General features: G+C 38.6%; 2 protein-coding genes and 5 long non-coding RNA genes across 13 annotated transcripts; 2 read left to right on the forward strand and 5 right to left on the reverse strand.

Moving 5' to 3' along the window:
- Nucleotides 1–7,935: 7,935 nt before the first annotated feature.
- On the reverse strand, nucleotides 7,936–24,897 carry LOC123334644. 3 transcript variants are annotated; one of them, XR_006552631.2, is made up of 4 exons: nucleotides 23,995–24,897; nucleotides 23,661–23,748; nucleotides 23,117–23,219; nucleotides 7,936–9,763 (listed from the first exon to the last, which is right to left on the reverse strand). It is a non-coding gene; the product is annotated as an uncharacterized LOC123334644 (long non-coding RNA). The 3 variants fall into 3 exon arrangements; XR_006552628.2 differs by having other exon boundaries at nucleotides 23,117–23,298; XR_006552629.2 differs by lacking the exon at nucleotides 23,661–23,748.
- A 10,453-nt stretch (nucleotides 24,898–35,350) lies between these two features.
- COL1A2 (collagen type I alpha 2 chain) lies at nucleotides 35,351–71,825 on the forward strand. 2 transcript variants are annotated; one of them, XM_006053950.3, is made up of 52 exons: nucleotides 35,351–35,574; nucleotides 38,012–38,022; nucleotides 38,608–38,622; nucleotides 39,268–39,303; nucleotides 40,524–40,616; nucleotides 41,887–41,934; nucleotides 45,005–45,049; nucleotides 45,140–45,193; nucleotides 45,285–45,338; nucleotides 45,659–45,712; nucleotides 46,132–46,185; nucleotides 46,716–46,769; nucleotides 48,287–48,331; nucleotides 48,628–48,681; nucleotides 48,784–48,828; nucleotides 49,190–49,243; nucleotides 49,836–49,934; nucleotides 50,058–50,102; nucleotides 50,203–50,301; nucleotides 50,769–50,822; nucleotides 50,979–51,086; nucleotides 51,458–51,511; nucleotides 51,613–51,711; nucleotides 52,635–52,688; nucleotides 53,130–53,228; nucleotides 53,617–53,670; nucleotides 54,369–54,422; nucleotides 54,571–54,624; nucleotides 55,122–55,175; nucleotides 56,160–56,204; nucleotides 57,551–57,649; nucleotides 58,827–58,934; nucleotides 59,638–59,691; nucleotides 60,615–60,668; nucleotides 61,373–61,426; nucleotides 61,528–61,581; nucleotides 61,677–61,784; nucleotides 62,146–62,199; nucleotides 63,043–63,096; nucleotides 64,085–64,246; nucleotides 65,223–65,330; nucleotides 65,997–66,104; nucleotides 66,449–66,502; nucleotides 66,592–66,699; nucleotides 66,845–66,898; nucleotides 67,498–67,605; nucleotides 68,077–68,130; nucleotides 68,253–68,360; nucleotides 68,910–69,168; nucleotides 69,583–69,767; nucleotides 70,415–70,657; nucleotides 71,364–71,825. In XM_006053950.3, exons 1-52 carry the CDS (start codon nucleotides 35,505–35,507, stop codon nucleotides 71,508–71,510), a joined length of 4,095 nt encoding a protein of 1,364 aa, XP_006054012.1. In that variant the 5' UTR covers nucleotides 35,351–35,504; the 3' UTR covers nucleotides 71,511–71,825. The 2 variants fall into 2 exon arrangements, with proteins under 2 accessions (XP_006054012.1, XP_045022283.1); XM_045166348.1 differs by lacking the exon at nucleotides 39,268–39,303.
- Nucleotides 40,527–47,104, reverse strand: LOC123334643. The gene is made up of 4 exons (XR_006552627.1): nucleotides 46,970–47,104; nucleotides 46,548–46,637; nucleotides 43,200–43,273; nucleotides 40,527–40,657 (listed from the first exon to the last, which is right to left on the reverse strand). It is a non-coding gene; the product is annotated as an uncharacterized LOC123334643 (long non-coding RNA).
- A 2,834-nt stretch (nucleotides 71,826–74,659) lies between the features above and the next one.
- On the reverse strand, nucleotides 74,660–91,065 carry LOC102414767. The gene is made up of 4 exons (XR_327161.3): nucleotides 90,650–91,065; nucleotides 84,740–84,816; nucleotides 79,109–79,206; nucleotides 74,660–74,794 (listed from the first exon to the last, which is right to left on the reverse strand). It is a non-coding gene; the product is annotated as an uncharacterized LOC102414767 (long non-coding RNA).
- A 14,870-nt stretch (nucleotides 91,066–105,935) lies between these two features.
- LOC123334645 lies at nucleotides 105,936–143,931 on the reverse strand. Its single transcript, XR_006552632.2, has 3 exons — nucleotides 143,635–143,931; nucleotides 140,975–141,053; nucleotides 105,936–106,559 (listed from the first exon to the last, which is right to left on the reverse strand). It is a non-coding gene; the product is annotated as an uncharacterized LOC123334645 (long non-coding RNA).
- An 80-nt stretch (nucleotides 143,932–144,011) lies between these two features.
- Nucleotides 144,012–198,575, forward strand: CASD1 (CAS1 domain containing 1). Of its 3 annotated transcripts, XM_025290859.3 has the most exons (18): nucleotides 144,016–144,796; nucleotides 152,470–152,566; nucleotides 153,100–153,220; nucleotides 164,585–164,629; nucleotides 165,840–165,902; nucleotides 170,683–170,727; nucleotides 171,175–171,298; nucleotides 172,453–172,667; nucleotides 174,449–174,871; nucleotides 175,927–176,016; nucleotides 181,190–181,309; nucleotides 182,702–182,858; nucleotides 184,286–184,365; nucleotides 186,850–186,951; nucleotides 187,890–188,030; nucleotides 188,751–188,828; nucleotides 190,909–191,001; nucleotides 197,137–198,575. In XM_025290859.3, the coding sequence occupies exons 1-18, from the start codon at nucleotides 144,235–144,237 to the stop codon at nucleotides 197,401–197,403; spliced, it is 2,823 nt and encodes a 940-aa protein (XP_025146644.2). In that variant the 5' UTR covers nucleotides 144,016–144,234; the 3' UTR covers nucleotides 197,404–198,575. The 3 variants fall into 3 exon arrangements, with proteins under 3 accessions (XP_025146645.2, XP_044802375.1, XP_025146644.2); XM_025290860.3 differs by lacking the exons at nucleotides 182,702–182,858; nucleotides 184,286–184,365 and having other exon boundaries at nucleotides 144,012–144,796; XM_044946440.2 differs by lacking the exons at nucleotides 164,585–164,629; nucleotides 165,840–165,902 and having other exon boundaries at nucleotides 144,012–144,796.
- Nucleotides 198,576–216,493: 17,918 nt separating this feature from the next.
- Nucleotides 216,494–217,735, reverse strand: LOC123334646. Of its 2 annotated transcripts, none has more exons than XR_006552633.2 (3): nucleotides 217,602–217,735; nucleotides 217,088–217,174; nucleotides 216,494–216,627 (listed from the first exon to the last, which is right to left on the reverse strand). It is a non-coding gene; the product is annotated as an uncharacterized LOC123334646 (long non-coding RNA). The 2 variants fall into 2 exon arrangements; XR_006552634.2 differs by having other exon boundaries at nucleotides 217,462–217,706.
- Nucleotides 217,736–246,383: the final 28,648 nt, after the last annotated feature.

Below are 246,383 nucleotides of genomic sequence, written 5' to 3' on the forward strand. Positions count from 1 at the left end.
TGTTTGTTAGTCTAAAAAAACAGACACTGAGATGGAATTAAATGTGAGACAGATTTATTGGGGAAAACATCAGAGGAGGCTGAGAAAGATGTCAGCTGCGATGTGAGTCTGAGAAGGCGGGGGTCACCACAACAGATAATGCTTGAAAAGAACCAGGTTTGGGGAGAGGGAGAAATAACGAATTCTGTTTGGGCATATTGAGCTCGAGGTGCTTTTTTAGACATCAATCCTAATAAGGAAATGGCAGCCCACTCCAGTACTCTTGTCTGGAGAATGCCATGGACAGAGGAGCCTGGCGGGCTGTAGTCAAAGGGGTCACAGAGAGTCAGAGACATGAGTGAGCACACACACCCAAGATGTTAAAGGGAAACGTGGGTCTGCAGTGGCACATTTGTGAGTCATCTGCATATAGGTGGGAATAGAAGCTGGAGGCATAATGAGGCAGCCTAGGGACAGAGTACCGATAGAAAAAAGAAAAGGACCTCAAGCAGTGAAAGAGTCTAATATTTAAAGTCAAGAGAGAGAAAGATGAGACTGCAAATGCAAGGAGTCCACAAAGACGCAGGGAGAAAGCACAAAAGGATTGCGTCCAGTCAAAGAAAGTAAGAAACAATCAGTGGTGATGAGCGCCCTAGGGAGGTCAAGTAAGAAGCAGTCTGAACATGTCCATTGAATTCAGAGACCTGGGAGCCATTGCTGATCATAGTTCAGTGCTGGGAACAGGCCATTCTCCCTATTGAGTCGTGGTGGGCACGGGGAGGTGGACAAAAGTAGAGACAGTGTACCCATCTAAAGGGCAAGTGAGCAGACTGGCTTTCTAAAGGACACAGGCAGCTCCTCTGTTAGGAAGAAAGGAGAATAGATTAGATACAGGTATAGGCAGAGATACGTTTGGAAAAGAGAAGATGAGAAATCACAGTCTTATATAACAGTTTCCATTTTCTCTGTTGAAAATATCATCTTCTGAGAGCAATGGAAAGGATAGAAATGTTGGAGGAACAGAGAATTTGAAAGTCTTTTCAGAAGATGGAGGTGGGAATTGGCCAAAACAGGTGGCAAGTTAAATGTCCATTTGCAGTTGTTGAGGATACATTGAGAGCGGATCCAGAGAGCCCTGCTGCACGACCTTCTCCAGCCAGGGTGGGCTGTGTTAGCGGCACACACAGAGCAAGGGCAGATCTTTGGGCTAATCTGGGGCTGAGTTTATGCCAAATGGATGCAATGAGAAGCCAGAGGTGCATGCACTTAGTGGTACTGGCCATCAAGTTCCTGAAATCATAACACATGGAATCGTGGTTGGAAGGGAAGTGACAACAGAAGAGGAATGATGGGTTGAGAGAAGGCAAGAGGTCACTAGAGATCCCTGCACAGCCTTACCCTCTAGCCTTAAACAACTCTTCTAAGACCCATCAGTTTGGTCCCAGGAAAAATCATAGTATAAATCTTATGTTTGAAAAATCAACTACATTTATGGCAGAAAACACAATTGAAAAATGGCTTGCCCTCACAGTGTTTGTGCTCTAAGGGAGCCAGAGTAACAATATTTACTCTGGAGCAATACTATCTACAGAAATCAAGGAGACCATGGATGTAACTTTAATCTAGTAGTCATATTAAACGAAGTAAAGAAAAGAGGTAGACTTGCCAAATAAAAAATGGGAATATGCTTATACTAGAAAAAAATTATTTCTTGCTTATCTGAAACTCAAATTTAACTGGGCACATTGTTCTTTTATTTGGTAAATCTGTCCATCTAATCAGGTGAAATAAATCTTAAGATTCTGTATCTTTTTTATTTGCATATATAATTAATGTTTTTAAAACTGAGCTATTTTACACTTTAAAAAGTTAAAAGGAAAGTGAAAATTCAGTTTCTTATTCACACTGGCCACACATGCCCCACACGTGACTAGCTGGTACTCTGACAGCAGAGTTCTAGACGATAAACTTCTATATCATGGATGGTGCTCACCTTTGTAACCTCTCCCACTGGCTAATGTAATAGCAACAGGAGATATGCTCTTTAGAGTATAATTGCTTTACTATCTTGAGCTAGCTTTTGCTTTACAATGAAGTGAATCAGATACATTTGTATATATATATAAATATATACATACCCCCCCTTGAGCCTCCCTCCCACCCACTGCCATCCCACCCCTCTAGGTCATCACAGAGCTCCAAGCTGAGTTTCCTGTTCTTTATAGCAGTTCCAACTAGCTGTCTGTTTCACACATGGTGGTGTACATACGTCAACGCCAATCGCCCCATCCTCTCTTCCCCCACTGTGCCCACATGTGTGTTCTCTACGTCTGCATCTCTTTTCCTGCCCTGGATATTTGGTTCATCTGTACCATTTTTCTCGATTCCACATATATGTGTTAATATCTGATATTTGTTTTTCTCTTTCTGATTTACTTCACTCTGTATGACAGACTCTAGGTTCATCCACATCTCTACAAATGACCCAATACAAAGGATCATTAAGGAAGGGAAACTTTTGAATAGAAAAGATACACAATAGTGGGCAGAGAAGAGAAGTAGCATTTGTGTTGAACAAAAGAACCTTCTGGAAACCCAAGAAATTATACCCTTCAGACAGAAACATAGATGAAAAAGATGATCCTTAGAGAAACAGTTTCATAACCAACTGGAATCTAATTTTAAAAGAAAAACATATAGCGTGTACTTCAGCAATATATACAGAGAAAAGAAAAAGGTGTCTTTTAAGAAAGTTTCTATCCCATTCATTCACTGGACATTTCTTTCTCTGAATTTTGCACCGAGTTTAATTCCTAATATGAATACATGTTCCACAGAAACAGCATCAGAAACTCCACTTCTATAAACTCTACAAGGACAAACTCTCCCTAAGAATTCCACAGTTGGGAAGCTGGATATCTCTGATGAGCGTGGCTATTTTCTCTAAATCCTCTCAGGGTGTTTTCAGTTTTCCAAAATGAAAGCAACCTGGAAATTATTTACTTCACGGAAGAGACCCAGAAGAGTAAGGGCAGGCTGAAAGCGCACAAAAGAGAAGGCTGAAGCTGTCCTTTTCCTCAGGGAAAAATAACCTGAGTCTGATGCAATGTGGTCATTGTTTCCTTGCCGTTCTTTTTATCTGCCAGAGCTGTGCTCTCTTAGAGCATTCATCAGTTCTTTCTCAGTTAGCAGCGAGAACTCTGTATGAATTCTAACTCTGCAACATGATCCATCTTGGAGAAAGGAAATACAATGAAAGAAGAGGGGGAGATAATTCTCGTATCGATATTTACATTTCCCAGAGCATATAAAACTATCATTTGAAATTAACTGCTCACAGACCAGGCTCCCACTGAGGAAATGCTAATTCAGAGAGAAGATTGACCTAGAGCCCTTTAGAATCAGAGTCACTGTTTTAATTATTCTTTTCTCCTCACTCATCAAATGAGCCCCCTTTATGGCTTGGTTCTTTTGTATTTTCAGTCTGCTGAAGGTTAGAATTCATTCTATCATTTTAATTAGATAACAAGTAAATTTTATAAACTTCTGAACTGACAAAACAATCATTGGTTTGCAGTCTATAAATGGATTTTTTGCAATGACAATTACAGGGCCAATTTTTGAAGTCAGACTCTACCTATAGTGCTAAGGTTCAAGTCCTGGTTTGTGGGAGTGCATGGTATATAAATTTTAATGATATACCAGTGGTTGGATAATGTTTGAACACTGAAAAAAATGACACTCAAGTATACTACCCAATGGCAGTTTTTTGAGGCATGAACTCAGAAGCAATATCCTGAAAAGAAAGATCGCTATTTAGTGAAGAATCATTTCCACTACTCAGCATTTACTAAGAACTGACAAGTTATGAGTCCATCAGTACATTTAACATTCAAGAACAACTCTTTTCATCTTTTTCTTCTCTTAATCTCCCAAATCAGTATCGCAACCCCACAGAAAGAGAACACAGCCTTAGATGGAATTAGAGTCCTGGGTGAAAATAATTCAGCTCTCTTTCACCCTTAAAAAAAAAAAAAAAAGTCTTACCAGCTCTGTCGTATACACACAAAATTGTTGGCAGACAATTCTTTGCGGGTCTCACATTTCTGCACATTTTGCAAGAGGAGCACTAATTGTTCTTTTACTGCAGACCACATTTCCAAGGATGTTTGTACCATGAACAACCTTGGGAGAAGAAATTACTTTGGAGAGACTTGCATGTTTAGCATCCAGTGAAACAGAGATACAGAGCAAATGCAGGAAAGCTTACTGCCCACTGTAAAAGATTCAGGTTCCCTAAATTCAGGGTTCCTCGCCTATAGTGCAATCTACTGCGCGTTCAGATGTCATCTGGTTTTGTTAAATCACCCTGAGGGGCTCAGAGAACTGGCGAAAAAAGCATTATTCCGACCACTGTTATTACTGAGAGTAATAAACAATCTTCTGTCTCTCATGCAGCAGTCATTTGTCTTCTACCGGTATTCATGAAACTATGGCAGTCTTACTTGTTAGTTTGCAAGCAGAGAAGTTCAAAGCCTTAACAGTTCTTAACAGGAATCAGCTAGGAAAAGATGCACAGAAAGATAGGATATACTACTCAAATATTTCTGATATATTCCTTCAAGCTGAGGCCAGAGAGGGCCAGAAAGTGAGGATTTCTGGAGTTAGAGATGACTGTTGTCACAGGGATGGACAAGCCCTTCATCACTGTACGGTTGGGGCTCAATATGTGAAATGTATTTTTCCACAACAGAGGACATGAACCCTTATGGTGTGGCTCATCTGATAGGATACTGAACTCCCCAAGCATGCGGTATAATATAGAACAGAGATACCTTGCTGAGAGTAAGAGAAGAGAGGTTAAACTCCAGCCCGCAGGAAAGAGAAACTGAGGATTCACTGCAACGTGTGAGGGTATTGCTTCAAAAATGCAAATGTATTGTCAGAGGATAGGGATTCATGCTGAGGGACCTAGGTGTGACCAGTTGAAGAGGGTGGTTACTTTAGTACAGTGTTGTTTTTTTAGTTTTCCAATACTTTCCCTTAAAAAAAAAAAACTGTTGTCATCTTTTCAAGTATGCTGATTTGAGAATCTAGAATTCAATAGTGTGCCACAAAGACAGAAAATGATGGGAACCACAGATCTAGAATGTCCAAAGCCATGAGGTGGGTTGGCATTGCCAAGCCCAGTATCCCCAAAGAAACCCACCCCCCACTTCACTTGCACCTCCATGAGGTTGATTCTCACAAGAATTTACAAGTCACACCGGGGTCTAAATACAGAGCTGAGCAAACAGCTGGGGTACTCAGGACCCTTTTCCTTGGTGTCCTTTAAGAAGCTGTGGGAAAATGCTGTCTCCTCAACCCTCTAAGTTCCCCTCTAATTCCTAACACAAACTCAGTGTAGGAGTTATATGAACAGACTTAGAGATGTAAGCCCCCAGACCTCATATATAAAGCTTTTCCAGTCATACCTAAGGGATAAGATAAGAGTGACTCGGTGCACTATCCATGCCAGAGGGAGGCCTCCAGGAGAAGGTCTTTGGGCCTCTGAAGGGAAATGCCAAGATAAGGGAGGGATTCCACATACCACAGACAGTAAGTGGCAGGATGCAGGAAGGAACGAACACAAGTCAGCTTAGCCGAGCCCTGTCCTGCCCTGTGAAGAATGTGGCAGACACTGATGGGGGGGAGCGCCCTCCAATGCTGCCCTCAGACATTTTAGGGGGCCTGCCTAATGACAACTTTAAAGGAGAGCCACTGTGCCTATGAAATCCTGGAGTCTGAGCCACAGGAAGCAACCTCCTCTGACATTATCCAAAGAACAAAGAGAAGTGCTGTCTCTTAGGAACAACATCACGCTTCACCTTTGCTTAAAAGCCAGACAATAAATAAATGTAAATAAACAGATAAATATTTTAGGTGAGTGTGCTCACTGATCACCTGCTCAGTTTACAATTTGGCGTCGCAGAGGAAAACCCTGCTGTCTCTCTACTACAGAAGCCTTAAACGATAAAGCCCTTTTCAGGGAAGACAAATCTGAGGTGGCTGTGTGTTTTAATGAAGACTTTTGACCCTTGGGAAGTAGAAGAAGGGACATCCAGAAAGAGTGCTAATAGATTCTCTGTCTTTCCGTCATGATGGGAAATCTTATTTTGGAGAGTTTTAATTCTTAATGAAGAGCCACAGCAGATGACAGAACTGATTAACGCCTAGGAGTTCGATTCTTTTGCAGCAATCTACTCAGGGTTTGAGTCCCCTACTAAAACTCAATGCTGAGGTCCACTAGTGAGAGAAGGAATGAAAATTCTGTCTTTTGCTTCGAAGTCAGAATGGCCTCCAGCTCCGCTGTGCCCACTTTAAGCAGATTGCTTGGTTTGGCCACTTACACTGTTTTTTCTGGAAACCACTCATACTTCTTCTGGGTTGCACTCCTAAACCACTGGAAGTCGTCTGGTTAAGAAGGAATTAGAGTCCAAGTACTTTTTTTTATGACTTTATTTTACCTGCTCCTTTTGAGCACCCTGCCCTTTAACACACAGAGAAAACAAGCTTATTGACAACTTTTTACAACAATGTCCTTTCAGGAAGATTTTGTTGTAACCCGCTTCTTTTTCCCAAGGTTTAAGGTAAGACCAGCAACCCTGCAGAATCTAGCTGGTGACTCCCATGGAAAAGTTTACCACAGAAACATTTGCAATCAGTTAAGACTTTGGTCCCATAATGCTTAGCAAAGGAAGCTGAAGACAATGCGGAATGGGAATCGAATTCTGTATGCCAAACCTTGGAGCTAAGCTCTGGAGAATCACCCAGGGGTGATGTGTACTTTTTTTTTTTCATGGTTTTTTGCCTGGTGGATGCAGAGGACTGTGTCTTTAATATTTTTATTCCCCAGATTTGTGTCTGCATCTGTATAGGACATTATCTTCCACTTGGCAGGTCACCTAGACTTGCCCACATCTGTTTCTGCTTTCATTTCTGTTACCCTATTCGTTTCTGGCCAGCAGTCAAAAAGAACTGCAAGTTTATAAGTGCCACGGAGGCATATGGTTAGAGGGAATGATTTCCCTTTCACCAAGCCTCTATTCCTCTTTTGACTTTTTTCTCTATTTTTCACTTAATTCAGGGTAATCGCAATTAAACAGAGGGTTTCATTAACTTTCCAGAAAATGGTGTTTTAAAGAGACATTTTTGGAGTGATCTAAATGCTTTGAAACTTTGTTTTCAGTATGGAACTACAGCCCTTGTTGAGAGACAGCTTTTTATTGAAAGACCCTGGCCCTCAGAGCCAGGCAGAGCTCATTGTGATTCTACTTTTTCCATTTACTGGCTGACTAGAATCCTAGGTTTTCCCATCTGTATTTATGGGATCTTTTAAAATACCTATATCTTCAGGCTGTTGTGAAGAATAACTATAAGTGCATGCTAAATGTCTGGTAAAAGAAGTATTATTAATAAAGAATAGCTCTTAGTAATATTTTGTAGCAGAAAAATGCAACATTCTGGTCGCACTCAGCAATTAAAAAAAAACCCTGCTGGTTATCATTTCCATGAAATCTATTATGTAGGGGGTTTTCTATTACTCCCAACAGAAGGTCTTTGCTCATAATAAGGGATGCAGAGTCACTGAGGCATAGAAGTAGTATTTGCTGAATGTGACAGAATGGGCCCAAGGACAATACCATTATGGTTTCAGAGAGAGAAACAAATTGCACTAAAAGCATTAGCAGGCTGAACATGTCAGAGAGAAACTCAACTCCAATAAACAGGAAAATAAGTCCTGGTACCAGGAATAAGGTGAAACAGTGATTATCTCCTGGAAATCCAGAGAGTACACCTAAGTAAAAACAGACAAGATTAGCTAGAGGAAACCATTCTCCATCTCTCTCTATTCTCTTGGCTATTATCAGTTGTGACTCTTAACTGAGGGGGAGAGAAAGGGGCCAGCCAGGTAAGGCCATTGCCAATCAGAGTCAGCCATCTGACATGACTAAGTGGGTGTCAATTTCAGTTTGGCCTTAAGCAGGGAAATCAAGCACAATGACTTACTGACACTCATCTAGTACATAGACATAAAAGAGACAAAGTTAGAATAAAGAATTCGGACAATATTTTAAAAGATGACATTTTAGGTGTTTATTTCACTTCCAGGGTTATGCAAAGTTGAGTAAGATGCAGTGTACTATTCTGATAGAATTTACTTAATTGACTGGATTTAAACATTGCTTCTTCTGTGTGGGTGATGGTGTTTGCTGGAGCAGAGGAATTTTTTTTTGAGTCCTATCTTTAAAGCAGTGATTATATCCTATAGTTTCTAACAGTTTCTCAGGCACCCACAAAGATAGCTATGTTCATTTATTCATAGCCTCTACAAACATATTGTATGTCTTCTCTCTCTCTTAGGTGAGGTTGACTTTCATAAAGAAAGACAGAGATTCAGGTAAACAATGGAGTTTTTCTTTAATCAGTTTTCTTGTCTCCTATTGGGTATCGCTTACTTCCCTCTGGGTCATTCAATGAAATTAGACTTCACTATGCCATACTAAATAAAGTAAAAGAGGAGTGTGCATTAATGAAGTTTGGATAATATAATTCTTTTAATGAAATTCAGATTTATTACTTTAAAGAATCTATGGTAATTAAAACTAGACTGAGAACTTGTTTCATTGAGATTCAAATTTAATAAATAACAAAGCAAGATTTGCAATTAGATTACCATATCCAGGCGCCAGTCTAAGTATTGCCAATGCCTGTTCATGACTATATTATTTTAATCATTTGTTCATTCTTTCTTTCCACACAAACTTATTGAGCACATATTATTTGCCAAGAACTATGGTAGATGCTAAGGACAGAATGGTTAACAAGAGAGAATTACTTCTTCACCTGCTTGTACATCTTGAAAACTTTTTCCTTCTAATTAATCTCTCTCCTGATGATCTTATTAATACTATTCCATGTATTGATATATTCACAAACTCACAATTAAGTCTAAATTAATGAGGCTTTTTCCTACTTTTTTCCAAGGGCAGAAACTGATCAGCAACTCTTTCTTTTTATGCAGCTGTGTATCTTGAAAGACAAAAGGCTGTCTGAATGCATTTTCTTTTTCTCTAACAATTTGTAGGAAATGGGTGACTTCTAAATGGAAACTATTTATCAGGTCAGTCTTTTCTCTCTTTCCGGCTGTACCAATTATTACAAGAGTTCTAGCAAACAACAAGTTAAGGGAAATACTATGAGGTCAAGCAAATATTTTTGTACAGTAAAAATGTGGGGATATACATTTTCATGGGAAGAAGTGGTTCACAGTAATACAGTTGTCTCGAGTGGCAGGTCAGCTTTGGGAAGTTAAGCACACAAGTGCTCTGTGGTGGGTAGCACTCAGAAGTACTGACCCCCTCAGCAGGAGGCTCTAGCCATTAAGGGCACGATGGAAAGTCTGGTGGTCCCAGTTCTGCCATGACCTTGGGCCAGTCACCTCACCTCATAGGCTTGCAGCAACTCAAAAGCACAGGAGTTGAAATCCAGAGCCTGGTATGACTTATGACTGTGGGCAGAACTCTTTCCAGCAGCAGACTCTTCTGTCAGAAGGAAGATGTCAGACCAGAAGTTTTCCAAATGAAACTCCAGCATTAGCATTCTTCATTTCGAGAATTAGTTAACACCAGAGTTATTTTCCAGGTGGAAGTTTTCTTAAATTTAATTGTTTTGAATGACACCTGTCCCTTCATTCACCACTCCACTTCATGGTACTTCTTTTGGGATCATTGAACTGACTATCCTAGCACAGAGAAAGTAAAAGTGTTAGTCTCTCTGTCGTGTCTGACTCTGCGACTGCATGGATTGTAGCCCGCCAGGCTCCTCTATCCATGGGATTCTCCAGGAAAGAATATTGGAGTGGGTTGCCATTTCCTTCTCCAGGGGGATCTTCCCAACCCAGGGATCGAACCCAGGTCATCTGCATTGCAGGTGGATTTTTTACCATCTGAGCCAACAGGGAAGCCCCAGCGCAGAGGAGAAGGTAGTAATCCCCCAAATATGTATGTTGAATCCAAACCCCCAGAACCTCAGAATATGGCCTTATTTGAAGATAGACTTTTTAAAGAGATAAGCAAGTTAAAGGAGGTCGTTAAGGTAGGCTCTAATCTGACATGTTTTTATAAAAAGGGGAGATTTGGATAGATACACACAGAGAGGATGTGAGTTGAAGGGAGAAGATAGCCATCTATAAGCCAAGAAGAAAAGTGTGGAACGATCCGTCCCCCACAGCCGTCAGGAGGAATCAAGCCTGCGGACACCTTGAACTCAGACTTCCAGCCTCCAGAAAGAGGAAACAGTAGATTTATGCTGTTTAAGCCACCCAGGTTGTGGTACTTTGTTTTGGCAGCACTAGCAAATGAAAATACCCCATGAGCTAGTTCCAAGAAAATTCCAAAGGGGTCTGACCATCCCAAACAACAAAAAGCATTAGGCTTGGATCCAAGATTTCTTGCCCCTTCTAAACACACACCTCGTTTTGCATGTTTCCCTTTCCTGGCATCTCCCGTATCTCCCCCTCCTCAAAGCTGCCTCCAAGCACACTTTAACCAAATATGAGACGCTGACGCGAAGTCCAGGATGGATCACCTGACTTGTCCAGGCTTCCACACTCCACTCGTCTCCCCCAGAATAGTCTCCTTTGTAAACTAGTTGGTTGGATTTGATGGTGAGGACCCATTTTAGCTGGGCTTCCCCGATAGCTTGGCGAGTAAAGGGTCTGCTGCAAATGTAGGCGATGCAGGAGACACGGGTTCAATCTCTAGGGCAGGAAGATCCCCTGGATGAGGAAATAGTAATAGCAATCCACTCCAGTATTCTTACCTGGAGAGTCCCACAGACAGAGGAGCTTGGCGGGCTGCAGTCCAAAGGGTCGCAAAGAGCCGGACATGACTGAGCACACTAGCATGCCCCTTTTAGCGGCAACGTCCACATAAACATGTATGTTGGGTAATAAGATCCCCTGAGGCATTTTGAGAGAGGGAATGAGATGATTAAAATGGCACTTCAGGACAATAATTAGTGACAATGGGAAGGAGGCATTAGAAGGAGACAGAAGTAGAGGCTTAGAGACAGCAACAATTGTCATTTTTCAAACAGGTGATGTGACCAAATGGTCAACAGGATTAGACTAGAGCAGTGGTTCTCAAACCTGAGGGTGGACCAGGATCACCCTTGTTAAAGAGACTTGTTAAAACACAGACTGCTGGGCCCCACCCCTAGAGATTCTGTTTCAGGAAGTCTTGGAAAGGGGCCCAGAATTTCCATTTCTGACAGATTTCCCAAATGATTCTGATTCTACTAGCTTAGGATCCACACAGTAGGAACCACTGGAATAGACTGTCACAGACATAGTGCTCTGGAGAATTTGGCTTATAAGTCCTGTTCTTCTTAATCTGTTTTTTGTTTGTTTGTAACGGGGGGATGGCTTTTGGCAAAAACAGGGTTTGTTTGTGTTTATTTTATTTTGGCCTGAATTATTAAAGCTGTTGAAGATGCAAGAGCACCAACTCAATGATAATTGATCATGCAAAATTCTATCTTAGTTGAGGCCCTATTAATCAGGGATTAGAAGCTGAAGAACCTAAAACTGAGGGGAAAAGATGCTGAATTGGTGTCCTCAAATCTGGCTTCAGACTTCTTCAAGTTACAAAACCTGGGTGACTACCACTTCTCCTCCAGCTTCCCGACTCCAGTTGAGAATCACTGATTTATAATATGCAAAGCCTTTCCATTTGACTTTCCAGAGTAATTGGTAAATGCACAAATAATGGTTCTGTCCACCATTCTATGTATGCAGGCTGGGAAAATACTATCCCCAATTTACAGGTAAAGGAAATGAGGCTGAAAGAGGATGTTACCCCTGACTCACTTCTGTTCTTGCCAAGATTTGAATAATTTGTCGAAAACGATTAATCTTCCAGCTTCAGAAGCTTCCCTGAATGCAAATGATTAGGAACAACATGAGACATATCATGAAATTCACACAAGTAATTTAAGGCAAAGAACCACAGAATTAGAGTCCACTTAAAAAGAGTCAATTGGCCCTAACATCTCTCTCCAGTGATAAATGATAGATTTGGCTTGAATATTCATCCTATAAGATTGATCAAACTTCTGTTGCTTTTCTCTGTGTTCTTAGTTAACTTGATAGGTACTTCCAGCTGCCGAATCAGCAAATAGTCAATTGTTCAATGAGAAAAGAAGCTTCTCTTTTCTGATTTCCTTCAAGTTCAAGGAGAGGAAAGAAAAAAAAAAAAAATCCAAGAACTGTACTTTCTATTAAACTGAGAAGCGAGATGTGTAATGAGGAAAGAATTTTGTTCAACAATAGCAGCAGGGCCACATAGCTGACCGGCTGGAGTCCAGCCCAGCTGCAGTCCCGCTGCCCCCCGCCTTCCAGCAAGAGGCCAGCGTGGCTCCACAGATGCTCTCACAGAGGGCACCTGCCCCCGGCCGCCACCCCAGAAACCCGTCCATTCCTGTAGCGGAATCCACGTGCTTATAAAACACACGGGCCCTCTCTCTCTGTCTCTACCTTGATCTCTCTCTGTCTGTCTCTCTCTTTTTTTTCTGTCTCTTTCTCTCTCTCTAACTCCTGTCTTTTAAATCAATCCTGTAGCTTTCACAGGAGCTTTTTGGTACATGGGATCCACCCAGGCTATCTTTGGATTTAAATGAAAAATGAACTGCTTTTATTTCCTTCGGGCTTCATTGTACTCAAAAGATGAGGCTTCCACACAGAGACTTTATCTTCATGAGAGAGCGAGAGACAGAGAGACATTGAGAAAGAGAGCCCATTCTGAGACCAGCATTTCACCTTCTCCTTCCTGACTGCTATTTAAAGCACTTATTCTAACTCAGAGAAAATGTAATATATAGTTCCTTAATGTGTTTAGTTAAGGACCTCATGAATCATGCGGATTTCTCCACAACCTAAATGGTTATTATGCTGACCCAAGGGTGTGCCGTTTTGTGGACGCTTCATCTTTGTGTCCCTATTTATTTGTGTCGAGCAAGCTCAGTTCTGTAAGACACTGATTAGAGGCACAATGGAAGTTTGTTATCTACTGTAAGCTGCGTACAGCAAAAAGCCGCCAAGTAGCGTTCACGTAATTGAAGATGCGAGTTTTCAGACTTGATTGTGATTTTTGGTTTGGGGCTTCCAATTCTAGCTCAGGCTCTCAGGAAGGCCAAGATGATTCCTCAACCTGAATTATTCCTTTTCAGGAATAACACTCCAACTGGGCATCTCAGAAATGGCATACCAGTTGTTGCATTTAAAACCTTTTTAATGACAACAATCTCATCTTTATTCCTCCCTAAACTAATGAACCAAAGCTGCTTCCTGGGCTTACCACTGGATTTCTACTCTCGCAAGGCGTTTCACTAAGTGAAGGAAGGCAGTGGGGGATGGGGATGGCCTGAGTTACTTCTATGGCTGAGCTGAGCGCAAGGGAGACTGTGCTTTCTTACCAGCTGTTATACATCAAGAAGAGACAGGCTGCTGTAACCCTTTCCTAGCTTGCTGGTTCAAAACGAAAGCCAGATGCTCCAATTTGATAAAAGATTTTTCCTCCGGAAACATACAAACAACATAATCAAATTTGTAGCTAAACCAGATTAATAAAAGGTGGCCCTGTTTGTGTTTTGGATTGTCACAAGCAAGCGTGAAAGGCGTTCCATGGCCTTGGTCACGTTGGCATCCCCAGAAGGTGCTGTGATTTGCTTCTTTTTCAAGGAAAACCACTCTTTTCCCCTGAGGTGTGGGTTAGGAAAACACCAATCTGAAATATAGAAGGAAAATGGCTAGCGTTGGACGCACTCTTGATCAAATTCCATACGTATGTGTATTCAGATGTGATCCTCTCACGGGTTAAGGGCCAGACTCCTCCCAGGAAATGACAAATGGTTCCACAGACAAAGTTTTCCTCACTCCCCTGCCCCCAGTATCCAGACTTGCAGACTTCAAATAGTTAGAAAAAAATGTTTGGTTTGAAATAATTCCTCAGCTTCAACTGGCCTCACAAACCACATTCTTTTTTACCCTCCTCCCTTAGCCCAGTTTAAAAAAAAAAAAAAGGTGGAAAAGGAAAATGGCCTGGAATTCTGATGATAGACTTTCATAAAACTGTCCACGTTGCCTGCCGAGACAAAAAAAAACGTCTATCCAAAGTATAAGACTTCTTCTGTTGTTCCTAAAATCTTTGTCTTCCATATAGAGATATTTGTCTTCTATGTGGACTTTTTCAGGTCTTGTATTCTTACTGTAGTTTTCATTTTGCAATTTTTCATTTTAAAAACTTCATTCTCTTTTAGCCCTACCCCCCGTGAAGACATCAACCCTTTTGTAAAGCTCCAGGTCCCGAGATATACCCAAGCTCACAAGTCAGTGTCTGTGAGATTTTTTTTTTAACCTGCAGATGCCTGGGACCTGCCTATAAAAATTCTCAGTAAATCTGGTCTGGGGTCTTAAAGAGTTAATTGGTCCTCCAGTGATTTTAACACAGAGCCTGGCTGGGAAAATACTGCTATAGAGTACATGCACACACACACAATTCCTACATAATGACTAGCATCAGAGAACAGTCAGCATTAAGAGTGCTAATTGCCATTCTGTTATAAAGGATACCCTATTTTTCCTTTATTGCTAAACTTCTTGGAAAAGTGGCCAGGTCTGCCTTCGCCACTCTCCTTCTTCCTAACCCTACCTCCCGCTTATACCAGGCCCTCCTAATGATACTTAGATCAGTGGCCAGTGACTTCATCATCAAGTTCACTGGCCTTCTTTATTCTCTGCCTCTAAAACACATGCTTAGCCTCAGCACTTGACCATCTTTGCCTTCTTCCTTTGGATTAAGGAGCTTTGCACTCTCTCAGGTCTCTTCCTGATTTTGTTCTTTCTCTGGATCCTTATTATTCTTTCTATGGCAAAAAAATTCCCCTCACATCTGTCCTTGGCTGTTTTGTTTTCCATCTCCACAACTTCTTTTCTGACAAGTTTATTCAACCCCACAGCTTCAACCAGGACCCCCTCACCAGGCAGTTCCCAGATCTCCCTCTCTCTCTCCCTCTCTCTCTCTCTCCTTCTGACCTCTCTCCCTTTCTCTACTCCTCTCCCTTTATTGTTTACAAGACTCCTTCATCTGGCTCTTCTACTACTACACCTTCAATGTAACATGTTCAAAAGGAAATTAATCTTTTCTCCCAAACCCACTGCTTATCTGGCATTTTGTGATTCTGTAAACTGTAGCTCAATCCTCTCACTTACGGAGGCTGGAATCCATGACATCTCTGACTGATTCCCATCACTATCCTACAACATTCAAACAGGTATCTAGCCCTGTTTATTCTTCCCCTCAAATATCTCCAACTCAGGCTCCTCCTTTCAAGTCCTACTGCCAGACCATAAACACTGCTGCTGCTGCTAACTTGCTTCAGTTGTGTCCGACTCTGTGCGACCCCATAGATGGCAGCCCACCAGGCTCCCCTGTCCCTGGGATTCTCCAGGCAAGAACACTGGGGTGGGTTGCCATTTCCTTCTCCAGTGCATGAAAGTGAAAAGTGATAGTGAAGTAGATCAGTTGTGTCTGACTCTGTGTGACCCCATGGACTGAAGCCCACCAGGCTCCTCCATCCATGGGATTTTCCAGGCAAGAGTACTGGAGTGGCGCCATTGCCTTCTCCATAAACACTATTGCATTTTAAATATAGAGAAGATTTTTTGAGAACAAGAGTATTCAGAGAAAGCTTCAAAATGCTCAAGATGAGGAAAATCAGTAGGATTTAGGTAAGCCAAAGGAGAGGTGGAATGGAATCTGGTGAGAAGATAAACGTGGGTCAAGCCAGCAGCAGGAACAACCATGGCATGTACACAATCAAGGAGACATTGACTAAATGTGTCAACTAAAGCTACATGTGTTTTATTCGTCTCTGAAGGCTGCTCCATCATAAGCCACACTTCCAGGTAATCATACCTGTGTGTAACCCCATCCTCCTGAATCTCAGGTGGCACTGAGGCTCTCTTTAGGATCACAGAATGAGGTAAGTGACACTGTGTCACTTCCATGGCTAAGACAGAAGTCTCACAGCTTCTGCTTCAGTCCCTTTAGAATCCTCTCTGTGGGAGCCAAGTAAGAAAACTGACCGCTGTGCTGGAGATGCCTCATGTAGGCATCTCTGTCAACAGTCCCAGCTGAGCCCAGCCTTTCAGTCATCTCTGATAAGGCAACAGATATGTGCACAAAGCCATCTTGGATCCTTTGGACCAGACCAGCTGCCAGCTGAACTCTGAGTGACCTCATTCAATAAAAAGTAGAACACAACAATCATCCAACTAAACCCTACTTGAATTCCCAGTCCATAAATCAAGAATGTATTGTTTTAAGCCACTAAGTTTGGGGCTAGTTTATTAGGCATGAGCAGATAACCAAAGCACAAAAGTAGATTTTCTGGAGCAGTAGAAAATCAGATTGAATATGTAGGATGCTTCCAAATTATGGAAAGTCTCAATAATGTCAAGCAGAGAGGTTTTCCTGCTGAGGTACAGTGATAGAGAACTAATAAAAGTTGTTGAGCAGTAGGATGATAATCATAGCTTTAGATAAAAGATCGTTTGACAGAAATACACAAAATGCATAGATGATGGCAAGCATTTGGCAATTTGATATAGAAGATCTAGGACCTAAACTTGGCTTTGTTAACATTGAAAAAGTTACTAAATTCAGCTTGCTACCACCTCAAGGGGTTGTCATGATGGGTAAATGGGTCATATACATGCCAGTACTTTGAAAGCTCATTCTAAATACCACGTACAATCAATTCTTTTTAGTCACATGAGGGAAAGGCTAGCGGCATCGAAAGAAGGTCGAAAGTTGGAACAGCAATCTGGGTGTGTAGAATGACGCATTCCTTATTTGGGATGACTGATCTGATCCCTCTTGAGCCTTATTTCCAGCCACTTCCTGCTGCATAACTTGTGTTGTAATCATACTAGCCATGGAGGGTAGCTTCAACAAGCCATACCTCTCCTGAGCGTCAGCTCTCTTGTTCACGCTCTGCCCACTACAGCGACAGCTTCTCGGCTTTACTATCATGCCATTCCTGGTCATTTTCAAGACTCGGCGAGGGTTTTTCTTCTCTTGGAAATATGCCCTTGATTTTCATAGTTTGAATTCATTATAAGAGCCTCCACTATACATCGCGCTCAGCAATAACTCCGTATGCTATTAAATGGTATTTGCTGCTTTATATATTCACCTGGCCCAGTGGTACTACCCTCAGCACCTCTGATTACCTGACATACGTAGGGTCTTAATACATATTTTTCTTTTCTTTTTATCAACTAGAACATTGAGGATAACAATATAGGAAAGATTGAAACAAGTAGCAACAGCAAAAAAATAGGAGTTTGCGATTGACTGAATTTGGTGAATGAAGACTATGGAAGCACCAGGATTGATCCTGAGATATGACTAGGAGAACACTGGTATACAAAGAGATTCAGGAAACATTATACGGGTTCTGGATGCAATTAGAGAACTTTGGAAAGCTTTTAGATGTGAGTATGCTGAATTGAAAAAAATGACAAAACATCCAGACGGAAATATCTAGAACTAGTTGTATATATAAAGCTAATGTTGAGTTCCTGGAGGAAGAGTCAAGCTTTAGTGGTTAGAGTGATGATATTTGGTTATTTCTTGGATGAAAGGTCTTCTCAGAGAAGTAGAAGAAGGGGCTCATCTTTGCGAACCAAGAGAAGGAAAGGAGTTACAGAGGGAACCTGAAATGAGCCAGTATTAATAAGGCTACCGGGAGTGATGTCACTGAAACCAGCAGCTGTTGCCTGCCAGTCGGCAGCAGACGGACATCCTGCCTCATTCTCAAAGATACCACCTGCAAATCTAACATCAGATCCATAGCTCTGCCTTTCCTGTTCTTTCCCCGTCTCTGTTAATGACATCACCATCCACTCAGTGTTCCAACAGACATTTACGAATTATTCACAATTCTTCCCTCAATCCTGATATTCTCGAAACAAGTTCTATGCACCTGTCCCTGAAATATGATTCCTTACTTCTTTCTCCTAACCAACTGACCACCACTGTGTCATGTGATACAGGGGCTTTTTAACTACCTGCCTCCAGTATCAACTCCTTATAATTCATCCTTCCCATTGTCAGAATAACTGTTCTCAGACACAAAAGTGCCCTACTGAGAATCCAAAGATTCTCCATTTCTTATAAGAGATACCTTTTCTCCTCCATGACATCAGTTCAGTTCAGTTCAGTCGCTCAGTCATGCCCAACTCTTTGTGACCCCATGGACTGTAGCACGCCAGGCCTCCCTGTCCATAACCAACTCCTGGAGTTTACTCAAACTCCTGTCCATTGATCAGTGATGCCATCCAACCACCTCATTCTCTGTTGTCCCCTTCTCCTCCTGTCCTCAATCTTTCCCAGCATCAGGGTCTTTTCACATGAGTCAGTTCTTCACATCAGGTGGCCAAAGTATTGGAGTTTCAACTTCATCAGTCCTTCCAATGAATATTCAGGACTGATTTCCTTTAGGATAGAATGGTTGGATGTCCTTGCAGTCCAAGGGGCTCTCAAGAGTCTTCTCCAACACCACAGTTCAAAAGCATCAATTCTTCAGCACTCAGCTTTCTTTATAGTCCAACTCTCACATCCATACATGACTACTGGAAAAACCAAAGCTTTGACTAGATGGACCTTTGTTGGCAAAGTAACGTCTCTGCTTTTGAATATGCTCTCTAGGTTGGTCATAACTTTTCTTCCAAGGAGCAAGTGTCTTTTAATTTCATGGCTGCAATCACTATCTGCAGTGATTTTTGGAGCCCAAAAAAGTAAAGTCTGTCACTGTTTCCATTTTTTCCCCATCTATTTGCCATGGAGTGATGGGGCTGGATCCCATGATCTTAGTTTTCTGAATGTTGAGTTTTAAGCCAACTTTTTCACTCTCCTCTTTCATTTTCATCAAGAGGCTCTTTAGTTCTTTGCTTTTTGCCATAAGTGTGGTGTCATCTGCATATCTGATGTTATTGATATTTCTCCCAGCAACCTTGATTCCAGCTCGTGCTTATTCCAGCCCAGCGTTTCTCATGATGTACTCTGCATATAAGTTAAATAACCAGGGTGACAATATACAGCCTTGACGTACTCCTTTTCCTATTTGGAACCAGTCTGTTGTTCCATGTCCAGTTCTAACTGTTGCTTCCTGACCTGCATACAGATTTCTCAAGAAGCAAGTCAGGTGGTCTGGTATTTCCATCTCTTAAAGAATTTTCCACAGTTTATTGTGATCCACACAGTCAAAGGCTTTGGCATAGTCAATAAAGCAGAAATAGATGTTTTTCTGGAACTCTCTTGCTTTTTTGATGATCCAACAGATGTTGGCAATTTGATCTCTGGTTCCTCTGCCTTTTCTAAATCCAACTTGAACATCTGGAAGTTCACAGTTCACATCCTGTTGAAGCCTGGCTTGGAGAATTTTGAGCATTACTTTGCTAGCGTGTGAGATGAGTGCAATGGTGCAGTAGTCTGAGCATCTTTGGCATTGCCTTTGGCATTGCCTCTATGATGTGGATACTGCCTATTGCTCCCCCTCTCTTCTGAACCTTTATCATAATCAGCCCACATATGCCAGCCATGGGAAATTATACTCAGCTATTTCAAACACAACATGCCTGAAAGGGAATTTCATATTCCTTTTTATTTCATGCAGTGTCAACCTAAAAAACCTAACCCATCAAGACTCATCATCTCCTTTGGGGGGGTTCACCTTAATATTCTCAGGCAAAGTTAGATACCTCATTTTGGTTTTCCCACAAAAAGACCTCTATCACGTTGTTTTGTCTCTCTCTCACACGTCCCCACTACATTTTGAGCAACTGGAAGGCAATGATCATCTTAAGCAGCCTTCTCTCCTCAGTGCCTATGATTCAATACATGTTTGTTGAATGAATGGACAAATGATTCCCTTGAGAAGGAAGTAGGTCAATATTTCTTCAAATATTGACAGATGGAGTGATACTTTTCTAGTAGCAATTTTTATTTTCAATCAAGATGTATACATAATTTCTATGAACTTACAAAACAGAAAGAGACTCTTAGAGAACAAACTTTGGTTGTGGGGGGAAGGATAGTGGGAAGGGATAGTTAGGGAGTTTGGGATGGACATGCACACACTGCTATATTTAAAATAGGTAACCAACAAGGACCCACTGTATAGCATAGGGAGCTCTGCTCAACATGAGGCAGCTGGCTAGATGACAGGGGAGTTTAGGGGGAATGGATTTGTGTATACATATGACTGAGTCCCTTCACTGTTCACCCAAAACTATCATGACATTGCTAATTGGCTATACTTCAAAACAAAATAAAAAGTTTATTTCTTAAAAAAGATGTATATACCTAATTTTTAAATGAAGTGTTTCTATAAAAGTTGTTCATTTAAGAAATAATTGCCCCCAACTCTTGCTCCCAGTGATAATTACTTTCACCTCTTTCACTTTTCCATTGTGTATTTGCTTTCATGTTTCTAATAATGTATTTATGTTGAGTTTTGGATTTTTTTCAGGTTTAATAATTACGCCCTTTGAATAGCAGGATTGAGCTTTCTCAAACACACTACTCCTCCAAGCCCCACCCCTCCCCATGGAGCTGTCTATCCTATTACGTGATTCTAATTCTCCATTACCATACTTGGGAGTTACTGTAAATATATATGAAACAACATACTATTTTTTAAAAGGTGTGCAGGAAATAAGAGTATAAATATAGTAGTTTTGCATTAGGAAAATACCTTCAGTTGATTGTGAGATCACTCTGCCAAGTCTTTATCGTTCACTACAGTACATCTCTGAGCCCACTCTTTATTTTTAAAAACAACTTAAGTAGTGGAGATTCCTTAATGTTCTTTGGAAAACTGGTCTAAAATGTTTTAAAGGCCATTTGACTTTTGTGTGTCATGAGTCTCCATTAAACTCTCTTGAACAATTATTTTCTTATTTGTAATCCTTCGACTTACCACTGTCATTTTCTAGCTTTATTTTCTACAAATATTTTGGAGATGAAGTCTATAGAAAGAGAAGATTAAAGTTCTAAGAACTGATGAACTGTACTATTTCAGACCTTTGCCACCGACTGGCCACGCGACATTGATGGAACCACTTTATGTCTCTGGAATAACTCCATTACGGCTTACACGAAATGCAGCAATCAGCACTATAAAAACAGGACAAATGGTCTCTTCAATCCCTCCTTGCTCCCTGCTCCTGCCATGGGCTTTCATAGCCACTGAGGCTTTTTCTGGACAGTTTTGTCAGCTTGAAGAACATTTTGTATCATTTGAGACAATTAAAGATAGCTCACATTTATTTGCCATATTTTTTTTTTCACTAGTCTATCTTTCTCGTGAGACTGTGAGCTTCCTTTAAAAAAAAAATTATCGAGGTAAAATTCACGAGGTAAAAGCAACCATCTTAGAGTGTAAAATTTAGCCAGTATAGCCACAGTGTTATGTAACTGTAACTATATACTACATAGTTCTGGAATATTTTCATCATCATCAAAGGAGACCCCACACCTGCTAAGAAATCATTCTCCGTTGCTACCACACCACTAGTGTGTTTCTGGCCTCTGTGGATTTACCTATGCTGGATATCTCAAATAAATGTAATCAGACATTCTACAAATTTTGGTATCTGGCTTCCTTCACTTAGCATATTTTTGAGGTGTATCTTTGTTGAAGAGTGCTGAAGTGGTTTGCATTCCCTTCTCTAGTGGACCACGTTTTGTCAGAACTCTCCACTTTGACGCATCTGTCTTGGATGGCCCTATATGGCATGGCTCACAGTTTCATTGAGTTTGATCCATGTGATCATTTTGGTTAGGAATAATCCTAGAAAAGACCCTGATGCTGGGGAAGATTGAGAGCAGGGAGAGAAGGGGCGACAGAGGATGAGATGGTTGGGTGGCATCATCGACTCAATGGACATGAGTTTGAGCAAGCTCCAGGAGATGGTGAAGGACAGGGAGCCCTGTAGTGCTGCAGTCCATGGGGTCACAGTCAGAAACCACCAAGTGACGGAACAACCACCTTTTAACTATTGTGAATAGTGCCGCTATGAATAAGTTCATTTCTTAAAAACTGGAATTCTTCACCATGACTTCCTTAGTGCCTGGGAAACTGGTTAATCAAAAGTCTGTTGAGTACACAAATACAAGCTAATATTTTAATAGATACACAGAGACAGGCTAACACACACGTATACCACAAATCTTGCTTCTCCTCCTATCTTCCTCATCTCAGGAAATGATTCCAGCGTCTACTTCACAGCCCAAAGCAGAAACTCCTCCCCCATTTTCTATATTTAATTAATCACCAAGTGCTAAGGATTCTAAGTGTTAAATCTCTCTTCAATCTGCCCTCTTCTGTCTTCACTGCTTCAGCCTGTGATTAGGCCCCCAGCATCCCTGACCTATTACAATGCTTTTCTAAGTGACTGTCCAGCCTCCAGGCTCTTTCCTCACTGCTTGGTCCTCCTAATAAAACATAAATCAGATGGTGAGTCTTCTGCTGAAAACCCTCCATGGAGCAGTTCTCTGCAGACTATACACTAAAAGAAGACTCCTTCAGATAGCACAAGATGCCCTTCCTAATTTCTCTTTATCTTATCTATAACCTTATTTTTCCAATACTCTTTAACTCTACTCAAGCTTCTAACTCTGAATATGTATTTTCCCTCCCTAGACGTTCTGTCTTCTCTTTCATGCCTCCATTCACTCAATAAATTTAAAGGATTACCAACTCTGCCTCAAATCATGCGAGGTCCTGTAGTCACAGGGGTGAATAAGACAGGCTAGGTCCCAGCTCTCATGGGACTCACCTTATAGAGAAGAGACCATGATGATTTAAGGTGGATGTTTACGTGTTATGGAATCTGTCTTATGTACTATAGGAGATTTAACAGTATCCTTGGCCTCTATCCACTAGGTACCAATAGCACACTCCACACCTTGTTAATTGTTATGACATTAATTACTTTTAAGTACAAATTATGATAAATGTCACTTACCTCTACACATGTTATACCATCTCCCTGGAAAGGGTTTTCCTTCCTTTTCTGTCTGGTCAATTTCTCGAAGAGTCAGGGCCCACATTTCCTTGTCCTGCTCAAACTTCCCAAGTAGAATCAGTTACTTCATGCTCTTTGATCCTCCTTATCGCCCCTCTTAGACCTTGCTAATGCGTTGTTCACTGAATAAACGCAGTGAAGTAATAAATGCAGTAAAAGATCTCTGTTTTCATGAGATAATGCCTTACTTTCTCCAGTTATAAAGTAATTCCTCCCTGTGAGCAGACTGCCCCTACTCCAAATTTTAGTAAACAAGGGATTTCAGTTGATATGGATTGAGTTTTGTATACTTTTCCCCAACCACAAGAATGTTAGTTCCAGTATATAAGAATTATGAGTTACTCCTGTTGGGGATAATTAGAAAAAGGAGAAATTAGGTGTTGGGACTAAAAAAGTAAAGTAAAGCAGATGGCATGGCAGTCACAGAAGTTTTTGACCAGAGGCTTTAGGAAAGAAGGGACTCTGAGGAGACATAAAGCAGTACCTTAAAATGGTGCTCCTTCAACTGCAAGGAGGAGGAAGTGATCTCTGTGTGTGAAGGGCCTGGTGGCATGTGCTCTGGAGAGCTATCCCTGGGACCCAGAATGCAGGAGTCAACAATTCGAAATTATGAAATCTGAAAGGCCTCACACATTTGGATGCAGAAATAGATATGGGGCGGTGGGGGGGTGGGGAATATCCTTTCATATGCATATTATCTTCAGCAAAGCAAAGCAAATGTATGGGCGTTTCACTGAAATGGCAGAGGAGAAAGACCCTGAGAAATATCTGTTGAGCAAGAGATGGTAAATGGAAAGCAACTGTATCATAACCCTTACTAGTAATTTAAGACGTGAAGAATCCACTGATACTCTCTTCATTTAGCATGCTGTCAGCCCAGTCCAGTATTCTTGCCTGGAAAATCCCATGGACCTCGGAGCCTGGTAGGTTACCGTCCATGGGGTCGCAAAGAGTCGGACACAACTGAGCGACTTCACTTTCACTTGATGTCTTAGAGAAAATACAAAGGTTTATAATGTCTTGCCTTTAACCTTACTGTCCCTCTAAAACCTTAAATACCTCAACGGAAATATCTCCTTCCCCTCACAACTGGGGAGGGTCCACTCTTATTTGTGATGTTTCCTGAGACTGGCATCTACAGCTTATCCCTTTATCCCTGTATCTGCACGGGGCACATAACTGAAACTCTATCACTGATAATTGAGGATGCGATCCAAATCAAGATGTGGTTGGTAAAACCCACCCTCTTCTCTCAGATGGAGATCTAAGAGAAAAGCAGAGATTGGGAGCAGGCGTGACAGCAGTGGACTCAGCTGCAGGCAGTAGCTGCAAGCTGGGAGGCGGGAAAGCACAGAGGTAACTAGGCTGTGCTGGGCCCAGCCAGGCGCACCAACCGCGAGGGGAAGGAACTCGGGTGTTGCAACAGGCGCTAACGTAGAGAGCCCCGAGGAAGCAGAGCCTGGCAAGCAGGTTTGCCACGGTAACAGACATGAACATGGAGATGGCTCTGAAGTTCAGGGGCAAGACTCCTGTCTCCAGGGTGTCGGGAAAGGCCGGGTTGCCAAGATCCTAGCCCAAGCCCAGTTTCCAACACCGCATCTTGCCTAGAAAATTGGTGTTTTGTTTGTTTTTTTTGAGAGACTTGTTGTTTTTTTTTCTTCTTTCAACTTTAAACTTTTTATTTTGTATTGGGGTATAGCGGATTAAGAATGTGCAGTAGTTTCAGGTGAAGAGTGAAGGTATACATATATAGGTATATGTGTGTATATATTCATACACATTCTCCTCCAAACCCCACTCCCATCCAGGCTGGCACATAACACTGAGTAGGGTCCCATGTGCTATATAATAGATTCTTGCTGACTATCCCTTTTGAATACAGCAGTGTATACATGGCCTTCCCAAGCATAGACCACAGGTTTCTTGAGTGACTGAATGCACAAATGAGTGAATGGAGTGAATAAAGCCAATCAGAGAGGAAATCAGGGGCAAGAAGACAATATAAAAAGAGGTGTTCTCAGAATGGGCTTACCATAGAGACTGGGTTTCAGATGCATGAAGCTCAGCTAAAAGAAGAGTGCCACAGAGTCAAATCCAATGAATGGTAGTTAGAAAATGCTAGAAATGGAACTTCTTCAATTCATCATGTGCAGGGACTGGGCCTGTTTCCAGAGTCTGGACAGGACTGGCTTTGCAGTTGTGCCTAAATGGCTACAGCTGTAAAATAAGGAATCTGTCAGAAAACCCAGCAGGGACTCACAGGCAAAAACAATGACTTCCGGGATTGTTTTAGCCCAATATATTGCACATTCTGAAATTCTGAATAGGGAGATCTATCCTCTTAGATACTCTCTTGGATGCATCAGAAGGAAAGTCCATTTTTCAAGGCTGTGGAGTGCCATTTTAACTCAAGTATCAAAGCATGACATGGGAAAGAGGGAATAGAAGCATATGTCTATGATGTCAATATAGAAATCAAACATTTCAAAACATCACCTGGGCTTTGTCAGGGTCGGGGGGAGCATTTTCTAGAATGAGTAATGGATTTGCAGTAAACCATGAATCTTTCCTGTCTCACCTGAACTATTTAATTACCCAAGGGATTACACCCCAGGTTCACAGAGTGGTGAATTCCAAGGTACTATAACAGGAGAAGTTAATTGGTCCAGAGATGAACTGATGTTACAAACGAGAACTTCATGTTCTAACCATTAGGCCAATCACACTCAGGTTTCTTGCGTTAAGGTAATATATCCTTTAGCACAAATTTTTCCACTGTAAATGTTATGTTACCCAAAGAGCCTTAAATAAAGTTTGGAGCAGGAAAAAAAAGGCTTAACACAGTACTCCTTTGATGTTAACAGTATTGTGAATAAAAAACAATTAATAGCCTTTCAGATACCCATCCTCTTGAACCAAGGAGAATCAAGAAAAGATGCACTGTCAACAGATATATATATTAGAGAGCAAAAATGGATGTGGTGAAATACAGTATAACAACGCATATATAGGGAATTTAGAAAGATGGTAACAATGACCCTATATGCGAGACAGCAAAATAGACACAGATGTAAAGAACAGACTTTTGGACTCTGTGGGAGAAGGTGAGGGTGGGATGATTTGAGAGAATAGCATTGAAACATGTATATTATCATATGTGAAATAGATCACCAGTCCAGGTTTGATGCATGAGACAGAGCGCTCAGGGCTGGTGCTCTGGGATGACCCTGAGGGATGGGATGGGGAGGGAGGTGGGGCGGGGGTTCAGGATGGGGAACACATGTACACCCGTGGCTGATTCATGTGAATGTATGGCAAGAACCACTACAATATTGTAAAGTAATTGAGTGAGTGAAGTTGCTCAATTGTGTCCGACTCTTTGCGACCCCATGGACTATAGCCCACCAGGCTCCTCCATCCATGGGATTTTCCAGGCAAGAATACTGGAGTGGGTTGCCATTTCCTTCTCCAGGAGATCTTCCCGACCTAGGGACTGAACCCGGGTCTCCCGCATTGTAGGCAGATGCTTTACCATCTGAGCCACCAAGGAAGTCGTAAAGTAACTAGCCTCCAATTAAAATAAATTATTTAATTAAAATTTTTTTTTAAAAAAAGGATGTGGTGGAAGCTCTTTGGAATCTGTCTACAATGCAGAAGACCCTGGTTTAATTCTGGGTTGGGAAGATCCCCTGGAGAAGGGAAAGGCTACCCACTTTAGTATTCTGGCCTGGAGAATTCCATGGACTGTATAGTTTATGGGGTCAAAAAAGTCGGACACAATTGAGCAACTTCCACTTTCCTTAACTGGACTTTCCTACTTTACTTTCCTGTCATACTCACATCTGTTCTCTACAATACCAGAACTATCTAATTCAAGTTTAGGGGCTTCCCTACTGGCTCAGTGGTCAAGAATCCACCTACCAGTGCAAGAGGTACAGGTTCAATCCCTGGGTCAGAAAGATACCCTGGAAAAGGAAATGGCAACCCACTCCAGTATTCTTGAGTGGGAAATTCCATGGACAGAGGAGCCTGGTGGGCTACAGTCCATAGGTTCACAGAAGAGTGGGACACGACTTAGCAACTGAACTAAACTTGAATTAGTTTAACCATAATAGTCACATTCCTCAATACTAAATCACCCGGAGGGCTATTAAAACACAGATTGCTGCTAACCCACATCCCAAATTTCTGATTTGGTAGATCTGAGATGAGGCATGCAATTTTTCTAACAAGTTCTAAGGTGATGTTAGTATTGTTGATCCAGGGACCACACTTTGAGAACCACTAGTCTGGAGAATATTTTTTTCTTTTTTGAGCCTCAATTTATACTCTGTAAAATAAGAAGTAACGTTCAGATTGTTGTAATGGCTAAATATTGCAAAGTATTCCAGACAAACGCTAAATGTGATTTTAATCTGAAGAAAAGAGCAGGAGACTGTGAAGCAGGAGACTCCTGGTTACGGGTCTACCATAGGCTAGCTAGCCACATAACCTCTCTAGGCATGTTTTCTTACTTACAAAATGTGTTAATTCACATAACTAAAACTTATGGAACACCCACTGTGTAACTGACATCTGCCAGACATTAGAAATATGGTAGAAAAACAAATTCCTTAATTTGAGAGAACAGCACTGAAACATGTATATTACCATATGTAAAATAGACGACCAGGGCAATTTTGATGCATGAAGCAGGACACTCAAAGCCAGTGCTCTGGGACAACCCAGAGGGATGGGGTGGGGAGGAAGGTGGGAGGGGGGTTCAGGATGGGGGACACATGTACCCTGATTCATGGCGAAGCCTGGCAAAAACCACCACAATATTGTAAAGTACTTACCCTCCAATTACAATAAATATTAATTAAAAAAAAAAGAAAAGTCCTGATTCCACACACTATAATTATGATTATGATTTGGATGATATCTAAATTATCTTCCAACTGTAAAATTGGGTGGCTTTATTATTTTAAAAAATTAGCTTTTTCCTATTCTTCAATAACTTTGTCCTTCATAAGTCTGACTTAAATAAAAATTTTATAAGCTATCAAGGAGTAATTAGGTGTTACTATAAGGTGAGGTGGCCAAAATATAAATATAAAATATTCATATATTATTCAAGTAAATTTTGTGTGTTGATTACCACTCTTAGCTATTAATAAAAATAAAATTTTAAGTGTGTGGATTAAGTGGCAAACCATCAGTGAAGAAAACAACTGGAATTTACATTTAGTTTCATATTCTCCAATCCATTTGCATTTTTCAAATGTATATTTCAAGGCATTTGAAAACATACAACAGGCAATGGATCCAAGCCCAAGAATGGATGTGACCCATTCTAGCATATCTGGGAAGGCTTAGACAAGTCTGTTCACCTAAATCTCATTTCTTTTTACTCGTAAACGTGGGAATAATAAAACATACCCCACCAAGATTTAGATAATGATTTTTGGAGGTTTGAGATAATTTATGTAAAATTACTAGCACAGTACTTAACGCACTGTATAATAGATGGTTATAATGTCACATTAACTAGAAGATTATCTATGCAAGTATAGAATTCCAAAGGGCAAAATCAAGTTTAGACTCTATAAAGAGTCTGTCAGTAATACCAATAACTTAACTTGCTATTTTTTAATGAAATATAAATTACATAAATTCTAAATGTGGTATCGTGTATAACTAAGTCTTTATCATTCTTTTTCTGTATGTAATATGTCTCAATTCAACTTAATGGGTGAATCAATCAATTAACAACACCCAGAATCTTCCACTGCAACTGAAGTTAAAGTCTCCTTATTTCTTCCAGCCACTAGAAAAGACCTGAAAAATTTGAGTCTGGAAACCAAGACAATCAAAGTCCCAAAAAGCCAGAGTGGACTTTTGGAATGCAGCAGCATTATGGTGCTCTTCAAATTAGGGATGGATTTGGAACTAGCTGAAGAAATGTAACACCTAATTTCTCCTTGATAGCTTATAAGAAACCACCTCAAAGAAAAAGGTGGGCTTAAAAGCTGAAATTTACGTAGCCTTATATATCCCTCTGAATTACCAGGCTTGGAATAGTCAATAACAAGATGCCACAAAACACCTACAGCCACACAATCTGTGCATTCCAGAATATGAGTTGTGCTTCAGTAAAGAAGTGATTATTTCATATTTCTAAACGCGAAAAATCGGAGAAGGCAATGGCACCCCACTCCAGTACTCTTGCCTTGAAAACCCCGTGGACGGAGGAGCCTGGTAGGCTGCAGTCCACGGGGTCGCTAAGAGTTGGACACAACTGAGTGACTTCACTGTCACTTTTCACTTTCATGCATTGGAGAAAGAAATGGCAGCCCACTCCAGTGTTCTTGCTTGGAGAATCCCAGGGACGGGGGAGCCTGGTGGGCTGCCGTCTGTGGGGTTGCACAGAGTCGGACACAACTGAAGCGACTTAGCAGCAGCAGCAGCAAACATGAAAAATAGGGCACTAAATCCTAAATGAGTCCCTCAGATTAAAGTGGGATTCGAAAACCATGATAAATTGACTCTGTCTACACATTTTAAAGGGATCTCCTGGAAAACAAAAAACAAAAAACAACTAATGATTCACTACCAAGTTTAAAAAAAAAAAAAAACCCCACAAGTTCTTAGGTGTTCTTTGCTTCAACACTAAGAAGCAAATAAGGAGGAATACAAAGTCAGAAACCTAAGGAAGGAGAAGAACATTTCAATGGAAGGCTTTGAATGGGGTCTGAGGACTTCCCTGGTGGTTCAGTGATTAAGACTTCACCCTCCAATGCAGGGGTGGGTTCAATCCCTGGACAGGGAGCGAAGATCCTATGTGCCTGTAGACCAAAACACCAAACCTTAAAACAGAAGCAATATTGCAACAGATTTAACAAAGACTTTAAAAATGGTCCACAACAACAACAAAAAAACTTTGAAAAAAATAAAATGAGGTTTGTGTCAAGATTTAACATCTGCTTTGATAGTATCATTCTAACACAAAAAATTCTCTTCCACATTAATCCTAACATCACCTTTAACCTATACCCTAGCTCTCTCCCAACTCTTTTATACTCCTGATGTAACATAAATTCTACTCTGCTGCTGCTGCTAAGTCGCTTCAGTCATGTCTGACTCTGTGGGACCCCATAGATAGCAGCCCACCAGGCTCCCCCATCCCTGGGATTCTCCAGGCAAGAACACTGGAGTGGGTTGCCATTGCCTTCTCCAATGCGTGAAAGTGAAGTCACTCAGTCGTGTCTGACTCTTAGTAACCTCATGGACTGCAGCCAACCATGCTCCTCCGTCCATGGGGTTTTCAAGGCAAGAGTACTGGAGTGGGGTGCCATCTAGATGTGTTTATTTCCTCATTCTTCCAGCATTCTCTCAGTAGGATTTCATTCCATTGGAACCACCCTCACCAAGGACACCAGTGATCTCCAATTTGTGAATTTGTTGTCTTTCTAGCCTTACTTGACCTTTCTTGCTCTCCTCCTCCTAAAAGGAGACAACCTGTTTCCTTTCCTTCTGTGATGGAGACACTATGGTTTTCTTCCATCCTATCTGGATGTTCCTTCTCAGTCACCTGTATGGATTTTCCTCTTCTGCTGTTGGCTGCTTACGTGCGGGAGCTCTTCAAGCTTTTGTCCTAGGTTTTACTGATTTCAGCTTCCATTTGCACGTACAACCTGAGGGATTTCATCCACTCCTGTGACATCAGTAATCTGCTGACTCCCTTATTCATCAGTCTAGGCCATGTACAAGTTTTGGATTTCAGGCCTAGATATCTAACCGACTATGAGACCTATGCACCATTGTGGATAGGACATAATCACCTAAAACTGAACACAGACAGACTTGACCTCTTTATCTTCCCCCTCCTTCACTCCAAGTCTCCCCCCTCAAATGCTTCCCTGCTCAATGGCTGGTACCTCCAAGGCAGGCAGTTGCTCAGGCAAGAGATCTGATGCTCCCCAAGTCCTTCTCCCTCACTACCCACAACCAGACATCAGTCTTTTTCTTCTACGCCCAAATGTTTACAGAGCCTGCCAACTTCTCTCCAACTCTGCCAGCCCGACCCCAGGCCACCATGGCTATCCTTCAGAACTCCTCCTGCAGCCTCCTAACTGGCTTCTTTGTCTCCACTGAGTTCTCTTTCTAATCATTTCCCTACACTGCAGCCACAATCATCCTTCTTAAAAGCACTCTCTAATTACACAAGTTTTCTGCTTAAAATCATCCAAACACTCTCCATAGCATAGTCGAGAAAACACAGACTCCAGAACACAGCTGAAAGGGTGCTTTCTGATCTAGTTCCTGCTGAATCCACCAGTCTCATTGCTTCCTCTGCTCTCTCTCCCTTCACAAACCCACTGTGCTGAGAGGCTTCCATTCCTCAGAACTGCCAAATTTGCTGATCCCTCTGTGACTGGGTCTCTCACTCATCTCTTCTGATCCTATTCATATTTAAGGCTTGAGCTTCTTGCATCCTCCAGGAAGCCCTCTTTGGTTTCACCCACCTAAGTCTGACACTGGTGGAGACTGAGGGCAGGAGGAGAAGGGGGCAACAGAAGGTCGAGATGGATGAGATGGTTGGATGGCATCACTGACTCAGTGGACATGAGTTTGAGCAAACTCCCGGAGATGGTGAAGGACAGGGAAGCCTGGCATGCTGCAGTCCATGGGTGTCAAAGAATCAGACATGACTGAGCAACTAAACAACCACCACCTAAATCCAGATTAGGTGTCGATGTAATCCTCCCGTAAACACCCGGAAGCACCCTGTGCTTCTCCATCACAGAAGTCCCTGCACTCGTCTCTTGATCTCCAACAGATGTCATGGCCCCTGAGGGCAGTGACCGTGTTCTGTACCCACCAGTTAGCACAATGCCTGGTTCCAGTACTAAATAGTATTTCAGTGAATAATCCTCTGGTCCTGTGCAAATAACCAAATGTTCCAATTGATAAGATGTAGGGCAGGAACCTCCATGTCTTCCAAACAAATGTCACAGAGAGAAGTCGGCCCTCAAACCTCTTCAGCTGCCACCTTAATGATCAGCTAATACCTTCTTAGCAAAAGACCATCCTACCCAGAAACAGAATAAGATAGTGTAGTATTGGTGCTTTCCACAGAGTGGATCCTCAGAAATGTTTGTAAGGCAATGTCAGTTTGAAGCTTGATCAAAGGAAAAAAAGGAATAAAAGCATAAGACAGCATGGTCTTATCAGGCTATTTTACATTTTTTTTGCATGTTTTTAAAATTATTTTTAATTGTAAGAAAATTGCTGTACAGTGTTGTGTTGGTTTCTGCCATACAACAGGATCAGCCATGATTATACATCTACCACCTCCCTCCATTCCCCGCATCCTACCCTTCTAGGTCTGCTCTGGATTTTTTAAATCAGTGGATCTCTTGACCCTCCTCTTGCCAAACTTTATGGTGTGGCCTGGTTTGTAAACTGAGAGCTGTAGGGCGCTGAAGGGATCATCTTATTTTCAGTGGAGAACAATTTAGGAATAGGAACCCAGGTGTTAACTGCCTAACAGCAAAATCCAGAGTCTTTGCTATCTAGCTCCTTTCTTCTTTCTCTCCCCTCCTCCGCTCTCTGCCTGGACCCTGCTTTAGTCTCTTACTCTTTTTTTTCCTCCTACTGGGTCTCCAATCCCCCCCACCCAGTCACCTAGGCTTCCCTTCACTCACCCACATCGTCACAGCCATCCCCAAGACTCTCAGTTTAGCTTTGGGTCAGTTTTCTTCCCCTGTCCCACCCCACCCCCCCCCACCCCCAACTCCCATTCATTCACAAAGATTCTCCTTTGTTTGGAGGCACAAAATAGTTAACAGACATCTGTTTAGATTACAAATCCGTTTAGATTACAAATGCTTACATTTAGAAGCATTAAAGAACTCCTCCAATAACACAAACATTTAATTAGCTATCTTCCTCATTTAAGTGGCAAGAAAGAGAAGGTCAAAATAATGTGTAAAAAACTGCTGGAACAAAAATGTCTCCCTCTTTAAAAATTCCCTTTCAGTTTTCTCCATCCTCATTGTTTCCTCTGGATCCACGGCCTCCCACCAAATGGCTGACGACTGCCAGCTTCAAACTCTGCCACATCAACAGGGAGGGAGCCGGGCAGCGTTAGCTATTTGCATCAGGTTCCAGGAATGCTTTTCCAGTTATCAGTTTACTCTGCAGAGAGATTTTTCCTTTAGTTTATAAACGTGTGCTCGAATTTCTCGAATTCTCCAAAACTTGCTGAGAATTTTGTTATCCTAAAAGGTAAATTATAATCACATTTCCCAAACAGTTACTGCAATTTCAAAAAGTCTTCTAAAGTTATCTCCCACATCAGTGCTCTTAATTAGAATAAGAGGTTTTTTTTTGTTTGTTTGTTTTTTAGTTTGGGGATTTTTCTCTTTTATTTCCACTAACTTTGTAAGTTTAGAGGAAGCAACTAGTTTAAGAAAAGTTTATTTTATAGCAGCTGCAGATAGAGTTAACTTAGGCAGAAATTCTTCCTTATAGGAGAGGGGTGGAGGAAGGAGAGAAAAGATGGGGGAAAGCAAGCAAAAAAGATTAGAAAGGAACTACAGCCTACTCATTTCTGTTTGGTGGAGACAGAATTGACCTAAAGATGCCCCTTTTGTGCTACCTTCTGGGAGAGAATGGTTGTCTCACTGGGGGTGCTGAGCAAGCAGGGATGCAGCCCCAGACCAATGGCCTTTCCTCTGGGCCTGAAATGAATCTCGAAAGGGCTGGGGAAAGGGCCGTCTGCTGACGTTGACTGCACTCAGTATTCTGGATTCTCAAGAGTTCCGGTGTCTCACTTCCTGAAGGACCTTGCTTCAGGGTCAAGGTCCCAGCTCCTCCTCTCCCTTGTGGGTGAAAGGGGTTGGGTGTGGGGGAGAGATCTAACATCCACGCTGGTGGGAGCTTTGCTTGAGGTGTGACCACAGCAGACAGCCTATATCCCAAACTCAAATTAGAAGTCCCTCTAGATGGCCTAGGCTTTTTCTCCAAGGTGTGGAGAGGAGCTGGGAGGTGCTTGGGCGTTTCCTGTTCAGCGTGGGGTCAGTGAATGGGCAGAGAGGGTAAGAGGGATGGATGGGTTTGGGGGACTCTGAGTTTGGGCTTGGGATGGAGCTGGTAAATCCAGACAAGGAGTCTGTGGAGAAGAGGAGGGGGAGGCTGGAAACCTGAAAGGGAGAGGGTGGACTTTCCATGCAACCTCAGGAAGAGACTTCGAGTGAGAGAGAAGTCCAGGTCAGTCAGTTACAATCACTTCGCAGGGTCAGATAATCCCCAAAGCCTCGGTTTAGGATCAGCCTCAGCAGAGAGTGGCCAGGAGGTCTAGGATTTCTCCGATGTGGTCGATCTGGTCTGCTGGCAAAGCCCATCCTCCCCGGTGCGGGAGGCCACGCTGCCACTAGCGCGCATCTCTCCCTTTCAACAGTGGGTCTCCTCGGGACTCCAAGTCCACCCTCCAACAAACGGAACCCCCCTCTCATCCTTCCCCGGAGCCAGAAGAGAAAGGGAGCGTTACTTCTGAAAAAGTGGGCGCACACACGCCCCAGAGTTGGAGAAAAGCGGGGCGGGGGTGAGGGGCAGGGTGGAGGGGGCGGAAGGAGGGCGGCCTCCGGGTGCGCCACGCTGTCGGACCCGTTCTGGGTCCTCTGCCCCCAGGGCCCTCCACCCTGCCGGTGGCCCGCAGGGCACAAGGTAGGCAGGGCTGGACAGCTCCCGCTTTGATCTCTGGGCTCCCGTCCCTTCTCCAGCTGCCGGGCTGCCCCCGAGAGCTGCAAACTGCCCACGTCGTGTCAGCAGAGCCCTCCGACGTGTCCATAAGTGTTTCCAAACTTGGAAAGGGCGGGGAGGTGGGGGGAGTTGGGGGGAGGAAGGCCAGGGCGGGGGATGGGGAGGGCGGAGGTATGCAGACAGCGAGTCAGAGTTTCCCCTTGAAAGCCTCAAAAGTGTCCACGTCCTCAAAAAGAATGGAACCAATTTAAGAAGCCAGCCCCCGTGGCCACGTCCCTCCCCTCGCTGCACTCCCTCCTCGGCGCCCCCGCAGTCTCCTCCCAGCTGTGGCTGCCCGGGCCCCCAGCCCCAGCCCTCCCATTGGTGGAAGCGCTTTTGGAGGCACCCTCGGGCCGGAGAAACTTGGGCCATATAAATAGGGCAGATCCGGGCTTTATTATTTTAGCACCAAGGCGGCAGGAGGTTTCGGCTAAGTTGGAGGTACTGGCCACGACTGCATGCCTGCGCCCGCCAGGTGATACCTCCGCCGGTGACCCAGGGGCTCTGCGACACAAGGAGTCTGCATGTCTGAGTGGTAGACATGCTCAGCTTTGTGGATACGCGGACTTTGTTGCTGCTTGCAGTAACTTCGTGCCTAGCAACATGCCAATGTAAGTGCCTTCAGCTTGTTTCGGGCAGTCTGGGGAAGAGGTTAGAGGGGTGGGCAGGAAAACCTGGTCTGAAATGGAAAACCTCGCCAAGTTCCAGGTACAGCTAGGAGGGCAGGCTCTCTGGCATGTGGAGAAACGCTGGCATATAGGAGAAACGTGGAAAATACTGTAGAAATGAAAATCAAAAGAGGCTGTCGACTCTCGCCAAAAGTTAGGGAACTTTTCTCTTAACTCGGAGTGAGGCTGTGAACTTCATCTGGATCCTCCAGCTAGTGAAGCTCAAAGGGATCAGAGAATCTTTTTCTTTAAGGATGAGATGTTATCTGACATGACCAAGGAAGCCAAAGGCCTCCACCTAAAAGGCCCCGTAACTGCACTGATGCCCACCTCTGTGAAACCTGAGGCCTGGTTTAGAAAACCTTTTAAGTAAGTTATTAAAAAAAAAAAAAAAAACTCACGCCCTAAAGACTTTTCTTTTCTGGGTGTTTTAAGACTGGTCTGGATGGTGATGACCATGAGGCGCCCTCTGGAGGGAGGACCAGGAGAGCACAGGGGACCAGGGCTTAAGGCTCGCGGAGTCCCCATTTAAAGACTCCACAGGGTTATACAGAGAATGTCTGCATTTCTCCTTGAACCCAGTCCCAAAAGCTAGTCAGTGTTTCCCGGCAAGGAAAATTGATACTTACTGAAATGTAATTAGCTTCTCATTTCATTACCTGATCATGGAAATGGTAACATGATTTAGCTAAAATCTGCCCTGCCTTTTGTTGAGCCTGAGAGTTATCTCTTTAACATGTTCCCAGTGACAGGCATTCTGAACTTAGCAAGTTGGGAAATTATCCACACTGATCTGGGTCTCAAGAGACCCAGGTTTTTCCCATGACTCTGCCAATAATTTATCATGTGACTGTGGGCAAGTCAAACTGAGCCTTTTCTAAAACACAGGATAGAAATTGGATGGACTCCAAGGCTGCTTTCCAGCTGTAGGTTTTATGACCCCATTGGGTATCTGGCCACACCCAACACTCTAAAACTTGGCTCCACCCATATGCCACGGTGTCTACCATTGCGTTATTACTGATGCATTTGCGTGTGTGTGTTTTCTCCCTTCATCCACTTTTAGTATACACACTGTGAATACTAAGGAATAATTGCATTGAACTAATTCACATTACCAGGTTCATTTTTTATGAGATCTGAGAGTGGTGGGGGAAAAGGGTCTTCTCCTAAAGATGGAAATAAACCTAGGGAAGTTTGAAGGTACAAAGGACAATTCAACTTCTGATCAATATCCAACCCCAGTCTGAATAAAAGTTACCCAACACACATTCTTCAAAATGGCTCAGTCTGAATAATTAGAAGGCAAATTTCCAAAACCATGAGGACTTCCGTTAATCAAGCCCAGGCATAATTATTCTTCCTACTGATGAACACAATGAAGTAAACATATCATTTTCCTAATTTAAAAGTAATTCTCATAAATTGCCCTTAAATATCAGGGCTGGATGTGGTCCACCCTGCTGAACTGTGACTGCCGCAACGGATGCTCTCACTCAGATGACACACTTCTTGGCCGCTGAATTAAAGCAATTTTGGGGGTGATTCATTTTGTTGCCAGCTTGGCCACATTTATATCCTGTGTTAGCCTGTAATTTTTATACTGTAGGAGCGGAATTCAGTCTTTAAGGACTTAAAGCAATTATGGCAAAGGGGGAGGATACTACGTTGGTGTATTTTTCCCATTGTTTTTCTAGATCTTTAATGCAGTTTTTCCATTTATACAGAGCAATTCTTTCTCAGGGCCAAAAGTGATATATGTTGGTAAAATGTCCTTACCTAATTTAAGTGAACCTATTTAAAGCAAAACTTCAGATGTACAAATGAATCCATTTTCCTGGTGACTAATTCACAAATTAGTCCTTTTGAAAAAGGACATTAAGAATGGTACAAACACTGTAATGTTAATGTTATATAAAAAACCAAAATCTGCTTTAGGTAATGTAGTTTCCTAAATTTCCCCCCTTTTAAATTTCTAAGTATCAAAAATTATCTAAACTACAAATTATTCCTCATCAATCTGCTGGTTTTGCTCACATTCAGTGAGTCACTGTGCAATTTACCATCATAATTACTAAACATTACAAGTATCCTTTAGACACATTAATGTTTCACAGCATTTATAAAATAGTAAATAATTAACAATTTAATTCAAAATATATTTACATATTAATATTTAAAACAAATGGTCCTGTTGATCCCTGCCATAATTTTGACCTGCATAATTTCCAAGTCATTAGAATATTCTTAATAAAAAATACAACTGGTCCTTTAATTAGGTAAGTCAGTTTTATAGACAAGTATACCCATTTGTTAATCACTGCTGGTGATCAGTGAAATGATACTAATAATTATTTCTTTTTTCCCCTTTTCTCTATAGCCTTACAAGAGGTAAGTAAAATTATTTTTAGAATTTTTAATTTTAGACTTTGATTGCCTTGGCCACAGTAGTCGTCTCTGGGGAAGGAAAAGGAAGCTATATTGGTATTGACCAACCTGAATTTCCAAAAAAATTAAGAGTTAAGGCAGTCCAACCTTTCTGGTTGCCTTAGAAAGTACCCACCCTAGTTTCCAAAATGGGCGGGGCTACTGAATAAGGCCACCCTAAAACCTACACCCATAAGAAAAGAAGAATAAATAATTCAGTGGAAGGTTGGGTGTTAGCACCAGCTTCCCCGGAGCTAGACTTCATCAAGCTAGAGAATTTTGTCACTCCCTGGAGTCATCTGCAAGATTATTATGAGCAAATTCTTAGCTCATGAGCTGAATTTGAGGTATAATTATAAATAAGTATATATCTGAGATCTGTACATATTTTTTATTGGTAAAATGTAAATTGTACTTTGAAATATTAAGATAATAGTAATGTGCAGTATGTATACTTTGTAAGTATATTTGTATACTACATGGAAATGGGAGCCATTTTAAAATTTATACAATTTTACTCATAATAATCTTTTACTTATTCTCTTCTAGGCAACTGCAAGAAAGGTAAGAATCTAATACTTCTCTGTATCTGAAATGATCAGAGATAACTTATAGTTTAACTGAACTTATGGTACACTACAGAAGGAAAATACCTTGTCAAGATTTTGTGCATATGAATATGCATTAGCTAAACCATAAAATGAAGTAGCTTTGATATGTAAGATAACAAAGTTTTATTATCTTCCAGAGTCATCTCTAATTATATTTTTATTATACAACTGGTGACTTACATACTAAAGGAAAAGAAAAGATTTATTTTTGTTCTAGAGATGAACTGAGTATTATATTAATTATAGGTAGTAGACAAAAGTTTATTTTAAAGAGCTTTGACTATATAAATATGCTGTTATTGATGTTACAAAATGATAATTTTATCCACAGAAATTATCTTTCTAAAAACAGTGGTTACAATATTGGCCCTAATGCTGGAGACTATAGCCTCCAATCTCCCAGTGTAAAACAAAATTACATGTAATTATAATAAAAACAAAATACTTTTATCTATTGTATTGTGCTATTTTTATAGCTACTATCTAATAACATTATAGTTAGATCAGCCTCCTGACTAATCATTATCAAGAATGCTTTGCTCATTCACTGGAAATTGCTTAGACATTTATTATTGTGCTGTTTGTATCTTCCTTATAGGGCCCAAGTGGAGATAGAGGACCACGCGGAGAAAGGGTGTGTAATTTTTGAACTATTAAAGAGCTTTGGCCCGTATTTTAATAACTACATATTAGAAACTACAGGAGTCTGACAGTTTATAAAAATGTTATGTATCCAGATAATTGCCTACCTTTTAAGCAGATAATGCCTTACAGAAAGTGAATGAGCATTATTCTACATAATCAATATTATTTTTAGGTCAAGATTATCCTTTAAGAAAGCAAACCTATTATAGACAGCCATATTCTTTGCATGGTCTATCTTTCTTTGCTTGAAGTTGACATGGCCAACACATACATGAGGGAGGTGTACCTACCCACTACAACATGACCCTTCCCTTTTCAACATGCTTTGTTTACTTTTCAAGTAAGATCTCTGATGTAGGCTGAATGTAATAGTGAACCAGCAGTCAACAACATGTTTCTGTTTAAATTAATAAATGTATAGGTTAGGCTTGCATTTTTTTCATGGTATTCTTAGATCTCCTTGCTATATTTATGTGGTATCAATATATAAATACCCATACCTTGTATCCATTGAGAAGTGCAGACTTCAATGTATTCCACTCAAGCGATTTATTACAGGTAGGATTATGTCAGTAAATTACTTTAACATAAATAGTATTAATGGTAGGAAAACTGCAGGATTTTCTATACTGTGATGACTATTAATTATCATTTCATCTACTTTTCACACATAACATACTAAAATAATTGAGTAAATTCATCAATCAGAAATTGACAGTCAATATACATAGTATATCTGGAGAAGGAAATGGCAACCCACTCCAGTATTCTCTTGCCTGGAGAATCCTACGGACAGAGGAGCCTGGCGGGCTACAGTCCAGGGGCTCGCAAAGAGTCGGACACGACTGAGCGACTTCACACATACATAGTATATCACTGTGCACTGTTAACCATATGAATTTACGGCTATAAGTTTTAGCTTTATTTGAATACTGGAGCTCCTTTATGCTTCAATAACAAATGGCTGACATAGTCCTCTTCCAAGAGGAACTATCCTGTCTTGTGTCTTCTTTGGACACCAGCTACTAAACCTCCTTCTAAAACAGACCCGTGTCAATAGGGACAAATGTGGCAGTTTAAACGTCCACACCACTTGCACCTTCTGACCAGCTTCTGATCTTGTCACATGGATTCTGAGGGCTCCTTTTTGAAGTACAGGTCTCCATGGAGTTTGTCTAACCCTGATGTAATTCACTTTTTCCATCGCAGGGTCCACCAGGCCCACCAGGCAGAGATGGTGATGACGGCATCCCAGGCCCTCCTGGCCCCCCTGGCCCTCCTGGCCCCCCTGGTCTTGGCGGGGTAAGGTGTCTTTAAGTATCGTTAACTTCAGTTTCTTACACCTGTATTGGAAGAAGACTCATTGGGGGATTTATTTTTAGTGGTTTTGAGGGAGAATCTGCTATTTGGATATTAGTATAGTATTTTATTTCATTTCTTTGGTTTCTTCATTCAAGATTCTGCTTTGGCAGATCTCTTTGTGCGCCCTTGTCAATTACAGGACAGGTCTTTGTGTTCAAGGAAGGTAGCTGCAGCCCTCGCGACCATTATTTAATTTGGGAATTTAATATCTTTTATCAATGGGGCACAAATAAGAGGTGTTGCATTATTAAAAAGTTTGATTAGATTGAATTATAAATGAAATCCCTGATCTTAAGCAATTTCACAAACATCCTACTCTTTTTATTCTCCTTGGCTTGAAGTCTGCAGAACCAACATTCAAAGCCATTTTGGGTTTAATTTGCTTGAAACTAATTTGAGAAAAGTACATTTCCCTTTTTCATTAATATCTTCTTTTAGCTTTATGCTTTAACAATGGTATGAGCGCCAAATGGCCTCACTGCAGGAAGGAAAACATATTTGCTTAATTGGCTAGCACTATGAATCAGAAGCCTGATTCTAATACCCAACTATATGCCAGTAAAATAAGACCTTTCTCCCCCAAAGATCTTATTATGATTGCTTATCTACTGAGTGCATTAAAAAGCACCTTCTTTAATAGATCTACCACTATAAGAGAGATCTTTAACAGTAAAGCTATTACTGTGAACTATTTTTTAAAAGTTTAATCTTCCAAGGGTCATTTTAATTTAATTTTCCTCTAAACTTGAATACTCTTTATACTCTTGTTGAAACTACAGCAAGAAAAAGATCCCTTAGTCGTTTTGTGTAGTTCCAGAGGAACAGGGCAACAGGTGGAAATGCAAAGTTGTTCTCTTGGTTTCTGCTTAATGTATCAGGGGCCCCCACTGACTTTTAAAGTTTAGAAAGCTCTCTTCCTCAATGTACAGGTAGAGGGTGGGGACTGAAGTTAGAGGGTTAACAGGGAAGGAAAAGTTTCAAAATAAAGCAGGGAAGCTCCCTATTTCAAACTAGGGGTGGCCCTAAATTTTAAATTCTTGAATTTTTTTAGGAATTTAGCTCGGTAGGGAAGTCTAAATTAAGAATGATGTAAAATATACTGCTCCCTTTTAAACATCAACAGAAAAATCTTTAAAAGTAGAATGAGAAAAATGAACTGTATGGCCAATAGTTATTTTATATATATATTTTTTCTTTTTCTCCCATCTAGAACTTTGCTGCTCAGTTTGATGCAAAAGGAGGTGGCCCTGGACCAATGGTATGTTTATCTCTAATTTTTATCTTAGCCAAAAAATTACTAAATAGGGAATTTACTTTATTTTTAAAGTTCACATAGCCATTTATTTAGCTACCTAGGTTAATAGTACTCAGATCAGATAAAAGCAGTAGCTATTTTTGTATTCAAATCTATAAAAATCTAAGCTTAGGTAAGGGGGTTCCATTTTCTCTACAAACATGCTTCCTTATGATAGATCAGATGTTTATTTCCAAGAAATAATCTCTGGAAATAACAACCATAATTTAAGCAAACCAATTTAATTTAGAAGAGTGATCACTCTAATTAACTTTCTTATGCCCTTTAATATTGCATAGAATTTTAGGCAACCAATAGAGACCCAGAACTATTAAGTTCTATGAACTTGCTGGAAAGGATCAGCAAGTTCTAGTCTAGATCAGCAAGTTCTAGTCTAGCCCATTCATTTTCTCTGTGTGTGTGTATTAGTCAGTCGGGCGTGTCTGACTCTTTGTGATCGAATGGACTGGGGCCCATCAGGCTCCTCTGTCCGTGGAATTCTCCAGACAAGATTACTGGAGTGGGTTGCTATTCCCTTCTCCAGGGGATCTTTCCAATCGAGGGATCGAACCCGGGTCTCCCGCTCTGCAAGTAGAGTCTTTACCATCTGAGTCACCGAGGAAGCTCATTTTCTATTTAGAGAGTTGAAGGTCTTTCCCAAGGACATACATGTGGTTAATGACAGAACGTCAGGCAAGATGTCTGATATTCAACATCATGGCTTATGTATCTAGTACTTGAATAAAACATTACATCATTCAACAAGTATTTACCAGTTATCTTCGATGAGACCCAAACTCTATTATGCCTTTGGGATACAAACAGTGACTGGGACAGATTCTCACCATCTCTCAAGGAATTAATAACATAGGAAATGTTTCTTTTTATCCATTTTTGATAAAAAGTTCTTTTTAAAGTCTGATTAATTATAAATCAGTATAGGAGAGAATATGACTGTGGTGATAAAAGTCTATCTTTTACAAGTAAACCTTCTCACAAGCATTAGTGAGTTTCGTTAGGGGAAAAAAAAACTGATAAGAAAATGCAAAATATATACTCGGGTGTATAAAACAGAGGGGAAAATTGCTACAAGTAAAAACATTAAGTTGATTAAACACTGAAGTTTAGTACATATCCACACATAATTTAGTGATTTTTTAATTGATTATTTGCAAACAAAAGTATTTATCTGCCCAAAGTTAAGGTAGTCCTTAAAATATAAATTTTACCTGGACAATGTATACAACGCTCTGTCTTCAAAAGATGTTCTGCTGTAGCTAATAGTCCGCAATAAGCTGATACACTGTAAGGGTAAGACAATATTTTCTGTAAATTAAAACTCTCACTTGAGAAGTAATAGGCCTTTAATTGATGATTTCCAATTTCCTGATTTTGCTGGTAATTTAAAGCATTCATAGCTGAAATGAGGAAGTAGAGATTTTCTCTTGGCTTTGTTTATATTGGATATTTGAAATTAGCCATTTCAGCTAATGCTGGACATTAAAAGCAGTACCCATATCTCAAGAAGAAGCTAAAAAAAAAAAAGTAACTCATTAATTAAAAAAAGAAAAACAAAAACACCTACATAAGTCTGGAAAGTTAATATGGATTTCAGATTTCCCTGACTTCGGAACATCTTTCTGGTGGGCAGAAAGCATTATGTTTTACTTTTAAATATCAGTGAAATATAATTTAAGCTTGCACATTGACAGGCATTCACAGACATATGTAATCAACAGATATTTGTTTCACAAACAGGCAAGATAGGCAGCAATAAAGCATTAAAATAAATTTCCATGTTGGAAAATCAATAACTATAAAACCCCAAAGGGTTCTTCTCTGAATTAATGAGTAATCATCCTGTACCCAACAGCCTCCACAAAATAAACTACCTTTTATGGAAATGAAATTGTTGCAAATACATGGAAAAATGAATAAATATAATTAAAAATTCATGGTGTCAAGGAAAATTATTTTTTAATGTGCCCCTGAAAATATTATTTTGATTGAATAGTGACAGTTTTTCTTTTAACATGGAAGCAATTTCTAAAACCAAAAAAAAAAATAATTCTTATAATTAAAATGATGTGCTTTTAATAAAATCCATATTGTTTCACTCTGGGCATTAATACAGTGGGGCAGACTTGACTGCAGAGTCCCCATAGACAAGTTACCTGAGGCTTGTTTGTGCAATATTTTCAGCGTTAGAGGCACGGCCCCTACAGAAGAAATTCCATGGGCCTTGCACAGGGGGCTCACAGGCGTATGCAGCTCCCAAACCAGCGACACTTGGTCTGACTCTGTGTGCTACAGAATGAAGAACCAAGGGGAGAACAGTCTGCTGCCATGTGGGCCATATTTTCAATAATAGTAACATATAATAGATTCTTCCAGTAGGACATTTCAATAGTATTTTATTTTTCCTTCACCCCTTACTACAACCACTTTTGTTTGACATTTTCAGCAGCCACTAATAGCCTTTAATGGAGCCATAAGATTATAACAAAGATTACAACATAAGATTATTAAACAAAAGATTATAACCTCCCTCTAATCATTAAGAAAGATTTTTGATCCTTTGCAATTTATGCCCCTTGTGGCAAGAAAAACACCAGTTTCCTAGCTAGGTATGATATGAGGAGATGACATATGATCAAGGAAATCCAGATGGAAATGCTTCACTGGCCAAATGCACGGTAGTTGTATATTCTGTACCATCTAAAGACCACGTCACTTCATTTCATTAGAAGAATCTCAGTATGCCCAATTACACACGAATTTAAGGAACTGGTGGCCACGCCAACTAACCAAGTTATGGTCTAGGTTAGGAGAAGAGGTGAAAGCAAAGGCAGAGAAACAGTGGAAGAAACTTGGGTCGGTAAATGCTTCCTTGGGAGGGACAAAAACTTATGAAATGAAACCAGGACAGTTCTGTTCATTGGTGCATCACAGACCGTGGCACTGCCGAGCTAGTCCTGTCTAACCCACCCTGAAGATGACTTTCCAGTGCTAACTGTGTCTGTCCTCTTCACAGGGGCTGATGGGACCTCGCGGCCCTCCTGGGGCCTCTGGAGCCCCTGTAAGTACCGGGAGCCTGTAGTCTCTCTTATGTAAAGAAGACAGAGAATTACATAAAGGCTTGGAGTGTGACTTACTGTGTTTCTTGTAGGGCCCTCAAGGTTTCCAGGGACCTCCTGGTGAGCCTGGTGAACCTGGTCAGACTGTGAGTACTTTTCCCCCTGTGTGATAAGTATTTTTTTCAAGAGGTTTATTAATATAGCATTAACAAAATGAGGGGTCTTCTGTTTTCCTAGGGTCCTGCTGGTGCTCGTGGCCCACCTGGCCCTCCTGGCAAGGCTGGTGAGGATGTAAGTATTTACTCTTAAGCATTTCCAAGTGTGCCATTTAAATACTCCTGCCTCAAATAGAATTTCTAGATTCAAATGAAGTATTCTGCCAAAAGCTGAATATGCCTGATGTAATTCTCCCCATATGGAAAATAATGTTTTAATGAAATAATGATTAATTTTCTTGCATTTAAGGAAATATCATTGGTAATTAGATACGTATCTGGATCCATTTTTTTATATAATGCGTTTTTCCCCCTGTTGTAAAAACCAAGATGTCCCCACTTTGATCTGATAGTTTACTAAGAAAAGGTTTACCCTATGATGCTTTGATGTTTTAGGGTCACCCTGGAAAACCTGGACGACCTGGTGAGAGAGGAGTTGTTGGACCACAGGTAAGATTCTTTTTTGTAATAACAGCATTTAGTCCAAACATCAGAGGTATCTCATGTATAAAATAGTTGCTAAAACTAGAATCAGACGAAGTGGCAATGTAGATGTCGTACTTATGACACTCCCTGGGGGCATCCAACAAATAAAGGAGCCTAGTTAAGAATGCATAGTTTTTATTAATGCTAATAATGTAACAGCAATGAGAGTAAGCCTACTGTAAACAACTAAATTGTGGGTTCTAAGAGTATCGTAGGATTAGTTACTCAAATTATAGCATCTTAATCACCTCTCTGTGCTTACACATATGCTAGTCTTTGATTCCAAGCTTGGACTTTGATGAGAAGAAACACTTTGGAGGGAAGAAATCAGGATCTTTTTATTTAGGATAAAAATGTCATCTGTCATCTGTGTTTCTTTTTAGGGTGCTCGTGGCTTTCCTGGAACTCCTGGACTCCCTGGCTTCAAGGGCATTAGGGTGAGCACCGTCTTTACCCACAAAAGAGAAAATGTTGATTACTTTTAGTAAACCCCTCAGGTACCTTTAAACTTCTGGATAACACATATTGGTTCAAAATTCCTGGAATTTGCCCAAGTGGAGAGAGAGTTAAAGAGTAAGGTGGCCAGAAAGTAAAGTGGAATGTAGCTTTTTTTTTTTTAAGTCTGTTCATAGCTTCCAAGAAATGAGGGTCCTACAGAGAAAACTGTATAAAATGGGTGCAACTTAAGAGGTATTTAAAGCCGTCCGAAGATCATAAAATGATTAATGATGGAAAGTACATGAGAGAGCATCTAGTTCTTTATGCTTCTCTTTCAAGTGAGGGAGGTTTAGTGACTTACCTAGGGCAACAGAGGGAGTTTGTTGGGGGCTGGGGCACTGGGACTTCTTATTCTCCTGAAGCAGTCACAAGGTTCTTAGAGAAACAGTAACTGCGAAGATAAAAGATGTTTGAGTTGACCGATCACTGTAATGAAATAGCATTTTAATAATGAGGATTTGCCTTTCAGGGTCACAACGGTCTGGATGGATTGAAGGGACAGCCTGGTGCTCCAGGTGTGAAGGTAAATACTAAATCAGAAGTCCTGTTTTTAAAACGATTGTAATTTCCTATCACCATCAAAAAACTATGTTTTACTGAAGGCTACTCATATTCTTAAGTATATCTGATTTCCTCCTCAATACTTTAAATCCCTCAATGGTCAGGACTATGGGATTCTATAACAAAAGGCCAATTATTAATAATATTCATTTAATTTAATACCTATTAAATGATTGAGATAAAAATAACGTCAATAGTTTCTTCTTCCATTTCCTTTCCTCCTGTAATTTCAGTTGTTCTCTGCAGCCAAAATAAAAGTAAATAAACATATAATCAGATATTAGAACACTGTGTTATTTTAAACTGTAAATTCCCCTTTGCCATGCACTAATTAGATAGGTACATTCATGTCACAATACACTTTTCAACGTCTTTCCTGTGATTTATCTGCGCACACTCAAAAAAATTTTAATTAGGTAATTAAAGTCTCAGAAGTGTGTTATCTCTTGGCTGGGCTCTTCTCTGACAGCGTTTTCAACTATAAAATGTTCTCTCTCCTATTAAGGAGATAATGTGATATTAAAGTGAATACCAACGTAATTACAAATTAATGAGTAACGAATACTAGTGGGACCAGAAATGAACATGAATATGGAGAATATGTTCTAACTCTGCAGCTGCCACACAAATGGATAAGGTCAAACTTCCCCTCCCTGGAGCCTAAGATAATAGCTCCGACTACTAATCACAGCACCATCAAATGCTAGGGCTGCGAGGAGCCTTGGAGACGCTCTCATTTTGCAGATGAGGGAAACTGAGGCTTAAAGAGAGTGAGTGACTTGCCCAAAGTCACACGTCTAGTAGAAGGGCACAGGCTAGAATTCCTGACTCCCACTCTAGGGCTTACTCACAAAGAACACACTTCAGATAAAAATCCTGGAAGTGAAGCCTCTTAAATGGTCTCACAGACCAGGTTTCTTCTATATCTAAATTAGATTATCTTGAAGGAAAGTTCCTTTTCATGTGCCATAGTATTAAATTACCACCACCACCACCACCATGGTTTTTAACTCAAGAATGTAGCTTGGAAATAATACAGCTCTATAAAATATTAGGAAACTTCAAATTTTCATGCATATTTTATAAAAGTAAAAATATTATGTTCAAAATAACTTTAAAGAGGGTAAATGTGTTGCAAGCAATTTACCCTATTGTCTCTTTTTATGTTATCGTTCCTAATATATAAGCCTCGTCTAAATGATATCCAAAATCTAAGGGGAAAACTGGGGAAAGGGTAAATAACATGCGACCATAGCTCCCTAATACTGTGGTATCTTATATTATCTGAATAAAAACTCATATTTTATAAATTTTTAAAACTGATGTGATTGGCATAATTGAGAAACAGTCTATGTAAGAAATGTGACATGAATACATGAATGATTGAAACTGAAGTGATGGTGTAAAAATTACCCAATCAGAAAAAAGCTATATATATATATATAATGAATAAAAACTCAATCCTTCTTTTCCATGTAGGGTGAACCTGGTGCCCCTGGTGAAAATGGAACTCCAGGTCAAACGGTAAGTATTGATTACTTTACTGTAAATAAAAAATGTGTACACTCTTTGCAAGCTGGAACTTCTTTAATGTTTTTGCTAATTACCATTTCCCTTGGCATTGTATTCTTTGATATTTTTCTAATAGCCTTCTGCCTAGTTAATTGAAATCCATTACCTTTTAGTTGGAATTAGAACAAGACCTATTTATTTCCAGTGGATTCTTGCACATGTTAGAAATTGGAAAAAAGCAAATGATGCCTGTGACTTTTCCCTGAGTTAGCAATTCTGGATTTCATTGGAAATATTTCTGCTTCCAGGGAGCCCGTGGACTTCCTGGTGAGAGAGGACGTGTTGGTGCCCCTGGCCCAGCTGTGAGTGCTTCCAGTTTGGTTCTTTTTTATTCTTTCTTAAAAGCTTCTAATATATGCCATTTAACTTTGCACTTGACTTTTTTCCCTCTCTTTTCTTCATAGGGTGCCCGTGGAAGTGATGGAAGTGTGGGTCCTGTGGGCCCTGCTGTAAGTTTTGACACTGAAGAATTTGGAAGGATTGGGAGTGTGGGATGGAACTGTCTTCTTTATTAATTCCTTGTGAAATAATGCCATTTTAGACACCTTACCAAATGTTCTCTGAAGGGTCTGTTTATAAGAACTACTATCCTCGAGGCTTGTAATTGATAAGTAAAATAAAATCTACCTCACCTGGGATTCTTGGAATGTCTTCCCTCTGATAATATACCATTGACGACAGACTGGCTGGCCGTTTGCTCTTGGCCAACATTAACTGTGACCACACCACTCTAAGCCACTTCAGTCTTCTCTTATTGTTTTGTGAATTTACTGGGAGGAAACTTCTCACCACCGTCTCCTGTGATTTCAGGGTCCCATTGGGCCTGCTGGCCCTCCAGGCTTCCCAGGTGCTCCTGGCCCCAAGGTAAGAACGCCGGTGACCGCTGTCGTTGCCTGAAAACTTTTTATTGTGACGTGAAAGAAAGGGACTATGTTTGCAGGTAGCCAGTTACAGAAGAGCAGCTTAATTACTCCTTCCTTCAAACTGGATACAGAACTCCTGGTTTTCTCTCTCTAAACCTGAAATAGATTATCTTTCTGTACCCTGAGCACAGTGGGCATAGATAAAGATGTTGGCATGGAAACTGACTCCATGGGGCTCCTCTGGTGTACTCTCTCAGATGAGCTGGAACTGACTAGTTGAGAACCAGAGTCTCTACCAAGAGAGACAGACGTAGATAGCAGATAGCCAAGATGGTCAAACCGGGCCAGGAAAATAGAAATGCAAATCCACAACTGTGGTGCGTGCTCAGTCACTCAGTTGTGTCCAGCTCTTCACGACCCCATGGACTATAGCCTGCCAGGCTCCTCTGTTCTTGGAATTATCTGTGGCACCAGACCTCATAAGGGAAATTATTGCAATTCTGAAGAAATGTCATAAAACTTGGTGACCTAAAAGCAGAGATTTGCTCTCATTTTTTGCTGACTAATGCCTCCGTGTCTATTCCTGCTTTTAGGGTGAACTTGGACCTGTTGGTAACCCTGGCCCTGCTGGTCCCGCGGGTCCCCGTGGTGAAGTGGGTCTTCCAGGCCTTTCTGGCCCTGTTGGACCTCCTGTAAGTAGCCATTGTCGTTAACCTAACTGAGCAGGAGGAAGGAAACGAAAGGAGTGAAGGCAGGATCATAGAACAGAAATAACTCCTATAAACCGTATCCTTCTCCCTTCCTTTTCCTTACAGGGAAACCCCGGAGCCAATGGGCTTCCTGGTGCTAAAGGTGCTGCTGTGAGTATATGGCTAAAATACGCCGCTGTGGCTTTCAATGTGTTTAATGGGCGCTGTCTCTCACTGTCTCATGATGGACCTTAATGCCTTTCTTCCCCAGGGCCTTCCCGGTGTTGCTGGGGCTCCCGGCCTCCCTGGACCCCGGGGTATTCCTGGCCCTGTTGGCGCTGCTGGTGCTACTGGAGCCAGAGGACTTGTTGTAAGTGGTCGTGGCTGATGCTCCCCTCATTCTGAAATGCCGTCCCTACCATCCTTTCATCCCCGTCTAGACTTCCACTTGCCTTCTAATCATTCTCTTTCTTCACCAGCATTTTTAATTTGTATTTTTCCTATAAGTTCAGGCACCTGTATGTATACCATCTCCCCACCTCTCTCTCTCACACACACACACACACACACACACACACACACACACGCAGACACACCCACCCCTCCTGTTCTCCTGCAACATCACCCCAGAGGTCAGGGAGGCACATCTCTGTTGCACCAGTCTCATCCTTTCAAGTCAAGACTATTCCCCTGTAGGTTGTTTACATGTGAACTGAGCGTGTTTCATAGAGAACTAAAGCTCGGTTACCCTGACTCATGAGCAGTCCCTGATGTTTGTCTCCCAGAAGATTGTGACAGATGTCTGTCATTTGACCACTGTTTTGTATTGGACCCTAGGGTGAGCCCGGCCCAGCTGGTTCGAAAGGAGAGAGCGGCAACAAGGGCGAGCCTGTGAGTAGTTCTGTAGTCACGGTTTTATGGAATTACTACTTTTTCAATCCAAAAAGTAATACTATTTTTTTTTAAGTTATTGCTTTTTCTCTAGCTGGATGTAAAGACAAATTTTATTTTCCTGCGTTTCCTTTTTTTTTTTTTTTTTTTAATTAGGGTGCTGTTGGGCAGCCAGGTCCTCCTGGCCCCAGTGGTGAAGAAGGAAAGAGAGGCTCCACTGGAGAAATCGGACCCGCTGGCCCCCCAGGACCTCCTGGGCTGAGGGTAGGTTCCAAACACTCTTGACACCCAGACACGCCAGAGGCACTCCTTCACTGGGAATTGGTTAGAATTACCAAGTGCATTTTCTAGATGAAGGAGGCATCTGCTTTCCATCTGCTGTCTTAAATCACTGACTCTCAATTTGATATGTTATAAAATTGGTCTGGAAACAGGGTTGACCTACTTTTGCAGAATGCTTCTCCCACACATTCCTTTGGGGTTTGGAGGACGTTTTTTGGCTTGGTTTGTTATTGTATCCCCCGCTGAAGGGCATCAAGATTTCTTGCATGCATGCCATGTTTCAATAAATTCTGTTCTACCTGATGGAAGAATTTTCTCTGATTTTCTTCTGTGTTTTGTGTACTTTCTTACAGGGAAATCCTGGCTCCCGTGGTCTACCTGGAGCTGACGGCAGAGCTGGTGTCATGGTAAGTTGTCCATTATTCATATCCTGGAAAGGAACCTGATGCTTCTGGTGGTGGGTATGACATTGGCTTTAACAAGCTCCCCTCCCTCTTCTTTTAAATAGGGCCCTGCTGGTAGCCGCGGTGCAACTGGCCCTGCTGGTGTGCGAGGTCCCAGTGGAGATTCTGGTCGCCCTGGAGAGCCTGGCCTCATGGGACCCCGAGTAAGTTTCAGATGGATTCTGAGAAAGTCACACCTGGCACTGTTTCCTTTTTTAAAGGGATGATTAATATTTGAAGACAACAGTAACTTTTAAAAAATCAAAAGTTAATTTGTTAGTAAACTTGCTGACAGTTCTTTTTTTAATTTAACTTTATCAAAGCCCAGTAGATATTTTGACAAATTTAGTTAGTTCATAAATGTCCTATTTATTACTTGATACAATGGCTGTGAGGTTTTTGGAAGAATAGATTTATTTTAATATATCCAAATTAGATTGGTTCTCCTATCAGCATGAATCTTTTATCTCAATTTGTGAGTTTTATATAAGGTGTTCACGAAATGTATTAGGACTATACATTATCAGTTTATTACATTCATAAGTGAGTCATTTTTCTAGCAATCACAAAGTGCTATAATGTATTCAGCATCACACTAGCCATGGAGAAATGACCTTTAGAGCCGTAGACACTCTAATCCATAGCAATAGAGTAATTTTTTGCCTCCATTATCTCTTATGGATGGGTATCAACTGTAATTGTACCATAAATAAGTAATAAAGACACCAAACATAGCAATAAAAAAAATTCACTTTGAAAACTGCTTACTAAAAGTATTTGTTTTTCTATTACAAGATAGAAAAACATATACGTTTTGCCCATACAGTGTTGCTCAACAGTTTCTTGAGATATCTTTAAATGGGTCAGTTGCACGAAAATTCAATAAAAAGAAAGGCATTAAAAATAGAATGAAGAAAGTTTTCAGAGCTTTTTCATACCTTCTGGCTAGGGCTAATATCCCTAATTTTTGCCCTAAGGCAACAAACAAACATTGGGAGAAAAGTGCTTTTGTGACATTTCAATTCATTAGAACCGTGAGTACATGTGGGAAAGTGCCAATAGGAAGGCATCCTCATTTGTTTTACAGGGTTTCCCAGGTTCCCCTGGAAATATTGGCCCAGCTGGTAAAGAAGGTCCTGTGGTAAGTATCACTTATATTTTCAAGGACACTTACTGCACCCTTATCAAGTCTATTCTGTAGCTTATTTACACGTGAAGACGTTTATACTGAAAATAAATATCAGCCACACCTATGTCTGGGAATGCAAAGTAATAGATTGTATTACAGAGTCCAAATGAGCACAGGAGCAAAAGGAAAAAGAAAAACAAGGCAGGGAAAATGGAAGAGGGTGATAAGGTTTGGAAAAGAAGGAGAAGGGGGGGATTGTGTACAGAGGAGACTGACCTGGGTGCGTGTGTACTGACATCCTATTCGGAAAAGGAAAATGGATTCATGACATCTTCTAGAAGAAGTTCCATGCATTCAGAAGATGATTCTGTTTCATCCCATGGCAGAATCAGAAGCTTGAGGTTGTGAGATCCTGTAGATGCTGAGTGAACACTAAATAAACTCTGGTTTCAGGGTCTCCCTGGTATTGACGGCAGACCTGGACCCATTGGCCCAGCGGGAGCAAGAGGAGAGCCTGGCAACATTGGATTCCCTGGACCCAAAGGCCCCACTGTAAGAATCACCACCACCTCCTCTCCCTCAGCACTTCTTCGCATCACATTTCATCAAAACTCTCATTTCTCTCTGGCATCAGTCCCCTCTACCTCAAGGGGTCCCTTTCAACACAAGAAAACTGCAATTTACCACTTACCACATTAAAAGTTGACCTCCAGTATGTCATTGTGAAAACTCACATCCTGAGTTGCTTACTTCTGCGGACACAGGTGGACCTTATTGTAATCTAGAGCTGCACAATGATGGGTCATGCCTTAGATAACAAAATTCAAGGATGAGGAAGCTAAAAACAAAACAAAACAAAACAAAATCCCAAGATACTCCTATTCAGAATTGTCATGGTTAATTTGACATTAAATGTATGTTTTTAAAATGTTTATTATAGGGTGATCCTGGCAAAGCTGGTGAAAAAGGTCATGCTGGTCTTGCTGGCGCTCGGGTAGGTGTTCATTTCTGTGTGACTCTATCCATGTGGTATTTATTCACGTAGGATACACACTCCTTGGAAAAGACCCTGATGGCGGGACAGATTGAGGGCAGAGGAGAAGGGGGCGACAGAGGATGAGATGGTTGGATGGCATCACTGACTCAGTGGACATGAGTTTGAGCAAGCTCTGGGAGATAGTGAAGGACAGGGAGGCCTGGCGTGCTGCAGTCCATGGGGGTCACGAAGAGTCGGACATGACTGAACAACTGAACGACCACAACACATCTTTGAGGCCATTGCATATCATTCCATCGCTTTCTTTCTGCAATGGTACCCCCAAGGTTCCTTTTACAATCGAAAAATGTCTTTTCTCTTTAACCACACTTAGAAGGCAGTGAGCTATAGAACAAATTAGAATGTATACTAAGTCAAAAATATTGATGGATGCTTTTGGCCTTTATTTAATTCATTTTGTGATTTAAAAGCTATGAATATGCTAGTAGCAGTCTCTGGCCCTTCATCCATGGATTTCCCGTGAGCCGTATCAAAAAGTCAGTAGGTAGTATCTGGGCCTTGGTTGGGGACCCACAATATTTAATTCATGCTAAAATGTCAAGATTTGTTTTGAGGAGGTCACACGTGCTTTAGAGGACCTTATGTTGTCTGACTCAGGAGTGACGAACACTGAGCCTTTCTGCTAAACATTTCAGGGCGCTCCAGGTCCTGATGGCAACAATGGTGCTCAGGGGCCCCCTGGACTACAGGTGAGTGTTCTCCCACTCTTGTCCTATTCTGCCCTAAAATGAATCTAATCCCGCAAAAATGGCCCTGTTTTTTCTTCAGCCTGAAAGTTATGTAGCTAGAAAGCAAGGGTGGCATATGCCTCTATGTAATCTTTCCTATCACTTTCAGGGTGTCCAAGGTGGAAAAGGTGAACAGGGTCCTGCTGGTCCTCCAGGATTCCAGGTAACTCAGCTAAAACATTCAGACTAGGGGTCCATATGATTATTTTGGTCAGACTGTCCACTGGTAAATCATTACACCACTCTCCCCCCACCACACAGAACATGATTTCAGAACTGAAGCAGATAGAGGGCAAGTGAGAAGCTGCTGTGTAACACAGGGACCCCCAGCCTGGTGCTCTCATGACCTAGAGGGGTGGGATTGGGGTGGGCGAGGCAGGGTGGCTCAAGGGGGAGAAGACTTATGTATACTTATGGCTGATTTACAATGTTGGCAGGAACCAACACAGCACTGTAAAGCAATTCTCCAATTAAAAACTTTTTAAAAGAACTGAAGCAAAGAAGCGTACATGTTTTTCAAGGCAAACTTTTCTGTAATCCCTTCATAACACACAGTGGTTAGTGATCATATTGATATTAGATAGTTCCCCCCAAAACCAATTATTAGACAATCCCCCAAATATAGTCATAAAGATGGAGGTTTGTGTTTTTTTCATCTAGGGTCTGCCTGGCCCTGCAGGCACAGCTGGTGAAGCTGGCAAACCAGGAGAAAGGGTGAGTAAAACAAGTGATCATAAATTTGCCTAAACTTGGGACTTTTCCTCTGTTTAATATCCTACTGCAATGCAATTATGATATACAAAAGGAAACTTCATATTTCATATGTTAATGATAGTGTTCCACGTATGTTGGTACTGTTGGAGAGAATGAGCCAAGTTACTCATTTTCATTCAAATTACTTTGTTTTAAGGATTGAATGAAACATCACATTATGGAAGTGAAATATATCATGAACATTCCATTTAATAGCCTTACTTTTTTGTATTGTTCTTGGTAATGTTAAAATACAGATTATTTCCTTCTCCATAGAAAAGAAGTAAATGCACTGATTTTCCATCAAACTAGGCCCTGAAAAATTGCTTTTAATGTTTTTCTTGGCATTCAGACATGACACCGCTATTCACAATCAGGGCATGAGCTCTGAGTCATTTTATCTATAATTGTGATGAATGTGCTTCAATTCAGCTACATTCTGCGGCCTGCTCTCCTTTGTCAACAGTGGGGCACATTAAGGAGACAGCTGGTCAGTAATAAAGCAGATACACTTGGGTATACAATTAACTAGGTAATGGGCAGAATATGATTGTTTCTATTAAGAGAGCAGTCTGTTATATAACTAAAAATAGGCAATGTCTGATACTGTTCATCATCATTATTTATTATATTATCAAAGGAGAAGAGTCTTTTGTCACCTTTAAAAAAGCAATACAGTAAATAATGAGAAACTAAAATTTTCTCCCAGGTTCTAGGGGAGATCTATCTTTCATATCAGTGGAATTCTCACTTTTTTTTTAATCTTTCCATACACCACTGAAAGTTTTCTTGTTCCTAACAGCCTGTGTACTTATACACTCATGGAGGTAGAGCCCATTTGGCTTTATTTTACTCTTTCAAAAATTTTCTAAACATCGTAAACATAAGTGGATCTAGAGAAAATACGTAAATGTCATACTTTATTTATTTCCATGTTTTGCCTAGGGTATCCCTGGTGAATTTGGTCTCCCTGGCCCTGCTGGTGTAAGAGTAAGTATTACTTTCATAAACTCCTGGCAATATTTTTAAAACAAATATTGTGCTTTCTTCTAAAAACTACTGATGACCTTGTAACAACAAATTTCTGATACTCTTCTGTAGTCAAATCGATTTCTAAGTTGATAATAGACTTTTGTATCTAATTGCTCATATTTCTTATTAAAAATCCACAAGGTATAAAAAACAGAAGTGAACTAATATGTGTATTATATTCAGTGACTTATACACACATGTGAGGTATGTTTATATGACAGTGACTTGACCTGAGCTAAGAAAAAGTAATATCCTATTAAGATTTAAAGTCAATTTTTGCAATGCCTGTTGGTACTCAAAGCCTAAAATCTGAAATCATGAGCCTACTCTTATTTAAAAAATTAAATAAATTTATATAATTTGTCTGTGGTCATTAGACTAACTGGAAAGATTGGTTGGCCCCTAAAGTATCCTGTTATGTAGCTAGTTACCATAGAGCTGGGATGCCCGCACAAATGTAGTGACATAGGACCATTGGGAAGATCCCCTGGAGAATGAAATGGCAAGCCACTCCAGTCCTCTTGCCTGGAAAATTCCATGAACGGAGGATCCTGCTAAGCTACTGTCCATAGGATTGCAAAGAGTCTCACAGGACTGAGCAACTTCACTTCTTCAGGACAATAGAACCAAATTGTAACAAGGGTCTTTGAAACAGCTACAGCGTGGAATTACATGTTAAATATTCTGAACCATAGAATGCTATGTTGTAGTGATATTTACATGCAAATTGGGACATGTTTAGATAGGTAGAAAAATAAATAGATAGACATATATACAAATATACACATTTCATATATATATATATTCTGTTTTATATATATGTATACACATATATATATTTATATTATACCTGTTACATCCCTATTGTGTGCAATTGTAAAAAGAGAGCATAGATATGAGGATATATAATCTTATTTACACCTGGTATTGCTTTTCACTGAAAATGATACAATCTTTCCCTTTGAATACTATGTATAACTGGCATCTGTTTTTACCTATGGATCTATTAATATCACAGAAAAAGACCAAAAGAGGAAATGAATTCTAAAAGTTGAACATTATACTCGAGAGGCAACAGATTTTGATGTTGTAGCCATAGACCACTAGAACTGAATAAAACCTTAGAGATTATCTCATCCCATCCTTTTGTTTTACTAGCAGAGAGATTATGGGAAAGTAATTGTAATTTACTTGTAAATGGAGAGCTGGGATTCAGAAGCTAAACAAGCATGAACTCTGATGTATAACATGATATCTTGGAAAATGATGAACAGCACAACACCTCTTCTGATTCCTTCCCACAGGGGGAGCGTGGGCCCCCAGGTGAAAGTGGTGCTGCTGGGCCTACTGGGCCTATTGGAAGCCGAGGTCCTTCTGGACCCCCAGGGCCTGATGGGAACAAGGTAAAATGTGCTCTTCTATATTGCTGGTTTGGCCCAGTATGCTCTAGAATAAGTAAAATCCTTTACAATAGTAAATAAATTATTTCTCAGATTTTTTAAATTTACTTTCAGTTTGGTAATGATTTCCACCTCAGTAAATAACAGTCTGATTCTAGTAGACCCAAATTATTCCAAAGGAAGCAAAACCCCAGTGTTGTACACACATAAATGAATTAGTATGGGTTTTTACTCTTTTCTCATCACACTATTCATACTTTTGTCTTCATCTAGAAACACCATATATATCTGGACACAATTTTTAGAGAATGAACCTTTACTTTCCCAACATCCTAGAGTAAAATTTCAAAAAGTAACTCAATAAGAGAATTTGTGATGATAAAAACTAACTGGACAGTACTTTCATCTCCAAAACCTAAGCCTGAAAACTTGCGTTTCAAAATAGAACCTGTGATTTAGATCTTAAAATAGATGGAATTATACATTTCTGAAAAACAGATTACTTCAACCACAGTAAAAAGAAGGCAATTTATACTACTTCTGATTCTTACCTTTACGGGGTAAAGAGTCACTGTAAAAAGCTATTTTGGTATATGGAAGGATATTGGAAAAAATAACAATAAGGTAAGAGGGCAAGAGGAAGGAAGAATGGAAATATTGGTTCTCTGAGAAAGTACTTTCAAAGGGTTTTATCTCGGAAGCCAGTCAACAGATTTTAAGTACATGGAATTGTAAGGTGTTATAGAAAAATGGAAGCTATAGTCCCCACTCTTAAGAAGATTAAAATGTAAACATCTCCCTGGTTGATGAGGTCTCTTTCCACATTTCCTGTCTAGGCTAAGAGACTTCACCTTGAAACATGTTTGTGGGCGCACATTCTTCACTTTCTGCCTCCCATTGTCGTCCTCTCTTCTCCTGCAGGCCTGCCTGCCTTTAAGAGCAGGTTATAGAAAACTTGGCGGGCACCCATCCCCACCCCCCACTTCTCTTGGTCCCTGGGTCATTAACAGCGTCTCCCTCACTTAGAGCCTCCCTCTTTCAGTAGGCCTCCTTTGTGTGTCTCTAGGCAGGAGAGAATGCTATCCATTAAATGTATAAATTGGAAGCCTTCAAGAGTTCATCTCTCCACTTTCTTCTTTTTACCGCAGCAATAATTGATTTCGCATGTGTTTGATTCAAGGGCGAACCGGGTGTGGTTGGTGCTCCAGGCACTGCTGGTCCATCTGGTCCTAGTGGACTCCCAGGAGAGAGGGGTGCGGCTGGCATTCCTGGAGGAAAGGGAGAAAAGGTACTGTCTTGGCGCTGGGCCTTAACACATACTATTGATGAACTCTAGCAAACAAGGCTGCACAAGGTTAACTTTTTTTTTTTTAAACAGTTCTTGGCAGGTGGTCTGGTAGCATTTTGATATCTATCTGTATACATTTCCCTCTGCCACCTAGCACCTACGTGTTTCTAAACTCACCAATCTGGCAAAATTCCTTGCTACCATGGAATTTCACGCAAACAGATGGTGTTGAGTAATACATGAGGCTCATTTTAATGCCACTAACAATAATGCCTCCGCCTGCCCTAATTAATGGGAAGAAGCTATATTGAACAGCTGTCAACCGTGCTGCTGCATTAGTTATGCCATAAGAGGGATCGGCCGCGGAAGCCCATTGTGATGTTGCCTTATAATTCTGTCCACATGAGTTTGTACTTCACTTGATTATGCTTCAGGAGGGTGCATGGAAATTAGTAAAGAATAGTTAACACTAATCTGGAAAGGGACTTGAATTTTTTTGTTGTTATTTTTTCCTTCTGTATTTCTATCAAAGGAGTATTTCCATTCGATTTTTTAGAAGATGGTAGGAAATCAAAACATTACTAAAGATCTTAAATGAATAAAGGTATTATAGCTTCTTCTATAGAAAAAAAAAAAACAAACTTCAATTTTGATTCAAAAGTTTGGTTGGGAAATAAAAAGTTGCTTTTGCTTTATATTTTAGGGTGAAACTGGTCTCAGAGGTGACATTGGTAGCCCTGGCAGAGACGGTGCTCGTGTGAGTAGAATTTTGTTTGTACTTATATTGGTGTTTTTTTTTTTTTTTTAAAACATTTCACTCCATTTGAGTTGAGAAGCTTTCCAAAATGGAACTGACAAAAGAGAGAGTCAGGGTTAGTAAAAGGGTATTCCAATCACATCATTTTACATGTTCCAAAAGAAAAATTCAAAAGAGGACTTACTCCCTTGAAAATTATGAAAATTATGAATTTTCTCCCTTCCTTAGTTTTAACTGTACCAAGTGCAAACTACCACCCCAAATCTCTGGGTTTAACAGAACATTAAATTATTGTTTAAACTAACATAGGGCTTTAGGAAAAAAAAAAAAAAGCAGTAATTCTTGCATTTTAAGAAGCCATATCCTATAACAAGGTTCTATATACCCTAAGAATTCATCATTCAAGAGCCGCCCCAAGATTAACTGTTAATGGTGTGGAGGTGTCAATGATAGTCCCATCAAGGTATAATAATCCTACTCTAGAATACTGGCCTCTTGGCTTTTCCGGGCCATAAGCCCCTTTGGTTCTTCTCACCTCTCCCTCAGTGCTGGGAGCTCCCTGTGACACATTCATCATAGTCCTGTCTCTGAATCACACAGTCCTAACTCTTCTTAACAAGGCTAGTCATTTGCTACCCTCCAGGGAATTTTAAAAGGGCAGAGAGTTCAGATCTCTGCAGTTCCTAATCTGGCCATAACCTAGACATTTCCATGACCTTCACCGCTGCAGTAACTCTCCTCCTGGGAGTGGCTTCTGATGCCTTGATAATTAGAACTGAAATGCATCAGAGGCTTTCTTGATGTCTATCCTGAGTGTCCAGTGAAAGTGTTCCACCACTGAATAAGCACAGCAAGGGGAGAGGGTAAGTGTCCCTTCTGACTGTACGGGGTGTTATTAACAAGACTTCTCTTTTGGGGTCTAGGGTGCTCCCGGTGCTGTTGGTGCTCCTGGCCCTGCTGGAGCCAATGGGGACCGGGTAAGCATGCATTTTCACTGACTTGCAACTCTCTGACTGATAGCAATATCGAAAATTCCCTGCTGCCCTGGCCCCATAGGGCCCCAGCAATTCATTTTTATGCCTTTGTATAAAGCCCATCTATTTAAAAACATACCTGTTAGTGTGGGGCAGCAGAGAACAAATGCTACGTGGTTAAAGTTCTCTTCCTTTTCTATACATGTGCCTGGTATCTGAGCTGTACTTTAATCCCTATCATTTGTTTGAAAGTCTTTTGGGGTTGCCCATTAACAATATCCTAATGTACTGAGCTTTGCTGAAGCTTTCAATTGAAAAAAAAAATCAATAAAATACATATGTTCCCATTTCACATCGAACAGTCCACTTAAAAGAGACATTATTTATTGTATTGTGCAAATTGCCACAAGTAGATCAACCTCGTGTCCATCTAAAAATTAAAACGTCCTCCTTCTGGTATTGCAGACACTGATTTATAATATTTCTACAAGTGTATGACCAATACCCCTTCAACCTCCAAAATGAATACATTAGGCAGAGTAAGAATCCATTTCACTTCTATCTGTGAGATGTGGATTAGTCGCCTCTTTGGATGCAGTTGTGAACTCTGACGAGAACCCACTGGCTACCTCTGTTTCCTTTCCTGCCTACCTCTTTGAGCATCTGTGGGAGGCGCACTGATGCACTCATTTTGGGTCCCTTTGTAGGGTGAAGCTGGTCCTGCTGGCCCTGCTGGCCCTGCTGGTCCTCGTGGTAGCCCTGTAAGTAGACCAATTCTGGATCAATTTGGACACTCATAACTTTTAGACACTGATGAGTCTGAGGTTTGCTAAGACATTTTGCAATCCCTTCTCCCACCTAGGGTGAACGTGGTGAGGTTGGTCCCGCTGGCCCCAACGGATTTGCTGGTCCTGCTGTGAGTATCATGTGATGAAAGTTAATCCAGAAACACCCCAAGTGAACAAGTAGAGTGCATTGGAACACCTGAACTGTAACTGTTCCTTTCTACAGGGTGCTGCTGGTCAACCTGGTGCTAAAGGAGAGAGAGGAACCAAAGGACCCAAGGGTGAAAATGGTCCTGTTGGTCCCACAGGCCCCGTTGGAGCTGCTGGTCCGTCTGTAAGTTGAATCCACAAGTGGTCAACACAGCCTGGGCAGTTACCCATGAAATCTTGTAACAACATATATCAATCAAGTGCCTTCTACCCATCAGGGAACATATCAGATAGAAGACTATTTTTAAAATGAGTTAAAACTTGTGTACCCACTTTACATATTATAAAAGTATCATAAATATTGTTTTATCTCATTTATTGGATAACCCCCTAAAGGTGGTAATATTGAAGTGGGAATTTTATGTAACAAAGATAATCTCTAGATTTGCTTCTAATATACATGGAAATAATCCATTGGAAGAAAAGAGTAACATTTATAAAGGTTGTTTTGTGATTTGACCCCATCTTTCTTTGTTTCCATGTAGGGTCCAAATGGCCCACCTGGTCCTGCTGGAAGTCGTGGTGATGGAGGGCCCCCTGTGAGTACTTACAGTGGATTTGTATCGTTTTTCTTTCTTCAGAAGCTATTAGGGACAACTAGAGAGTTTGGGAATTTTTGGCAATTTGGACTATAATAAGGGGAGTCTTGAGGCTCAAGCTAACTCTGTTTGGAGAAATTCTGATACTGAAGTTAAGGGTCATGTTCCTGGAATGTTAACTTAAATTCCAGCTGGAACTCAGTGCACTGTATATTCTTAACACTTCACTTGAGGTAGTAATAACAAGGTTAAACCCAGGTAGTTTCATTGTGAAATGGGTAAAATATGTCTTTGGTACCTTTTGTCCTTCTATTGATACACCCCTCTTCTGCCTGACCAAGTCCCTTCCCTGGGTCACAATGACTCCCTAGAGACCCAGAGCTCCCTAGGAATGAACTCCACTGACTCCTTCTTCCTCTCATTGGACAGCAGTTAATACCCTTGGTCTTTTACTGTACCTTCCTCTGAAAACAAAATGACTTACTCCATGCCCATTCCCCTAGAACCCAGCCAGGTAGTTAAGAGTTACTAATATATACACATTGATGTATAATAATAGAATAGTGTCTTGCCTTTATAAACATCATATAATCTGATAGCATTTCAGAAAGAACTATCAGAGCCTTAATGCAAAACACGCGCACTGCAATCTGGGCCATGCTGGTCAGGAAGATGTGCGGAGATGGAGGGTCTCTGGGGTCCTGGTTAAAATAAAACCCTCTCCAGGGCTGTCACTCCCTACTCTTTGGTCCGTCCTTGGTCACATGTATTGAGGATTTTCCTTCTTACCCAGATTCCTGGAGTTGGTGCTGACTGTGGAATTTTAATGTGCTTGGCTTTTAGGGGGCTACTGGTTTCCCTGGTGCTGCTGGACGGACTGGTCCCCCTGGACCCGCTGTGAGTAAATCACTTCCCAAACGTGTCTTCATTTATTTACTCTAGCCAAAACCCCTAGCCTCTAGTAGGAACCTGTTAAGAAACTCTCTATGGAGAAACATGCTACAGGTATTTTGCTATGACTTTCCCAATCTGAAATCATTTGTTCCGAATCATTAAGGTAAAATCATCAGAAATTATATTTTCTAATATCAGTTTAAGAGGCTTTTATTCATATGAACACAAGTCCCCTTGCCCCTTTTAGGGGCATGGTCTCTGTTTAAAATAAAAATCAAGACAGTTTTAGTCACTTATCAGTTATTTCTATATCCAATTACCCTTTATGGCCAACATTCTGCCTCCATTGTTAAAGTATAATTGTTCCTGAATTTAAAGGTGGTTTGGCCTCTAATTTAATTTTGATTCGGACTCTCCTGTCAGGACTCAAGAGAATTTAATTAATTACCAAGGATTAAGTCTTCCGGTTAAGGTTTCTGGGGGAAAAAAATAGCAGAGATGTTGATTTCTTGGAATCCTTTCACAGGTTCATAACAGGAAAATCTTCATTCCCTGTAGGCATGTAATTAAACCTAGTTGAGAGCATATGTGATTCCTCAGTTATGAACAAAATGCTGGTACTGGCTTTCTTCGAAAAGAAACAAGTGGAGTCCTCCAAAACCCACAGTCCCATTCGTTTACAACTGACTTTTATAAGCCACTTAGCTCTGATTCCAGTATGCTGCTGTGGTACAGCATTGCTTTTCCGCACAGATGTTTACCATACCCTCTGCCTCAGTTGTTCAGTTTATCACAGCGTCAGGAAGGCAGATGAAAATTGCTTCTTTCTACAAGAAAGATTGTTTAAAGATCTAAACCTTTCTCCAAAATGGCCAGGATATTATTTTGTGGCTTCAAATTGTTGACATCTTAATATTTAAAACCTCAGCTGCTCTCTCCCTGCTCCATGATGATTAACAGAAAGTCAATGACTGCATACATTTGCTCACAGGGTATCTCTGGCCCCCCTGGCCCCCCTGGTCCTGCTGGCAAAGAAGGGCTTCGTGGGCCTCGTGGTGACCAAGGTCCAGTTGGTCGCACTGGAGAGACAGGTGCCTCTGGCCCTCCTGGCTTTGTTGGTGAGAAGGGTCCCTCTGGAGAGCCTGGTACTGCTGTAAGTGATTTCAAACTCTTCTTTCTTAATACCTTATGTTGAATTAAAATAAGTCCCATATACAAATCTTCACATGGCATATATTGGTTGATGAGTATTGCAGGTTCTCAAGTAGAACTCAGTTGAGCCAGGAAATCTGTCCAACAGATACTGAGGTGTCAGGGCTTCAGTAGATACTCAAAAGGCACTGGGTGGAGGTAACAATGAGTGAGTGAACTCACTGTTTTATCAATAGAGCCTTTTAAGCTGTTGAGGGTACCTTACTGGGTACTGGGATTAGAGCAAAATTCTATTGCTGTGGTCATCCTACTGTAAATTAATCAATCTCAGTAAGCTACCAATTTTTTAAAACATGCAGTGTGCAGTATTATTGCCACCTCTGAAATGTGATTTTTACTAGACCTGGTTTAGTTAGAGGCCAAGGTCAAAAATTTTGCTTCCCAACATAAATTCTATGACTCTATTCCCTCACTCTATGATGACTTCATTAATTCCAACCACGTGTTTTTAAATGTCATTCCACTGGTCTCAAGGAGAAACCAGGTACAAAGAAATACACATGCCAAAATGGAAACTAACTGTCATCACTAGAGAAAAGATAGCCAAAGATATGTCCTACTAATAGGAGGTCACTAGCCTTTTTTCTGGGTTTCCCAGGTGGCACTAGGGGTAAAGAACCTACCTGCCAATATGCAGGAGACTTAAAAGACATGGGTTCGATCCCTGGGTCGGGAAGATACCCTGGAGGAGAGCATGGCAGCCCACTCCAGTATTCTTGCCTGGAGAATCCCATGGATAGAGGAGCCTGGTGGTTTACACTCCATGGGGTCACAAAGAGTCAGACAGGACTGAAGTGACTTCGCACGCGCGCAGCCTTTTTCTACACTAAGGATAAACCCATTCTCAGAATCTCAAACCAACCTGTATTATCCTGTAGGGTCTTACAGTAATACTCAGTATTTTTATTGTTGTTTAGGGGCCTCCTGGAACCCCAGGTCCACAAGGTCTTCTTGGTCTTCCTGGTTTTCTGGGTCTCCCAGGCTCTAGAGGTGAGCGTGGTCTACCAGGTGTCGCTGGATCTGTGGTAAGTGTTTGACACCATTCTTATCCTCGTTAACATAATAAAAGATGTTAAAAGCTGCCACTTCAACTGTGACAGATTGATCACTGAATAACTCCACTTAAGATTTTTTATTCATGGCATGTCTTTATACAGATCACATGTCACTTAACTGAGACGCTTTAATACTACCTCCTTTAGACACATGTTAGAAAGACACAGCTTAACGTTATGCAGAACAATTTTTGTTCTTTTTAACATGCTTAACAACAATATAAGCTCTAATTGCATTTACTCCTTTGTAGTACGAAATGCTAGCATCATTTATCCTGGAGCAAGAATGAAACTCTGCAAGTTCTGAGTCATTCCATTAAACCTAGTATGTGACAGTAACTAGGAACCATCTAATCTCCATAAACTCTCTCACCTTGATGAATTCATTGTATCTGGAGTATCAGATGAAATGATGCCCACTTTGTTTAGGACATTCCCAAAGTACATACAACTGACGATCTCAGTGTATAGGAAGAGGGCAAGGATAACACTAATGATACTTCTTACCATTAGGTGGCCCTCACTTTCCATTTACCTCCTCTCTCAAAACTGGAATCCCCTGACTAGGACGGCTTTGGGAGAGTGAGACTAGCCCTCCGTGCAGTGAAAGGAATTTTGTCTTCTCTGCCTCTTTAGGGTGAACCTGGCCCCCTCGGCATCGCAGGCCCACCTGGGGCCCGTGGTCCCCCTGGTAATGTCGGTAATCCTGGCGTCAATGGTGCTCCTGGTGAAGCCGGTCGTGACGTGAGTCCAACGTTTGGTTTGTAAAATCGAACTTAGCAGTACATCACTGTGTGCACCTTTGTAGCCTGAGCTGAAGTCTAGTTGTACTAACCACTGTCAGGACTGAAAATACTAAAGATAACTTGGAATGAGTGTTTAAGTAGCATACTTCAAGGTGGCCGAAAGATTTAAAACACCTCTAAAAAAAAAATGTAGGTTTGCAAGTTTCTTGTTCCGGTTTTTGAACAGCCTGAAAGCAGGTTGTCTACTGGGCACTGGGAGTAATGAAGGCAGGTAGCCCAACTGTAAGGGGCCGGTGGGCTACAGTCTCTCTAAGTGCCTTAGCTGGTGTGATGTCTTCACAGGGCAACCCTGGGAATGACGGTCCCCCAGGCCGCGATGGTCAACCCGGGCACAAGGTCAGTATGCCTCGTCATTGTTCTGTGACTTCAAAGGGGACTACAGTACACGCCAGATTGATGCTGAGCTTCCTGTTTGCCTTGCATAGGGGGAGCGTGGTTACCCCGGTAACGCGGGTCCTGTTGGTGCTGCCGGTGCTCCTGGCCCTCAAGGCCCCGTGGGTCCCGTTGGTAAACACGGAAACCGTGGTGAACCGGTAAGTGTGCCAACACCCCGTAATGCTGCCATCCTTATCGGGCTCCACCCCTGGCCTCCCCACGCCTGGGAGCTGCGGAGGGGCGCCGGGGGAGGAGGATCTCGGGCTTGGCTGCTAAGCTGTGTTTTTCTTTTCTGGTTCACAGGGTCCTGCCGGTGCTGTTGGTCCTGCTGGTGCCGTTGGCCCAAGAGGTCCCAGTGTATGTACATGGAGATGGTTTCCGTGCAGCATTTAGGGAGGATCAGTCTAGACTGTCCATTAAGAAGACAGATAATACATAGACTATATATATATTTTTAAAATTTAGTCCATGTTGAGAGTTGCTACAGACAGCTTTTAATCTCTTGTATTTCAAATCTCTTCTTATTGGTATTAAATAATCACAAAGATTGGACTTCCTCAGTGGCCCAGAGGGTAAAGAATCCACCTGCATTGCAGGAGACCCGGGTTCGATCCCTAGGTCAGGGAAGATCACCCTGGAGACGGGAATGGCAGCCACTCCAGTGCTCTTGCCTGGAGAATTCCATGGACAGAGAAGCCTGGTGGGCTACAGTCCATAGGGTCGCAAAGAGTTGGACATGACTGAGTGACTAACACTTTGACTTTCAGTCACAAAGATGAGCCACTTAACAGACAGCTGAACTAAAGAAGACTAAGGAAAGCGGTGGGAGTATCACCCCCCGGCTTTCAGACCTTTCACATATTGAGTTATGTTTGTAAATAGACTGAACAATATTTGTGAAGACCTGAGCGTTGTTTTTTAACGGTAAATGTCCTGTCTGTCCTTTTTCCTCATAGGGCCCACAAGGTATTCGAGGTGACAAGGGAGAGCCTGGTGATAAGGGTCCCAGAGGTCTTCCTGGCTTAAAAGGACACAATGGGTTGCAAGGTCTCCCGGGTCTTGCTGTAAGTACAGTATGGAGAAGCAGCTTATATCTGTACAGATCTTAAAGCCCTTCAGCTAAGAATGAACTTCCTCTGAAGTTCACTGATATTGTTCTAAAATGTCCTACATCGTATTCATTTCCTGTTCTCTGGCCAACTCCATAGCTCAGAGATAATGCTGTTTCATCCCAACATGGAAAGGTGGGGGTTAGAGGAGGTAGAAATGTACATATACTAAGGTCTCCTGGCAACAATGTCCTTCAGCCCCACTTAAATAAATATAATTAGAGGAATGACTAATACTGCACTGTGAAATAGCTTGTAGAAAAAAAAAATAATTGAATAGACATAATGAAAGAAAAGAGGCCCATTTTACATTTTAAATTTTCTCAATCCAGAGTCCACTGAAACTAAAATTTTCTGTTCAGTTTTTTAAAATCTGTTCATCAACACATGTTCTAAAGGTGTGATTTTCCTGTTCTCTCTTTAAAGGGTCATCATGGCGATCAAGGTGCTCCTGGTTCTGTGGGTCCCGCTGGTCCCAGGGTAGGTAAATCTAAGACATATTTATCTCTGAAAAGACCCTATGGCAGACAGTGAGTCCCAGACCGCTTCTCCCTTGTGGGGTGTTCACTGGCACACACAGACTTGGTGTCCTTCTTTCCTAGGGCCCTGCTGGTCCTTCTGGCCCCGCTGGCAAAGACGGTCGCATTGGACAGCCTGGTGCAGTCGGACCTGCTGGCATTCGTGGCTCTCAGGGTAGCCAAGGTCCTGCTGTAAGTATGATTTGGGGAAATAATAAAGGGCATCACTGACCTAGGGGAATATCTTCTTTAGACCAAACCAAGACACTGAAGGGCTTCCTTGGTGGCTCAGAGCGGTAAAGAATCTGCCTGCAATGCAGGAGACCTAGGTTCGATCCCTGGATTGGGAAGATCCCCTGGAGGAGGAAATGGCAACTCACTCCAGCATTCTTGACTGGAGAATTCCCTGGACAGAGGAGCCTGATGAGCTACAGTCCACGTGGTTGCAAAGAGTCAGAAACAACTGAGTGACTAAGCATACAAGACAGTGATAACAACACATTAAAGTAGTCCCCCATTTCCCTGCTTTCTAAAATGTATACAAATTATCTGTACCTGATGAACTCTTTAAGCCCATCCCTGCAAGTATGCCTTGGAGCAAGTTGTTATTACATGAATTTGATTCTGTTTTACTTGTTAGGGCATGCTTTTGTGTGAATCTCCATGGAAAACCTGTTATCATTGGTGTCCCTCACTGTGACCAAATCCAGAGCCTCTTGTCTCTCACTTCCACCTCTGCAGGGCCCTCCTGGTCCCCCCGGCCCTCCTGGACCTCCTGGCCCAAGTGGTGGTGGTTACGACTTTGGTTTTGATGGAGACTTCTACAGGGCTGACCAGCCTCGCTCACCAACTTCTCTCAGACCCAAGGATTATGAAGTTGATGCTACTCTGAAATCTCTCAACAACCAGATTGAGACCCTTCTTACTCCAGAAGGCTCTAGGAAGAACCCAGCTCGCACATGCCGAGACTTGAGACTCAGCCACCCAGAATGGAGCAGTGGTAGGTTGAGATATCCAATCAGAATGACCCTTCTCACAAGTTAGGCCTTTCAAAGCCATCTCCCACTGATATGAAAGGGTATTTGAGTCAAAATGGCATTATGTGAAATCCTACCCAGTTAATAAAGTATTTTCTTTTTCCAACCAGCATCCATTTTCAAGATTGTATTGATTCGTATTTCTCCCCTTTTCATGGTAATACATAACCCTGATTTTGATTTTCATGGAGAGGAGAGGAAGAACTGTCTAATTTTGAAAATAGTCACCCTCTTCCTATTGATGTGGAGTAGACAATATAACAGTATGATCAAAAATGCTACTTTTGGGAATCAGAATTTCTCAGTAGTAATTTTTAGAACCTATGCTCCTCTCACTCAATGAGAGGTTTTATGATCTAGGTCTTTTTCTTTTTAAGGTTACTACTGGATTGACCCTAACCAAGGATGTACTATGGATGCTATCAAAGTATACTGTGATTTCTCTACTGGCGAAACCTGCATCCGGGCTCAACCTGAAGACATCCCAGTCAAGAACTGGTACAGAAATTCCAAGGCCAAGAAGCATGTCTGGGTAGGAGAAACTATCAACGGTGGTACCCAGGTAAGGAATTTTACAAACATTCCTTTTCCTACCAAATACTATCTAGCACTATTTGCTTTTTAATTATCCTCATTTTGGCCTTTTACCAAAATGGGCTTTTTAAAAGAACCTGCTCTGTTCTTGGGTTCTGTTACTTCCTGGATTGCATATTATGGATAGATTGATTGGACATGTCCATACAATCCAAAAGTTATTACTCAGATATGACTTAACTGGTAGTCACTGGAGAAGGTGACAATGTCACATAGTGTGAAGGAGTACAAGCCATCATCTAGTCCAGTATCCATGAACATGTTTTCAAGATGTGAGCTTTTCTGAATTTCTAATTAAAAGTTTTCATTAACTTTATTGGTGGAAAATAAAAGGGTCTAAATCTCTACCTTCTTGCTCTGTTATTTTTAAAAGGAAACATATATGTAGAGAGAGAGGAGCTTTATCTGAAATAGGTCACTTTTTGAGATGACTTGCCTCGGCATGGTAGTTCCTGTGTTCCTTCTAGGTAGCTGCTACTTCAAAGACAAGTGAATTTAGTCTCCTTTAAAAGTTCAGGTTCATACCTGAGTCCATTATTCTTCTCTATTTTAATTTGACTTTTAGTATCTGAGTCCTTCTTCATTTAACTGGAATTCCCATCTTACTCTCTGTAGTTTGAATATAATGTTGAAGGAGTAACCACCAAGGAAATGGCTACCCAACTTGCCTTCATGCGTCTGCTGGCCAACCATGCCTCTCAGAACATCACCTACCATTGCAAGAACAGCATTGCATACATGGATGAGGAAACTGGCAACCTGAAAAAGGCTGTCATTCTGCAAGGATCCAATGATGTCGAACTTGTTGCCGAGGGCAACAGCAGATTCACTTACACTGTTCTTGTAGATGGCTGCTCTGTAAGTAATAGTGGAATATGGGAATAACATTAATTTGGGAAGTGGGATAGTGGAGCTTAGACCATTAATGAACAGATGAATGAGAGACCTAACTTATTTATCTGTCATAAATACATTTGTTTAAATTCAGATGGTAAATCCAGAGCATTCTTATCAGATCTTGCCTTCTGAAATTCTCTGAAATACTGAACTATATACTATGTTCCATGTATTATTTTTCTTTTAACATGTTTTTTAAATGATGACATAAAGCCATAACTTACAATTACTTGAGGTTAAGAAGGCCCAGGCTGTAATTTATAATATAGTACATAATGGGCTTCCCAGGTGGTGCTACTGGTAAAGAACCCACTTGCCTATGCAGGAGACATAAGAGATGTGGGTTTGATCCCTGGGTCGGGAAGATCCCCTGGAGAAGGGCATGGCAACCCACTCCAGTATTCTTACCTAGAGGAGCCTGGAGGGCTACGGTCCATAGAGTTGCAAAGAGTCAGACATGACTGAAGCAACTTAGCACATATGCATAATAAAATAATTCTATATGAATAATATCTGATATATATTTCTATATAAATATGTGTTCTATATAGTTATATATTATACAATATAATTCTATGTAATATATCTAATTATAATATGATACAAGATGATTAGATTCCATAACAGTGCTGCTTTATGTATATTCCTGTCTTCTCTTTTTAAACAGAAAAAGACAAATGAATGGAAGAAGACAATCATTGAATATAAAACAAACAAGCCATCTCGCCTGCCTATCCTTGATATTGCACCTTTGGACATCGGTGGCGCCGACCAAGAAATCAGATTGAACATTGGCCCAGTCTGTTTCAAATAAACGAACTCAACCTAAATTAAAGAAAAAGGAAATCTGAAACATTTCTCTTGGCCATTTCTTTTTCTTCTTTCCTAACTGAAAGCTGAATCCTTCCGTTTCTTCTGCACATCTACTTGCTTAAATTGTGGGCAAAAGAGGAGAAGGATTGATCAGAGCATTGTGCAATACAATTTAATTCACTCCCCCTCCCTTTCCCCCTCTCCAAAAGATTTGGAATTTTTTTTTTCCAACACTCTTACACCTGTTGTGGAAAATGTCAACCTTTGTAAGAAAACCAAAATAAAAATTGAAAAATAAAAACCATGAACATTTGCACCACTTGTGGCCTTTGAATATCTTCCACGGAGGGAAGTTTAAAACCCAAACTTCCAAAGGTTTAAACTACCTCAAAACACTGTCCTGTGAGTGTGACCCACACCGTGAGGTGCTGACCAGAGATGAGCTGAGGTATTTGTGTTTTTTTGTTCAAAATACGAAGGTGCTAATTAACAGTATTTCAGATACTTGAAGAATGTTGATGGTGCTAGGAGAATTTGAGGAGAGATACTCCTCTGCTGTTGAGCTGTATTGTGTATTTTTTTTTCATTTGACTTAACATCAGTACTTTACATCGTATTCCCACAAAGTAAGTGGATCATTTGCCCAACATTGTCCTCTTCTTTAAATTCAGCATTTGTTCTTTGCCAGTCTCATTTTCATCCTCTCCCACAGTTCCAAAGAAGTCTTGTTTCTTGGACAAGCAGAAAAATTAAATTGTACCTATTTTGTATATGTGAGATGTTTAAATAAATTGTGAAAAAAATGAAATAAAGCATGTTTGGTTTTCCAAAGAAAATATTGAGTAGAATTCCTTGCTTCAGTGCTCTTCTCAATATAAATATAGATTATAGCAGCTCCACCAGCCATAATACCAAGTGTTTCTCATTAGATAGAAACTCTGCAAAAAGGGCAGTTTGGTATGGTAGAAAGAGCAGAGAACAAGGACCCTGGAGATCTGAGCTCCAATTCTGGCTCAGCTCCTTCCAGGTAACTGACCTTGGGCATTTCACCTTTCTGAGTTTCGCTATTTATCTATAGTATAGGGAAGATTCCTTCTCTGAACTAACATTTGCCCTACTCAAAATACATAATACTTAAGCAACATGGCAGAGGTTGACCCACGTTTATGCTAAGTAGAGGTCCATAGAACCTTTTGGTTTATTATCCATTGAGCACTTTGAAACAGTGGCTGCAAGTTGGTCTATGCACAATTAATACTATTAACTAAAACAGTTTCAAATATTCAGTGAAAAATGCCATACACTTAAATCTGCTGCAGCTGAGTACAGTGCCTGTTAAGAGGTAACGTGTGTGCTCTCAATCAGCACAGACACTTGTGGATAATAGTACCGTGAACACCCACCTGCCAAATCAAGTTCGTTCTCCTCCCCTGCACCTTTCAATGACATCTTTAATACACTTAAACATAGTAGCGTGTCAAGGAAAATGTTAAGATTCATTTAGAACTTATTTCCTGTTGCAGAACATAATTGTGATTGTAATATTTGCCTCCTGCTATAAAATCATCAAGATTCAATTAGTTTTAAAAGCAAAAGACTGAACATGATAAAAATCTAAAATTAACTCTGGAAAGTTAGCAAGGTCTACTAACCAAATGATAATTTCAAATTATGGTCCCTCTACCACCAAAATCAGATCCCTGGGATGCTTATTGAAATGCAGATTCCCAATCCTCAGCCACCAAATTAAGACTTAGTAAGGAATTAGTATTCTTTTAAGCACCTTGAAAACTTCTGACAGTGCACCAATTGGGATACCATTGGATAAGGTGATTTCAAACAATCCTTTGTAGCTTTAACATTTTATGTCTGGCAAGAAAGAATCAATACCCTTGACCAAGTAACATAAAGAAAAACTGAACCTTTGGGATCATAGTATGAGTACTCCCCACAAATTGCATATTGAAATAACAAAGGTAAATTTACATAATAACCAGTTAGAAATCTCTGGATTAAAAATACGCTATGCTCAGGCTTGCAGTATAAGAAACAACCATAAAGATAGCATAAAGAAGGGAGAAAGAAGCAGGAATAAAACCAACATTTATTGACTACCAACTATGAGCCTAAACTACGCTATATGATAATGACTGGTCAAACTATATCCAAATAAGGAGATTTCCTAATGACTTAATAGTCATTTACTCATCTATCTGTGACTAGCATAGTGAAATAGTTAAATAATGGTATACCTGATAGATAACAATAAGGAAACAAATGATGGCATATCTAATAAATACCAATGAGGAAAAAATGATATATCTAACAGATAATAATAAGAAAATAGTGAAATAAAATTTTATATCTCAGTAACATTTATGAGGATAATTAAAAGTAAAAAGATAATAGAATTTCACAGTCTTTAAAATATATTCAGGTACACTGTCATTAAAAATATTTTAAATGCATATAAAAATACTAACAGTAGGTATATTCATGTATTAACAATAGAAATGATTTTATTTATAAATTATCCAAATTTGCTGCAATGTAGTTATATATCACTTTTGTCATTTACAACATATTTAAAATATCATGAAAAGAAATACACAGTCACAAGTGAAAACAATCCTGGTTGAGGAGTGACCAACCCCAGGGGAAGGGTGGTCATCTTCCCCCTCACCCCCCACCTTCTGAAAAAGAAGGAAAATCCTGACCTACAGTGTCATTATTCATCACATCCCAGCCACTCTGGGGGACACTGGGAAGAGGAGTACAAAGCCATACCACAGCAGCGTCCTCAGGGATCTCGCAGTTCAGTTGCAGAGAGAGAATAAAATAACGTGTGCACACAGTTTTAAATGAAGTGTCCTCCAACAGTAGCAGAGGACTCCATTAATTAATGAGATGAAGTGTCAAGAAACTGACCCTAGCCTCATGCAACAACAGTGGTACTGGGACTGGCCGGCTAGCTCTTGCCAGAGATCTCACTTCACCTTCTAGCCTCTGCCTGGCTAAACGTTTCTTCTCTGGAGGCCACACCGTAGAACAGTCTGGTACTTACCAAGCCAGGAGGTCCACTGTTTCTGTTCCCAGTGCTGGGCAATGTCCGGAAGGCTTGGCCCTTGGATAGTAGATCGCCTCTTTAAAGGCTAATCACCAGACTCCAGGGACCCTCCTCACAACATCTCCTGACCTTTGGTCATACGAAGGTCAGCCGCCTCGAATTTGTGCCAGTATGAGAAGAAAGAAGATGGCACAGGAGAGAGTGAAGGAGCTAGGTAGCTAAGAAGAGGGGAAGAGATATTAATCAAGTCTGGTAAAAAGTGTCATTTAAAATTCTAAAATCAATACAGCTAATGCACGGGCAAAAAGCAGAGACACCTGAGCAATGCTGAACACATCTATATCTTTAATGCCCAAAGACTTTTTTAACCTATTCCACTTAATATCACTGAAAAGGAAGTTCAGAAATTGAATTATATATAAGGAAAGTTGGAAATGTCATTTGGGGTCAGAACTATGATCCATCTACATGAGTGCTTTGCCTTTGACAGTGGCATCTGGGGAAATTTGGGAGAAAGAGTGGTTGGCACTTCCCATGAAGCCAGCCTCAAAACCCCCATTTAATAACCCATTGTAAATCTTCTTTGTACATAGATGTATCTAAACCCTTGCAGAGCCCTCTATCCGTTTTGAAATATGTTGGTATTACAATACCAACAGGAGAGAGCTAATGCTGAATTGTGAGCTCAGCTTCCTGGCCCTCTGATCAAGCAACTAAAATAGGCTTTGTGTGCCTATGCCTGGATCAGCCAGGGAGCCAACAACTCAGTGTCCTCAGGGAGCACCAGTAACAGCAGCAAGGGGGCCACAGGCAGCCCAAATGACTGGCTTATCCCCACAGTTCAGTCCAACAAGCACATAATTTGCAGTCAGCAGCCAAGGTCATGAGCACCAGTTCCACTACTGACTAGCCAAGGGCCCTTTGGAGAGTCTCTAAAGTTTTCTGAGAACTTGGTTAACGAATCTCTGCTCTCAGAGATTTCCATGAGCATACCTACTCAGCCTGTCTCACAGGACCACTGGGAGAAGCAAACGGAGCAAGTGTGAAACTGTTTAATGAAGTGTAGACAAACAGTACTTGTCATCATTATGTTCAAAACTTCCAGTCACTTGCAGTCACCTCTTGATTTAAGATCCTATCTGTGGCCCTCCAATTTAGGGGGAGCAGAGATTAGAATTTAAATTTAGTTAGCACCATTCTCTAAATTGGTAGTCGATCAATTTTGAGTTGTGCCTTCCTATTGGTAAAAATGTAAGTTCTTACAATTAATTTTGTTAGCCTCTTTATATACTGTTATATATATACTATAACATTATGTGTACTAATACATTATGTGCAATATAAAACCTAAATGGAAAAAATTTTTAGAGAAAAAATAAAAACAAAGAGAAAATTCCACACTTCTCTAGATCATTTGGCACACCCCTTGGTGTGCACCACCTATCCACTCCACATCTCTGAGACCATTGTTCTAAACAAGGATTTGTGGTAGGCTCTAGGGGAGGGCAGAATATCAATAAATTCCTGAAACAGAGGGCTAAATTTTGTGTACATATGCATATTTATTGGAAAAGGGTCCACAACTTTCTTCAGCTACTCCAAGGGGTCTAAGACCTAAAATGATGTCATAAACCACCAACCAGACGAAATACTACTCACTTCATTAAACTTGGACTTTTCTGAACTATGACTTTCATATATCATCTTGGGTCTCATACTCAACATGCTGCTTCTCCTATCCTAAGACCCAAGAGAACAAACCAATGGCCCAAATTAAAATGGAGGTTTGTCATTCACTCTTCCGCTTTCCTCCTATAGACCCTCTAGCCTATGTTCAACAAGTCTCAGCATATGCTTTATGACCTACCTTATACTCTGCAACATCAGAATACACCAGTCCACAAAACCTCTTCAAATGAGAACAAAGTCAATCATGGAGAACAATTAATGAGCTATTCTCTTTATGTAAAATATGCAGATGCTGGTTATATATATTTTTTTAAAAAAAAGAAGTTTTAACCTAAAAGGGATTAAAACCTGGCCACTGTTAGAGGTTGTAAAGACAATAATAGGAACATGATTTTCAGGGACTCTCAAGTCACCTCATAGAACCAAATATCTCTTCTTCATCTGGCTGTCTGCAAGCAGATATATTATTCTGAGTCCAAGGTATAAGAATAATCTTGGACAGAATTAACCATCCTAATGGATTCTAGAAAGATATCTTTAAAACTGCAATTCACTACATATTTATAGATGTTCTCTGCTACTGAACATACACATGAAATGTATTTTTCTACTAAAGTAAATTTTTTTTTCTGCGGCAGCATTGATGTTGGTGTCCAATGACTTAATTACCCATAAACAGCATGGAAGAAAATGGAAGTAATTTTTTTCATGGAATCTATTAATGCCAGGCAGGATAAGAACACTTAATTCACACCACTGTGCTAAGTGGATTGCCTTTCTCTCCCTACGGGATGTCACTTCAAGTTCGCTGCTCCCCCTGCTGACGGGATAACAGAACATCCCAACCTTTTAACACTGCCATATGGACATCAGCAGAGAATGAACACTCAGATTTGGGAGAAAATAGAACAACTTCCTGCACTTATTTCCTGCCTGCCCCAGACACATAACCTTCTCTCTAGATGGTGGAGAGACAGTGTCCATAGGGGTCTACCTTTATGTCCTTAATGCTCTCTTTTCCTTCTTCCCCTCTATCTTAAAGAGATGGGAATACCAGACCACCTTACCTGCCTCCTGAGAAATCTGTCTGCAAGTCAAGAAGCAACACTTAGAACTAGACATGGAACAATGGACTAGTTCAAAACTGGGAAAGGAGTACGTCAAGGCTGTATATTGTTACCCTGTTTATTTAACTTATATGCAGAGTACATCATGCAAAATGCCGGGCTGGATGAAGCACAAGCTGGAATCAAGATTGTTGGGAGAAATATCAATAACTTCAGATATGCAGATGATGCCTCCCTAATGGCAGAAAATGAAGAGGATCTAAAGAGCCTCCTGATGAAGGTAAAAGAGGAGAGTGAAAAAGCTGGCATAAAATTCAATTTACCCCTCTAATCTATCCTTAATCTCTCTCCCTTGGAGCTAATAAGTGGAAATCCCAAGGAGACAAACATAAAGCTCAAAAGGAGAATGGTCTTTTAGGTAAGCAGAGCTGTCCCACGCTACAAATTCTGCCCCCAGTATAGTGAGTAACCCTTCAGGGTTTAAGCAAGAGGGTTTAAAGATTATATGGACAGAGAGAAGATGGTATGAGAGAAAGAACAGGGGCTTCGTAAGCAGAGCTGTCTGGGTTTAAATCCTGTTTCCACCATTTCATCATCCATAAAACGGTGATAATGATGATACCACCCACTGGACTGTCAGGGTTGGAAATACGAATGCAGAGCAGCTTGTAAGGTTGGTGTAGAGCAAGTTCCCAGCAACCACTGTTACCGTTATCCTACAAGGCTGGATCTTCTCTGAAAGCCCTTAACTACACTGCTAACAAAAGCAATCACCTTTCCACAGGTACCATCTTCTGTGACAGCAGCAGCCTAAAACAACAGTACAACTGCACTTTCATTTTTTCTACCACAAATGGATTCTGGCAAACTTCCAAACCCTCACAATTTTGGTGAATACCACTCCACAATCCAACTTTAAGAAGTGCTTTTATTAAAAGCTTGGAAATCTTTTCAATTTTTTACAACAAAAAACAATAATGATTCCACCTTGACAGTTAAAAAAAAGAAAATTTCTGACAAATAGAACAAATTTGCACTTAACTGGTCTCTGCCCTATGCCATTAGGAGCTTCCAACTTTTGAGAGAAAGTTTCTGAGCATAGCAATGGTCCTTTTGCTTACTTGGAAGCCAGTTTTTCTATACAAATGGGCTATAATTCATACATTTTGAATAATCTAGACTTCTGATACTTAATTTTCACAATTTGATTTTTTAAAATTTTGTCTCTGGCACTAGTAATCCTATCTCAAGAGTAATCAGTACAAGAAATGATCGTAATTATTAAATTCATGTCCTCTGGGAAATTTCTTGTCCTATATAAATTTATTCAAGGGTTTTAAACATCATCAAATCACCTATTATTGCCAGTGCTTTGAATGTCTATGTGAGTAATATCATAAGTAGATCCACTTCAAAGAAACATAGAAGAAGCTTTGATTAGAGTTATTTCCAACATGGTTTTTCTATTACTGATTATCAGTCTCCTTTCCTTTGTAATACAGAAGTCTAAAATAATTTCAAGAACTTTATCAATGTAGCTAAAGTTTCCATCTACCACTTTGTTCATTATGATATGCTCCTAATTAAAAAAAAATTGTTAAAAACCCTCTTCAGATAACATCTAGAAAATTGCCCATTTAACCATTTTTCTAGATTTTTCACAACAAATATTTACCTTGGGCATGTTATTAAAATACAGTGAACTTACGGTCAATTTGAAGCACCATATGTTTTCTTAGCTTTTTCTTCAACTAAAATAATACAATAAACACTCACCTTGCCATCATAAATTATAAAAAGAGCTGTGCTGTTCTCTCAAGCTCAGGAAGACTATCTATCAAAACAGACGACAAAGCCCACTAAATCCTTTGAACCTGTGAAGAGAGAAAGACAAATCAATGCCAAAAATGATGTGCCTTCTCACCAATACACAAATTAAACTCTGTATTTTGTAAGATTTATAGGATAACTGAGCTCTTTTTATTATCATTTTTGCTAGGTATCTGTCAAGTGAGTCTAATTCAGCAAAACAAATTAATATGTTGGGGAAAATCTCTAGTCTCCATTCTCAGTTGGGAAAAAAAAAACCACGCAGACAGTTTAGTCACCCTACACCACTCATATTATGATTTAATTGGTCTGAAATATTGTTTTAAAACTCCCTCAGTGATTGTAATATGTAATGAGTCTCCAGAAAATTTGTACTAAAGTCACAGTAAAATCACTGGTAAAGTTGGAAGTGCTTTTTTCTAGAAAGAAAGTGTGCAATGCTCCTCCAAGTTTTTTCCAGACCCCACATAATAACTCCCTAATCAGAACTGCTGGGGGTGAAGCCAAGGTATCTGTATTTTCAATGAGTAGTGAGGTGATTCTCATGTCCTCTCAAAGTTCGGGAACCACTGGTTTATTGCTCTCATCATATTATTGATGTATTCTTAGATGATTCTGTTCCCCTCTCCCCAGAATGTTTAGGACTACAGCTTTAAAATCATGGGCTCTTTAAGCTGCTTTAAATGAGAACATGTAATGGCTCATTGAACACACGAGCAATTAATTTGGGAACAGTTGCAATATTACAAATGTGATTACTTATTGCAAACCCAATTAATCTGGTCAGGAGGAATGTTAATTACAAAGGAGTTTGGAAATTAGCACGAGTGCATGACTAAATGCCTATATCTTGACCTTATTGTATTGTCTGTCTGCTAATTTATTTTAAAAATACTTCTACAGGAGGGCTCATGTATATATATGCATATATGTAATAAGGTAACATTACTCCACATTCCAGGCCCAAATAAGTAATCTTGGAATTACCCTAATTATGAAAATTCACAGTTGGAGAGGTGGCTACTCTGGTATTTCAAACAGCATTATTGAAATCGACACCAGAATATATATATTAATTAACATGAAAGATGTTAAAAATAAATTTTCATAGTTGACATAATGGTCTTGATATTTTGACTAATAAATATTTAATATTAACAAAATTTGGGCTAAACCTTGCTCTGCTTATTGCATACCACTTGACAAGAAGATTGATAAGAAAAGACATATAGTCCAATCTATTTTCAACCACCAAACGCTATCTATACTTACTCCACTCTTGAATCACTAAATTGGCTTAGATCAGTCCCCAAAATTGAGAAACGTCAGGAGATGACCAAGAAAATGACAAAAATAAAGCAAAAATATATTTGATTAAAAACTAGAATAAAACAATGACTAGTATAAAACTGGTATAAAACAATAACTGTATTTTTCTATGAGCAGTGGAATATCAATCAAAACAAATTCAGATATAGAAGAAAGCAATCGGGAGGTTTCCAAAGCTGCCAAAAAATTCTCTCCTGATTTGGGAACAACAAAATTTTACTAGGTTTGTGTGCTTTTTTAGGTCCCTCCCCCTTGGGCATAATTGAAAAGATAGAGGCACAGTCTTAGCCAAGCTGGGCCATTCCACTCCTCTCCTCTGAGAATTTAAAACTTGGAGTGGAGAATGACAGAGACTGAGAGCCACTGAAGTCGAGGCATGCTGATGACAATACTCCAGAGACAACAATGAACTTCTGTTGATGAGGTGCCAGAATAGCACTACTTAGGGGTTGTTCTTTGAATTATGAAATAATCCAGTGTCCTTCTACTAATTTTCCTTTTTAAGTTAGAGAAAATTGGTTTCTGTTAAATAAAAGAAGCGAAAAAAAAATACAGTTTTGGTAAATACACGTACTTCAAAGAATATACTAAAAATGGGGAAATACAGGACAATTTCAGAATAAGTAGATACTTAGAGTTAACAGAAATAAGAACCAAACATTTGAACTGTTTTATAAAGTATCCAGAGAAAGAATATTGTTGGAACACAATTCTCTATGGATTTATAAAATTTCTGTAAAATGTCTTGCAAGCAAAAGTACGTTAGTCACTCAGTAGTGTCCGCCACTTTGCGACCTGATGGACTGTAACCTGCCAGGCTACTCTGTCCATGGCAAGAATCCTGGAGTGGGTTGCCATACACTGACTATCTATGTTTTGGGCTATCTTTTCAAGGATGTTTGTTTAGTAGCCTTGGAAGACAGAGGTAGTGTCTCCCTCCACAGTGGAGGGCAAGCTACTGTCCAGTATAATAAAGATGTTTCCCTACAGGGTAAATGTCAGGCAGGTTTGATTACAATTCACTGTAAAAGATTGGGGTTCCCTATACTTGGTGTTCCTCATTTGTGACACATTCACGGAGTTGCCCTCAATGCCCCCATGAGACCTGGGGGCAAGAGGACCAGAAGGAAACAGAAAGCTCATGTGACTTGCCTTGATGTGAGTAATAAAGTCCTTTTCTGACTCAGAAGTCACGTGTCTTCTGCCAGCATCTATTAAACTGTGGCAGGGTAATATCATAGCTTTAAAGGAGAGGAAAATTTCAGACCCTTCACAATTCTTGACAAACATTTCAGAGATGAATTCATATCATAATGAAGCTGCATCCGTTCTATATTCCTGTATTTCAAGTTGCCTAGCAACTAGTTGGTCAGCACTGATCTGACAATCTGTAGTAATGAAAGAGCATGCTACAAAGAAAAGCATGATTGAACTATGTGCTTCTAGGCGACAGATTGCCTGATTCGTCTCTGCATCTCCTTTACCACCTAGCCCAACACCTGATATAGACAGCGTGCTCAATGATTTTATGTTGAACAAATTGTTAAATGAAAGAATTGTTGACTATTCAAATAACTCTGCTGGGACAAATATAGAGTTGTAGGAAATAAGATAGTTTTAAAATCTGTGTTACTTTTCCTCAATCATTCTGTTTCTTCAGGGTCACTTAAATGTAAATAATAGAGGTCCATTCAAGGAAGCTTAAGAGACAGGGAGGTGTATAGGGGAATAAGAGCAGGAAAGGTAAACAGCTTTGCTGAAACTGCAGCTGGAATGTGGCTATTTAAGGTGGCTTTAGAGATCTCAGGAGTAGGAATTTGTGACTCTTTTCTCTACAGCTCCACCACTAATCTGGTTCATTCATATTCTGCATGTTTGTCCTTTCAGATCTACTATTAATTGGCAATCTTTTTTTTTTAACTTGCTATTCTAGTTCCCTAGGGAGACCTTGCAATGCAGTCATAAATCCCTTGGCAGCCTATTAACTCATGACCTTTGAGTCGACATCCCATCAGCTCTGATCATTAAAGTCATGTGGTATAACACGTGGCCACCTAGACATCAGAAGCCATGGATGGGGCAATTTTTAAAGAGGGTGAGAGCCTAAAGGCCATGAAAGGCCATTCCGTCTAAATGTATGTTGTTTTCGTCCTCACGCTCTTCCTATCCCATCTTTCTCTTGATAAATACATGTCTTATTTCACCAGGTTTGAGCATTATTTTTAAATACCAAGTGCTCTTACACATGAGCTTTTATTTTAAAAATGCTTGCACCAAAAACCTTGTGAGAGAGGGGACAAAGAACACAAATTAAAAAATACAAAATGAAAGGTCATTAAACAGACAAAAAACAGTTCAATTCCTCTAACAATTAAAGAAATATGAAGTAAAACTTCACCTAGTCTATGGCTAGGCTTCTTTTGAAAATAATGTTTTAGACAAAAGATCAGCCCCATATATAGTTGGCATGATGTGTGTGTGTGTGTGTGTGTGTGTGTGTGTGTGTGTGTATAGTGACATTATATAACTATGACATATAGTCTCATACATAAATGGGTACAAAATTTCTGGAAGGCAGTTGATCAGTATGTATCAAAAGAATTTAAAATGTTTATACTTTTGACAAGTTACTATTCCTCACCTAGGAATGTATCCTAGGAGATGAATCCTTGATTTTCCTAAACATTTTTGGATGAGTGTCTACATGAAGAGTTTCCCAAAAAGCTGTGAAACCCAGGTTTTCTTTCTACTGCCCAAGTCACAGCAACACACAGCTATCCTCCAATGAAACTGTTTAGAGCAACCTAAGCTTTGAAGGACAGCCATGCCAGTCTGAAGGACAAGCACGTGAATCACAGAAGTCTGAGAAAATGCCAGGATGTTTGCAGAATTAAGCCAACAGAAAGAACCAGAACACCGCAGCTCTCAAAAAACGTCACAGCAAATACACTCTGTGAACCGGCTCATGTGACTAAGTGCTAATCTCTTTGAACAGGAGGTGTTGTGGCAAGAAGTCCCCCCAAAATATCAAAGATTGCATTTAAAATATATGTCATATTGCCTCCTCTTCCATTAAAGGCAATCTCCCATTGGTTATTGTGAAGTCACATTCCCCTAGCTTCTATACTTTAAGAGTATGAAATGTCAAAAATTGCCTGAAGGAAAGATACCACAACAGCATCTTGGACAACCATGTACAAAAATAATGGTTGATCATCACGTCATATCTTGGGTGCAACAGCTGTCCTAGCCTTACTTAACGCCAAGCATTGGAAAGCAATCAAGTATCTAAAAAATAGTGGATTGGTTAAAGCAGTTATGTTCTCAAAGAGTACTTAATGATATGAGAAAAAATTCATAACTAGATACAACACGTTGATTACAGTGAAGTTGCATCTCATGCACTGGATTTTAAAATCAGCACATGATTTAAAAAATCTCATATGTCTAAGACTGCCCATGAAAATCTCCAGTTTGGACACCAAATACCATAACTTCAAGACAGGTTTTCTTTTTAGTATTAGAATAGATAGCTGTTTCTGTGACTGAGCATCAAAGCTGTTGGCTTAAGTTTTGACCATGTTGTAGGAAAAATATGTATTTTTACCATTAGAATCATAGTCAGTGTAGCAAGATGCACATACTATAAGAGACAGAGAAACTGAGACGCACTGAAGAAACAGCAGATACCTATCCCCTTTCTCATGCTTATTCCATGTACTCACAAACTAAATGAACAGGAAATTTAAAAAATCTATTTAAACTGTTCTCTCTCACACACACACATGCAGAATAAAATTCACATAAGTTAAAAGTAATGTCTGTCTACATAAATCATTATAAAAGTTCAAGTTTGTTTAAATTTTTTAATTTTACAAACATATGCATAAAAAATCCAAAAAGGATCTATGTAAAAATTTTAATAACCATCACCTTTAATGGGAAATGAGTATTGTCAGGTTTCTTTCCTGTATCCTTCTTAATTTTCCAAAAAAAAAATGTAAGTGAACATTTAATATTTCTATTACCAGAAGAAAACTGATTATTTTAAGTGATATTAAAAAATATAGATGATATCTTTAAAACTAAGCTTTATTACAAATGCTTAACGATATGTAGTTTTTGGTGTGTAATTTCTGTGTCTAGGGAACAAGCATTTAGTTAAACAAACTACTGCTAAACATGACTGAAACACACGGACACATTTATAAGGCAGGAATTTCAATCAACAGAATTCTATTAGGTTACCTCAGTAAAGCAGGGCTATTAGGGACTACTGAACACGAAAACAGCCTCCTTACATTGAACTGGACATTTAAACATACCTGTCAAAGGAAAAGAAAGATTTTATCTAGACATGGATTATATAAATACACATAGTCTACAGTACATTACCTCAGAAGTGTCCATAAATTCCTACCCTTTATGCGTTTCCTTAAAATATCATTAAAATACCTATTACACAATACTTTCCTTCATTCACAAAAGATGCACAGATTCATTAATGTAATAAAGGAAATTTCTCACTAAAACACATATATCACTCTAGTAAGGCTATTTCAGTGATTGAAAAAAATACATGTCTCATGAGAAGGGTTCAAAAGACAGGTCAATTAAAATAGTTCTTTGATTGCATAAAATTACTGGTGGTTGATCCATTGTGTCAGATGTGAAGTGAATCAAACAGTCAGTTTTAAAGTCTTAACATTAAATTGAATTAATAAATTGAGAAAAGACATGGTTCAAGCAGGATTGAAAGGTTTTCTGCTACAACCAGGCTGTTTAGATACATTAGCAACACAGATACTAAGACCCAATATCTCATCAGAAAGCAGCATAGGCTGCAGAAAATTAACAGAGTGCTAGACCCAATCTTGGTGTAGAATTACATGGAAGGGATTAGGAAGTGAGGGGAAGGTAATTAAGTAGAAAGAACAGCCGGAAAGAACTGAAAACCAAAAGATCAGATGGTCTGAGTGTGAGCCCCTCACCATCTGTTGGCAAGCATCAAAATTTATTTGATCTTATTGTGTATTTACTTTGTAAAAGGGGGGAAAAAAATAAAACCTCATTCTAATAAATGAATAGGTGGGATACAAGGCGAATGCCTATTACAGCAGAGCTCATTATGACAGCAAGCAAAATCATTCCCATTGCAACATAACAAATACAATTAATGCGATTTAATTGTTCCATCTTTGTCCACGTCCCTAACATCAGCATCATAAAAAGGTTCTTATGTTTTCCAGGCTTTTTGTGATTTAGTCGGAGGGCTTTGTAATTTTACTGTCATTGTTTATTGTATGTCTGTCCATACAATTTGCTCTTGTAAAATTTCTGAATGATTGCATGTATCCATTAGGAAAGTAGCTCAACCAGCCACTTATGTTTCCCATTCTAATCAGCACCAGCACCTGTCATTTCAGTACCATTTAAGGATGTTACCATCTACCCAGTTATACAAGGAAGAAAACTCATTCTGTCTTCTGCTTTACCTCTGGCCTCCATATTCACTCAACTACTAAATCCTTCTAAATGTTCTTCCTACATGCTTTATCTTTTAAATATTTTGGTGCTTCCTCTTATCTGTGGTCTGGCCTTTCGTGGTCTTTCACCTTAAAGACTACCTGCCTCTTTTCCTGACTCCCTCAAATCCATTCTCCATCATACAGAGAAAATACAAATCTGACCTTCTAGTTCCCCTTTAAAAGATTCCTGTTTTCACGATTATTTACAGGATAAAGTAAAAAGGCATCTGTGTGGTACATGAAACCCTTAACCACAGATTCCCCTGACAATTTCACCTCTCTAGCTCTTCACTCCCATCTCACAGTTTATACCCTTCAGCAAAACCAGAGTGAGTAATTTATAAAGCAACTAGTAATAAATAATTAAGCAATTTTTATTATAATCAACTCATGAGATGCCTTGGGGATGAGTATTTTCATTCATTCTTTAGGTCTATGCCATGCGTTACTATTTTGATATTAGCTGGTAGGGCTTCAGAGTGAGACAGCCTTGCAAGTAAGGTGGAACAGACTACACACCCAGCTGTCCCACAGGAGAGTCTGAGCAAAAGATCTCCAAACAGCTCAGCAAGCCTGGCAGATACATTGTTGTACCTCTGGACACATATTAGTGTTACCTGCCAGTCAGGCAGTGTGCAGTTACACAGGAGAGCTGTATAGTTTCCTTTATTAAAAAATGATTGAGACCGTATTTTCCTTTGTATCAGCTTTCACGTACCTAGCAACACACTTTTAGGATGCCAGATATTTGGAAGCTTTATCAGAAAAGAATGGCTGCATCAAATCAAGAGTTTTATTTAATTTAGTTCTGAAGTTGCTTGATGAAAATTCATTGATGTCAGGTGTCTAGGGTTATATTTGCATTGCAGATGGACTATTTAACAGTCCACATAATCAGTAATATTACTGCTGAAGCCAAGTTTATATTAATGAGATATTTTAATATCTTGGGTAAGAAGTTTGCTTCTGAAAAGTCATATCATATTTGCTTGCTTAAGTTTGTTAATCATAAGAAACTACTTTTTTTTGATGAAATAATAGTTGAATATTTCCACAAAGCAGTCAGCTCCTTGTACATGATGCTAATTTCCTTTTAGGGACTAACCTATCTTGATAAATGGAAATATTCTACTCTACTCCCCCCACCATCCCACTATAGAAAATAATGTACAGATCCAAATCTGTGTAGACTGGTTTAAAATGCTGATTCATTGCAGTGCCAAATGCCAATGAGGGGATATTTTAAATATCTTGGGTATTCTATATATCAATAAATGGATGAAATAAATATTGAGCTAGTAAAAGGTAAACACTGAATGTTTTAAATATTAAATTTTCTTTTTAGAAAGAAAGAACAAGAGTTGTATGTATTCTTTTTTTAACAGTTTTATTGAGGTATAGTGGTGGTTTAGTTGCTAAGTCATGTCTGACTCTTGCAACCCCATGGACTGTAGTCCACCATGTTCCATTGTCTATCAGATTTCCCAAGCAAGATTATGGGAGTGGGTTGCCATTTCCTTCTCCAAGAGATCTTCCCGACCCAGGGATTGGACCCACATCTCTTGGATGTCCTGCATTGCCAGGTGGATTCTTTACCCTTGCTCCACCTGGGAAGATCAAAGATTATATATACATATATATATATATATATATATATGAAATGCACATCTTTGTTTATCAGAAGTAAAATATTTACACAATGAATGATACAATAATCACCTCTAACTAGGAATATAATTATAGAAATAACCATACAAATAACCACTATTAAACTCTCAAATAATTTTAATCTATAGTTATGAATATACATAGGTACATATAACATATATTTTTATTAAACTAGTAATCAAACTACATGTATTATTTCACACCCCAATTTTAAAGGAACTTTACTAAGCATTTTATGTATTTGCAATTTTACTGTCTTCAAAAAAATTTTTAAATACAGAATAAATGAAGAAGGAAATTATCACCAATAACTCTGGTAGTATGATAATCACTATTAAAACTCTGAAATAATATCCTTATGGAGAGATAGATATAAATAAAACTGTGTTATTACTTAAACCCTATTTGTAATTTAAATTCTAGATGAGTGTTTTTCCATATTATTAAATATATTTTAAGGAATAATTTTAAACAGCAGTAGAGTTTTATAATATGGAGTACTTTTGTCTGTATCATCTTTCATCTACCAAGCAACACACTTTCAACATGTCAGATATTTGAAAGCTTTATCAGAAAAGGAAAACATTTATCAGAAAACACTAAGTATAATAACATTTTTTAAATCTTGGCCAATTTTATAGTTAAATTTTTCAGTTTTCAAAACATATGTAATCCTTTGATTAGTAATGAGGTTAATATTCTTTTCAAATGCTCACAGGCCTTTTTTTAAAAGTCTTATTTCACTTGTCAGTTCTATAAGCTCTAAATATTTTTCCTAAATATTTTATCATTTGTTTTCCTGGTGATACTTATACACAGACATTTTCAACATTCTCCTTTATAATTTTTCCTTTGTTTTTTGCTTAGCCTAAATATTAATTTATATTTTTTAATTTATTTCATTGCATATTTTTAATTTTTCACATCTGGAATATATTCGGTAAATGATGTGAGGTACCCTTGCACATGAATTTGAAATGGCATCTTTATCACATAATAAATTCTTACGTATGCATTTGAATTTAAAATCTGTGCTAGTGGAGTGATGAAAGCTGCAGTTCAATCTCCAGGCTTTTGTTCCTTTTGTATCTTTTTAGTTAAATGTGGCACTGATTTAGGGTGGCGCTTTTTTTTTTTAAACACTCTATCAAGTGCCCTTGTGAAACTTACATTTAGATTTATGTACACTAGCATATAGCTATTTTTCTTCTTCAGATTTATATTTTTCTTCTAAAGCAATACAAGCTTTGCGTAGGGGGAGAAAATACAACTCCATACAAATGTAAAGAAGCAACAAAATTTATTTTATTCCCTCAATCTTAGTAGTCAACAGCAACCACTGATAACGCTTAGGCATATTCTGAGGTTTTGTTTTTTTTTTTTTTTCCCTCTTCTCCCTTTTGTAGGGGCCACAAGAGATATAAATAAAGATTTTTAAATGGTTGCAAATGATAGAGTTTTTAATTTTTTCCAGTAGATCTTTAAAGTGTTCCAAAATAATAAAAATCTTTATTCTTCTAGAAAAGTTTAAAATATATATTTTTAAACCTAAACATATAAATTCATACTCCAGAAACAGAAAACAAATATGTTTTCCTAAATTACTCATTAAAATGGAAATTCTCTATTTTCACCAGCGGGTGGCAATCTCAACATATACACAATTTAGTATTTTCAACAGAACTGTTTCATGCAAAAGGAAAAACTACTTAAAATGTCTGACAACCCTAACTCCAGCAGCTGTTTGTTGCCCTTTAGTTGTTGTGATTAAAAAAACAAAATGAGAAAACTGCAGGAATAATCACAAGTGAGAACATTACACAACATGGAACAAAATTACCTTAGCTTAATGTCAACTCAGTGAATAAAAGCGATGTGTTAAAATATTATTCCTTGTGTGCTTCCAAAGAATACAGTGTTTTAAATATTTGATATTTCCAGGCAGGACTAAGAGTTTACATCTAACAAATATCCTACCATTACATGAGTTACAACTATTGCTAAAAAACAAGACAAAATGAAAAATAATGGAGAATATAATTGTGATGGGAAAACAGCAAGTTTGAATTGTTAGCAAAACATCCAAAACAGAGCTGAGCCACCGTGACAAGTCACAGTCAGTCAGGACAGTAGAAAGCTTGCAGGGCCAAGAAAACCAGGGGGAAATGCTTGCAAACAACAGTCTGAGATGGCACCTACCTCTGATTTTAGAAACCAAAATGAACATAAAATCAAAGTAATTGCTTTCTACGTGCAAAATTCAGTAATGCCCAACATCAGATCATGAGAAAAAGCCGTTTGGGGTGCTTTCATGGACAGTTTTGATCCACATATTTATACACTCAGTCTCCAAACCAAATATAGTATCAATGTGGCAGTTTTTTATTTTATGGAAAAACCACAGTCTTTCCCTCTGGTAAGTTCAAGTAATTTGAATTTTAAAAATCACTTGAGAGATAGCCAGAGTGAATCCTCAACATCCAGGGCAGTCTAAAATTGAGGGCAGGGTTAGCAGCACAGCTGTAGAGTTGGTCTTCAAACCAAGTTCATGCTCCAGACGGGGCCCCTTGTCCCCCTACAGTTAGTCCCCATTTCCTGCGTGTTTCTATTCCACTGCTCTAGAGCCTAGTAAGCCTGGGGGAAAGGGCAGAGAGTTTGACTCAGGATTTAGCAACTCTGAAGCCCTCTGGCAAACTGGTCGGCACTCTCAAGAAGCTCATAAAAACTTAGGAACCTCTAGGGAGAAGTCTTTGAGGGGGAAAAAATGGCAAGGACAGTAAAACTGACTTGGGAAAAAAGCCACAGGAGCTGCGAGAGTAAGGGCTTCGAAAATGGGTAACTCTTGATGGTAACTAATCCCAGACCAGCCTCGGGAGCTCAAAGATAAAAACTTGACTATAAACAGAAATCTAAAAAGAGCAAAGCTCTCCAATAGTGCCTAACATCAAAGAAAGATTCTTACCTGCTGTACCACCCAGTCCTCGCCACAATTTCTCACAATGCGTAAGGTTTCCAGACTCTTCTATACTTACCTTCTGTTATCCGTGTCATTCTCAGGGTGCAGGTTCCCATAATTAAGCCAGATAGTCTAGTAATGAGGAAGAAAGCAGGGCTTCCATAAGCTAGACATGTCTTCTTCGTGAACAGGGTGCCACGTTCCTTTAGCTTTTTTACTATTGACCTTGTTGTTGTTCGGTCACTAAGTTATGTCCGACTCTTTGCAACCCCATGGAATGCAGCACACCAGACCTCCCTGTCCCTCACTCTCTCTCAGAGTTTGCCCAAGTTCATGTCCATTGACTCAGTGATGCCTTCCAACCATCCCATCCTCATCTAGGATTGACTTAGAGCTGCAAGTAAATATTTATCAGAGATTAGTTTAATCTGAGCAGCATCACTAGGCAATCTGCTATCTTGAACACTGTGAGCCATGTTCAGCAATCTAAGGGGGATTAAAACCACTCACTAGATGGTGATGGATGAATTAATGCATGATCAAGTGCCAAAACGAGCACTGCAGATTCCAAGAGCTTTAGTATTTCAGAGTCAAGGAGTAGTTGTGGCAGACAGGACTTAACAGCTAACATTTGTTGAGTGTTCATTTAGTGCCAGACTCTGTTCCGTGTCCTTCAGTAGCATGATTTCATTTAATCCTCACACCAACCCTATGAGTTAACTACTATTATTATCTCCATTTTACAAGCAAGGAAACTAAGGTCTAGAGACGTTAAAGAATTTATCCAAGAGTACACAGTAGCAATTGGGAAGACCTGGTTCTTAAACCTAGATAACCTGACTCCATTCTGCCGTACGTTCTCCCTACAAAACAGTGGTATCTCTGGTTTTACAGTCATGCCCCAAAAAATCAGAGGTGTCTCATTTAGCTTAGTTCATGGTGGCTGCTTTCTGATCTTCAGGGACTTACACTTCTAGGCTCCCTTTTTAATGTGAAACCAGGCAAACTGGCTGTAATGAAACAGTCTGAAGCTTTGTCACATCTGAGTCCACTGCATTCACGAGGCTCTAGCCCACGCCGACGGGTTAGGGCTCTGTGAAAATGAGCAGCAAAAGCATCAAAATAACCCATAATACAAGATTTATGAAGAGCATTGATATTATGATTTGAGGATAGTTACACAGATAATTCAAACTATTTACATCTTTTTCACTCAAATAACAAGCAAGGCAGAATGCAAATTATGTGCAAGGCCCAGCAAGAGACATTATGGGTATTCACTGCAGGGTTTGGAAAACCTCTGTGCATCTTAAGAAACATGTGTACTTAATATTTTTTATTATGACTTAAGGTTTTAATTCTAAGCACTCTCATGTTAGTAGGTAAGTTGAGTGTGGAAAGTACTACATGCCAATAAGGGGAAATACAGCAAAAGGAAACCCCCCCAAAAAGAAAAATTAGTTGAGAATACTTATATTAAATAAACACCAATAACTCTAGACCTTCTGTGATCATATTCACAGCTGCAAGAGGACAGTGCTACAAATACGAATGAAGTAGAAAGAATTCCTTCTACAGTAATAAAATATTTAGTCTTTTTAATACTGTTCCTGGGGGAACAAAACCAAATAATTTTGTCAACAAACACAAATGATCTCTATTAGAGTAATGAAAAGTGGAAAAAAGCTATCAGGAAAAGGTGGGGTTTTATGTCCTTTGTTAAATAACTTAAACATTTATCTAGACAAGTATCATATTTAAGGAGCCAAAGTCACCCTCAAAGGGAACCAGCTGGCCATGAAATACAATCTCTTTAGCTGGATGGAGGATAAGGATAAACAAAGTTCAGTCCTTCGTGCAGAACATGGAGTGAAGATAGAAAGCACATTGCCCTGGGATTTGTCCGGAGCAGGTGTCAGCAGCCTCTGTGAGATGGCTGCCAAGCCTTTATTTATTCACTTCTCATGAACTGGAAGAGGGAAGGGCTCTAGTATCTTTAGGTCTCTCTCTCTCTCTCTCTCTCTCTCTCTCTCTCTCTCTCTCTCACACACACACACACACACGCCCAGGATGCACTTGGAGACAGCTAAGTTAATCTAGAAGCAGAAACACTGAAAAAAGCACCTGGTTTACGTCTTCTGCTCCACCAAAAATGTGGGGATAGGACATTTCCCCTCGCTCTCAAAGAATCCCTGTTCCCACAATTCCAGTTACTGCTCCTAGGCTTCTTTAGAGCCCTCAAGAATTTCCTTCCATACCACAACTAGTTTTAAGACAGACCACACCTTACATTCATCATTGCAAAAGCCTTTGTGAAGCTGAAAGACAGATAACATTCAAGCACAGTTATGACATTATGACCCAAGTGGAGAACAATTCACTTCTATGTGTTTATCTGGTCCCACTGGTGTGGATCCAGGAGGCAGAGAGAAAGGGTAACCCTGTCGCTGGTTAAGAGGCGGAGTAGCTGCTTATTTTCTCGCTGTTCTATTTTTATCTGTGTTAAGATCTCAGAGGAAGGTGTAATAAATCAGTCTTGAGGCTAGAATTCCATACTATAATCATATTTTACATATATTTACACTACTGGGTGAGTCAGTAAACAAGAAAAATTGAGTTCTGACCAGAACCTAGAGCACTGTATCTGGGATTTATGGGAACAGCAAACACAGTTTGGTTTACCCCTAGGTTGCTAGCAAACAGATTTTTTTTTAACTACTATTTACCTATACACTAGAGCCAAGTGGAGCGATGCAATTAAAGTGTTCCAGGTCATCATAATAAATAAAAAGAGCCTTAAGGTATACTTGGATAATTTAATGAAACATTTACTTTTTCTAATTTACTCCTATATATTTCTATTTCTTTCTTTCTTCTGTTTAGTTTAATTCTAAATAAATTTTAAACAAATAAATTAGTCTATGTATAAGAACAGAAATAATATGTAAGACTGATGACAGAGCACTAATTAGAGACCTTTAAAAACCTTTATAATTTAATAAATTGTAATCAAATAGAAACTCACAGCCACCTTTACTTAATACAATTGAGAGTTTTTAGTCTATTTATCTATTTTCTCTGTCTTCAATATTCAACCATATCTATAAGACATGTTGTTGTTGACTATCCAATATCATGTCACGTTGCTTAAAGTTAAATTGCACAGTTTTCCTTGGCAAACTATTTATCTTCCCTCTGAGTCTCAATCTGTGTATTTTGGATGGCATGCCATCCTGATGCCTAGTCAATCAGAGCAAAAGATCCCCCAGGAGATTGGGTCAGAACCCATATGATCCAAATTGGTCCCATTACAGTGGATCCAAGGGTTTACATGGAAATTTCCAGAGGACGCTTTCTCCCATTTCCTCTGGACTTGAACACTGGAGAGGTTAGGCTTAGCCAGCCTGAGAATGAAGCCAACACACAGCATAGCTGAATGAAGAGAGATGGCAAAACCAGGTCCTAATGATAGTATTTTAAGTCCTGTATCAAACCCCTGGATTTTCTGTTACACGAGTCAACATATTCTTTTTCTTAAGCTATTTGGAATTATTTCTCCTTTTCCATGTTGTCAGAGAAGACCTACCTGACACAGAGACCAACTTAGTTGCTTTTACCCTATTATACCCTTTTTGTTTCTATTCTCTAACTCAGTGTGTTAGATATTTACTAATAACAAGAACACCATATTTTTTGACTAAAGCAAAACTTTTTCATACTTTGTGTCCCAAGAACTTGGCTGGATAAGTTGTGATGTCAACGTCCGTACACAGACGTCCCAGTTAAGGAGTTTGTCATTGAGTCGTGAGCCTGTTTTCAGCAATGGTGTCACATGCTATACTGTTACTCACAGACTGAAATTCAGATCTCAAATGTTCATTTAACATGCTTTCAAAATGAGTACGTTATAAAACCACTGAAATGAAACAGTATTGTGAGAAAGGATACCTGGCAGAAGTCAGGTGATACAATTAAAGGCCCTGGAAATTGCCAGATCTTTTTAATAGATCATCAAATTCTCAAAGTGGGGAAAGACTGCTACAAACAACACATGGTTATAAAGAACCACAGTCAGGCCTCCAAATAGTTATCTATTAAAATCTTTGGCTGACTTTCAAGAAAAGCTATTTAACTTCCAGAAATACTTAAGGCATTTAAAGATAAAAAGAAAACATGAACTTAATCAAATAGGAAATACAGACAAAATCCCAGTGCTCTTCCACATTATAGTGTCACTGTTTCAAGCCTAAACATACTAAAGAAGTCACTATGCCAGGAAGTGTGGTTTTCACATGGTGCTACATTTGAGTGCCCATTGAGAATGACTCAGAAAAGTCTTTTAAACTCCAAATACAAAGAAGCGTTATAACTCTATCTTTATGAAGGATAAGACACAAAATGCCATTGTTTATGTAAATTCATTAACAAAAAGGTACTAAATTTCATTTATAGATTTTGGTTCTAAGATGCAGACTAACACACAAAACCAGAGAATAAAGAAAAAGGAAGGAAGAGAGAGGAGAAGGAGGAGGAGGAAGAAGGGAGGAAAAAAGGGAGGGAGGGAAGAAGGAATGAAGACAGGAAGGAAGGAAGGAAGGGGAGAGAAAAGAAAGAAATTAATTTTTTTTAATTCAAATTATTTATTTTTTTAATTTGTTTTATTTTATAAGAAATTAATTCTTAACCAGAAAAGGAATTCTTGGTGGGCATGAACTTGTGGAAACAATGGAAACAGTGACAGACTTTATTTTCTTGGGCTTCAAAATCACTGCAAATGGTGACTGCAGCCATGAAATTAAAAGACGCCTGCTCCTTGGAAGAAAATCTATGACAAATATAGACAGCATATTAAAAAGCAGAGACATTACTTTACTGACAAAGGTCCATCTAGTCAAAGCTATGGTTTTTCCAGTAGTCATGTATGGATGTGAGAGTCGGACCATAAAGAAAGCTGAGTGCTGAAGAATTGATGCTGTTGAACTGTGGTGTTGTAGAAGACTCTTGAGAGTCCCATGGACAACAAGGAGATCAAACCAGTCCATCCTAAAGGAAATCAGTCCTGAATTTTCATTGGAAGAACTAATGCTGAAGCTGAAGCTCCTTGGCCACTTGAAGCTGAAGCTCCTTGGCCACCTGATGCAAAGAGCTAACTCATTAGAAAAGACCCTGATGCCGGGAAAGACTGAAGGCAGGAGGAAAAGGGGACGGCAGAGGATGGTTGGATGGAATCACTGACTCGATGGACATGAGTTTGAGCAAGCTCCGAGAGTTGGTGATGGACAGGGAAGCCTGGTGTGCTGTAGTCCATGGGGTCACAAAGAGTCAGACCCGACTGAGCGACTGAACTGATGAACTTGTGGGGTATTGCTAAAAGAAAGACCGGCAGTCATAGCAGTGAGCCACAATCACAAGAATAAGTATAAGAGGCAGCCATTGTGTGGGAAGCCATCACAACTGAAGTATTATAGGCAGGAAATCTTCAGGACCTTTATATCTGGTGCACGCCACAGCTGCTGAGCTAAGACGTCAAGACAGCCATCCTGAAAGAAAATACTGCCCTTGCTGTAGCCATGTTATGTGGTATTAGGAGAACTACATCATCACCACTGGAAGTCATTTTGGACACGCAGGCAACTGTCAGTACTTGGCACACATGCAGAAGAATTCTGTCACTGGAGATAAATATCCAAATAAGATTTACTAATCCCATGGCAACACCATGAAAGACTGTCATCAAGATCAGTCATTCAATTAACAACAAAGAACTTTGACTTAAGGAGATGAATTAACGGAAAGGTCTTCAAAGAATGTTTAATACTATAGGAGAGACAAAACAGGAAATTCAATAAAATATATAAAAACAAGAAAAAATGGTTATGAAGCAAACATAATAGTAATAAAATAATCAGTTAAAGGTCTGTCAAATGAAAAATGTACTCATTAATAAATTTCATTGTTGTTTAGTCGCTAAGTCATGCCCGACACTTTTGCGGCCCCATGGACTGTAGCCCACCAGGCTCCTCTGTCCATGGGATTTCCCAGACAAGAATCCTGGAGTGGGTTGCCATTTCCTTCTCCAGGGGATTTTCCTGACCCAGGGACTGAACCTGTCTCTGCTGCATTGGTAGGTGGATACTTTACCAATGACCCCTAGAGAAGCCATATACAACTTAATAAACAGACTGACTAACATACTGGATCTACTTCCAAGTAAGTTGGTAAACTGGAATATACTTCTGTGAGATTCCTCCAGGACATAATACGGAGGTAATGAGATGTAAACTCTCGAGAAAATTTTAAAAGACACAGAAAACAGATTAGAAGTTCTAATGTCTGACAATGAATCTTCCTAAGAGGAGAAGAAAGACAAAAAGGAAGAGCTATGGTTGGAGAAATAGAGACGAAGAATTTCTAAGAACTAAGTGACAGGATTCTTTTGTCCAAAGAGTTCATCACTGCTACCAGAAAAAAACAATTCAGAAAAATAAAAAAACAGGCCTAGAAACAAACATTTCAGACCATGAAGGTTTAAAAAGAAAAATCCTTTATTTCTCCTCTTCTTCCTCTACTTAATAGGTTCTTCCACTTTCTTTTTTTTTTTTTTGCAATTGTTTATAGACAATTTTGAAGTATAATAGTTTATTTTTGTTTGTTTGTTTGTTTTAAGGAGTACATTTTATTTGCATGTCTAGAAAATGCTTATTATGAAGTTCTTTGTGTGTGTGTGTGTGTGTGTGTGTGTGTGTTTAATTTTATTTTTAAACTTTACATAATTGTATTAGTTTTGCCAAATATCAAAATGAATCCGCCACAGGTATACATGTGTTCCCCATCCTGAACCCTCCTCCCTCCTCCCTCCCCATTCCATCCCTCTGGGTCGTCCCAGTGCACCAGCCCCAAGCATCCAGTATCGTACATCGAACCTGGACTGGCAACTCATTTCATACATGATATTTTACATGTTTCAATGCCATTCTCCCAAATCTTCCCACCCTCTCCCTCTCTCACAGAGTCCATAAGACTGTTCTATACATCAGTGTCTCTTTTGCTGTCTCGTACACAGGGTTATTGTTACCATCTTTCTAAATTCCATATATATGCGTTAGTATACTGTATTGGTGTTTTTCTTTCTGGCTTACTTCACTCTGTATAATAGGCTCCAGTTTCAGCCACCTCATTAGAACTGATTCAAATATATTCTTTTTAATGGCTGAGTAATACTCCATTGTGTATATGTACCACAGCTTTCTTATCCATTCATCTGCTGATGGACATCTAGGTTGCTTCCATGTCCTGGCTATTATAAACAGTGCTGCGATGAACATTGGGGTACACGTGTCTCTTTCCCTTCTGGTCTTCCACTTTCTGAAAGCACAGGAGGCAGTCGTGAGTCTGGAGCTGAGGAGGTGTTGGGCCATGCAGCAAGCAACCAATTCAAGGAGGTGGCGGTAGAGGCAAAGGCCAAGCAGACATGAGGTGGGGAGGATGGATAAGGGAGTGGGAAGGGCTGATGATGGAGCAAAGGCCAAACATATGGCTCCTGTGGTCAGGAGATCAGTTATATACAGAGAGACTGAGAAAAGAAGTAACTATACTAAAGACAATAGAGGAATTCCCTGGTGGGCCAGGGTTAGCACTTGTGCTTTTACTGCTGTGGGCCTGGGTTCAATCCCCGGGCAAGAAACTAAGATCCCACAAGCCATGTGGCAGGGCCTAAATAAATAAATAAACGACACTATAAAGATGACTAATGATACTGTGAGCCAGATTTTTCAGTGTTGGAGAAGTGAGTTACAAATAAGAAAAGGAGGATGACTAGAAAGAAGCTTGAGCTGTTAAATTGGAATTGGAGATACCAGTGTGAACTCATGTTTGAACATACTTTATACATTTCTCCGGATAGATATATAAATATACATAGATATGTATGTGTCATAATATGTGTATACATATGTCCATACGCACATATATATTTTGCACCTTCTTTGGAGACCATCTAGAAGCAATGACACTTTAGTAACTAACAATGAACATAAGTGAGTGCCCAGATATTAGTTTCAAAATTCCATCTTCCTCTAAAGGAACCTAAAATCCTTGGGGAAATAACTGATTTCAGGATGGAGGCAAGAAAAGTATAAGATAGATGGTCCTGGAATATCTTGGTGTGCCAGAATATAAGAAAGTACTTAAAGAATAACTGGGCAGGGTGTGGGCCAGTTACATAATGGGTAATATATCTGGTTACAGATTAGAAGAATAATTGGGCATGTTAAAAGGACATAAGAGCCAGCTTTCAAGAGGTTCATACTGGCCAAATTAAACAATTTGAGCATTAAAATAATGGTAGTAGTAGTGGTAATGTTTGTCAGTCAGTCGTGTCTGACTCTTTGCAACCCCATGGACTGTAGCCTGCCTGGCTCCTCTGTCCCTGAGATTTCCCAGGCAAGAATACTGGAGTGTGTAGCCATTCCCTTCTCCAGGGGATCTTCCTGACCCAAGGATCAAACCCAGGGATCAAACATGCGTCTCTTGTGTCTCCTGCATTGGCAGGCAGATTCTTTACCACTAGCACCACCTGGGAAATCCAAATAGGAATTGATTAAAACTCAGTGAATAAAACAGAAATCCCTGAGTTGATACATACATATACACATACATAAAAGGGGTGATAATTCTACTACTTTCTTAGTAGAATTCCTATTAACAAGTAGACCAAAGTGGGAAAAAGACAGAAATAGAAAATTACCATCCGGCAACAGCCATATGGTAGTTGATTCAGGTGGAAGTAGTCAATAGATGCTAAGGTTTCTGGGTTTGATGAAGAATGGCTATTGATATAATCCAATATCTCCCTCCAAAATAGCTATCAATTACAAAAAGGAAGCTGAAGCCTTCATAATGGAGAAGTAGAAGAAACCAATATGATCAGGGTCAACATCAAAAAGAAGTTAAAAACATGACTTTCATAGAAATTCAGAAAGATCACACGTCCAAGATTTATAAACTGCTTATTTGTAAGTAATCAAAAATGAAAAAAAATTGTTAATTTAGGAAAAAATATTACCTAGAACTTGGAAATAAGGCAGCACATCTTTTAATGTCATTAAAGAGCAAAGATCTACCCAACAATTACTTAAGGCAGAGTTCTGCAATTTTATCAGTAACGTACTGAAGAGCATATGTTCTTGATCTTGCAGCCACAGGGCGGCCATCACAGCCACTCAACCTTGTTGCTGCCACACGAAAGGAGCCACAGACATCCCCCATGTACGAATTAATGACTGAACTTGACTCATACTGCACTGGATTTGCCTGCAGGCTGTAGTTTACCAAGCCCTAATCGAGAGAAATATATGTAAAATAAGAGGAAATGGGCGGGCAGAGAAACAAGAATTATAATAATTTGAAAATTCATACAAGAGAGCAGAAATAATTCTAAACATATCAGTAATTATAATAAATATGAATGGATTAAATTATCCAAAACAGATTTAAACTATTCAAGCTCTGTTTAACAACAACAAAATGCCAGGCTAGTTGCAATCAAAAGAAACCTGAGAGTGTCTGATTAATAAAAGAATTGAAGGCAAAAGTCATTAAGAAATGAAGGAATGGCTTCATTCACATAAAAGCCATAAAATACATAGTCATCAAACAACATAAAATGTATCAGAATGAAAAGAAAAAACTCAGAACTGGAAAGATAAACTAATAGGCTTACAGAAATAGCAGGAACTTTTAAGATATGTATTTCAGATAGCAGAATAGATCAAGCAGATTCAAAATAAGTGTGGTGGACAATGTCGGAATGATATAACAACATTTGCTAATATATATAAGTATGTACCTGTGTGTCTACTTAGATATTTCTATACATACACAAACATATGTATATATAGAGAGAGATCAGTATATACATGAATACATACATGCACTCAGAAAATAAACACTTTTTTAATATAAGTAAGAAATTTATGATAAATAACCACATGCTACCCACAAGGGAAGTTTCAACAAATACAAACACAAAACCAAAAAAAATATTATGCACACCATGTTCACTGCCCCAGATACAATAAAATCAGGTATATATAACTAAAAGATAGTGAAAAAACAGTAAAAACACATGGAATAATAGTAAATTATTTTGGGGCTTTCAAAACTATCATTTGAAATTGATAACATCTTAAAATTGAAGAAATATAAGCCTACATTTTCTATTCAAAATTGCAAAATCCAGAAAGCTCTGAAAAGTCTGAGGTAAGTTTTTAATTTATTTGGCATCAAAACATAATCTGATCTGAAATTTTTAGTAGGAGAAGATATTCTGAAGTGACAAGAGACCATTTAAATACTTAATCCTATGGAGTGTGAATATTCATTTTTTGCCATTCATTGATGGCAAAAAAAAAAAAAATTTTCTGAGTAACCAGTGCTATCCCAGGACCCTCTGGAAGAAGTTACATAATAAATTTATATGAATTATGTTACCATTCTAAAAATCTAAGAATTTTTCAACTCCAAACAGATATCAAACTCAAGTGGTTTCTAAAGGGATTGTAGACTGGTACAGAATTTCTTCTATATTCTGAACCTAAGAGAAAGCATAATGAAGGGAGCTTGTCAGCTCCAATATCAATTTTTCTACCTCCTAAAAGCATCCTAATCAAATACTTTTCTGTGGCAAGACTCCAATTTATGACTATTATAATATACAAACTTAAACTTTTTAATTTTTTTCCTTTCATGCAGAGAATAATGGAATGCAAATATTTTTCCTTGCCTAGAGGCAAGGTTTGAATATTAAGAAAGAGAACTAATATTTTGCTTGCTAATGATTCAACCTCTAAAGGTAATGAGCCATCAAAGTTTACTGTCAGGAAAAAAACAAGAGAACTAAACAAGGAAAGAAAAACTGCCTGTAAGGAAAGTCCAAATAGAGAGGAACAGATTTGCCCCCCTCCACCCCTTATTCCTGACAAAAAGGAAGTTGGAAAGAGGTGAGGAAATGAGAGGGGGTAACAAAAGGAGCCCTGGGAAATTTGGAGCCCAAGAAGGGAGCTTGCAATCTGGGAAGAAACCAGTAGGTAGATCTAATTAAGAACCACTGCCAAGAGCACCAATCCAGTGCCCATATGGTGAATGCAAGCTGAATAAGCTGGAGCCTTCACTTGAGTAAGAATGTCACACAACTCCAGGTGATCCTCTCCTTAGCAACAAGAAAGGACTTTAGAACCCAGTGGTTCATCTACTGATTTTGAGCCTTGATGATGTCTTCTGGACTACAGGATTTTATTGTTTGAATAACCCAAAATCTTCCTCCTGATTATCATGTTTCAGACCCTCTTAAATTCAAGATGCATGCATGTGTGGTTAGTTGCTCAGTAGCGTCCAACTTTTTGTGACCCACGGACTGTAGCCTGCCAGATTCCTCTGTCCATGGAATTTCTCAGGCGAGAACACGGGAGTGGCTTGCCATTTCCTCCTCCAGGGATCTTCCTGACCCAACAATCGAATATACATCTCTTGCATCTCCTGCACGGGCAGGCAGAGTCTTTACCACTGAACCCCCTGGGAAAACCAACAATAGGAGAGATGAAATCCTGGACAACTAGGGTAGTATTAATGATGGGGAAATTACTCCTTGCATTTCTGGTGCCGATGAAGGGGTACAGAACTGAGAAAGATTTTATTTTGTAAGTGGCTTAAGAGATTCTTCAAATTCTGAATGATTTATAAATATATAATAATACATGTTCCTCTTTATTGGTAATTGTTATCAGAAGTGTGGGCAGTTTTAGTTACTAAACCAATCTTGGAAATAAAGAAACAAACCAGACTTTGAAATAAAGAGTACAACAAAAATCATATTAAAAATAATTGCAGTGTGTGTAACAGATTTAATGAGAAAATATTTCTCTATAGGTACTACTAAGGTACACAAACTAAAGCAACAACAAAACCCTGAGAAATCTTTGTAATCTTAAGGACATATTTCCTGCACTGAGTGGGTCAAGCCTGGGGAAAGAAACAAGCTCTTGTCTTTCATACTTTCATTGACCATCATTATACTCATTCAAATCTACCTAAATTCCATCCCCACATAAATTCAGTTTCCATTAAGAGTTTCCATAAATGACAAGCCCAAGGGAGCATTAGGTTAGATGATAATTTTCAAAAGAAGATCAAATGTCGTTCATACAAATGTAAAATTAACACATGTCAAAGATGTTACTTAACTCATTAATTAAATGAGGGACCCATTTCAATGGGTTCAAAAGGGGGATCACAAAGAATACATACTGCTGAATCTGTAATACTGAGATGAATTTGCAAAACTGGCTTTCCCACAGGAGGAAAATGTTTTCCTTCTATCAGAAAAATATTTTTACATGTCTACAGACAAGAATTATTTGCATTATGGTGCTACTGGTAAAGAACTCGCCTGCCAGTGCAGGAGACTTAAGAGATGCGGGTTCGATCCCTGGGTCAGGAAGATCCCCTGCAGGACGACATGGCAACCCACTCCAGTATTCTTGCCTGGAGAATCCCATGGACAGAGGAGCCTGGCGGGCTACAGTCCATGGAGTCACAAAGAGTCGGACACAACTAAAGCGACTTAGCACTCGTCCATTTTATACAACTTTGTACAAAGTTGTAAAACAGCTTAGTTAGAGACAAAGTTCCATATCCCTATAGGTTCAGATAATCTCCAAAGGCTCTAAAATTGAATTGAAAATATAGACAGTCACTCCTTTGTTTGTCTTGCAGTCGTAAATTTCCCCTTTACAAATATTATTGAAAACAATTGTTTAAATCTCACAGCTATTTCCATAATTCTCCAAGTAAAGCTGAAGGTTCTGTTTTAAAGGAAATGCTTATCACTTATGTGGATTATAATGAAATGTCAAGACTTTTGATAGTTGTCAAAGTATCAATGATAGTGAGTAGGCAGAAATAATCAGTTCTTGTTCTGACACTTAGTAGATAGAGTTTGCAAACACTTAGGCAAGGATAAAGAGAAAGATATTTTGTCAGTTGTTACTTTAAAAATAATATTCAGTAGAAGAGACATCTTGATAGTCATCAACAGCAATATCAATAAATATGTTTATATGTACTATAATATTTCTGGGTATAACTAAGATTAATAGAAGGAATTTGTTAATTCTCAAAAAAGGCTTCAGTTCAGTTAAGTTCAGTTGCTCAGTCGTGTCTAACTCTTTGTGACCCCATGGACTGTAGCAGGCCAGGCCTCCCTGTCCATCACCAACTTCCAGTTTACTCAAACTCATGTCCATTGATTCAGTGAGTTGATTCAGTGAGGCCATCCAACCATCTCATCCTCTGTCATCCCCTTCTTCTCCCACCTTCAATTTTTCCCAGCATCAGGGTCTTTTCCAAAAAGTCAGTTCTTTGCATCAGGTGTTCAAGTACTGGAGTTTCAGCTTCAACATCAGTCCTTCCAGTGCATGTTTAGGACTGATTTCCTTTAGGATGAACTGGTTGGATCACCTTGCAGTCCAAGAGACTCTCAAGAGTCTTCTCCAACACCACAGTTCAAAAGCATCAATTCTTTGGTGCCCAGCTTTCTTTAGAGTCCAACTCTCACATCCATACATGACTACTGGAAAAACCATAGTCTTGACTAGATGGACCTTTGTTGGAAAAGTAATGTCTCTGCTTTTGAATATGCTATCTAGGTTGGTCATAACTTTTCTTCCAAGGAGTAAGCGTCTTTTAATTTCATGGCTTGCAGTCACCATCTGCAGTGATTTTGGAGCCCAGAAAAATAAAGTCTGACACTGTTTACACTGTTTCCCCATCTATTTCCCATGATGTGATGGGACCAGATGCCATGATCTTAGTTTTCTGGATGTTGAGCCTTAAGCCAACTTTTTTACTCTCCTCTTTCACTTTCATCAAGAGGCTTTTTAGTTCTTCTTCACTTTCTGCCATAAGGGCGGTGTCATCTGCATAGCTGAGGTTATTGATATTTCTCCCGGCTATCTTGATTCCAGCTTGTGCTTCTTCCAGCTCAGTGTTTCTCATGATGTACTCTGCGTATAAGCTAAATAAGCAGGGTGACAATATACAGCCTTGACGTGCTCCTTTCCCGATTTGGAAACAGTCTGTTGTTCCATGTCCAGTTCTAACTGTTGCTTCCTGACCTGCATATAGGTTTCTCAAGAGGCAGGTCAGGTGGTCTGGTATTCCCATCTCTTTCTGAATTTTCCACAGTTTATTGTGATCCACACAGTCAAAGGCTTTGGCATAATCAATAAAGCAGAAATAGATGTTTTTCTGGAACTCTCTTGCTTTTTTGATGATCCAGCAGATGTTGGCAAGTTGATCTCTGGTTCCTCTGCCTTTTCTAAAACCAGCTTGAACATCTGGAAGTTCACAGTTCATGTACTGATGAAACCTGGCTTGGAGAATTTTGAGCATTACTTTACTAGTATGTGAGATGAGTGCAATTGTGCAATAGGTTGAGCATCTTTGGCACTGCCTTTTTTGGGGATTGGAATGAAAACTGACCTTTTCCAGTCCTGTGACCACTGCTGCGTTTTCCACATTTCCTGGCATACTGAGTGCAGCACTTTCACAGCATCATCTTTTAGGATTTGAACTAGCTCAACTGGAATTCCATCACCTCCACTAGCTTTGTTTATAGTGATGCTTCCTAAGGCTCACTTGACCTCACATTCCAGGATGTCTGGCTCTAGGTGAGTGATCACACCATCGTGATTATTTGGGTCGTGAAGATCTTTTTTGTATAGTTCTTCTGGGTACTCTTGCCACCTCTTCTTAATATCTTTTGCTTCTGTTAGGTCCATACCATTTCTGTCCTTTATTGAGCCCATCTTTGCATGAAATGTTCCCTTGGTATCTCTAATTTTCTTGAAGAGATCTCTAGTCTTTCCCCATTCTGTTGTTTTCCTCTATTTCTTTGCACTGGTCACTGAGGAAGGCTTTCTTATCTCTCCTTGCTGTTCTTTGGAACTCTGCATTCAAATGGGTATATCTTTCTTTTTCTCCTTTGCCTTTAGCTTCTCTTCTTTTCACAGCTATCTATAAGGCCTCCTCAGACAGCCATTTTGCTGTTTTGCATTTCTTTTTCTTGGGGATGGTCTTGATCCCTCTCTCCTGTACAATGTCATGAACCTCCATCCATAGTTCATCAGGCACTCTATCAGATCAAATCAAATCAAATCAAAAAAGGGGTTACTGAGAGAATATTTAGCAAGTTGCTCAAAGTTTTTTAGCGACATTTTAAAGAGACTTGGGCCACTCAAATTGTTTATTTTTGAAATATGTTTTACAGTCTAAAACAACAAAAATACAGTGAATTAAATGCTAAGGATAGCTGACACATTAAGTATGGATCAAAATATTGGTACAACAGGTTTTCTTTAACACATTATACATCACGTATGTTGAGGTCTCATATATAGCCCAAAGAAAGCCAGCCTGCTTTTATGAATTTTGAGTCATCATGTCCCTGTGTAAATGTTATAGCACTGACATAATTTTAGGGCGCTCTCCTTACAGTTTAAAGCCAAGCCTTCCAATCACAGATAAAACCCACAAATTATAACACCAAGAACGTATCTTATTTTCTAAAAAGTATTACTTGCTGACACAACGGAACTATACTATAGTAAAAAATAGGAATTCTCCTTGTATATTTCTTAAAAGAAAGCTGGGAAGACTCTGCTTCCAGTTAATACAGCAAAGTTAAATATCAGAGTAATTCTGTTGTCAAAATTAATTATAAAATGCATGACACAATAGCTTGACACATTAGCGAATACTGACAGCAGGGAGAACGTGAGAAGCAGCGGTCCTGGAGAGAAGGCAAGCACGCGGAGATGAGCCTCTCTGCTCTGTGATCTTCCTCAAGACACCCGCAGATCTGCCACGGAGAGAAACAGAGGCTAAACACAAAGACAAACCTGGCTGCAACATTCTCACTGGGCTGAAGAGACAGGATTCAGAGTTGAGGGCATCCAACAGGGTAGACTGGAGAAGGAAATGGCAGCCCCTCCCATATTCTTGCCTGGAAGATCCCATGGACAGATGAGCCTGGTGGCCTAAATTCCATGGTGTCGCAGAAGAGTTAGACATGGCTTAGCGGCTAAACAATAGGGTAGACTTGAAGAAAATGAGAAAACACATAAAAAGTGTACCTGAAATTCTGCATGCAATTTCCCTGCAAAGGGTTTTCCATCTTTGAAACCACATATGCACAGAGCAAGACTCACAGAAACCTAGCCAAAAATAGTAGTATGACAGCGAAGCAAAGACCCTGGCAGTATGGTAGTGCTGAGGACGTGTAGGTTATCATTCAGGGCTCAGAAAGTAGAGGTGACACAGGAAACACCCTCATGACTGAGACCACTGAAAAGCTATCCCTTAGAAGGAAGGACTTTGTCCTAAGAATGAAGGCAATTTAGAATAAGACCAATGCCATCAGAGTACAGAATCCGTTTTCCACTAGATCAAGGTGATCTGCCATGGCGCTCTTCCTGTCAAATGAAATTAAACTATCTTGGGGAAAGACACCATCACCTATGATCTCTATGATTTTTCATTCAGAATATCAATACTTCATCAAATATTACTAGAGAAAATAAGAAATTGGAACATATAGCAAAAAAAAAAAAGGAAAAATTAGAGAACAGATATAGAACTAAAGATGATTCAGCTGTTGGAGTTATCATTAGATTTTAAAATAACAATGCTTAATGTATTCTTTATAACAGAGAGAAGGGTGGAAATTTTATAAGAAAACAGGGATCTACTAAAAAGAATCAAGTATAAATTGTATGAATGAAAACTGATAATAATTGAAATCAAGAATCCAATATACATATGTTTAATAGCAGAAAAGGCAAAGATTAGAAAACCGAAAGAGAATAACTAGGAAACATACATGAGAAAAGGCAGAGAGAATATTCAACAGGGACAGTTCAAAGGGAAAAGAACAGTCTTTTTTTTTTTTTTTTTAATTTTTAAACTTTACATAATTGTATTAGTTTTGCCAAATATCAAAATGAATCCGCCACAGGCATACATGTGTTCCCCACCCTGAACCCTCCTCCCTCCTTCCTCCCCATATGCACATGCAACAGAATAAAGCTGAACCACATACAAAATGAACTCAAAATAGGTTATATCCATAAATGTAAAGCTAAAGTCATAAAACATCTCCAGGACTCTAGCTTTAGCAATGGTTTCTTAGATATGCCGCCAAAAGCACAAGTGACAAAAATTTAAAAATGCATAAATTGGATTTCAATAAATTAAAACATCTGCACGTCAAAGGACATCACCAAGAAAATGAAAAAAAAAAAACCCTTAAATAATGGGAGAAAATATCAGCAAATTATGTATTTGATAAGAGATACAAACAGAATATAAAAAGAACTATAAGAATGAAGTACATATCTATGCTCATATAGATAAAGCTTGAAAATATTTTGCTAAGTGAGAGAAGCCACACAAAGGTGATAGTTTTGTGATTCTATTTTTATGAAATGTCCAAAATATGCAAATTTATAGAGACAAAAAGGAGATTATCAGTTGCCAAGGGCAGGGAGAAAATGGAATATGAATTGATAACAGGTACAAGGTTTCTTCAGGGATGATGAAATTAGACAGCATTTACGACTGTATAAATATAAATTAGACATTATATTTCAGTTCAGTTCAGTTGCTCAGTCATGTTCGACTCTTTGCAACCCCATGGACTGCAGCACGCGAGGCTTCCCTGTCCATCACCAACTCCCAGAGTTTACTCAAACTCATGTCCATTGAGTCAGGGATGAAATCCAACCATCTCATCCTCTGTGGTCCCCTTCTCCTCCTGCCTTCAATCTTTCCCAGCATCAGGGTCTTTTCAAATGAGTCAGTTCTTCGCATCAGGTGGCCAAAGTATTGGAGGTTCAGCTTCAACATCAGTCCTTCCAATGAAAATTCAGGACTGAGCTCCTTTAGGATGGACTGGCTGGATCTCCTTGCAGTCCAAGGGACTCTCAAGAGTCTTCTCCAACACCACAGTTCAAAAGCATCAATTCTTTGGTGCTCAGCTTTCTTTATAGTCCAATTCTCACATCCATACATGACTGCTGGAAAAACCATAGCCTTGCCTAGAGGGACCTTTGTTGGCAAAGTAATTTGACAAATAAAGACAGAATATTTAGAGTGCTACAAATATAACAAAAAATAATGAATTGGAAATCTTTAAAAGGATGCATTTATGCTCTGTAAATTATTAATATGAATCAAGCTGTTATAAACTAAAATTCAAAAACAAGACTGAGAGAATTCAATGTAAGTATATGCTAAAAGACATACTAGCAAGGGTTTTTCCGTTAGGAAAATGATGAAGCTGTAAATCTTGTGATATAGGAATTAAGGAAAAGGATCAAAAGTTTAGAATGTAAGTAAATCTAAATTAATATTAGTTGATTTTTTAAAGTGACTTATGGGATTTAAAATATATGGAAACTAAGATATATAACAGCAGCAGCACAAAAAATGACAGTTACTCTAGTGAGAATGTTTATGAGATCCTTGCATTGTCCAGAAAGCAGTAAAAGCACTAATTTAAGCTGGATTCTAATTTAATGAAGGTAGTAATAATTCAAGAATGCATGTTGTAATCTCTTTATTAACTGTAATATCTTATCATCTGGAATATTTTCAGATGTATTATTATCAAGAAAAAAACAGAAAAAGAATAATATACTTACTAATTCAAAATAATTTAGTAAAAAGGAAAAAACAGACAAGAAATAAAATGAAATCAAGCCTAATATAGTACATTTAAACATAAATAATAGTAATTATATCAAATATAAATGGATCATATCCTCCAATTGAAGGACAAAATTATTCAAATAGATTTTTAAAAATCTGTATACTGCTTACAGAACCTTAAATTAAGGTATTTTATTTAAGACCTCACCTTAAATGTAAGGAAACAAAAGTTGAAAGAAATGTATGGAAAAAGAGATTATATGCAAACACTAACCAAAAGGGAGATGTTGAAACTATAGATAGATAAGATAAAGAAAACTTTAATGCAAAAATCAATAACTAGAAATAAAGAGAGATGTGAGAGTATGATTTTAAAAACAGTCAATTCAAAAGTATTTTATAATAATCTATATTTGTATGTACCTAGTAATGAAATGTCAAAATATGCAAAGCAATTACTGACAGTTAAAAGGATAGTTAATACACAATTCTGGCTGAAGATATTAATAAAATTTTGGTAATGATCAGAGCAGACAAAGATATCAAAAGGATATAGCAGGGCAAGAAAAAGAAACTATAAGCATACAAGTTGAAAAGTAAGAAGTCTTTACTTGCAGACATTAAAATCTTTTATGTAGAAAACCCCAAGGAATATGCTTTAGAAATTAATAGAACTAATAGAGAAGTTTTCCAAGGTCATAAGATATAAGATTAATATAAAAAGTTAATAGTATTTCTCTATATTAGCAAAACAATCCAAAAACAAAATGAAGAAAACAATCACAATCGCAGTAACATTAAAATTTAACAGTAAATTGAGTTAAAATTCAAGTTTGAGCTAACATTCAAAGTCTGAATTACAGAATCAACAAAATAATGATAAAATCCCAGTAGTTTTATTTTAAAAGTTAACAAGTGATTCTAAAATTTATATAGAATTGCAAATAATCTATAGTAGCTAGAAAATTTTCAAACAATAAGAAAAAAGTTAGAGAGTTTATACTACCTGATTTCAAAATATACTATAAGGCTACAATAGTCTGGACAATGTGATCTTGGAATAAGGATAGACATACAGAACAGACAGTCCAGAAATGAACTTATATTACAGCCAACTGACTTTTTTTCAAGTCAAGCAAAATACGTATTAATAATACAAAGGTACTTTGAAAATCCACAAATCTTTAAAAACTAAATAACAAATTTCTAAACAGACCCTATGGCCAACAGATTTTTGACAAAGACACCAAGATACTTTAATGGGAAAGAATAATGTTTTCAAAAAACAGAAAAAATATCCACATGTTAAAAATAAACTTAGATATCTTATATCACATACAAAAATTAACTCAAAATGGATCACAATCCTAAATACAAGATATAAAACTATAATATTTTAAGAGAAGAGGTAGGAGAAGATCTTTCTGACCTGGAGTAGGTAAAGAATTTTTAGATATGATACCAAAGCACAATCAATAAGAAAAAAACTATAAATTGAATTTTATTAGTATCTTTTAAACTTTATTCTTCAAAGAACACTGTTTATGGAAATAAAAAGACAAAGCACAGACTAGGAGAAAATATTTACAAAACATATATCTGATAAAGGACTAATATCTAAAACATATAAAGAACAATTAAAACTCTAGAATAAGAAGACATACAACTCAATTTTTTAAATGAGCAAAAGATTTGATGGCACAACAAAAGATGGTCAACATTACTAGTCACAGGAGAAAGGCAAATTAAGCTACAATGAGATACTACTACATCTGCTAGAATGACTGAAATTGGAAAGACTTATCAACATCAAGTATGATTGCAGATGTGGAGACACTAAAACATTTTTATGCTGCTGGAGAGTGAAAGATTAAAGTGGTCTGGTAGGTTTTTGGATGTGGAAACTTATCATATGTCCAAGAAATTCTATCCCATGTATCTTTGATACATGTAATAAAAAATGTATGCCCACACAAAGACTTGTATTAATATATGAATGTTCAGAGAAGCTTATTCAAAATAGCCAAAAAGTATAAACAAAAGAGAATAGACAATGTAAACATCAACCCCGGATGATCCAAACATTGAAATTAGTAGATGTCAAAAATCTAGAAATAACAAAATTAAAACCACCAAACCAAAAAATAGTATTTAGTCAGAGTTTATTGTACATTTAAGAATAGTTTGTGAACTGGGAGTTTTCAAATTTAAAACTAATATGAAGCTCAGGGTATGACATTATAGGGCAGCTTATAATGTAAAAATGATTGATAATTATTACAATGGGGGTTTCCATAACACAGGAAATTTGTTAAAAGGATCATCTGATACCAGTTTTAGGAAGACAACTTAACATTTCTTTTATAATTGTCAGAACCATTTACAAGAAGCTAATCAAGTTAAATTTCACTTGCTTTGCAAAATAGTCTAAATCAAGTTACACTTATATGATTTAATTGGTCTTGTCTGCTCAGGAAATTATCAAGTCTGGGTTCCATTTTGTACTTAATTTTAACACAGGCAAGGATTTTTAGAACAGCTATTGTAACTATACTCATTGAGGCAAAGAAAAATAGTATGGTAAACGATAAGTTTATTTAACTTATATGCAGAGTACATCATGAGAAACGCTGGACTGGAAGAAACACAAGCTGGAATCAAGATTGCCGGGAGAAATATCAATAACTTCAGATATGCAGATGACACCACCCTTATGGCAGAAAGTGAAGAGGAACTAAAAAGCCTCTTGATGAAAGTGAAAGTGGAGAGTGAAAAAAGCTCAACATTCAGAAAACGAAGATCATGGCATCCGGTCCCATCACTTCATGGCAAATAGATGGGGAAACAGTGGAAGCAGTGTCAGACTTTATTTTTTTGGTCTCCAAAATCACTGCAGATGGTGACTGCAGCCATGAAATTAAAAGACGCTTAGTCCTTGGAAGGAAAGTTATGACCAACCTACATAGCATATTCAAGAGCAGAGACATTACTTTGCCAACAAAGGTTCGTCTAGTCAAGGCTATGGTTTTTCCTGTGGTCATGTATGGATGTGAGAGCTGGACTGTGAAGAAGGCTGAGCGCCGAAGAATTGATGCTTTTGAACTGTGGTGTTGGAGAAGACTCTTGAGAGTCCCTTGGACTGCAAGGAGATCCAACCAGTCCATTCTGAGGGAGATCAGCCCTGGGATTTCTTTGGAAGGAATGATGCTAAAGCTGAAACTCCAGTACTTTGGCCACCTCATGAGAAGAGTTGACTCATTGGAAAAGACTCTGATGCTGGGAGGGATTGGGGGCAGGAGGAGAAGGGGACGACAGAGGATGAGATGGCTGGATGGCATCACTGACTCGATGGATGTGAGTCTGAGTGAACTCCGGGAGTTGGTAACGGACAGGGAGGCCTGGCGTGCTGCGATTCATGGGGTCGCAAAGAGTCGGACACGACTGAGCTACTGATCTGATCTGAAACTATATGCAGGTCAGGAAGCAACAGTTAGAACTGGACATGGAAAAACAGACTGGTTCCAAATAGGAAAAGGAATACGTCAAGGCTGTATATTGTCACCCTGATGGTTTAACTTATATGCAGAGTACCTTATGAGAAACGCTGGGCTGGAAGAAGCACAAGCTGGAATCAAGATTGCCAGGAGAAATATCAATAACCTCAGATATGCAGATGACACCACCCTTATGGCATAAAGTGAAGAGGAACTAAAAAGCCTCTTGATGAAAGTGAAAGTGGAGAGTGAAAAAGTTGGCTTAAAGCTCAACATTCAGAAAACGAAGATCATGGCATCTGGTCCCATCACTTCGTGGGAAATAGATGGGGAAACAGTGGAAACAGTGTCAGACTTTATTTTGGGGGGCTCCAAAATCACTGCAGATGGTGATTGCAGCCATGAAATTAAAAGATGCTTACTCCTTGGAAGGAAAGTTATGACCAACCTAGATAGCATATTGAAAAGCAGAGATATTACTTTGCCAACAAAGGCCCGTCTAGTCAAGGCTATGGTTTTTCCTGTGGTCATGTATGGATGTGAGAGTTGGACTGTGAAGAAAGCTGAGCACCGAAGAATTGATGCTTTTGAACTGTGGTGTTGGAGAAGACTCTTGAGAATCCCTAGGACTGAGAGGAGATCCAACCAGTCCATCCTAAAGGAGATTAGTCCTGGGTGTTCATTGGAAGGACTGATGCTGAGCTGAAACTCCAATACTTTGGCTACCTCATGTGAAGAGTTGACTCATTGGAAAAGACCCTAATGCTGGGAGGGATTGGGGTCAGGAGGAGAAGGAGATGACAGAGGATGAGATGGCTGGATGGCATCATCAACTGGATGGACATGTCCATCAACTGGATGGACATGTCCATCAACTAAGTGAACTCTGGGAGTTGGTGATGGACAGGGAGGCCTGGCATGCTGTGATTCAAGGGGTCGCAAAGAGTCGGACACGACTGAGCAACTGACCTGAACTGAACTGAATGAATGAAAAGTTAGGGAATCTCATTGAAGATATAGAAATTATGCAAAAGAAACTAATAAATTCTAAAACTGAAAATGAAATCTCAAATTAAAAATATTCTTGGAAAGGCTTGAATAATAGAGATGACAGAGAAAACAGCTTGATGATACAATAGAAATTATCCAATCTGAAAAATAAACCAAAAAATTTAGAAGAAAATTAATAGAGCCTCAATGTCAAAAGATCTAACACATATGTATTGGAAGCCCAGGATGAGAAGAAGTATGGCCAAAAAAGCATTTGAAAAAATAACCAAAATTTTTCCAAATTTGGTGAAATGCCTAAAAATAAAAGGTTGGTGAACCCAGAACATGATAAATATTTTAAAAGCTATATGTAGAAACATCATAATCTAACTGCTGAAAATCAAAGAAAAAGAAAAATCTTGCAAGCAGTCAGAAAAAAAATGACGCAGTTACATAGGAGAAAATAATCCTGATGATTACAGACTTTTCAATCTAAACTATAGAGGCCAGAATTTCATGAAAGTATCTTCCAGGTGTTGAAAGAAGAAACTGTCAGTCCAGAATACCATGTGCAGCAAACACATCTTTCAAAAACTAAGGTGAAATAATGTTTTCAAATAAAAGAAAACTAAGAAAATTTGTCACCTAACAGATATGCTGAAATGCTAAATAAAATTCTTCAGGCTGAAGGGAAATGAAAAATTCAGATCTTCAAAAAGGAAAAAAAATACTTGGATATAAATTAAATATCTGAGCTAATATAAAATATTATTTCCTCACTTAATTTCCTTAAAATTATATGTGTTAGAATATACCTAGGTGTTTAGGTCAAAAATTATGAGATTCTCTTGTGAGGTAATAGAGGTAATACATATGAAGATTATTACATAAAGATTTGCTGGGGAATAATAGACCTATACAGCTGTAAGATTTTTACATTTTATGTGAACTAGCTCATTATTAACTCTAAATTGAAATAAAAAGTTAAGTATATCTATTAACCTGTGGGGAACCACTTACCCTGGAATTATAATCTCTTAAAAAGATGACCTATTTTATTGGTCTTTCATCCTGAATCATAAATCACAGAGTAATGCATCTAATGACTAAATAAATATAATGAAACAATGTTTGTTGAGATGTTTTGAATCAACACTTTTAACTGGCACTCATTCACAGCTGAGTTATGATTCTACTTTTAGCACAACTGGATATAGTAAAGGCATAATAAATGCTATTATTAGTGTTCCTAATGATGTCTTTGGAACACAAGAATATCATGGGTGACAAATTTTAAATCACCAAAGAATAATCAATTCATAGATAAGGGCACAGGTTCTAGAGTGCCCAAACTTAGGTTAGAGTTTTACTAACCACCTGTGTGACCTCTTAATTTTTGTCTAAAGTGAGATGGTGATCAAACTTGCTTTATAGAGCTGTTGAGAAGAGTAAATAAAAATCAATGTAAATTGCTTAATACAGTATTTGGCACAAAAAAGTACTCAATAAACACAGGCTGCACTTATTGAACACCCAATACAAACTTTAAATATTTATAATCCAGGGACTTTCCTGGTGGTCCAGTGGTTAAAAATTCATCTGGCAATGCAGGAGACATGGGTTCGATCCTTAGTCCAGGAACTAAGATCCCATATATCATGGAGCAACAAAGCTTATGTGCCCCAGCTAGAGAGCCCGCATGCCACAATTACTGAAGCCCACGCTCTGGAGTCCAGATGCTACAGCTAATACCGGATGCAGTCAAATAAGCAAATACATTTTTTTTTTAATTTATACTATCCATGGATATTATATGTATATATATATAGCAACTCTACACTAATTAGAATATTTGATTAACCAGAATATCCATTCCCCAATCTCATGTATCACTGTGTCATGTAACTCTATTGAGTTATGAAAACGTCCACATTTTCAGTCTAAAATATGACACAAATGAACTTATCTACAAAAAAGAAACAGACTCACAGACATAAAGAACAGACTTATGGTTGCCAAGGGGAAGGGACATAGGGGAGGGATGGGTTGGGAGTCTGGGATTAGCAGGTGAAAGCTTACATATAGAATGACAAACAGCAAGGGCCCAGTGCACAGCACAGGGAACTATCAATATATTCATATCCTGAGATAAACCACAATGTTAAAGAATATGAACAAGAGTGTACATACATGCACAACTGATCACTTTGCTGTACAACAGGTATTAATATAACATTGTAAATCAACCACACTTCAACAAATACATTTTTTAAAAAAGAAAGTTTCTACATTTTCAAATCATTTCTTTTGTGCCCAACAAATCAAAAACAAGACTGCATCTGCTACTCTACCACTTGACATAATAGCTACACAGATCTACTATTCCCCTGCAAAACCTTTGGGACTTGATATTTTTTGGAATTCAGAATGTCTCAGGTTTAAGAAAATCATGGCTATCTTATGTAACAACTTTAGTGGAGGCTGTCAGGTGCTTTTAATCAAACATATTAATAATTCTTCAGTCATTAATATATAAGCCCTCTGTATCCATGGGTTCTGCATCTGGGGATCCAATCAACCACAGACTAACAATATTCTTTTAAAAAAAATCTAGAAAGTTATAAAAATTAAAACTTGAATTTGCCACAGGCTGGTAACTATATGCAAAGTATTTACATTAGGTTAGGTACTGTAAGTAATCTAGTGATGCTTTTAAGTGTATGGGAGGATATGTATAGGTTATATGCAAATACTACCCCATTTTATATTAGAGACTTAAGCATCCAAGAATTTTGGTATTCACAGCAGGGCCTGAAACTAGTACCTGCAGACACCAAGGGACAACTGTATTTACACAAAGGAGGGAAAAGTGCACCTGTAAATTGCCACAGGTCATTTCCAGTCAGATCTTACCACTTAATGAGTTCACTGCAATAGGCGTTGATTTTTTTTTAAGTTTTCAATTTTAGAATTGCAAATAAGGGATTGTGGTCCTGTGAGAGTAAACACTTAGATTGTATGTATCATGATCCAAGCATACTCTAAATACTCTACATATCAATATATTTGACCCACAACAAGCCTATCGGGTAGACACCAGGATTATCCTCATTATACAAATCAAGAAAGGAAGACACAAAGGGGGTAAGTCATTTACCCAATGTTACATACTTAATAAGATGTAGAATCAAGATTCTGTTTCAGGGCTTATGCCTTAACCACCTCGTTTTGCTGGCTTTCTGAAATCTAATTTAAATTCTAATTATCTGTAAAGCAAATGCATTTAAAGGTCATTCTAAATAACAATTTCAAAATTCAGCTGGATACCAGTCATTTTCTGACCAAGAGACCATTAGGACCATAGAAGCACTTCTGTGCTCTGTATGCACTCCCGCACTGTGAACAGAAATAGGAACTTGTTCAAAGTTCCAATATGTACAATACCCACCAATATGTGCCAATAACCACATTTTTTTTCTCTGCCATGCTGGCAGTGAAAGAAATAGCAGGGAGTGAGAAATTAGTGGGAGAGGCAAGCAGAAGGGAAAATAACATGCGAAAATCAATAAACTCCCAAGTGGGTAGCCTTTTGTCATCCCCATGTGTTCAAGCCCTTCTCTTGAGAGAACAAGGTGACGAGCGTCTGGGCTTGACTAGAAGTTACAATGCACTGGGTCTCCAGATCTCCTCTTGAGAAATTATATAAAAGTCACATTCGAATGCTGGTTATTGATTTAGAACATTTCTCACCTCTGATTCACTCAGTGTATTATATAAAAACAACTTGAAAAACTTTCCCAGAGTTTTCTACAACTTAAATTCAACTACAAATGTATATTCTTTGAGGTCTCTTTAGTAACTGCAGAAAATCAAGAAATTAGCTTTTTTTTTTTCCAAATTAGATTTCTTTACAGGTATCTAGTAGCCACATTTTGCCCAGATATCTTCTGTTTGGGTGATTGGCTTTGCAGTTTAGGACATTACTGTTGAAAATGTACTTTTTTAATGAGATGTTTTCACTATTAGCCAAAGAAACAAGGCATTCATTGTGTCCCTTGCCCTCCTGGATACAGTAAAATCTAGGCTGTGCCTGCAACTTGAAAATCATTTTAATTATATGTCTATATTCCTGTTAGAAAACAATCTGCCTTATTTTATACCCTTGTTTTCCTACTCATTTCATGCCCTCAGCCCGCAGCATTGGCTCTTACATTTGAAAAACAAGTTTAGTGAGATTAGATTTGATTTTCTATGGTGAAAAAAATGTTGATTCACTATAATATTGTATTTATGGCATTCAGAGAACATCCAGAAGATAAAGAAGTCTAAGAACCAAAGGCTCCACAAGTTACTTAATTCTAAAAAAAAAGAAAGAAAAAGCTAAGATAACCAGACCAATTTTGAAAGATCTGAAAAACAAATGAGAATATAACAATGTATGAAATGAACTACTTCCAGACCCCAGCCTTGAATGCCATTAAGGTTTTTTTTTAAAAAAGAAGAAATTTAAAAAAAGAAAAAGCTTTATATTAAATGGATACAATTGGAAAAGGACAAAACCATATAGATGAAACTTTCAACCAACTCAGTAACCCTTATAATCTCTCTCCCCAAGGGCAGAAGGGGCATTACTGCCACTGTAGAACAGTGAAATATCCTCCTCATCGCCAAATTGAACCAATCTCCTCTCTTATCAGTGATCACAGCAAGGGTAAGTACACTAAGCGAATCAGGGAAAGAGACTGCCGGCAGGGATGTCTGCAGACAAGGCGTGAAAGAGCTCTTCTCTAGTTTTTTTTTTACCAGGGTGATCACATTAAGAGAAGAGAAACTTTCAATCAACTAGAATAAAAAGGTCTTATCCTGGAAGTCCTCTTTTCTAATCTGGTTACAATTAAACATCATGGGTTAGGAAAAGAAGGAAAGCAGCATTTGAACACCACAGCGGTTTAGGCACTTTGTTCATGTGACTTCCTTTGATGTTATAATAAATGCTGTAACCTAGATGTCTTCTTCCCTCATTATACTGATAAGACTCAAGCAGAGAAGCTGTGCAAATGTCGACCATTACCCTATTGGTAAGTAATAAGATGGGATTCAAGCACAAGTTTGTATGACTTCAAAGCATGTATCCTTCCCACTGCATTTGGAAAACCTTCCCTCCCAACAAACAGGTTCCCTCTTTCTTGCTTCTCTTCTCAGAAATATAAGCTCACTCCTCTCCCCTTTACCTAAGCAAAGGATTCTCCTTCAAACTGGACCATGCTTGCCTTCCCTCAAACACAGACTCCTCTGCAACCAACCGTTTTACCTTGAACACCCTCAGGAAATCCCACTTACAAAAACTGAGATTAGACGAATCGCTTCCTAGTTTTCTTTAATAGTGGAGAATAGTCCACTCATTTTTTCAGAAGTTCAGTATTACTTAATTTGCTTAACTTGCAAGTATTCGGAGAATACTTGTGACTTCTATGTGCTACCTATATATAAGTTTTAAAAACTGTACTTGTAATCTTAATTTATATTTTAGTTTATAAATGATATTCCCTGGTGGCTCAGAGAGTCGAGAATCTGCCTGCAACGTGGGAGACCCAGGTTCAATCCCTGGTTTGGGAAGATCCCCTGGAGAAGGGAATAACTACCCACTCCAGTATTCTAGCCTGGAGAATCCCGGGGACAGAGGATTCTCTGGCAGGCTATTGTCCATGGGGTCACAAAGAGTCAGACATGACTGAGCGACTAACACTACATTTTAGCCTTTCCCTCCTCCAGGGGATCTTCCCACCCCAGCGATCAAACCCAGGTCTCCCACATTGCAGGTGGATTCTTTACTGTCTGAGGCACCAGGGAAGCTCAAATGATAACCAGTGAAAGTTAAAAGTAAAATTCTCTTGAAGTCATTACATGAAGGATTACAGTTTTCCCTGAGACTGCGAAATGAGGGACTATGAACCTTAAATGGTTAAGCAAGCTTAGGACACAATGACTAACAAGAAGAGATATAAAAGAGAGAAGAAAAGCTCTCAGGCCAGTTAAGTTGACTGTGTTCTGAATGCATTAATAGTTAAGGAATGGTTTATTTAACCAATTCCCTTTGTACTGATTTCATATTCATCAAATAAGCTTCAGGTTATAATCTTACATCTCATGTTCAATTATCTAAAGAAAGATCAGAGACTATAGCTTTCTAACTAGTATGACAACGCCACTTCCCATTAAAAATTAATACATTGGCACTACATTTTGGATATCAACCTTGTGAACATGGTTTACATGAAACCATCACGAAGAAATGCATCCATTTCATGAAATGAGTAAAGCTTCAGGGCTTCAAGCCTAGACAAGTCAGAGCCAGATCACTTACTGTAATAAATTCACCAAAATAAAGCCCCCTCACAGGGTTCTGTGAGGTGTCTGCAGAGCCAGCTGCTGGCTTGGCCCTGACAACACACCTCTCACAGCCTGGACCTGTCTTCACGTTTCTATGCCTCCTGTGCATCTGAGTTAACCTTCAGTTCAGTTCAGTCATGTCCGACTCTTTTCGACCCCATGAATCGCAGCACACCAGGCCTCCCTGTCCATCACCAACTCCCGGAGTTCACCCAGACTCACGTCCATCGAGTCAGTGATGCCATCCAGCCATCTCATCCTCTGTCATCCCCTTCTCCTCCTGCCCCCAATCCCTCCCAGCATCAGAGTCTTTTCCAATGAGTCAACTCTTCTCATGAGGTGGCCAAAGTACTGGAGTTTCAGCTTTAGCATCATTCCTTCCAAAGAAATCCCAGGGCAGCCCACAACTACTGGCATCCTAGTCAGCTTTATGGGCAGACATGCATTACAAACAGAACACATTCTTCACATCTAGCTGGGGGAAAATGCACCTTCGTGGTTTCCTCATCCCACTTGTGTCAGTTGCCAACTGTCACTTTCAGCAAGAAAAACGAAATTAAAAAAGGGATAGTCAATAATCTTTGCCCCTATTTTGCCACCAAGAACAGCAAACTAATACATAAAAGATAACATTCCAAAAAAAAAAAAAAAAAAAAAAACCCCAGACTTTTACACGCTTTTTCCAATTTACCATACATGCTTACCTTCACCAGTTTTGATAGGAAAATACACAGGTTTTTATTTCCTGTGCAATTTTTCTCTTTCTTGAACATTTAAGCAGACAGATTTGCAAATCCGTCATCAAGGTAGGATACTGTAAATGTATTTTATTCATGTTTACCCATGTTATCTAGACAGTTGTTTGCTTTTCCAACTATTTCTAGGGGAAAGTGAAAACTTTGCTTCACAGGACTACCACAAACAACCGTAATGTAATTTCATGGCAGCCAACACGAAGAAGCACCTCTTTATCAGTTTCCAGGTGTATACTGAATTAAATCAACCAATATTTACTGAGTCCCTAATATGTGTGCTCAGCACAGAGGAATCCCCAAGTTCAGTCATGAAAATGTTATATGTGAAGTATGTTTTAGGTGTCTATTTGAAATTGTGTTGAGACAGAGACAATCAGGGTCATTGCTTGTTCTCGAGTTGCTATCAAAAAAGGTTTCACTTTTATTTATGAAAAATGAAATAAGATCTAACAATCTTACAGTCAAAGGAGAGTTAAAAATTTAAACACAAACAGTCTTAGCTACATAAGTCTCAGATGTAGGCCTACTGGTCATCAATAGCCTTTGAGACTGGTTAATCAGAGGAATCTATGGCTGCCATGCACAGCCATAGAATCTTGTGGGAAGAGTATGTATGCTTCTGTCACTAGAAACGTGAGCAATATTACCATGTAAACCACCCTATTCCAATTAATCAGCAAAATCTTGGTTAAAAGGGAGAAGAAAAAAATGTTACACAATAATAAATGATAACCACAATAAATGTGTATGATTTCTTCTGTCTTGTATTAGCTCTTTTAGGGCTTCCCAGGTGGCTCAGTGGTAAAGAATCTGCCTGCCAAGCGGGAGAACACAGGTTCAATCCCTGAGTCAGGAAGACTCTCTGGAGAAGGAAATGGCAACCCACTCCAGTATTCTTGCCTGGGAAATCCCATGGACAGAGTGACTGGCATGCTACAGTCCATGGGGTCATGAAGTGTCGGACAAGAGTTAGCAACTAAATGGCACCAGCATTAGCTCTTTTTACATATATTTTGTGCTTATTATTTTTATAACATAGGGGATGACATGTCTTCTGAATGGATGGGGAAACTGAGGAACCATAAATTCCTCAGTGCCCAGGGAAATGTAACTGCATTCTTAGCAGAGCTTTGGAAAACAAGTGATCTCTGATGAGAAGATACATTGTTACTAGGTTTAGAGAATAGATTGTGTCAAGAGTTACACTGTTCCTTTTCCCATAAGGGACCATAAAGCCCTTCTGAGAACTAAAAGATGCAATGTAGTGGACTAGATACAACACTGAAAATCCTACAGACTGAATTTTGATGGCTTCTGTATATTTATCTTTGTGTTTGATTCTTCGGTGAAGCATTTTAAATCTCCCTTCATGGACTTCATCTCAACATCTATTTATCCAACCTTTTCTATAAAGTCTCTCAATACTTCCAGTATAAACTGAACTAGCTTCTCTAGCCTCAGCAATTTAATACACAGTGGACATTTGTCATTAGCCATCCTACTTCTTGGGCTTCCCTGGTAGCCCAGCTGGTAAAGAATCTGCCTGCAATGCAGGAGACACTGGTTTGATTTCTTGGTTAGAAAGATCCCCTGGAGAAGGGAAAGGCTACACACTCCAGTATTCTTAAGCTTCCCTGGTGGCTCAGACAGTAAAAGAAGCCACCTGTAATGTGGGAGATCTGGGTTTGATCCCTGGGTTTGGAAGATCCCTTTGAGGAGGGCATGACAACCCACTGCAGTATTCTTGCCTGGAGAATCCCCATGGACAGAGGAGCCTGATGGGCTACAGGCTATGGGGTGGCAAAGAGTCAGATACAACTGAGCAACTAAGCACATTCTACTTCTTAATAGCACTCTAATATCCTTTTAGCAAATAAGTTCTCTTCTTTGTGTATTTATCACAGTTAGAGAATAACTGTGCCATCTGTCAGGCTCCTATCTCTAAATACACCCTGAGGGTGGGCTCACGACCTAACATCAGCCCACTGAATGCTTTCATCCTATATTATGAACAAGTAATGGAAGAATAAAACAAATGGTTGATAGGTATATTCAGGGTGACAACCCAACAGCAGAATCCTGACAAGACTGCACTTCCCACTTCTCTGCTCTACAGAGTTCCCTGGAATCCTCCCTTTCCCCAAGCCTGGTCCCTGACCTAGCCTCCAACTGATTGTGAGAGTCCCTGATAGCTTTTGCAACAACCTCAGTTTTTGCTTAATCAGTGGACTCCTGTTGTGTGCAATCAATATCCCTCATTAACATAGTATATGTGAGTAATTGATTATATATTTTCCACAATTTCTGTACTTCAATTTTGTCTCCCCAACAGGATTTTTAGTTACAGAGTTAATATTTACTAAATGCTGAAGAATCTTAGGGTAATAGAAAACCTAAACTGAAGGGGATTTTAAAAAATAAGCTACAGGTGAAAGAAAGAAATGCTGTATAAAGTAACTTTCCACAGGTCATATCTTTAACAGTGGGGTCACAAACTAGAGCAAGGATCACCAGCTCTGCTGTTCATTACTTTTTCCACCAGAACCAGCTTCTTTCATATTCATCAGGTGCTTTTTGGAAAACATTAAGGCTAAACCATGAATCATATTCTCAGGTGATATTCAAAGAGAATGCAATATGCATTCAAACAAGGAGCCCTAAGAGCAGTTATGGAGCAAGCTAACAAAACAACAGAACTGCATCCGTCGGTTTAGGATGTCATCCCGCAGGGCTAATGGAACATAGGAAATAATTCCCAAGAATGTGCCAAAGAAAGTAATTTCCCATAAGAACCCAAGGAAATATACTGCTATAATGATGACTGCAATAACTGATATACTATTCACAAGTCTTCGTTTATCGTGAGTTTTACAGTTATTTCCATACTGACAGAAATTTTCTGTTTCTTCCATGAGACAGCTGTGATGGTTAATGTTCCAGGATTAACTAAAAAGGGTCATGTTGGATTCAGAGTGACTATTTGCATAAGTGTAGCAGAAAGAAGTTGTTTTGTGTTTGTTTTTTTTTTAATTGGAGGCTAATTACTTTACAATATTGTGGTGGTTTTTGCCATACATTCAGTTCATATTAGAGAAGAAGCCCAGAACATTGCTGCTAGAATGTGGTTATGGAAGAACTGGCTCTAACGAGAGACAACAGGCACTGCTCCTGGGAGAGACTCCATCTCTGGAGTTTATAGCTAAGTCCAAGAGGAAAAGGTTTACTCTTCTGGGAGTTAAATCATACCCATCAAAGAGGAGAACTTTTAGCTGCCGTGATTTCATTATTTTCCACACATTTTCCATTTGCTATCAAATTAATAGTTTGTTCTTTTTTTCTTTGGGTATGATTAATATGAATTATTTACAAAGCCTGGACCCATCATTTCAGTCCTCTAGAAAAGAAAGAAAGCGAAGTCGCTCAGACGTGTCCCATTCTATGTGACCCCATGGACTGTAGACTGCCAGGCTCCTCCATCCATTAGATTCTCCAGGCAAGAGTACTGGAGTGGGATGCCATTGCCTTCTCCAGAGGATCTTCCCAATCCAGGGATCAAACCGGGTCTCCCACATTGCAGGTAGACTCTTTACCATCTGAACTACAAGGGAAGCTAGTTACCAGTTATAACTACTTAACTATGTACATCCCCATGATGGCCAAGAATTCAACAAGAAAGAGTTGAATGAGATGAAAGATCGAATAGCAGAATTTTTTATAACAATATGAAGGAGCAGCATTATGGTCATAAGAGAACAAATGTAAGATATATTTATATTTTCTTACTTCTGAGACCAGAAGTATTTAGAACTATATGGTATGTGTGACCCATCAAATATAACTATGTTAACAAATTCAGAGTCTTCTATAATACAAAGAAGCTAAGTCCAAGAAAATGTTTGAAAATTTTTTGAGGAAAGCAAAATTGCTATCAAAATATTTTACCATGGCCTACAAGGCCTCCTGTTACTTGGCTTTCTGCCTGTTTTACCAGAAGTATTTTCTATCAGTGCCTAACTATCTAAACTCTAGCCATATTGAATTTTTTTTAATCTTACCTTGGGTCATTTTACACTTTTGCCCCTGAGTTTGGAATAAATGGCTTTCTCATTATGGAAATTCTCAACCCAAAGAGGCTTCCTAGATCACCATAGCTAAAGTGGCCTCCTACCCAAACTAATCTTCATAGTTACTTTCTACTCATTACTCTATTTTCTCCACAGCATAAACACCAAACAAAACTGTCCCCCTTCTTTGTAAGTGGTTTATTTACAGTCTGAACTCTACAGAGGAATAAGCTTGAAAGAAGTTTTTTTTTTTTTTTTCCAATCATTGGCTTCAAGCTTGCATTGTTCAATTTTCCTTTCCTGCCTCTTAACAATAACTCAGGCAGCTCTCAAAGATGCTGGGTTGCTTCTAGTTATTACAACTCAGTCTAGTTCATTTTTAAGTCTCATTCTCCTTCTCAGGATGTTCCTTCACAGTTCCTCTCCATTTCTACCAATATTGGGGCTTCTGGAATTGGGAGTGAAAGTGGAAGAAAACCAGGAAAGATGGCCAAGATCTTGGGGAACAGGCTGCTTGTCATGGTTCTCTCTTGGTCACTGAGGTGTCTCTGGGTAAGAACCACTAGCCTTCATGCTCTCCTTGCAAACAGTCTCCAACTGCTGGTTCTTCAGAAAACCCACAGAGATCCTTCATTTAGTCTCCCTCCAGCTCACGTCTTCCAACCTTCGCACAGCAGCTGTTCTAGTGGTATATTACAAAGCTCCTGGTATCAAAACTTACTCACCAGGTGAGGTACCAGAAGGTCAGCCTGAGTCCGTGTACAGTTTAGTGTGTCTTCTTGAACTGCAGACCTCTCATATCCTTGCCATGCAAAGGTTCAAGGACAGCCTACTTCCTCTCTCTGTTCCGTCATTTGTTTCCAATTTTTTCCCTTCTATGTTAAAATGACACAGAGGCTGGTCAACAACATGCATAAGTCGATGATCCAATACAAAACAAGATGCAGTCTCACTTTCTTGCAGATGCCCCCAACCTCTACAGGCAGCTTTGTGCAGCTCCTCTGACTTGGCTCTTGGAGTTAACGAACACTCACTTGACTTTTAGGAGATACCTCCTCAGTTCCACCAAGTAGAAGAGAAGCAAATGCCAGTCACTCTCACTTCAGACAGCTGCTTCTCTCTTTCTCTCTCCTTTCCTCTTTAATCCCCTCTAAGAGAGACTGAAAGGGGAGCAGACCAAGCCTTGATGGGACATCTGTCCCCAGTTCTCTGCTGTTGTTTTTAGAATCTGAAGCACTCAATACATTTTTTTAACCTCAGATTTGTCTTCCCTGATAGCTCAATTGGTAAAGAATCCCTCTGCAATGCAGGAGACCCTGGTTCGATTCCTGGGTTGGGAAGATTCACTGGAGAAAGAATAGTCTACCCACTCCAGAATTCTTGGGCTTCCCTTGTGGCTCAGCTGGTAAAGAATCTGCCTGTAATGCGAGAGACCTGGGTTCCATCCCTGGGTTGGGAAGATCCCCTGGAGAAGGGAAAGATTAACCATTCCAGGTTAATTAACCATTAACTATACCCCATGTATAGTCCATGGGGTCGCAAAGAGTCAGACACAACTGAGTCACTTTCACTTGGCTTCTAAATCATGAGTATAGGAGTAACAAGAAAGGTCTCCTTTACTTGGTATCCTATATTAAACTTGCTTTTACTTATGCGTGTTTATTTTTCAGTACCTCCCATAAGAGCAAATCTCTAAACAGGGCAGAGATGCCTTAATTTACTAGCACACCCCTAGCCTCCTGTACATGACTTGGCACATATGAGGCACTGAATAATACCGACCAACTGATGGTATGAAAGAAACAACAGTGAAGCTTAAGGAAAGTTGTGGTTTGGTGCTGCTCAGTGCTCAAAACACGGAGATCCTAGATCTACAGTAGTGATCAGACTAACTCTGTTGTAGCAAGTTAGTGATCAAACTGCAACTAGATTCAGTGTCGCACCCCCCCCCCAACACACACATTTTTCCTATTTTTCTCTCTTTCTCCATTACTGTCTTTGCTCCTTTCCTTTCGTCCTTCCTTCCTTAAGGAACAAAGATATATAGTAGCTCATGTTCATATACTGGATAAACAGAAAATATATGTTAATTTAAGGTGAAATTGTGGAATGTTGGGAAACCAGAACAGCAAGTTTAGAGCAGACGTTGGTTTTAAAACTGAGTTTCAAAGGACCTTAAGCTAAGCAAACAGTAATATGGTTTATTACAAACAAAGAACCTAGAGTTCTTCATATTTTAAATACGAAAAAGGTTCCTGGTCATATAATTGCCTTTTCTCTCAAACTTTTAGAAGAAAGGGTAATATATCTTCAGTTCCCCCTACTTTTTTCCTCCCTTAGAATATTCTCTTATCAAATTCACACTGGGGAAAAAGAAAAGTAATGAGCATTGACTCCTGTGATTCCCTTTAGGAATTTCCTAAATTCCCACTTAAATTGTTTGTAGGTCCACAAGTGATTCCTGACCAAGTGCACCAAGAAAGGTGATATACTCTGAGTCAATTCCACAAAAGGAAGCTAAAGGATTTATCCAGGAGCTTCCAGGCAGAGTAAGCACACCATTTTCACTTAGGCTGTATGATTATCTCATGTGGCCTTAAAAAGGGTGGGTCTACGCATAATGCAATCCTCCCCATCACTACCAAAAGACCTCTTTATGATCACAAATGAGTTTCTAAAATGACCCCTTCTTAAAATAGTTCCCTCATTTTTCCTTTCATTGACCCCAGCACCCTACAGGTTATTATCCTAGCCCCTGTGAATCAACCACTGAACACTGTGGCAAGCACCACACATGTAATGAATGATCTTTGACGTCTCCTTCCCACTCACTGCTACATCTGAGCAACTACCAGTTGCATAGTTTCTACTCCCAAAGCAGATCTCAAGTCTGCTTTGCCTCCTTTTCCCATTATTAAGCCAGTCAAGCTCACAGTAGGGAAAAAATTATGCTTCAATGTAAAAGAGTATGTACTATTTAGATCACATCTTTCCAGGTTTCCGATTCTAGCCTTTCATTATTCTTGAGTTATCTTACAGCTCTGTAAGTTGTAGATAACTGGTAACAATGCACAATAATTATTGTCTATAATTGTGCAAGTTCTACCTGGTGGAGAGTCAACTAACTTTCCACCCTTCCCACCTGCCCCCTTGAGGCCAAAATTACTTTGATTTGCATATTTATTTCACTATTCCTGATTTGCAAATATCTTTTTCTTAAATCCTACCTTGAACTTATAATACCTCAACAGTTTCCCATTAATGAGTTAAAATTTTGAAATCTACTTATTCTTATATCTGTGTGAAAGCTGTAATTTTACCTTTAAAAAAAGAAGTATAGTTTAACTCATTCAGCAAAATTTAACACTTTTTAACACTCAAGGTTATCAGTTAACATGGCCCCTCTGCCCATCCTACTCCCCATGTAAATTGTTTGATATCAAAATAGCCTAAATCATTGTTCCTGAGTAAACCATAGAAACTCTTTGTTTCTTTGTTCTGGTTCTTGGCCAAGTCTATTCATCTATTCATGTCTTGTCTAACTCCACAGCTGCACCCATGGACCAAGTCGATACACTGGACCACTGGGACAGTCTTGATTTCATAGTCAAGAAGGCATCTTGTGTACATTTATGCACAGTCAACAATTTTTTCCTCATTGTAACAACAATATTTGGGAATCTGCTTTTATGATCTCATCATTAGGGGATCTCACTCAGAATATAATGGGGAACAGTTAGGTGAGGAAGTCTGATTCTGAAGCAGGCGGATTCTTTACCAGCTGAGCTACCAGGGAAGCCCTAATTAAATCTTTAACATCAACTCATTTTTAGATCTGTGTGAAAGTTGTAATTTTACCTTTTAAAAAAAGAAGCACAGTTTAACACATTCAGCAAAGATACACTTGTACTTTTTGATAAGGTTCGGGGTTATCAGTTAACATGGCCCCTCTGCCCATCCTACTCCCCATGTAAATTCTTTGATATCAAAACAGCCTAAATCATTGTTCCTGAGTAAACCATAGACACTTTTTGTTTCTTTTTTCTGGTTCTTGGCCAAGTCTATTCATCTAGTCAAGTCTTGTCTAACTTTACAGCTGTACCCATGGACCAAGTTGATACACTGGACCACTGGGACAGTCTTGATTTCATAGTCAAGAAAGCATCTTGTGTTCATTTATGCACAGTCAACAATTTTTTCCTCATTGTAACAATGGTATTTGGGAATCTGCTTTTATGATCTCATCATTAGGTGATCTCGCTCAGAATATAATGGGGAACAAACAGGCAAGAGATGATAAAGAGTCTGGTTTGCCAGCATTTGTTTGTTGAGGAGTATATGTGAACTGTACTCAGTCAAGAAAGCATTTTATGCTCTCTGAAAGTAGAACATCCCTTGAGATCTGCTTTAATGAGTATTTATGGTTCTGCATTTAATGTTAATCTATGATTGAACCTATGGAACTGAAGCTGCAATCTCTCAGCAAGTCTGTGTATGTCACTGAGAAAGACCTTTGCCTCTCATCATTTTTGATGTTTTCCTGTCTCTAGAATATATAAACTATAAAGTCTCTCAAATACAAATAGTGCCATTCTAATTGGCTCAGAAAGAAAAATAAGCACTTATATAACTTTATTATTCCCATATTTCTCAGGAAATAAAGAAATCAAACTTGTAAAACTAGGTTTTAAAATGAATCTTATAGAAAGCTCAAAATCAGAAGCAGGTCAATATAAAAACTTAAGTTCATGTAATAAGGCTTAATCTTTTATAAACAAGGCTGGTTTAATAACTTTTGGGTTGAAAACAGCAATGATGCTCCCTTGGTTTTATCAATGTGGTCTTCTGAGTTTATTGCTGCATAACAATATTAGCACAAACTTCTCAGCTTAAAGCAATGGACATTTATTAAACTCACGGTTTCTGTTTATCAATCAAAGTTAATTTTATTAGGCCCACTGCAGTAAGGGAGAACACTACCTTGAGAGATTCTAAGGACGTCTCAAATGGGGAGACTGGGGAAGGACTTGGGGATCTGGGCTTAAATGGTTGAAGTCAGGACAGTCCTTGACATAATAGTTTAGGATTGAGAGACAAAGAAAGTCAGCTTCTTGACATGTGTCTTAACAATGTTTTTTATAAGCTACCTATTTGGCCAAGTGAGCAGTCTATTATCCTGACAGGAGATAGAGCTGTCTGGCCAGATGGACAAACTATACAGATAAATCGCTTTTCAGGAATTTCCTGAAGCAAGTAGTGAAACTGTTAATTGGCTACAGCTTTTATATTCCTGGACAAGAATGTCCTGGAACAAATATTAGGTCAAACTGATACAGAGGATCTCAGTTCTCAGTCCCAATCATTAAGCTATGTAAATACAAATGGTCTACATAAATTCTTAAATTATAATTCTGATAAGTGATTTTCTAAATAGTTACATGTCAACTTAAGATCCTTATTTAATCCTAAAACCTTAGATTATGATTTTCTTCCCACTTAGGTCCCCACAGAGCACTGAGTTCCTTGTGCTATACAACAGGTTCTCACTAGTTATCTATTTTATAAATTTGCATGCTCAGTCACATCCGATTCTTTGCGACCCCATGGACTGCAGCTTGCCAGGCTTCTCTGCCTATGGAATTTTCCAGGCAAGAATACTGGAGTGGGTTGCCATTTCCTCTTCCAGGGATCTTCCTGACCCAGGGATCGGATCTGCAACTCCTGTGTCTCCTGCGTTGGCAGGTGGATTCTTTACCACTAAGCCACCTGGGAAGACCATTTTATACACAGTAGTGTATATATGTCAATCCCAATCTCCCAGTTTATCTTACCCCCACTTCCCTCCTTAGTATCCATACATTTATTTTCTATATCCTGTGTCTCTGTTCCTGCTTTGCAAAAATATCATTTTTCTAGATTCCACATGTAAGTGATTTGCTTTTCTCTCTCTGACTTACTTCACTCTGTATGACTGTCTCTAGGTCTAGACACATCTCTGCAAATTGCACAATTTCATTCCTTTTTATGGTTTAGTAATATTCCACTGTATATTCTACCATACCACATCTTATTTATTCCTGTGTTGATGGACATGGGCGTTCCTTTCACATCCTGGTTATTGTAAATAGTGCTGCAATGAACACTGGGATACAAGTACCTTTCTGAATTATGGTTTTTCTCCAAGTTTATGCCCAGGAATGGGATTGCTGGGTCATATGATTGTTCTATTTTTTGTATTTTAATGAATCTTCATACTGTTCTCCATAGTGGTTGGATCAATTTATATTTCCATGGATAGTATAAAAGGGTTCCCTTTTCTCCACACCTCTCCAACATTTATTGTTTGTATATTTTTTTGATGATGGGCATTCTGACCAGGGTGACGTGATACTTCAGTGTAGTTTTGATTTGCAATTTTCTAATAATTAGTAATGCTGAACATTTTTTCATGTGTTTGTTGGCCATCTGTATATCTTTTTTGGAGAAAAGTCTATTTAGTTCTTCCATCCATTTTTTAATTTTTATTTTTTTATATTGAGCTGTTTGTATATTTTGGAGATTAACCCCTTGTTAGTTGCTTCACTTGCAAATGTTTTCTCCCATTCTTGTCTTTCATCTTGTTTGTAGTTGTCCTTTGCTCTGCTTTGAGTTTATTTTTGTGTATGGTGTTAGGAGAATGTTCTGATTGCATTCTTTTAGAATCTAGATGTAGCTATCTAGTTTTCCCAGCACCACTTAGTGAAAAGACTGTCTTTTCTCCATTGTATATTCTTGCCTTCTGTGGCATAGATTAGGTGGCCATAGGTGCATGGGTTTATCTCTGGGCTTTCTCTTGTTATCTTGCTCCATCGATCTATATTTCTGTTTTTGTGCCAGTATCATACTGTCTTGATAACTGTAGCTTTGTAGTATAGTCTGAAGTCAGGGAGCCTGATTCCTCCCACTCTGTTTTTCTGTCTCAAGATTGCTTTGGTTACCCAGAGAATTTTGCATTTCCATGAAAATTATAAGATTTTTTTGTCTTAATTCTGTGAAAAGTGCCATTGGTAATTTGACAGGGATTGCACTGAATCTGTGTATTTTGGGGGGTAGCACAGTCAGTTTTTTCACAATATTGGATCTTCCAGTCCAAGAATATGATATGTTTTTCCATCTGTTTGTGTCATCTTTGGTTTCTTTCATCAGTATCTTATAGTTTTCTGCATACAGGTCTTTTTTCTCCCTAGGTAGATTTATTCCTAGGCATTTCATTTTTTTTGTTGCAATGGTAAATGGGATTGTTTCCTTAATTTCTTTCTGATCTTTTGTATGAAAAAGATTTCTATGTATTAACTTTGTATCCTGCAACTTTACCAAATTCATTGGTTAGCTCTAAAAGTAGAACCTGGACTATTCTTAAATCATGGAGAAGGAAATGGCAACCCATTCCAGTATGCTTGCCTGGAGAGTCCCATGGACAGACGAGCCTGGTGGGCTATGGTCCATGTGGTCGCAGAGTCGGACACGACTGGAACACACAACACATTCTTAAATCAAGTTCTTTAATGAATAACCTTGGACACATAGAAAATCTCTAAGTGAGTGAAATATTAAACTGAAATGTGGTCACCCAACATATATATATATTGTATACATATGTATACTATATATATATGTATGTGTGTATATATATATGTGTGTGTGTGTGTGTGTGTTTGTTTCTTATAGTGGCTAAATATGTTGGCCATGATAGTGATTATATTTATTTTGCTAATTTATAAAGGTGAAAATGGATGTAGGGGACTGTAGAGGGTTTTATGTGTGTATTTATGAGTTTTGTTAATTTGATGTGTATGAGATTCTTTGACACTCCTTTCCAGTTTTCTCTGTGAAACAGAAGTCAGTTAATTTGACTGAGAGTCATGAACCACATAGGTAGTCAAAGACTGCTAAAGCAATAGTAGCAGAAAATTACAACTGAATGTAAGATAGTGATATGTGTTTTTGTTTTCAAGAAAAGGAGACTAGTCTTGTCTTTGAAACTCTGGTTTTTCCTTAATACAAAAAAGGATTGTGTAAGAAAATTTTTGAATATAGAAAAGTACATACATTGGCAGGAAAAAACTGTATTTGTCTCAAACTAGAAATAATGAAATGGATTCAAATTTTGACAAAGTTCACTGAGTCTTGATGGGTTTATTTATAAGAAAATTTAAAATGTAGGGCAGGGAGTTCATGAATCCTTTACTGCTAAATATAATATTAATGTAAATAATGGAATTTTAATAATAGAATTCTAATGTAAATATAGAATTTTATTTTCTATATATTAAAAGTTCAAGTTTATCTTGAACTCTTTAGTCTTCTCTTTACAAGGGGTAGTAAGTAGCTACTCTTTTACATTCTGTGTGATCTGTCTGCATTTTGGAAATTCCACATCCTAACACAACAGTTTTCTGAAGACTTTGTCAAGTACTTTATTATTAGGCAACAAAAACATAATACTCCTCATTTCTGAAAAAGCTAAGATTCCTTTCAATTGTGTTGCTTTCTTCTTATTTAGAATATTGTATTGTATTGTCAGTTTGCTTAACAGTTAGCCAACTTACTGTTTCTCAGGCACATTTGATCCTGTCTTAATACATTACCTAATGTCCTCTGAGAACTCTCTTGATTTTGCTTTCCCACAATAGCTTATATGCAGAAAAATAAAATTTTCAGGATTTTCATTACAAATAAAACTTCTTTGAAATTCTCCATAAGATCCCTGGAAATTCATGACGATTTATTCTTTTGCTTTATAAAAAGAGGTGATGCCCCCAAATTGTTTTCTTGACATGTTCTGTACTTCTAGATTAGCTCAACTATATTGTAAGAACCAATCAAAAGAGTGGTCAAGTTATAGGGTAAATTTCTATATAGACAAAATATTATTCACATATATGTTTTGGAGACAGTATGCATTATAAAATGAATTGGAAGGTCCTGGAGATTTCTCGGTGCTGTCATTGTCTATAACATGTTCTTACTCCCAGGAAAAACACTGATCAAATTCTTACAAAAAATTACATACTACATTTAGTAAAGAATTTTACTGTCTTCGGCTTTGACATTGTTAGTTACCACGATATATTAACCATAATCATTTAGTCTCATTGACAGATGACTCCTATTATCTTCTGATGCTTGTCAAAAGGCTCACAGGTTAAAATTTTAATATTCAACAAAGGACAATCTCAGAATCTCATGGGAAAGAATACACTTTGTACTCTTAATTGATGATAGTTCAATGAATAGGCTCATGAGTAACAACTTTCGAGCACAAAGATGACATTGCTTGCACAACTGTCAGATATATTTGGGAATGAGTTGAGATTTTCAAGACTCTTTTCTTTTTTCAGAGTGAGACGACTTCATGAAAGCAGACTGATGACCCAAGATACAGCAGAACAAGAAATATGTACATAAAGCTAAATGAATTGATACGGGAAGTTTAACTATAGTTATTTGGTTTGGAATACTGACAGCATTTATTTGTTAACTGTCTATTTTCTGATGCTTTTGTGAAGAAGTACTTTACTTGGCATTAACAATTTATGTCTAGCTCTCTAACTCTCAACATCAAATGTAACTTTCAACATAAAATGAAACATTAAAAAAAATAGCTCCTAGCTTTCAGTGCCTCCTTCAGAATTTAGAACCAAATATCTTTACTGAGTCTCCAAAGTTACTTGCATAGGTCAAAAAGCAGCTGTCTTCCTTTCAGTTCAGTTCAGTCGCTCAGTCCTGTCCGACTCTTTGCAACCCCATAGACTGCGGCACGCCAGGCCTCCCTGTCCATCACCAACTCCCAGAGTTTACTCAAACTCATGTCCATTGAGTCGGTGATGCCATCGAACCATCTCATCCTCTGTCATCCCCTGCTTCTCCCACCTTCAATCTTTCCCAGCATCAGGGTCTTTTCACGTGAGTCAGCTCTTCACATCAGGTGGCCAAGTTTCAGCTTCAGCATCAATCCTTCCAATGAATATTCAGGACTGATTTCCTTTAGGATGGACTGGATGGATCTCCTTGCAGTCCAAGGGACTCTCAAGAGTCTTCTCCAACACCACAGTTCAAAAGCATCAATTCTTCGGTGCTCAGCTTTCTTTATAGTCCAGCTCTCACATCCATACATGATTACTGGAAAAACCATAGCCTTAACTAGACGGATCTTTGTTGGCAAAGTAATGTCTCTGCTTTTTAATATGCTATCTAGGTTGGTCATAACTTTTCTTCCAAGGAGTAAGCATCTTTTAATTTCATGGCTGCAATCACCATGTGCAGGGATTTTGGAGCCCCAAAAAATAAAGTCTGAAACTGTTTCCACTGTTTCTCCATCTATTTCCCATGAACTGATGGGACCAGATGCCATGATCTTAGTTTTCTGAATGTTGAGCTTTAAGCCAACTTTTTCACTCTCCTCTTTCACTTCATCAAGAGGCTCTTTAGTTCTTCTTCACTTTCTGACATAATGGTGGTGTCATCTGCATAGCTGAGGTTATTGATATTTCTACCGGCAATCTTGATTCCAGCTTGTGCTTCTTCCAGCCCAGCATTTCTCATGATGTATTCTGCATATAAGTTAAATAAGCAGGGTGACAATATACAGCCTTGACGTACTCCTTTTCCTATTTGAAACCAGTCTGTTGTTCCATGTCCAGTTCTAACTGTTGCTTCTTGACCTGCATACAGATTTCTCAAGAGGCAGTCAGGTGGTCTGGTATTCCCATTTCTTGAAGAATTTTCCACAGTTTATTGTGATCCACAGGGTCAAAGGCTTTGGCATAGTCAATAAAGCAGAAATAGATGTTTTTCTGGAACTCTCTTGCTTTTTTGATGATCCAGTGGATGTTGGCAATTTGATCTCTGGTTCCTCTTCCTTTCACCAGGTATCAAATTCTTATTAAAAGATTATGTCTTGCACCCCAACACTGAAGATTTTGACACCATCATACAAAGTCATACCTGGGAGTCATATTTGAAAATAAATTACAATCAGATATGGACATCTCATCATTAACAAGCAAGTGTTGTATTTTATATGTGAAAGCAATGCCTACAATCCCACCTAAAAAAACTAGGCTGGTACCTATTTTATGGTTAAAGCCCCACAAGTCAGAAGCAACAGACTTACTGCTGGCCAGGAACTTCAGCATACTTGGAACATAAAGTGGAAAAGAGTTCACCAGAATCTATAAGCCATGAGTGAAATAGGTTTTCTTGGGCTTGGGTGGATAGGTTTTCTTGGGCTTGGTTTCCTAATCTTAGGATAGAAGAAAATAATAGATCCTTTTAAATTATTTGAATCTTACATTTCTTAATGGAAAAACTCAGCAGAATTTAATTCTTTGGCTCTACGGTTGCTCAGTACTGAACCCTCAAGTAGGCATACACAGACAGTTAATACCTTTGGCTGAACTACGTAAACAACCACTCCAATGCATAATGAATCCAGCGCTTTGTGTGTGCGATCAAAAATAGATCTCTAAAGGTTATTTATGATCAAAAGAACAGACTGTTAAGCAGAAATTATTAAAAATTTATAAATAAGGCAAAAGATGGGTGATAGGACCTCTCATTATCATACTGGAGTATTATCTAACAGACTAAACCAAAGATTATTTAATTATCTAAAGGACTGTATCTATGTTTGACTGGGCTATTTTCTATTAATTAAACACTCAGTCTCCATGACACAGATGCTAGCCAGTAGAGAACAAATTTAAGAAAACTTCTGGCAAATTTACCAGTGACAGTGAACTTTGAAGGAAGAAAGAATTTTTTATTAAGCATCACCTAAGTGTCAAAAACTATACATTACTCATTTAGTCATAAAAACAACCTTGAGTGATAGGTCTTATTATCCTCTTTTTACAAGTAAGAAAGTTGAAGTTCAACAGGTAAAACAATTTGCCACAGTGTTTAGCTAGTAAATGGTGGATCCAGGTGTCAAACCCCGAATGTTCTTTCAAAGCCTACGCTTTTCTTTTTTTTTTTACTACATTATTCTACGCCCATAGTAAAAACTTTCCACTAACAACCACAAAGTTATACCTGCCACTTCTGCAAACCAAAAATGATATCTAAATGTCACCTCAAAAAATATGCTAGTTAGAAAAGCAGAATTTCATGATGGGAAATGTAAGTTTATATTCTGTGTGCACAGAGTAAAAGACCTATGAGTCATCTCCTGCAACCCACTAAGTATTTAGTTGAAGACTGCTCTTTATCATCTAGCTAGATGGCAATTAGAAGCCTGTGAGACAAAGTATCCCTTAGGAAAAACTGGCTAAAGAATAAATCATTTAAAGTGCTTTACAGATATTACCTAATACATTTTCACACAACTCTGTGAGTTCCACAGCATTATACATGAAGCGATCCTAATTTGTTTATGGACGTTCAAAGGTGAGAGTGTGTAAAGTGGAAGGCCAGAACACTGCTAACAACATTAGACTTACCTGAGGCCTTGGGCAGTTTTGTCTGTTTCAGCTGAGACACCACTAAGTCAATTAACCTCTACTGTTTTCCTTAACCTGTTTAATGAAAATGTCAGTACCACTTGGGCCAGAAGGCTGTGTGAAACAAACCAGGCAGGTCATTTAGAATTTTTTTCTTCTCTTTAAGTAGCCCCACTTTGATCTGATCAATGGTTAACATCCTGCACCCTAGAAACAAAGGGGAGATATTAATATTTGCCTTCCCTAAGGGATTTTTTCAAAGCAGCGAACTGTGAATTTCCAGCTAATTTAAAATAGCTACTCTACAGAAAGGAGAATTTGTCTCAGCCACTGAGTAAGACTCAGGGCAAAATTATTGTTATACTATCATCCTTGTCTCCCTTTATTTGTTAACTGTTGATAGGAAACTGATTTCACCTAAGAAAAACCTCTGTAATTTGGGAATAAAGTGGATGATACATGTTTCTGTCCTGGAGAAAGGGTATTGAAGATGGCAGAGGCGTAGGGCAGAATTTCACATGTGAAAATTTAATATGTATTGGATTGTCTGGGCTTTGATGTAAGTAAGAAGAAACTGAAGAACTGTTCTGACAATCTTTCCCACGTAGGTAAGTGATCCCTGAAGCCACCAGTTGCTCAAGCAGAAACAGAAATCACCCGATTCTCTTCCTCCCTTATCTTCCCACAGGCAATCCACTGGCATGTTCTGTCAGGTTTTACTGCTAAAACCTCTCTGATCTGTCCACATTTTCCCCCCTATCTCTTCTGCTTTCACCTTTGTGCAAACAGCGAAGTGAATGATTCTACCAAGGTAGGGAATGAAGAGCTTTCTCAATAGTGCAGATAACTGTGGAAAACACCACAACTGGTAGCAGAAGAAAAGTTCAAAGAGACGCTGAAATGGTGTGAGAACCAGAATATAATTGGGGTAAACAGAGAATTTAGACAGAAAGGACCTGAGACTTTAAAGTTGACTTCGAGCTGTTTCCCAATCAGGATATGTTTCTTACACATGATAGTGAAGACTACAATATTGTATATAAACTTATACTTTATACAATTTCCAAATGATTACTGAGATCTGTATAATTTTTAAGGTGAGATCTTCCAGATTAAAAAAAAAAAAACTAAAAGCATGTAATAAAATAACGGTGTAATACTTCATAATTTCTTACTATTTTGTATTAGTTTTTTTGACATTTAAATACACACAAATCAGATATTTGGCTTTTGTTTTGTTTGGGGTACACTCAGTCAAAAAATCAAAAGGCCAATATTAAAATTCATTGTGATAAAAGCAAGTTTCTCAGTCTTGCATAGGAAATTGTTCATTTGTTCAAACAAGCCAAATTCACTTTGAAAAATACATCTGTATCCTATAGTCTTAAAAATTCTAAGAAAGGTGTCTCAATTTTTTCCAATGTTCTTCATTAAAATGATCTTTGATCTGAACTTAAGAAATATTAATATTTATTAAGTTCAAGGCATATTCATGTATTAAAAGATAATTTTTAGAAGAGAATATATATAAAAAAAGAAGAGAATATAGCATGACTTTCATAACATAAAATTAACATGTGTCAAAGCTTTAATTTAATTCACTAATTAATGAATGAACCAGAAGACATTACAATTGGTTCAAAAGAGAATTCAAAGAATCTCATATATCTGGGCATTAGGAATGGTGAAATAAATTTGCTTAACAAATGTAAAACTTCAAAACTGCTCAATATCCACAGAGCAATAATCAACTGAATCCCAATGAGATACAATTTGCATTTCTATGGGCAAGAATCATTTGCATTACTATAAGTATTATATAACTTACAGCAATGCAAAATAATTCAAAGACAATAAAAGACTCAGAAACCGGACAGAAGCAGATAAGCTGGACAATGCCCAATTTCCCATTGAAGACAACCCTAATATCTTGGTCTATTTCTAAGTCTTTCACAAGTTTTCCCTACAAATCAAACAAAACGTACTAATTCCCTGTGCCCCACTGCACAAAATCTGGAGGGGAAAGGAATGAAGAAGAAGGAGATAAACACATTAACTGAGCAGATTACAAGGCACAGTGGGATATAGCCCAAAAGAACTGGTGGTTTCCCAATAAACACAACATGCACAAGGAAGGAAGATATAATACCTACTCTGATTGGGTGCTGTCTGTTGCTGCATGCACACTGAAGCATACCCAGAAACAAAAGTACCATGACAAACCCCGTGCAGGGAAAGAGCCATATTCCCACAAGGAGCCTTGGCGAAGAGGCACAGTGTTGCAGGTCTTTACAGGAGAAAGTTCTTCTGATTGTGTTAATCATTTCACAAAGGATGGTTATATCAAATCATTACTTTGTACCCTATAAACAATTTTATTTGTCAATTATACCTTACTAAGGCTGAAGGAAGGGGTGGGGGGGTGGGAAGGGGGGAAGAAGAAAGGTTTTAAATAAGTAGCATATGAGGTACAGGAGAAAAAGTATTCAAGCTAAGTGAATGATATTAATAGTAAGAAAAAAGCAACACATACATAATGTTTTTTGGCTTATACTTTAGTATGGCTGGATAATATGAGAGCTAAAGAAAGTAGTGTAGGTAAAGTAATAGGAGTAGAAGTCAGTTTTCAAGTATTTAAAGAACGAATAAACAGTTGAGAAAAGATCAGGCCAGAAATTTGACAGTTAAGGGAGAAGAGATTGTGTGGTGAATTAAGGAAGATGCTTTAAATAGGAAGTAATTGAGCTTACACGCTGCATATACAGTGAAGAGGGAGCAGTTTATAGGTAAAAATAAAGAAGGGAAACTTATGATACCAGATTCTCAAATGAAATTTTACTGATACAATCAAGGACAAAGAAGAAAGAAGAGAAAAAAATTTGGGAAAAGAAGAGAAAGAATTTCTCAAGTCAGAATGGAAGTATAGTTAATTACACTGTATTGCATATTTGCAAGTTGCTAAAAGAGTAGATCTTAAAAGTTCTAATCATAAGAAAAAAAATCCTGTAACCATGTATATATGTTGTTATTTAGTCACTCAGTCACGTCCAACTCTTCTGCGACCCCATGAACTGCAGCCTGCCAGGCTCTTCTGCTGGGATTTTCTGGGCAAGAATACTAAAGTGGGTTGCCATTTCCTTCTCCAGAGAATCTTCCCAACCCAGGTATAGAACTCACATCTTCACATCTCTTATATTGCAGGCAGATTCTTTATGTATATATGCATGGTGACAAATGTTAACCAGTTATGATTTTGCAGTATATACAAATATCAAATCACATTGTATGCTAGAAACTAATACAACTCCAAATGTCAATTATACCCAAATTTTAAAATCCCAACAAAATGGACACAGTAGAGCAGGAACAGTTTATATCAAAATATTTTCACCTCAGAACTGTGCTTCTCCTATGGTGCTGGTCCTTTTCGAACCTGTTTGCTCTCTTCTTTATCCTCATGACCTCCTGTGCTACAACAGGAAATAGATATTTGGTTAAAAAGGAAAAAAAAAATAGAAGGGCAGGAGTAAAGTGTGGTCAGTATTTTTCATTTTGTCTCCTATTAGATCGTTTCTTTTTTTTTTTTATAATATTAGCATTGAGATAATCTGCTGAGCATTAGTTAACATTCTGGCAAATAAACATGGAGCCACTAACTAGTTTTTAGCATTATTATATTTAAGAAAGTTCAGTCTGGTTAGAGGAATGGCAGGAAGCTGTAAGATTGAATTTTTGAGCCAGACATGAGGGAGAAAAGTTTAAAGGATAAAAAGTTCCAGCAAGATATCATGCCTTAAGCAAGGCAACAACCAGGGAATGGAGAGGAGGCAACATATTTGAGTTATTTAGAAGAGAGAATGGGAGTAGAGCAAGTGAAGACTGAAAAGTCAACACTATCCTTCCTAGAGCTTGTCAGAGAAGGAACTAGATGGAGAGTTAAACACAAAGAAACACAGTCCACGGATGGGCTTCACTAACAAAATAAAGTTATTAGTAGAAGGGAAATGTCCAGGAGAGACAAAGAGTTTAAAGAAGACACAGAAAGAGAATGACTGACATAGGGATAACTGATGGGGTCATCAACACTCCCAAGAAAGGGGGACAGGAAGAGATTCAGAGCAGAGAAGGATTAGCTTTAAACTGGAGGGAAAGCTATGCAAATGACACCACACTTATGGCAGAAAGTAAAGAACTAAAGAGCCTCTTGATGAAAGTGAAAGAGGAGAGTGGAAAAGTTGGCTTAAAGCTCAACATTCAGAAAACTAAGATCATGGCATCTGGTCCCATCACTTCATAGCAAATAGATGGGGAAACAATGGAAACTTTGTGAGAGACTTTATTTTGGGGGGGCTCCAAAATCACTGCAGATGGTGATTGCAGCCATGAAATTAAAAGACGCTTCCTCCTTGAAAGGAAAGTTATGAGCAACCTACACACCGTATTAAAAAGCAGAGACGTTACTTTGCCAACAAAATCCCGTCTAGTCAAAGCTATGGTTTTTCAGAGTCATGTATGGATGTGAGAGCTGGACTGTAAAGAAAGTGAAAGTGAAAGTGAAGTCGCTCAGTTGTGTCCGACTCTTTGCAACCCCATGGACTGTAGCCCACCAGGCTCCTCATGCCATTTCCTTCTCCAGGGCATCTTCCTGACCCAGGGATCGAACCCAGGTCTCCTGCATTGCAGGCAGACGCTTTAACCTCTGAACCACCAGGGAAGCCTACTATAAAGAAAGCTGAGCGCCAAAGAATAGATGCTTTTGAACTGGGGTGTGGAGAAGACTCTTGAGAGTCCCTTGGACTGCAAGGAGATCCAACCAGTCCATCCTAAAGGAAATCATTCCTGAATATTCATTGGAAGGACTGATGTTGAAGCTGAAACTCCAATACTTAGGCCACCTGATGCGAAGAACTGACTCATTAGAAAAGACCCTGATGCTGGGAAAGACTGAGGGCAGGAGGAGAAGGGGATGACAGAGGATGAGATGGCTGGATGGCATCACTGACTCGATGGACATGAGTTTGAGTAAGCTCCGGAAGTTGGTGATGGACAGGGAGGCCTGGCGTGCTGCAGTCCATGGGGTCACAAAGAGTTGGACACAACTAAGTGGCTTAACTGAACTGGAGGGAAGGAAGGGGGGGCACAAGCTATTCACAACATTTCAGAAAGCCTTCTAGAAATTGCAATTAAATAAAATGTCAAGTTTCTTTACTTTTGGCAGGCATTAAATCAACCCTGCAGGCTAACACTGGTTATCATGTGCTGATCAGAAATTCTAATTTGCTGTTGATGACATCATAGAAATTTCCAAGATGTGATTTGGTAGACTGTATACTGTTAGCAGAGTTATTTATCTGTTTGGGTTTTTTTTTTTTTTTTTGCAATATCTGATTTAATTCTCCCAGCATGTGATCAACCTTGGATCAGAAGAACGACAGCCAAAATTAAGCAACCATTTCCAGGGAACAGTGCCTCGTGTTTGTACACTTATGTAGCTTTATTGCGTATTAGCATTACATCCATGACAGTGATGTATGTGATTTCATTTAAGTGTCAAAAATCTTTCAAGATATGGGGTCCATAGATAAAAACAATAAAAAGACTCCTTGGATGAAAAGAATTGGGATGACAAGATCTCTACAGTCCCATCATATCGAACATTCTATCACTTTAAGAGGGACGTTTAAGTACAAGTTCAGGAATGGCTTAACGGGAAAGTTGCAAAGAACGCCTGAAAACACCCTAACTAATCAGGAACTCACTCAAGCAGAAAAGGAAGCAAATGTAAATAACCATTCCCACATGGAAGGCAGCACAGGGGAACCCAGAAAACTAACGAAATAAATAAAATGGGGGACTAAGGAAGGTTTAACAAAGGCAAAGGAGTGCTCCCTTTTTTGATAACCACATTAACCAACTTCAGGAGCATGAATGATGGTCCCGAGAACACATTTTGACGTCTGGCCCAACCACCTAACCAACGCTCGTGTAAATACAAAAAAAGTGGAGTTCTATTCTCACTGACACCTACATCAAGCGAGGCTCGTTTTGTACCTTCTACTCTGTTCATTCCAGAAGGGAGCGAATTCCAGTGTTCTTGCCTGGTGAATCCCATGGACAGAGGAAGCTGGTGGGCTGTAAGTTCATGGGGTCTCAACGAGTCGGACTTGACTGAAGCGACTGAGCAAGGAAGCACTCTGTACTTTTGATATACTTTCGCTCACTGGAACTGGGTAAACCCAGGGCTCCCCACCCCCAACACCCCCCGCCCCCAAGTTTTCAAGAGAAACGGGCTTCCGAGCAGTGAGTTAAGAGTTAAGACTGGTCATCATACAGGTGGGTTGGTGCTAAGGCTGTCCGCAGTGTCTACACCTGGCTTGCATCAGGGGGGCATCCAGACTGACCAGAGAGCCTGACGATAAGCCCCGGTGACTTTGGGGTAGCCTTCGCATCCTGCTAGGCAGGTTTAGGGAGTAGAAAGCTCGTTAAAGGGTGTGTTGCGGAAGGAAGGAGGGGAACGATGTGTGCTTTTCTTCCGGAACGGTACTTCTATTGCCCCAACCTGGGCTCAGGTTGCCGCCAGTAAGCTAATTAAAAGCCCAGGAGTCGCGTTCGGGCCAGGGTGGAAGCCTGGTCCCCTCTCCTCACATCCCCATGTCTCTGCCGCCGCCGCCGCCGCCTGCCTCAGGTGACCCGGTGACCCCTGAGGACAGTCTGGGGTCCGTGACCCCGGAGGACTGGGCAACCGGACCCCCCTCTCAAGCGCAGCCTCTCTTAAGGCAGGAGGCTAAAGGGGAGGAGGAGGAAGGGGAGGAGACAGGCGTCCAGGGCGCCTGGGGGAAAGGCACGGCGGAACAGCGGCGGCGGGGCTGGGGGGAGGCCGCCGAGGCGGCCGCGGCCGAGGAGGGGCAGGTAGAGGCCGGGGGCGCCGCGGGGTCAGCCTCCCCGGCGGGAGGCGCGGGTGGCGGCCGCGAGGGCTGGCGGCGGCTCCTCGACTGGCTGCGGCGGCGGCAGCCCCAGTGCTGCCCCTGTGCGGCGCCCCTTCCCCGCTCCGCCGCACACTGTTGTCATGGAGGAACCAAGATGGCGGCTCTGGCCTACAACTTGGGCAAGCGGGAGATCAACCACTACTTCAGCGTGAGGAGCGCCAAGGTACTGGCGCTGGTGGCCGTACTGCTGCTCGCGGTGTGCCACCTCGCCTCCCGCCGCTACCGAGGTGAGCGGGCCCTCCCCCTGCCCGGGCCGGCCGGGGCGGGAGGAGGCGACGCGGAGGCTGGAGGCCGCCCCCCTCGCCCGACACACGCCCACGCTCACGCGGCCGCCCGCCGGCGCGCCCAGCGGGCGGGGCAGGCGGTACCCCCACGTGCCCCCAGGTGGCCCGGGCGGCGGGCCAGGCGCCCCCGACCGACCGAGCGGACCCCAGTTCAGGCGGCCACGGGTCGAGGGCCCGTGGTCCTGGGCACCGCCCCCCCCACCCCGAGCCGCCACTGCTGGAGTCGTGGGCGCCCGCCCGGGCCGGGGCCAGCGGGTAGCGGGGGTCCCGGCTCCTGCGCGGGCTGGCCCGGGGGAGACGCGGCAGACCCGGGGCTCGCGTGCAGGAGGCGAGCAGGCGGCCCTCGGGGGGCCAGCCCAGGGCGCCTGAAGGCCAAGGCCGCCCGGCACGGGGGCACCTCGTCTCCAAGTGGGCTCGCCCAATTCTGCGCCTTAAGGGCCCGGCTTTTTAGCCTTTGTTTTATCCCGTTTCTGCCCCCTGGAACAGCGGGGCCAAGCTGTTGGACAGCGGCAGAGGCCGCCCCATTTTCTTTTGCGGCCGAGTTGACAGCCGGCAGAAGATGCTCTTGGCCAAATGGAGGAGGTGTCACCCAGGCTTTGTGATTCAGAAACGTTTAAAGGGGTCTGGTTGCACACTTTTTACAAAGTGAAGCTGCTGCCAATATTAGAAAAGAACTTCTGGGTTGACAGGAGTTGAGGTGGGCAATGAAAACAAGTTGGAAGCAGTCTGAGAGGAGGCCTTTGCTGTGGGTTTTGAAATTGGTGCAAAGAGCAAGGAAATATGACCTCAGTATTTCAGAACGTGTTATTTTTCAGTAATCAAGGGATATTTACTTGTCCTTCTTGATTTATTTTTTTTTTTCCCCTTGATTTTCTCTGTAAGAATGTCACTAGGATAGAGGCTGACAGGCTGAGGGAAATTAACAAAGATAGGATCTCTTGTTTGTGGTTCTTGTAGTTTTGAAGCCATTATCGGGACAGCTCTTGGTGATTGTGACATAACTGGTCAAGAGGTAATGTGTAATAGGTGCACATTTAAGGTGTTTCCCTTTTAGCGTCACGCCTACTTTGGCAAAATATCCAGTAAAGGGGGCACTGGAATCTGAACTCGCTTCTCATTTTAGGAAATCTTTAAAAGTAAAGGATGTTTTGATCAGTTGTGCCGCTTTGTTTTCTCCAATGCTTGAGAGTTAAAAATCTTATACTCTAGTGCTGTACTGGATGAATAGCCCTTTATATAAATACACGAAATCGATTGAAAAAGGTAAATCGCTTATACCCTCTTGGCCTTTCTCCTCCAGCTTCCCATAGATCCCATTCACATGACCTGGCAAGACTTTGGTGCATTTGCTGTAAGAGAAGTCCAACACTTTCATATACAAAATAAAGCGAACGATTTGATGCATTCATTTATTGTCATTTTAAAGAAGATTTTCTGACCACTGACATTTTATGCTATTTTGTTGTAAGATGATAGTAATCTAACTCAATTTTATGTATGTGATAGTGGAGATAACTTTTATAACTGTGTGCTGTGGCCCTCCTATAAGTTAAACATCTAGTCCCCCCACCTCCCTTTTTTAATTGTGCTTTTGTCTTTTGATAATCATGGATCCTAATTGCTATATTTACATTATAAATTTCATCCTTTCAAGATCTGTCCTCCGCAGGGAAAATAGAATGTCAGATGGAACCTTGTGAGTCAGTGTAGCAATCTGGGATTGTTTATAAATCCTCCTCCAGAAGCTCATCAGCAGCTTCTGTAGGTGCTTCCGTGTCTTGACTGTGAAGCAGTACACCTGGTGTGTGTACATGCCCACGTGAGATGTCACGAACTTGAGACGTGGCGGGGGGCGGAGGGGGAGGGGAGGGCAGGGGGGTGATATGATCTTACCAGAAACTTTTTAGCCAGCCTCATGCTTTAGCAGTGTGAAACAGTCAGATGCAATGCTTTTCACACAAGGATAATCAAACACTTGAATCACAGCATCATAAATCTTTAGAATACAAAAGGACTTTCTTTATATATAGAGGTTTAGGCTGTGTATGAAAATCTCCAGTGCGTGAGTATGGGTTTGCCTCAGGCCAGGAGAGGGAATGCAGTTGAAATACACAGATTCAGTATCTCTTGTTTTACAAACTAAAGAAAGTAAAAAATTGCACACTACAGAAAGCAAAGCTAGGCAAAACTACATGCTATCATTGAGCACCTATCATATGCCGGGTGCTGTTCTACTAAGGGTTTTAAATCTTAACTCATTTTGTCTTTGCAACCAGCCTATGGGTAGATACAATTACTAGATTTCAATCTTCCCACTTCTCGCTTCCACCATTTTTAATATCTGTAATCAAGATGAGTTTTTAAAACTTTGATTGCATGTCAAAGTTTAATTGATAACATTTTTCCTACTGTTATATAAAATAATGGTGTATTTTATAATCAGTGGTCTTAGATTCAGAGAATTGCAGTATTATTTACATTTTAAAGATGAGGCATGAGAGGTTAAGTTGCCTAAAGACACACAATTAATCTGACTGAGCTAGGATTTAAAACCCAGTTAGTCCTGTCTCATACTATTATGTTATATTCTGCCTTTCTGGAGCCTCTTAGACAGTAGTAAAGTATAAAAGGAGTGAGAAAGTGTTTTCTGTCAGAACATGGGTTATCATTTAGAAATACTAATTCAACCTCACAGTGCCAGCCAAGAATTGTCTTATTCATTTTCCAATAAATGGTGATTTTCTAGAAGTTACATGTCTAAAACTTCAAAATCTGACCTGTTTACTTGTTCCTTCAAATCCAGGTTCAGATGTCACCAGCGTAGAAGTAGAAATTAGGAATTCAGTGTTTCTACAGTAAATAGTATAGACTTACCGTCTTGTATTATAATAATTTGTATCTGACTTTCCCACACAAACTCTGAGCTTCCAAGGGTGGTATTTTATTCATCCTTAAATCATCAGAGCTTAACACATAGTAGGAACTCTGTAACAATTATTGGATAAACAGATTTTTGAAGTCCTTATTTCCTTCTCTTTGCCTCCCTGCATTTGGTTCTTTTGGTTTTAATTGAATTTCATGTTCTAAGAGCATGTTCTGATCTTAACTTTAGAAAGTAGTGTTTTGTGGGTTTTTTTCATTATTATTTCACATAAAAATGACATTTTAAAAAGTAGTTATTCTTTTAGTTACATTTTTTGTAAATTTTACCATTATGGAATCACAAGATATTAATATTATGATTACAGACTAAAGACACCATTTCTAGGATAAGAAGCCAGTATCAGTAGCCTTAAGAATAGTTCCAATCTGGTTAAATTTAGATTTTCTAATTGATAAAGTTAACTTGCTTCAAATGTCTTAGTTTTGTTGAATTCTAATTCCTTTCTGTCATAGGCATATTTAATGCAAATATGAAATAATACTGCATGGTTTGGAATATGAGTTCAAAGTTTCAGAAATTAAAACAAGAAGCACCGTTAGGTCTCTCAGGCTTTCCCTTCTTTGGCTGCTAGAAAAATCCTGATCTACATGACACCGCTTGTAAAAAGGCACTCCTAGCTTATCTTAAGAAAATTGTAAATGGTGATTTTTCAACACAGACAAGTATAACTTGCTAAGTTTGGGGGCAAATAAAATATTCTGCAGATCACATTGTAAACTTTATGATCTGGTATTTTCATGGTTGATAGTAAGAAACACAGCTTTGTCAAGATGATTCAGTCTAAAGGTGCAGTGTGTCAGAGGTATTCTATTCAATGAAAAATATAAGCCTCAGTTTATTTAGCAGGTCAGGTGTTTTCTTTAGTTCTTTTGTTTTTCAGGGTTTTTTTAACTTGTTTACTTACTTTGTCTGCTCTTAGTATCTTTCTATTATAGAAAAATCATGCATAAAAATCTGAGATTTTAGATTGACAAACCAGAATGCTTATGCTTAAGATAACAGAATGAAGGGAAGACAGCCATTCATCTAGATAATCTTTGTATTAGAGATAGCTGAAGTAGATAATTCTATCCCATTAGTTGCTTTTTTTTTTCTTTTTTTAAATTCTGTTCCTAACTTGATTTATCTGAGCACTTGGCAACTTTCATCTCACTGGTTGTATTAAGGTAGCTATCAAAATTATATGAAGCAATTGAAAATAATGACTGCAGTATTTTGTTTTCTTTTGTTTGGGGTTCTTCTGGGTAAATTTTGAAAGGAAAATAATGTGCCAGCATATGTTAACATGTAGCTGCTGCTGCTGCTGCTAAGTCGCTTCAGTCGTCTCCAACTCTGTGCGACCCCATAGACGGCAGCCCACCGTATACATAATATAAATGTGTCACATTAATTGAACATTTAGATTTACATTTAACGATTTGATTTTAAAACTGTTTCCTTCCCAGGAAAAGAACTAGTTTTAGAGTATAGAATTGTGTGGAGTTTTTTTTTTTTTAGGACTAGTTAATTTATTTTTAATTAGGTATTATAGTATTTACTAGCGCTACTATTTTTATTATTTTGCTGACAAATATATGAAAGTCTGTGTCCTCCTAACCTTTTCAGTTATCTACTTAGCAATTCTTTTACTTTCCTAACAGTTCTTCATATTACATTCTCTCTACTAAAATAGCTGGTGTAGTTTCTGCTTCCCTGGTGGCCCAGACGGTAAAGAATCCACCTGCAATTCGGGAGACCTGGGTTTGATCCCTGAGTCAGGAAGATCCCCTAGAGAAGGGAACGGCTACCCACTCCAATATTCTGGCCTGGAAAAGTCCATGGACAAAGGAGCCTGGCAGACCTCAGTCCATGGGGTCCCGAAGAGTCAGACACGACTGAGCGATTTTCACTTTAACTGATAAGATACAGAGACTGTTTCAGATACAATTTTTTCTTTAATTTAAATTTGCATCATATAATATATTATGAAGAGTCACCATTAACTAGCATTTGTTCAACTACCTTAATATGGTAGTTGAATATTTTTCCCAGAAAGACCAGCTAGTTTTTAAAATGCAGTGTTCATAATGTCTTTTGGCTAGTGACAACTTTAAAAATCTGTGTTGGTATGAGGTTTTTCTAATGTGGGGTCTTGAGATTAGAGCTTTTGTTTTCTACCAGCTGAACTACTGAAAAATAATGTCTGAGTAGTAATATTGAAGAGGGAAAGAAGAATTTGGCATTTTAACACACATTTTCTGGTGGAGAAAATTGGTTATTTTAAGACGCTGGTGTGGCACTTCCATCTCCACAAAATCACCTGTAGAGATGGTTAGACAAACAGCATCATCTTGCACACTGAAGACTGATCCAACTTCCACTAAGAAACAGAAGTCAGGTAACAGCAACAACAAGAAGGGATGAAGAAAGGAAAACTTTACAGAATGCCAGTTGTTTAAAACTCCTTATATAACTTTTTAATAAAACAAATGTGTTACTAACTTTGTGCTTGGTTTAATGGATGTATTTGAAGAGGTAGAAGTGCTGTAAATATGGAATTTTCATCCTAATTTTAAACATTTACTGGATTTTTAATAGGATTTTACTATATGGCCATTATTAAAAAATGCAGCAGCAGTGCTGATTTTAGGAAATAATTGTGTGTTTCTATAGTCCTTTCTTTACTCCTCCGTGATTGTTTATGTAACTTAATTTTGTTTTTTAGAACTAGCATTAGTTTTTGATAATTGAAAAGAATTAAGAACTGATTATTTATAGTTTCCTTAGAGAGATGTTATTAAAAAATCTTTAAAATACAGAAAAAACTGCTTAGGCTACATCTGTAATTACAAAAATATAATAACTTTCCTTATCCAGTTTTCACCAACAGAACAGTGTACTATTTTCACTTTGCTCGATATTCTGTTTTAGAATTTATGACACTGTGGTATCAACATTTTCATTGTTTATGCTTAGTTGCCTTGTGTTTGTATCACCTTTTATCTGTGTGTTGTCCAGATAAATGGATGACTGGATGGAAAAAAGAGATGTGTTCTACTTAAAGTATCTTTGGCTCTTTCTGTCTCCACCATTTGGTTCTGTAGTATTCTTTTTTACCAGATTCTCCGTCCTGACCTTAACTATTTGTAAAACAAATCGAGATCGCTATTGACTGTTAAAGAACTGGAGACCAAATTTAGAAGCACATTAATTGTAACCCCACAGTTAATGTACACATCTCATTTCTCCCTCGTCCTTTTGACATATTTGAACTGTTCTAATGCCTCCAACCCCCCTTTTAACCACATACATTGGTCATGTACATTAAGCTAATGTACAGTAAAATGGGCAAAAGAAGTAGGGTAACCATCTGTCCCAGTTTACACAGGAGTGGGGGGGTTTGCTTATATGGGATTTTCTGTTTGAAACTTCTCCCAACCACAGTGGGAGGAGTTTGCTGTCATCCTGATGGTGGAGGCAAGAGACAATCGAGAGAAGTAGAGGATGAATATTAATAATAGCATTTATTACTGGTAATCATGTGTATCTTCAGCCATCTTTTGACTAACAGTGTTTCAAGTCTTTGTGAGATTGTAGAAGGATGACATTTTATTACGCGTTTTAAGAAGTTTTTAATAAGTCTGTCTCTGTTTGCACATTTACAGAGTAGGGATATAGCCCACTTCCTTCCAGAGAAGTTGTGAAAATCAGGGCGTAGATTTATAAAATACTTCAACATGTACCAGGTTTCTGATGTACTAATGCACGAAGTACTGTAATAGTTGAATATAAAGTCATTTCCAAAGTCTTCTCTTTTATCCCTTAAACTTTTGTTTTCCAACTAGAAGTAGAAGTTATCAGATCAGAGATCAGTCGCTCAGTCGTGTCCGACTCTTTGCGACCCCATGAATCGAGGCACACCAGGCCTCCCTGTCCATCACCAACTCCCGGGGTTCACTCAGACTCACGTCCATCAAGTCAGTAATGCCATCCAGCCATCTCATCCTCTGTCGTCCCCTTCTCCTCCTGCCCCCAATCCCTCCCAGCATCACAGTCTTTTCCAATGAGTCAACTCTTGGCATGAGGTGGCCAAAGTACTGGAGTTTCAGCTTCAGCATCATTCCTTCCAAAGAAATCCCAGGGCTGATCTCCTTCAGAATGGACTGGTTGGATCTCCTTGCAGTCCAAGGGACTCTCAAGAGTCTTCTCCAACACCACAGTTCAAAAGCATCAATTCTTTGGCGCTCAGCCTTCTTCACAGTCCAACTCTCACATCCATACATGACCACAGGAAAAACCATAGCCTTGACTAGACGAACCTTTGTTGGCAAAGTAATGTCTCTGCTTTTGAACATGCTATCTAGGTTGGTTATAAACAGATAAAAAGGCTATTTTGAGGCAAGATGTCCCTGGAGGGGAAACTTGCAGTAGAAGGAACTGCCAAAGCATTAACGTAGCACTGGGGATGAAGAATACTCTAGGTGAATTATCTATCCTAGTGTCTCTCATTGTCTTCAATATTAATATATTAATAGTTGCTATGCTTCTCATGGATGAGTCGTATGTACCTAGAAGGTACAGTGAAGTATAGAAAACTCTGTACTCTCTCATCTCCAAAGGTAAAATGGGATAGACAACCAACGTATAAAAATATAACTATTGTTAGCAACATTATTGTGTTTAATTATTACAGGCAATGACTCATGTGAATACCTTCTCTCAAGTGGCAGATTTCTTGGAGAGAAAGTTTGGCAGCCTCACAGCTGTATGATGCATAAGTACAAAATCAGGTAAAGTTTCTTCATCTGTTTAGTTATTTTTTCTTCTTGTCTAAGATGGGTCTTAGTATCTGGTAGAGAAGTGTTAATAGAGCAAAGAAAGTGGCAGATGGTACTTCTCTATGTGATGGTAGAGAAGTGCTGACAGGGCAGGAGTGGGGGTGAGTCCAAAAGAGTATTCTCTAAAGCATTAGGGAAAGCTTTGGACCAATCTGCTTTATTTCAGGTGAGAGACAACCAGGGGCCAAGGGCAATAGCCTGTGAATGAAGGACTTTTGCTTTGGGATTTGGATAGCTACCTCGTGCAGTTTTTCTGAGAGAGTGGGTATTAAGCACTTACTGTGGTTCGAGTACATATGAAACACTTAATCGAATTAATCAATCATACACGAACTGGTAGGTTAAACAGACCTGGCCACCTGTTTCTAAAAAAACAACATAACTGTATATAATAATCCTGTACTACTTTCTTCACAAATCATGTGCTTTGAAGATGCCTGGGTTAATTTTCTGTATTCTAATTGATGTTTCCTTGTTGATTTCAGTGAAGCAAAGAACTGCCTCGTAGATAAACATATTGCATTTATTGGAGATTCCAGAATTCGTCAGTTATTTTATTCTTTTGTGAAAATAATTAATCCTCAATTCAAAGAAGAAGGAAATAAGGTAAAATCTGTCTATTCGTTTCATTAGGGTGTTGTTTTAGAAGTTAGGCAACTGAATAGTTACAGGAGGAGTGTGCCCTTTCACATGAACAAAAGAAACTATAAAATTTTTAGTTTGGTTTTGGGAAAGGTAATGGGGGATAATTTGCCATTATGGAGCCATAAGAAAAAGAAGTGGTGGGTAAAGTATTGGCAAACCTTTTATTGACTTAAACTTTTTGTTTTCAGAAATATTAAAATTCTTTCCATGGAAAAACTTAAAAAAAATTTTTTTTAGAAAGAACAAAGAAGAAATATCCCTTATCCTCCTTTTAATATTTTGCTATATTTCTTTTCAGTCTCTTTTTTAAAAGACAAAATTATAATAGATTAGCATGTACAATTTGATATCTTCTTTGCCACCACTTATCATAATTTACCATATTATTATAAATCAATGTAAGTATCTTCATAATGGCAACATACTAGTGAGTGGATATAATGTGATCTTATATAATCTTCCCTTTTCTTAACTTTTTGTAGTTTTCTAATTTTTAATTTGTGATTTTTAAAAAGGACATTTTTATTACATTTTTGTGTGAAAACTTTGCTTTTTAAATTATTTCCTTAGGATAGAATCTTTACAGTGCAAATATTAGGTTAAAGAATATAGTACTTTAAAAATTATTGATTATATTATTGAATTCTTTCAATCTATACTGTAATTAGCAGTGTACATTGGAACCTAATTTTCTGTAACCTTTCTGGCACTGGACGTTCATGCTACATAATTAAAATGACAGTGTGACAAATTTCTGCTCTTTTTAATTTCTAATTTTAAAAATGTATCTTTAAAAAAAAAACTAACAAGGGTGAACATCTTTCTAAATGTTAATTTGTTAATTAGTTAATTTTTGTGAACTATTTGATCATATCTTTCTGTTTAATACATTTTTAAGTGATCTGAAGTTCTCATTTCTGTCTTGAATTGCATATGGTTGGGAGTGGGGAATAACAAGAAAAAAGTAAAGTACAAGAAAGTTCAGAATTGTAGGGGTAGTAGCTCGTTAATTTATGATAAAAATCTGCCTGTACACATCACCTTGTCCAGTGGTAGGAAACTGAAAAATTGGGAACTTCACAGCTAACCAACTAGTCTCATCGTGATGATGGTAATGGATACTGAGTCCTTAGGAACTCTTGTAAGAAGAGTCCAGTAGTGATTTTGTCTACTAGGAAAAGCCAGTATAGATTTTAAAGCTGAATAATAGAAGATAACAAAGTCAACTTTTCATTTTATTTGATATCTATAAATGTATTTTGCATTTGTATTTATACATACAAAACTATACAGAAGATTTGAAACTATTTAATGACTTGAGATTCTTACAGCTTAAAGTAAAAAAACCTCAGTAAACATTTAAAAAATAGATGTCTGAATTAAAAAAAAAATAGTTTTACTATTTCTAGGCTTAGACTAGAGGATTTGAAAATTGGAATAATGCATTTGGCAACAGTTAGTTGAAAAAAATCTATAATGGTTTTAGTCCCTGGCCAGCAGTAGCTACAACATGGGATGGTGTTCCTGGGCACTGGCTTTCCAGTTTTTATTTTCTAGAGGTTCCGAGTTATCCCACAATAGTCAAACAAGACGCATTTTATTTTATATACATTTTGCAAAGAAAGTTTTTTATAGTTTTAAAGAGACAGTTATTGTGAAACTAGTTCAAACTACTGGTGGAGCATTTGCTAAGTTGTATTTTACTTATTCTTTTCTCTCTGAACACCTTGAGGACAGAGATTGTGGATTATCATTATTTTTTAAATATATTTCACAACATAGCCTGGCATGTTGTGAAAGTTGATTAATTTTATTTTAGCCTTGGTAATGGGATTCTTTAAGTGGAATAGGAGTATTGAAGATAATTTTTTTGAATTTCTTTTCTGTACTGAGGAAAACTTTTTAAAAAGAAGCTTTAGAGCAGGATTTATTTTTTTCAAATTATATTTTGTGGAAGACTAGTTCTGTAAGAAGCTCTGGTCAAATAAGTTTGGGCAGAGGTGGATATCATATCCTCCTCTTAGATAGTTTTAGTTTAGGCTAGGATATTAAAAACTTGAGAAGTGTTGCAATGAAAAAAGCTGTTTGTGTTACTTCCAGCCAGAGGGCAAGCTAGATACTCTGGGGGCCCCTTCCACCTCAAACCAACTGGATCCTAGATTAAAAAATACTTGTTGATGTATTTCTAGACTTTGAAATGGGGGACACATCCTCCACAAAAAAGGAACAAACTGTGAGGCCAGTCCAGTAATGGGAACAATAACAGTCGGTATGCAGTAGAGATTTGGGTTGCCCTTAAGATGGATGCCTGTAGCCACAGTGCCCTGTATGTAGCAAACAAAGCTCTGAGCCAGCATATTCCTCAACAGCAGTATTGATAGCCAGAGGACAGTAGACTAATAGCTTTAATGTTCTGATAGAAAGTGGGTTTTAACCTAGTATTGTATCCCTAACATACAAATTCCTCTATTCTTGAATTATAGGACATTTTTAAATAAACAACAACTACAAGGGCTTACTGCCATATAAACTTATACTAAAGAGTTTTCCAAAGAATAAACTTCAAGAAGGAGGGAAATGATTCAGAAAAAAAATGATCTGAATTAATGGTTAAAGAAAATAGGAAACATGTATATGAATCTAAACAAACTATGTCAAATAATGTCTTTTTACACTTTACGAAAACACAGTACTGAAGAACTGACATAGCATATAAGTCAGAGAGAGAGGACCACAATTAAAGTGTTCTGCTGTCCTCTTTACACTTTAAGGTATCATCTTAACTTAGAACTTAAGATGCCCTTTATTCCAAGGGCAAGGACTGGAAGGATAGAATTAGGGTGGGTAATTCCAAACCAGAAGAAGAAAAAAATAAATGAAACCAAATTCATCTAATATCAAATATAATATATAAACATACATACATAAGCACACACATATGTGTGTACTCTGATACATACATGTGAATACATACATATATATAAACATATTACATGTTAAAAATCTGTTTAATTTTATGTTTATATAAAATATACATATGTGTGAGGGAGCTAGAAATCAAAAATTAAGATGGAAACATTTATGATCAAAATAAATATAAGTAGTCTAAACTTGTCAGCTAAACACAGATTTTTCAGACTGATTTCAGACTGACTGTCTACCATGCTATGCTATGCTATGCTAAGTCACTTCAGTTGTGTCCGACTCTGTGCGACTGCATAGACGGCAGCCCACCAGGCTCCCCCGTCCCTGGGATTCTCCAGGCAAGAACACTGGAGTGGGCTGCCATTTCCTTCTCCAATGCATGAAAAAAGTGAAAGTGAAGTCGCTCAGTCGTGTCGACTCTTAGCGACCCCATGGATTGCAGCCTACCAGGCTCCTCCGTCCATGGGATTTTCCAGGCAAGAGTACTGGAGTGGGGTGCCATTGCCTTCTCCGGACTGTCTACCATAGTGGGAGAATTACTCACTGCTCATGTAATTAATGGTAGTGCAAGCAAATAAGTAAATATGGGCTGTTAGTATGCTGATTTTATAAACTTATAACTCAGTACTTAATATGCTAAGATATCAGAGAATATCTTTCAAAGCGCACATGGAAGCCTTATTTTGATCACATTTTGGTCCATTAAACAAGTCCTAACAGTATCAGGGAATTGGTATCATCTCTCTCTTTTAAGTAAGCTCCTTTATATTCTTATTCTGATAAAAATTCTAAAAGCCTACAATAAATGTTCCAGTGGTAAGATGGTAGACATATTTCCATTAAACTCAGGATGTTCATTATTGCTGCTTCTACTTAGTATTGTATTAGAGATCCTTAGGGAGACCCAGGTTCAATCCCTGGGTTGGGAAGATCCCCTGGAAGAGGAAATGGCAACCCACACCAGTATTCTTGCCTGGAGAATCCCATAGATAGAGGAGCCTGGTGGGCTACAGTCCATGGGATAGCAGAGAGTCAGATATGACTGAGCGACTAACTCTTTCTCTCTCAGCCAAAGAAAGGTGGTACTTTGAAGATGTAAGGATTGTAAAGAATTAACTTGATATTTTATAATACAGTTGTCTACATAGAAAATCCCAAAGAACCTATAGAAAATTTACTAGATATAATAAAATTTTTAACAATATAGCTAATTATAAGATAAATGTATGAAAATTGATTGCACTGACTCAATAAAGCTGTTAAAAATTAATTTCATATCTACTTGTCAGGAATAGAGAGTTCAAAAATGTTATTTAAAATATACTCTGTGCAATAATAATAATAATTTAAAAAACACAGTGCATAGGAATAAACCTAGTAAATAAGCCTACATCTGTATGCAGAAAGCTCACAAAATTTTATTAAAAGACAATTTAGTTTTCTGAGGAACCTCCATACTGTTCTCCATAGTGGCTGTACCAACTTACATTCCCACAATGTAGGAGGATTCCCTTTTCTCCACATCCTCTCCAGCATTTGTTATTTGTAGACTTTTTAATGATGGCCATCAGTAGGCTGGGACCTCATTGTAGTTTTGATTTGCATGTCTGTAATAATTAATGACACTGAGCATCTTTTCATGTGCCTACTGGCCATCTGTTTGTCTTCTTTGGAGAGATGTCTATTAAGGTCTTCTGCCCATTTTTTGATTGGATGATTTGGTGTTTTGTTGTTGCTGAGTTGTATGAGTTATGTATGTATTTTGGAGCTTAAGCCCTTGTCTGTAGCATCATTTTCTCCCCTTCTGTAGCACTGTCTTTTCATGTTGTTTATGGTTTCCCTTACTGTGCAAAAGCTTGTAAGTTTGATTGTGCTGTGCTGTGCTTAGTTGCTCAGGCCTGTCCAACTCTTTGCAATCCCATGGACTATATCCCATCAGGTTTCTCTGTCCATTGGGATTCTCCAGGCAAGAATACTGAAATGGGTTGCCATGCCCTCCTCCAGGGGCTCTTCCCAACCCAGGAATCAAGCTCAGGGCTCCTGCATTGCAGGTGGATTCTTTAGCAGCTGAGTCACCAGCAAAGCCCAAGAATACTGGAGTGGGTATCTCCAGAGGAAGTTCCCGACCCGGGAATTGAACCAGGGTCTCCTGCATTGCAGGTGGATTCTTTACCAGCTGAGCTACCTGGGAAGCCCCAAATTTGATTAGGTCCCATTTATTTATTTTTGTTTTTATTTCTATTTCCTTGGGAGACTGAGCTAAGGAAATATTGATAAGATTTGTGTCAGAGAATGTTTTGCCTATGTTCTTTTCTAGGAGTTTTATGGTATCATTATGTTTAAGTCTTTAAGCCATTTTGAGTTTATTTTTGTGCAAGGTGTGAGGGCATGTTCTATCAGACAAAAATATAATTCAGAAAGATACATGCATCTGTCATAGCAGCACTGTTCACAATAACCAAAACATGGAAACAACCTGTGTCCATCGACAGATGAATGCACTGCATAAAGATGTGGCACATAGACACAATCGCAGAGTACTTAGCTAGAGAAAGGAACAAAATAATGCCATTTGCAGCAACATGGATGCAACTAGAGTTTATTATATTAAGTGAAGTAAGTCAGAAAGAAAAATACAAATACTAATAGTAAGGACTGTGATGACAAAAATTTCATGGTCTAAAGGTGTTGAGATCATACAGACTGTTCTCTTATCACTGTGAAATTATGTTAGAAATCAATATCAAAAAAGATATTTGAAAATAACCCACATATTTTCAAGTGCATTGTGACATTTACCAAGAGAGATCTTTGGCTTAGTCATTGAAAGCGTCAATAAAGTCAGAAGACAAAAAACACAGAGGGTGATTGCAGAGAAGAAAGGATTTAAATGAGAAATTAATATCAAAATAAGAAATTAATATCAAAGATACTTTTAAAAAGCCCATGTATTTGGAAATTGCTGCTGCTGCTAAGTCACTTCAGTCGTGTCTGACTCTGTGCGACCCCATAGACTGCAGCCCACCAGGCTCTCCCGTCCCTGGGATTCTCCAGGCAAGAACACTGGAGTGGGTTGCCATTTCCTCCTCCAATGCATGAAAGTGAAAAGTGAAAGTGAAGTCGCTCAGTCGTGTCTGACTCTTAGCGACCCCATGGACTGCAGCCTACCAGGCTCCTCCGTCCATGGAATTTTCCAGGCAAGAGTACTGGAGTGGGGTGCCATTGCCTTCTCCATTTGGAAATTAAGTGACCCCTTTTAAATGATGGGTGTATCTAAGAAGCTGTAGTAAGGAAAATTAGAAAATATTTGTAACAGAAGAAAAATGAAAAAAGACTGTACCAGAATTTGTTGCATGCAGCTGAAGCTGCCGTTTTTTGGATTTGGTTTTGTAGGGTCATTTTCTTCTTCCTTCTTTTGTTCTCTTCTGATTTGATGACTGTGTTTAGTGCTGTGCTTGGATTTTTTTATAGTTTTTTGGCTCGTGGTTACCATGAGGTTTTGATATAGCAGTCTCTCTCTATACACACACACACGCGCGTGCACACACACACATATATATATACGATTGTTTAAGTTGCTGATCTCTTAATTTCAAATGCATTTCAAATATCCTGAATTTGTACTTTCCACCTCTCACAGTTACTGGTTTATGTACTGTATTTGTGTGAGGGTAGTTTCCTTTACTATACATTTGATTTATCCAGTGAGCTTTCCCATTTTGTAAATTTAGTGTTTCTAATTGTTGCCTTCTCGTTTTCATGTAGAGCAATTTGTTTAGCATTTGATTTGGTGGTGCTGAATTCTTTTGGTTTTTGCTTATCTGTAAAGTTTTGATTTCTCAAACCAATCTGAACAAGGCCTTTGCTGGGTAGGGTATTTTTTCATTGTAGTTTCTTCCCTTTCATCACTTTAAATATATCGTGCCACTCAATTCTGGCCAGTACAATTTCTCCTGAAAAATCAGCTGATAGTCTTACAGGGATTCCCTTGTTGGTTATTTGTTGCTTTTCCTTCATTGCTTTTAATGTTTTCACTTTGGTCTTTAATTTTTATTGGTTTTATTACTGTGTTTCTGGGCCTGTACCTCCTTGGGTTGGTGAATCCTATATGGGACTTTGTGCTCCCTGGACTTTGTTGACTGTTTCTTTTCCCATGTTAGGCACGTTTTCAGCTATTGTCTCTTCAAATATTTTTAGGCCCTTTCTCTCCTCCTTCTGGGACCCCTATTATGTTACTGTTGGTGTATTTGACAGAGCCCCAGAAGTCTCTTAAATTGTCCTTTTTTCTTTTCGTTCTTTTTTCTTATTCTCTTCCATAGCAGTAGTTTCCAGCACTGTCTTCAAGCTTACTTACCCGTTCATCTGCCTCATTTATTTTGCTGTTGAGTCTTTCTCGTGTATTTTCAGCTCAGTTGTTGTATTTTTCATCTCTTTGGTTGTTCTTGGTATTTTCTGACTCTTGTATAAACTTCTTGTACCTTCCTGCTCTGTGCATCCATTACTCTTAACTCTTTCCTCGGATAGATTGCCTGTCTTCATGCCATTAGTTGTCATTTTGGGTGTCTTTCTTTTTCCTTCCTCTGGAACATATTCCTCTGCCACCACATTTTGTCTAAATTTCCATTTGTATTTTTATGTATGTGGAAGTTTTGGAGAAGTTTCCTCCAATAGGGGATGCCCTCGGTGTCCAAGCAGTGCATTTCCCTCTTATTACCCAAGGTCCAGTGACCAGCTGGCCCCCGGGTCGGTTCTGACCTGAGTTTGCAGACTCAGTTCCGTAGGGTGCTGTATGGTTGTTCTCTTGCTTCTGGTGTCTGCCCTCTGGTGGGTGAATCTGGTCTAGAGTCTTGTACAGGCTTTCTGGTGAGAGGCCAGTGTCTGCCCCCTGGTGGGTGAGCCTGTTCTAGAGGCTTGTGAAGGCTTCCTGGTAGGAGAGGCTGTTGCTTGCCCACTGGTGAATGGAGCTGGCTCTTGGTTCTCTGGTGGGCAGGGCTGTGTCAAGCGCCATGTCTATAGGTGACCATGGGCTCAGAAAGTCTTTAGGCAGCCTGTCTGCTAATGAGTGGCCAATACTTTGGCCACCTTATGTGAAGAACTGACTCATTGGAAAAGACCCTGATGCTGGGAAAGATTGAAGGTGGGAGAAGGGGATGACAGAGGAGGAGACGGTTGGATGGCATCACCAACTTGATGGACATGAGTTTGAGTAAGCTCTGGGAGTTGGTGATGGACAGGGAAGCCTGGCATGTTGCAGTCCATGGGGTTGCAAAGAGTCGGACAAGACTGAGCAACTGAACTGAACTGGGACTGCTAATGAGTGGGGCTGTGTTCCTGCCCTGTGGATTGTTTGGCCTGAGGCGCTTCAACTTTGGAGCCTACAGGCTGTTGGGCAGGGCATGGGTCTTGCTGCTAATTACCCATGTAAGATGTCTGCCTCTAACAAGAGTTCAAGTAGAGGAACACTCCCCAATATTACCACTGCCAGCTTTTAGGACACTAGAGAGACTCATAGCTGCCCCATGCCTCCACAGAACACCCTCCAAGACCAGCAGGTAGGTCCAGCCCAGTCCCCTTGGAAGTCCTTGCTTTTGCTCTGGGTCACTGTTCTAATAGGACCTTGTGTGCACCCCTCGACGTGTGGAGTCTGTCCCCCAGTCCTGTGGATCTCCTATAATCAGCCCCTTTGCTGGGAAAGCCAAATGCTCTCGAGGCTCCTCCTCTCAATACCAGACCTCTACGCTGGGGAGCCTGGCATGGGGCTCGGAACACTCTCTCCTGTGTGAGAACTTCTGTGATAAAATTATTCTCCAGTTTGTGGGTCAGGATATGTAATTTGATTATATCACAAGTGTGACTCTCCTCCCATTTTGTTGGCCTTCTTTTTGTCTTTGGATATAGAATATCTTTTTTGAAAGGTTCCAATCTTATTATCCATGGTTGTTTAGCAATTAGTTGTGATTTTGGTGTTCTTGTGAGAGGAGGTGGGCTCAAGGTCTGTTTCCTCCACCATCTTGTCTTCAGTCACGTACATAATACCTGGCTTTTATTGAATTCTAGGTTAAAATATAAGAACTGTAGCAAAGACTTTATTAGGGAAAGTTGAACATGCACTATATTATTAGATTTGATAATATTTTATCAATGTCAGATTCTTTGGGACTACAGTATTACAGTTATGCAAGAGAATGTCCATATTCTTCAAAGATACGTGTTTAAATATTTAAGGGTGAAATGTTGTTATGTCTGCAGTTTACTTTTACATGGTTCAGCAAAGAAGAAAAACCATGTATATGTGGTGCATGGAGACACATGAAATTAGTGTAGAAAATACTAACAATTGGTAAAGGATGTCGATTTTGCTGTGAGTCTGAGATTTTTCAAAATTAAAATGGCGTGAAAGCCAACAACATTGAACAGCGTATCATTTACAGATGCATATATGTGTGACAAGCTGTATAGTAAAATAGAAAGGAAAATAAAATTTAAGATGATTGTTCTTTTTGGGTGAAGAAAGGAATTTAGAGAAGGAATTTAGAAGCCAACATAGCTCATGTCGTGTGTTGGTAACACTGATATGTGCCATGAATTCATGAGTGCTTATTTATTTTTACTATGACTTGTGACTTACATATATGTGATATGTTATTTTGTATACAACAGATGTTATATTAAAATGAAGAGATTGAGTTGACTGAATTAACTGTGCCATGCAAAAAGGAGAAATATTTCATGACACGCTGTATCTCGGAGGGAGAATTTTTTAAAGGGATAGGAAGAGAACACCTGTGTGATTTTCTCTGACCCTATGTCCCAGACTTATTTGACCAAGGAAACTCTTTTCATATAACATACCTTGAAGTACTGGAAAAGGAAATGGCAACCCAGTCCAGTATTCTTGCCTGGAAAAATCCCACGGACAGAGGAGCCTGGTGGGCTGCTGTCCGTGACTTAGCGACTAAACCACCACAAGTCCTATTGAATTAATGGTCTCAAGAGTCCTTTTGGGGAAAAAGAATACAAATGAACTTATTTAAAAAACAGAAGTAGAGTCGCAGATGTAGAAAACAAACTTATGGTTACCAGGGAATAAGAGGGAGAAGGGATAAATTGGAATATTGGGATTAGCATATGCTAAGTCACTTCATTCGTGTCCAACTCTGTGCGACCCCATAAACGGCAGCCCACCAGGCTCCCCGTCCCTGGGATTTTCCAAGAGTACTGGACTGGGGGGGATTAGCATATACATACTACTATATATACAAAATATTAACTAAAAAATGAGTGGATGAATGTATATGTATAACTGATTCACTTTGCCATACACCTGAAACTAACAACACTGTAAGTCAACTTGATTTTTTTTTTTAAGCCCTTTTGGGAAAAGATGCTTAAACAGGACTAACAAGAATTTTAAAATTTAGCCTGTTGATAGAAACAAACTTTATTTCTTAATATAAATACTTTCTGTTTAGTTAATGAAAATGTTTCAACCTTGATTTTAGGAAGACAGTTAGCTTCTTATTAACCACCCCTGTTCCATCCTGAATATTTAATCATGAAATGATTTTTTTCTTTTTATGAAACAGTTACAAGAAGTTATAGTCTTTGGATTTTAATTTTTTTCTACAACTAGACTATGTACCATCTTCAGAGTGAAATCTTTAATAACCTAGAGTCCTATGTGTCCATTCATATTTAGGCAGGGCCTTCATTAGTATAGTGGTGAGGATGGACTAGCTGTTGCTACAGCAATAAACCCATATCACAGTTTTAATACTTAGCACTTCTTGTTCTAACCACCTGGGACAAAGGGCTTTGTTCCCTACAGTCATTCAGGGATCTCTGCTGTTGGAATTTTTACTGTTTTCTAGTTGTTCCATTTGGGACATTCAACCTCCTCAGTCTCTGTATCAGGTTAAACAGATGAGCAGAATCGCCCTGGGAACTTCAGCCTGGAAGTGACCCGCATTACATCTAGTCATGGTACATTGGCCAGAACTAGTCATGCGGTCCTGTCTAACTGGAAGGGATCTGGGAGACACAGAGCAGCAACTGGTCTCTGCCATAGATGATAATACTAGGACTGAATTGGAACCGTGGGAAGCTTGACGAAAAGATAATTTATGTAGGCATGTTCTCCTACCTGCTTATTCATAGTGGGAGTTTTATCATCTTTAACCTACCTCTAAGATGTTGAAGATCACAAATAAAAAGTTTTTTTTTTTAATAGTATCACTTATTTTGGGGTAGTCTATGCAGATCTTTTCCCCTTGGGGTTGAAGGTAGATAATTGGGATATGGTGTATAAATGAATCAACAAAAAAGCTGAAGGAGGAATTATTTACATAAAATTAATCTATACATTAATATTTTTCTGTCATCTCTCCCTCATTATGGTAGCATGAAAACATTCCTTTTGAAGACAAGATTGCATCAGTTAAAGTGGTAAGTTCATATAATAGTAAGCTCAGTGTTATGATGTTGAAACTATTCGTTGGTTAATTTACATGTACGTGTAGTGTATTGAGAGAAGACAGGTAGAGTAAAATCATGTAATACACGCACTGTTTTGTGTAATAGAAAATTTGGTCTCTTAGATTTTTATCCAGGAAAAAGTATGTCAATTTGAAACCAGTGTGTATTCAGGATTACTCTTCATAAGAGAACATTATATGAATTTTCTGAATTCCCAGTGCCTTCTAGGTCCTGAGAATACAGATGGAGATCAAGACAGCAGTGTCCTAGGTCTATCTAATGGAGCTTGCAAGTCATTATAGTTTTCTGTGAGCATTTAATCATGGGATTAAGCGTTAAAGTGTTAGTCGCTCAGTTGTGTCTAACTCTTTGCGACCCCATGGACTGTTCAGCTCACCAGGCTCCTCTGTCCATGGAATTCTCAAGGAAAGAATGCTAGAGTGGGTTGCCATTCCCTTCTCCAGGGGATCTTCCCAACCCAGGGATCGAACCCAGGTCTCCTTCATTGCCGGCAGATTCTTTACTGTCTGAGCCACCAGGGAAGCTAAGAATGGCAAAAAGGAAAAAGTAGGACATTATAAATGTGTAGAATGGGGAATTAAAAGTAGCATTAAAAAGCATTTTCCTCCTTGAGGAAGTGATGCTTTACCGGAGGCCTCAAGGGTAAGTAGGAGCTAGGTAGACTGAGGGGGAGAGCTTATGAGCATTATAGGTGGAAAGATCAGGAACAAAGCCCTGGAGAAAAAGGAGCATGTAGAGCATTCCAAGAGCTGAAGGAAAACCAGAAGTATACTTAGAACAAGTGGGAAAGTGGCAGAAAAAAGGCAGACTATCTGGGCAGAGGCCAGACTGCAATTTCTTGGAATTTTAAGGACTTTGAAACTTATCCTCAGAGCAATTGATTGAAAATTCTTAAATATTTAAGCGGGGATGTGGCAAGATCAGATTTTAAATTTTAAAACATTACTCTGTTGAAAATATGCAGAAATATTCTAAAGAATAGCAAAAGTGGACATACAGAGAACTATTGTGAGACTTGCCAAATTGGGATGAGAGATGAAGATATTGTAGATAAGGTAGTGTTTTACTTTTAACTACTCTGTAAGAGATGTGTTCAAGTTTGTTTTGAATGGTGGACATAGTATTTTCTTTGACTTCTTTTCTTACATTTCTCTCTTAGGATTTTCTGTGGCATCCAGAGGTTAATGGTTCTATGAAACAGTGTATCAAAGTGTGGACTGAGGTCTGTATTTGAAAATATGGCCTTGCTGGTTTTGAGCAGTCAGATTTTGGAAGTCCATTCTCCTACACTCGCCTATCTTACTCGCCTCTGCTTTATACCAGCCTTCTTAATTTTGACCATGCTGGATCGATTGTCACTCTACAGAGAAAGCAGAGTTTTGATCCAGTGTCTCTGGGCATTACCATTCTAACCCTGTGGTGATTAGGCTTATACCACACTTTACTGATTTAAAGCTTTCTTTATTTAAAGCTTTCTGTTACTGTTGCGCGTGTTTGCGTGCTCAGTCATGGTCAACTCTTTGCAACCCTATGGACCATAGCCTGCTCGGTTCCGCTATCCGTGGAATTTTCCAGGGAAGAAATACTGGAGTAGGTTGCCATAGCTCAGTTAATTCAAACTCAGATAATCTTTCTATCGCAATACACATTTTCTTGAGCATTTTTCTACTTTGTTCTTCAAACTTATGTCCTGATACTTCTGAAAAAAAAAATTTTTTTTTAATATCCTTATACCCTTTAATTATTACACTTGCGACCTAAAAGTCAAGCCTAGTGTGCTTTGGCTCATAATGTTTGGAGATAAATTAGATAGAAGACAAGAGTGCTGTTAGCCTCAGAAAACCCCTAACTTCTCACAGGGCCACTTTAGAATTCCCACAGTGTCTCCATCCATCTCCTTGTCAGTCCTTTAATTAAACCTGTATCCTTTCCCAGAGGTATTTGCATTAGGGATGGATAAAACAATACTCGACTTTGTTGGCCTTGTTTTGCTTAATTACTTGTGTTGCAATGGTATTTTTCTTTGCTTCTTTTCACAATAAGTATTTTAATACAGCAACTGTAACACATTAAATAGAATTTTGTAGGATCCAGTGAGAACCTAGTCAACATTTTTAACTTTGTTTCTTTGAGAAAATATTTAAGTTTTCAAAAAACAAACATACAGACAACTTTTAGAATTCAACTTTCTGGAAAATTTGGATCTCACATAGTTTTGTTTTGTTTTTATTAATATGTTTTTAAATGTCCAGAAATAAGAATAATGTTATGTGTGTATTTCAGATGATTTAAACATGTGATTTATATTTATGCTGAACCTGAAAGTATATCCATCAAAGTTGTAGAAATTCACAGTTAAGCAACATCAGTGTAATATAATTTAGAATTCAGGCAAGATCACAAAAACCTTTATTATGACTAAGCTGAAGATATATTGCATATTCAGATCTTGTGTTCTTATAATTTACTAAAACTTGATTTTGGAGCTTTAGGTTCTATTGTAAAACTCCTTTTGATTCTTGGGGGAGAGGAAATATTCTTCTTATTGAATAAATTGTCATATAATTACCTGAGATTGATTAGTTGACTGGTTTTAATTATTCAAGGAGTATGTTTGTATGCATATATTCATGTATTTTTTTTACTGTTTCCATAGTAAGCTGCTGAATCCTGAGAATACATATTTTTATTATGTCTGTACTATAACTAGCTTTGTTCTCAGTATTAGGAATGTGGCTGGAAATTAGCCCCAGTCTCAGCCCTCAAGGAGTAAGCAATCTAGAAGGTAGACTAGACTTTCTTATGAATGATGACATGATAATACGAAGGGTAACAATAGACTTGGCCACAAAGAACTGTGAAAGCACCATGTCAGAGGCACCTAGGATGAGAGTTGTTTAGAGTATAGGTGAAGATCTAAGAAAGCTTTACAGAGGAGATGAGAAGAACACTGGATTAGAAAGAAATGACTGAAATAACCTTACAGATACCTATAGGCATATAAGCAAAGTTGAATTTAAATAACTCCACTGTTATCCGACAGATATTTATAAATCATGTCATATTTTAGGCCTCAGGCTAAACACTGCTGATACTTTGATTAACATAACAGAGTTCCTCTCAAGGAGCTTCTAGATGACTGGCAGATATGGGTAATTAGGGAAACCAGCAATTTAGATTTATTTCTACAGATGAATGGTAAGCATTAGGTCTGAGTTACTTAGACCAGTCTGGGGAGTCTTGGTATGAAGTGAGGTGATATTTGAAGTGACTTGAATGGAAATAATTCAATAGACAGCAAGTGTAGATTAAAGAAGAGAATGTAGGAATGAAACAGAAAAGATTCTGAGAGAAGGCAGTAAAAGAGGTAAGGCAACAAAAGCAGAAGAATAACGGTAATATAACACCCAGGGAAGGAAGGAGTTTTAAAAGTGGATAGTAGTGTCACTTTAGGAACTATATGGGATAGACTGAAACTACAGGACCTGCAATTCAGAATTCATTAATGGGCTCTGAGGGAGGTTTTAATGGATTATTAACTCAAAATCAAAGCATGATAAATTGAGGCATAAATGAGAAAGAAATTAAAATTAGCACAGTGAAAGCCGAACGCCCTTCTGAGTAATCTGTTGGTCTAGAGTGAATGGGAAACATTTGAGGGTGAGACAGAATTGAAGGAACATTTTTTGAGGATAAAGATGATTTGACATTTTGTGGATTGAGAGAAGGATGAAGAGAAGAGGATGAAAGGGATAATTCCAGAGTTGGAGAAGATAACTTACAGACATAGCTCCAGATCTAAAAAGGGAAGAGATACAGACTCAAGAGTTAACAGGTTAGCCATTAAGTAGAACAGGGACACATTTGGTTTACTCTTCATCTATCAGAAGATGATAGACTGAGTGTATGGATAAAGTTGTGAGAATGGAGCAAGGAAGGCAAGAGCACACAGACCACATGAGTTCTGTTTTTCTCTTAAGTTTGAGGATTAGGCTTTATGCCAAAAGTGAGGAGGAGGGCAGGTGGGACGACCTGTGTAAGAAAAATATTTAGTATGATTTGGGATAGCTGCTGTGAAGAGTGAGGAAGGGAGCCACCTACAGATGAGGAAAAAGTTTCAGTAAAATAGCAATATAAAATGGGGCATGCTAGCCTGGAAATAGACTAATTTTGTTATTTCATTTCTCTGCTTTCATGGTTCTCTACACTTAGCATATTTTACCTGCATAATGAGACAGTAACTGTCACTTCTCTTTTTGAATATGGCTTGGACGTTTTCTGATTTCTTAATTTTAATCATTTCTTGTGCACATGATCGTAATATCAGGTCTTCTGTGTTGTGAAAAGTGCATTGAACTCAGTAGTCAGAGACTTAATTTCTGGTTCTATCTCTGCCAGGCCTCAGCAATACCTATAAACCTGAGTCTATAGCCTTTTTTAAAAAACAATATATACATATGTATATGTATACATATGTAATCTCCCTGCCTGTCTCACAAGTGGCAAGAATCTATATTAAAATGAGCTAATTTAAGAGAAATAGTTAGTAAATTACCAAGTAGTATGCAACTGGTGTGTGTGCGTTCAGTTTTGTCTTTGCAACCCTAGGACTAGCCCGCCAGGCTTCTCTGTCCATGGGATTTTCTTAGCAAGAATGCTGGACTGTGTTGTCATTTCCTCCTTCAGAGGATTTTCCCAACCCAGGGATCTCCTTTGGCAGGTGGATTCTTTACCACTGAACCAACTGGGAAGCCTCTATATAATTGGTAGTATTATAAATAATATAATTTGCATTAGGTGAGGATTTCTACCAAATTTTCTCCTTGTTTTTTTCCCACATTATGATCTATGGTTAACTTTGTTAAATACATACCAGACCCAAAAGACCTTGTCTCCTTAGAGCCCTACTTTTATTTAACATTGTAACTGTGTCCACTGTAGGCTTCCAAAGATACTTTTTAATTGGCTGACATAATATACTAGAGCTTTACACGATTTACTCAGAATTCACAATAATATTAGGCCAAATTAGATTTTAGTAGTGTTTTTTATGGTTTGGGTTTTATCTTCAGTTCAGTTCAGTCACTCAGTCATGTCCGACTCTATGCGATCCCATGGACTGCAGCACGCCAGGCCTCTCTGTCCATCACCAACTCACGGAGCCTACTCAGACTCATGTCCATTGAGTTGGTGATGCCATCCAACCATCTCATCCTCTGTTGTCCCCTTCTCTTCCCACCTTCAACCTTTCCCAGCATCAGGGTCTTTTCCAATGGGTCAGTTCTTCGCATCAAGTGGCCAAAGTATTGGAGTTTCAGCTTCAGCATAAGTCCTTCCAATGAATATTCATGACTGAATTCCTTTAAGATGGACTGGTTGCATCTCCTTGCAGTCCAAGGGACTCTCAAGAGTCTTCTCCAGCACCACAGTTCAAAAGCATCAATTCTTCAGTGCCCAGCTTTCTTTATAGTCCAACTCTCACATCCATACATGACCACTGGAAAAACCAAAGCTTTGACTAGACAGACCTTTATTGGCAAAGTAATGTCTCTGCTTTTTAATATGGTGTCTAGATTGGTCATAACTTTTCTTCCAAGGAGTATGTGTCTTTTAATTTCATGGCTGCAGTCACCATCTGCACTGATTTTGGAGCCCCAAAAAATAAAATCTCTCGCTGTTTCCATTGTTGCCCCATCTATTTGCCATGAAGTGATGGGACCAGATGCCATGATCTGAAGTTTTCTGAATGTTGAGTTTTATCTTAAAGAACACCAAAGAATTAGCCATACAAGCTTCATGCCATCCTGTGTAGTCATACAACCATGTAAGGTTGTAAGCAAAGGATATCCATCTTGTTGTAACAAGAATCTGAATAGGAACCCTAGAAAATTAAAATGCATTTAAATGGAAGAAGAACTTAAGGGAAAAAAGTTAAGTAATATTACTTGTATTAATCTCCTGAACTAACTATAACACTATTATAAAGATTTTTCTTTCTTCAGGATTCTGTTGCAAAGCCCCATGTGATTGTAGCAGGAGCTGCCACAGTAAGTTATTATCTGTATTCTTACATAAATTATTTTTGTTTAAGAACTTAAGAACATGCTAAGAAAGAATTAACTTATGCTAAATAGAATTCTTGATTATACTTATATTTTAATTCTTATTTCTCTTATAATTAATTAGACTGATAATTTTAATAAAAAAGTTCTGAATGAACTTAGGAAATTTGATGGTAAATGTCAATATTATTTTTATATCTAAAATTACATTCTTTTTTCTTGAATGTTATACATTGAAAGTCTGATTTTTTATCAGCTCTTTGTAACTGCCTTCATGTATTTCATGAAATAATTGACCATATTTTATTCTAATATTAAATAAAAATGGGAATTCTCTTAAAATGAGAACCTTTTTTACAATAGAGGAAATGCTATACTTTCATTTTCCTGTGATAAATACTGAATTAATGCTTAATTTTTACTTCCTCTCAGTGGTCTATCAAGATTCACAATGGCAGCAATGAAGCGCTTTCCCAATATAAAATGAATATTACCTCCATAGCACCACTTTTAGAAAAACTGGCAAAGACTAGTGATGTTTATTGGGTCTTACAAGGTAAAAGTAATGAAAAAATGTCATTTTTATGTGTTTTGAGGCTTGGGTTTCTATTATCTATTTCAAGAAGCAAAATTACTACTTTATGAGAATAAATGTTTGCAAAATTAGAGTAAACTTGAGCTATTTGGTTTCCTGTTTTGAACTTAAGGAACAGACAGACTAATAAATATAATAAGTAAAAAATTAATAAATAAATTATCCAAGAGTCTCAGCAGTTAGAATAGAATATAACAAAGAGAGTAAGTCCTAAAGGCAAATTAGATGCTTGCCTTTGATTTTATTTCTTGACAAGTTTTTATTGTGATTGGGAAATATAGAAAAAGTTATCTGGTTCATAATACTAGACTCATTGGAAGTAAACATTCTTTGGAATTGACAGAATATATTTAAATTCAAACCATCTAGTTTATACTTTGCAATGAAATTCTTTAAGAAAAAGTTAACATTAGATCAACTCACTTCAGTTTATTGAATGTCCATTATTGAATGCCTTGGGTATTTTAGCAATTTAAGTTGTTTGTCAGAAACTATTATAATTATTTCCAAGTTTAATGTCAAACTGAGAGAGATAACAAGGATAGTAATAATCTCTTCCAAAATCACTATTTCATTTACAGACTCATTAACCTTTCTCTTTCTAAAGTGAGAAAAAGTTACATTTAAATGATTATGCTAAGTGGTAAAAAGCTTTGATCATTAGTAATATTACCTCCTAATTATGGGAATAAAGTTTGCAAAAATTAAGCAGCAACAGGAGGAAAAAAAAAAGATTGACTGTTATTCTTAATTAGGTGATCTTCCATAATCCAGTTTTGAATTCCCGTTACCTGATATAATCCAGCATCCAAAATTTTCAAACTTTAAAGACATGCTAGAACATAAAAATGTTTCCTAAAAGTTGTGTACTTAAGAGAGACGAGGTATAAAATTCTTTTAATTTGAAGAGAGGTATAGATTCAAAATTTGACTATAAGCTAGGAAATCTATTACAAAATCTTGGTCAACTATTGTAAAAAAAAATGAATTATTAGGTGCTTGGAATTCTCAACTTTAACAACAAAATATGAAATGCAGTTAACTTACTTGCATGATTATAATTTCTACCAGTAGGGACTTCTAAGTGTATTTTAAAAAATATGTTTCATGTGCAGATCCTGTTTATGAAGATCTATTAAGTGAAAATAGGAAAATGATCACTAATGAGAAGATAGATGCCTACAATGAAGCTGCAGTCAGTATTTTGAATAGCAGCACCAGAAATTCTAAATCACATGTTAAGGTGTTCAGTGTTTCCAAATTGATTGCTCAAGAAACCATCATGGAATCTTTGGATGGCTTACATCTTCCTGAATCAAGCAGAGAAACTGTAAGAATTCTTGTATCTGTCAGTAGGGACAGTAATATCTAACTGATAGCTATATATCACTATTCCAGTACTTTGGCCACTTCATGCGAAGAGTTGACTCATTGGAAGAGACTCTGATGCTGGGAGGGATTAAGGGCAGGAGGAAAAGGGGATGACAGAGGATGAGATGGCTGGATGGCATCACCGACTCGATGGACCTGGGTTTGGGTGAACTCTGGGAGTTGGTGATGGACAGGGAGGCCTGGCGTGTTGCAGTTCATGGGGTCGCAAAGAGTCGGACACGACTGAGCGACTGAACTGAACTGAACTGAATTGCAGTCAGTTATTTTCAGTTTTTCTGTCTAGACATAGATCTAGAAATAAGTTGACTTTCATCACCTAGCTGAATATGTAAGAGTTTTCATATACTCTAAGGAAGAAGGTTATGGAAGGAAGGAAATGCAACTTCATTTAGTCAGTGCTAGATACTCTTAAAAAGCTTTTAAGTCCTCATTACATTCATGTTTGAAAACTATTGCTCCATGTTCTTTGCCTTAAACCTTAAAATAAAATTAAGCTTCCACAAAGGGAATATTTTAATATGGAGAACATTTTTTTTTTTTTTATTTCCTTCTAATTCTGATACCCTAAGCATTAGTCATGGTACAGAGTAGATACTGAACAACTCCAGATTGATGGGTGGAAAGGGATTTTAGTTTAAATACAAGAGAGAACTGGATAATTATAAATTTTCACACACAGTGCAACAGATAAAGTAGTGGTCCTGAATCTTTTTGAGTATCACATAACCCTTGTATCTGATAAAAAGTAATTGTTCCATTCCTCTCCTGTAGAAAAATGCATATTTGCATACACACACACACAGCACTTCTCCATATTTTTTCAAGGGCTTTGTGGACTCCCTAGAACTGGTTATGAACCTTGGGATGGACTTTGTAGACTAGTGTCTGCAAGAGTTCCAGGCTCAGAATCTTCTAAAGTCTTAAAGCTGAGAGAATGAGATTTTCTAAATGGCTGAATACTTTGAATGCTTTACAGTTCTAAAGGTTTTTAGAACCATGCAGTTTTTATAAAACTAAATTTGACTGAACCTTCAGCTAGAAAGGCTCCTGATAGCTTGCTTAGAATATTTTATTATGATAAAATTATGTTGAAGATTCCACTTCAAGTTAGAAACACTAAAACTATTGAATCCCAAGTAGTCCATAAACTTGTAAACCAAATGAAAGGCATATTATAAATATTGTTAGCTAAGAGTTAATCATTTTTGGTGGCAATTACTCTACATTCTTTTTTCATATGTAAAGACTGGAAGTGTATCTTAAGTATCTTGGTATCTTCTGTATTGAATATCTGTTAATTACAATACTTTGGTGCTTGACATCTGTCAGTGTTTTTGTAACCAAAAGTCACGGCCCATTAACAGTCATGAAATCCGTATTTTTTTCTTTTTTTAAAGAATAGAATGGAAAAAACTCAGATGCATTCCAAGTAGTAAGGATGGGTATTGTTTCCTATATGTATGTATATATATTCTGAGTCACATTATAAAATGAACTTTTCACTATGGATCATAACCCAAGAAGTTTGAAAAACCCTGAACTAGTTACTTACAGATTGAAGGACTATCATTATTTACATGATTGTTTGGGAAATGATAGTAAAAAGTACAAAAGCATTTTGGTTTCAGTGCTAAAAAGTCAGTTGTATTCACAGGAGAAAATCTAATGGGAAATACATTACTGACAAGATAATAACGAAATCACTTGATTTGTTCACAGAGTGCAATGATTCTTATGAACGTGTATTGCAATAAGATTTTGAAGCCTGTAGATGGTTCCTGTTGTCAACCTCGGCCTCCTCTTACTCTCATACAGAAGCTAGCTGCTTGCTTTTTCACTTTATCTATTGTTGGATATTTAATTTTTTATATAATTCATCGTAATGCTCATCGGAAGAATAAGCCTTGTACTGACTTGGAAAGTGGAGAAGAAAAGAAAAATATTATCAATCCCCCTGTGTCTCCATTAGAAATATTTTTACAGTCTTTCTGCAAACTTGGCCTGATTATGGCTTATTTCTATATATGTGACCGGGCAAATCTATTTATGAAGGAAAACAAATTTTATACACATTCAACTTTCTTTATTCCTATTATCTACATCTTGGTTTTGGGAGTATTTTACAATGAAAATACCAAGGAGGTAAGAATCATTTCTTTTTAGTTCATGTTATCCTTCTCATCTCATTATAAAGTCTGGATTAAAGAATTAATACCATTTATCATGCCATCATATACAAACATTTACATATATAGAAGAGGATGAAGGAATATTGCAGTTGTATGTCACTTAGTGGACTCTTAACTGTTGCTTTTTTGAAACAGTTTGGAGAAAGCTCAGGTTCATAAAGATTGTTGAAAAGTTGGAAAATGACTGTGAAAAAGATATCGTGACTTGGTGTTATTTTGCCTGCCTGAGGATGGAGAAAATAGAGATGCTCCCCACTTTCTGATGGTCCACAAACATGAGATACCATTATCTTTTATAAGTTAAAAGTATATAATTACACTAATAAACACTTTTTCTATTTATATATTTATATGCTCAGGCATGCACACACATATTAGAACTTACATAATAATGTGGGCACTGTTAAAAGTGTTCTGAATGCCTATTTTAGCTTTACTGTAATTGCTCAGAATATAAATGTAACTCCTTTATAAGTCATGATTTATTTGAATTAATAAATTCTTTTGTAAGAAATAACTTTCATATGAGGATGATTAATCAGTTCTTCATCCCCAGTGGGAATATTCTAGAGAAAATAAAGTATGATAATGGAGCTTTTTTCTTCACAGTACAGTGTAAGAGAACTATTGAGATTTTTTTCTAACTGAAATTTTAATTTTTTTCTAACTGAAATTTAAGATTTTCTTAAAGAAAATTATAAAATACCACTTTTTAGATTTATAAACACATCTGTCACAGTTTAAAAAATAATATTAAACCATATGTATCAACGTAAATATTTAAAATCTCTTTTATATTCATTTTTTAATTCATATTATACTTAAATAGTTTATTATCTCTTTTATCAAGAAACTAAATGACAGTCTTTAACTGTTTTCTCCCCAAGGTTCTTTTGAAAGGAGGATTAATTTATATCCTATAAGAAAAATTTTAACATACTTAATATATTCTGTCTAAATAGTAGCTTCTTGATGGTTTTTAAAACAAATATTGATTATTTTGCACAGACTAAAGTATTAAATAGAGAACAAACAGATGAATGGAAAGGCTGGATGCAACTTGTGATTTTGATTTATCATATCTCTGGAGCAAGTACAGTAAGTATTTCAAATTTAAGTTCAGAAAATACAGGAAATAATGTCACCTTAATGTTTCCTTTAGGACACCAACTCTTTGTGTTTTATATTCTCTACCATTTAGAGACCCATCTTATTTCCCACCCAATCTTTCTGTCTTCCCATTTCTCTTCTACCACCTGATCTGAGAATGTATACACTTAAAAGCAAAATAATTATTTTTTAAAAGATAAGGCAATAATTTGTTTGTATTTACCTGACATTAATTTTGATGTAGTAGGAACAATCATCCAAGGGTATTGTTTCATGTCATACTGTTAGAAAACTAATTTATTAAGAGACTTTCTAGATGATACTTAGTTGCAAAGGACTTAGAATAGGCAAGTTACTATTAAAAGAAATCAGATTAGATGATTATATTTTATATTCTACCCTTCATTGTATTTTAGCAAGTTTGACCAACCATTTTTATACTTCTAAAGTTTAAAAATGTAGAACTCTCTTGCCTCAGTATTCAGAATCCTCAGATACTGATGATCTGCTGCTGTTGACCATGTATTATGTTCCATACCTCCTAAGTATTACCGCTTCCATGAGATGGAGGACTCTTCCTTAGCTCACCTCGTGCCCTCTGTACCTGGCCAAAATAATTTTTCCCTCAACAGTAGGTGTCTTTTTAAGTCTTTTAGACTTAGGGTTCTCATTAACTGGGGACACCAGATTTGGTAGGGGTAGAAAAAAATGTATTCAGAATTGTAACATTAGAGCTACAGTTAAAACAAGATTTTAAGAGTGAACCTAGGTATCTAATAACCACTTTTCACACTTTTTAAGTGAAGGTACAAATTGATTTCTATAAAATTTGTTTTTAAAGAAATAAAATTTTATTTGATTTCTATAAAATATGTTTTAAAAATTTAACAGATTGTTTCATAATTTGGGAACTATTGAACATGAACTGGTTTTTATTTTATTTCCTTATATAAAGCACATGTCTATAAACAGTAATTTAACATAGAATCAATATCATATTGAGATAACAGGGGAGATTTGCCAGAAAGGAGTGTTTTGAAATTTCCATAGCAACAGTTAAAATAAACAATACTGGGGTTCATCAGATATCTCTTAACAATTAGCACTAATGTTATTCTTCATTAAGTCTCTTTATTTTCAAAAATTGCTGGTACTTTTTGAATGTTTAAAGGGTACAAGGCAGAGGGAGGAGTGTAACCTTTGAAGCTGGAGCTGCACAGTTGTAACATGTATGTTTGCGGCAGCGGTGGCATCCCTGCGGCGCTGCAGCTGAAGGGGCCCAGTAAGTTCAGGCAGTTGTGGAAGAGCCAAGGCCGTGAAAGGGATCCAAAGCAAGACGACATGAAGATAGTAAGGGTTAGTTTATAAGCCCGGTTCAGAATTTGTAGGATAAATTTAGCAAGTTCTCTAGAAAGTAAGTAAAGATGAATATTGAGTCATGGAAATAGCTCTGACACGTGAAGAAAGATTAGTTTAATTTGGGGTGGGGATGGGGAAAGATTTGAGAGGATGTGGAAAGGGTTTTGTTTTAAGAAAATGCCACTTAAAGACATTAATTGCTGACATATTAAAGAGTAATAGTACTGTTTAAAAAAAAAAAAAAAAAAAAAAAAAACCCAAATTCAGTGATTCCAGAAAGCATTTGGATCATAAAGGGATGAAAGCAGTTTGGCATTCTATTATAATCATTTGCCAAGTTAACATTCTAATACGTCTTAAACTACATCCCAATTCATTCTAAATTACAGTTTAAAATATCTATATTCTGGAAAGATATCAAGATCATTTGTGATGATTCACATATCCCTGTTCTTTTATATAGAATTTTGTGGTTAAAAATTACCTGTATCTACATTTGGCAAAACATTATCAGCAACATATTTGGGACTTGATTCTTGGATATTTGTGGAATTACCCTCATTAAAAACTTTTTAATTGTCATGATTATTTTAATTACCTTATTAATGTTTTGTATTTTGAGTAAAATATGTCAAGCGTTAGTTGTGCCATATTTTTGTAGTAAAATAGAAACTATGTAAAAAATTACAGAGAATTATTAAAATAATCCAGGTGGACTGGCAGATTGCAATTGTTGGTGTAAAAATTCCTTTAAAACATAACTTATATCAGATATAGAGTGTACAGCAAGTTAGGTATATACAGTAGATGACTTTGTGTTCCATTGTGGCTTTTTCTTCTTTGAGAGTTTGTAAATAACTTCCCTGAAGGGACCTGAATAAAAAGGTCTTAAGGGAAAATTTGTGAGGCTAGAAAAAGAACAGAACCAGAAGTCAGCCTCATTATTAATTCTAATGAAGTTGGATACTAAATACATTTTTAATACTAATGTTTTGTTGTAATATTTGACTCCTGAAAGACAAAAAAGGAAAACAATTCAGATTAAAGGAGGCTAAAGAGGAATAAAAAATAAATGCAGTGTATGATTCTTAAGGTTCCTAAATTTAAAAAAAAATTTAATAATAAAGGATATCACTGGGACAAAGAAATTTGTATATGGATTGTACAGTGGATGCTGTTATATTCATATTAAATTCATTGGATGTTATAATGGTAATACAGTCATGTAAGAAACTGTTCTTTCTTCAGTGATACTGATAGTTGCTGAAATTTCTAGGGATGGCGTCATGTGGCAGCAACACACTTTTTACGTAGTTCAGCACAGTAAATAGGCGAGTGTTGCACTGTTCTTGCAACTCTTCTGTTGGCTTTATCTTTAAAAAGTCAAAAGTTTCAAACAACATTTGTAATAATGCAGCATTGGTAGAAACTTGGCAAATTGTGATAGTGTTTAATTCCATTTAAATGGTTGCATTTCCTGTTTAAATATGACTTAAGTCTCAACATTGTAGGCCCAGACCCATTCTTGAAGGGGCTCAAAAGCATGTTTCATGGAGAGTGGTTTACGTAATTGGGAATGATTAGCCTCAGTTTGACCTCTGTTTATAAATGCTTACAGAACAATCAGATGTAAAAGTGATAAAGGGCATGCATATGGCTCTAGAACTAAGCTGTCCATTTTGGTGGCCACTAGCCACAGGTAGCCACTGAGCACTTGAAGCGCAGTCAGAGTTGAGATGTTCTGAAATGTGAAATATGTTTAAGATTAAGTATGATTCATTTTGATAAATGTATACAAAGTTCACAAACCTAGTATGAAAAAATATGAAATGTCTCAGTATATGTTGGGATGATATAATATTTTGGGTATATTGAATTAAATAAAATTTGTTTATTAAAATTAATTTCACTTATTTCTTTTAACTGTTTAAATGTCTGGCAGCCACATGAAAGATTTGCCACACGGCTCACATTTTATTTCATTGCACAGCACTGCCCTAGAGAGCTTAAATTGGTAGCTTTTACATAGTTTGATTTCAGTTTTTCATGACAAGGAACTTTATAGCAATTAATGACCATCTGAAAATGGAATGGATTGCCTTGAGAATTTGTATGTTTTCCGCTATTAAAAGGTGCTCAAATACTTGAAGGAAATATTTTAAAGTGCAATCAAGAATAAAGTAAAGATACAGGTTTGGATTAGAACAGTTTCAAGTCTCTTTCAATCCTGTGTTCCCACTTCATCCCTGTGATTCTAATATGTTATACCTGCACTGAAAATTTCCCATCTAATGATAAGACATTTAGAAAGAACTAATGATGAAGAGCAATAAATAAAAAATCTGATATGTAGATGTTTGTGCTAAAAGACCTCAAAGGAAGAAGAAATGACTTTCATCTGAGAGTAAAAGATTGGAAAATGTCACCAGGGCTCTCGAGAAGAATAGGATATGTATGAATGGCATGTGATTAGGAGAACATTCCAGGGTAGAATGAGCAGGTAAACAGAGGAGAGGCGGCAGGAAAACACAAGGGCCAGTTCAGGAGACAGAATCTAACGGTTTGGCTAAAGTGGAGGCTGTATTGAAGAACTTATAATTTATTATAATTGGGGGTTTCCTTCCAGAAAAAAGTTATCCCTCAGAAAAGATAGAAGAAATGTTCAAGGATGCATTCAAGGATACATACAAAAGATGCATATGTTCAAGGCCTTATTAAATCTGTTTAAGGCATCTGCTCAGTTATTTTATCCTGCAAAGTATCACTTGGGGAAGAAACACGTAGCTAAAGTGGCCATAACCAGTGTTAATGCTGGATAATTAGAGATGATCAGATGAGTCAATCAAATAGAAGCAAAAAAAAAAAAAATGTTTGCATAGATTTAGTAATTATTCATAAAAGATAGTCTCTTATTACAAATGTTGGGTGTCACTGAACAAGTCTTTTAAAGATCATTTAAAAGGCGGCACACTACCTGTGTTGTGAAATAGTGAATAGACAACCAAGGGACTAATAGGTGGTGGAGAGGGGCATTGACAGTGGTTTAAGGTTAAGAGAATGAGGACTTGTAAATGAAGTAATGTTTCCAGTGACTCCCATAAGATATAGATGAGAAATGTATTGCAGCTTAGACAGAAGTGAAGATGTGATGCTTTGAAAAATCATGGTAAAGATGAAACATCAAAGAAGGAGGGAAAAATAAAATTGTTTTATAAAAGATTAGGAGGGAAATAATATTTCTGAATTATGCTTGCATATTTTTTAAATGTGTAATTTTTGCTAAGTAATAAGTAATTGTGACAATTTTATTTACAAGTCTAAATTCCATATGTTTAAGGGGGCCAAAAATGTAGGATTTTGTTTGTTTTTTTAATCTTCTTGAGAAAATGTGAACTCCAGAGTGACCTCATGTTCAGCATATATGATGATTAATAATTATGGATATCATATATTTAATTCAAGTTGAATGAAGTGTATAAAGCACTTCACATTTATTAAATCATTCATTTCTCACAAAACCCTTTGAGAAAGGAGAAGATACTTTCATTTTGCAGTTTAGAAAACTCTGAAGTCACATAATTAAGTGTGAGAGCCAGAATTTGAATCTACGTCCATCAGATTCCAGAGTCTACTTTTTTTTTTAAACCCCTGCTCTGATGCCTAATTTTTGAGAATAAATCTATTCATTGAGCTAACACCGAATGATGATAATGCTCCATTGTCTTGGTTAAATGTACTGGTTCTGATTAGTTAGGTACAGTTAGCGTCAACATGTATTTGACCTGTTTATTTTTGTCCACAGTTTTTGCCTGTGTACATGCACATTCGGGTCCTGGTTGCTGCGTATCTATTTCAGACAGGGTATGGGCATTTCTCATACTTTTGGGTCAAAGGAGACTTTGGAATCCATAGAGTATGTCAGGTAGGAATGCATTGTTTTTCTTTTTCTTTCATTTCAACGTGCTTTTGTGCCTGACTGTTGAGAAAATATAAATATGGCCATGAATAATTTGAAGTAATTTGAATTTGTGAAATGGCACTTTAAAGTTGTATTATTTCCATGTTCTATGGTTAATAATTCAAAATAAGTAATTTATTACTGAAGGATGGAAAAACAGAATTTAGATGAATGTATAATAGATGCACACAAGGGAAAACATTGCTGAATCACTTTCAGTTCAGTTCCGTCGCTCAGTCGTGTCTGGCTCTTTGTGACCCCATGAATCGCAGCACGCCAGGCCTCCCTGTTTAGTTTTGTAGAAATGTGCAGTTACCTGGGATTGTTATAATATGCTATGTTTTCTCTCTCTAAGAAGAGGATTAAGATTTATTAAGTTTCTACATCGTGCTAGGCAGTTTGTAAACATTATTCTATTTACCCTTCATTACAACCCTGAGTTATGATCTTTATGTTTACAGACAAGGACACTGAGGCTCAGAGAGGTTAAATAATTTGCCTAAGCTTCCCTGATGGCTCAGTTGGTTAAGAATCCTCCTGCAACGCAGGAGACCCTGGTTCAGCTCCTGGGTCAGGAAGATCCGCTGGAGAAGGAATAGGCGACCTACTCCAGTATTCTTGGCCTCCCTTGTGGCTCAGCTGGTAAAGAATCCGCCTGCAATGTGGGATACCTGGGTTCGATCCCTGGATTCAAAAGATCCCCTGGAGAAGGGAATGACTACCCACTCCAGTATTCTAGCCTGGAGAATTCCATGGACTGTACAGTCCCTGGTGTCTCAAAGAGTCAGACACGACTGAGCGACTTTCACTTAAAAAGGTCACATAGTAAGTGATAAAGCTCTAATATTAATCTTCTCAAATTCTGTGTTTTTTGACATCACACTATCTGAAATGACTGTTACGGAAGTCCCAAAGATACTTTTGTTTTTCAAAGACCCTTTTTAATTTGAGTAATATTATTTTGTATCTATTAAAACTTTCAACTTAATACCAAATGGGATAAATCAACATCAAACGGAGATCAAATGGACATTCTTTCATTGAGATAATCTAATCTTTTGTTTATAAACTGTAGCTCTAGGAAGGAGGTTTATGATTCTTTTCCTGCGTTTAACAAGATGACACTTGTAGCCAGAGGACAGCTTAGGTTGGTGCTTTGCTGGGATCCAGTTAATAAAATGATGCATAAAAATTTTATGTTCAACTCTTTACAATGATTTTAGAACAAATATGATTTTTTAAGGATTAGTAAATGGTACTTGTACAGTTATTATTTTAGTCTTAAACATTTATACTCTGTCAGAGAGAATCTGTCTACTTTTCAAAGTGAAACCGTTTTCTTCTCCTTTTTAATAGGTCTTATTTCGTCTCAATTTCCTGGTAGTGGTGTTATGCATAGTAATGGATCGGCCTTATCAATTCTATTACTTTGTCCCCTTGGTCACTGTATGGTTCATGGTCATATATGTTACTTTAGCACTATGGCCACAAATAACCCAAAAAAAAGCAAACGGTAAATATGTTTTCTTACTAATGTTAATAAATATATTCTTCCAGTGCAAGTTTCTTTTTAGTTGCTAAAGGCTATTATTTTTATTGAGACGTATTGACAGTTTAAATTTATATGTAGCATTGATATTTTGAAAATTTGTTCTTAAATTATGTTTCTAGAATGTTAGTTACGTGGTTCAAGTAGTATTAACAGTGAGGAACAATAGTTTGCATTTATATTATATTTTCTCTCTTTAAAGTTAAACTTTCAAAGCCATTTTACATATCAGCTAGTGCAGCCGTTTTCAAACTCTCTTGTATGGAGCCAGCATGGAGCGTGCCAGAGGGCCACACATCCTGCTTCAGTCTTGGCAGCTCTGGTTTACTTGATTCTGTGTGTGTGTGTGTGTGTGTGTGTGTACGCGTGTGTACGTGTGTGTGTGTGTGTGTGTGTGTGTGTGTGTGTGTAGATTTTGAGTAGACGTTCATTTGCAAAAAGGCTTTTTGTGTCAAACAAGCTTAAAAATCACTAGTATAGCTTATCTTCTAAACAACCCTTTAAGCAGTTATTATCAACCTGTTTTATGTTTAAGGAAACATAAGTGCCCACAAGGTGTCATCTTCAAATTTTACACAGCTAGGTCTGATGAACGTTCAAAGTAAGGTCACAGTCATTGATCCTAATGCTTTTCTCCATCAAGATCATGTCATTAAAATTAAAGCTTGGGTTTTTTTTTTTTGGAAAAATAATTTTTTTTTATCTTTAATAATGTCTTTTAGGTCTTACAATCAAATATTATATATCAAAAAAATATTTTCTGTCGACTTCTATTATAATACAAAATAATTTTTCAGGAAAGAGTTAAGCTCCAGCCTTCAGTAAAGTCCATTTGTGTCTTGGAGAGTCTCTGTAGTTTAATTCCTCAACACAAACCCTGCATATTTATAAAATGATAATCAATATGTATAAACTGTGAACACATAACTTAAAATATGCATATGTTGAAATACATCTTATGATTAAACTAGTCCACTGGGAAGTTCTTAAGCTCCCTCCTTAAAACTGTAATGTTTCAGCGGTATTACCTAAGTTATTAAACATGAGTGTTTGTTAGAATTACATTGAACCTGTTCCAAGTTTTGTTGTAACTTTCAATAATGAATAGTATAATTTAATCTGGGATGTATTTTCAAATGCATTTAGAGTGGCTAAATATCAAGTATATGGGGTATCAGGTTAATGTTGTAGCCTCGTTCCTAGTAAGGACGTTCCACCTTTTCTTCCTTTGTGTCCCACTTGTAATTTAGATATATTTTGTGTATCCTGTAGGCAGCCTTAAATTATTATAAAGAACTATGCAGGGTATTAATATGTTAAATAGAGAGTATTTAACATGTTTTCTAATGTAAGTTTACATTTCTTAGTAAATTAAATATTTTCTCTCTTAGGAAATTGTTTGTGGCATTTTGGCTTACTGTTGAAACTAGCCTTCTTGCTGTTATGTATATGTTTTTTGGCATATTCTCAGGTTTGTATTGTCCTTTTTGGTTTATATTTTGTTGTATTTTATTCTAAAGTTCAAATCTGTTAAAGTATGAGAGAAGAATCAGAGCTTTTTTTGAAGCTTCATTTTTTAATGACTGTAATAAAAGTGTCACTCTGTAGTTGACTACTCAGTGGAGTTCTTTTGAGACCTATCTACTTTTGTTACCTCTGTTTTTGTTGTAAGAGCAATTTAAAGCTCTTCCCCTGGCAATTGTTCAGAATCCATTTTACTTGACTTTGATCAATCAAACTTTTATTGAACGCCTCTTATAAGACACTACTCTAAGTGAAGATCAAAATTCTCTTGACAGAATTTGCAACTTGGTTTGTGCATTATTCATGGCATCAAAGTGTTACTTGACTTTTCCCATAAATTCATAGAGCAAAATTTTGGCTGTTAATAAAGCCAACTTAGGGGCAAAGGGACTTGTTTATATGTAGTATGTATCTCTAACCTTTTATCCCCCTATTTTGATGGTTGAGATTTTCTTAACTATTTTCGCAAGATGGCAAACTGCTACCTGCTGGTCAGTCCATCAAACAGACTTATTATTTGGGCAGCATGATATTTATAACAGTATTTTAATTTAAATGCATTTAGTTGTGACATATTCTGTAGTTTACTGCCATCTCCAACACTGTCTTGTATCCAACTCTACCAGATGAAAATGCCATATGAGCATTGTGTGTGTGTGTGTATATGTGTATGTAAACTCCTATAGAGGGCTTTTCTTTTTTTTTTTTTTCTATAGGCTTTCCTGTTTATTTTCATTCTTAGAAATAAAGTATCTTATATATGCCTGACTTCTAAGGTTTTCTGCAGGAAATATGTAAAGTAATAAGGAAACAATAGGCAAATGTTAAAGAAATAGCCAGTTGAGTGTCACACTGCTGCTGCTGCTGCTAAGTCGCTTCAGTTGCGTTCAACTCTGTGTGACCCCATAGACGGCAGCCCACCAGGCTCCCCCGTCCCTGGGATTCTCCAGGCAAGAACACTGGAGTGGGTTGCCATTTCCTTCTCCAATGCGTGAAAGTGAAGTCGCTCAGTCATGTCCGACTCTTAGCGACCCCATGGACTACAGCCCACCAGGCTCCTCCGTCCATGGGATTTTCCAGGCAGGAGTACTGGAGTGGGTTGCCATTGCCACTTGACAATTATTCATTAAAATTCCCAAGACTCCCTGGTTCATCTGAGGGAGGGAAACAAAGACAGACCAGGAGTTCATAAAAAGAATTAAGATTTAACTTTGTATCAGTATTGACTACTGGATAAGAAAAAAAAAAAAACAGAAATAGCCCAGTACAGCCCAGTGCCTTGTGCAAATGGGTGCTCATTAAATACTTGCTTATTGATTGCATAAAAAATAAATTTTGATGAGAAATAAACTTGATACATGATCTATGGAATCCTGTATCTCTAATACATATTGGTGTAATGGAGAAATGTGATATAATAGGTATACACTTTATATTGCAGGTTTTGGTAATAATCATCCTGAGGCATAGACCTTGATAGAACCTATTTTTATAAGTGACTAGCATTTTAAATTCTGTGACTAAATGGAGAATATTGCATTTTATTAAAATAATAAAGTTCTTCTGACCTAAAGATTTGGTATTTCCTAAAACATAATACTATTTTCATGTTTTACTTTGATTTTTTATTAGCCTTTTAAAAAACTGAAGTTACACATTTTTTTTTAATGCCATGGCATCATGTGTAATAATGGAGTTTCCATAATAGAGTTTGTTGTCATTCTTTAGTCTGGAAATTGAATGTTTTGTTCTCTTATTTGAAAGACTTCATTAATGTTCAGAAATGTACCCAAGACTTCTGCCCCTTCATTCCCAGATTTTCCAGACTGTCAGATCAATAAGAAGGTACATTCACTAATGACCAGAGTAAAGTTGTAAGCTTTGTTTCAAAGTCTAATAATGGCATTTGGGTATAGTTGATTGAGTAAGGTGACTAATCCAGAGGATTCTTTTAATTTATATGGTTCATTATAGATTGGTTATTAAGGACATTACATAAAGAAAAACTATAACTTTAACCATCATTCTTTAGGTTATTGATACCATATTGGCTGAAGTAATTTGTAGTTTTGTGTTTTGATCATTAAATAGTAGCTCTTTTGTACACTAGATTAAATGGAATAACTTTCCAATTACCAACTTGGGGTTTGTTTTGTTCTGTTTTTTTTTTTTTTTTTTTGATTTTGCAGTCTCAATAGCCTTTCATGTACTATGAAAGTAAGTTAACAAAAATGTTTTGTTATCTTTACTACCCATTAGTAAAATAAGTTTCTTTTCAAATGAAATGACATTTTGATATGAAATAAATAGAATTTTAAAATTATGAATGACCTTAATATAATCTTAACTTTAGAAAATTACAGTTTATAATAGAATTGCAAAAGCCAGTATTGACTTATACCATCCTAATTTTCTGAATTCCTCTTCTCAGGGTGCATTTGAGAAGATCTTTTCTCTTTGGCCATTGTCCAAGTGTTTTGAACTAAAAGGAAATGTATATGAATGGTGGTTCAGATGGAGGTTAGACCGTTATGTATGTATTTACCTTGTGCTCTTTTGCCATTTCAAATTATACTTTTAAAATTTATTTGGAAAAATGTAATTTGTTTTTATTTAGTTTTGGAATAAGGAAACATGTTGATTTGGTAAATTAAAGCAATCCAGCCCACCCCTTGGTTTTCTTTTCTTTTTTGCAGTGGGCAAAATACCTTTTATTTCTAAACAGTTTATCTTAACATTTATTGTTATTGTTTTGATTCATCTAGTCTTTTAAAGATTATTATTTTTTAACTGAAATATACTTGATTTACAATGTGTCAGTTTTTAAATGAAAATTCTTAAATGTTGGGAAAGGTTTAAAGTCAGAAGTATCATAGCAGTTTGGCAACATGTGCCCAGGGCTTGTGGTTGTTTAGTCTCTAAGTCATGTCCGACTCTTTTGAGACCTCATGGACTGTAGCCCACCAGGCTCCTCTGTCCATGGGATTTCCCAGGCAAGAATTACTATTACTGCAAGTGGTATTTTTCATTCTTTTTTATGGCTGAGTAATGTTCCATTGTATTTATGTACCACATCTTTGTCCATTCACCCACTGATGGATATTTGGGTTGCTTCCACTTCCTGGCTGTTGTAAATAGTGCTTCAGTGAACATTGGGGTGCATGTATCTTTTCAAATTATGGTTTTATCCAGATATATAAAATGTCTTTATTTCTTTACTTGCTGCTGAGACTACTTGAAGTAAACCAGCTTATCTTGTCATTGCAAGAGATGTTTGCTTGTCCATTGCAGATTGTTTCCAATGATCACTGACTTGACCTTATTTCTTGATTTTAGGTTCTTCATAGAAACTTTGGATCTTTTAGCTTTTAACCTATATACTTCTATACATATTGTGCTTCTTTACCAAGTATATTTGCTATTTATTGAAAAGTAGCTATTTAAAACAGGTTTTCCCCCCTTATTTTTCAGGTAGTCTTTCATGGAATGTTGTTTGCTTTCATTTATCTGGCTTTACAGAAGCGCCAGATACTTTCTGAAGGAAAGGGTGAACCTCTTTTTTCAAGCAAAATTTCAAATTTTCTATTATTTATTTCAGTAGTTTCTTTCTTGGTAAGTTTCACATGTAATCTTCTAAATTTCCAAAATCCCAAATGGTGCAGAAAATTAACTTTAAGAGATAAGAATTTAATCATTTATTTTTAATGAATAAAATCTTTTACTTTTGAAATATCTTTTTCTCATTTTAAATTGAACATAAATTCTAAAGAGAATATAAACATATATGTGTTAAATATGAAGAATAACTTGAGATCTCAATGATATAGGAATTTTAAAAGTTGTAATAGGTTTGGGAAAAAATATAAGATATTTAACAGAAAAGCCATCACTGCATTATGATCACTATTTCTGGGAAAACAGACTTAGGCTCCTTTCTCTCTACTTTGTTATATTTGAGCTTGCCAAAATGAGGGAGGAGCAAACCTGGGTACAGTTTTCACTGAACTTTAATAGCATAATGAAGTGCAGTGTCAGACTTTCCTGGCAGTCCAGTGGTTAGCACTTTGCCTTCCAATGCAGGAGGTGTGGGTTTGATCCTTGGTCAGGCAGCTAAGATCCCACATGGCTCCTAGCCAAAAAAGTCAAAACATGAAACAAAAGCAATATTGTAACAAATTCAATAAAGGCTTTTAAAATGGTCCACATCCAAAAAAAAAAAGAAATCTTTAGAAAAATTATGAAGTATGTTATAAAGAAACTTCTTAAAATTGAGTGCTGCCTTTTTAAGGCATAACTATTTTTGTGAAGTGATCCATAAATTTTTTGTTTTAGACCTATTCCATCTGGGCTAGCAGTTGTAAAAACAAAGCAGAGTGCAATGAACTCCATCCATCCGTTTCTGTGGTACAGGTAATTATTTAGAGAAATTTTTCTAAATTTTTGATTAGAACAGGAGTCTTTAGAGACAACTTTTAAATTAAAATCTATTAAATGTAGTGTATCTTTCTAAGCCCTACCTTCCTCTACTGTAATAGAGATACTAAAATCTCTTTTAAAGGGTGGTTATTAAATGTTATTATTAAATGTATAGAAATGATCGGTGTTTATCACTTGATAAGCACTTAGAAAATGTTAATTCATTTCTCCTGTTTGCTTTTTCATCATTTGTTTATTCAGATTTCTTCATTTACTTGTTTTTGGCCTTACTTATTAATGGCCTTCCATGTGTTAAGAACCATGCTACAGGTCAGAAGTGCATGTAGTTCCTGCCCTCAGAACTTACAGTCCAACAGAAATATGGTTGAACATTTATTCATTAAACAGTTTTTTTTAATTCATTTAACAAGTCTTTGATACTTCTTTCTATGTGCTAGATGTAATGCTGAGGGATGTAGTGATGACCAAAGCAGACGTGGTCCCTACCCTCACAGAGCCTGTATTCTTCGGTTGCAGATAGTAATCGTATAATCACCAAGTAATCATGAACAGAAGTTCATGATGCTACAAGGGAATACAGTAAGGGTATATGACCTAGTTGGAGTTGGAGTGAAGGTGGATAGGGTTCAGAGACGATTTCCCTGATAAAATTAAGCTGAGAGGAGCTTCCCTGGTGGTCCAGCAGTTAAGACTCTGTGATTCCACTGCAGGGGGTGCAAGTTGGATCCCTGGTCAGGGAAGTTCTGAATGCCATAAGGTACAGCCAAAGAGGGGTGGAAAAATTAAGCTAAGATTGGAGGAATGAAAGCAGGCAGTGAGAACTTAGGTCATGTGGGTAGAAAAGAGTATATTCCCATTCAGGGAACTTGAAGAAAGCCCTTGGTGCTGGAACTCAGAGAGCCCGAGTCTAAAGAAGTATGTGTAGTGACTGGGAGGTGGGCAGAGGCTGCTCAGCAGCACAAATCACATTTGCATTTTACAGAGATACCTGTGGTTGCAGGTAATGATAGGGCGTTGTGATTAGTGTGGTGATGGTTAACTACAGGGTACTTTAGAACATGTGGGATTTCTTCCTAATCCGTCTTGATATCAGAGCAGGGTTCTTGGACAAAGTTATGTCTAAGCCAAAGCCTAAAAACTGTATGGTTCAACAGAAAGGAACAGGGAGGATTTCTGGAGGATCTTCTTTTAGGTTTTAAGTTCTCTTCAATGAAGAAACTATTTCATCCATCTTAAACCTCTATATAGTCAGTAGAACTAAGCATATGACCAACTCTCCAAACACAATTGACAATGACATTTTAAAAATTGTACTATATTAATATAGCATTTTCAGGACTTCTGTAGAAGTCATGCTTACAAGTAACACTTTATATTTTGTATCTGATGTCATTTCTATAGCAACATGAAAGGAAGGGGGCTGTTCCACTAACATGACACCAATACAGAACAATGTAAGAGTAGCTAAGGGAGAAAGTGACTGGACATAGAATAAGGCTAACATAAACCCTGCTGAGCCACATCACTTTTACTCCTGGCCACTATATGCCACATATTCATCTTTCCTTAGTTACTTTTTCCCACATTTACATTGCTGTCAGTAGAAGGAACCTTGAAGAGAGCGAAAAGATGGGGGTGGGTAGCTCCCAACAGAGTGAATACTTTTTAGAAGAAGCAAAATCATATCATGGGATTTTATTAATTTTGATACATAAATATAGCATTTCTTTCTACACAAAGGTCCTCAAGATGAGTTTATATTTTTTCTATAAAATATAAAATAAAATAAAAACATATACATAAAAAATAAAATAAAACCATCCAGCCATATAAAACCTGCCCTTGTTTGCACTATATAGACCACCTGCTCAGAAATCCAGTTTGAGTAGACTCTAGATCAAAAATAACTTGCAAATACTTCATCTATTGAGGGAAAAAAAACCAATCTATGTATTAAGTTCAGTAACATGAAGAATAAAATTATCACGTGAAAGAAAGCAAAATTCTTTTAATAAGCAGATTATTAATATTTGCCTGTGTGTTTTTTCTTTAGATTTTAGCCTTCATCCTAATAAGGAATATCCCTGGGTATGCTCGTTCAGTTTACAGTTCATTTTTTGCTTGGTTTGGAAAAATTTCATTAGAGGTTGGTACATTAATATTTTGATCTGTCTTTTACTACCCAGGGTTTTATGGAGCTGTGTATATAAATATATATATAGGTGTGTAACTTATTTTTTTTTAAACCAAAGCTATGTTTATGAAATTATAGGCAAGAAACTTTGAACTTCAACAGCAGTATTGTAGAATGCTTTTAAAGTCTTATTTAAATGGCTAGATACAGATGACTTTCACATATTTATTTTGTCTTAAACTTTCAAGTACAGCCAAGATGCAGAAATAGGAAGAGAAAAAAAATGAAATAGATACAAATGAAATTTGTAAATAGACATAAATGAAATCAAGTGAGAGGATTTTGATTCGTTCATTCATAATTAAATATTATATTGTTGGAATTTAGTTTATTGATACTTATCATAATAAAATTCACTCTTACTGAAAGTTTGGGGAAAATTTTTAAACTCATTATTTTGTGTGCAGTAACTATATGAATTTATCCTCAAAATCAGTTTAAAGTAGGTATGAAATACATTCAGTGTATTCTGAGTTTTATTATTGAAATAGAACATTTTAAAATAGTAGAATTCATTTAATCATAAAAGATACATTTTAGAGTTATAATATGTATTAAGTTGTCTTTAAAATGGGAAAGATTTCTGTGTGATTCAATTACACATTCTTTTTCAGATTCTCTTCCCTTATAAGTTATTACAAGATATTGAGTATAGTTCCAGTGCTATTTATTAGGTTCTTGTTGGCTATCTATTTTACATATAATAGTATGTTAATCCCAACCTGCTAATTTATCACCTCCCCATTTTCCCATTGGTAACTAACCATAAGTTTGTTTTCTATATCTGTGAATTAAGTTCTTGGAATTAAGTTCATTCATTTTGTTTTGTTTGTAAGATTCTACATATAAGTGGTATCATATGATACTTGTCTTTGGCTTACTTCACTTAGTATTTTCTAGGTCTGTCTATGTTGCTGCAAATGGCATTATTTCATTCTTTTTTATGACTGATGTTCCATATACACACACACACACACACACACTCTACATCTTCTCTTTCACCCGCCCATGGACATTTAGGTTGCTTCTGTGCCTTGGCGATTGTAAATAGTACTGCAGAGAAGACTAGGTATTTTTGAATTATCATTTTCTCCAGCTATATGCCAAAGCGGAATTATTGAATCATATGGACACTTGAATATGTATTCTGTTTTTTTTTTTTTTTTTTGAGTGTAATGTCCTGAAGGTATCATTTAAGTCGGACTATTCTGTTTTATCATTTAGCATTTCTGTTGCCTTATTGATTTTCTCTCTCAAAGATCTGTCCATTGATGTGCCTGGGGTGTTAAAGGCTTCTAATTATTGTATTCCTGTCAGTTTCTCCCTTCATGTTTGTTAGCATCTCTTTGCAGTGGTCCTTTTATCATTATACAGTATCCTTCTTTATCTTTCTTTATATCCTTTGTTTTAAAGTCTGTCTTCTCTCATATGAGTTTGTGACTCTGGTCGTTTCTGTTTGCATGAAATGTCTTTTTACATCCCCTCCCTTTTAATCTTTAAGTGTCCTTTGCCCTAAAGTGGGTCTTCTGAAGGCAGCATATTTTAGGCTTTTGTTTTTTTAATCCAGTTTGCCACTGTGTGTCTTTTGATTGGAGCATTTAGTCCACTAACATTTAAAGTAATTATTGATAGATATGTTTTTTATTGCCATTTTAAACCTTGTCTTCTTGTTGGTTTTATATTTCTTGTCTCTTTTTGTTTTTCCTTTTGTGGTTTGATGGTTTTCCTTTGTATTATACTTATGTTCTCTTCTTGGTTTTCATGAATCTGTTGTGTTTTGATTTGCTGTTGCTCTGTTTTCAAGTATGTTAACTTCTTTCTACATCTATTTGGTTTAGACTGGTAGTCATATAGGCTCACACACTTTCTAAAAAAAAAGTCTATATTTTCTTACTCTCCTCCCCCACATTTTATGATGTCCTCATTTACATCTTCATGTTCAGCCTGTTGCTGTCCATTGTGGTCATCATTGCTTTCACAAAATTTTTAAATTTTTTTAACTCTTTCTACTGGCTTATTTAAGAGATGTACTTTTCAATTGTGATATTTTTCTTCCCTATAGATTCCTCTTTTCTATTTAGAGACGACCTTTCAATATTTTCCTTTAGGATAGGTTTAGTGTTGCTGTATTCTTTTAGTTTTTGCTTATCTGAGAAATTCTTTCTCTCTCCTTTTATTCTAAATTATAATCTTGCTGGGTAAAGTATCCTACATTACAGGATTTTGCCTTACAAGACTTTTAATATACCTTGCCACTCCCTTCTAACCTGCAGCATTTCTGTAGAGAAATTACCTGAGAACCTTATAGGGGTTCCCTTATAATTAACTCTCTGCTTTTCTGTTACAAGCCTTTAGAATCTTCTCTTTAACTTTTGCCATTTTAATTATGTCTTGCAATAGGTCTGTTTGGGTTCATCTTGTTTGGGACCCTGTGTACTTCCTGTACCTGAGATATATCTGCTTCCTTCTTTAGGTTTGGGCAATTTTCAGCAATAATTTCTTCAAATACATTTTCAATCCCCTTTTCTCTCTCTGCTTCTTCTGGGATCCCTACTTGTGGATCGGCATGTTTTATCTTATCCTATAAGTCTGTTACATTGCTTTCATTTTTTTTTTTCGTTTGGCTTTCTCTCCACTATTCTAATTGGGTGATTTCCATTATTCTATCTTCTAGATCACTTATTCTTTCTTCTGCATTATCCATTCTGCTCTTCATTGCAGTTAGTTCACCTTTTGTCTATGGAAATGACTTTTCTAATTTTTCTTGGCTCCTCCTCATAGCTTCTAGTCGCTTTTTACAATAATTTGCATTTCTGTCCATAGCCTCTCTTCATTCCTTCAGTATTTTCACTGTCTCCTTTTTAAACTCAGTTTCTGTTAGACTGAAGAGGTCTCTTTTATTGCTTGTTCTTTCAGGGGAATTCTTTTCATACTTTTAATTGGGAGTGGTTCCTCTGCTTCTTCATTTTGCATTTTTCTCTTGCTGTCTGAGTTTAGGAGGAACAGTCATCCTCTGTGGTCTTAGAGGTCTATTTTTCTGTAGGTGCATCCCTGTGTAGCCTGCATGGGTTTAGTATTTTTTGGTGGAAGCACTCTTTAGTACGGAGCCTGCCACCTCTTTGCTCAGTTATACTGGTCGTTACCCTTCTGATAGGAGGTGTGGCTCGTGACGGCCAGAGCCTGCCCTGGATATTGAACTGGGCCTGCTCCTGGCTCTGTAGTTGTCACTGCCCTATCAGGGGCAGGGTCTGCTCCCTAGTTGTTGGTGTAGAGGCCCCCAGATGCTGTTCTGAGCTGCATTTCAGAGCTACAGTGTAAGGCAGGTGGGATTGGAGCTCTCCTGCTGGGAGAGGAGCACTGAGTTTTCCTTGCAGGAGCTGTTCACCAGTGAGTGTGCTGTCGTGTCACCTTTCACTTGTCAGGGCTCACAGAATGCGTTGTTGTTGGCAGTGCCCTTGGCTCTGCCTCAGTAGTGGGAATGCCAGCCATGGCCCTGGTGTCCCTGGGGTGTTGTCTTCACAAGGCCACCAGCGCAGGATCTGGGTCCAGTCAGGTCCCAGGACCACAGTACTCACGCCTCTGAATCCAGGGGGAGCTGTGGAGACATCTCATACCCTGGCCTAGCCCAGCCCTCATGCGCGTGTACCCACAGAGCCCACAGCTGCTGAGGTCAGAGCCCTCCCAGCAGCAGAAGCACCTGTTGTCTATTTGTATGTCCCACAGGTGCTGAATTTACAAAGCTGCCAGTGGAGGTGTTCCATGGCTCATGCTGCCATGGGGAGAGAATTCAGTCCTGCTTCCTAAGTTGCTTGGCCTCTGGGGCTCAGCTGTGGTTTCAGTTCCGCTTCTGCATATGGGCAACCTGCTGGCATCTGCTCCCAGGGCCTGCCGGGGCGGTGGTTGACACAGGAGTCTCCTGAAGCAGTGGCAGCTGGGGCGCACTCTCCTGGAGGCAGAGGAGGCAAGGCATGGGCCTGCACATGGAACAAGAGGCTGCTGTGGAGGCCCACCCTTCACACACTGCTTAACAATGGCCCTTCGTTTCTATGGCAGGCCCACGCTTCTGCAGACACCCACTGTTGCAGCCACACCACACTCCAGCTCCTCAGGCTGTCTCCATGCGTTCAGCACCAGTCTTTTCCCCAGGTCTGCCTCATAGTAGTTTTGATTTGCATTTTTCTGGTAATTAGTGATGTTCAACATCTTTTCATGTACACTTTGGCCCTTTGTATGTCTTCTTTGGAGAAACATCTATTAGAGCTTCTGCTATTTTTTGACTGAGTTGTTTGTGGGATTTTTTTTTTTAATTGTATTGGAATACAGTTGATTTCCCATGTTGTGTTAGTTTCAGGTATACAGCAAAATGAATCAGGTATATACTCTTCTAGAGTAGATTCTTTTCCCACATAGGTCAGTATAGAGTATTGAGTAGAGTTCCATGGTATAGTAGTTATTTGTTATCTGTTTTATATAGAGTAGTGTATATATGTCAGTCCCAATCTTCCAGTTTATCTCTACACCCTCTTTACCCGCTGGTAACCATAAGTTTGTTTTCTACATCTGTAACTCTGTTTCCGTTTTATATATAAGTTCATTATACATAATGAAGTTCTTTGACCTTTCCTTCACTCAGTATCAATCCATCTGTGTCCATCCATGTTGCAGCAAATGGTGTTATTTCATTCTTTTATATGGCTGAGTAATGTTCCATTGTAAATATATACCACATCTTCTTTATCCATTCCTCTGTTGGATGTTTCAGTTGCTTCCATGTCCTGGCTATTGTAAATACTGCTGAATATTGGCATGCATGTATCTTTTCAAATTGTGGTTTTCTCTGGATATATGCTCAGGAGTGGGATTGCTGGATCATATGGCAGCTCTGTTTTTAGTTTTTTTAAGAAACCTTCATGCTTCCTCCATAGTGGCTGTACCCAGTTTACATTTCCACCAAGTGTAGGGGAGCTCACCTTTCTCCATACTCTCTCCATCATTTATTGTTTATAGATTTTTTTTTGATGATGGCCATTCTGACTATTGTGAGGTGATACCTCATGGTAGTTTTGATTTGCATTTCTCTAATAATTAGTGATATTATGAAATAATATTATTATGAAATAATAATTCCATGTATGTTTTAGCCAGCTGTATATCTTTTTTAGAGAAATGTCTGTTTAAGATCTTCTGCCTATGTTTTTGATTGGGTTGCTTTTTGATACTGAAGCTGCATGAGCTGTTTGTATATTTTGGAGATTAATCCCTCGTCAGGTGCTTCATTTGCAAATATTTTCTCCAGTTCTGTAGGTTGTCTTTTCATTTTGTTTATGGTTTCCTTTGCTGTGCAACAGCTTTTAAGTTTATTAGATCGTATTTGTTTATTTTTGTTCCTATTTTCATTACTATAGGAGGTGGATTGAAAAAGATCTTGCTGTGGTTTATGTCAAAGTGTTTTTGCGGTGTTTTCCTACAAGAATTTTATAGTGTCTGGTCTTACATTTAGGCCTTTAATCCATTTTGAGCTTATTTTTGTGTTCTAATTTCATCCTTTTACATGGAGCTGTCCAGATTTCCTAGTACCACTTCCTGAAGAGGCTGTCTTCTCTCCATCGTGTGTTCTTGCCTCCTCTGTCATAGGTTAGGTGACGGTGGGTGTGGGTTTGCCTCTGGGCTTTCTGTCTTGTCCCACGGATGCATACTTCTGTTTTTGTGCCACTACCATTTTATTTTTGTGCCAGTGTCGTGCTGTTTTGATTATTGTATATTTGTAGTATAGTCTGGAATCAGGGAGCCTGATTCCCCAGTTCCATTTTTCTTAAGATTACTGTGTCTGTTTGGGGTCTTTTGTGTTTCTGTACAATTTTTCAGATTTTTTTTTTTTTGTTCTAGATCTGCAAAAAAAATGGCATTGGTAACTTGACAGGTATTGCATTGAATCTGTAGTTCACTTTGTGGTGTAGGCATTTTGACAATAAACTTTTCAAGGCCAGTAGTGAAACAGTTATGCTATCATATGTTTTAATTAGGAAAACCAATAATACATTTATGGACTTTCTGAAAATACCTAACTTGAAATATTTTTCCTTCCAGCTATTTATTTGCCAATATCACATATGGCTGGCAGCAGACACAAGGGGTATCTTGGTCCTTATACCTGGAAACCCTATGCTCAACATTATTGTCAGCACTTTCATATTTGTTTGTGTGGCACATGAAATTTCTCAGATCACTAATGATCTTGCACAGATTATTATTCCTAAAGATAACTCATCTCTGTTGAAAAGATTGGCATGTATAGCTGCATTTTTTTGTGGACTCCTCATCTTATCATCCATTCAAGATAAATCAAGACATTAGGATTCTAAAAACTTAAAACTCTTCAGGTTAACTTTGAACCTACCTAGAGGAGAACAGCATCTATCTGGAGATGTATTGTAAATGTATATGTAAATAAAAATGTGTGTGGCAAGAAGATAGCTCAGTGACATCTGTTGAACATGTGTGGTTGTATATTTTGGAAATGTACATATACAATGTGAAATACTGAAAAAAATTGAAGCAGAGTGCATCATGTAGGATTGCATGTGAAAAGTCTTTTCTACTGGATCTACATTTCCATTTATACGTGATTTTAAGTTAACATATGAAGGCAGGGAAATAATTACCTTTCCAGTAAAAAATACAGATAATTTAATTAGCTTAGTAACACCACTGAGTGTTTTGATATTTACTAAATTTATGGTAATAAAAATTGTATGCACCTATATTCATCATGGAACTTCCTACTTCATCGAAAACTTTCTTACTCAAGAAAGATTGCAGTGTTGTTTCCTTATATGTGCAATGATGTGGAATGACAAACGGTATGTCTTTTATTGTTCATGTTCTGATATTATGTTCCCTGATATGATTTTTCTTCCTAACGGTAGTTTTCAGGTATATAAGCCTAAAATCTTTGTACACTTTGTCCCAGAGTTGTTCTGCGCTCCATGACAGGGTTTTGTCATTGATGCTATTGTAGCTTTTTATAAAAAGGCCAAATTTTCTTTCCAGTCCAAACATTTACCTGTTTCCTTTCCTTGAGCTACACCAGTGTAATACCAGTTACCCTGTGGACTCATCACATATGCTTTCCCCGATCTAATTAGTTTTTGTATATTATTTCCAATGTTTGGAAGCTCTTTATAACCATTTTGGTATTTCCTATTATTCCCTCCTATTTTAAAAAAAATATATTTATCAATCTAAATGTGTGCAGTGTAGTAAAGATTCACGATATGTTTGAGATGTATAAGTAGAATTTTAAGTAAACTGGTCACCTTGGGCAATGTTGTTTTTGGTTCTGTTACAGGCTTAACTGTTAGAGGTATAAATTTATTTATCTGTTGTACAGATTTGATTACAGATTTTAATGTTTTAAAAATTGCACTTGTTTGCTGTTACTGTGTATGGGGTAAAATATTTTTTGTTCATGGTATATGAAAATATGGAATAATTTAAACAGTAAATAAACATTCTGTGGATGCTTATTTTTGTATTGTAAAGTATCAATTAAACTATGTGGTTTTTTTTAAAAGCTGGATCCATTAATGATTGGTTCAAATGTCTAATTCATTTCCTCAGTTTAAATTTACTTTTTAAACCTCTTAGCATATATGGGTAAGTCACAGTGATAGTTAAAGAATAAAAGAATAATTTAGAGGATAATCTGTCCTTTCTGCTCATGAGTTAAAACATTATTTCATTAGTAATGTTACTTGAAGATTTAAAAAATTGGAGTATTTCTTTAGCACTGGATTTATGTGCTAGTGATATATTTCCATTAATTGAGGAGTGCCTTTCAAACAGATGTGTGCTCTTTCTTTTTCTCTCTTCTTCTGCCCTTACTTAGTCTTTTGACATTTCCCAGATAGACAATTGTAATGATTCATTGCTCTGCTTCTTAGACTGCAGGCTTATAAGTAGAGAATAGTATAGTTATAAATCAAAAACTTCCAAGTACTCTGATCACATTATTCTTGCTAGTGTGGCTTGCCAATGAGTAGAGTGCATTTTAATTTAGCTTGTAATTTTATCACCTGAGAAAGATTCTTCCTGATGAAACAACTGAAAAAAAAAGATGACCAGTATTTGTTTTTTAGAAGCATTTATATCTTCTAATAGTGATACCCAAGTGAATATAAGTTTTCTTCCCTATTTGAACTCAAGCCTAAAACTTAACTGGTGAGCCCTATTTCTTCTTCACAAGTTTTCATTTAATGTATATATAAAATAAAACAGTGACAGATAAAAATTAAAATAATATTACATTTGTAATTAAAATATTCTATTTGTATTAGATTTTTTTAATGAGTCTTTACGGATAAGAGGTTGTTGTGCTCTAAGTTGCCACAATGTTAGCATCTATGTATGGTATGTTTTAATATTTTTTTCTGCATTGACTCACATAATGATTATCTGCATTACTCAGTCATACCATTCTTCAGAGAAAGATGTTTAACAGAAAATCACAGGTTCTCTGAAACTCAGAGTTTCTATAAATTACGTCACATTGAAAAATCTGTCCTCTGGCCTCAGAAGGCACTTGTCTTACTCAATTTACCCCCGTCCTCCCCTGTTGCCTTTGTCAAACCTTCCCATTTGTAAATTCAGAGCCTTGTGATACACCGTATTAACAAATTGAAAGATAAAAACCATGTGATAATCTCAATATATGCAGAAAAAGCCTTTGACAAAATTCAGCACCCATTTATGATTAAAGTTCTTCAAAACATGGGCAAAGAGGACCCTACCTCAACATAGTAAAGACCATATGTGATAAGCCTACAGCAAACATTATTCTCAATGGTGAAAAACAAAGCATTTTCCCTAAGATCAGGAACAAGACAAGGGTGTCCACCTTCCCCACTATTATTCAACATTGTTCTGAAAGTCCTAGTTACAGCAGTCAGAGAAGAAAAAGAAAAGGAATCCAGATTGGAAAAGAAGTAAAGCTCTCACTGTTTGCAGATGACGTGATTCTGTACATAGAAAATCCGAAAGACAGTATCAGGAAATTACTAGAGCTAATCAGTGAATTTAGAAAAGTTTTAGGATACAAAATCAATACACAGAAATCACTTGCATTTCTATATACTAACAATGAAAAATCAGAGAAATTAAGGAATCAATCCCATTGATTGATTCTAGGAATCAATATCTAGGAATAAACTTACCTAAGGAGAAAAAAGAACTGTACACAGAAAATTGTAAGACATGAATGAAAGAAATCAAAGACGACATAAACAGATGGAGAGATAACCCATGTTCCTGGGTAGAAAGAATCAATATTGTGAAAATGATTATACTACCAAATGCAATCTGCAGATTCAATGTGATGCCTATCAAACTACCAATGACATTTTTCACAAAACTAGAACAAAAAATTTAACAATTCATACGGAAACACAAAAGACCTCAAATAGCCAAAGCAGTCTTCAGAAAGAAGAATGGAACTGGAGGAATCAAGCTTCCTCACTTTAGATCACACTACAAAGCTACAGTCATGAAGACAGTATGGTACTGGCACAAAAACAGAAATATAGAACAATGGAACAAGATAGAAAGCCAAGAAATAAACCCATGCACCTATGGCTACCTTATTTTTTACAAAGGAGTCAAGAATATACAATGGGGCAGAGACAGCCTCTTCAATAAATGGTGCTGGGAAAACTGGACAGCTATATGTAAAAAAAAAATTTGAACACTTCCTAACACCAAACACAAAGATAAACTCAAAATGGATTAAAGACCTAAATGTAAGACCAGAAACTGTAAAATTCTTAGAGGAAAACATAGGCAGAACACTCAACATAAAGCACGATCCTCTATGACCCATCTCCTAGAGTAAAAGAAATAGAAACAAAAGTAAACAAGTGGGACCTGGTTAAACTTAAAAGCTTTTGCACAGAAAAGGAAGCTATAAGTGAGGTGAAAAGACAACCCTCAGAATGGGAGAAAATGATACCAAATGAAACAACTGACAAAGGATTAATTTCCAAAATATACAAGCAGCTCATAGAACTCAATACCAGAAAAACAAACACATTTCTCCAAAGAAGACATACAGGTGGTTAACAAACACATGAAAAGACACTCAACATCACTCATTAGAGAAATGCAAATCAAAACTACAATGAGATATCACCTCACACCAGTCAGAATGGCCATCATCAAAAAGTCAACAAGCAATAAATGCTGGAGAGGGTGCGGGGAAAAGGGACTGCTCTTGCACTGTTGGTGGGAATATAAATTGATACAGCCACTATTGAAGATGGTACGGAGATTCCTTTAAAAGCTAGGAATAAAACCACCATATGACCCAGTAATCCCACTCTTAGGCATATACCCTGAAGAAACCAAAAATGAAAAAGACACATGTATCCCATTGTTCACTGCAGCACTATTGACAATAGAACATGGAAGCAACCTAGATGTCCATCAACAGTTGAATGGATGAAGAAGTCCTGGTACATATACACAATGGAATAGTACTTAGCCATAAAAAGGAACGCCTTTGAGTCAGTTCTAATGAGGTGGATGAACCTAGAACCTATTATACAGAGTGAAGTCAGAAAGAGAAATATTGTATTCTAATGCATATATACAGAATCTAGAAAAAGGGTACTGAAGAATTTACTTACAGGGCAGCAATGGAGAAACAGACATAGAGAATAGACTTATGGACATGGGGAGAGGGGAGGAGAGGGTGAGATGTATGGAACGAGTAAAATGGAAACTTACATTACCATATGTAAAACAGATAGCCAACGGAAATTTGCTGTGTGGCTCAGGAAACTCAAACAGGGGCTCTGTATCAACCTAGAGGGGTGGGATGGGAGGGAGATGGGAGGAAGGTTCAAAAGGGAGGTATGTATACCTGTGGCTGATTCATGTTAAGGTTTGACAGAAAACAAAATTCGGTAAAGCAATTATCATTCAATAAAAATATATTTTAAAAAATTCAGAGCCTTCACATAAAACCATTCACTGTACCTATGAAATGAATCCTATTATTCTAGGTGCTAGTATAAAACAAGATTTCTATCCTACCATTCCATTGTAAGACAAGTTGCCAGTTAAAATTTTTTAAATGGGTGAATATTATTTCAAATGTTACGAGGCTTTTAAGCATTGTAAAATTAACTTTAACAATAAGCATATATATGTTTGATTATTATATTTTTTAACTAGATTGTAAAAAATATTCAATACATGTGTAAACTATTAAGCCTATTAAATAGACCATAGGACCTAGGGTAGAACCTTCATAAAACAGACTTAATAAAAGACAGTTTGTCAAGGAACATGCAACTTCTAGGAGAATGCCTCTTCCACTTCAGATGGATAAAAATGGGAGGGACAATCTAGTAAGCTTGAGAGCCAAATTGGAATTTTTTTTGTTGAGCAGTATTAAATCATTTATACAGTATTATTTGACCTACAAAATGGGACTCAACAGCTTCTCTTGATTAAAACAACTTGGATAGTTACCTGCAGAATTTATTTTGACACCAAAAATTCTAAATACACTTGAAAAGCACCTTTAAATCCATTCTGATATTTTAGTGAAATCCCTTCTAGTGTCTTATATGCTACACATTAGAATGATAAAACTTGCTTAAAAGTTAGATTGATAAAGTAGTATAAGTAAGAGACTATTTTCCAAGAGTAGAGTTGAATATATTATGAGGTATAAATTATCTAATAGATTAAGAAATAAGATTTAAATTTCTGTGATTAAAAATACTTCCAAACAAAAGTCCAGGACCAGATGGCTTCACAGGTGAATTGTATGAAACATTTAGAAAAGCATTAACACCCTGATACCAAAACTTAACAAAGATCCCACCAAAGAAAGAAAATTACAGGCCAGTATCACTGATCAACGTACAGGCAAAAATCCTCAACGAAATCCTAGCAAGCCAAATCCAACAACACATTAAAAGGAACATACACCATGATCAAGTAGGATTTACCCCAGGAATGCAAGGATTCTTCAATATCTGCAAATCAATCAGTGTGATACACCATATTAACAAGTTGAAGAATAAAAACCATCTGATCATCTCAATAGATGCAGAAAAAACTTTGACAAAACTCAATACTCATTTATGACAAACTCTCCAGAAAGTGGGCATAAAGGGAACTTAATATAATGAAGACCATATACAACAAACCCACAGCTAGCATCCTTCTCAGTGGTGAAAAGCTGAAAGCATTCCCTCTCATACCAGGAACAAGACAAGGATGTCCATTCCCTGCCACTGTTTTTCAACATATTTTAGAAGTTTTAGCAACAGCAATTCAAGAAGAAAGACAAAATGGGTCCAAATTTTAAAACTCTCACTTTTTATACAAAATATATTTTTTATACAAAATTATTTATGAAACACTTTAAAATACCATTCTGAAGTATAAAAATGGAGTAGATCAACATTTTAAAAGGAAATGCTTGCCTGGAAGTGATTGTCATGTGCAGGCAAAATCTTCATCCTTAAAAGTAGTCATATTTTAAACTTCAGCTGATTGTATTATCATTTACTTCACTCATACCTGGGCCTCCCAGGTGACACTAGTGGTGAAGTACCCACCGACCAATGCAGGGGGTGCAGGGAGATCCCTGGAGGAGGGTATGGCAACCCACTCTTGCCTGGAGAATCCCATGGACAGAGGCTCCTGGTGGGCTGCAGTCCATAGGGTCACAAAGAGTTGGACAAGACTGAAGGACTTAGCATGCACGCCCTAGTACCTAGTGGTCCTATTCCATAGAAGATATTTGAGAGAATTGTTTTTCTAATTTTCTTTCTTTTTGGCTATTTTGGGTCTTCAGTGCTTCCCTGGGGCTTTTCTCTAGCTGTGGTGAGTGGGGACTACTCTCCCTGCAGTGTGTGGACTTCTCATTGTGGTGGCTTCTCTTACTGTGCCTCCCAGACTCAGTGGTCGGGGCACACACGCTTAGTTGCTCCACGGCATGCGAAATCTTCCCAGACCAGGTGTTGAACCCAAGTCCCTTGAATTGGCTCACGGTTTCCTAAGCACTGGACCACCAAGGAAGTCCCTTGAGAGAATTTTTTAATAATGAAAATTGCTAAAAAGGATCATGAAAGTATTAAGAACTTTTTCTTAATTCTACAGTTACCACAGATGGATTATTTAATTTTTTTAATCTCCACTGCCAAAATAATAAACCAGAACTTAGCTAATGGTGAAAGTTCTCCATGTTTATCTCTTAATATGAGTTCCAGCCAGCCAGACCAAATATACTATTCTTTAGTTCCCACTCTTTCATCCACCAATTTAAATCCAACTTTTTTAACACAGAATTTAAACTCCACATCCTCTGTGAAACCAACAGTTTATATTCTTTTCAACTATTCTAGCATTAATTACCTGGTTCCATTATATTGTCCTTTTTTCCCACTCCAGTAAGATTGCAACTCCAGTGTCAAGATAGATATAGTCATGTGCGATACACAAAGTAGGTCTAGAAATGCTTGGCCATCAGTTAAGGAGTTCTGGTTTTACTTCTGCTATCTTAAAAACAAAATTCCTCTATCTCTAGCATTCCCAAAGCTACTGCTTCATTTATCTTCTCCTACAGACCTGAATTGCCTCTTGTCAAGATCAACAAGTGCCTCCATATTGCTAAATCTATTGATCAACTCGTAGTTTCCACCCTACTTAACCTATGTTTGACACAGTCGATTCACTGCCATCTCCTCCACTGTGATTCCAGGATGTCACCGTTTCCTGTTTTCCCACTACCTTATTCCTTCACAGTCCTAGATACTAGATCCTCCTCATTCTGTCAGCCTCTGAACTGCAGTTCCCCAAAGCTCAGTCCTCAGAACTTCAGGTGATATTACTTAAGGAGTGAGTACAAATAGTCAAATGGCTTTAAACATTATATTTGGATGTATTTTGATGTCTACCAGCCAAATTTATGTCTTTAGCCTGAACTTCTTCCCTGAAATTCAAATCTAGATACCTGAATATCTCTATTTGAATATTCAAAAGACATCTCAAACTTAACAGGTCTAAAACTAGGCTTCCCCACTATTGGCCACAAACAAAAACACCTATAGTCTTTTTTTCTTTTTTTTTTTTTAAGAGGCCTAGCTTTTTCTCTTGTCTGCTGTGCTGGGTCTTCATGGCTGCATGCGGGCTTCCTCTAGTTGCAGCGAGTGGGGGCTTCTCTAGTGGCAGTGCCTGGGCTTTTCATTGTAGTGGCTTCTCTTATTGCAGAGCATAGTCTCTAGTTGTACGGGCTTCAGTAGTTGCAGCAAGCACAAAAACACCCACTGTCTTTTTCTCAGTAAATGGCAACTACATTGTTCAGTTGTTCAAAAAACTTCGACTCTTATTAGACTTTTTGTTTTATACTTTAGTAAATCTTGTCATTTTCATCTTCAAAATAGATCCATAATTCAGTAACTCAACCACTTTTCATCATCTCCAGTGTGATCACCCTGTTCCAGAAGTCCGCTGGCTCTTTCTTGAATTATGGTACTAGTCAGCTTTTTTCTTTGTAGGTCTGCCATACTTACTCTTTTTACATACCTATGCTTTTCAGCTTCCATCTCGCCCCTCCTTAGAACATACTCTTTCGAGGACAAGTTTTTTATTTTACTCCCTATGGTATCCGCAGCTCCTAGAATAATACCTCATAATTATTTGCCAAATGAACTAATTAATAAAAGCTACAGAAATAGTATCAAGTACTAATCCCATACAGGGCAGGTGGGCAGCCCTGCAAAATGATGAAAAGGAAAATTATTTTCCCAGCTGCCACCTTAGTGATTTGGACAAGAGGCTAAAAATATGCTTTATTTGAGTTTTAGGATATTGATTTGAATACTGTTATAAAAAATTTAACCCACTTATGTGGTCAGATAAAGAGTGAGTGCAAATAGTCACATGGCACATAGCCTGTGACTCTGCAGCAAATAAGGGTCTTTGTGTGGCTTCCCAGGTGGCACTAGAGGTAAAGAATCTGCCTGCCAAAGCAGGAGATACAAGAGACCTAGGTTCGATCCCTGGGTCAGGAAGATCGCCTGGAGTAGGAGATGGCAACCCACTCCAGTATTCTTGCCTGGAGAATCCCATGTGCAGAGGAGTCTGGGGGGCTACTGTCTGTGGGGCTGCAAAGAGTCCGACAGGACTGAACAAGTGAGCCTAAGGGTTTTTACAGCCTTGATGGAAGCCACTTGCATGCCTGAGTGCTAGCTGTACTAGGCAGAACAGGCTCTTACTTGCTGTGCATTCTACTATTTTTCATTTTCTTGCTTTATGCTGGGAAAAATGTCAATTGCAATTTGTCATTGTACTTATGCTATTATATTTGTTGTAGTAGCGGGAATTATTTGGAATCCTATCTCTACCAAAAGTGGAAAATGAACAGATAAACTAGGAAGGCTGTATATTTTAAAAAGAGATTGTGCTTTTTGTGGAAGTAAAAAATATTCTTCTGTGTTCAGACAAAATGTGACTGTGTCATAAAACTACTTAAAAATACTACTTCAAAAACCATTATGAAATCAACTCTACAAAAAACTATTGCCAGTACATAAAAATGTATATGTGGGTGCCAGTATAAGTAAAACTCAGATTAATGAATTAAATGAAAGCCTGAAATTTCAACAGGACTTTAATGAAAACTTATTAAATAATAAATGCTGTGAAATTCAGGTATATATTAACTGAAAAAATTACATCAGAATATGTAACAGATGGTTAGTTTTTAAATCATATCCATTGAATGTAGCAGAAATTACATGCCAAAAAAATAAGCTTTGAAAATAGAAGGCTAATGAGGAAAACTTATCTCCCTCAGTACATCAAGATATGGCCACCTAATTATATTTGTGCTTATGCTGAGAATTCTAATGTAACCAACTCAGAAATATACCAATGTCCTATTCATTACAAGAAAATGATATACTGATTGATTGAGGAGATCCTAAAGTTTGATATAGGATGAATACAGTCATTGATATCATAAACTGGGAATGTTTGGTGGCTTATCTTATGGACAAGTCAGTATTTTCTTTGATAAATTGGATGTACCATATGGGAGCCTGCTATATAAAAAGAGGTTACATGGCATTGTACTTAGAGTTCTTTAGAACTTTCAAAAGAGATTAAAATTTTTTCATAATTCAAGAGAAAATGACCGTTAGCCTTGTTTCAAAGACTGAAATAAAGATGGCCTGTTTTGATTGGCTCTTCAATTCATCTTACCAGTTTGAATATTTTCTCTGCAAAGACATTCAAAACTGATTGAATATATGACTCGATTTGTTCATTCTCAGGATAGCTGAGATTTGGAGAAATGTATTTGGCAACATTTATTCTGGTTCATTTTCTTACACTAAAAATGGTTTCTACAGAAGGAACAGTTGGCACCTACGTTCCCAAAATTATAGGGTGGAAGACTAAATTCTGGAAAACTTTTTCTTGTTTCAAATTTTATGAAATGTAAAAGCACTATTCGTTTTCCTTTTTATATTAATAGTGACAGTACAAGTGAAGTATGAGAGGAAAGTGCAAGGTATATAGCTGCCGTTTAATATGGTCCCCAAACCTAAATTTGACAAAATTGAAAGACCTGAATCCTAGGTAACACCAGGAATAGTTGTTTTAAAATATAAAAGTTATACAGGTATCTTATCCATTATGAAGAATTTGGGGAACTATGAAACAGGACAAAATGAAATGCTTTGTCTTTAAAGGATTCAAAGATAAAATTTTACTAAACATCATAATGGAAAAAAATCTGACATTTTTACATCTTATGAAAAAATGGTACCAAGATTCTTTTTCCAAATTCGAGGTAAACCAACAAAGAAAACTTTTGCATTTTTTATTTTCAAATTTAAAATATCTCCAATATTATAAACATGTTATATTAAAGGCTTACACCATCTTACATTAAAAATAAAAAGGTTTTCTGGTCGTTGTGGGTCTTTTTTTCTTTAGCTTTCTTGACTCTCTAATCAAAGTACTTGATTTTTGACCGTAGTTTTTTCATAACTAGGTCAGTATGTTTTGTTTTGTCTCATAAATCATAGGATCAGTGTGAGTCGCTCAGTCATGTCTGACTCTGTGACCCCATGAACTGTGGCCCGCCAGGCTCCTCTGCCCATGGGATTCTCCGGACAAGGTAAATAAAACTGAGAGCATCTTCTGTGTTCTCCTCACCTCCCCTCAGAAAACAGCAGCCAACACTTTCTCCTGTGTTTCCTCCTTCAGTGGAAGGTAGCACCATCCTTCTTTCTCCCCAGTGGAAAATCTAGGAATCATTCTCAACTCTTGTATCTTTCTCATACATTCCATGCAATCCATTTCTTAAATCCTTTTCAGTCTTCACATTTCTCTTCTCTCGTTGCCACCGCCTCTGTTCAGGCTCTTATTATTTCTCCTAGAATTTGGAAATATCTGGTTTTGCTTTTATCTTTACCTAGATCATTTTCTTCTTCCTTTCTCTTTCAGTGTTGCATATTAAATCAGATTCTGGCCAATGAGGTCAATGAAATTAAAGTCTCATAGGGTAGATCAAGATTAGTATTTCTTATATGTTCTGCAGCCACATATTGTAGAATGCGGCTAGGCTGAGAATCAATGTCGGAGAAATTTCAAAAGTCTTTGCCAGTCTTTGTACAAAGTCTTCATTATCTTCAAGATGGTTTGTCATTTCCTTCTTCAGGGGATCTTCCTGACTCAGAGATTGAACCTGGGTCTCCTGCATTGCAGGCAGACTCTTTACCATCTGAGCCACCAGGGAAGCCCTAGTTAAGAGGATCATACTGTACTCTGTGAGACTAGACTAGATAGGTTTGGAGTAGCAAGATGAGTTTTTTCCTAAGTGATTCAGGAGAAAAATAGTGACAGCCATCTCTGATGTAGAGAGGGTAAACTAGAATTAAGAACCCTCCTCACCTCCTTCCATCTCACCCTCACCTCAGGACACTATCACTAAGAAAAAATCATGGAAAAACATTTACTTGAAGACCAAAAGGTCCAGCACTTCCAAAACACACTCACACACAAGGGAAACAGCTGGAGCACTTAGAGATTATGAAATTTTAAAAGGAAACTGTAGAAAAGTAATGTATGGGCATGGCTATCCAAAAAAGAATTTAAATAGAATAATGGAAGGAACACACACATACAATGGAAGGAGTAGGAACTGTGTTGAAACAATTGGATGTATAGACACATTAAGCTCTAGGTGTTAATGTGGAATATATAGATTAATAGAATATAAAACATTTTAATTCAGAAAATATTAGAATAAGGTAATATTTGATTCACATTGCTAAGGAAAGATAGACATAGTCTTTAAATAGTCCTGAGACAACTGCTTAATTGTGGGAGTGTGTACATGCATGGATAATCACTCAGTCGTGTCTGACTCTTTGCAACCCTATGGACTGTAACCCACTAGGCTCCTCTATCCATGGGATTCTCCAGGTAAGAATACTGGAGTGCGTTGCCATTTCCTACTCCAGGGGATCTTACCAAACCCAGGGATTGAACCTGAGTCTGAATGGGGGCAATAAATTCCCTTTCTTACTCAAGACTGTATATTGTCACTCTGTTTATTTAACTTATATGCAGAGTATTGGGCTGGGTGTGAAATGCCGGACTGGAAGCGAAATGCTGGGCTGGATGAAGCACAAACTGGAATCAAGATTGCCAGGAGAAATATTAGTAACCTCAAATATGCAGCTGATACCACCCCAATGGCAGAAAGCAAAGAGGAACTAAAGAGCCTGTTGATGAAGGTTAAAGGAGAGTGAAAAAGCTGGCTTAAAACTCGTTCAAAAAAACTAAGATCATGGGATACAATCCCATCGCTTCATGGCAAATAGACAGGGAAAAAATGGAAACAGTGATAGACTTTATTTTCTTGGACTCCAAAATCACTGTAGATGGTGACTGCAGCCATGAAAATAAAAGATGCTTGCTCCTAGACAGCCTATTAAAAAGCAGAGACATCACTTTGCCAACAAAGGTCCATATAGTCAAAGCTATGGTTTTTCCAGTTGTCATGTACAGACATGAAAGTTGGACCATAAAGAAGGGTGAGCACCAAAGAACAGATGCATTCAAACTGTGGTGCTGGAGAAGACTCTTGAGAGTCCCTTGGATTGCAAGGAGATCAAACCAGTCAATCCGAAAGGAAATCAACCCTAAATATTTGTTGGAAGGACTGATGCTTAAGCTCCAGTGCTTTGGCTACCTGATACAAAGAGCCAGTTCACTGGGGGAAAAAAAAAAAAAAAACCCTGATGCTGAGAAAGGTTGAGGGCAGGAGGAGAAGGGGATGACAGGGGATGAAATGGATGGAATCACCAACTCGATGGACATGAGTTTGGGCAAGCTCTGGGAGTTAGTGATGGACAGGGAGGCCTGGTGTGATGCAGTACATGGGGTTGCAAAGTGTCTGACATGATTGAGTGACTGAATAACAACTCCATATATCAAAAGATATTTAAGGTGATTAAAAGATTTAAAGACATACAAAATAAGAAGTAGAAAATGTACATTAAGAAGTCTGAGCTCATACTGCTCACCACCCAACAGGTCAATTAACTAAGAGATGAGTTGCTAGGGTAAGGAATAGTGACTTTATTTGGAAAGCCAGCAGAGTGAGATGATAAACTACTGTTCAATGAGCCAATGTCACAAAAAAACCATCTTCTCTGATTTAGAACTCAGGCTTCTTTGATAGGGGGAAGGGATAGTTAGGGAATTGGGATGGACAGGTACACACTGCTGTATTTACAATGGATAACCAACAAGCACCTACTCTATAGCACAGGAAACTCTGCTCAATGTGGTGAGGCAGCCTGGATGGGAGGGGAGTTTGGGGGAGAGTGGATACACATGTATATACATGGCTGAGTCCCTTCGCTGTTCACCTGAAACCATCACAACATTGTTTAGTCAACTATACTCCAATATAAAAGTGTGTTTTTGTTTTTGTTTTTAAGTTCAGAGAGAGGTGAAAAAGAATACTGAGATCATCAGAAAGAGAAGGTATTCACATTGTGACAGAGGGAGGGTGAGTTCCCAGGGTCTCCATGCCTCACTGAAACCTGCATAGTCCATTCCCCTACGAACAACCCTCTGCTCCATTCTGTAACCTATTAAAGTTCTGAGAAATGTTAAAAAAAAAAAAAAAGAATTCAGGCTTCTTTTATATTAAAACAGGGTGGGGGAGGTAAAATCCTAGAAAGGATGTGTTAATTTCTTACTGCCTAAGACTGTTCACAGGTGGGCCTGGTCAGCATGTTTCCTGTGAGCTAGATAAAACTATTTAACTCAACACTCACTTCCTGGGAAGCAGGGTTCCCAGAGATGCACCATTATGTATAATTTAGGCTTATAGGCAATATCCCTTTAGTGGTTAATTTGTAATCGAATACAGAGTTTCTTCCCTATTACAGTTTCCCCTGTCAATGATCCATTTCAGAATCCTGTGGGAAAAGGGACAAAGATCTCCCTAATTCCAACTGAAAAGGGATGACAAACGTGATTACAGAATGCAATTGATCAACCTTGAACAGAAAATATTCCGTAGAATCTTTTGATCAGTTCATTTCAGTCACTCAGTCGTGTCCAACTCTGCGACCCCATGAACCGCAGCACACCAGGCCTCCCTGTCCATCACCAACTCCCGGAGTTCACCCAAACTCATGTCCATCGAGTCGCTGATGCCATCCAGCCATCTCATCCTCTGTCGTCCCCTTCTCCTCCTGCCCCCAATCCCTCCCAGCATCAGAGTCTTTTCCAATGAGTCAACTCTTTGCATGAGGTGGCCAAAGTATTGGAGTTTCAGCTTTAGCATCAGTCCTTCCAAAGAATACCCAGGACTGATCTCCTTTAGAATGGACTGGTTGGATCTCCTTGCAGTCCAAGGGGCTCTCAAGAGTCTTCTCCAACACCACAATTCAAAAGCATCAATTCTTCAGTGCTCAGCTTTCTTCACAGTCCAACTCTCACATCCATACATGACCCTGTACCACCCTGTTTCCTTTTTCATCTACAACTATCTGAATCTGGTTTAAGCCCTCAGCACTTTATTGTCTAATTTAATCGAACTTGGGATTTTGGTTCCTGGTTCCAACACATATAAATTCCTATGCCATTTATTTGGACAAAATTAAATATGCTGACCCTTCTCTAGCTACAGTGAAATTAAAATGAACATTTGGCTTTTTTTTTTTTGAGAGAGCAAGGTAAAGTCTAAGAGTTCACAAACCCACTGCTCTCCAGGCCTCTCAGAAATAGGGTCATTTTTGGATGATAGTGGTACTGCTTTTTATCCCAGTGTGATGAATCCATGGCTTACTCCAGCCAACTTGACAGATGAACGCATGGTAAACAGTAGCGTGTGTGGCCCTGTCCACCTTGCAATCAACTGATGTCCAGGCCCTTATTCTCTCCGGATGTTAGGAAGGACTCAGTCTCCAGGTCAGAAAGGATGTAAAGCAACTTCAGTTGGAAAGGCTAGTTCTGGTGGAAGCAAACTCATGAGCAGGGGTTGTTGTAGGGTCCAAGGCTTTAACATAATTGGCAATTTCTAGGTCTTTAGAGCATTTAGAGATTCTCCCACCCAGGCAGACGCCTGGAATGGCTGACCATACCATATTCCAAAGGGGCTTAATTTAAGCCCACTTCTAGGAGCCACTCTGATCCATAGCAGGGCCACTGTCGAGGCCTTATCCCAAGTTAAATTAGTCTCCTGACATTTTAGCAATGCTCCTTTTTAACAGATGATTCATTTTCTTGTTTTTTTTCTATTGATTGTGGTCTCTGAGATGAACATAGTTTCCAATTAATTTGCAGCGCTTTAGACACCTGCTTGATTATCCTGGAGACAAAAGCAGTCCCACTGTCGTTATGAAGGGCATGAGGCAATCCAAACCAGGGAATAATTTCCCTAAGCAGGACTTTAACCACTTCAGAGCCTTTTTCTGTCTGGATGGGATATGCCTCCACCAGCCTGAAAAAGTACCCAAAACACTGGCAAATCTATGAAATTTCCTGCAGCTGAAGGCATTTGAGTAAAGTCTACTTGCCAGTCCCCAGTGGGGCAGGTTCCTTTGTGTTGAGTCCTCATCTGGGGAGGTCTGACGGCAGTCTTCAGTTATTTTTAAGCACATTTCATGCAATTCTGAGTGACTTCCTGGATAGTCTTTTGTAGGTTGCTGTCTTTCCATCATGTTTGATTCTTTGCAACCCTATGCACTATAGCCAGCCAGTTTCCTCTGCCCACGGGATTTCTCAAGCAAGAATACTGGAGTAGGTTGCTATTTCCTTCTCCAGGGTATCTTCCCAACCCCAGGACTGAACCCACATCTCCTGCATTTTCAGGCAGATTCTCTAACTTTGAGCCACCAGGGAAGCCCAGCGGAATATTACTAAGCCATGAAACAACAATGAAATAATGCCATTTGCAGCAACAAGGATGGGTCTAGAGATTATCACACTAAGTGACCTATAACAGACAGAGAAAGACAAATATTACAACCTATATATGGAATTTGGAAAAAAAAAAAGATACAAATGAACTTATATACAAAACAGAAATAGACCTGCAGACATAGAAAACAAACATGGTTACCAAAGCGAACGGGGAGGGGGAAGGATAAACTAGGATTATATGTTAATCCTAATTAACATATAATCACTACTTTATATAAAATAGATAACCAACAAGGACCTACTGTATAGCACAGGGAACTACACTTATTTTGTAATAACCTGTAAGGGAAAAGAATCTGAAAAAGAATACATATGTGTGTGTGACTGTGTGTGTATATAACTGAATCACTGCTATACACCTGAAACCAACATAACATTGTAAATCAAACTACATTTCGCTTTTAGAAAGTAATGAAAGAAAAAAATGGCATTTAGCTTTGCATCTTCTTTATGCAGTCATTGTTCCCTGTTGTTTAACATTTTAAAAGCAACATCTACCAACTGAGAAAGGTTCACTCCAAATGCACATTTAACGTTTGCAACTTTCTCCTGATATCTTGACACACTTTCCCCCAAAAAAGCAGTCAAATTAACCCTTCTTGTATTTTCAGGGGTCTCGGGATCTATATCAGGATAATGTCTGTAACCGGATCAATATTTTTCAAAAATTCAGAGGTGAGGCAGAGCAGCGAAACTGCCTGCAGGTCCGTTCTTGGGCCACATGGCCCTTTGCAGCACCAACCCACCCAGTGTGCCTGCGCCCCGACACCACAGGAGTGCAGGTGGAGACCCCCGTCTTCCTGGAGCCCGGCCCTCCTTCCCCCAAAGCAGCCAGACCTGCGTGTTGCACTACATGAGGCACTTGAGGATGGAAAGAAATCTGATTCCTCCCAAGAGAGAAATAAGCCCTTTAAGTTTGTCCTGGGTGCTGAGTGAGCAGGAAGTGATCTGAGGCTGAAATGAAAGGGTTGCTCAGATGCCTTTGGGTCGCAAGGCTAAGCCATCTCCCCAGACTATGCCTACGGTGCTGCTGAGCATTCAGGCATCATCCTGGTCTCTGTGGGAGCTTCTAAAACTGGAATGACTGGAATGGTCTCCTTCCTGGGCTCTCCATTCTTGGATGTGCCTTAGAAGGATCTGGTTCCTCCAGCTATGCACAGCGAATCTGCAGGTAGCTTTTCCTGATGTTCCACTACTCTTTGTAGAAACATCTTCCCTGGCTGACTCTGTTCTGTCACCGGCTTTGCTCATCCCCTTTCTCCTCACATGGGTGTTGACCTGAACTACGGGCCATAAATCTCGTTGCTCATTTTAGTTTGTTTTCATTTTGAGGTGAAGATTGAGTTTCAGTCTTTTTTGTTTCCAGTTAGGGTTTTAGTCAAGTATTAACAGCACAAGTTATGGGTTAACTTTAGAACAGGAATTGGTATATGTGTGTGTGTAGGGCTGGGGGGAGGTGATGCAAGAATCTGTATCTTATTTTTTTGGATGACAGTTTTATTACATACTAAACATTCTTGTTGCTGTTGCACTTCAAAGTGCACTGCAAAGTAGCTCTGAGGTGCTTTCGAGGGCCAAATTATTCTCCAAGTTTAGAGATGTCTTTGGGTTGAATTAGAAGCCCAACCCAAAGCTAAAATGGGAAGGGGGAGAGTCTTTGCCTCTACTGTCCCACCCCCACCATCCCCTGTATCTGTCCCCAAGCCAGCAGGGACTTCTGAAGCCTTCTTCACAGCCTGGTTTTTCTAATGGATATTCATGACTCTTATAATCTCATAGCCTTATCGATGACCTTTCAGCTCCCGTAAGCATATCCTTCCTCTAAGAAGGGCTGCCATCTTTCCAATTAAACAAGTCTGAGAAAGGACCATGGATTCATAGAAACCCGGGTGCCTGCCATTTGTATTAAAACCTCCTACAGAATATCGGCACAAGGGAAATTGCCCTGGTCCAAAACGGCTCCTGGTCCAAACTGAGTGCCTTGTGCATTTAAAGGTGGTGCCAGACTAGGTCTCTGTGCCCCAGGAACTAACACAGGATTTTCTAATTGACTCTGAGGAGGTGGAGCCAGTCTGACCACTTCCTAATCCCCAGTGTAGGGAACTGGGACTGGACAGGATTGGGAGGCAGGGCTTCATCTGTGGCTCAGTGGTAAAGAGTCTGCCTGCCAATGTAGGAGATGCAAGTTCAACACCTAGGTCGGGAAGATCCCCAGGAAAAGGAGGTGAAACCCAGTCCAGTATTCTTGCCTGGGAAAACCCATTGATGGGGGAGCCTGACAGGGCTACAGTTAATGGTGTCGCAAACAGTCAGATACAACCGAAGAACTAAACAACAAAACAAAGAACAAGAGGCACTGGAAGTGGTGGGGATATTGGCATAACAGCTGGAGGAGCTGGGACGGTCAGCTCAGCCAGAGCTTGGAGCAATATATCCTCACCCTCATCCCCCCCCACTTTTTTTTTCATATATGACAGGTTTTCCCTTGGGGCTTCCCTGGTGGCTCAGATGGTAAAGCATCTGCCTGCAATGCAGGAGACCTGGGTTCAATCCCTGGGTCGGGAAGATCCCCTGGAGAAGGAAATGGCAACCCACTCCAGTATTCTTGCCTGGAAAATTCCATGGACAGAGGAGCCTTGTAGGATACAGTCCAAGGGGTTGCAAAGAGTCAGACATGACTGAGTGATTTCACTTCACTTCTTTTACCATAAAGGTGACGACTATCTGGCTTTTCTGATGTAGTAACACAAATGCCACACATAGAGGATTTCATCATTCTTCTTCCCTGTTTCTTCAAAGAATAGCTATAGAGCCATTCAAAGGCCACTATAAAACCATAAACAGCAATTGATCATCTCTAACCATTAAAAGAATGCCTTTTTCCCTTGACATTAGCCAGCCAGGCTGAATTCTGGGATGGGGTTTTGGGTGATTTTAGGAACCAAGTGGAAACTTTATCTTCTCCCTGAGAATATCCTGCTTTCAGACAAAAACAGATAGGTTTTTTGTTGTTGCTGTTGTTCCTTTCCTCCATTTGACATTAGTCTGTAAATAAAAAATGGTATCAAGACAAAATGAAAAACCTGAAGACCAAACAGAAAACCCTAAATAAACCCTCAAATTTGGTCACAGGGTTTTACATAGTGCAAGAAACATTAACCCCAAGGCAACATGACTCCTCAGAGAGCTGCTGGATCCACACCAATGACACAAGAAGCCACAAATGATGTGCTTGACCAGCAAGGGTGACAATATGAGGTGCACAGGACCCCAAGGTAACAATGCCTCAAGCCCTTGTTGAGAGCCTACCAGGGATTGTTGCCACCCATTGTTACAACCAGAAACCTTCCTCTCAGTCGTGGGTTCATAGCTGTAATCACTTACCCAAAATGTGCTTCAGAGAACTTGCTCTAGGAATAGTGGAAATATTCCCCATTTTTAAAACAGAAATACAACAAACCAAATAAACAGCACGCACATGCTAGCATCCGAAGAAACAAAATACCTGTTCACAAATCAGGTAGAAGTCCAAGAACTATTTTCTCTTTCCAACAGGATGCTTCCCAGGTGGCCCTAGTGGCAAAGAACATGCCTGCCAATGCAGGAGAAGAAAGAGATGCAGGTCAAAACCTGGGTCAGGTAGATCCCCTGGAGGAGGGCATGGCAACCCACTCCAGTATTCTTGCCTGGAGAATCCCATGGACAGATGAGCCTGCTGGGCTACAGTCCATAGGGTTGCAAAGAGTTGGACATAACTGAGGTGACTCAGTACACACACACCCTACTCAAATAGAAAACGAGTTTGGTTTATTCCAGAGGAGAAAACCCAAAATGGAAGAGAAAGAACTTCCCACATTTTCACATACCAGAGTGACTTACCCTACTGTACTGAGTCCATATTTCCTGGATATTCCCAGGATATTCCCGGCTCCCATTGCCACGCCCTGGGGCCGCCAGTTCCATTTTGGTAATCTTGAAGGGAAGACCCTCAGGGCAAGCAGCCCTGATTAAGGTCTTACCTGAAAATTCCCCAGCTGAGACTGACTGCCCACCAGCAGCAAGGCTCCCATCTGGCTTTGTCAATTTGTTAACCAAATCCAAGTTCATACTTCCCACCAAAGCCAGGCAAGTAAATCAAGAGTTGTTGGTCACGTTATAGCGACTTTATTTGGAAAACCAGCAGACTAAGAACATGATGGGCTAGTACCCCAAAAAGCCATCTTCCTGGTGAGAACTCAGGCTTCTTTTACACTGAAGCGGGTGGGGTTAAAGTCCTGGTTCCGCCCAAACCCCAGAGGGGATGTGTTAACTTCCCCTTCCTTTAACTCTTCACAGGTGGGCCTGGTCAGGATGTTTCCTGTGAGCCAATCAAAGATACTTTACTTAAGTTCTCATTACCTGGCAGGCAGGGTTCCCAGAGATGGGCCATTATGTATATTTTAAACTTATAGGCAATACCCTTTTAGTGATTAACTTGTAACAGAAGACTGAGGTTATTCCCTATTGCAAGTAAATATCTCAAGATGAGAAAAGATCTACTAAGATCTAGGCAAAAGATAAAACCAGAATTGTTACAGTCCATTACATAGAAATGTCAAACCAATATGCCAGAAGATATTATATAGGAAAACTACAAGCCAGAAAATTTTAGAACATGAGTACTGGACAAAAATGTAAACTAAGGTATTTTCTGAATTTCAGTTGGCTTCTGATTAATTCTATACAGAAGCCACTTCATTCACATACCCTGATGTACATTACGAAAATCATTTAACTTGGAAGAACATCAGGAAATCACAGGACTCAAAGCCAGGCTTTCTATGGATGTTTGTCAGGAGTTAGGGGAGGGGAGGATTAATTTTAATGGCCACAATGTTTAGTTTGCCTTTCTTACACATTTTCCAGACTAATATTAATTAAGACTAGGTTATACTGAGCAGAAATTTGGAACCTAAATGGCCCATCTGTCTGAGAGTACATATTCCACATTTTTTTTTTCCCTAAAGAGAATCTTGGCCAAACACTAGAGTACTCCCTCAGAAACTCCTGATTATTGAGACTGCTAAATTTACCCAAAAGGTGCCACTCCTACACTTACTCAATGTTCCATTGTGTTACTACTTCCCCCTAGATCTCTGAAATAGTAGAACTCCACATGGAAGATAACCAGTTTTGAACTTCCAGCTACTTAATATCTATCAGCTATGGGTTGATACCTTGGGCCAAATGTATAAAGGAACATTAAGGATTTGGCTTTTATTATTTCCTCAGATCCTTTAAAATGTACCTCAGAATTAAAGTCAGGCAGGCACCCAGAAAATTCTTTTTGTACCCTCAGGATTCATCCTTGGTTTGCATCGTCCTTGGTCAGCACTGCAGGACGTTCTGCAAAATGGTTACATGAAATTTATCCTTGTGCCCCTGGAAGAATGTTGTTGATTACATTGCACAATGACCTCTTTATGTGGACTCTCAAGAGTTATTTCATTGTGCCCTTCTCACTGGATATTTGTGCTTCTTCCTGAACCGTTAGTTCACTTGCCACTATCTTATGGACACTGAGAGTTGGCTTTTCAAACTTGCTGATAAAAACCAGAGTTAAGTCTGTGCTCCATCCCAGAATACAGGGGACTTTGGTCTTCATTACTTATGCCAGCCTCATTCTTGGCCCCTTTATCCCCCTCTCACCTATTTCAAATGATGTTGAAAGTGAAAGTGTTAGTCACTCAGTCGTGTCCAACTCTTTGCGACCCCGTGGACTGTAGCCTACCAGACGCCTCTGTCCATGGGATTCTCCGGCAAGAATACTGCAGTGGGTAGCCATTCCCTTGATATTATCTGGCTCCATTTTGCCCAGTGCTGTAAGCCATCTTGTAGCCTTTTTTGGAACAAGGCAATGTGGCGGTCATAAAGCGTCTTCAGATCACGCCAGCCAGCATCTCGACACAGGCATCCCCAGAGTAGCTCATAAAATATCCCACAAACGTGCACAGTCCTCCATTTAACTCTTCATACAAACAAGGCTGAGCGTTCTCTTCCTTTCTCTCTACATTGTCTCTTCCTTCTCAGTCAATGCTGGTTCCTTTTTTTTTCTTCCTTTACCAAAAATTCCAGTAGTATCTGTGCTGGCTCCTTTTCTAATTCCCAGTTTTGTTTCCCTTTGGAGGTTACTGCTCTGAGGACCAGGTGCCAGCCCACCATGTCAGGATGTTGGTACACATTTGCCCTCCAGAAAGAGCAGTGACCTCTTCTGTGGACACTTGCTTCTCAGGGCAACATCATTATGCCGCTGCTTTGACCACATCTGGCCCCAGCCAAGTGGCTTCATTTTAAAACACGCTCTCCCCACTAGAACGTAGTCTCAACTGCCCCCTTTTTCCTGTATCCCAGAGGATGCTGGAGTAGTCAGGAAAGTTCTTCTGTTTCTTATAGCTTTGATTTTCCTGGCCCTTTAGAAAAACTTGAGACACCACAACAACTTGGTGGCTCAGATGGTAAAGAATCTGCCTGCAGTACAGGAGACCCGGGTTCGATCCCTGGGTGGGGGAGATCCCCTGCAAGAGGAAATGGCAACCCACTCCAGTATTCTTGCCTGGAGAACCCCAAGGACAGAGGAGCCTGATGGGCTACAGTCCATGAGTTCACAAGAGCCGGACATGACTGAGCAATTAAATATGCAACAACAACCTGATATGTGGTTGACTGAAAGGAGAGTAGGATCTGCCCTATGCCCAACCCCCACTTACACACAGGGACCTTAAGAGAAACAGCAGTATTGTCATTAGAGGGACTCTAACTCATGAATTCCCGATCTATATCCCAGTAAGAAGTGACCCTTGACAGAGAAGAGAGGAATAAGAAGAACATGGCACTTGGAGGAGGTATTGAGTACACCCTCAAGATAAGAGGGTACACGGCTTCCCTCCTCATTCCCTTTTCCATATTTTTAAAAAGGAGGCAATATTACAGAGGTCTCTTCCAAGCAAAGGTCGGAAAAGGGCTCTCTGAGAAGATCATATTTAGACTCTGGGAAACTCGTACATGGGCTTCCCATGTGGCGCTAGTGGTAAAGAACCCACCTACCAATGCAGGAGACATAAGAGACACAGCTTCTATCCCTGGGTTGGGAAGATGCCTTGGAGAAGGAAATGCAACCCACTCTAGCATTCTTGCCTGGGAAATCCCATGGACAGAGGAGCCTGACAGGCTACAGTTCATAGAGTTACAAAGAGTGGGATACAACTGAAAGGACTTAGCACACAAATTCATACATAGCTCAAGAATTCTTCAAGAGAAGGTGTTTTTTGCCTTTAAGTCACAATTATTTATTTTCATTTTTCAATTTTTTTCTTAATAAAATGCTTACTCATTTCCTTTATCCATATGGGACTAAAAGTTTGCCTTTCTCTCAGTAATCTAATTTATACCATTTTTATTACTCTCTTTCCCTCAAATAATGATGTATTTGTGATACTAGTGAAAGGAAAGGGGAAGGGGTAGAAATTTGAGTAAGAAGAGTGTTAGCGTGTATGAAACACTAAGAAAGTCTCAACTGGGCTGTTTTGAGGAGCCCTGGGTCAAAGATCCCCCATTCAGAGGAATTCTGCCTGCGGGGGGAATAGCTTGGCCAATGGACCCCCATCGTGCTCACTATTGGCTTGGGGCAGCCCAGAGAAATGAAGACCTCAGCCTGAACAATGAGGCAGGTCCATAGGTGCTGTATTTGCAGACCATCCACCACGACTTTCTTCACATCGGGTTCTCTTGAAGGGAGATGTGAACAGGGGACCGGTGGACACGAATCCTCCACACGCACACATGTGTCCTGCATAATTTCGATGGCCTGCTTTTTCTGATGACAAATTTTCAAAACAGAAGTGAACAGGACACATTACAGTCCTTGTGTCTGCAGTTAGCCTTTGGGCCACAGCTTACGCGCACATCTCCCCTCTCCACCATCAATTCTAAATCTCTTTTGCCCTTAGCCATGCAGTTCTCGATGGCTCACCTGGAGTTGTGTCTAGCAGGGTCTGAGTTCTTGGCAATCCTACTCTTATTAGTGCATTACCACGGATGCACTTGTTCCTTTGCAGTTCCAGTAGGACAAGGGAGTAACGAGTGGAACCCTAGTGGATCACCTTGGCTTCACACCCGTCCTTTCCATCTGCCATCATGGAAAAGTAGCCCCACCTCCTAGTGTTGATCAGGTTCTTTTGCCCCTTCCAAAATGGCAACTCCTCTTCTTGTGTACTGGCTTATCCCATATATGTTTTGAGGGGAGACTTGAACAGCACACCTCCAGGGCAACCACAGCAAATAATGAGGGAAGTATTTGAAGTCAACAGAAATGAAGAAACCCAGAAGATTACAATTAAATTCATGTGCTACATGCAAAAGAGTGGAAGAAAAAGTTGGAAATCGAGTCTTATACAGGATAATTCTTAATATAGTAAACATAGAATTTTACATAAGCAAGGGAAGGAGGGGGAAAAATACAACTTAGTTTTAATGTAATCTCTAATACAGAAAGAATAGCTTAAACATACACCCAAAAGAAGAAAGCAAAATGCAAAGGATTAGGATTGTTGATGTTGTTTAGTCACTAAGTTATGTCTGACTCTTTTTCCACCCCATGGACTGTAGCCCATCAGGCTCCTCTGCCCATGGGATTTTCCCAGGCAAAATAATGGAGTGGATTGCCATTCCCTTCTCCAGGGGATCTCCCCAACCCAGGGATCAAACCTGAGTCTCCTGCATTGGCAATCAGATCCTTTACCCCTGAGACACCTTGGAAGCCCATTATTGAGATTGTTGTTGTTCAGTCGCCAAGTCATGTCCAACTCTTTGAGACCCCATGGACCACAGCACGCCAGGCTTCCCTGTCCGTCACCATCTCCCGGAGTTTACCCAAGTGCATGTCCACTGAATCAGTGATGCCATCCAACCATCTCATTCTCTGTAACCCTCTTCTCCTTCTGCCTTCAATCTTTCCCAGCATCGAAGTATCCCATCACAATTGGGATACTAATTTATTTTTTTAAAAAAAGAAGAACAGGATTTCTCTTGGTCAAAAGAAATGCCATAAATAACTTAAAAGGCAAATCTAAAAGTATTATAAAAATAAATAGACCTGCTTTTCATATTCTTATATAAAAAAACTCTTACAGTTTTACTTTTTAAAGCAAGATTTTCTCCCACTTATGACTGGTGTGTAGTTTGCGATTCCAAATCACTTCATTCCGTTACTTTGGCTACATTACATAAACAGTTTAACTTGGAGGGGACATAGGGAAGCAACAGTGCTCAACGCTGGTCATTCTATGGGAGCTTTATTGAGTTTTTCCTTTTTCTTTTTTTTCCCCAATGTGCCACAGTGGGCTTTTGGTTACTCCTTCTTTAAACATTTTACAGAATAAAACTATTGAGTCTGTGCTATATAGAGCAGAAACTTGGGTCCTCAATGGCCCACTTTTTTGTGATTATGAGCAAATTCCAAGTTTGTTCCTGAGGAGCATCTTGGCGTACTCTTTACTCCCCCAAGCCACTCCTGGCGCACCAGAATGATGGTTCTTTTGGTTTTCAAGACACAGAGAAAATGTTTCCTTAATCCTGGTCCCCTGCCAGGTTCTGTTTAAATTTGCACTCTGAATCAACCAAACAGAATAGCTGTAGGCCAGATATTGCCAGAAGGGTTTTACACTTTCCTATTTATACTGCTAACTGTGATTTTTTAGTCTTATTACTTCCATCCTGTTTTATATTATTTGATTACTTTCTATTGCTGTGATTTATTTTCCTCTAACATATTACAGTTGTCCAAATTTTTTTCTTTTCTACAGATTTAAACCTTTGATATCTCCTTTTTACCAGACCAAAGATTATCTTTAATTCTTTTCTCAGAGTTCTAATTTTATCTGAGTGGAGACATGTAAAAGGAACAGGCATATTATTGGAACAAAAATTAAAATTGCCATCACTTCCCGCATGAAACATGTGTACACTTCATCTTTGGCAAGGCGCTAGCTTTGAAAATACCAATGGAGTTATAAGGGGATATCAGAAAGAAGACACCAGAGGATTGGTAAGCCTCTGTCTCAGCATTCTGCTCGTCTTTAAAATACCAGGGGAGATATGTGGTGATAACCAAAATAGGAATGTATACTGGCGCCAGCCATGTCCCTAGCATCTTCCCTCAAGGTCAACTTCCTGCATTGTTTATTTTAATTTATTTATTTTTGAATACAGAATATATTTAGATGGCTCAAAAATAAATATATTAAAAGAAAAGTTTTCTAGGGTTGGTCGAAAAGTTTGCTCAGGGTTTTTGGTGAGACTGCACAAAAATCCAAACAAACTTTTTGGCCAACCTAATGTTTTTAACTCCACTCTTCCTCATCTAATTCTCTCCCATTACATGTAGCCACTTTCACTAGCTTTTCCTGTGTTCTTTCAAAGTCCCTTTATATAGCACAAGGAAATACATATTTCTATTTCTTTAACATAAAATATACTATCCAGGTTTCTGTACTTTTTTTTCCCACTTAGCAATATTCCTTACAGATCCCTCCCTATTTATGTATAGTTTTCCCACTATTTGTAACCCCTCAGTAGGGTTGTATGGCAACAGCAATCTACCATTCCTTTATTGACTCCCACCATCCTCTTATTAATTAGTTCCAACAAATTGCTATTACAAATAATACTTATAGTGAATAGACTAATTTATATGTCATATTCTACTCATGGAAAAGACCCTGATGCTGGAAAAGATTGAAGGCAGGAGGAGAAGGGGATGACAGAGGATGAGATGGTTGGAATGCATCACCAACTAAATGGACATGAGTTTGAGCAAGTTCCAGGAGATGGTGACGGACAGGGAAGCTTGGCATGGTGCAGACCATGGGGTTGCAAAGAGTTGGACATGACTGAGTGACTGAACTGAGCTGATTCTACCAATAGGAATCTATGTATAAAAGTTAAGTTCACAGATGTGGGATAACTGGGTCAGAGAATATATGCATTTTCAATTTTGATATTTATAGCAAGATTGCTTTCCTTAGGGACCCTCACAATTTACACTTACAACCAACAACACATCAATGCTTGTCTCTCACAGCCTACACCCCAGATACAGTGTGGAAAAAAAAAGTGAAAATGTTAGTCACTTAGTTGTGTCCAACTCTGCAACCCCAGGACTGTTGCCCTCCAGGCTCCTCTGTCCATGGAATTCTCCAGGCAAGAATACTGAGATGGGTAGCCATTCCCTTATCCAGAGGATATTCCCAACTCAAGGATTGAATCTGGGTCTCCTGCTTTGCAGATAGATTCTTTACGGTCTGAGTCACCAGGGAAGTCCCATCTAGTCATATATTTAAAAGCAATTACTAATTCAGTTTCAGTGACTACTTTGATTATACTGTTTGCTCATCTATGTATTGTAGGTCTTTTTCTTATCAACTTCAAGGAATTCTTCACATGTTCCTATGATGTAAAATACAGATAATCTTCTCAAGTCTGTCTTTTGCTTTGCTTATGGTGTTTTTGCTTTGTAGATGTTTTATAAGCATATAAAGTTTTGTCAGTCTTTTCTTTTGTGACTTTTGGATTTTGAATAGTTAAAGAAGATTTATCCACTCCAAACTAATAAAGGAAATCCCTTGTATTTTTTTCCTAGGTCTCATCACTTCATGGGAAATAGATGGGGAAACAGTGGAAACAGTGTCAGACTTTATTTTGGGGGGCTCCAAAATCACTACAGATGGTGATCGCAGCCATGAAATTAAAAGATGCTTACCCCTTGGAAGGAAAGTTATGACCAACCTAGATAGCATATTCAAAAGCAGAGACATTACTTTGCCAACAAAGTTTCATCTAGTCAAGGCTATGGTTTTCCCAGTGGTCATGTATGGATGTGAGAGTTGGACTGTGAAGAAAGCTGAGCACCGAAGAATTGATGCTTTTGAACTGTGGTGTTGGAGAAGAGTCTTGAGAGTCCCTTGGACTGCAAGGAGATCCAACCAATCCATTCTAAAGGAGATCAGTCCTGCGTATTCACTGGAGGGACTGATGCTGAAGCTGAAACTCCAGTACTTTGGCCACCTCATGCAAAGAGTTGACTCATTGGAAAAGACTCTGATGCTGGGAGGGATTGGGGGCAGGAGGAGAAGGGGATGACAGAGGATGAGATGGCTGGATGGCATCACCGACTCAATGGACATGAGTCTGGGTGAACTCCGGGAGTTGGTGATGGACAGGGAGGCCTGGCTTGCTGCAATTCATAGGGACGCAAAGAGTCGGACATTACTGAGCGACTGAACTAAACTGAACTGAACTGATGACATGAAAAGGGGCTCCAACTTAATTTTGTTTCAAATGACTACCTACTTGCCAGTACTATTTGTTGAGTAGTCCGCTTTTTCCATCATTGACTTTATATGTTATCTATCAGTTCAGTTCAGTTGGTCAGTCGTGTCCGACTCTTTGTGACCCCATGAATCACAGCACAGCAGGCCTCCCTGTCCATCACCAACTCCCAGAGTCCACCTAAACCCATGTCCATTGAGTCGGTGATGCCATCCAACCATCTTATCTTCTGTTGTCCCCTTCTCCTCCTGCCCTCAATCTTTCCAAGCATCAGGGTCTTTTCCAATGAGTCAACTCTTTGCATGAGGTGGCCAAAGTACTGGAGTTTCACCTTCAGCATCAGTCCTTCCAATGAACACCCAGGACTGATCTCCTTTAGAATGGACTGGTTGGATCTTCTTGCAGTCCAAGGGACTCTCAAGAGTCTTATCCAACACCACAGTTCAAAAGCATCAATTCTTTGGTGCTCAGCTTTCTTCTTTATAGTGCAACTCTCACATCCATACCTGATCTTAAATTATTGATACCTCAAAGACAGCCACACTGTATTATTATGTTACTACAACTTAGGATAGTGCCCAGTTCCATGGCAAAGGGATATAAGCATGATTTAGGCTTCAGTTCAGTCGCTCAGTCGTGTCTGACTCTTTGCGACCCCATGAATAGCAGCACACCAGGCCTCCCTGTCCATCACCAAGAGTCACTCAAGAGTCTTCTCCACACCACAGTTCAAAAGCATCAATTCTAGGCCCGCAGTCTTAATATCAGCAGGGTTTATGTTCAAATGACCCTTACTCACTTAATAATGGTGCCAAAACTCTAGAGTAATGATTTGGCAATTGGGGTATGCCAAAAAGAAGTCGTGAAGTGCTTCCCCCAAGTGAAAAGGTGACTTAAGAAGGAAAGAAGTCTTACGAGGAGGTTGCTAAGACCTACGGCCAGAGGAGCTAACATGGTGGAGGAATAGGACGGGGAGACCACTTTCTCCCCCACAAATTCATCAAAAGAACATTTAAACGCTGAGTAAATTCCACAAAACAACTTTGAAAGCCGGCAGAGGACATCAGGCACCCAGAAAAGCAGTCCATTGTCTTCAAAAGGAGAATGTTTTATCAATGGTGCTGTATAGAAGGAGAAGTTTTGGGACTACTGTAAAAATAAGGCTGAAAACCGGAAGCAGGAGGCTTAAGTCCAAACCCTGACTCCAGGGAACTCCTGACTCCAGGGGAAATTAATTGACAGGAGCTCATCAAATGCCTCCATACCTACACTGAAACCAAGCACCACACAAGGGCCAACAGGTTCCAGAACAAGACATACCATGCAAATTCTCCAGCAACACAGGAACACAGCCCTGAGCTCCAATATACAGGCTGCCCAAAGTTACTACAAATCCATTGACATCTCATAACTCATTACTGGACACTTCATTGGCACTCCAGAGGGAAGAAATCCAGCTCCACCCACCAGAACACCGACACAAGCTTTCCTAACCAAGCCACCTGTACAAACCCACACACAGCAAGGAAACTCCACAATAAAGAGAACTCGACAAACTGCCAGAATACAGAAAGGACACCCCAAACTCAGCAATATAAACAAGATGAAGAGACCGATGAATTCCCAGCAGGTAAAGGAACAGGATAAATGCCCACCAAACCAAACAAAAGAGGAAGAGATAGGGAATCTACCTGATAAAGAATTCCGAATAATAATAGTGAAAATGATCCAAAATCTTGAAATCAAAATGGAATCACAGATAAATAGCCTGGAGACAAGGATTGAGAAGATGCAAGAAAGGTTTAACAAGGACCTAGAAGAAATAAAAAAGAGTCAATATATAATGAATAATGCAATAAATGAGATCAAAAACACTCTGGAGGCAACAAATAGTAGAATAACAGAGGCAGAAGATAGGATTAGAGAATTAGAAGATAGAATGGTAGAAATAAATGAATCAGAGAGGAAAAAAGGAAAATGAATTAAAGAAATGAGGACAATCTCAGAGACCTCCAGGACAATATTAAATGCTACAACATTTGAATCATAGGAGTCCCAGAAGAAGAAGAAAAAAAGAAAGACCATGAGAAAATACTTGAGGAGATAATAGTTGAAAACTTCCCTAAAATGGGGAAGGAAATAATGACCCAAGTCCAAGAAACCCAGAGAGTCCCAAACAGGATAAACCCAAGGCGAAACACCCCAAGACACATATTAATCAAATTAACAAAGATCAAACACAAAGAACAAATATTAAAAGCAGCAAGGGAAAAACAACAAATATCACACAACGGAATTCCCATAAGGATAACAGCTGATCTTTCAATAGAAACTCTTCAAGCCAGGAGGGAATGGCAAGACATACTTAAAGTGATGAAAGAAAATAACCTACAGCCCAGATTACTGTACCCAGCAAGGATCTCTTTCAAATATGGAGAAATCAAAAGCTTTACAGACAAGCAAAAGCTGGGAGAATTCAGCACCACCAAACCAGCTCTCCAACAAATACTAAAGGATATTCTCTAGACAGGAAACACAAAAAGGGTGTATAAACTAGAACCCAAAACAATAAAGTAAATGGCAATGGGATCATACTTATCAATAATTACCTTAAACGTAAATGGGTTGAATGCCCCAAGCAAAAGACAAAGACTGGCTGAATGGATACAAAAACAAAACCCCTATATATGTTGTCTACAAGAGACTCACCTCAAAACAGGGGACACATACAGACTGAAAGTGAAGGGCTAGAAAAAGATTTTCCATGCAAATAGAGACCAAAAGAAAGCAGGAGTAGCAATACTCATATCAGATAAAATAGACTTTAAAACAAAGGCTGTGAAAAGAGACAAAGAAGGTCACTACATAATGATCAAAGGATAAATCCAAGAAGAAGATATAACAATTATAAATATATATGCACCCAACATAGGAGTACTGCAATATGTAAGACAAATGCTAACAAGTATGAAAGGGGAAATTAACAATAACACAATAATAGTGGGAAACTTTAATACCCCACTCACACCTATGGGTAGATCAACTAAACAGAAAATTAACAAGGAAACACAAACTTTAAATGATACAATAGACCAGTTAGACCTAATTGATATCTATAGGACATTTCACCCCAAAATAATGAATTTCACCTTTTTCTCAAGCACACATGGAACCTTCTCCAGGATAGATCACATCCTGGGCCATAAATCTAGCCTTGGTAAATTCAAAAAAATAGAAATCATTCCAAGCATCTTTTCTGACCACAATGCAGTAAGATTAGATCTCAATTACAGGAGAAAAACTATTAAAAATTCCAACATATGGAGGCTGAACGACCAACAAATTGGTTGCTGAATAACCAACAAATCACAGAAGAAATCAAAAAAGAGATCAAAATTTGCATAGAAACATGAAAATGAAAACACAACAACCCAAAACCTGTGGGACACTGTAAAAGCAGTCCTAAGGGGAAAGTTCATAGCAATACAGGCATACCACAAGAAACAAGAAAAAAGTCAAATAAATAACCTAACTCTACACCTAAAGCAACTAGAAAAGGAGGAAATGAAGAACCCTAGGATTAGTAGAAGGAAAGAAATCTTAAAAATTAGGGCAGAAATAAATGCAAAAGAAACAAAAGAGACCATAGCAAAAATCAACAAAGCCAAAAGCTGGTTCTTTGAAAGGATAAATAAAATTGACAAACCATTAGCCAGACTCATCAAGAAACAAAGGGAGAAAAATCAAATCAATAAAATTAGAAATAAAAATGGAGAGATCACAACAGACAACACAGAAATACAAAGGATCAAAAGAGACTACTATCAGCAATTGTATGCCAATAAAATGGACAACATGGAAGAAATGGACAAATTCTTAGAAAAGTACAACTTTCCAAAACTGGACCAGAAAGAAATAGAAAATCTTAACGACCCATCACAAGCACGGAAATTGAAACTGTAATCAGAAATCTTCCAGCAAACAAAAGCCCAGGTCCAGATGGCTTCACAGCTGAATTCTACCAAAAATTTAGAGAAGAGCTAACACCTATCCTACTCAAACTCTTCCAGAAAATTGCAGAGGAAGGTAAACTTCCAAACTCATTCTATGAGGCCACCATCACCCTAATACCAAAACCTGACAAAGATCCCACAAAAAAAGAAAACTACAGGCCAATATCACTGATGAACATAGATGCAAAAAATCCTTAACAAAATTCTAGCAATCAGAATCCAACAACACATTGAAAAGATCATACACCATGACCAAGTGGGCTTTATCCCAGGGATGCAAGGATTCTTCAATATCCGCAAATCAATCAATGTAATACACCACATTAACAAGTTGAAAAATAAAAGCCATATGATTATCTCAATAGATGCAGAGAAAGCCTTTGACAAAATTCAACATCCATTTATGATAAAAACTCTCCAGAAAGCAGGAATAGAAGGAACATACCTCAACATAATAAAAGCTATATATGACAAACCCTCAGCAAACATTTTCCTCAATTGTGAAAAATTGAAAGCATTTCCTCTAAAGTCAGGAACAAGACAAGGGTGCCCACTCTCACCACTACTATTCAACATAGTTTTGGAAGTTTTGGCCACATAAATCAGAGCAGAAAAAGATATAAACGGAATCCAAATTGGAAAAGAAGTAAAACTCTCACTGTTTGCAGATGACATGATCCTCTACATAGAAAACCCTAAAGACTCCACCAGAAAATTACTAGAACTAATGAATATAGTAAAGTTGCAGGATATAAAATCAACACACAGAAATCCCTTGCATTCCTATACACTAATAATGAGAAAATAGAGAAATTAAGGAAACAATTCCATTCACCATTGCAACGAAAAGAATAAAATACTTAGGAATATATCTACCTAAAGAAACCAAAGACCTATATATAGAAAACTATAAAACACTGGTGAAAGAAATCAAAGAGGACACTAATAGATGGAAAAATATACCATGTTCATGGATTGGAAGAATAAATATAGTGAAAATGAGTATACTACCCAAAGCAATTTATAGATTCAATGCAATCCCTATCAAGCTACCAACAGTATTCTTCACAGAGCTAGAACAAATAATTTCACAATTTGTATGGAAGTACAAAAAACCTTGAATAGCCAAAGCAATCTTGAGAAAGAAGAATGGAACTGGAGGAATCAACCTGCCTGACTTCAGGCTCTACTACAAAGCCACAGTCATCAAGACAGTATGGTACTGGCACAAAGACAGAAATATAGATCAATGGAACAAAATAGAAAGCCCAGAGATAAATCCACGCACATATGGACACCTTATCTTTGACAAAGGAGGCAAGAATATACAATGGATTAAAGACAATCTCTTTAACAAGTGGTGCTGGGAAAACTGGTCAACCACTTGTAAAAGAATGAAACTAGAACACTTTCTAACACCACACACAAAAATAAACTCAAAATGGATTAAGGATCTAAACGTAAGACCAGAAACTATACAACTCCTAGAGGATAACATAGGCAAAACACTCTCCGACATACATCACAGCAGGATCCTCTATGACCCACCTCTCAGAATATTGGAAATAAAAGCAAAAATAAACAAATGGGACCTAATTAACCTTAAAAGCTTCTGCACAACAAAGGAAACTATAAGCAAGGTGAAAAGACAGCCTTCAGAATGGGAGAAAATAATAGCAAATGAAGCAACTGACAAACAACTAATCTCAAAAATATACAAGCAACTCCTACAGCTCAATTTCAGAAAAATAAATGACCCAATCAAAAAATGGGCCAAAGAACTAAATAGACATTTCTCAAGAAGACATACAGATGGCTAACAAACACATGAAAAGATGCTCAGCATCACTCGTTATCAGAGAAATGCAAATCAAAACCACAATGAGGTACCATTTCACACCAGTCAGAATGGCTGCGATCCAAAAGTCTACAAGCAATAAATGCTGGAGAGGGTGTGGAGAAAAGGGAACCCTCTTCCACTGTTGGTGGGAATGCAAACTAGTACAGCCACTATGGAGAACAGTGTGGAGATTCCTTAAAAAACTGAAAATAGAACTGCCTTATGACCCAGCAATCCCACTGCTGGGCATACACACTGAGGAAACCAGAAGGGAAAGAGACACGTGTACCCCAATGTTCATCGCAGCACTGTTTATAATAGCCAGGACATGGAAGCAACCTAGATGTCCATCAGCAGATGAAAGGATAAGAAAGCTGTGGTACATATACACAATGGAGTATTACTCAGCCATTAAAAAGAATGCATTTGAGTCAGTTCTAATGAGGTGGATGAAACTGGAGCCTATTATCCAGAGTGAAGTAAGCCAGAAAGAAAAACACCAATACAGTATACTAACGCATATATATGGAATTTAGAAAGATGGTAACAATAACCCTGTATATGAGACAGCAAAAGAGACACTGATGTATAACAGTCTTTCAGACTCTGTGAGAGAGGGAGAGGGTGGGATGATTTGGGAGAATGGCATTGAAACATGTATAATATCATATATGAAACGAGTCACCAGTCCAGGTTCAATACAGATACTGGATGCTTGGGGCTGGTGCACTGGGATGATCCAGAGGGATGGTATGGGGAGGGAGGAGGGAGGAGAGTTCAGGATGGGGAACACATGTATACCTGTGGCGGATTCATGTTGATATATGGCAAAACCAATACAATATTGTAAAGTTAAAAAATAAAATAAAATATAAAAAAATAAATAAATAAAAATAAAATATTTATTCATAAAAAAACACAAAAGCATCAATTCTTTGGCACTCAGCTTTCTTCACAGTCCAAGTCTCACATCCATACATGACCACTGGAAAAACCATAGCCTTGACTAGATGGACCTTTGTTGGCAAAGTAATGTCTCTGCTTTTGAATATGCTATCTAGGTTGGTCATAACTTTCCTTCCAAGGAGTAAGCGTCTTTTAATTTCATGGTTGCAATCACCATCTGCAGTGATGTTGGAGCCCACCCCCCCCAAAGAAAATAAAGTCTGACACTGTTTCCACTGTTTCCCCATCTATTTCCCATGAAGTGATGGAACCAGATGCCATGATCTTAGTTTTCTGAATGTTATCTATAATGTATACTAAATTCATTCATGTGAATGTAACAATTTATGTACTTTTTACTCTATCACTAGCTACTTATGCAACAGCCCTATATAGTTTTAATTATAAAGGCTCTATTATATGTTATATTATGTCATGCTGCTGCTGCTGCTAAGTCACTTCAGTCGTGTCCGACTCTGTGACCCCATGACGGCAGCCCACCAGGCTCCCCCGTCCCTGGCATTCTCCAGACAAGAACACTGGAGTGGGTTGCCATTTCCTTCTCCAATATTATGTCATAATATGTTATAAAATAATATAGTGCTAAATCTAATGAAAGTACACTTCCTGTTACAAGTCTTTGATCCATTTTGAAGTAATTTTTGTATGTGGTGTAAAGTAAGAGTTCAACTTCATTCTTTTGCATGTGAACATCCAGTTTTCCCTGCACAATTTATTGCAAAGACTGTCCTTTTCCCCATTAAACATTCTTGGCACCCGGACTGTAAATCAGTTGACAACTTTCAACCTATGTGTGTCATTAGATCTGAAGTGAGTTTTTTGTATACAGTATAGAGTTGAATAATATTTTTCATTCTGCCAATCTCTGACTTTTGATTGAAGAGTTTAATCCATTTAACTTTTAAAGTGATTACTTATAAAAGGACTTACTTCTGACATTTTGTTCACTGTTTTAGATATTTGTTGTTGTTCAGTCACTCAGTAGTGTCCAACTCTTTGTGACCCCATGGACTGCAGCACACCAAGCTTCCCTGTCCATCACCAACTCCCAGAGCTTGCTCAAACTCATGTGCATTGAGTCAGTGATGTCATCCAACCACCTCAACCTCTGTCATCCCCTTCTCCCCTTGCCTTCAATCTTTCCCAGCAACAGGGTCTTTTCTAATAAGTCATCTCTTCGCATCAGGTGGCCAAAGTATTGGAGGTTCAGCTACAGCATCAGTCCTTCCAATGAATATTCAGGATTTATTTCCTTTAGCATGGACTATTTTAAACGTATCATGTACCTTTTATCTCCTCATTCTTCCATCACTGCCTTCTTCAGTGCTTAGTTGATTTTTTGAAGTGAAAATTCTTTAATTTCTTTCTCATTTCCTTTGTGTACATTGTATAAATATTTCCTTGTGGTTACCATAGGACTCATGACTTGCCTAGTGACTCAGACAGTAAAGAATCTGTCCACAATGCAGAAATGTATCTGGATTTGATACCTGTGTTGGGTAGATCCCCTGAAGAAGGGCATGGCAACCCCCTCCAGTATACTTGCCTGGAAAATTCCATGGACAGAGAAGTATGGCGGGCTACAATCCATGGGGTTGCAAAGAGTCAGATAGGACTAAACTCCTAACACACACAAGCACACACACACCCCAGAGGACTCACACCTAACATTTAAATTTGAATTGATACCACCTTCAATAGCATACAAAAATTCTGCTGCTATATAGCAGTACCCTCCTTTATGTTATTGATGAGACAAACTATGTTTTTAACTATTATGTCACATAACAGATTTATATAATTATTTTTATGCATTTGTCTTTAAATCATGTGAAAAAGAAAAAGTGTAGTTATGTTACAAACCAAAATTCCAATAACACTGGCTTTTAAATTTTCCCATGTATTTATCTTTATTGGAGATCTTTATTTCTTTATACGGCTTCAAGTTACTATTGAATGTCCTTTCATTACACCCCAAAGGATTCCTTTTAGCATTCTTACGTGCGTGCATGTTCACTTGCTAAATTGTGTCTGACTCTTTGTGACCAAATGGACTGTGGCCCACTAGGCTCCTCTGTCCATGGGATTTCCCAGGCAAGAATACTGGAGTGGGGTGCCATTTCCTTCAGGGGATCTTCCCAACCCAGGGATTGAACTCCATGTCTCCTGTATTGGCAGGAGTGTTCTTTACCACCGAGTCACCAGGGAAGCATATTTAATGGTTAAGAAAAAAAGGCCTCCCTCAGCTATTGTTTATCTGGAAATATGTTAATTACATCCTCATTTTTTTAAAACTGGGTATAGAATTCTGTTTAAAGTTTTTTTTTAAGAAGAAAGAATTATGAGGAACACGATAGGAAAAGACTCAATTTCCTGGAACTGATTTTTAGTAGAAATCTGGATTTACAAATACTACTATTTACAGATACTGTAAATCTGGGTTTACAGAGAGCTCAAAACAATAATAAGGAATCGATTATTTGAAATTATAGGAAAATATATTCTTGTTGTGTAGTGTCAGAAAGCTTAGAAAAATTGTGTCCTGAACTAATGTGGAAAACGGAACTCACAAGCAATAAATTTTCATATATAGACAAGGAGATTTTCAAGAAAAATTGTTGAAGATACTCCTGATTTGCCTACAGTTAAATATGACAGCAAGGAGAAATTGAGGGAAGAAATATTATATACAATATATACTAAAAGTTAACTTTTGAAATTCTAGCCTCTCTAGGTGACAAAAAAAGCCTAGAGACAGAAATGGCTACCAAAAGTGTGGCATAAGGAAAAAGGTGGATGAGCCAAATGGTCAAACGTCTCTGATTCACACAATTGGACCTCTAAAGTCGGTATTGCTTGCATATCCTCTTGTCCCTTCAAGTAAGAAAACTGAGGTCACAGGACTTCCCTGGTAGTCCAGTGGTTAAGAATCCACCTGCCAATGCAGGGGACAGAGGTTCAGTCCCTGGTCCAGGAAGTTTCCACCTGCCACGGGGCAACTAAGCCTGTACCCCATAACCATGCACCCTGGAGCCCATGCTCCACAACGATAGAAGCCACCTCATCCAGACAGCAGCCCCGACTCACCACAACTAGAGGACGCTTATGCACAGCAGTAAGACTCAGCTCAGCCAACTTAAAAAAAAAACCATTTTTTTTTCTTTTAAAAATGGCAAAGGTAAAAAAAAAGGAAACTGAGGTCCCATGGCCAATTGGTGGCTGAGCTGGGATTTGAACTCAGGGAAGCAGTTTCTATACTCTTTACCAACACATGACAAGCATCCTCTCCCCACCCCAGAGGATGCTCATCCTGCCCTTTTTACGGCTAAGGGAACAGAGACCCCTATTTCATGGAAACTCACACAGCTAGTGAGGAGAGTAAAAACAGTTAAACTCATGTGTCTACTTCCAAGTCTTGTGCTGTCCTATACTGTACACCACCCTTTGCTTTCCTAAAAAAGAAAAAATTAAAAAAATTTTAAATGTATTCAGTCACATAAATGACCACTGCAAGAAAGTAAGGGTGTGCCTCCCAGATCTTTCCAATCAAACCACAGGGCCTCAAAGAAACATAAAAGCGCTGTCCCTTGGCCATCTCAGCAGGAAATGAGATATAGAGGATATCTTTATCAAAGACAGAGAAGGAATTAGCTCAAAAGTCTAGGGATCTGGCTTTTGTCTACTGAAGTTGATCTCCATGAGATCCATGGAAAGTCCATTAAGTTCTTGAGAAAAGGTAAAGATAAAATTTAAAGGAAATTGTTTAGTACCTCCCACACACTCCCAAATTCTACTGGCAAGAAGCAGGCTAATAATACATGCTGCTGCTGCTGCTAAGTCGCTTCAATAGTGTCCGACTCTGTGTGACCCCATAGACGGCAGCCCACCAGGCTCCCCTGTCCCTTCTCCAGGAAAGAACACAGGAGTGGGTTGCCATTTCCTTCTCCAATGCATGAAAGTGAAAAATGAAAGTGAAGTCGCTCAGTCGTGTCCGACTTCTAGCGACCTCATGGACTGCAGCCTACTAGGCTCCTCCATCCACAGGACTTTCCAGGTAAGAGTACTGGAGTGGGTTGCCATTGCCTTCTCTGGATAATACATGCTAGCTTTCATGACATTAGAATAAGTGATTCAAATATCTTTCACGAAATTAGAATGAGTGACTCAGATGAATGTCTTCAGATGAAAGCAAGAGTCACATACGATTTTTCCCAATTCTTGAGACCTAATATAAGAAAAAACATTTGCCCAGCTGGATTTCAGGACTGTTAATGGACCAATGTTTCCTTTTAATCTACTATTTTCTCACCCTTTTGAGCCAGAATGTTGATAACTGTTATCCTACACTTCTCTCACCATTGTAGCCAAGGTGTGGTGGGGGATAATAACTTGTTTCTTTGGTTTCACAGGGTCATAGGTTAAGAGAAATCAGACTTCAAGAGCTTCACTTAATAGATGGCATCCCTGAGCCTTATTTGCATCTTTTTTAAATAATGCTTTATAATGAAGTTTTGGACTTGGAGCTGATAACATCATGAAATTCAAACTTAGATGATGAGATTTTTTCTTTTTTTTTTTTTTTTAACTTTAAACAGATTTTATAACAGGATGATATTCCTGGGAATATTGCCCCTAGGAAAGGAGCAAATGTTGGGAAAGGACATGAATCTTTGGGAACTAGTGGAAGGACTGTAATAGGTAGAATTTTAAGATAACTTCCATTATTCATACTTGATGTAATTATACCCTGTATAATCCCCTCTCATTGAGTATAGAGGGGACTAATAAAAGGGTGTGATTTGGTAACTAACCAGTTGACTTTTAGTTCATTGAAAAAGTGATTGTCCTCAAGTTTGACCTAATTAAGTGAGCCCTTAAAATAATGTCTGAGCCATTCCTAAAGAGAGAGATTCAAAATGAGAGAGGTTCTCCTGCTGACCTTGAAAAAGGAAATACCACATTGTGAATAACTATGCAAGGGACAAGGAACTGGGAGTAAAATTGAGGAAGTGAGAGGGTCTCCAACCTATATCCACCAAGAGAGCAGAGATTTCAGTACTACAACCACAAGGAACTGAATTCTTCCCATGAGCTTGGAAGAGCACCCTGAGTCTCAAACGAGATCATAGCCAGGCCAGTACCCTGAGTTCAGCCTGGTGAGACCCTGGGCAGAGGCCTCACCTAATCCATACCCAGACTCTTGACTCATGGAAACTGTGAGATGATTGTGTTGTTCTAAGCTGTTAAGTGTATGATAATTTCTATATAGTGATTGAAAACAAACCATTTATTATATGTCTCCAATGCTTCCGTCTTTTAAAAAGAAGTACCCATTGTATTTATCAAGTCTCTATCTCATCATTCTATGAGAAACTATGGAAATGAGACCAATTACTCAGTTTAGTATATCTTCATATCAAGAAGGGCCACACCCAAGGAGAAGCATTTACATCTGATGTAGATCATCAAAGCTTGTACTTTAAGTCTGTTGCTGTATTAGGATGAGAATTTGGAGCCTGGAAAGGGGCTTAGTATAGTTTGCATGTGAAAGGAACATAAACATTCAGAGTCAGTGTGCAGACTATGGTAGATTGATTATATTAATGGCCCCAGTTAATAACTGTACCATATTTAGTACGCCTGTAATCTTATAGGGGTAATCATATTCTTCTCCTACTCTGAGTTAGGGCTCAATCAGTTTACTTGTTTTGACAAATGACATATTAGAAACTGTGTCACAAAGTGTGGCTTGAAAGAAGTACATTTTCTGCTAACCTTTTTGTGTTTCTGCCATGCTATGAGAAAATGCCCATGAATAAAAACGCCCAATTAAATGAAATAAACTTGGAGGAAACCAAGCTTTCCCACCGTACCAGTTGAGGCCATCCTAGATCAGTAGTCAGTCAGCACCACAACACATGAGGAAATTTAACTGAGACTGGAAGAAACGTCTAATAAAACCCAGCCTAAATGGTTGGCTCAAAGTGAGCCCAAAAATGCTTATCATTTTGAGGGTAATTTGTTACACAGCAGAACTGTAGCAGTAGATAAATGACACATCAAGAAATAAGATACTTAGCATAATCTAGTTGAAGCATACAACTTCCAACCCATTTTAAACAATTTAAGCACTTGTCATTTCTCACAAAATAGGCTTGTGAGTCACCCTGATGTGGAATTTGTCATCATGATAGATCCAAGCTCTTCTAAGAAACATCTCATATGTATATCTAATCCATGATTATCTGATAGCTGTAGCACCAGAGACACTGGTGTCTCACCAGAGATTCCATGCACAGCCAATGAAGAATTCATTGAGATGACCCTAACGACCTAGCTTGGCCTGTGGTTCATGATCTTAATATTCAGATCCCTGAATACTAACAGGAATCCATTTTAATTATTCACTTCAATTTTTCAATAATTTTCACAGATGAGGAATCCCCACAGACAAATGAAGCCATAACTATTTACTTTTGAAATGTGTTTGTTCTGCTTTAGGTTTGTCTAAGATAGCCCCATGTTACACATTCACCTGAAACAGGACCCCTGGACTTCATTATCTATATCCATAACAGAACCTTTGAACACTTTGGGCTGAAATAGACATTACCACACTTCAGTATACATGTCCAGTTAACGTTTCACTATCTGTGATAGCCAATAGAATTTGTTTCAGGGGCTTACCACCAACTTATATACACAAAAATTTGGCAAATGGCATAGAAAATTCCTGAGACAGCATGTCTAACCTTGCTCTTTGCACTGGTAAGAGCTGTCTGTCCTTTGTAATTAGGAAAAAAACATTTCAAAACTAAACTCTTGGTTTTATCCTTGACATATATTCTTTGCTCAACCTTTTCAAACTCAGTACATAAAAAAATATACCCAAGAACTAGGACAAAGCTCCAGAAATTATTTTTGTTCCTCCTTTCCCCACATTTTCAAGTCTTCAACAAATCTCATCAGTTTTATATACAAAATATTTCTCAAAGACAAATAGTTCTGTTTTTGCTTCCTCATCTGCATTCTCAAAAGTTGCTCCTCTTTCCTCTACATTTAACCCCTTGTTCTTTTATCCGTTCTTAACATTTTAGTTAGTGCTATCTTTAAGAATTTTTATTTTGAGATAATTTCAGATTTGCAAAGCATTTTAAATACAGTATAACTTTACCACATACTCAAATTCATACTTAATTTATAAAACAGTAATATTTTATCACACTTGAATTTTTATTTCTATGTATATATCTCTCTCTCTAGCTATAAAATTTATTTTCTAAAAGAGCTGAGAATTCCAGCTCAAGATACACATTGCATTTGGTTGTAATGTCTCTTTAGTCTCTTTTAATCTCGAGTTCCTCAGATATATATATCAATGAGCTTGATACTTTTGAACAATAAGGCCAGTTATTTCATAGAACATCCCTCATTTCAGTGTTACCAGATGTTTCTTCTTGTCTAGATTTAGGATAGGCATTTTTGGCAAGAATATCACACAAATGGTGGTTCTTTTGTTGCATTCTTTCTGGAAGCATGTGGTATCAACTTGTTCCATTAATTACTGGTCATGGTAACTTTAATAGCTTGGTTCAAATTGTCTTTCAGACTTTTTTTTTTAACAGTAAAGTTACTGCTTTTTGCCAAGGTTATTGTTAAGATAAATTGATCAAAGCAGGATATTGAAGAGATATTTACATATCCATATTCACTTATTCACTGCTCTATTATTTTCAATAGCCAAGGGGTAGAAGCAAATCAAATGTCTATCAACAGATGAATGGATAAAGAAAATGTGATATAGATATACAATGAAATATTAGGCTACTTTAAAAAAAGAAGGAAATCCTGTCCTATGCTACACCAAGAAGGAACTTCAAGGACATTAGGCTACCTGAAATAAGCCAGTCATAAAAGGACAGATACTATATTATTCCATTAACATGAAATAGTCAAAAATCATAATAGAAAGTAGAAAGGTAGTTGCCAAAGACTGAGACAAGGGGGAGGAGAAATTAGTCTTTAATGATTATACAGTTTCAATTTTGGATGATGACAACGTTCCAGAAACCTGTTGCACAATGTGAATACAGTTAACATGATCGAACTGTACAGTGAGAAACAGTTAAGATTGCAAATTTAATACTATGTGTGGTTTCTGTTATACAGTAAGAAGAAAAAACAAGATGGCCAGAACACTGTGTAAAAAATGTTCGTCTTTAATGGTAATCAAACAAATATTAATTAGCGAACAAACTTACAGGTTGCTGGGGGGAAGGATGGGTGGAAGGAATTGTTAGATAAGCTGGAATCAACATGTACACACTACCACATTTAAAATGGATAACCAACAGGCCCTAATGTATGGCACAGGAACTCTGCTCAATGTTAGGTGGCAGCCTGGATGGGAGGGGAGTTTGGGGGAGAATGGATACATGCATACGTATGGCTTAGTCCCTTTGCTGTCCACCTGAAAATATCACAGCGTTGATAATCTGCTATACTCCAATACAAAGTTAAAAAGAATTTTTTAAGAAGATTGCTTTGTCAATCTACATTCTTTTAAATGGTTGTAGCAAAGTACCACAATTCAATCTCTCATTTGTGGTATTAAAAATACTTTCAAAATTTTGCTGCAATAAACAATCTTATGTGTAAAAATTATATATATTAATTAGAACCAATAGTAGCAATGAATATTATCATTATTGTCATCTTTGCCAACTAGCCTTTGCATGGATTAGGGTGTAAATTGATATTATAATCTTTTTTTTTCTTATTGGAGTATAGCTTGGTATTGGGCTGTGTTTCCCTGGTGGCTCAGCAGCAAAGAATCTGCCTGCCGATGCAGGAAACACAGGTTTGATCCTTGGGTCAGAAAGATCTCCTGGAGAAGGAAATGGCAACCCATTCCAGTATTCTTGCCCGAGAAATCCCAAGGACAGAGGAGCCTGATGAGCTACAACTCATGGAGTTGCAGAGAGTTGGACACGACTTAGCAACTAAACAAGAAACAGTTTGGTCTTACCTTCTTCAAAGCATTTTGACAATCAATACATTAAATGTGGGGAAGTAAAAAGTTATGGTGAAGTCCTAACTCCCAGCACCTCAGAAGTGAATTTATTTGGAAATAAGGTTGTTGCAGATGTAATAGTTAAGAAGTCACACTGAAATAGAGTCAGCCCTTAATCCGATTTGGTGTCCTTATGAGAAGAATAGAAAAGACACAGACTCAGAAGGAGAGAATGCCATGTGATGATAGAGATTGAAGGGATGCAGTTGCAAGGAAGGAATGCCAAGATAGCCAGCAAACCACCAGAAACTAGAAAGAAGCAGGAAAGGAGTCTCCCCTAAGGTTGTGGAAGGAGCATGGCCCTGCTGGCATGTGGATTTCAGCTGCTAGCCTGCAGAACTGTGAGACAGAAAATTCTGTTGTCTTAAGCCACCCAGATTTTGATACTATATTACAGCAGCTTCAGGAAACTAATATAGTACTTAATCATTACATTATAGGGAGATATTTTGAGACTATGTAAACATCCTATTTTACTATAGAGATAGAGAAGATGTGTGTGTGTACATATATACATCTACATATTTTCTAGCTGTGTTCATTGGGAGGACTCAGAAGCAATGATACCCTAGAATAGCTAGTATCCAGATCTTGGTTTCTACTTAATTATCTATGATTCTTGTGTTAAACAGTTACCTCTGTGGTGGTTCCAAAATGATGATTTGTTAATGCCATCATTATCTTCTACATTAGTTGATATTCTACTGTAATGAGGCATTTATTCATCCATGCATGCATGCAGTCACTCATTTTTTATCAGTATGGATTCAGGGACTCTGATCTATAGTTTATAATATATTACTATACTAATTTTGTTACCCAAATGGTCCTATATACGGCCATGAGCCCCTTCCAGCTGGCTCCTGAATTCTCTTTGGTAAACCTCCATTATTCTTTGGACACTTAAAAATTTTCTGGCTTAAGAAGGTGTTCTGGGTCCATTTTCATGCTATTTCATCTGATACAAATGCTAAGCGTGACTGGCATGTGATCATCTTTCCAATTTTATCTTAAATTTTTCCCTTAAGATAGACCTATTTTCATCATTTAATCTAAGCATCTCCCTTCTTCATTCCCTATTGCAACACTGCTTTAACCTTCACAGCCTTTACTTATTAACATTAGATTAATTCCCTCAACAAATATTTATTTAACACCAACTAGCGCCAGACACTGTACTAGACTTTGTTTATTGTCTTTCGTAACATTATGTCCATCTTATTTACCAAGCGTAAGTCCATGCCCAGAACATAACAGATCCTAAATAAATATTCACTGAATGAATGAATGAAATGACCTGATACCAAATCCAATAAGAAATTCTGAGATGGTTTGAGGGGGAAAAAAGGAACAGGAAAATATATTATTGTTAGACAAATTTATCTCAATCTTGCCTTATTGTTTTAGTACTTAATTTGCTTTAGACACATACATGGACCCCCAAATTTAGGCAATAAAAATAAACTTGTCATACAAAAGTCATTAAATATATTATTTATAAAATTACTGATGTAAGTCCACAGTACATTACTGAAAACTCTTGAGAAGAGGTATATTTTAATATTAAGATTCTTTAAGTGCAATTAATATAAGGTATGTTCCTTATATTATGTAACATAGTCAATAGGGTAAGGGCAATACCATATAATAAATGTTAAACTTCCTATAGCAAAGACTCATACCAAGTAGGATTGAGAAGGATAAGCATTCCTATTTTTGTTCAGGTCAAGTTCTATCATTAAATGGATTTTCTATGAAGCTATTTAAAAAATTGGTATCTTAGGATTTGGAAATAGCAGATAAGGACTGTGAACTTAAAATCACATATTTTTCTACAATAATTCAATGCAGTATTTCTCCAAAATGTGTTTTTTTAGCTTGATTTTTATACCTAGGCAGTTTCTTTCTTGTTTTTAATCCCACTGAATTAAAAATGCTATTTGACAAATTAGGTCACCGGGATGGCAGAACTACTTACCTGCGTATGTGCTTCATTTTCACACATAGCTGTTAGTCCATGAGCACTGATCACATGCTGTGTCCAGTCCACATCTGTGGGACAGCGCTTGTGTTTATCACACCAGCTTTTCTTCCTGAGTAAACAGGAAGACTGTATTTCCCAGCGTCCATGGCAATTATGTCTGGGTAATAAGATATTACCAGCCAGTAGAGTACAGATAAGAGGGATAGAAGCCATTTCGAAGCCCATCTCTTACAAACAATCCACGAGACCTTTTGGCTTTCATTTCCTATTCCATAGAAGTCCTGGATATCACGTGTTCCAAATCATACATGCACGGAGCAAGGCTGACATAGGGGTGGTGGGCTCTCATGTGACTGAACGGTAAACTTTCACAGTGTTAAGACATTGATTTCGGGATATGTTTGTCACATCAACACAATTCACAATGTAATCTTTTCCCTACGTGAAAATCAATCCTACGTGAAAATCGAGGCATGAGACCTCAAAGATAGAGCAAAAACCGATCAGGCAATTCTCCCTTACATATGACTCTCATGTATACCACAAGTTAATTGGCATGTCGTGCAAGACCGTGGACTGAAATGTCAGCTAATAAGTACTAGTGATAATAATTGCCTTTAAACCCTGTCAACAATCCTTGATCAAGACATTTTGCGAAAAGCTCATTCAGCTTTCTGAGTTTCTCACCTCCAGTGTCCATAGCATCTGTGAGTTGGTCTGCCCCAGGTTTTTCTCTAGAGCACCAGCATCTCACCCAGCCAGAGCCCACAAGTGCAGGGGGAGTTAATGCCCCCCAGAGCAACTCAACTTCAAGATGGTGAATCGGTGAATGGAAAGTCTAAACCTTCTGTCACGTGGTGGGAAAATTCCAAGGTTCATGCTACACAGTTCACTAGAGGATCCCAGTAGGACTGAGTTATGCTTTCCAGAATAGCCAGAGCCAATGACATACCCTTCACTGTCTTCCTAACCTCCTCAACCCTTTCTGCTTCTATACTCTGGCTTCCTGGGATTACCTCCCAAAATGAATGGCCTGTTCTGGGGAAAACCAAGCTAATCCACTACTTCTGTGTTGAATTTACCTATAAATTCAATCAGTTTCATTCCCAATTGGTTTATTAAAAAGGAATTATGTATTGTTTGAAAAGGATGCAAAAACAGACATTAGTCAAAACAGACAACAAACTAGTTATTGAGGGAACAGATTTCTGACCCAATAAAATCCACTTTTAAGGCTGGCACTTTTCTGTTTGGGCTTCTTTGATGTAAAATCTGCACCAAAAATCATGTATTCCAGTATGTAGAGACTTATAGTCTATATTTTCAATGGGAGCCCTAATCATTTCTTACGTCCATGGCATTGTTTTGAATTATAGTATGTGTACCTATATAAGGTGCTTATCTTTTTATCACTTTTTTTCTTCAGTGAGCCAGTTTTGAACCATTGATCCACATTTGTGATTGGGAATGTAAAGAAGTATCATAAAGATCAGTTGGAGCCTCTGGAAAGTAGATGCTGAAATGGAACTGCAAGTTCAAATGTTTATTAGGACCAAACCTGTGACAGTTAAGAGGGGATTGAAGCAGAACTGGGCAAGGAAAATCTTCAACCCAATGATGGGAATCTGACATCTCTGAAAGGAAAGGGGGTGGAGAGGAAGCAGGATTGGGAAGGAGGTCATCTGACCACACCATACATCTGACAGTCACAGGCAATCCAATAGAAAGCTCAAAAATAAAGATTTCCCACTCCAGTATTCTTGCCTGGAGAATCCCATGGACAGAGGCGCCTGGCAGGCAACAGTCCATGGGGTCGCAAAGAGTCAGATATGACTGAGCGCGGGTGCGCACGCATGCACGCACACACACACACACACACACACACACACACACCAGGCCCTAGGACTCAGACCATGCTCAGTTATGGCTAGAGGGCAACTGCCCAGGAAGGCTCTGCCTTTGTTCAAAGGCCAAAAGCGGATCCCGAAGGTGCTAACAACTGGAAGCTCTCAGCTAACCACTCTCCTCGCAGCTGAATGGCAAATTCTTTCCTGAAAGAAGATCCAAGCAGCACACCACCATCGCTGCCACGATATTAACAAATATAAACATCAATATGAAAACTACGTGATAAATTACCTACGATGAACTGCAGCCTATTAATGGAACATAAAGTGAGATGATCTAACCACGGAAATCCTTGTTGCCCATGTACAATCTTTTAAAACATGAGATTTATTAATAACGTGGTAAGGTTTCAATAAAACATAAGTAACATTTTAATTTTGTGAAATGTGAATAAGATACCATCCCTGCCTTTTTCTGTCCATTAGATTGTGGCAAACACTCAACCTTATGTACCCTACCCTTTCGCTAGCCATTGGAGGGAAAACTGTAACACAAACTGTAGCTGACTCATGAGTGCCCAGGGCTTCCCAGGTGGTGCTAGTGGTAAAGAATCCACCTGCCAATGAAGGGGACACAGGAGATGCAGGCTCAATCCCTGGGTAGGGAAAATCCCCTAGAGAAGGAAATGGCAACCCACTCCAGCATTCTTGCCTG

This window comes from Bubalus bubalis, chromosome 8 (assembly GCF_019923935.1).
Source record: "Bubalus bubalis isolate 160015118507 breed Murrah chromosome 8, NDDB_SH_1, whole genome shotgun sequence".
In the NCBI taxonomy this organism is placed as follows: Eukaryota; Metazoa; Chordata; class Mammalia; order Artiodactyla; family Bovidae; genus Bubalus; species Bubalus bubalis.

Excerpts from the sequence above, each read along its gene's own strand:
- COL1A2 (XM_006053950.3), top strand. The coding sequence starts at position 35,505 with ATGCTCAGCTTTGTGGATACGCGGACTTTGTTGCTGCTTGCAGTAACT. Across the intron at positions 54,625-55,121 it reads CTGGTCCTCCAGGATTCCAG|GGTCTGCCTGGCCCTGCAGG; the intron begins GTAACTCAGCTA and ends TTTTTCATCTAG. Across the intron at positions 69,169-69,582 it reads CCACCCAGAATGGAGCAGTG|GTTACTACTGGATTGACCCT; the intron begins GTAGGTTGAGAT and ends TTTCTTTTTAAG.
- CASD1 (XM_025290859.3), top strand. The coding sequence starts at position 144,235 with ATGTCTCTGCCGCCGCCGCCGCCGCCTGCCTCAGGTGACCCGGTGACC. Across the intron at positions 144,797-152,469 it reads CGCCTCCCGCCGCTACCGAG|GCAATGACTCATGTGAATAC; the intron begins GTGAGCGGGCCC and ends TAATTATTACAG. Across the intron at positions 186,952-187,889 it reads GATGGAGGTTAGACCGTTAT|GTAGTCTTTCATGGAATGTT; the intron begins GTATGTATTTAC and ends CTTATTTTTCAG.